Source organism: Danio aesculapii, chromosome 6, assembly GCF_903798145.1.
Source record: "Danio aesculapii chromosome 6, fDanAes4.1, whole genome shotgun sequence".
NCBI lineage: Eukaryota > Metazoa > Chordata > Actinopteri > Cypriniformes > Danionidae > Danio > Danio aesculapii.
In genome coordinates, this window is record NC_079440.1 from 19,267,793 (window position 1) to 19,556,150 (window position 288,358).

The 288,358-nt window shown below is 35.6% G+C and overlaps 9 protein-coding genes across 19 annotated transcripts; 4 read left to right on the forward strand and 5 right to left on the reverse strand.

The window, feature by feature from the left end:
• Positions 1 to 10,981: 10,981 nt before the first annotated feature.
• zgc:161969 (uncharacterized protein LOC569044 homolog) lies at positions 10,982 to 18,247 on the forward strand. Of its 4 annotated transcripts, none has more exons than XM_056459722.1 (4): positions 11,279 to 11,366; positions 13,312 to 13,399; positions 14,517 to 14,777; positions 16,111 to 18,247. In XM_056459722.1, exons 2-4 carry the CDS (start codon positions 13,394 to 13,396, stop codon positions 17,833 to 17,835), a joined length of 1,992 nt encoding a protein of 663 aa, XP_056315697.1. In that variant the 5' UTR covers positions 11,279 to 11,366; positions 13,312 to 13,393; the 3' UTR covers positions 17,836 to 18,247. The 4 variants fall into 4 exon arrangements, with proteins under 4 accessions (XP_056315695.1, XP_056315699.1, XP_056315697.1 ...); XM_056459723.1 differs by having other exon boundaries at positions 11,293 to 11,366; positions 13,321 to 13,399; XM_056459720.1 differs by lacking the exon at positions 13,312 to 13,399 and having other exon boundaries at positions 10,982 to 11,366.
• A 2,085-nt stretch (positions 18,248 to 20,332) lies between these two features.
• psmb3 (proteasome 20S subunit beta 3) lies at positions 20,333 to 31,026 on the reverse strand. Its single transcript, XM_056459725.1, has 6 exons — positions 30,884 to 31,026; positions 28,261 to 28,445; positions 28,048 to 28,155; positions 25,066 to 25,243; positions 24,875 to 24,969; positions 20,333 to 20,490 (listed from the first exon to the last, which is right to left on the reverse strand). Exons 1-6 carry the CDS (start codon positions 30,884 to 30,886, stop codon positions 20,442 to 20,444), a joined length of 618 nt encoding a protein of 205 aa, XP_056315700.1. The 5' UTR covers positions 30,887 to 31,026; the 3' UTR covers positions 20,333 to 20,441.
• A 246-nt stretch (positions 31,027 to 31,272) lies between these two features.
• On the forward strand, positions 31,273 to 39,350 carry si:ch73-193c12.2 (putative uncharacterized protein DDB_G0271982). The gene is made up of 4 exons (XM_056459726.1): positions 31,273 to 31,364; positions 31,548 to 31,641; positions 31,716 to 31,803; positions 34,796 to 39,350. The coding sequence occupies exons 1-4, from the start codon at positions 31,337 to 31,339 to the stop codon at positions 35,348 to 35,350; spliced, it is 765 nt and encodes a 254-aa protein (XP_056315701.1). The 5' UTR covers positions 31,273 to 31,336; the 3' UTR covers positions 35,351 to 39,350.
• A 3,926-nt stretch (positions 39,351 to 43,276) lies between these two features.
• Positions 43,277 to 159,319, reverse strand: LOC130230614 (protein unc-80 homolog). Its single transcript, XM_056459727.1, has 65 exons — positions 159,031 to 159,319; positions 158,587 to 158,635; positions 156,608 to 156,764; positions 155,912 to 156,207; positions 153,475 to 153,598; positions 153,263 to 153,327; positions 153,006 to 153,142; positions 149,376 to 149,643; positions 148,504 to 148,638; positions 148,209 to 148,425; positions 144,060 to 144,191; positions 139,681 to 139,949; positions 138,997 to 139,317; positions 135,623 to 135,754; positions 130,805 to 130,952; positions 128,049 to 128,099; positions 127,463 to 127,611; positions 123,687 to 123,850; positions 123,388 to 123,596; positions 118,757 to 118,863; positions 116,902 to 117,049; positions 116,268 to 116,440; positions 113,183 to 113,395; positions 112,935 to 113,070; positions 112,718 to 112,851; positions 109,916 to 110,096; positions 108,498 to 108,710; positions 107,862 to 107,894; positions 107,598 to 107,698; positions 105,670 to 105,870; positions 99,445 to 99,552; positions 99,206 to 99,344; positions 96,048 to 96,229; positions 94,468 to 94,599; positions 94,152 to 94,338; positions 90,794 to 90,922; positions 89,643 to 89,786; positions 89,445 to 89,545; positions 89,275 to 89,361; positions 87,132 to 87,315; positions 86,955 to 87,049; positions 85,659 to 85,748; positions 85,462 to 85,563; positions 84,616 to 84,796; positions 81,303 to 81,568; positions 78,674 to 78,808; positions 78,417 to 78,555; positions 78,240 to 78,336; positions 75,223 to 75,393; positions 75,042 to 75,134; positions 72,640 to 72,858; positions 69,587 to 69,787; positions 65,897 to 66,020; positions 62,557 to 62,682; positions 62,345 to 62,468; positions 61,929 to 62,135; positions 61,638 to 61,822; positions 58,905 to 59,070; positions 57,981 to 58,160; positions 55,303 to 55,450; positions 55,088 to 55,144; positions 54,330 to 54,411; positions 49,828 to 49,945; positions 47,424 to 47,638; positions 43,277 to 44,861 (listed from the first exon to the last, which is right to left on the reverse strand). The coding sequence occupies exons 1-65, from the start codon at positions 159,120 to 159,122 to the stop codon at positions 44,517 to 44,519; spliced, it is 10,014 nt and encodes a 3,337-aa protein (XP_056315702.1). The 5' UTR covers positions 159,123 to 159,319; the 3' UTR covers positions 43,277 to 44,516.
• Positions 159,320 to 162,599: 3,280 nt separating this feature from the next.
• Positions 162,600 to 202,495, reverse strand: nomo (nodal modulator). Its single transcript, XM_056459728.1, has 31 exons — positions 202,328 to 202,495; positions 201,796 to 201,885; positions 196,330 to 196,375; positions 196,087 to 196,187; positions 195,890 to 195,996; positions 193,833 to 193,905; positions 193,495 to 193,647; positions 192,228 to 192,365; positions 191,981 to 192,070; positions 191,292 to 191,397; positions 190,990 to 191,140; positions 190,242 to 190,419; positions 188,095 to 188,236; positions 187,876 to 188,007; positions 183,942 to 184,078; positions 183,744 to 183,831; positions 183,604 to 183,667; positions 183,387 to 183,482; positions 179,580 to 179,780; positions 179,382 to 179,464; positions 175,665 to 175,824; positions 175,390 to 175,516; positions 175,163 to 175,276; positions 172,676 to 172,803; positions 171,529 to 171,670; positions 169,728 to 169,811; positions 169,492 to 169,602; positions 169,103 to 169,204; positions 167,574 to 167,693; positions 163,592 to 163,684; positions 162,600 to 163,499 (listed from the first exon to the last, which is right to left on the reverse strand). Exons 1-31 carry the CDS (start codon positions 202,463 to 202,465, stop codon positions 163,368 to 163,370), a joined length of 3,627 nt encoding a protein of 1,208 aa, XP_056315703.1. The 5' UTR covers positions 202,466 to 202,495; the 3' UTR covers positions 162,600 to 163,367.
• Positions 202,496 to 210,710: 8,215 nt separating this feature from the next.
• LOC130230464 (uncharacterized) lies at positions 210,711 to 219,554 on the forward strand. The gene is made up of 6 exons (XM_056459484.1): positions 210,711 to 210,788; positions 211,559 to 211,585; positions 213,409 to 213,489; positions 213,874 to 214,021; positions 217,620 to 217,697; positions 219,238 to 219,554. Exons 1-6 carry the CDS (start codon positions 210,711 to 210,713, stop codon positions 219,456 to 219,458), a joined length of 633 nt encoding a protein of 210 aa, XP_056315459.1. The 3' UTR covers positions 219,459 to 219,554.
• Positions 219,555 to 238,399: 18,845 nt separating this feature from the next.
• LOC130230470 (serine/threonine-protein kinase pim-3-like) lies at positions 238,400 to 240,359 on the reverse strand. The gene is made up of 8 exons (XM_056459493.1): positions 240,341 to 240,359; positions 239,878 to 240,081; positions 239,673 to 239,755; positions 239,508 to 239,558; positions 239,059 to 239,431; positions 238,754 to 238,933; positions 238,561 to 238,663; positions 238,400 to 238,472 (listed from the first exon to the last, which is right to left on the reverse strand). Exons 1-8 carry the CDS (start codon positions 240,357 to 240,359, stop codon positions 238,400 to 238,402), a joined length of 1,086 nt encoding a protein of 361 aa, XP_056315468.1.
• Positions 240,360 to 242,253: 1,894 nt separating this feature from the next.
• On the forward strand, positions 242,254 to 244,213 carry LOC130230471 (serine/threonine-protein kinase pim-3-like). Its single transcript, XM_056459494.1, has 8 exons — positions 242,254 to 242,272; positions 242,532 to 242,735; positions 242,858 to 242,940; positions 243,055 to 243,105; positions 243,182 to 243,554; positions 243,680 to 243,859; positions 243,950 to 244,052; positions 244,141 to 244,213. The coding sequence occupies exons 1-8, from the start codon at positions 242,254 to 242,256 to the stop codon at positions 244,211 to 244,213; spliced, it is 1,086 nt and encodes a 361-aa protein (XP_056315469.1).
• Positions 244,214 to 246,475: 2,262 nt separating this feature from the next.
• Positions 246,476 to 268,322, reverse strand: LOC130230064 (poly(rC)-binding protein 3). 8 transcript variants are annotated; one of them, XM_056459013.1, is made up of 13 exons: positions 268,239 to 268,322; positions 267,922 to 267,945; positions 267,733 to 267,765; positions 266,937 to 267,053; positions 266,705 to 266,836; positions 261,477 to 261,605; positions 260,273 to 260,347; positions 256,128 to 256,169; positions 255,802 to 255,877; positions 254,803 to 254,834; positions 253,118 to 253,145; positions 251,980 to 252,032; positions 251,351 to 251,524 (listed from the first exon to the last, which is right to left on the reverse strand). In XM_056459013.1, exons 1-13 carry the CDS (start codon positions 268,311 to 268,313, stop codon positions 251,351 to 251,353), a joined length of 990 nt encoding a protein of 329 aa, XP_056314988.1. In that variant the 5' UTR covers positions 268,314 to 268,322. The 8 variants fall into 8 exon arrangements, with proteins under 8 accessions (XP_056314985.1, XP_056314983.1, XP_056314982.1 ...); XM_056459009.1 differs by having other exon boundaries at positions 260,201 to 260,347; XM_056459010.1 differs by lacking the exons at positions 253,118 to 253,145; positions 254,803 to 254,834 and adding an exon at positions 246,476 to 248,302 and having other exon boundaries at positions 251,355 to 251,524.
• Between the last annotated feature and the right edge of the window lie 20,036 nt (positions 268,323 to 288,358).

Here is a 288,358-nt window from a genome sequence, read left to right on the forward strand (position 1 = left end):
GAAGTTCTAAAAATTCAATGGCAAGTATTTGAGAACAGTTATGTGTACAGACTCTCTATCAGTACCAAATAGCTTATTAAGTGGAACAGCAAGACATGGTGAGTGAGGTGATGCAAAGACAGTATGGACAGTATGTGAGCTTCTTGTGGGTTCCTGGTCACATGGGAGTAGTAGGAATGAAGAGGCAGATCAACTCGCTAAACAAGCATTACAACATACTCAAAATAGAAATAAAATAAAAATTAGTAAGTCTGAGAGAAAAGCATGATTGCAAAGGGAATAGGTAGGGAATTGCAGAGGGAGTGGGATAATGGAGATAAATGTAGGCATATGCAAGGATGTGTGGGTGTTATTAGAAATAAGTTTGGTGATAGAAGAAATTATGTATTGAAAACAAGGTTGTTTGTTGGTCATTGTTTGTTAAATCAATATAGGTACAGGATAGAAAAGACCGGAATTTTGAGACTGGCTTGTTGTGTTAAATGTGGGAAAACAGAAATCATAGAACATGTTAATTACAGAATGTGTTGCCTATGAAAAACAGAGATGCCAATTAGTCCAAGTCCTAAACATATACGGTATTAAATAATCTGTCACTTCAGACCTTGTTAAGAAATGGTTCAAAATCAATTTAAATAATACAGCAATTAATTACTTAAATAATTGATTAAAAATTGATTAAGAGAATTTAAGAATGGTTTAGCAAAATAAAGGAATTGTAAATTTATTCAGGTATAGAGAGAAGTCAGCTGAGGTGGCTCGGGCATCTGTTTCAGATGCCTCTTGGACGCCTACCTAGGGAGGGTGTTCCAGCATGTCCCACTGGGAGGAGGCCTCGGGGAAGACCCAGGACAGGCTGCACGGACAATGTCTCTCGGATGGTCTGGGAATGCCCTCGAGATCCCCCCTGGACGAGCTGGAGGAAGTGTCTGGGAGAGGGAAGTCTGGGGTCTCTCCTAAGACTGCTGCCCCACAACTCGTCTCCGGAAAAGTGGATTAATATGAAATTAATTAACAGAATTGGAAAAAATAAGAACAAGTTACATTCTTATCCAATTTTTTTCAAAATTAAAGAGCTTCAGTTTAGCTCACGTACATGACAGAATGACTCATGTTAACATCCATGTAAACCCTTTTTGCTATAAACATGTTAAATTTGGTTTAACTAAAGAAAGTGCACAGCATTACCTGGTTAATAACCTTTTTTGCTTAGCGAAATTCTTCATTCATAAATATAGGTTTTTCAAAACTCCCCCTTCTATTTTACACTTTATTAATGAACTTGCTATTATGGCTTCTTCACTTAGTACTTTGTCAAATGATAAAGCTACTAAAGTGGCTTTTTTTTTAGCAAATTGTGTACCCTATAGCCCCTTTTACAACCGTTTGAAGGTTAATATTGTAAAAAACTTTTATAATTTATTTATTAAATTTTATTTTATTATTCGACTTATTTTTAACATCAAGTACATTGTCATTATCATATGTTGCTTTTTTCCTATGTTGTGTCTGCCTATTGTTGTAATTGTATTACTTCATGCTTGTTTATGCCTACTTTGTTTGTATTTCTCTTGTGTTGGAGTAGTGTAAAGTAACAAATTACACCTACTCAAATTACTTTTTCTCTAGTTTTTCTCAGGAATTGTAATTTACTAAGTAGTTTTAAAATGTGCACTTTTACTTTCTTTGAGTACATTTTTAGTGGCAGAATTGGTACTTTTACTCCACTATTTTCCTTCAACCTATACAGTCACTACTTTGTTTATCTCTTTCTAAGGGATTGGTTGAAGTGGAAAAATCAGTCATGTGATTCCAGTCCAATCAACAATAAGAATTTTGCATCATAATGAACAATTTCAAGACATGTTGGAAAATGTCCAAAAGAAGAAGATGTCTAAAATCTTTACATGCATCATCCAAGAGACTTTAGTCTGGTTAGAATGCATGTCATTGATGAGACTGATGCCTGTACTGTAGTGGTGGAAAGAGTACAGAAAAATCATACTTAGCTAAAAGTACCATTACTTGCCCAAAAATGTAGAGCAAGTAGAGTAAAAGTATCTGTTGTAAATATTACTCAAAAAACAAGTTCAAAGGAGGCCTTTTAAAAGTACTCATGAATAGTGAGTATTATGCTGTAAAAAGCTGATGCGTTTACATGTAATTTGTGGATGTGTGTGAACATAACATTCTGTAGTGCATTTAGTTATTGTCTAAAGCAGGGGTGTCCAAACTCGATCCTGAAGGGCCGGTGTCCTGCATATTTTAGTTCCAACCCCAGTTAAACACACCTGAAGCAGCTAATCAAGCTCTTTCTAGGTATGCTTGAAACTTCCAGGCAGGTGTGTTGAAGGAAGTTGAAACTAAACTATGCAGGACACCGGCCCTCCAGGACCGAGTTTGACCATCTCTGGTTTAAGGCCATTTCAGTCATCATACAGTTAACCTGATTTCACCAAAGGACATGTTCCTTGATTAACATCTATATTGTTCGTGGCAAATAACATTCCAATCAGCCGATCAAAAGTAAAGGGATATGTTTATGTTTAGTTTAGGCTTACAGTTACGCACTTCTACATGATTGTTATCCAACTAATATTCCCCTCTGATTCTGGGAATAATTTACAGTTAGGTTTAGGGTAGGGATTAGGTATGAATTACATTTTCCATCAAAAATGATTCTCCAGGATCAGCATAATAGATCTTAATCCAGGATCGCATGGTAGTTGGCCAAATCATGACATGCTACAATAAACATCCATCATCTTCTCATCAGTGACATTTAAACAGACTTTGGGTCATTGTGTTTAAAGATTTTAGACACTTCTAATGCTTCCAAACAGTTTGCTGCATTTATTAATAGCCTATGTCTTGAGGTAGTTCAGTATGATGAAATTTACTTTCTATGTGCGATTTGATTGGACAGAAATCAGAGGACTGATTTTTCTAATCCCCATAGACAGGAAAAAAATAAAGTAGTGACTGCAGGTTAAAGGAAAGTAGTGGAGTACAACTATACAGCACAAAAAATGTACTCAATGGAATGTAAAAGTACACTGTTTAAAAAACTACTTAGTAAATTACAATTTCTGAGAAAAACTACTCAATTACACTAATTTGAGTAGTTTTATTTGTTACTTTACACCACTGATGATGACATAAAATCATCAAGTGTGTTTAATAACTAAATGCACAGTAGACTGTTACTTTTTTCCCACACATGCACAAACTGCATGTTACCACATCAACCTTTCACAGTGTAATGCTCAATACTCACTACTCATGAGTACTTTGAGCCTGTTGTACTCATACTTTGAGTAATATTTAATCAGGTACTTTTACTCTACTTGCTCTACATTTTTGGGCAAGTAATGATACTTACTTTTACTTGAGTATGATTTAATCTTTCCACCACTGAAAATATGTTAAAACTATAGTGATGCAAAACTGGGGGTAATTTGTTATTACCATGGTTTAACTACATTGACTTTTATTTTATAGTAAAAGTGGTTAATTTTTTGGTAAGGGTCTTAACTTGGTCATGACAGATTGAATAAGAATAAATAAGGATAAATAAGTTAGAATAAATGATAGCATTATGATATGAATTGCATCAGGCTATTCCTGGATGTAGTCATGGATGATGCAATCATAACGCAACTTACATTATTGCTTAAACAAGACGTGGGATTGTTACTTCCTACTTAATATAGTAGCCTACATGTAAAATGTAAATACATTTGCTGAAAAAAGTTTACATTTAGTTGTTTTATTTCTCATATTTAACTTTAGCACATCATTGAACAGCACATTGTATCTCTGAAGCAGAATTACAGTGAAGTCTAAAATTGATATTTTATAAAATGTTAAAATTGATTATTGATAAAATTATATTTGTGGTCAAAATGATTGACCTCAACACAAATGCTTTCAGATGCTCCATCTCCAAATCTGCATCAAGTTAGACCATGTTTCTCAATGATATCTTGTCAATGATATTTTTTCTCTGTCATTGACAATGATAGTCAATGTCAGAGAAATTAAAAAGATCATTGATCCAAAAACGATGCAGATTTTACTATATTTGTAGTTTGTGGGGTGATTTTTTTGTACTTATGGTATGTATCGCAAATACAGCATACTTTTGTCACACTAGTAAATATGAATAAAAAGAAGCAATATTCAAAGGTTTGGGACAAATATGATTTTTATATTTTTGAAAGAACTCTATTCTTGTCAAATATTATAATGTAAATAATTGTTTTGAATAAATGTATTTATTAATTACATTCATTCATTTTATTTTCGGCTTAGTCCATTTATTAATCTGGGGTCACCACAGCAGAATGAACCGCCATTTATTAATTACATTATAATCTAACCTATTCATCTGATGATATTTGAGCATCATTATATTAGTGCTTAGTGTCCTTCATCCTTCAGAAATAGTTATAATAAACTGATTTGCTGTGGAATTCTTATTGGGGATGATCCTTATAAATATGATTCTTTTATTATTTAAAAAAAAAATCCATGCTTTACAATTTTCTGTAAGCATTTTACTTTCTATGATTCTTTGATGAAAAGAAAGTAATACATTTATATATTAAAAGAAAGCAAAAAAAAAAAAAAAAATAATAATATTTCACAATTGTAGCATATTTTGGATCAAATAAATGCAGTCTTGGTGAGCAGAAAATGCTTCTTTATAAACGTTTAAAAAAAATCATACTCATCCTAAACTTTTGACTTGTAGTGTATAAGACATTGACTATTTATCTATTGATGTTGTGTAGTAATTTCATTGAGGCTTAATATATGAACATCTAATGAGGCTCTGTGAATGTTGCAGGGTCAGTGAAGTAGAGCATTTCTCTGTTTAACCGCAGGAAGTGTATTGTGACAGACTACAGTTATTGGAGGAGTTGTGTAATAGGAAATAACAAGTCTAACTATTTGCAAAGATCCTGGAATGTACATTGTTAATAGAGGTTATACTTGTACTTAATAAGGATGACTTGGCAAAGTCACATATACACAGTATTTCATTGGACTATCTGTGATTTTTATAGGCCAAATGCGTGCATAAGTGGTGCACACATATACACACATTTGTGCGCATTTTAGTAATACATTTTCTTTTAAAAAATTATTGTTACTTAAAAAAATATATATAAATATGGGATATTTTGTTTATTAAAATGTTTCATTAATTTTATCTTAAGTACATTTTTTAAGTAAAAACAAATGTAAATAAACAAACATTTAAAAAAAAAATTTATAGAGGTTTTAGAATTTTATAGTTCCAATATAAAGTTTCTCATTAATTATAGTGTCACAATCACCAGCGATCCAGTCTTGTAGATCACTGAGAATCATTCACTTTCACTCATCACTACAAATCTGTCATCATATGGACTACAAATCCTGTCATGCACCACACACTCACACCTGTTTTAGTTTTTCCACTGATTTCTAACACACACTGAAGCTGTTCAGAACTGATTGCATGATTACAAAGCAGCACAGACACACACACTAGTTGCTGAGTCTTGTTTATCTGTGAGCATTATGATGCGGTTTTCCTTGTTTAGCCTAGCCGTGTTTGGACCCTTTGCTTTGACTGTTTGTTTTTATTCATAGATGCCTGTACAGACTATTTGCCTCTTCTTTGACCACGACTTTGGATTGCTCTGCATATACCTGTTTGACCCTACTGAGCATTTGCCTGCCTGACCATTCTTGTAATAAACTGCATGTGGATCCGCACCTCTGTTGTCAGCATAACATATAGGATATTTTCTTTAAAAATGTCAATTTATTTTAAGTATTTTGTATGGATATTTATAAGAATTTATTTCCTGTAAAATATTTTTTTTTAAAGAAATGATGGTTAGAATGTATAATGTTAAGTAAATAGAATTTCTTAGGCATTTTTTTTAAGCAGATATGCCCAAAGTTGGCCCATTGTAAGCTTTGATTTAGCCCACCATGCCATCTGAGAAGACAGTGAGAATGATGGAGACGGCTGGGGCAAATCCCTTTAACACAGAGATCGCCATTTCTATTTTTTTTTTGGTTCGTTTGTTTTATTGCTGAGCTACAAAAGAGCAAACAAATGAAATGTTTCAATTAAATGAATCAGATTTTTTCAAAGTACTGGGCAGTTTGTTCTGGCCCTTTAAGTAGCTTCAGTGGAAAATGGCTGCTATAGTAATGAAGTGACATGCGTCTGTTGAATACAGCATGACAAACTAATTGAATAGCAATGTTTTCTAGTGATTTTTAGAAATTATGAAATAAATTATGAAATCACCCATGGCAACTATATTTTACTTCGGCCCACTAGCCTCAATCATGTTTGGTTTTTGGCCCTTCATGAGAAAAAGTTTGGGCACCCCTGCTTTAAAGAAATGTTATTCCAAAAATTATGTCAAAACTGTACTTTTGCTGTAATTTTTTTGAAAATTCTTTTCAAAATATTTTTATATAAAAAAAAATTTATATTAATTTTAATATAAAATTAATTTATCTTTATGTTCTGCTGTTTTGGTTGAGTTTCAAAGAAAGTCCCATAATTCATTTGCCATTAACCTCTTAAGGCCCAAGCTGTTTTTTTACATGCACTTTTTTTTGGTGTTGTTATTTGGGCTTATTGGAACCTAATTAGAATAAAACCTAAGTATCATCTTTTGATACGATGTATTTTTAGAGAAAAATTATGTCCATATATGTGGACTCAAGGTCCGACTTTCCATAAAACACAATAAAATCAGCTTTGTGTAATAAAATGGAAAACTCTTTATTTCTGCCTTGAACACAGCCATTTTTTTTCCTGTTTGTTAATGCTTTATTAACACATACACACATATATTTTGAACATGTTTTGACTATCAGTAAAAAAAAAAAAAATTCCCCATTTTGGACTGTTAAAATAGTGTTTGGGACATTTCATATGCTGCAAAACAATTACAGGATGTCACTGTATGTCTGTAACAAAATATAAAACATAAGAGCTAAAAATGTGCTGTCCATGTATGTGGCCACTAAGCCCTAGGAGTTAAGGGTGTACTTACACTACGCTATCCAAACCGTGCCCAGGCCTGTTTCCCTGATCGTTTGAGAAGCGTCAGTGCTCTGAATCTGGTTGGAAGAGGTGTGCCAGAGCACGGTTCACTTGGGCTCAGGCACGGTACGCTTGTAGTGTAAGTGCAAAGCGCACCTGAGCCCGAAACTGAAGATGAGACGTGACTTTTACGGGACTGTTTCATATGGATTCATTAATCATTCTTACTGTTCAATGAATGCAAACTGTCGTAGATTAATAAAGAAGCAAACCCCTCACTGCAAGACAGCTGCACCTTTAGCAAACCTCTTAATTCCTGCAGCACAAGGACTTTTAAGCTTGTTTATGAGCGTCAAATGCGGCTGATCTGTTCGGCGAAACATTTGACTGCGTGTCACCGCATCCCAAACGACTAAAACAATATGACTAAAGAAATCTCCACTGTGCTGAGAGAAAGCGCTTAATAAACAGCGCATCATCGATGACATAAGCGCGCTCAGGCCCGAATGTAATGTGAGTGCGGGCTGTCGGGGGAGACAAGAGTGGGGACAAGCGTGCTTCGGCCCGGTTCAAGGTAACTGTACATTGTCCCCACTGTGGCCCAAAAGCACATCCTTCATTCCCTAACCCAGGCCAAACTTCTCATCTGTCATCTATCGTTCTTTAAAATAAATACAATTAATGAACAGATCCAGGATATTTAACAAATAAATCATAGAATGCAGCAAATTTTAGCTAACTGTATTTATGTCCTTAATGGAATGCATATGTTGGCTATATACATCACAGAGTCTGCCTTACTTCTGAAAAAAAAAACACCCATTATTTTCCAAAGTGAGAGAAGTCTTTAACAGCTGTCACTAGATGTGAATTTTAGTGTGTGATAGAATTCAGACTTTTAAAATGATTCTGTGTAGTAGCAATCTGAAAGTTTGGATGTTGATTGTATCAGTTTTGAACTAGTTTAGATAGGACGGCTGAGAGTGCAAGAAACAACCTTGAGTATGAAACAGATTGTACTTTGTGTGTGTGTGTGTTCTATTTGTTTGTGTAAAATTTTTTCAGGTCCGGGGCCAGCTTTGAATTTCCTAGTGGCTGTCTGACCCGCAACTACTGTCTCTATCCTATCTTGGAAAAAGATATGACCCCATCTCTGCGTACCTCTTTGGAAATTGCCTATCTGGATTTTAACCAATCAGGTTAAAACACCAATGTGTATGACACAGTAAGTGACGCATATTACAGTATAAATTCTTGTTGCTTTGAGATTGTAAGCAGAGCCTCCTACAAACTCTTTGCGAGTGTTGAAGCTGGCTTCTGCTGTTGAAACTGCAAACTATCTTCAGTAAACTTAATTTATTTGTTTGAATCCCTGACTCTTCATCAGACAGACTGGTCATTTTTTTGGTTCCCCATCAGCTAATTCTGATATTTTTTCAATGCTTATTTTTTTAGTTCTGCTTTTGATACTATTAACCATGCAGTATTATTGGAATGACTAGCTTGTTTAGCTAACAACGTGCTTCACTGGTTGTCATATTAATAAAGTGACAGAAAAGTTTTAGCAAATTAAGACATATAATTTCTACAAGACCTATAATTTTTCATCCCCCTTCTGACCTTACTAAATATTTATGATAAGGATGACTAATAGTTATTTTTAAGTTCATTGTCAGCTCTAGGTCTGTTTTATCCAAAGCTCAATTTTTACTCTGTCCATTGAAAATTCCCCAGGCAATTTCTTTACCAAATTGAAAATTCTTGATGTTTTACCAGATGCTTTTGTTTGTTTCTCGTATTAGTACGTCATATTTTACTTTTTTTTATTTGCGCAACATTGCAAGACTCAATGTAGTAATGAAGTGCTTGTTCATACTTTGGCCACATTGAATATTGTAATTCTTCTTTATATGGCATGCCTGATCAACAACTTCACTGATTACAAATAATTCAGAATTTAGCATTAGCTGCTCATGTGCTTTTCATCATATAACTTCAATTTTCACATGTCTCCAATAACTCTAATCACAAAATCTATCATACAAATTCTCTGTACGCTCCTTTGTGCTCTCTGAGATCTTCTGCTAAATTGATGTCTGTTCCAAACTTAAAGATGACTTAATCTGGTAATAGGGGTTTTAGTGCACAGTACAGAAATTATGGACTTTAATGTATTGTTTAATATATATATATATATATATATATATATATATATATATATATATATATATATATATATATATATATATATATATATAATATATATATAAAGTTGAAGTCAGAATTATTAGCCCCCTGAGTTATTAGCCCCCCTGTTTTTTTTTCCCCCGTTTTCTGTTTAACAGAGAGCAGATTTTTCAACCCATTTCTAAAGAAAATAGTTTTAATAACTTATCTCTAATAACTGTTTTATTTGATCTTTGCAGTAAATAATATTTTACTAGATATTTTCAAGACATTTAAAGGCTTGAATGTTTTTTTCTGGAGACTATCAAAAAAAAATTGCCTAAAGGGGCTAATAATTTTTTCTTAAAATGGTGTTTAAAAATTAAAAAACTGCTTTTATTCTAGTCGAATTAAAACAAATAAGACTTTCTCCAGAAGAAAAAATATTATCAGACATACTGTAAAAATGTCTTTGCTCTGTTAAACATCATTTGGGAAATATTTAAAAAAGAGAAAAAAATTCAAAGAGGGGCCTAACAATTCTGACTTCAACTAATTTATATTATGCCTAAACCCAGGGTGCAAATTACAGGGGGGTTGGGGCAATTGACCCTCTTAATTAGCGCTTGACCTGCCTGAAGGACGTCAATACAAGATGTATGGTGGTCAGCCCTTCAATACTGAGGAATAATTCACTCTGGACTGTATTATAAATAATAACATTATTAAATAAAATAATAGATAATATAAAAATACATTTGACCACACCTATAATGGTTCATACCATTGTGTATGCATAATCGTGCCAATCAGTCAATATGCGAGAAAAGTTTCATTCAACAGTCCTGAAACTGGCAGGAGCAAGAGCAACGATAGACATCATACTGGGGTATATGCACACCGACTTTTAATTTTAGTCAGCCAGCCGCAGGGCTTCCGGTGAATTGTCATCCCATACAAAATAGCCGCGTTTAAGATCTGGTTTCTTTAAAAAAACATAGATCATCACTGCCTGGATGACATACAATATAAAGTTGGTATCAGACCAAACAAGAAGCACTGCATTAGATTATATTTTTCCATGCCATGTCTTTAAAATATGGAAATTAATTTTACCCCAATATTTTTAATGGACTTTTTGCGAGAGCCTGCTTCTGATGAAAGCACCTGCGTTTACAGCGTACTGCGTCTTTTATCTCTTTACCAAATGGATGCTTAGGTCTATTTAACTGATTATATTTGAATTACATTACAACATTGACGCTGTAAAAGGAACTTTATGAAATTGAAAATAGTCACATATCACCGGAAGTTCATCATTGGCTGAAAAACACTAGCTGTGCATATAGCCCATTGTTCACAAGACACTTTTCCTGTAAAATAGGTGTTTGTATCTTTTTACCTCTAAGTAAAGTCAAATTAGACACACGGTTTATATTGTTTGACCTACAGTAACGTCTGAAATAGCCAATCAGAACATGCGTCAGAATCATACACTATAGAGGCCATTCCCTCTAAACACTGAAAACTTAAATCTGTTTTATTAATAAACTAGATGTAATTAAAAATAAATACATGAAAAAGTTGACCAAAAAAGTAATCCATTCAATCTACTATAGTATATTCACATTAAATTACTATAGTATTATTTAATATGAAGAAACAACTGTTTTCTGTCAAAAGATGGCGGTAATGAGCTACTTTAGTTTGTCCTCCACTAAAACCAGCAAAGGGGAAAGAGAAGAAAAAGGTTTCACAGGAAATGCGCCTCTGTTGTTTGGTAGTAACGGACTACTCGATATTTGGATTACGTAATTAGATTACAAAAATCTAGAGTCTGCATCTGGAATAGGATATATTCTATTTATTTATTTATTACACGGTTAAATAGTACTAAGCGAACGCAATTTACTGTGTTTGTTCCTACGTTTTTAAAGCGCTTTCCAGACCGGAGCCTCGTGTGAAGATGGAGAGATCTCGTACAGCTTTTGACCACTGGATGCACAAACACTACTTCACGTACAGGGATACAAGAGGAAGAAACATTACTGTTCAGTGCAATCTCTGCCTCCCGAAGATCAACATCTTGTCCACCGCAAGGGACTCCACGTCTAACCTGAAGAAGCATTTAGAGGTACTTTTGCACGTTTTCTCAATTCCACATCCAATGATTGCAGCTTTTATTGTGTATTTTGAGTTTGAGGGGCTAACATTACTGCGCAAAAGTAGACTGTTTTTGGATTCCCCGGTGGGTCCCAGCTCCATACTTTTGCCTCACTCCTAAATGTGAGCAAAAGCAAACATGTAATGTATAATGTAAATTAGTGACTGATAAACGCAAGAAGGCGCTGGTTTTTAGTTGAACTGCTTTTAGGGTAAGTTTGGAGCGAAACGTGGGCAAATAATCAACAAAAGTGGGAGTGGTTTTGAGTTCAGACCAAACTTAATTTCTTCTGTAAGGGTAAAAAGTTAGATTGTCACTAAATTAAGTCTAGTTTTCGGCTAGTAATAACAACATATAAAGCTCTTCGTTAAATTTTTGTCTGTTATTTAAAATCTTATACGTAAGATAATGTGTGCAGAATTCTTTCTTACGTTTAAACAATGCATTTACTATTGTTCTGCGAACTTTTTAGTTCTTGTCGACACAACAGTGATGCAAACAACACCCCAGTAGCATTATTTTATGGGTATTGACTTTAGTACGTGTTCATTTGGAGAATGAGTTGTAGTACCGCGTGGTCGCCTTTCTGTTTGTTATTGTGCTTTGCGGAAGATAAGTGCTTCTTGTGTCGCCATTATACGTGATTCAACGATATCTTGCTCGATGTTTGTGAATTATACTGTAAAACCATCGAAGCATGCACGTCCTCTATAGATTTGCGTTAAAAAGGGCAAAAGCTCGTCCAAGAAAATGGCGGACGGCAGCAGTTTTATGGCAAGCCGGTTTAATGTTTGATACACTAAACGTACCAGTTTCTTTTTTGAGTTACTAGTACTTATTTTGTAGATATTAATATCTTTGCAGTTAAGTTTTTATACATTGTCTTCTGCTTTTCTTTATGTTATTAAGTAGATATTACTACTGATTATTCATTAGATACTAGAACTTATTTCAAGTTCTAGTAAGTATTCTGGTGTTTGTAGTAGTAACAAATTAACTTTTTTTGCCTTTGTAGTTATTTATAAGGTAATAGTACTTGTTTATTAGTATACTTTGTAATTATTACAAGTAAAAATTCTAATCTTTTTATTCAGATCATCAGTTTTATTCATCTTGTATGGCTAATTGTAATGGCCAGATCAGAACTTAATTAAACATTTTATAGTTTTTTTCTTTCTGTTACTAGTAACCTTTTACATGAGTGTATATATTGAATAGATAATCCGCTTGTTAAGTCATGACATGAAATACTGTTTTCGGGTCCAAGCCGCTACTCGTTTGAATTGAGAAAATATTCGTTTATGACCACTTTTTAGTCATATCACACATTAAAGTGAGTTTTATATAAAATCATGGTGTACACAACAGTCTCTGAACTTGCTGCATCACAGACATCAATATTTTATCAATTTATTAAAAAAAAAAATCACTTTCTGGCCATCGGATATTAGCAGGGCCAGTTTTTTGCAATTTCTGCAGAGAATTCTGTAAAAAATCTGCAGATTTATAGGAGTATCATAACTAAAAGCTTTATATGAAATAAAAAATTCAACATTTTTAACAATTTAAAAGTTAATTTTTATTTGGTAAACAAAGCAAGTCTCTCATATCTACTAAAAGACAGAAAATATTACTTTACAAACTGTATTGTAAAAAAAATATAACATTTTAATATTGCTGGTATTATATCACAATAATATTAGTGAAATGAATTTAAAAACAGAATAAATATAAATTGACACACATTTACACAAGTAAATACATAGACTCAATGATGGGCTAAAAATCTGTGGATTTCTATGCGTGCAGATTCCGTGAGGGCCTAGATATTAGGCATGGATGTATATGAATTGCAATCATGATTTTTTAAAGTAATACAGTGCTTTGTAAATGTTTATTATTACTATTTGTTGAGTCTCCACAGAAAAGTTTGATATAGCACTTGGACCCGGAAGCCGCTTCGAGTGATGTCACACTTTACATGCGGATTGTAACTAATGAAAGTAAGGACTATTATGTAGTAAATAAGAACTAATGTTTAATTATTAGGTTAGAGCATGGTACAACAATACAACCTAATGGTTAACTACTAGTATCAAATGATGGTTATTAGTATCTAAGAAGTACTAGTGTCTTAAGAATACTAGTACATAAAAAATATTTGTTATTAATTACCTGAATGCATAAATCAAGTTTTAAGAAGTCGAGGGAAATTGATTAGACAACATAATAATTAGTCAGTAATAAAACAAGTGCTTCCATATAATGAATAAGTGGCAAAGTCTAATTATAAAATGTATAAGTGATTACAGAATAAGCACTAGTATGTAATGAATGTAGCCAATTGAATAAGTACTAATTGTTCATGAAAAAAAAAAATACTAGTAGCATGAAAATAGATTACAGTATGCTTTTTAGGTTAAATGTTAAAAATGCTTGCCATAGCAGTTGAAAATGCAGGTTTGGTCCATAACGTTTCAGGTTGGTTTAGGAAAGTGTTTCTGTATTAAAACATGGTGTATGAAATTACCCTTTATGACCTGGATGTCATGTAGTTTATAATATAAGAAAAGAATTCAGGTAATTAAAAAAAGGTAAACGAGGGTTTCTTTCTATGAAAATATAACAGTGCAGTTTTGGTCAGAAAACATTGCTTTACAGTTCTTTCATCTTTGAAACAAATAAATGTAAAAAATGTATTAACCCCTCATTGTATTGGTGTATGAAAACCTTTTAAAATGTTTTTTTATTTAATAATAATAATACCTTAGCCATGCATGAATATTCTCTAGTTGTTGAGCATTATGGGATTGAATGTGTGCACTTGACAATCTTCAACTTGATTTTTAAACACCACAAGAAATGTATTGCACACTAAATAAAACATTATAAAAGGATTGGGGGCAACATGCAAGTTTGTAATAGTTTGTTTTTGTTCCAAGCAAAGTAATGGTATGATGGTTTTATGGTACACTGTTTTAAATACAGGCGGTTTTGACTTGACAACAGGTTATTTTAACATTCTAACAAGTTAGAGTTTATATAAAAAAAATTACTATACGTTTAATTAACAGAGAATCATAAATGTCTAAATTGCGCCTTTCTCCTCTTTTATTTAAGTGTCACTCACCTCACCTGATGCGCAAACACCAGCACATCGAAATGTCGGAGCCTGAGCCTCTTTTTCTCCCACCCAAGCGGCTGAAATCCGCAGTCTGGGAGTATTTTGGGTATTATAAAGACCCAGGAGGCACCATCATTGCTGATGGTCGTCCAGTTTGTAGAATGTGTCGGAAAAAAGTGTCGGCACGTTCGGGCAACACTTCAAACATGCAGCACCATCTTCGTGACCACCACCCCATGGAATTTGCAAAGCTCAATGTAAGTGAACATGTTATGAATCGCCAGCTAATAAATTGTAGATCGCCTTTCATAAAACATATACGCAAACTAAATGCACTTCCGCAAGATTTGTATTAACTTAATTAGGTGAAGAAAGGTGAAATTTGCTTGTGTTTTCTGTAAGCTCTTAATACATCTATAGCCCAACTGTTAATCAGTACAAATAAAATAGAAAATACTGTGAAATAGTGTTTGATTATACCGATTTCAGTGTACCATAAAGATCTCATACCGTCACGCTTCTTGTACAGCTTGCTTGAAAGCTTCTGCCCTATTTTCTACAAGTTGATTGTATAAAAAATTGGAATAATGTCCTCATCCTTATATTGTTCCAAACCTAAATAAGCTACTAAAAAACAACAACAACAAAAAATTGGGTTTAAAACAGGTTTGAGGTTTCATTGTATTGGGGGAAAAAAAGGGGGGGGGGGGGGATGGGGCTCATATTAGGGCTGCACAATATATAAATGTTTTTGTGATAATAATATAGGAAATATTAAAATCGCAGAGAGGTGCAATGCATTACATTTAATTTCATGTGCCAAGCATTTGTGTTGCATGACAAGTTGATCCAAATTGGACCAATTAGATGAGGTCTTGCTATCTTTATACCCGTCTTCCCAGTAGGTACTGATATGCTGTTGGCTAGATCAGTCTCAAAGGTGAACCTAGTGGCTTAGAAAAGAGAGTTGGAAATAAATATTAATGGTGGGGGTAGAGACAAGTCTAAATGTTTGCACCTTGACAGTTTTTTATTTTTAGCCTGAATTACATCAGAAAAATGTTTATTCCCTATTTTATTATGATCATTTAATACATTACTTTTAAATAATAGCCAATAACAATTGCATTTCCAAGGGTATATATAATAACACAAATATAATTGATGCAATAATAGGCAAACATTGTCTTATATCATGCAACTCTAACATATATTACTTGTATGATTTAAACATTTTGCATGTCACCTTAAACGTAACTGTTACTCATTAGTAGAGACTCCAAACATGGTATGTCCGAAATTGTATACATGCAACACTTGCGTCACTTTACTTACAATTATCAATGATCTGCTGTTCGATTTGACATGTCGCTGAAATGGGTATGTGAGGGAGAAAATTAAGAGACATTAAGACTATGCGCACTGTTTGAAGAAGGTTCTCCAGGAACGAGGTTGAGAACTGCTGTTGTAGTGTAACGCATGCCTAAATAATTTAAAATCTTTTAACTGTTTTATTGTTTACTGTGCTTTGATTTCATCTCATTTAAGCAAAGTAAATAAAAGTTTTAATTCATTGTCTTTGTCCTCCAGAGAAAACATGCAGTGCCGTGTAGGAAAAGATTAAGGGAAGCAGCAGGCATCGATGGATCAAGCTCTTATGCACCAAACATTTTGGAAAATCAAACGGAAGAATCATCAGAAGCAAAAGATGATAAGAACGATTCCACCATTTATTATCAAACATCACAATCCAGGCTAAACGCCTTGGTATTTAATTTTATCGTGGAGGATGTGCAACCCATCTCAATTCTAGAGCAACCTGGCTTTAGGAAGTTGATCGAAGCCCTAAGCAGAGGCAAACGAGTCATGAGTCCGAATGCATTTGTCACTAGGCTTGAAATGGCATATGATAAAATGAAAACGGAGCTCAAAGCGAAACTCAACAAAGTACAGACATTATGCACAACCGCTGATATATGGTCAGTTCAGGACAGAAGTTATTTCGGAATGACTTGCCACTGGCTTGAAGACAATCTGGAAAGGAGGTCTGCTGCTCTTGCCTGCACAAGAATCCCTAGCAGCTACACTTGTGAAACCATTATTGCTAAAATTCAAGAAACTCATTCTTCATTTAACATCGAGAGCAAAGTTCAGGCAACTGTCACTGATAATGGTAACAATTTCGTCAAAGCCTTTAAAGAGTTTTCTTCTGATGACGAGCAAGAAGTGGAGCAAAGTCAGTTTGAGGATTTGGGCAGTATTCTTTGTGACGGAGATATAGGTGGAGACTTCTTTCTGAGTTATTTCTTACCACCACACCAGCGGTGTGCAGGTCAAACATTGACCACGATTGCATCGAAGGATCTAGCGGAGGCCGTCTCAAAGGGACCGGCTGGCAAAGTGCGCAGTAGCGCAGCTGGAAAGTGTGCAAAGATATGGCACAAGGCCCAGTCCTCCATGGAAACCACAGTTGCAATGGAATCCATTGCAAACATGAAATTCACACTTCCTTCCCTGAATCAGTGGAGCTCGGAATACTACGCCATTAACAAGCTGATGACACTTAATGATTCACAACTCAATGAATTGACCGAACTTTTGGGTGTCCCTCATTTTACACCTGATGAAACATCGTATCTCACAGAATATACAGATGTCTTCAAACCAGTGGCTTTTGCTCTTGATCTTCTGCAGGGTGAAGAAAAGTGTTTTCTCGGCATTGTGATACCAACATTGTTGACCCTTAAAAGGAAGCTCGAGGAGAAGGCAGCAAACACTCACCTCTTCTCCAAGGCCATTGAAGAAACCGTAAAGGCAATTGACACTCGCTTCAAGCAGGTGTTTGAGAGTTCTGATGCCAGGTTGGCGACAGTCACCACCCCACAGTTCAGATTGTGGTGGTTACCAGAAGAGGAGAGAGAAGTGCTACGGGCACAGTTAATTACTGAAGTTCTACAGGTAGACCAAGGGACTGAAGAACCAGAGACTAATGGAGGCGCCGTTCATGAGGATGAATTCTTCTCGTATGGACCTGGAAGTCCTGGCTACAAATGTGGAAAGAGAGAGGCAGCAGAAGAGGTGTGGCTGTATCTGCAGGGCACAAACAAAGATCTAAAATGCCTCAATGAATTTCCAGGGGTGAAAAAAGTGTTTATCAAGTTCAATACAACTTTGCCATCAAGTGCCCCTGTACAACAACTTTTCAGCAGTGGGGGCAATAATGTCAACCCAAAAGGAAATCCTCTTACAGATGAACAGTTTGAGCATGTACTACTTCTACGCTACAACAGCAAAATCATCTCTGCTTTGGAATAAATCATGAGGTAACATTGCTGAGGTTTGTTGTAAAATAGCTTCTTTTTACATGATTTTTTGTACAGTATAGGTTATACGCTCTGTCCTTTTTAATTTTTTTCCCATCAATATATTAGGTTCACACACAAGCATTTGCCACCAAAAAACAAAACAAAATTTTGAAAATGTTTATTTCTTAGTAAACGTGTAAACAAAGTTTGGACTAGTCTAGAACTGTTTATAGAATGTGTTAGTCATTGCATAATGTAGATGCATACAAATATTTGTGTCATGTTTAGAGCTGTATTATTATGCATATAAATGCGCAACTAATCACACAAAAGGTGCCAGATTACTTGGCACTAGTACACACAACGCTTGGTGGAAGGAATGTTTAATCTGATTATCATTACTAATAAAATTATTTTCTGAATTTTGGTCTCTATGGTTTCTGCAATTTTGTAAGGGCAGCATGACACACAGAGATTTTAACATAATCAGGTGGGATTCAGGCAATTCATTTGTTGCTACTCATTTTCATTCGTCACAGCAGAAATCGAGACATCAGACCAGGCAACATTTTTACAATCGTCTATTGTCTAGTCTGTGCGAATTGTAGCCTCAGCTTCCTATATGTAGCTGACAGGAGTGGCACCTGGTGTGGTCTTCTGCTGCTGTAGCCCATCCGCCTCAAGGTTCGACGTGTTGTGGCATCAACAAGGCATTTGCATCCACAGAACTGCCGCTCACTGGATATTTTCTCTTTTTCAGACCATTCTCTGTAAACCCTAGAGCTGGTTGTGCGTGAAAATCCCAGTAGATCAGCAGTTTCTGAAATACTCAGAACCACGTCATGTTCAAAGTCACTTAAATCACCTTTACTTCCAAATCTGATGCTCTTTTTGAACCGCAGCAGATCGTCTTGACCATGTCTACATGCATTGAGTTGCTGTCATGTGATTAGCTGATTAGAAATTTGCGTTAATGAGCTGTTGGACAGGTGTACCTAATAAAGTGGCCAGTGAATGTATTAGTTGTATATTGCTTTAATAAGATTGTTTATATGATAAATGTTATTATTTGATTTATTGTTTACAAAAAAACCTTTAAGACGGTACAATCTAGCAATATTTCTCTGTAGAAACCATGTACAGGCTGTTTTTTTTTTCCAGTCAGCTGAAAAAAAAAAAAATCCTTCACATTGCTTAACCGTGATATGATCTCTCTTTTTCTTCCCCACGGGTGAGCTCATAACACAACTCTTTGGAATGTAATACTGATACATCAGTCGCTGCCTTGCTAAATGAAGACAGTGCAGACGGTGTACCGTGTAATGGAGGATGATCAGATATTTCTGTTACTTCATTCATTCAGATAGCGCGTTTGCCCAGCTACAGAGAGGAACTGGTTGCCAGGCAACAGACAAGTGACCAATCCTTAGTGGTGACATCATCAGCATGGTTTAGCCTGGTTAGCCAACCGTGTGGAGAATTCGGGGCCAAAAATTGTTTTTCATCAAGCTGTGCCAAGCCAAGCTCAATGGGGAATTATAACTGTAACCGTTCCTTATCGTACATAGATTCACAGCGCTGCATATTTTTGATGTGCTGCATATTTACATTTACATTTAGTCATTTAGCAGACGCTTTTATCCAAACCGAATTTAACACACGTGATAAAGATCATTGGCTCAGCAGTGAGCTCTAAAGAATTGAACTCAGATAAGAGACCTACTGTTATATAGGATGTAGTCTATGATTTGATATTATTCGTAGTGATGAATTTGTTTCTGATGTTATATGCTTGGTAACAAAATGCAGTGTGATCTGACATTATATTGTCAGAAAACATTAGAAAAGACTTTTTATGAATTAAATAGCTGTACTCTAACAGTTAGGGAAATAACAAATTGTTGCCAAATGTATAACTAGATAGAAAATTGTTAATGACTGCAATCCCATGCCTAAATCCAAACATTAAATATTTTTCAATTGTCCAGGAAATGTATACACGATATGTATGAATTTTATCTCTGAATGAGCAAAAAGTAATATGCAGTTAGGTATTTGTGTGTATTTAATGTCGGATAGACATGTTTATACATAACCATTTTTTTTAAATATTCAAAAAATCTAATTTTATAGCTGAAATGTTACCAGTGAATCCAATTTGCCATGTTTCCTCAACATAACATTATTCATCAAAAGCTAGTAGAATTATAAATATTCTAAAGCAATTTTGAAATAGGACTCGCAGCGTTATTTTTGTTGTTTAATTATTTGAAATATGGCATTTTAAACCATATAGAACAATCGTGCTAACTAAATCAAATGTTTAGATCTGATGCATCTTTATCTTACACAATGCACTATGAAAACGAGTAATCAAACAAAAAATGTTTTTCTACACATTTTACATTTTCATTAAAATCCATATGGTAAATCTTTTCTAGTAGATTTCCTGAATGACCTCATTTTAATCTCAGAATTAAACCACAAATAAGTGACTATCAGCAATGTTTGAGCGATTATTTTTTTTAATGATGACAAATGCAACAAGGAAAATTCTATTTTAATACAAAAAAGCAGATTGTATGAGAGGAAACATAGCAGTAGTAGGTTTTTTTTCTAGTCCATTCTGGCCTTCAGGGTGCGTGTAGTTATCTTATCCTTCTCACTGTAAAATAACCACATACACCAATTAGCTCAGTCAGTTCAACTAGAAATGTAAAAACTATATCAAAAATAAATCTGTGCCATGCATTAACACATCACTTCAGTCTTGTTTTAATTTCAGGAAAAAAATAAATTTAAAGACCACCTAAAATCCATTAACTAATGATTTTGGTATTATCCACCTTTTTCCTAAGCCCATGATGGTTTACAAGAATTATGGGAGTAACTTCAATTAAACTGTAAACAATAAAATATATATATATTTCAGCCATTGAATATGAAAGGAAACTTTGTTGTAATTATCTATGAAGGTCATCGGTTCACCATTCTTCACTGCTGTTCACCGAGTGCAAACACAAATACATGGACACTGGAGCATTTCAAAGTCGCATCTAGGCATACGACGATAACCGACGAAAGTTTTAAGGTTTACAGTGGCCAAAATTCTGTCATACCATTCCCACGATACATATGAAAGTATCTGTTCGTCTTGTGTGTTTTTACTACTATTTTATTTAGTTTTTATGGGAACAGTATCTCCACCGCAAAAGCACAATCCACATCAAAAGCTACTGGTCAGCCCATGAAAAACAAATAGCTTATGCACTGCTTAAATGCAGTGGCTTTACTTTATATCCAAAGAAAAAGAAAGAATTCCAAAAATGCCTTTTCAAAGTTGTAAAGAAATCTGTGTTTTTGAAACTAATGATTTATTTGAATTATTTAGCCTGACATGTTTGCGGTGCTAAATTATTTGAAATTATAGATGCACCGATCCCGATACTTGGATCGGATATCAGTTCGATACTGCATATTTTTGCTGGATCAGGTATTGGCCAGCTGGTACCGATCCAAATACGATCTTGCGCTATATTCTGTGTCATTTATAAGCCAACAAAAGCCACGAAGGTAGCCTATTATAAGGCACTAGAAAGTTGTCATGTAAGCGTACTATATCCCAAATGTTCTGAAGCCATTCCATAGTTTAATGTGAAGCACAGATGAATATTCACATGCTTAAATTCATGTTCAGTTCAGCGCTTCCCTCCGCTGCGCCTGTCAATCATTCTCCGGTTATTCACAATACAAACTGCGTGCTGCGTTTATGACAACACGAAAAACTCTCCAAGACTATTTGTTCCTGCTAGTTTAAATAATCAGAGGAGAAATGCATTTAGTTTTGCATTAAATGGGTTTATTTTGACCTGCAACAAGCAGTTCATTGCTGTTTTTAAATCATGTTGCGCTGTGTCTGTTATCAGCAGATTGCATTCGCAACACTGTGTGTGAAGAGCAGGTAATAACCCTCTCTACTTCAAAGTAGGCCTACCTGAAATTTTAAATTAGAAAAGGCTCATTAATACATTGGACAGATCCTCAACGCACGGATTTCTTCCATTTGTGCAGCTGTTTTGGAAGTGTCCATAGATACCGGTGGGCTGCGCGCTGTCTCAGAGATGTAGCAAGCACTTCAAGCACCGGCAGCGCAGAAGTGAGGTGCGCCACTCCGTAAAATGAGTTTCTGTTCTCTAATCCTTCCGACTGAGTTTATCCGAGTGAAATACTTTAAGTGCTGCAAACAGTTTGTAAAGCCTGGCTTATTGTGGTCAAAGTAGTTGATTAAATTAATAAAGTGAAACTGACGGCCCGGCGCATATGAATTGTCATTAACAGAAAATTATTTAGCCTAATATAGGCTACCCTGAAAAGGTGAATATTTCATGGTCATTTTATTTATATTAATATTTTATTTAACAGACCTGTTTGTCAGTTTGTGCGCTGAAGCATACAAGCAGACCATTGAACTTCACCTCAAATATTCTTGTTTATTTTGTACTGACCAACAAAAATACATTAAAATAACCAACAAATTATACCAAATGAAATTCGTTGCGAAAAGACGAATTTCAGACATGCTTTCAGTTTCTCCATCTCACTCGCGGTGAGATTGGGCGAGGGAATGTTTATGAAGTAAAAGTGGCTTCCGACGGTTTCGCTTACGCCTGTTTCACATCGCAAGCGAAAGCAGTGCGTGAGCAGCGCGTATGGAGAGCAGAAGCAGCACGCAGGCGTTTGCCTTTCACATCAGCTGCGTCTGCAGCGTGCAGCTCTTCGGCCGCTGCTGCAGAGATCAATCTATCTCTGTCTATTCTATCTAGTTACCCATCTCTCTCTATATACAAATACCCTTTTTTAAAAGCTTTTCATCTGCACCAAGGCCCGCGGCAACCTCCTCCTATACTGTTTCCTTAACCTGCAAGTCTTTATTTTACAAATTATATAATCATACAGTACTGTATGCTTCTCAAGCTCTATGAGGAGTGTCATTCATGTCTGGTGCACTCAGAAGACAATCGCCTGTGACCATGTCATTTGGTTTTTGATTGTCAAGATGCACTAACTGCATCTCTGTTTAATGTTTATCGTCTTTTTTTTTTTTTTCATATTTATTTTGTCACTTGTCACTTTATGTACACTGGAAGCTTCTATAGCCAAAACAAATTCCTTGTGTGTGTGTGTGAAGCACATTTGGCAAAAAACTGATTCTGATGTTGTAGGCCTAGTTATAATAATATTTATACAATATAGATATAATGATATTTATACATGATCAAACTAGTGTTACTTTCTCCGCTCCAGCAGCTCGTGCAAAGGATGAGATGGACATAAGTAATTAATGCATACGCTTTTTTTACTTATTTTCATGTTGTCAGGTTCACAGTGGAAACAGCTCCCGGGTGGAATAACTTGAGTGAACATAAAACAAAGCCGAATAAAGCTTTATTCCACTGCTTCAGCTGCACAGCATACAGCGAGCTCACATCATCCAGCATGCGTGTCGAACTACACTATCCACAATACACTTCGCGCCACTTCCCCTCTCCTGCAACACTAGTGTGCAACTTAAGCAAAACTGATACGAAAATAGTTTCACATTTGGTTTTGTAGTTCGGGCCTAAATAAATATTTGTTGCCGTTTTTAATCGTTTAAGTTAATTTGATTGACTATATATATAAGTCAGTGGATTTTATTGATGCATTTATTGGGTAAAATTGCTACTTTTTACTGCCATTCAATGCGTTTTGGTCATTATCAATGCACTGTCACTTTAAGCATGAGCAGCGCGGCAAAAATAGACCCAGCACCAAAGCTATCGCGGCACTGCTGCTTCAGCGATGCTCACGCTTCGCGCTGACGCTGCGTGTGGTATAAAAACTGTAATCTGTTAACATGAACGCTGAAAAAACGCGCTGCTCACGCGCCACTTACGCTTGCGGTGTGAAACAGGCTTTAGCCTGCTTCAAACTGCAGGACAATATCAGGCTTTGCTAAGGCTGGTTATTTTAACAATGTATTGGATCAATAGTGGTAGCTTATTACAGATTTCAAAGAAAAATCTTAATATTAAAAAAGGGAACATCATCTGGACCACGACAGATCATATTAATGTCATAACGAATGCTCAAATAATGTAGCTTAGTTTACAGCAAGCATCATGTTTTTAGTTAGATTGTGCCGTCTGTCTTTTACAGTAGGCCTATAGGTCTGTTATTTTTACTAAAGACGACATATTAGTTGAGTTTATCTACAAAACTATAGAAATGGTATTATGTAAAAAAAAAACTGCACATCGAGATCAGATCTGTATCGGTGCATTTCTATTTTAGAGCAGTAATCACAATACCATGAAACCATGATATTTTAAACCAAGGTTATCATACTGTCAGAATCTTATACCGGCCCATGCCTAGTCGCATCGATTAGCTGGTCGGTCTATGAGCTGACATGCGATCGATCTGCTGATGGACAGACTGATTTACACAGCACTGAAAAGCTCCAGTGACTGTGTTTGCACAGCCGTGAAGAATGGTGAAACGATGACCTTCACGGCTAATCACAATAATTTCTGTTGAGCATGTGAACACACTGGCCAATCAACCATGTGTAAGAATGCATTCAAATGTTGGTACCAAACTCGATACTTTTGACAATCCAACTGGGATTAACTAATTACTTTCAGCAAATCATGAATAACCTCAATAATTAAAAACAAGTATTTCTGCAGTAATATTAGGGACATTTTAACTATAACTGTACTGTTAAAAATACAAAAACAAAATAATCTGGGGGAACAAAACACAGTGAACTCAAGAGTGATACTAATGCCTCACTAAAGCGCAAGATTTGTATGGCCCAAAATCAACTAGCTCAGTTTTCACCATGTATATGTTTTTTTTGCAGCTCAGCCTTATTTAAAGCGATTTGTCTTAGTTCTTTTTGAACAGAAGTTCCCCAAACTGCAAATGCAACCCATAATTTTAAACTCAGAAATCACATGTGGAAAAAGGTGGATTAGGTTGATGAGATTTGATGACACACTTACATGACATGAACAACGACTCCCATTCCAGACACTGCATCTCTGTCAACAGCGTTCAACATTGCCTGTGAGATGGTCTCAAATAAGTCCTCTGGTTTCTAGAGAACACAACAGAGAACAGCAAATATGAGGCTACCAGATCTCTAGATAAAAGAAGTCAACACAGCCTTGCAGAATTGTTCTCCTCCTCTTACCATGTCAGGTTCCCATAGTGACTCACACATGCCGTACATCTGCTCTGAGCAAGTACCGCTCACAACAAAGTCTTCTGTTACCATTGGACATCCGATAAGGTCAAGGGAGCAGATAAAGGGTTCAAAGGTCTTGGGGTCCAGACCAGCAATCACTGGCTCAATGTAGTATGGGCCAAACCTGAGATAGAGACAAGGCAGAGAATGTTCTACTTAGCCATGTTGGAGATGTGGGACATCCATAATCTGTACTACTCTAGAAGTCTAGAGATCTAGAAATTATTTGAATGACTGAAATCATATGATTTAGTGAATGTCTGACAATATTATGTTTTTTACAGGGGTGAAGAAGATAAGATAAAAGTGAAAAACAGAGCTCTCCATCAATCAGCAAGGTGTCAGGCCTGCTCATAGAGGAGTTTATGGAGTGTCAGATACACTGCATGCACTCAAATACACTCAAGAACTGCGCTTTCAAGACATGGAAAGTGAAACTCATGTACTCAGTCAGTCTGTCCAAGTTCAGACAAGTTTTAATGTATCTATGCCAATTTATCCTAATCCAAAACCTATAGTCTGTATAAATTCAGTGTTCAATAAATAAAATCTTAGCTTTTATGATACCACTGACTCAGGAGACACCATCACCTCTCTGCGCTCTCCTGTTTTTTCTAATGGTGGACTAATGATTGGGCAGAATGAAAGTTTGCTCACTCTACATGTTAGTAAGTCTGCCATACAAACACCAGTTACTTTTTCCACCATTTATTGACTGACAGATCTCCTGTGTTGAGAGAAATCAGGAGTAAGTGCAGATGTGTTACAAACATGATACTTATGGTATTTATGTATGCAATTAGCGTTGTCAAAAGTATTGAATTCTGTATTGAAATTTTAAATACATCCATTTCCCACTAAAATTTGAGCGTTGTGATTGACCGTGAAGGTCATCAGTTTACCACTCTTCATTTTCACAAAGATACACTGGAGTGTTTCAAAGCTCATATGTCAGCTCATAGATAGATCAGCAAATAGGAGTGGTTTGAAACGCTTCAGTGTCCAAATATCTGTTTGCACTTGGTGAAGAGTGGTTACCCTCAGGCTGGGCAATATTGCAAAAAAAATTATCACAATATCATATTTCATATCATTCGGTATTGACAATTATTGAATATTTTTAACAATACATTTAGGAATATTAGGATTTTTTTAACCACTTAATTTTAAATTTACAGACATTACTAAAGCAAATGGCTTTAATAGTCAAAAAAAAAAAATTATGATAATCAAATATGAGCTTTCAAGTAAAGGAATCAGCCATCATTATTCAAATACAAAGTTCAACATTACAAATTGTGAAGTTGAATGATTACATTACCCCCTATGCAAAAAACTCTTTCAGATGGGAAGCTAGTGGCTGAGATGCACAACAAAAGAAACCAAAAAGTTACACTGGCGACATCCTTGCATCCTTTTTTATTTACAATCTCCTCACTGCTGCTAGCCACCCCACTCATTTTTGCATGTGTTGTTATTCTGACCTGAAGTGACAAGCACGAGCGTGTGGTATCCTTCACCATTTTCAATGTGCTTTGTGCTCCTCTGCTGTCTTTCTGTAACTAGGCGACCATCAACCGTTTTCTCAGAGGATGACAAATAGACAAACCATTGCTGCAGCTCTGATACAAGTTTATTGAGAAAAGTAAAAATCACTGCAGTGTTTGGATGCGCTGTGTTTTTCTGAGGTAATTAGTCTGTTGTTATTACTTAAGCGTGTATATTCCATGCAAAGTGTAAAGCAGATTGGTTAGTTCTACTGAACCGCAATGCACTCGTGGCATTCAGTAAAGTTGAGATGTTTTTAACTAGGTAACATCACTCCCATATGCGTGTTGTGCAAGTCGCGTGCCTTCATTGGAAATAGCAAACTTACACCCTGAGCTTATTGGCATTCCTTGGAAGGCACGTGCTCAGCAGCCAGATTTTAATAAAGTTTCATACCGAAACCTCATACTGACCTTTAAAAAAAACAAAAACCAAAAAAACAAAACAAAACGATATTGTCAATGTTGTTCGGTCAATAAATACGTAGCCCAACCCTAGGTTAACCGATGACCTTTGGGGCCAATATATATATATCATACATCATAGCGTTCAAATGTTATGAGGAAATGGATGTTTTAAAAATTCCAGTACTGAATGGTACGCAAGTCATCAAGATATCATGGGCCTAAACAACTTTCTGGCACCGAAGTAGATACTTTTGACAACACTACATCCAATACAAGATATCGTGGGCCTCAAACAACCTTCTGATACCGAAGTCGATACTTTGGCTACCCTATATGCAATACAAGATATCATGGGCCTAAAACAACTACTTGTTGTCACCACTTTTGTGATGAGACCAGTAAAATTTTGGCATAACAAGTAAAAAACATCTGGACCACTGATCCGATCCTTAGCATTGGGCACTCTAATGTAAAACAGGTTTTTGCTTCAGATAAGGGTTTGTAATATTGTGATTCACCTTGTAACTTAATGGTTTGGTTCATAGATTATAATTCTTAAATATTAATAGATAGATAAATAATAATGAATATATCCCTTGCCACTGTCGCCTCTGGCTCGCTTTGGTTGTTTTGGGTGAATGGATCTTCCATTCAACAGTGACATCTGTATTACACTGAGCTGAATCAGTTCTGAACTGACTAGGACTACACTAGCATTAAACCTGCCTGACAAGCTGATTATGTCCCACAATGTGAAATAATAAGCCTTTTATTAGATTCCTGTTCATCAATGTAAAATGCTAGACTGTATAAAGTGTTATATAAATAAAAGTGACTTGACTTAAATGAACATCAATATAGGAAAACACTGACTTACTGAAAAAAATGTGCAGGCTCAATTGCAGTCTATTAGAACTATCTAAAGCACTGCAGGACAAGAGCGTGGTTTGCAAGGACAGAAGTGCATTTTTACCTCCTCTCATACAGAAGATTGGACACCATGCTCATGAAAGTCTTCGGCTTGATCTGACGACCTTCTTTCAGCTCATACAGGTTCAAGCGGAACTTCAGCCTTTGAGATCTAGAATAAAGGAAAATGGTTTTAACAGACATGTTTAGAAACAAATAAAATGTCATGGGTTAGGTTTCATTTGATAAGATTATTAAACATTTGATGTATTCTTACACTGTCTGTACATCTGTGGCAAGGCCTGCCAGTCCGATGTAGAGTCTCTCTCCCATAGGGAAGATCTTCTGAAAGTCAGTGGTAACCAGCTGGGCCTGGACGCCAAACCTCCGGTCTGATGCTATCGCCACACATTCCTTTCCACGCATTGCCATGACGGCACCTCCGTTATATGACATAATAGACTATAGACATAAGACAAACAATTACTGATACACATTACAAACATTATTATTATATGTTATTATAAATGCAAACATTTTATCACCATCATTGTTCCACAACACACATGGTTAAGTCTATATGGGATATAGCTGCAGATATGCACATCAATATAGCATCATTTTTGCAACATTGTATAGCAATAATTAATAATTTATCAGTACTGTGATGGTTGTCTACTGTTTTTTAATTACAGTGACGATTAGATTTAGGGTTGGGGTAGGTGTTAATAAAATACAATAAATGGGAAATTTATCTAGCAACAATCAACACACACTGCAATGGTTTACATTCAATTGTATGCTATATTAAATTAATTAACGTTTGTTTGTTTTTTACTACAGGCCACCAGAGAATCTGTGCATGCAGATTTTGGCAGCATTTTTAGGCCAGTTCTTTTATTTACACACATATATAGTTGAAGTCAGAATTATTAGCCCGTTTATTTTTCTCCCTGATTTCTGTTTAACGGAGAGAAGATTTCTTCAACACATTTCTAAACATAGTAGTTTTAATAACTCATCTCTAATAACTGATTTATTTTATCTTAGCCATGATGACAGTAAATAATATTTGACTAGATATTTATCAAGACACTATTATTCAGCTTAAAGGGCAATTTAAAGATATAACTAGGGTTAATTAGTTAACTAGGCAGGTTAGGGTAATTAGGCAAGTTATTGTATACTGATGGTTTGTTCTGTAGACTATCGAAAAAATATATAGCTTAAAGGGGCTAACAATATTGACCTTAAAATGTTTTTTTAAAAATTAAACTGCTTTTATTATAGCCGAAATAAAACAAATAAGACTTTCTCCAGAAGAAAAAAATATTATCAGACATACTGTGAAAATTTTCTTGCTCTGTTAAACATTTGGGAAATATTTGAAAAAGAAAACAAAATTCAAAGGGGGCTTATAATTCTGACTTCATTTATTTACATACACACACGTCGTTCTTATATTAATCTTATTATTATTGAATAATACGCCTGTTTATATGATTTATGTGCATTACAGTTTGTAATGTAATATTTTCTGTCTTTTAGTAGATATATCATACATTATATGATACTTTGTTAACCAAACAAGTGGTTCTAAATGAATTTACATTGTAAACATGTAAAATACAAGTTAAAAAGTGATTTGTTATTTCTAATTATTATACTCTCAAAATCATTCCTCATTATCCTGCAGATATTTATTTATCTTTACAAAATTGTGCAGAAATAGGAAAAAATGAACACAGATCCTATAACTAATAATTTAGTTAATTGTTTGTTTTAATAACTAAACAATATTTTGCTGCATGTGTTTTTGTACCTCGTCTCACATTCATATCCGAAATGCTTATAAAAGTAATAAACTCAAATGAAGGTCATGCTGAATTTCCATATTAACTGTGACGCAATTTAAAAGTATGTATCAAATAAAGAAAGCACATCCATATTTAACAATTATGTTCAAGAATAGAAAAAAATGGCTGCAGGTGCTACTTTATCTGCCCTACCAAGAAAAAAAAACATTTGGGTTGCATTTCTTAACTCCTAATGTCGCTAGTTAACACACTCAGCCTCTACCAAATGGTTGACATGTCAGTTTTTGGTAAAAGTACCGGAATTAATACATACATATACCATTAAAAAATTATGAAGTGTAAGACCAATTTATTAAACAAAAATCTAAATAAAACAGTTTTGAATACTAAATCAATTTTATTTTTTAGGTAAGCCATAAAATATTTCAGATTCTCATTTAACACGCTTTTTTTGTTTTTACTTTAAACCAAAATCAAATGTAGCAGTGCAACAGGATTATGTTTGTTTGATTTTTTTGTAAACCAACCATGCTGTGCGTGTAAGCCATTATTTAATACAGATATTATTTCAAAGTCAAAATATGGTCAACCATTTGGTAGAGCATGTATTTAAAGAGTTAATAACTAAATATTTTGCTGCTTGTGTTTTCGTGTTCGTACCTCGTCTGACGTTCATATCCGATATGTTTATAAAAGTATTACATTCTAAGGAGGGCCATACTGAATTTCCATCCTAACATCGATACAATTAAAATTAATTTAATTAAGCACGCCTATGATTAGCGAACAACGTCTATATTTAACACAGCTAGTGCAACTGTTACTTTCGATTTAACGTTAAATGTGATCGATTTAAATAATCCATTAAAATATTTGCTACTCACCCCATTTAACTAAAACTCACTATTCTGGGGTGTTTAACAACTCAAAATTACACAATAAAGACAATATAGCCTAGAGGTTAGAATAAAACATTCTATGACAACTTTCGTCTGGAAAGATGAGATGGCAAATAAGCTACAGTGCTAATATAGACGATTGCATTCAACATGAGAACTTAATCCTTCACGCAAGCTGACTTACCATGATGGCAGATGTAAAAGTAGGCACCAATATGAAGAATTATTTAAAAATACAATTGCTGTGCTGAAATATATAGCAGTAGACCAGGTTACACACGGTGACTACACACTTTCTTTCAAGCGCTGCTAGTTGTTCCTGATTGGTGGCGTCATTTCCGACTTACGAATCACCTACAGCGCCTCTGCTGGACAGAAAACACAGCTAACTGTTAAATGTATTTTTCTTTAACATTACAATGATACATGCTTAAAATAGTTTTCAAATCCTGCTCGTGTAATATATTAAGCTGGAGAACTTCGTTTTACTTCAGTCACGGAAAACAACAGCAGAGTAATGGAAATTTGTACGTCACCATCTAACGACAGAGGGCAGTAATGCGCTGTCGTCATTCTAAATCCACACGCGTGGGAAAAGGACAGAAGAAAACAATGCTAAACAAACCGCTAAACTAAAATGGGCTCAGAGGAAATGATTTTTAAATGTAAGTTGACAGTTTTACATCAAAACGTGTCCCTTAATAAGTAGACATATATTTAACGATACTCCCTGAACGTAATGCTGCGCCAATAATAACCGCATGCTTATGATGCACGTCGTGATTTTATCCATGTGATTCATTCAATTTTCAAGTAACTATATTTACCAGTCGTCTCTGTGCATTTAGGGACTGATGCCAACACGGCAGATCTGATTGTGTGGAGAGTCACTAACAACAGTCTGTTTACTGGCAGGAGAAATGCAGCCATTAAAGCATACGAGTGAGTAAAAGCAGTCCTTGTTTTACTGAAACTCTTATTATTCATTCGTCTTACTTGATGCTTTCAATCTACAGGTTGTATGTGAAAGAGAAACAACTGCAAGGGAAAGTGGCACCTACGTGGGTTCGAAAGAAATGGGAGAATCTAAAACAGAAGTATAAGGTGAATTATTTTATTCATGCGTTCAGACATCTTCAGAAGTCCTTTAAAGGGGACCTATCATGCCTCTTTTTATAAGATGTAAAATAAGTCTCTGGTGTCCCTCAGAGTGCGTATGTGAAGTTTCAGCTCAAAATACCACACAAATAATGTTTTAGGAATCTTTGAAACGGCCCCTTTTAGGCTTTGATCCTAATTGAGTCGTTTTGGTGACTTCGAATGAGATTTTCGAAAGAAGGGTGGAGCTATAAATGTCTATGCATCACCATAGTGGCAGATTCAAAACTCTAATGCTGTGTTTACACCAGACACAGAATGCGCAAACAAATCATGTTATTAGCGCGTGAATATATGTGTGAACATTTTAAGTTTACTTGCTTCATTCACATGTCAAATTCACTTCAAAATAGGTGTGGATTTGCGTCATGGGCGGGGCTTCTGACTCTAGCTTCATTGCTAACATGGATTATATTGAGAGAATAGATGTGTTTATGTGCTTTAGGATGGCTGACAAAAAGCAAAAATTTGTTTGGCGACGTGTCTGAGTCCACTAGATACTTTCAGATGTGCACCCAGCTCTGTGAGTTCAGAAACTATACCTGGATGATGGAAGCTTTCAGCGATGCTTCCGACTGAGCTGAGCCCAGTTTGATGAACTGTTGTTCGGTGTCGGCAAGAGTACTTTCCCTTGGGACACCAACAACAGGTGCTATGTCATAATCAGGCATAATCAATTTTAAAGTAATAAAAATATTTTAATAGTGCTGAGGTTAACACAGTTCATCAACATTAAAACTATTATGAACCGCTAGATATTTAGAATATGCCATTAACTCATCAATGCAATCAATATTATTTTTTAATCACATAAAAGCAACATAAATACAAAGAGAACAATTTAAAGAACATATTAAATAGTTCAATAAAACGGTAGGAATGCCACAGGAATGCACCCTGTCATTGTCCTGCATTTCAAGAGTTCACGCTTAGCTGATGATTGGTTATAAAGCATGTTTGGCATGCTGTCCCGGAAGAGAGCCTTGAGCTGTTAAGATCCTCGAACCTGAGGATCCTTCCCCTTTGCAGGGCGAGAGGGGAGTTTAAGCTCAGGAAGATCTCGAGAACTCCCCTGCTATTTGTAGCTAATGACCAATTAGGGATTGCTATGAAGAGATCACCACTTACTAGGAGCACGTTAGGGTGCCAATTTGGATTAGTCAATTAACTTAAGTGGCATGTTTTTGAATGGTGGGAGGAAACCAGGGGAAACCCACGCAAGCAGGGGGAGAACATGTAAACTCTGCACAGAAATGTCAACTAGCTTGGTAAGAATTAGAACCAGTGACATTCTTGCTGTGAGGCAAAAGTGCCAACCACTGGGCTGCCGTGCCGCCTTATCTAGGAAAGGAGGAGGAGGAGTAGGGGTGGAAGGGGAGATTCTGTCAAAATAAAGATGTCTGGTTTGAAACTTTAAAAAAAAAAATTTTATGGTGACTTAGGAATCATCTGATTGGCTAATGTGGGACCAGCCATGATCAATCATAAGCATGTGATACTCTTGAAATTAGTTTAACTTTACTTAAAAGAATAGTTCACATAAAAATGAAAATTGTCATCCTTTACTCACCCAAAACATCTTCCAAAACCTGTTTATTTTTTTCTTTAGTTAAACAAGTTAGGAAAACATTCTGAATAATGTTGAAAAAAAAACAGCTATTAACTATTTTTGCTCCTATTATGGATATCGTATAAAAGATTTTAAATAAAAAACAAAGTAAGTCTAACAAATGAGAAGATAATCATCAGTTCCTGATCAACCGGCACCAAATATAAAAAATGTAAAAGGGAATTTGCTGCAGTGGGAGAAGCTGGGTTAGTCTTTAATTATATATAATAAATTACTTAATCACCGCAGAGGACAATGGCGACATGCAAAGAACCTGTGATGGAGTTTGGAGGCGTGAGGTGCTCTAAAGAATCGCAGATGCTCAGGACAATTCTGGGCATTTTAACAGGACCTAAACAACATTTTAGATATTTTACAATAGCTATGTTTCCATTCACCTATTTTTAAAAAAATCGGTTCTTTGAAACGCCATGATGTGCATAAGTTGTGAAAATGCACATAAAAACATATGTGCATAACTGAGTTGGATCAATTTTTATTCGATAAGAAAAGATGTGCATAAACTACTTCTACCGAACAAATTCCAGTTTGCGCATTAAAAAATTAAAAGATTTTGTTATAAGAGATCATGTGACGATAAAAATGTGTGTGAATGGACACATTGATATATATATATATATATTTTATAATTACCTCCAGAACTGTCAAGAGGGTCTGTGCTCCGCGTCTCACGCCTTCAAATGCCACCGCAAGATCATTGCATGTTGCATTTGTCTTCTGAGGCGCAAGTAATTTATTAAATAAAGAAAAGATTCACACAGCTTCTCCTACCATGGCAAATTTCATTTATACTGTGGATATTTGGCACCAGTTAATCAGGAAGTGACGATTTTGTTCTATTTGATTCGTTGGATGGAAGCGCTGCTTTATTCGCTCGTCTTTTTTGCAATATTCCAGTTTTCGCATAAATTTTATTTGCATCTTTGTATTGACTGGTTTGTCCATCAATGCAGTCTATCGCACCCATTTTTATAATCACAAGATCTCTTAAAAGAAAATCACATCACTCTTAAATTTTTTTATTTATTCGGTAAAGGTGTTTTCATCATAGTTTATGTGCATATTTTCTTATTGAACAAAAAAAATAAATTTCCTTAGTTGTGCTTTTTTCATGCACATTTTTACAAATGTATGCACATCTTGGCATTTCCATGAAGCAAATTTTTTTTCTGATAATCCAAAATGTTCATAAAAGAAGAAACCGCTAATGGCTGCTTTTTAACATTTATGTTAAATTTAAAAAGTTTACTTGAGTTAATTTTTTGGGGTGGACTGTCCCTTTAAAATACCTGTAACGATATTTTGCAGGACCTCAAAAGCATTCGTACGGCAGAGGGAGAGTCAGCATCTGCGACCTGGAAGTGGTATTCAGTGATGGATGGAGCGATGAACAGCGAGAACCCAATCACCCACATCATCACTCCCGTCCGCGTGACCTTACCGGCCCAGGATGCTCCTCCCACCAAGCAGAGGAAACAAGCGGATTGGCTGATGGCCCTGCGAGAAGTGGAGAAGAGGCAGGAGGAGAGAGAAAGGCAAGCGGCGGAGAGAGAAGACGAGAGAGACCGCCGCTCCGCCGCCAGAGAAGACGAGAGAGACCGACGCGCTCTGGAGAGAGAAGCCGAAAGAGATCGAAGAGCTGCGGAGAGGGAAGAAATCAGAGAGAGACTGGTGCTGGAGAGGGAGGAGAGGAGAGAGCGGGAAATGTTTGCTCGAGAGGAGCGCTGGGAGAAAGAGATGCTGGCTAGAGAAGAGCGACAGGAAAGAGACTACAGAGAAAGAGAGGAGAGGAGGGAAAGAGAAGCCGCAGCTAGAGAAGAAAGGCTCTTTAAAGTCCTCGAGACATTTCTGGCCAACAAGTAAATCTCGTACACGTACTCAAAACTCAAATGGCAAGACATTTTTAAAGGGATAGTTCACCCAAAAATGAAAATTACCTCATCATTTACTCTCTCTCATGTGGTTTAAAACCTTTTATTTCTTTTGTTGAACACAAACCATGATATTTCGACGAATTGACTTCCGTAGTAGGAAAAACGTTTACTATGGAAGCCAATGGGTCCCAGCTACCAGCATTTTTCAAAATATCTTCTTTTGTGTTTAACGGAAGAAAGAAACTCAATGATGAGAGTGAACTATCCCTTTAACATTTAATTTACAAAACATACTAGTTTCTGCTTTCATGCTAATGCCCATTTTTTAGCCTCCACTCCCATTAGAGTAATTTATGGTAAATACTGTAGTGTTTTTTTTAACCAAACTATAATAAAATACTTGAATAAATAAATTAATACCCAAATACGGTACTACATTTTCAGCAACAGTATATATTGTATTACAATACACCACAGTTTATTGTTATAATAAAGTATAATATATACAGTACAATACAATTCAATAGTATTCAAAAACACTATATCATTTACCATGCGTTACCATAACATTTTTTAATGAGGGTTGCATCTTTTCCATTAAGCACTAGTACTTATTCATTAGTTTTAAAACGTAGTAACACTTTTTTATTAGATTTTTATTCATTAGATTATTCAATAGATACTAGTACTTATTTGTTAGTTAATAGTACTTATTCATGTGCTGTAAGTTGGTATCCACTAGATACTATTGATTTTTTTTTATTAGATACTAGTCCTTATTTATCATACTATTACTTATTAATTAGATACTGATATTTATTTCAATAGTAGTTACTTTATTTGTCTGGTAAGAAACTGTACTTTTTTGCCATTGACTTCTATGGGGATCTGTCAATAAGATGTCAACTAGTTTTTATTACGTGTTAGGATTTGTTCATTTTATTGCATATTTTATTTAGGTACCGGAACGTATTTAATAGATACTAGCACTGATCTATCAGTGAATACTACTCACAACACACTGGCAACTAATCGCAACAGCCTTTGTTTACTCTTATGGTATGACTGGTCTGAAGGGCTAAAGTAGAATTTAAGAGTTCAATTCAAAATTTTAATAAAATAAAAATATAATAATAATATTTAATAGGTATGCAAATCTAATAATATATACTATAGTCTGAAAATGTAAACATAAATGCACTAATCTAAATTTAAATGTAAACTAGTTAGCGGTGTTGGGCAGATTACTTATGAATTGTTTTCAGTTACAGATCACATATTACATTACAAAATTTGCAGTTTGTAATACATTAATAATAGTAAAATATAATACTCTATAATCTATATAATTAGATTACACATTTATGGTAACGTAACTTCGACCGACTACTTTTGGATTACATTCAGATTACTTTTTTGCTGACCTTTATATTTAAACGATACAAAGACAAAATAGTAAATTCTTAATCCCAAAATAACAGTTTTCTTAAAAACAGATTCTTTTTAGAGTGAAATGTATGGACAGTAATAATACATAAATATAAAACAGAAATATTTTGGGGAATTAACGAATTTTGAACAAGCTACCGCCATTGTGATCCTCATAAAAGTCAAATTCGTTATTAGTAGCAACAGTTACTAGTCACCATGTAAAATATGTACAAATGAATGTTAAATACTGGTATCTGTTGAATAAGTACAAAAGATAATAGTTGCTAAAAGGTAAGTACTAGTAGCATGAAAATAGATACTAATAAGGTTTTTAGATTAAATGTTAAAGCTTGCCATACTCTGGTAATCTTACATTCCAAATTGCCTATTTTCTACTAATAAACAATTTTGCATTGCCATCATCTGTCTAGCTCTTTTTCAATCAGAAAAGTAAGTAATACTCTAGAATGCACATTTATGGTAATCTGACTACTTTTGGATTACATTTACTTTACTTTCGTGCTGAGCTTTATGTTTGAAGGATACAAAGACAAAATAGTCAATTATTTATCTTAAAACAAGTTTCCAGACAACAGCTTCATTTTAAAGTGCAATGTGTGGACAGACTGTAATAATACATTGCATAAAAAATACAATTGTTAAAGGTGTTGTATGTAAGATTTTAACTCTTCTAAAGCACAAAAATACAATAATATGTTTGCAGATATTTAAGAAACATGCAAGTGAACATTCTTGTTTATCTGAAAAATAATGCTGAAGCCAGATATTCTGCTTTGAAAATGTGTGTTACGTGCTGGAACGCTGTCTTTGTTTTGGTTCTTTTAACCTGCCCACTACCAGTTTAGCCAATTATATTTCAGCACCCCGGGTTGCCTTGTTGTAAAACAGCGTATTTCATTTATTTAGTCAGAAAGGCTCTCAAAGCATGCGTTTGTGACCGAAATGCGACCTCTGGTGGACAGAAGCAGACTCTGAAATGAGACGCAGATTTAGATTTCCACTAAAAGTTATTAAATAGGAAATAATATAAATATTACTAACGTAAACATTAGGTAAGCAGTTTACATTGTAACCCTGTGTCCTAACAACACGATACTTGATGAGATTTGCAGTGATGAGCAATTTGGCTGTTTGCACCAGACAAAACACGACAGAAATTTAAATACAGCCATTCAGAAGCACAGAATATGCTCTCACCCACGAAATGGTAAGGTTTATAATCTATTTAATACATATTAAACCTCTTTAACATTAATAAATGTACATGCTGAATCACTGACACGTGTTGGTTTTGAGATTTTCTAAAGTTCAATTTCAAATGGTTTATTTTATTGTCAAGATCTGAGGTGAACTATCTGCTGCTACTTTCAGTAGTTTGGCCATAAATGTCATGTAAAATGACATTCAAACTCTCATTATTAGCATTTAAAACTGAATAAAGCACATGAGGTTTACCTGAGGTGGTCATTGTCATAGTTTTCTGTTGTTAAGCTGCAAGAAATGGAAGCCGTTTCTAATATATTCGAGGTGTTGGTTAAAACAAAACCTCTTTTATTATGGAAAATATTCCTTCTATTGTGTGCCGTTGTTTTTATTTAGTAGACGGTTCAAATCAGCCTTTCGGCTCGATAATCAGACTCACTCCTGTTGGTCCTCAATCTGGCAATCTGCACTAGCATTCGTTTTGATCCAGGAATGCAATACCTAGTTCAACCACTGGGTGTCAAACTTAAATGAACTGTAGTTCGAGTATTCTAAAAAGTACTTGACAAAGGAAATATTGGGGCAGCAATATGTGCAAAAACAGAAAGATTTCTTATTTTTAAAAAATCATCTACAATCGAAACGAGTCCCAATTGAGACAGATCTGTTAAAAAAAAAGGAATTTGCATGCCAGGCCAGTAGCTAGCAACAGCCACTGTTGTCATGTAATGCTTGTAAAAAGATGCATATAAACTTGTTACTCTAGTTGAAAATAATGTTGCATAAATGTTTGTTTGATAATGCTTACACAAAACCAAAACATGTTTCATTTAATAATTATAATGATTATGATAAACCAACAAGCCATGATTAAATAATTTATTATTGAATAAATCTAACAGATATCTGCACATTAGACGAAAAACAACAAATGCACAGAGCAGAGACACAGAAACATAAAATAGCTGAGCTTTAACATCCTGAATACAAGGTTATGGGATAGTTAACACTCAAGTTACAGTATCACCATCAAACTTGCAGAAAGATTAGTGAAAAAAATATACTGACAGGTAAAAAAAAAAGCTGAATTATGTCAAAGAATAAAGAAGAAAATAGTCAGGACAACAGTAGATGCTTAGAATATTTATATTGAAATATATTCATATGTATTTATAGTATTTATAACAGTTTTTTTCCTCTGAAGTTTGGCAGGTGCTTTGAATTTGTCTTTGCAAACAAATATTTGGCAACAGACTTTGCATCAATATAATACAAGCATCTTTTTTTTACTGAAAATAAAGCATTTGTAATAGTCTGAATATCTCATTTCTATATAATCCTCTAAATAAATAATTTAATAGATGACAATTATGTAGAACACACACATATAATAATTACACTTTAAAATTCTGTAGTCATTAATATTTGATATTATAAGTATGGCCACACTGCACCTAAATTCAGCAGTCAATTCACCTATTAGTGTTTAATCCTGTTCAGTAATAGTTAGTGATGGTTACATTTAACCAAATTAATACATGAAAAATGCAGGTAGCGATAATCACATTTACACAAATTCGATGTAGTGTGTACAAACTGAACAAATAGTCGTTAACGGCTGATTTAGGTGTGTATCATTTGTCTCTCTTCTATATGAGGCAAGAAAACACAGGGGAGATATCTCGACTCACTGGTGTTGCCAGATCTTGTTAGAAAAAGCAACTATTAAGAAAAAAACATAATAAACTTAAAAATTGGCTTTATGGGTAGCACAATCGCCTCACAGCAAAAAGGTCGCTGGTTCGAGCCTCGGCTGGGTCAGTTGGCATTTCTGTGTAGAGTTTGCATGTTGTCCCTGTGTTAGCGTGGGTTTCCCCCGGGTGCTCCGGTTTCCCCCACAAGTCCAAAAACATGTGGTATAGGTGAATTTGGTAAGATAAATTGTCCATAATGTATGTGTGAATGAGTGTGTAGGGTTTCCCAGTGATGGGTTGCAGCTGGATGGGCATCTGCTGCGTAAAACATATGCTGGATAAATTGGCGGTTTATTCCACTGTGGCGACCCCAGATTAATAAAGGGACTAAGCCGAAAAGAAAATGAATGAATGTATGAATGAATGAACTTAAAAATTCTTAACCTTAAAATAAACTTTAATAGAAAAAAGTCATATAGTAAAATATTGCAAGATGCAGTTGGACACTCATTTGTTAACTCCTAAAACTGGAATAAACAGTCCAAAATGGTCAAAAATTTACAAGTATTGTGTGTAAAGTGGGGATGGTAACACTATAAAGGGATAGTTCACACAAAAATGAAAATGTAATCTCAACCTTTATGAATTTCTTTCTTGGGTTCAACACAAAAAAAACTGAAAACCTGTAACCATTGACTTCCATAGTATGAGAAAACAAATGCTATGCAAGTCTATTGTTACAGGTTTGCAAAATATATCGATTACTCTCTATCACTTTTCGCAACCTCGCAATTTCATGGAATATTTCGTACAATTTGACATGATTTTTTCTACAGCGCATTGTGTTCTGAATCCTGATTAGCGCATTGTGTTCTGCGTCCTGACTGGCTGTAGACCCCTGTCAATCAATCTCCTTCGTGCTGTGTCTCCTGTAGAGTACAGATTGCGTTCAGCTTGCCAAATGTACTGGAATCTTCGATCACTAGCAGTGTAACTCTGAAGTGCTGTATTGTATGTTTGCAAGTTTTCTACTCACAATGTCGCCGAAACGTTCTGCACCGTCAAAGGCACCTCTGGTAGCACTAAAAAGTGAAAGAAGATGCCAACCATCGCACAAAAAGTTGAACTTCTGGACATGCTAAAGCAAGGTAGAAGTTACGCGGATGTAGGGGGCCAATATGGAATAAATAAACGAAGATCAAATGGTTTTGATCTTTGGTTTCATTCTATAACACTGGACTTATTTTTCTACAAAGGTTTCAAATTTGAGAGTGTTTAAACAAGAGAGAAAAGTGTGAAAATGTTAATGCCTGTCTGAGAAAAGTGAATAACGTGTGTAGTGAGGGGTTTTACAGCCTTAAAACATCTATAATAATAAAAAAAATAAAGCTGACTACTTCACGGATTTCGCCTATTGCAGGTTATCTTTAGAACGTAACTCCTGCGAATAATGTGGAAGCGCTGTATTGTCTTTTGTGTTCAACAGAATAAAGAAAGTCAAACAGGTTTGGAACAAACAAAGGATGAGTAAATTATGACAGAATTTTCAGCTTTGAGTGAACTATCCCTATAAAGCGACATTCTGTAAACAAACACAAAGAATCACTCAGTCAATAGTGGTTTAGTTAAAACTTGTTGACCATATTGAGCTTTTGCTTACTATAATAATACTTTAGTCAAAATTAATGTATATGTTGATGCTGAAATGGTGGGATTACCATGGTATCAACACACACAAAATGAAAAATGAGGGAATTGACTCCTGTATTGTATATGTGGCCTGTAATATTTGCTTTAAAATGACATAAATGATCTCACTAAATATTGTACGACACAGCACACATTTACCAGCTTTCAGTTGGTGGGTAGAATTATGCACAGTGCTTCATAAATGCATCTAGTTGTTGCAAAGGATGTCCCTATATAGCTGATTAAATCAGGGGTATCAGGGAACTTCAGTGGTGGAGACCAGTTCTGCAGAAATTTTCAGTAACACTCAGACCTCGAGGAGCTTGTTGAGATGTGTTTGATTATTGTTGAAGCAAAACTCTGAAGGATTGTGGTTCTCCTGGGGCTAGCTGCATAGGCATCATTTTATGGGCTAGTTTGACCAAATACACTCTTAGAAATTAACATACAAAAAGGTAGTCACTGGGGCGGTTCCCTTTGAAAAAGGAACACTTATTTGACTTTTTATGTATTAAAGGGCACCTATTTGACCCCTTTTTCAAGATTTAAGATAAGCCTTTTGTGTCTCCAGAATGTGTTTGTAAAGTTTCATCTCAAAACATCCATCAGATTATTTATTATACCTTTAAGAATATTGGAATTTTCTGCTCTGAACACAATGTAGCTGTTTTTGTTGCCTGTGCCTTCAATGCTAGTTCTCCCCGCCCACCGTTCCCACGTGCCTGTCAGCGTGTGCCTCAATCTCCGCCTGGCTGCGTCAGATAAACAGCACAGTGACAGACATGAAGGAAGCAGATCTTACGTAACGTTTGTGAGAAATACTACTGTAAGAACTTTCCCAATGATTATTTGATGTATTTGTTGTGGAGTTAATTCAAGCCTTTCGATGAGTCACACACAATGCCATTACAAAGTTCATGCAAGTTCATGCACACCCTGTGTGTGTGCGTGCGTTTAATTCTACATGGCAAATGTGACAGGATACACGTTAATATTCATTGCTGTATGGACATCCGTTATATTGATGAACAAAATAAACCTGATTTAATGTCCACAAACTGGGATTGAATCGTCCTCTTTTATAATTGTACTGACACGCAGCTGTGGTGATACAGTAAAGACGATAAAATCACTGTTCATTACAAACATTGACTATTTTATAAACATTTTAAACCTGTAAAACTCTTTCTCGCTCACATTTGATGATGATTGATGATCACAGAGAGCTGAACAGATCTTTTAATTCCAGTTGCTTTGCGCACGTCCTGTCTTGTTGATATGATTATACGCGTTACTATGGAGACATGTTAATATGCGTCTGTCAATCAATTTGTTGGACAGGGAAACCGCACTCCTACGTCCAGTTGCGGTCGGCCTCAAAATGGGAAGAATTTGGATCATATTTTAACATCAGCAAATAAAAGAAGAGACTTCTCGTGTTTATATCACTCAAATATGACTGTGGACACACACACAGTTCTGTCCAAACAGCTTACAAAAGTAGATTTTCATCATAGGTGCCCTTTAATACGTCTTTAATGTACAAAATTAGCCCTTAAGGTACCAGTATGGATTCTTTACTAGGTCCTAATATGTCCACTTCAAGTACAAAAAAGTGTACCTTTAGAAAGCGGTACAACCCAAGTGACAGCTTATTTCTGAGAATTGGCTAATGGCTTATCAGTAGGCCCATAAGGAATCTGCGCGCTCAGATTTCTACAGATTTTTAACCCATTATTGATTCTGTTCATTTACATGTGTAAATGTATGTAAATTTATATTTATTCAGTTTTTAAATTAATTTCAGTATAATTATTGACTAATATGAAAATGTTCATATGATTTATTTACAATACAGTGTGTAAAATAATATTTTCTGTCTTTTAGTAGATATATGGGAGACTTGCTTTGTTTACCAAATAAAGTGGATCTAATTGGATTTGCATTGTAAACACTAAATAAATTTAAAAATATATAATTTTTTATTTTAAATATTAAGGTTTTAGTTGTCATACTTCCAAAATAATTCCGCATAAATCCACAGATTTTTAACAAAATTCTCAGCAGAAATAGCAAAAAATGTCCGCAGATTCTGTCTGGCTCTACGTATCAGTCTTGCTTTTTCAGTATCTTTTTGTAACTGACTTTAAAAAGCTTATCTCCAGTATTGAAAAAAAAAAAAAGTATGCAACTGGCCCCAGATTCATTACTTATGGCATTTTGGCATGGCGTGGTATGATTCAGCTTAGCATGACTCAGTTTGCCTTTCCACTGCAGTTTCGAATGCTTCAAATTGGATGATATTGCAGATATATTATTTTTAGAGTAGCACCATGTCTACAATTGTGACAATTATAAATGTGACACAAACAAACACACAACTATGGAGTATACAGTTTATCAGATCAGATTTAATTCCACATCAAATACTGCCAATATTTAGATGTAAACAACAGTATGAATTTGATGAATAATGTACTACCTATGCTGTCTAAACCACAGAAATAAAGTGGCAGAGGATATATATGAGCAGCATTAATAGACTACTATTTCACTTACTTGACAGGAAATGATAGGAACAAACTGAAATGTTGTCAAGATTCTTGCCGTGGAAATCATTGTTCAGTTTGACCAACCACAATCCACATTTAGTTCCCCAGACAGTTTTTTTTCTCTCTCTTCTGCTTGATTGGTTACAACTTTTTGTAGTCAATAGTACTCTAAATGTAATCTTCCAGTCTGGGTAATTAGTACACCCCAAATCATGACAATATTTGATCATTTTTAGCAACAGTAATCAACGAAATATGAACATTTTCTTTGGTGCAGTGGCATGTTTACATTCTATGCCTCCAATATGGCAGGTTGGCCAATCAGTGAGCTAGTGTTTGCAGTGCATGTCACATTTTAGTATCAGTGTGGCACACTTAAGTACCAGGTTCTGTACAACGTGAGCCATACCACACCATGCAGTTGAAAAATTGCCATTACTTACCCCTGGTTGAACTCTTTCCTTTGTGTAACAGTTGACTAAAAGGCTTCACGTTATTCGATAAATCGGATCACAGGATCCAAGCCCCTGCCAATACCTTTTTCCACTAGCACAGCTGGACACCGTCAGACATGAGACTCATCCAGATCCAGGTCAACAGGGGACAGGGGCAGTGCAGAGAGGGTGTGGGGTGTGAGCAGGGATGTCAGGAGTGGGTTCTCCATGCCGCGTTCCTCTCCTAAACTAGGGGATGAGTCTGTGTTCTGCAGAAGCCCAGTGGTTTCCTCATCCTCTGGGCTTTCACGGATCTGGGATGGGGCCAGGCGGGATGGGGTGCTCAGAAGGGGGAGAGGTGGAGGGAGAGGAGAGCAGGCTCTAGAGGTGGAGCTGGAGGCGGCTGAAGGGGTCGGGGACAGACTGCTCCTTACACTCCCTTGATCTTTCCTATCTTTACCCTCAAACTGAGAAGCCTACAGTCAGAACAGAGCAGATGTTTGTAAGTGTTATGTTGAGTTCAGAGGCAGAAATTCAGTTTGAGAGACTTGATGTCTACATCACAGTCAGAAAATAATAACTTTTTAAATATAGCGTTTTGTGTTTTACATAAAAGGCTTAAATTTAACCAGTTATTTTAATCACGGTTCCCATACTTTCATGAACAGCAAATGCAAGGACGGTCAAGGAGTTTTAAAGCAGCATTAATTTTAAATCAAGCACCTTTGTAATTCATACTCCAGTATATGTAGCGCCATGAAAGTTACGTTAAGAGGTTTATGTCAAAAATGTAATTTTCATGTTTAAAACAGTCATGTTCATACAACTTTAATAGCATTAGACGGAATTCAATAGCGAAAATATTAAAACGTGGAAAATTCTGAAATATTGATAAAGTAGGGCTGGGCTATTAATCGAAAAGTAATAGAAATAGACATTTAGAACCTATAATTGATCCAATCTTTCCATTTTTGTAGAGTCACGTGACCAAGCTCTGTTAGGGCTGATTTATACTTCTGCATCAAAACGCATGGGTCTGGTGCAGCCTTCGCGCACCTCTCACAAAATGTAACTACACGTCGCACGTTTGCAGTACATTGACGATAATTGGAAGCTGCGCCAGACATGCCTTGAGACGGCATATTTTTATAAAATAAAGTAAATAAATAAAATAATCGTTCATTAATCATAATCGAGTTCAAATGTTCAATTAATCAAGATTTTAGATCACCCAGCCCTATGATAAAATGTGCCTTATTTATCAATATTTTTTGCATCATTAATAACATTGCATTGTTATTGTACAATATTCAAATGTAAGATTATTCATTTGAGAATGTGTTTTTTTTTGTTCTGTTTCCGATAATCAAGTACAATACTTGAAATAAAACCATAAACAAATTTTATTCAAATTTAATTCAAGCACTTTCAATGACCTGTGTTTGTTTTTTAGTACTTTCTCGGCACTGAATCCATATGTCTGAAATTGAAGTACTTTCAAGAAATAAGATACATTTCCATCTCACAATTCAGCCTTCTCAGTGCTGCATGATGTTCTTAACTCGCAATAAATTTGACTTACTATTTATCTATCTTTAAATATTATCCTTAAATGGTTAGTTTATAAAAATTTTGATTTGAAATGTTGAAAAACAAAAATTCTGATTTTTTTATTAACTAATTGCTACTTTGAAACATAATTAATCAGAGAGCTCCCTCTTCCATCATAGACAGCAAAGTTACAGAGATATTCAAAGTCAAGAAAACTTTCCATGTGACTTCAATGGCTCAACTAATCATACGTACACTTTTTTGACAAAAAAAATCCAGTAAAAAACAACTTTGTTAAAGATTTATCTTTAATGTCAGGTCAAGTTGCATGATCACTATGGGGAATACGCTGCCATATTGTCATTATAATAAGCAAAACAGCACATACGCATCAAATAAACCATAGCAAATTCAATTCATATTTATTTCTATAGTGCTTTTACAATGTTGATTCTGTCAAAGCAGCTCAACGAAGAAGTTCTAGTAAACTGAAACTGTGTCAGTTCAGTTTTTAGAGTTGAAGTTCAGTTTAGTTCAGTTCAGTGTGGTTAATTTTCACTGCTGAAAGTCTTAACATTGAAGAGCAAATGCGTAGCTCGACCTGACGAGGAAGACATTAGCGACATTTTGCCCACAAAACTGTTCTTGGAGCATGGTATGATTACATTTGAACCACTGAAGTCACATGGAATGTTTTGACAGTGTTTTTGGTTCCTTTTCAGGACTTGTCTCAGTTGAACGGAATTTTCATTTTCAGTTTAAATATTATGTTTATATTTTGTTTGCATCTCCCAAATTACAATTGCATATCACTAGAAGACAGCAATTCACTGGAAGAAGTCATACAGTAATTGTGAGATATAAACTCAGAATCATTAGAAATCAATTTATAATTGTGATAAATTTTATGAACTTACAATTCTGAGAAACTAATTCTGGTGGTGGATGAGGAGATTGCCACCCCCCCCCCCCCTCCCCAAAATGTGTAAAGCGCTTTGAGTACCCAGAAAAGAGTTATATACATGCAAGTTATTATTATTATTAATATTAAAAATCTTTATAAAGTTTCTCACATTTTATGCCCCTTTTTTCACAAAAAATTGAATTATCACAACAACATTATTATCACAACAACAAGTAAACAGAATTGTAAAAAAAAAAAAAAAAAAAGAAGACATCTGTGGTAAAAACTAAACTGTGAGCTATTAATTTAAGACTCTGAGTTAAATTTTCATTTAAAGAGAAACAACTTTTAAATGATAATTTATTAAAGGTCAAAATATGTTTATTTATATCATAGATTCATTTTGTTTTTACTTAACTTTGAGAAATAATTTCTGAATACATTCTGATGGCATTATTTCCTGAATTCCTGGCCTCCGTTTAAAGCTCACTTACAGCATGTTATTCAAACTAATGCTTGTTGCATGTGTGCACAACACACAGGCTTCAGTATGAACAATGTGTCCTCTGGGGTAAAATCAGACCTGGGGCCATGGTGGTTTGTTCTGGGCAGTTTTGATGCCAGGTGATGAGGACTCTGCTAGGGATGGAGAGTGTCGTCCTCCAGCTTGACTCACTCTCCCTGCCTCTGTGGCTGCTGGTAGGCCGCTGCTGGGGCTTGTAGTGGCAGTAGGCGATTTGGATGCTGCTTCCTGCTGGGTCTCAGTGAAAGTGACTGACCTCTTTTGGTCACCGTGTGCTGAAGGAAAGATTACAGATTTGTCAGTCTCTCTGAACCTCCTCTGCATTACATCATGACGCCAAGGTGTTCATTGCTACATAGCTGATGCATGTCCTGGCAATGAAAATTGCATTGTCAAAACTATTCACTAAAGATTAATTAAAGGAAATTCTATGGATATCACTGTTCTCATATAACATGTGAATCCAAATGTATTAAATGCAAGGCATGGCTTCAAATCTAACCTAATCCATTAGTGATGAATACTAAAAAACTTAAAAAACTTAAAGGGATAGTTCACATTTCTTTCTCAAGACATTGACTACGTTTACATGGACATCAGAAGTCAAATTATTTAATTAAAGACAATAATATGATTATAGTGTTTACATGAGTTGCTTTTTGAATGTTCCTTTCATGAAATCTTGTCGCAAAATTCGGCAAAATTCCTACATGACGGTGATAGTTTGATTGCAGTGTTTACATGTCTGGTTTTGCATGTCTGTACTGCACTTCAATAATGATACTAAAATCAGCATATTCCACATGTCAATCTGATTTATGTTCGATTATGTCCTTAATCAGATTAAATTAATCAAAAATCGCTGTTTACATGGTAGACTCTTAATCAGATTATTGTCTTAATCGTATTAAAATCGGATTACTGGTGTCCATGTAAACATACTCACTATTTCACCTACAGGTCATCTAAGATGTTTGTGATTTTTTTTTCACTAGAACATTAAAAAATTATATTGAGCTGAATCCGTGGTGCTTGGTGATTCATATAATGGCAGTGAACAGTTGTGTATTTTTTAAAAAGTCAAAATCAATAGCCATGGCTCCTGATGACACACTGAGCTCTTGTGAAGTGAAACGATCCGTCCGCAGGGGTGCCCTCAAGGCCACCCCAATACGATTTTGCTGTTGATATTGTGAATGTAAATGTACTTACGTAAATTCACAATATTTCAATGAATAAATAGAAGCCACTAAATTATTGTGGATTGATTGGTGCCACTGACGTAGCTGATTCACTGTTTTATTAATTAATTAATTGATCTTCATTAATTTTAGACATGGCATATATACTGTATGCTGTACAAAAAATTATGTGAAATATAACTGAAAAGTTATATACATACATACATACATAAATACATACATACAAGAAAAATGTTTTTAAACTAAATATAAGTTTTTTTTGGTTTGCACATGTACTTGCTGTATTATTTTAAGGAATAAATTGCAATATTTCAAGAGTAATTAATTTAATGAATTAAAATCACATTATTTTATTTACCAGTAACAAAAATATAACATTACGCTGAATTCATTATTTTTTTGTGTGCCACCTCAAGATTTGGTGTGGCCTCTGCTGGCCACCCCTAAGAAAATATTCCGGGGGCGCCACTGTCCGTCCGTGTAATAAATTGAACTTTATTTGCAATATTATTAGCTTTAATCCACAACTTGGTCAAACATTTCTCAGCGCAAGTGCAACTGTAGTCCAGTCACTTTATTTTTTAGATATTTTGAAGAATGGGGGTGGCACAGTGGCTCAGTGGTTAGCACAGTCACCTCACAGCAAGAAGGTCGCTTGTTCTAAGTCCTGGCTGAGCCAGTTGGCATTTTTGTGTGGAGTTTACATGTTCTCCCCATGTTGGCGTGGGTTTCCTCCGGGTGCTCCGGTTTCTCCCACAGTCAATTCAAGTAAATTGAATAAACTAAATTGGCTGTAGTGAGTGAGTGAGTGTGTGTGTGTGTTTGAATGACAGTGTATGGGTGTTTCCCAGTACTGGGTTGCAGCTGGAAGGGTATCTGCTGCGTAAAACCTACGCAGATAGTTGGCAGTTCATTCCACTGTGGTGACTCCTGATAAATAAGCGACTAAGCCGAAGGAAAATTTATGAACGAATGAATTAATTTTGAAGAATGCAGGAAACCATTGACTTTGTTTTTTTCCTAATATAGAAGTCAATGGTTACAGGTTTTCAGCTATTTTCAATATATCTTATTTTGTGTTCAGCAGAAGAAAGAAACCCATGAAGGTTTGAAAGAGCGTAAATAGTGAGTACATTTTCATTTTTTGGTGAATTATTCATTTAGTATTAAGTGGGACATATTGATCTGATCTCACAGGCTTAAATGCTGCGCACATTAGCATTTTTACTGTTCATAGTGGTAGTCATAGAAAGATCACGCACCTCTGTCCAGTGGTTTATTCTTCGGCTGAATGCTCCTGCGTGTTGTGGAGAGTCTGGCTCCCTGACGTCCACGAGACTCGTCCTGCACTCTCTGTATAGACAGCAGGGGGCGGCGAAGCTACAAGACAGAACAGTGACTTGATTTCATGCCTTGAGATAATATACTGAATGCAAAAAAATATTTTTAATTAGCTCTCCTGTGATTTTTTTATTTTCTTCTTTCAAATATTTGTGATGTGCTGTTTAACATAGCAAGGACATTTTCACAGTATTTCTTATATATATATATATATATATATATATATATATATATATATATATATATATATATATATATATATATAATTTTTTTCTTATTTCTTTTAGTTTGGCTGGAATGAATTAAAAAAAAAAACTATTTTAGGGTCAATCCGCTTATTAAGTGTGACGTCACGCAAATCAGCTTCTGGGTCCAAGCGCTCTATCAAACTCTATGGGGAGACTCAACTATAATAATGAACATTTACAAATCGATGTAATACTTTTGAAAGTCACAATCGCAATATACATATATAAAACCATGCCCAATATCAGACGGCCAGAAAGTGATTCATTTTTATAAATTGTTAAAATATTGATGTCTGTGATGCAGCAATTGCAGAAACTGTTGTGTACACCATGATTTTTATGAAATTCACTTTAATGTGTGATATGACTACAAAGTGGTCATAAACGAATATTTTCTCAATTCAAATGAGTAGCGGCTTAGACCCGGAAACAGTATTCCATACGTCACGACTTTACAAGCGGATATTATTAGTAACCTAATGGTTAAGGTTAGGTTAGACTGGGTTAGGGTTATTGATTGGTTACACAACAAAGCACTACAATGACTTGCCTAGTTTACATAATTAACCTAGTTAAGCCTTTAACACTTGTGCATTATTCAAATTGACTGAAATTGGCTGTTTTTGCCCCATTGACTTCTATTATAATGGCATTTTTTGATTGCAAAGCCATGACCCCATATATTCATACATTTTTGATAGTTGGTGGTTTTCCCTCTTGGGAAGAGGTCAAATTTGTAATTTTTACTGTTGATCATCAGTTGGTACCATTAACCCTTTAGATAGACCTGTGAAATAAAGTTTCTGGCTTTTATATGGAGCAAAACAACATATTATTGTGTGTGTGCATTAGGGATGCTCTGATCGATTGGCCGGTAAACACGTTTCATGATTCGATTGGCTCTCGCTGATTTGGCAGAACTTACGAACCGATCGCAAGTGTTTACAAGCTTACAACCCGGGTAATACATCCACAGCACTACGACACGTAAGCAATGTTTACATTGTCAGTAATTTTTCATACCTGTTTTATCTTTTTTTTTTTTTTGTAAAGCTGCTTCTGACCATTACATTTATGCAACATCCTTAATTTATTCTCTTAGGTTAGGCGAGATCTCATACATAGAGGGAAAAATGTGCTTATGCAATGGCAAAATTATATAAAGCTTGAAGCATCAGAATCGGTACTTGGTATCAGATGATCACAGTGACAAGGAATTGGTACTCAGTATCGGCTGCAAAAATCCTGAACGGAGATTGTTTTAGAACTTCCAATTCAGCTGCCTATGGGAGAAATAACTAGGTATACTAAACGGCAGAAAATAGTCGAACTACTCGCTCTACAAACAAGTGTTTGCATGATTATACAGACAAGCAGAATCACATGATGAGAAAATTTCAGTAGGGCAGCACGGTGGCACAGTGGGTAGTGCTCTCGCTTCACAGCAAGAAGGTCGCTGGTTCAAGCCTTGGTTGGGTCAGTTGGCATTTCTGTGTGGAGTTTGCATGTTCTCCTCGTGTTCATGTGAGTACTCTCCGGGTGCTCCGGTTTCCCCCACAAGTCCAAAGACATGCGCTATAGATGAATTGAGTAAGCTGAATTGTCCGTAGTGTATGTGTTTGAATGGGAGTGTATGGGTGTTTCCCAGTGATGGGTTGCAGCTGGAAGGGTATCCATTGTGTAAAACATATGCTGGATAAGTTGGCGGTTCATTCCACTGCGGCGAGCCCAGATTAATAAAGGGACTAAACCGAAATTAAAATGAATGAATGAATGAAAATATCAGTTGGAAACATCAAGTAGCAGAAGGAGCTGTTTTTAACGTCTAAAAATAAATGGAAGTGAATGAGACTGGAAGTCTCGAGCTAAAATGATTCTTTTACCGACTCGGTCCCAGTCATTCCCCTCGCTGGCCAGCAGAGGTCACCATACCCGGACTTTTATGCATTACATCATCCATCTAAACTGATTGTGCACACACCTGAACTGAATCTAGTTAACGACCCACACTTCCTATATAAGCCACACTCAAACACCAGTTCATTGCGAAGTCTTGTTTAGCCCCGGCCAGCATTACTGAGCGTTCTTTCCTGTCTGATCTTCTGAGAATAACCCCGGACTGTTTCTGACTCTGAGTTGCCTTCTGCCTGCCCACGACCCTTGCTTTATACACAGACTCTGAACCACGCTGCCTGCCCTCGACCCAAGCCTGTTTAACGGATTCTGAACCACACCGTCTGCCACTGATCTACCCTGGTAAATCACTCTGTGTCAGTCAGCCGCCAGCCCCAAGACCATTATTGATTACTGGTGATGTGTGTTCGCACTTTAGTGCGTATTGGATGTTTGTATTTGACTGTGACTAATAAATACTGCATAATGGATCCCTCCGTGTCAGTCTCCACGTTACAGATTCAAATGGCTGCGCCTTTCATACGCGAAGAATAAGGTGAATATAAAAGCCAGAAACTAAGCTTCTTTTTTTTTGCAATAGGGCAAAAACACTCATAAACATAACGAAAAGGTACTAAACTTGCCCAGAGTGTATTATTGAGGTTTTTTTTTACATTTTCAAAGCATTTTCTCAAAATATGTGTCAAAATATGATTTGTCATCAAAAATCATTCCATTTGCTAAAACACAGAGAAAGGTGTGGCCAAAATAAGACTTAAAATCACCCCAGCCTGGATGAAAACATCCCCAACAGCACACAAGGGTTAAATTGAAACTTTAAGCTGATTACTAGTATCTTGCAAACTACCCAGAAAAATATTATGACTTGTCATCATGGCAAAGACAAAAGAAATTAGTTATTAAAACTATTGTTAAAAAATGTGGCAAAAAAATCATCGGTAACGCTTTATAATAACTACACACTATAAAACATTTACTAAGCATTAGCAAAAAGTGAATTTATAATCTGTTAAACATTAACTCTACATTATTAAGTGTTAGTAAGCAATTTATAACTGCAGCAACAAATGCTGTATTCTTGACTTAAAACCACATTTATAATGAGCTTAATAATTGTACTTTCATAATTTGTCAATGATTTATTTGTCATTACTAAATTAAGTATTACATTATTTACAAACCATTTGTATTTAAGAGTAGTTGGTGGTTTTTAAGATAATTCAGAATGAGTTAGTAAATGATTAATAAACTATTGAAATCAACGTTTATATATCTTATTGTTAAGGCACATAGTGATGGTTACTATATATGGTAATAAATGCTTTATTAACTCAACTTCATGCTGTTTTGTGACCTAATCTAAAGTGAGGACTATTTATGCTTTATAAATCCCTTATAAATGACAAATAATGGCATGGTATCAAATGAACAACAATCTTTGCAATCTTATCTAAAAAATAAAATAACTGTAAAGTTCAAACATTGCCAAATAACAAGTGTCAAAATACAACATAAAACTGGATAAAACAACAACAACAACAATATAATAATTTAATATAAAAAGATGCAATGTTTAAGCTGTACAGTAACTTTATTTTATAAAATTGCAAAGATTTATTCTTCATTTAATACGGTTTCATTTGTGTATCTTCTAACGAATAGAAATGAATAATGTTGTTTATGTTCTTTTTTCCTGTTTAGAATTTAACTGAGCCTTTAATGGTCATTTATAAGGGATTTATAAAGCATAAATAGTCCTCACTTTAGATTAGGTCACAAAACTGGATGAAGTTGACTTAATAAAGCATTTAATAACGTACAAATTAACTATTACTATATGCCTGAATAATAAGAATTATAAATGCTAATTTTAATAGTTTATTAATCATTTACTAACTCATTCTAAATGATCTTTAAAAAACACCAACTATTCTTAAATAAATGGTTTGTAAATAATGCAATACTTAATTTTGTAATGAAAAATAAATCATTAAGTACAATTATTAAGCGCATTATAAATGTGGTTGTAAGTCAAGAATACAGCATTTGTAGCTGCAGGTATAAACTGCTTACTAACGCTTATTAATGTAGAGTTAATGCTTAACAAATAATGATATAACTATTTGCTAATGCTTAATAAATGGTTCATAGTGTGTAGTTATAAAACGTTACCAAATCATCTTTATATTAACAGCAAAAAAAAAATTCAAAGGAGGGCTACTAATTTTGTAAAATAGTTGGTATGTGTTTTAAGAGCTCACCTGCCTAAGTCCTCGCTTACGACCGAGTGGAGGCTGAATGAGCAGATTCTGCTGTCCCGGTTCACTCTGCACACTGGCAACCCTGCACAATAAAGCCAAAGTACAGACACACATACACAAGCCGATGAGTTCAAACTGCTCCGAGAGCTGAACACAATCCCTGTTAAATCCTCCTGATAAATGGGAGAGTTAAGAGGAAATGTGTCCCTTCCACAAATCCCCATTAGTCCAAATGCACTCCACCAATCAAACACAGGGACGAATCAGAAAGCATGAATCGCAGGTCAGAACCTGCAATGTCATCCACAAAGAAACAAAGGGGAATAGAGGAGCTGGTATAGCAGGTAACCACCGAAAAAGTATTTAGCCATTTTTGGTAAATACAATTAGTGAGATTTTTAACATCCAATCGTTTACTTTAATCCTGCAAGACCAAACTCCCCAGCCCCACAGATTGGCCCCCCAAAAGAGGAACTCCAATTTGAGCAGCATAAAGCCTGAAACATGAGTGGACACCATGACACCATGAGGCTCACTGGAGGATGACATGAGTACCACAGAGTGATAACACGAAGACGGGCATCATTGTCCCTAGCCAAGTGAGAGAGAGAAAGACAGGCAGAAAGTGACTTGGAAAGGATGAGAAGAGAAAGAGATCCTAGTGAGAAGTCAAGTTGGATGTGATGAACAGGGAAGGCAGGCCCAGCCCCGGCACACAGACGGTGAGACACTGCACAGACAGGGCCGTGACACTGTACCTAGACAGGTTACCCTCCTCCAGAAGCCCCTGGGATTCATCTAGCACATTGGGTTCGCTGTAGAATTGGGCAGGGAACAAGATTAGGGGAGTAAAAAGAGAGACATGCAACCCCCCCAGCTGTAGATCAGCCCCCTCTTAAAGAGAAAGATAAGGTAAGGCTGGATAAATTAGGATGTTATAGAGAGTGTTTGATTAAAAAGCATGTTTGTTTACCTGTGACTGGGCAGCATGGTGCTCATGCCTGGTTCGGGTTGACTGGTGGCAGACCCTGTGGCGTGACTGGAGAAACGTCGCTGGGAAATGAGTCTGGGGAGAAAAGCTTCGTGCTCACTTACCACGCTGGGAATGCTAATGGAGTCATCTGAAAAAGACAGAGGATGAGTTTATATGGATCACTCAACAATAAAAAAATTTAAATTCTTTAGTTAAGGAAATGTCATTAAATATTGAGTTGTTTCATTTAGGAAGCCTACAAAACAGATAGCAAAGGTGTACATGCTTACAGAAGTATAGCAAGTTTATTCTTGTAGCATTGTGCATAGCAAATACAGTCTGCAAGACCAAAAACTCTAGAGTCGCCATGAAACGGAAGTTAAAATTGTCCTTTTGCCTGCTATCGTGGCATACATCCACTTGAAATGGTGCTGAAATGAGAAAGAAAAATGTAGGGGGTGGATGATTTCATTGTTTGGGAACCAATTGGACTGCTGAAAGACAGGCGTTGCTAGCAAAATGAAGAAAGATTGACAAATAGACGATTTCAGAGCGGAAATGAGACACGCACTGATATGCTTGTCCTAAAGGAATTCCATAAGTGAAGAAGTCATTTTGAAGGGGAAGGAAAGTTATGGGTCACAGTTTATTTTGATGGTCCGTTTGTTGAATTTAGTTACATTGCATCTACATGACAACTAATTCTCATTAGATTGTAAGTAGACTGTTAGGTTGGGGTAAGGGTTAGTGTACTGTAAGTTGACATGTACTTACTAAGTTTCTTATAGTCAGTTAAATGTCTGTTGAAGGAGCAGTACCATCAGATATATGAAGCAGACAGTCTACTAATGCTCAACTGGACCATCAAAATAAAGTGTTACCAAGTTATAGTCTTTGATTAAAGTTTCTGAGTGCAAATTAATTTTTACAAAATAATGAGGTGACCGATACATCATTTATAACAAGAACTACTATATACATGGAAAAGTGAGAAGATTAAATTTAGATTTTTTTGGCAACTATTCTACTACTAAGCAAAAAACTATTCTAAGAGTTGTAAAGAAGCAACTCAGAATTATGCTGACATCTATCAAGACATTACATCTTTATAAAAAACCAAAAATGCTAGTACAATATGCATATCAGACAAGTCTACTGAAGAATTCAAAAGGAAATCTAAGAATTCATCTTTAGGCTTATAAGACATTAATGATAAAAACAATGACACCCCTAAAAATGACAATTACTATAAATGACTTGTTTTTGTGTTAATCTAAACCTTCCTTTTTTGTGTTCAATAACTTACAAATAATTTGAATGCAAGTTTTCAAGTTCAATGCAAAAGGAGACATTGGCTTTACAGAGTCAGCTTAGCAAAGCCTACAGCGAATGAAGTTTGGGGACTAAAAAAAATACATCCGAGCTAGTGAGATCACAAATATTTCACCATGCGCATACTCCCCGCGCAACAAAGGGGCGTGGCCAGAGGCGCTATAGTGTTATAGCAGAGAAAGCTAAAATGTCACCCAAATGCTGCTATGTCCACAGGGCTTGTTCTGTTTCTGTATTTGGGCTTCCAACTGACACAACACAAAGAGAAGAGTGCTTACAATTTAATTTTGAAAATATTGTTCCAGAAAATTATAAAAAATATATAGCTGGCATTTGACAAAGGACAGCTTCAAGAATCTCTCCCAGTTCAGTGCTGGTTTTGGCTAAAAACTCCTCCAACTGTTGAAGCTGTGGATTGTGAGCCCCAACCTGTAAGTATTTTTATTTGTTAAAACTGATCAATTACATGCATGGTTTCTAGCGTTAACAGTATGTTGTAGCAAGGACGTAAACAATGATGTAAACAACATAAAATGCTGTTTGACACAGGTAACAATTTAGCTACAAATTCATATTCTCTGTCAAACCTCTGTAAATGCCCACAATCTTCACCAGAACTGCAGTGTCTCTCTATGCAGCCACTTTCACTATGTTCTACATCTCAAATAACGAACTCGCAAAAGATATGTGAACATTTCATGTTACTTACACATTCTTATTCCAAATACATGTGAAATACATTTGAAATACAATCAGATTTTATTTTAGAGAGCAGGCATGAGGTTTAGCTGTGTCCTCTGTGTCATTTTCTGTCTGATTCAGGCTCAAACTGATACGGCTAACAGCTATTCTGACTGACAGTGTTTGTTTACACGGCGGAAAAAGTGCGTGCTTTTAGGGGCGTGACGGTTTCCTGGTGATGTGTAGCCAATCACAGCCCAATTACAATCACATCACAATCACAGCTGAATCACAGCACATTATGTTAGCTGACCAATCAGAGCCCCTTGAGGGCGGGCCTTTCAGAGGAACTAGGAAATATGAAAGTCATTTCATGTTAGCAGAGAAGCTGTATCTAATCAAAGTAAGATATATAAAAAATAAGGTGATTTTCTAAAAATGAAGCATGAGCACACATTGCTTTGCATCTTATGAACACAACCAAGCCTTAAAAATACACTCTGGACCACCTCTTTAAAAGTTTATTTTAATAAAAATAAGTGATGCACTCTTGGCAACCTGTATCTTCGGTATGACATGAGAGTAAGTAAATGACAAATTACTTTTATTTATTTTTCATTTGAACTAAGACATTCAACTGAAAACAAAGAAGAAGAATCCCATACTTTCCTCCTCTTCCTCGTCGGTGCGACTGAGTGTGTCCTGTGAGGGCTGGCGTGAAGGTTGGCTCTCCTGCTCCCAAACAGTTCCTGTACCAGTGTTAGAGCGAGACATGGTGGCCAGACTTAACCTGTATGCAGAAGTGGATGTGCCAACAGTACTGATGGAAGTCTTTCCCTGGTATGCTGAAATAAAATGAAATAAAATCAGAGAGATCTCTTGGACTTTGCGTTAAATATCAAAACTCTGGGTCAAATGTTAACTTAAATATATATAAAAAAAAATCAATACTCAGGATTAACGACTAACAGGATACAAATCGAGATTATCCAAAATTCTATTAAAAGGCACAGTACGTCATTTTTGCAGATAGAGGGCGTACATTCACAACAAACAGGCCTATTTTGATGACAACGTGACTAAGTGTGAAATCATGAGAGTTGTGGTCTTCATTACATCCGACAGGACTCATGCAGAAACAATTTTTATGGTTGGGCTAAAGTATTATAGACTTATAATCATCGAAGTCATCGTAGTAAACACTGTAATCCGCAGAGTAAGGTGGAAAGCTGTCAAAGTGAATCAAAACCTATGAAGCAATTGCTGATGAGAGACGTGTGAGCTGTGGCACAAAAGCAGCAAAGCTTTTATTATGCCGCTGTCTACCACTTCCATTTCTCCCAGTTGTACAGGGAAGCAGCAGCATTGTTTTATCATACTAAATGGATGCTGTCATAATGCTGCTCTGTACAGTCTTATAAAACACACAACATATTAAAGTATGGCGAAACAGGACACGGTGTCATTACATAAAATTTTTCTTTTTCTCTGGATCAAAACACTTGTGATAATGTTTGTACATAAGCCAACAAAATATATAAGACTGTGGTTTTTGTGTTTTTTTTTATATTGACAAAGCCAGTTCTCACCAGAGCCACTGTGCACAGCCTCTTTCAGGATCTTGAGCTCATTGCTGAACTCAGCAAACAGAGAGCTCTTGCAGAGGGAACGTGGGATAAAACGACGCTCAAGTTGCTCTGCAATGTGGTGACGGGCCGTGATCTCCTCCTGAGACTCAGCCGGCTGGGTCAACAGCTGAAAGTAGAGACATGAAGGAACAAAGGGAATTTAGAAAATTTAGAAAGAAACCATCATTCACTCCTACTTTTATTAATGGAGAATAAATAAATACAATAAGTTACAGACTACAAGTATCTTGGCATGGTCTTGAACTGTAAGCTTCGCATCTGTATTACTGTCATCAGGGGAAATATTCTGTTTGCCTCAGCTTTTAAATACAGACAAAGTTTTCTTTTATACCACAAGCAATTCGATTTTTAAATAGTCATGGACTATGAAGTCAGCAGGTCTGACATTGTATTTTTTGTGATATGATGACCTATGTTTTACAATACAGCAAATCACTTTCCCCATGGGGACTGATAAATGTTTCCTTACCTTATGAAGACTTGTTCATTAAAACCAACCATACCAAAGTAAGGAAAAAAAACTGACATTCTCGCAGCAGTAAAGGGAGATTCTATACTACATACAGTGCATCCAGAAAGTATTCATAGCGCTACACTTTTTCAACATTTTGTTATGTCACAGCCTTATTCCAAAATGGATTCAGTTAATTTATTTCCTCAAAATTCTACACAGCCTTTGCAGTGAAGCTCTAAATGGAGCTCTGGTACATTCTGTTCCCACTGATCATTCTTGAGATATTTCAGCAGCTTAATTGGAGTTCACCTGTGGTAAATTCAGTTGATTGGACATGATTTGAAAAGGCATACAACTGTCTATTTAAGGTCCCAGGGTTAATAGTGCATGTCAGAGCACAAACCAAGCATGAAGACAAAGCAATTATCTGTAGACCTCAGAGACAGGATTGTTTTAAGGCACAAGGCTGGGGAAGGTTACAGAAAAATTTCTGCTGCTCTGAAAGTTCTAATGAGTGCAGTGGTGTCCATCATCCATAAGTGGAAGATGTCGGGAACCACCAGGACTCTTCCTAGAGTAATTGGGGGAGAAGGGCTTTAGTCAGAGAGGTGATCAATAACCTTCTGTGGAGAGAGGAGAACCTTACAGGAGGACAACCATCTGTGAAGCAATCCACCAATCAGGCCTGTGAGGTAGAGTGGCCAGACGGAATGCACTCTCCGCCTGGAATTTGCCAAAATACATCTAAAGGACTATCAGACCATAAGAAACAAAATTCTCTGGTCTGATGAAACTAAAATGGAACTCTTTGGAGTGAATGCCAGGGGTTACGTTTGAAGAAAACCAGGCACCGCTCATAACCAGGCTAATACCGTCCCTACAGTGAAGCATGGTGGTGGCAGCATTATGCTGTGGGGATGTTTTTCAGCAGCAGGAACTAGAAGACTAGGCAGGATAGAGGGAAAGATGAATGCAGCAATGTACAGAGACATCCTTAATGAAAACCTGTTTCAGAGTGCTCTTGACCTCAGACTGGGGCAACGGTTCATCTTCCAGCAGTACAATGACCCAAAGCACACAGACAAAATATCAATGGAGTGGCTTCACAACAACTCCGTGAACGTCCTTGAGTGGCCCAGCCAGAGCCCAGACCTAAATCCTATTGAACATCTCTAGAGAGATCTGAGAATGGCTGTACACCGTCGCTTCACATCCAACCTGATAGAGCCTGAGAGGTACTGCAAAGAGGAATGTGCAAAAATTCCCAAAGACAGTTGTGCCAAGCTTGTGGCATCATATTCAAAAAGACTTGATGCTGTAATTGCTGCCAAAGGTGCATCAACAAAGTATTGAGCAAAGGCTGTGAATACTTAAGTACATGTGATTTTTCAGGTTTTTTATTTTGAATAAATTTGCAACAATTTCAAAAAATCTTTTTTTCACATTGTCATTATATGGGGTATTGTGTGTAGAATTTTGAGGAAATAAATTAACTGAATCCATTTTGAAATAAGGCTGTAACATAAAAAAATGAAGCACTATTAATACTTTCAGGATGCACTGTATATATAAACATAGCAGCCTAAGCAGAGCTCTGGTATGGACTTTTATGTACTCCTAACAGTTGCACCACATTAATCACAAAGGTTCCCAAAACGCGCCTTTAATATTTAAGTCCAAATATTTGTGGTCTAAAAGAGATTACTGCAGCTTGTACCCATGTTTTGCCCTATAGGTCTTTACACAATCTAACAAATTGTATAAATTTGTATGATCTCATTTATACATTTTAGTATGATTCGCTGATTTCGCTCATCCTTTATTGATGGTTTTAGGGGTGGGGTTTTGAGGGCATGCTATAAGAAATCATACGATTTCGTACAAATTAGCCAAAAAATCTAAAAAGTTACAATTTGGTGTGAGATTGTGTTGGATGACAAGACCTCTAGGGTAAAACATATGGCAATAGGTAAAATATTTTTATTTCCTAGAGATCTGGCTGCTTATAATTATAAATTATAAATATGTAAAATAGGTCAAATAAATAAAACTTTTATAACTACAATTTTGTGGTGTAGGTGTTATTCACAGTCTTAAAATTGATGTGTTCAAAATAATTCATATATCAGTTTAAAATTTTGCTACTCTCAAAATACTGTATCCATCAACCAATAACAGAAACTCCACACAGGTTTTACAAAACCTTAAAATCAGCTTACCTTGCACTGTATAAATGGACGCAGTAGAATGAAGATTGGAATTCGTGTGCGCACAATAAAGTCAATGAAATCCCAGAAAGCCAGGCCACCAACTTTGCGCATGGCCATTTCCTTGACTTGTAGACTCAGCTTGTACCATTGATTGCCCAACTGTCGTTCAAAACAGACTAAGACAACCTTCAGAGCTAGTCAGAGTAAAAACAAATGCACAAAGTGTAAGAAACATGCCTTTAAATTTAAAATCTCTTTTCAAAATGTTATATTTTCCCTCCATCTACACTTCTCTAGTACCAAGATAAGCTGCTTGGCTGGTGGATTCAGCAAGCCCTTCTCTACGGAGGTCTTTCCCAGTGTCCCCTGGGGTGGAGCAGTGAGCAGGAGATGCGTCCAGAACGAAGTTCTTAGTCCGGGATGTGCTGATAATGCGTGGAGGCAATAGGATGTTAATGACTGTCTGCAAAAGTAGAAATACCTCTGGTTGCTCCAGATGAGGGCTGTCTATTAACAAAAAACAAACACATTCTATATTAAATCACTTGAAGCATGTTTAAATAATTAACGCAAGATGTGTTAGTGGAACAAAAAATGTAGACTTTTTTTATTTTATAAATGTGTACCGAACATATTCTCATGTACGAAACAATCATGTTTATATAGAATATTTTCTGTTCTTAAATGTTAATGGTTGTTCAAACACTGTGGCAGACCTTTACTTCCTGAGCCCACAGTCAGAACAAATGGAATTAGGAGGTTAAGCAACATCCCCTCACGCCTCTCCTGATTGGTAAAGGGGGAGATCACATGACTGAGTGGGAAGTCGTCCTTTAAAGCCTAAAATTGGAGGAAGACATATGGCCATCAAATAAACTAAACTGCATAGTGTGTGCATAGTTCTTAGGGAGGAATGACTAGATTATACCTGGATCTGCATGGCAACCAGACGCACAACTGCAGTGCTGAAGGGAAGTGGAGGAGACAAGTACGGACTCAGATGTAACAAGGGAAGTCCGTCGGCCACGCTAGATGGCCCCACGACCCCCATTACCTAAACACATACATCAATATGTACAGTAAGCGGGTTGTTGGTGTGATGCTGCATTTCCACTCTCACACAAGACAAAATGAATATCATTATATTATTTCATTATCTTATTATAATTTCATTTAAAATGAGATTAGATTCGATTCAACTTTAATTGTCATTGCACATGTACCAGGCAATGAAAAGCAGTTTAGGTCTAACCAGGAGTGCAGTAGCAGCAAGTGCAGACTATAGGTATAAGTTATGGAAAACTATGAATCAGAATCAGAATCAGAAAGAGCTTTATTGCCAGGTATGTTCACACATATGAGGAATTTGTTTTCGTGACAGAGCTTCTACAGTGCAACAGGATAACAGAGACAGGACAAAAAACAGATAATAAATATATTTAAAAAAAAATAGAAATAGAAGTAAGTAGTGATGGGTAATATTTATAGATAGATGTTTTATGAACATAATATGCTAGCTGTATTAACTATAGTCAGAGGTTTACAAATAGATGAACCGTACAGGTTGCTATTAATTATCAGGAATATGCAAATAGATACGAACTTAATATACAGGTTGTCAGTGGTAGAAAGAGTATTGAAAAATCATACTTAGGTAAAATTACCATTACTTGCCCAAAAATGTAGTGTATGTGGAGTAAAGGTACCTGTTGTAAATATTACTCAAAGTATGAGTAAAAAGAAGTCCTTTTAAAAGTACTCAAGAATAGTGAGTATTACGTCGTAAAAAGCTGATGCATTTACATGTAATTTGTGGATACATGTGTAAACGTAACATTCTGTAGGGAATTTAGTTATTGCCCAGCAGGCACACAACGTCGAAAGACGTTAATATTACGTTAGATTTAGGTTGTGATGTCAGGTGACCAAAATTCAATGTCTGGCCAGCATCTAAAGACAACGTCATTTTGATGTCCAATAACGACGTCAAATGACGTTGATATTTGATTGATTTTAGGTTGTGTTAGAAAGTGACCAAAATCCAACGTCAAGCCAACATCTTAAACCAACGTCATATTGACATCAAATACTGACATTTATTCGTCAGTTATGGCAACCAAATACAACGTCAGATAAACGTCATAGTGGTAATGTCCATATAACAATAAGCTGTAACATCATTATTAGACATTGATATTTGGTTGATTTTAGGTTGGACGGTGGACATTAGTGTCGGCATGACGTTGACTTCTGACGTCAACCCGATTTTTATTTCCAAACAAAATACAACATCCCCACAATGTTGGGCTACAACTTCAATCAGACATCATGTTGATGTCTTGTGCCAGCTGGGTGTTTAAGAAGAATTATTCATAATTTCATATAAACTAAAGCACCCTATATGAAGGTAAGTGTTCAACAATGAAGATAAATTACTAAGTTGTTTTTCTGTCACACATTCAGACATCAGTCTGAAAACTACATAAACAATTTTTACAAAAATTTGTCAAGTACCCAAGAAGATTCATTCATTCATTCATTTTTATTCGGCTTAGTCCCTGTGTTTTACAAAAGCGGATGCCCTTCCAGCTGCAACCCAGTACTGGGAAACATCCATACACACATTCACACACAGACACTACATGGCCAATTTAGTTTATTCAATTCACCTATAGCGAATGTCTTTGGACTGTGGGGTCAACCGGAGCACCCAGAGGAAACATAGAAAGAACATATAAAGTCCTCACAGAAATGCCAACTGACCCAGCTAGGACTCGAACCAGTGACCTTCTTACTGTGAGGCGACAGTGCTAACCAGGACTTAATTTGTCTACCTCTGTCGTAATATGTCTATTAATGTGCATTTTACTAACTATTATACATTTACTACTAATTACATTAACTATACTATAAATATATGTATGAAATGTGCATCTATTAACACATTTGCATCTCTTATCTAAAAATTTTTTTAATTGATGACACTAATGAGAGTGACTGAGGTGAGTTTCATGAATGGAACCCTTCCCTTACAGAAGATAAATAAATAAATAGTTTGACTTTAATACAATACCGATGAGATTAAGTAAATTGTTTAATCTGTGGTTTAGTTTAAAATAACAATAACAATTTTGTGCGTTTCATGTAGCCTTAATCTCTGTTTAAAACCCACCAAAACGCCTAATTTTAGGCTACACTAGAGTCATTATTATTTTACATTTATTTGTAAACCTAGTGTGTTTTTTTTAAAAATGCGTTAAAATGTGTTTCACTTCACTTCATAATAAACATTTTACATTTTAATCAATTATGGCCTTTGATTTTTTTTTTAATGTAGACTGTTTTTTCAGACCCTCCAAATTCCAGACATCTTATCTCTAAATTTGAGGGTTTCTTCGAAAGCTATAGTGCAGCTCCCACTGAAAGGTTCAAAGCTACCTGGGAGAAAGACTTAGGGGCTGAGCTTTCTGCAGACACATGGGATAAATGGCTGGAGATGATACGGTCCTGTTCAGTCAACAGTAGACGTCAGTTGGTCCAATGTTCAGGCATTGGAAGTCATCTTCACCTCCTACATTTCAAATGTGGATTGCGGATATGATTTTGGCAATACAGATTGAAAGACTGAAATTTCTGAGGACTCATTCTATTGAAAATTTTTTCAGTGTCTGGGGTTTATTTCTTAACTATCTGGATAAATCAACCAGCCACTCAACCTCTGTGGATTCTTCAGAGACTTAATTTACTTTTTTTACCAATTTAATTATTTATTTTTTTATTCTATTTTCTGTTGTCACCTGCTAAACTATGTTGTCATTGTTATTTTGTTCATTGACTCATTGTATGGGATTTGTTCGGGACAGTGCCAAATGTTGTGTGTGTGTGTGTGTCTGTATGTGTTTCTTTGTGGTTGTTCTTGAAAAATCCAATAAAATATAATATAAAAAAATATAAATATAAAAAAATATAAAAAAAATATTTTAAAAATATAAAATATATAATATAAAAAAGAGTAGATTGAGAATGTTAATAAAAGTCTTTTGCAGTAGGGGTGCGTTTCACCACGCTGCCCCCCTCCCCCCCGACTTTTATCCGCAACACCTCTCCCTCCTCTAGTAACATGCTGAATCCCTTACCCAGATCTGTTCTGGGACCTCGCAATTTACAAATTAAGCATTGGTGCTGAACACTGAGCCACCGTGTTGTCCTACCTAGGAAGATAAACATCTCAAATAGGACATCAATGCTGGCAGGTGTTTTGAACTCACAAGGTTGACACAGACGTTGATTAGAGATCGCAGGTGTGGAAGGAAGGAGATGATTGGCTGGCGATGAAGTGTCAAACAAATCCCTTCAATCAGACTGCTGGCTGCCTCCCACTCCACCTGTCGCCTGCAAAAACAACACACAGATATTCATTTTACACACACTTGCACAAGAAAGACATTCAACATGTTTTCTGTTACTAGGGAATGAACTGAACTCCATGTGGAAGGTATTCACAGCACTTTTTTCCACAATTTTTTACGTTTTAACCTTTTTCTAAAAAAAGCTCAATTCAATATTTTCCTCAAAATTCTTAAAACAATACCCGCATGAAGGAAGTTTAATACCTTTGTAAATATTTAGAAAAATAAAAACTATTTTTATGTACAAATGTGTTCACAGCCTTTACTCAATACTTAGTTGATGAACTAATTGCAGCCTTAAGTCTTTTTGAGTTTGATGCTGAAAGCATGGCACACCTATTTATAAGCAGTTTTTTTCCATTCTTTTTTTGCAGTGCCTCTCTAGCACAGTCATTAGATCTCTAAAGAAATGTTCAATTGGGTTCAAGTATGGGCTCTGGCTGGGCCACTCAAGGACAATCAAGTTTTCTCATAGCCATTCCTTTGTTATCTTGAATGCTTGCTAAGGGTGGTTGTCCTGTTTAAGATAGGCCTTAACCCCCATCTGAGATTCACAGAAGGTTTTTCATGCTTTCTGCCCACACCAAACGCAACATGACAGTAAAATAAATTCCAGCAATTCAAAGCGCAGAATAATTTATAATCTAATTAATACTAAACCTCTTTTACATTATTAGAAGTACATGCTGAGTGCCTGATTTTTTTGTTGGTTAGTACTGAGTCACAGTTCTAACATGCAATCATATCTTATCGGCAAAATATCTTCTTCCGCTTTTAGTTTAGCAATAAATGTCACACTAAATGGTATTCAAAGTCACATCAGTAGCATTTAAAACTAAATAAAGCATATAATCAGCACACAAGGGTGTTCATTGTCATAGTAGTTTATGCTGTTGTTTAAGAGTTCAATCTTTCTTTCATCAGATAATATAATTTTGTTTCTCATGGCCTGAGTGATGACTTTTGACAAACTCCAGGCAGGCTGTCATGGATTTTGGCCACTCAACTATAAAGGCCTGATTGGTGAAGTACTGCAGAGATGGTTGTTATTTGGATGGTTCTCTTCTCTCCAGAAAAAAACGCTGGAGCTCTTTCAGAATGACCATTGGATTCTTGGTCACCTCACTGACTAAGGTTCTTCTCCTAAGGTTCTTCTAAGAATCTTTGCCATTGTGCTCATTGGGACCTTCAATCCTGCAAAAATGTTTTTGCACCCTTATTCCAGATTTGTGCCTCAATACAATCCTGGAGGTCTAAAGACAATTTTTTAGACTTCATGGCTTGGTTTGTGCTCCCTACGCACACAAAGTATAATGCGCAATTTTGTCTCTATGGAAAAAATCTATAGACAGGTGTGCCATTCCATATCATGTTTAATCAACTGGTTTTACCACTTCAATCAAATTGTAGAAACATCTCAAAGATGCACATAGGATGCACAATTTTGAGCTCAATTTGAGTGTCATGACAAAAGCTGTGAATACTTCTGTACAAGTGATTTTTTTTCCACCGTTTCTGGTTTCACCATTTCCAAGACAAATCACCACACCACAAAAGCAAAAGCCATCCATTACATCTCAGCCCCACTTTACACCTGGTATTAAGATGCAATTTGGTTGATTGGATCACAAGTAGACACAAGAGAGGAGACACATTATTGTTTACACCTGGCATTTAAATGCATATTTTTGTCCCTTTTTGACCATTTTTCACCACTTAAGTGTAAATGTAGATGAGGAAATATTATAGGCATAATATTAGTATATATTTTGAAAATTGCTCACACAAGCTCAAACATTTTACATACTACACACTCATAAAAAATTGTTTTATTAAAAAATTCTTTATTAATCAAGTATTTAATACAGCGTTTATAGAATTTGAAGATTTACATATATTATTTTCTACATTTAAACGAATTTAACAAAATTTCAGAACACTGAAAGTAATTAGATTGGCTGTCTAAAGAAATAAATTAATTTATTATAAGGGATCAGATATTTTCATTGCACAAAAAGATCATACAGCATGAAAAACCTAAAACTATAAAGTTGTAAATTTTATTTTAGACAAAATATTAACTGCTGAATTGTAGTCATTTAGTTTTTCTCACATCATTAAAATAAGCCACAGAACTATTTTGAGAGTGTACAGACATAAAAGGAGACAAAGCATAGCTGTACAGAGAGCTACATCTGTTTGTGACCCGCAAGAGGACATTTGCTTTGTTCCTTTTTAAAACTCTAATTATTATTTACTCAAAAAAAGCAGCCTCCTCACTACAACAGCAATCCAATTATATGTGTTTTCAGTTACCTCCGCATGTGAAAAAAGATCTGTTCCAACTATCTGGGATCCAGCTGCACCTCAAACAGAAGTAAGTGATATCCTTTGTATTTGTTAATAGCATTTTGAACTAATTGTCTCAGAAATGAATGTGAAAGTTTTACGGTAAGGGTGACTAAAGTTAGCGTTGTCTTACTGACACAGTAATTGCACTTTGCCAAAAATTTTTGAAAATAATATTCATTCATTTATTTTCTTTCGGCTTAGTGCCTTTATTAATCTGGGGTCGCCACACAGGAATGAACCGCCAACTCATCCAGCATATGTTTTTTACGCAGCGGATGCCCTTCCAGCTGCAACCCATCACTGGGAAACATCCATACACACTGATTCACACACATTGACTACGGACAATTTAGCCTATTCAATTCACCTGTACCGCAGAAAATAATATATAAAACAGTGTTTTCAATAAAGAAAACCCAGTAAAATCGATATGTAGTTCATAACTGCTCGAAACACCACAGCTGCATAGTGTCAGTACACAGCTATAAATGAGAATGCTTCAATCGTACAACAGGTGTCCCAGTGGATGTTAAATCATGTTAATTTGTACAGTAACTATGATGGATCTCCCTTATATCTCCATAAAGCACATGTTAAAAGTGTATTTATGTGTGGCTCATTCAGAAAGGCTGTATAAACACCATCAAACAGCCATTCGGAATACTTCCTGGTTCAATCTTAACTTTGGTATTTATGACTTGACAAGGTGAGGTTCTGGTGAGTTGCTGTCAGTCATTTTGCTGTGTTTATCTAACATATGACACTGGATATCCTTCTGAAGTGGACATGCTCCAATAGTAGGCGGGAAGAACCACCTCATTTGCATTTAAAGGCGCAGGTGCACAACAACTAAAATTCCCTTTGACCCAAAAACCGGCATTTTTAACTGGGTATAATAAATAATCTCATGGGTTTTTGATCTGAAACTTCACATTCTGGACACATTCTGGAGACTCAAAAGACTTATTTTACACCTTAGGGGATAATAGGAGCCCTTTCGGACTCTGTTTAAGGCTGTGTTTAGCATGATCCACTTGCATTTGAATTAACGGAAATGCATCCTAGCACCTGGTGTAAACTAGGCCTTAGAGATATGATACCATTGAATGGAACTCCACCAGAGCAGACACAGATGGCTGAGGGCTAGAAAAGAGCGTAAGGACATACCTGCTGCACAGAGCCTGAGGGTGAACGCACCTGAGTGTGGGCATCTTATGAATCTTGTTAAACATGCGGTCCAGCCTCTTCAGAATGAGGATGAGGGCAGGGCGAATGGCTTCTGCTGACCAGTCGGTAATGGGTAACATCTCTGTAATGTAGCGGCGCAGCCCTCTGCTCTCCATAGTCAGTGTGTCGTAAGGGGCCAATTTGAGAAGCGAGTGGGCAATTTCGGCCAATCTGGAAAACATAAGTGTTAAATTGTACATGTATGCTTTGACTCATTTACTCCATCACAGTTGCAATCCATGCTTATTAAAATTCCTTGAAAAATGAACTGATTACATGCATCACTGATGGTGGTGGATTACAGGATAGAGAAAAGAGAACATACTCCCATCACCAACAATGGGACACCAGTTGAGATAGTCAGCACTTTCAAGTTTCTTTGAGTCCACATTACTGAGGATTTGACATGGAATGCTCACACAGATGCAGTGCTGAGGAAGGCACAATGCCTTTTCTTCCTCAGGCGTTCCAGGAGGTTTGGAATGAGCCCCCACATCCTCCGTTCGTTCAAAACCTGCACTGTGGTGAACATCCTGACTGGCATCACCACCTGGTATGGAAACAGCACCTGCAGCATCTGCAAAGGTCTACATAAAATTGTGCAAACTGCTGGGTGCGTGGTAGGAGGTGAGTCTCCCTCCTTCCAGGACTTCTACACCAGGCGGTGCATGAGGAAATCCAAGAGAATCATCAGCGACTCCAGCCACCCAAGCCATAGACTTTTCTCTCTGCTACCCTCAGGCAGACGGTTCCGCAGCATCCGGTCATGCACCAGCCAACTGAAGGAAAGCTTCTTCCCACAGACTATCAGGCTGATGAACACTTAACATACCTCACACGAACTCTTTCCATACCCCTCACTGCATACCATCAAGATGTAACATGCACTGCACTTTAACCAATTCTTCCTTACAACTACAATAAACCTACAATAATTTTCCACCAACCATCAGACTTTGTGTACACCTATTCATTATCTTCTACGTATTACTATCAACATTGCCAATTGTTTATTTATTTAAAAAAAAATTTGGGAGTATTTTGTGGTACTACTGTTGTTGTATTTTGCACTGTTGTTGTATTTTGCACTGTCTGGAGCCAGCACCTAAGCTTTTCGCTCATCATAGTACACGTGCTGCTGATGATGTGACAATAATAGTGATTTGATTTTGTTCATGAGTCTGTACAACATCAACAACTGTCTAATTCTTTCCACACAAATTGTAATTACAGGGAGGACAGACTGTCAATGACTAAAGGTGTATTTTGCACAACAGTATGTTATGATTTCAAAGCATTTTTTGGACATAATTAGTTTGCTCGGTTGCTCGACGAAAAAGCTCAGATACATGTAAAAAATAAGGAACATGTGGTTGAGATTATGAGATGCCAGATGCTTAACGTACTAAAGTACTGAGGTTTTTTGATGATGACTGGTGACGTATTCTCAAATTAGACCCTTGCAATTTCCAGAAGATAATAAATTATGATTTGTTTCCCTATTTTGTAATTGTTCAAATATCAAGACATTTTAAGTTAGAGCAGCATTTACAGACATCTGTGTTAGATCATACTGTATATCTGACCAGCTCAAGACAGTCGAAATTTTTATGCCTTTAAGAGTCATTTACACTTCTATGTCTCTGCAATGTCATAATGGCCAACATCAAAACAAGAACTCAACCGTTGTGGAAATTTCAAGTCTCACAAAAAGTTTGAATTACTTTTTTGTTGAAAAACATGAAAAGACACTATACCATAGAGAGCGGGGTTGAAGTCATACTGTAACCCCAAAAACTGCTTTGTCCATTGGACAAGCTTATGATTTGTTGATGACAGGAATATAGGCATCAGTTCCACTGCATTTGTCTTTTGTTTTCCTACTGAGAACCAAGGTGTGAAAGACCACTATCCATGACTTGTGAAACTTTTTTATGGCTCAAAATCCCAGAGAAAGGATGGAATTTTATAGACAATTCTATTATTAAAATATAGCAACTCTACTTCATATCCATTCTCATAATTATTAGAGGAGCAATGGTACATAAATTTATCTTCAACCATCACAGTAATCCTTCAGATTGGAATGTTTGACTTATTTACTGTCACAATGAATTTCCATGGCTGGTGTGCAGTTTTAAAATGACACCAAACAAGTATCCAACCCAGGCTCATTGGAGATACATGCCCAGAGCTACATTTTTGAGAACTACAAAGTTACTGTGCTACATTTTCTCATATGTTCCATAAACCCACCAGAGGCCACTGTGTACACTTCTGCAAATCTCAAATACATTACAAACCAATAGTGTTTTCAAAAGCCAAAAGCAGACTAGAAGAGAAAAGCGCATTGTGGCTGGATGCGTTTCTCACGATTTCACGCTGCTTTTTTTGGCATTTGTTTTTTCTTGGTTTTTAAAATCGTCTTTTGCCAGACTCGAACTCTGACCAGTCCACGTCGCAAGACGCTATACAAGGTAAGCTACCAAGTAAACTGATCTTGCTGGAAAAGCTGTCAATAAGAAGGTAATCGGTCAGCAGTATTACAAAAAGGAACAGAAGTATTTCTTTACATACATAATGCAGCCGGACGTATGCCAGGGCATATATTTACAAATTTGTAGCCCTGGGTGCATATTGATGTAGCCTGTAACTACAATGTTTATGTTTTTATTATTGAATATTGAGGAACAGGCTTAACAGATGAAATTAACTAAAAAAGATTTGCAAGCAGAACAAACACCAAGCGAACTCAATGAACCTCCAAGTGTTCTGAAGTGTTGTGGTACAACAAACAACACAATAAAAGTTGACACATTCATGTTTAGTAAAACTGATTCCACTTACTACAAGCATTACAATGATTGAAATTAACTATTTTATACCCACAGCCAAGTTTTTTCATTATACTGTGCTGTTTAACAAAAACATAGCTGCTATAAAAAAAAACATCAAAATATAAGCAGCAAATTTCTAGTTAAGTAAACAGAGGTTAGTATTTGTTTTACAGTCTATGGTTTTACCTCATATGAGACTTGATATCCAGCAGCTCCAGAGCAGTGACTCTGGGTTCTCCAGCCACGTTCTGCAGGATTTTGAGCCGCGGACCACAATGTTTGTAGAACTCGGTACAGATGTTGAGTAGAGACTCGCGGGGGCGACGGAACTCTTCACGGGCAATGCGTTCATCCAGTTCCTCCCTTAGTATACCCTGACCTTCTTCCAGCAGGTGCAAGTTATCCCTGCAGGCAGTCCCAGAAGAGCACAGTTAAACAACTTTTGCTGTTTTATTGTCTTTGTGATGTTAATTGCAAATGATTTAGGTCAACCATGTGTTCAGACCGTGTGGTCATTTTCTAGAATACTACTTGGGTTGCTAAAGCAGAAAATACTGGTGTCAGCTCGAGTGACCTTTTTCTATAGCAGCTTGGTTAAGGGAGGCATGACAAGATATGTTAAAGAGAGCCCTGCTGAAACACTTTTACACTTAAATTAAAACCATAATTTCTAGATTTAAGTTGTTTTAAGCAATTTATCTAAGATTGATCTAAAAATGTAGAAAAAACAAAACAATTACATTTCTTGACACCAGAGTATGTTTTGAGACGGTTTCTGTTGTCCTGAGGTATAACCAATATATGTTACAAAAAAATCACATACAATTTAAATAAATTGGAAAAATCAAGATAAACATAAACAAATATTATATTTAGTTAAAATGTTGAAGTTTGCTAAATTTTTGCACCTAATTTGAAAACAACTCATTTGGAATGAAATGTATTATCTTTCAATTCCTAAAGATGTTGGGTGCAGACAACTCCACATGTAACAAAAAACATCTTGCAAAATTATATCTCAAACAGATTGATTCCTATAGTTAGGTAAACAAGCAAGAATTAAAAATGTTGCTCACTTTCAGTAGTTCTGAATCATTTTATTTGGTTTTTAAACTTGATCAGCTGAGAAGGAGTAGAGATCAATTGGTCTCAAATATGTAAAAAATGTGTAGTGTTTGTATCACTATTTTATATGTAGTGTTGCCAAAAAAAATACTGTATGGTCCCAAACGCTCGTCCTGACTGTTTACACAGTACCATATTCCAAGGTTTTTTTAGAAAACAAAAACTGAAACTAAGACTAAAATTGTTGCTCAAAAAACATTTTGCTAAGTAAAATAAAAATTTTTTAAATTAAAATTCATAATAAATGAAAAAACTGAAACTAAACGAAACCAACGACCTGATTACTGAAAAACAATCTGAACTAATAATAGTTAGCAAAAAAGAAATGATCGTTTTGAGATATAATAAACACTCATTTAATGACAGAAATCTGACCTGTGACTGTTAGATAATACCTGTGATTGCACTTTTACAGTCAAACACATCAGTCAAAAGCATGTTTATGTACAAAAAACATAAAACATTATAAACACCAATGTTAACACTACAACTACAGAGGAGATCATTTTGACCATTTTTTAATTTTTATAATTTATTTTTGTTGAAATAAAACCCACATATCTATAATACCATGACTTTTTCTAAATACGTGTATACTTCATTCTAATATTGTTATATAAAAAATACAAATCACAAAAGAGCTATGAGTATTTCTACTATAATTACCATATAGCGGTCAAAATGACAGCATGCATTTCAGCGTATGCTATTTTTCACAGTAATTCTGACTTCTGCTGCCTAGCAACTTCCTGCTAACAAATCATTACTTTCTGATGGTTGTTGTTAGATCAGATATGGTTGCTGCTTGAGGTTGAAGAGAATTATTATATTAATTATTAAATTTGCCATTTATTGCATTTTATTAACGGCTCTCCCTACCCCAACCCTAAACCCAGTCATCAAAGTAAGTATTATTTACGTCATTTATTAAATTACCTAATAAATTGTATTTTATTAAAGCCTACCCCTACCCCAAACCTAAACCCAATTGTCACAGTACTGTAAAAACATTAATTATTGTTATACAGTGTTACAAAAATGATGCTATGCTGATGTGAGTATTCGCAGCTGAATCCAACTTTACCCTGTCCGATAGCAAAAACATAACTTTTCTTCATATTTGTCATACAAAACAAAATTTTCAATGCAGTAAAAAACCTTGCTCTCCTGCTTGTGAAAGTGAGAATGAATGCGGAGATTCCCAGTTGGTCTAGTAGCCTTACTATACATTTATTGGCTGTGTTACAAAAAAGATTATTATTATCGGTTTTGTAGGGTAATGCTTAGGTAAAAGCTTAATTTGAATTCCAGAATGAGAATAACAGAATGAGAACTATGGTAATTCTAGTAGTTCTGGTAGTTTCAGTGTAAAAAAAAAAAAAAAAAAAAAAAATTCGCTATTCATCATCTTATCAGATTTTCTCATTCACAGACACAAAAGAAACCAACAGTTGACATCTGACCTTGTGTTTGGTCCCCCAGACATGGCGTGGTTGGCTGTAGTTGCTCCCTTGTGGCCTTGATCAGATCGACTCATTTGAGGTGCAGTCATAGGTCTAGAAAGTAAAAATCAGAAGATGCAGGGAATATGAAGGCTGTCAAAGCAGGAAGTACTTAGAGTAAAGGCTGTGTTTTGGGACTGACCGTGTCAAAGTCTCCACGCTGTATAGCAGAGCTTGCAGAGATGTGGCCAGAGCAGCTATAGCAGCAATCTCATCTCTCGCTGCAGATGCAGACTGCAGAGTCTGTGCGTTACTTTTCATCTTCTGCAGGTAACACGGAACCAAAGCCTCCAGAACCATCAGCATCTGAAGACTGGAGAGGCAAATAGAAGAATTGTTTTACAACAGAAAGTTACATTTGCTAGAGAAAGAGATTGTTGAGGCTGTCAGCTCTTAGAATACACTGAGAATAATGTTTTGCCTGACTGAGAAAATTAATCGCTAATTATTATCATTTACATGTAGCCTACAGAGAAAGAGAGAGAGAGTTATAGTTACAAGGTCAGATTAAGGTTGTTTATACAGTAGAAAACAGATGTGTTGAATTTAAATGTGAAGTTCTAGTACACTCACCTGTCCAACTGCTTGTTAACACAAATTTCTAATCAGCCAATCACATGGCAGCAACTAAGTGCATTTAGGCATGTGTGCATGGTCAAGACGATCTGCTGCAGTTCAAACTGAGCATCAGAATGGGGAAGAAAGGTGATTTAAATGACTTTGAACATGGCATGGTTGTTGGTGCCAGACGGGCTGGTCTGAGTATTTCAGAAACTGCTGATCTACTGGAATTTTCAAGCACAACCATCTCTAGGGTTTACAGAGAATGACCTGAAAAAAGAAAATATCTAGTGAGCGCCAGTTCTGTCTGTGCAAATGCCTTGTTGATTCCAGAGGTAAGAGGAGAATGGCCAGACTGGTCTAAGATGACAGAATGGCACATAGAAACTCGTTACAACCGAGGTATGCAGAAGAGTATCTCTGAATGCACAACATGTCCAACCTTGAGGCGGATGGGCTACATCAGAAGACGGCCACACCAGGTGCCACTCCTGTCAGCTAAAAACAAGTAAAACTGAGGCTAAACTTCGCACAGGCTTACCAACATTGGACAATAGAAGATTGGAAAAATGTTGTCTGGTCTGATGAGTCTCGATATCTGCTGTGACATTCGAATTGTAGGGTCAGAATTGGGTGTCAACACCATGAAAGCATGGATCCATCCTGCCTTGTATCAATGGTTCAGGCTGGTGGTGGTGGTGTAATGGTGTGGGGATATTTTCTTGGCACACTTTGGGCCCATTAGTACCAATTGAACATCGTTTCAACACCACAGCCTTCCTGAGTATTGCTGCTGACCATGTCCATCCATTTCTGACCACAGTGTACCCATCTTCTAATGGCTACTTCCAGCAGGATAACGAGCCATGTCATAAAATGCGAATCATCTCACACTGGTTTCTTGAACATGACAATGAGTTCACTGTACTCAAATGGCCTCCATCTCATCAGAAATATTTGAAAAATAGTTACAATTTCACAAGAGGGTTAATAATAATAATAAAAGTACTATCGATGGTAACTGGTAAATGTCTGACGTTAAAACGTTTTTGTTTGTTTAATCCAATTCTAAAATCAGTTTATTTAAAAGCAAGTAAATCACGTAAATAAGCATTATACCATTTCTGCCATGATCACCAGCGCTCCAGATGGCTTGATAAAATTCATTATCACCCGGACTACAATCCTGTCACTATATGAACTACAAATCCTGTCATGCACCTCACTCACACCTGTTCCGGTTGTTTGATTACACACACAAAGCTGGGAGCTGCTCAAGGGCTTTTTACTCAGAGTATATAGACTGCTCACTTTGTCACACACATTGTTGAGTCTTGTTTGGCAAATACACTGTAACATTATGAAGCTTTTTCCTGGTTTAATTTCTCTGTGTTTGACCCTTGTTTTGTTTACGTTGTCTGCCACCTCTATCGCCCATTTGCTAGTGGGCTGGTGGGCAAAGCGAGACTTCATGAAACACTGAAACAGTCGAAGCAAATGTGTCGAAGCTTCAAAAGGTTTCAAAATCCCACTCTACAGTGACACTTAGTAATGATTTTTTATGCATTTCTCTGATACAGATTTAGCAAAGAAACAGTTTAGCAAATTGAGGCATTAAACTCGACATTGTAGAGTTGAAACTTCAAGTGGTTTAGTGAAGTGGTGAGAGTTCCTGGCTAGCAGAATTCGACCAATGTATTCAATCCCAGGGTGTTGCAGGTATAGATGTTAGGCTTTAAATGCTCTGTTCTTGTAACGTGCTTTGTTTTAACATTGGTCTGACATCCAAATGAACACTTTGAGAATAAACATGTCTTGTTTTGTTCATAAAACAGGGTTGTTGCTAGATCAGATACGGTTGCGGCTGGAAGTTAACAAGAATTATTTATATTATTCATAAAATTTCCCATTTATTGTAATTTATAAAGTCTACCCCAAAGCTAAACCCAACCATCATAGTTCTGTAAAAATACTAATTATTATTTTGCAGTGTAACAAAAATGATGCAATATTGATGACGTATCCACAGCTGTATCCTATCTAGACTTTACAATAAAACAGTAACATTATTAAAATACATAAAATCATAATTCCTGAGTATTTGTACAAGTCAGGATTCGAACCCAAAAGCCATTTGCAGCACAGTATTTTTGTGCACACACACAGTCCACTAGGCTATATGAGAGTTTTATTCTGACCCTGTCAGTCAAATGCAGATTGGCCAGGTCTCTAAATGCTTCTGAAATGATCGATGCTTTGAATCGATTTAGTCACGTTACCAGGTATTTCGAAACACTTTAGTCACGTGACCTGTGTGTTTCGAATCACCTTAGTCATGTGACCTGGGTGTTTCGGATCATGCTTCGGTGCAGTGTTTAACTACATTTCAATATTGAGCAATTATACCATCCAAACATTTTTTTTTACTTTATACACCTAATCAGTTAGTTTAATACTTAACATCTTGTTTTCCTCTTCTTTTTAAATATCTACAGCTGTCTAAAAATGACTTGCATTCCCTTTCCATCTCTCAACCTGTTTTAGTTTTAACATTTCGACACCCCTAGAGAATCTTATTAAAATCTGAGAGTAACAAACCTGCGGTATGATTCTGGGGCATAAGCAACAACTGTGACACACAACTTGATGGCTTCGCTGATTGAAAATGCCAAGTCCTCATTACCATAGCAAAAATCTGAAAAAGAAAAAAAAAAATCCGGAAAATCAGCAACAGCCAAGGCAAATGTATCTTTCATGTCCAGTGTGTCATCTTACCCAGAGAGCGTAAAGGTTTCTCAGCCTTCACTAACTCCAGAGCATCCAGGGAATCAGCAGTCTCTCCCTCCAAAGATACCAGTAGGTCAAAAAGACACTGTGAAGACACCCCTTTTGATAGACCGGTACTAGTGCGAGTCTTAAAAAAAGAGGTCAGTTTATATATTTAATGGCTGTAAAAATAATGCAATTACACTATAATATCATTCTAAAAACAATTTAATAAACGGGTGTTAAATCCTTAAAATCAATCTTACGGTGAACTCCAGCAGTGGGGCCACGCTGGCAAAGAGCTGCAATATGAAGGGTTTTCGGTGGAGGATGTAGAACTGCCTACAACAGAACTCAATCCCTCGACGTAAAAGTGGGTTACTCTCATAATCTGCGTATGTCTTCAACGAAACACAGGAGCAACAAAAACAGAATAAACATTATTTTTTTTTAAAATGCCTCATTATTTTTAATTAAATGAACACTCCATTAGTGTTTTATCATTTTTGGATCCATTCAGCTTTATTTCTGGCAAAGCCCTTTTAGCAGTGCTTAGCATAAATAATTGAATCGGATTAAACCACAGGTGTCAAAGCCAGTTCCTGGAGGGCCGCAGTCCTGCACAGTTTAGTTCCAGCCCTGCTTCAACCCCCTTACCTATAGGTTTCAAACAAGCCTGAAGGACTCAATTAGTTTGATCAGGTGTGTTTAATTAGGGTTGGAGATAAATTGTGCAGAGCTGCGGCCCTCCAGGAACTGGCTTTGACACCTGTGGATTAGACCATTAGCATCTCACTCAAAAATGTAAAATAAGAGTTTTGATACAATTTCTAATTAAAGTTTGACTTTTCTGTAGTTGAATTATGTACTAAGAGACGGAAAATGAAATATAATAAATTTAATAACATAATAAATTCTAATTTCTATTATTAAGTTGCTATTTTGGCACAGTGGCTCAGTGGTTAGCACTGTCGCCTCACAGCAAGGCTCCAGCCAGATGGCATTTCTGTGTGGAGTTTACATGTTCGGCCCGTGTTTGTGTGGGTTTCTTCCGGGTGCTCCGGTTTCCCCCAAAGCCCAAAGACATGTGCTATAGGTGAATTGGGTAAACAAAATTGGCCATAGTGTGTGTGAATGAGTGTGTATTGCTGTTTCCCAGTAATGGGTTGAGGCTGGAAGGGCATGCGCTGCATAAAACATAAGCTGGGACAATTGGCGGTTCATTCCGATGTGGTGACCCCTAATAAAAAAGGGACTAAGCCAAATAAAAATGAATGAATAAATTAATGAAAGTTGCTATTTCCTAGCAACATCTTGGCATGGCTATGATTCTGGCATAATAATCATGGAACTTTGTTGCCGTACCATGACTGTAGCAGGTAATGGATATTACGCAGCTTTGTTACCAAGTTGGGGTGTTAATCAAAAGGTCTTAATAGGTTTTGGTACTTGATGTACTGACAGAAAGGTCAGACTTTAAATTGCAAAATGAGCGAAATTCCTTTTTATATCTTTTGAGCGAGATGCTAATGGTCCACTCCAACTCAATGACTTATGCTAAGCAATGCTAAACCTCCTGTCAGACTGAATGGATTCAAAAATGGTAAAACTCTAAACTCAGTTGTAAAATGAGTCTATTTCCTAAAAAGTGGAGTGTTTGTTTAAAGGGGTGGTCCACTACGATATCATGTTTTAAATGTTAGTTGATGTTTAATGTAGCTGTGTGAACATCAACAACATCTCTGAATGTAATATGCTGAAAGTTCAATGCAAAAGGAGACATTGGATTTACAGTTAGCTTAGCAAAGCCTACAGCGAACGAAGTTTGGGACTACAAAAATTACATCCGGGCTAGTGAGATCACAAGGGCTTCCGGTTACGCGCATTTACCATGCGCATACACCCTGCCTCAGGTGCTGCAATGTTATAGTAGAGAAAGCTAAAATGTCGTCCAAATGCTGCTATTTTCACAGAGCTTCTTCTGTTTCTGTATTTGGGCTTCCAAAGGACACGGTACAAAGAGAGGAGTGCTTACAATTTAATTTTAATAATGTTCCAGAGAATTATAAAAAATATATAGCTGGCATTTGACAAAGGAGAGCTTCCAGAATCTCTCCCAGTTCAGTACTGGATTCGGAAAGTCCTCCAACCGAAGAAGCTGTGGATTGTGAGCCACAACCTGTAAGTATTTTTATTTGTTAAATTTGATCAATTACATGCACAGTTTCTAGCACTAACAGTATGTTGTAGTGACAACGTAAACAAGGATGTAAACAAATGCTGTTTGGCACCGTTTAGCTACAAATTCATATTCATCAGTCAAACCGCTGTAAACGGCTACAATCTTCACCAGCTCGTGCAGTGTCTCTCTATGTGGACGCTTTCAGTGTCTATACGGCCGCTTTCAGTGCGTTCTAGGTCTCAAATAACAAACTCACAAAAGATATGTGAACGTTTCATATTAATTACACATGCTTATTCCGAATATATGTGAAATACATTTGTCATATTTTATTTTAGAGTGCAGGCATGAGGTTCAGCTTTGTGCTCTTCTTTTTTCTGTCTGATTCAGGCAAACTGATACGGCTGTTTGCACAGCGTGATGTAGAGCCAATCTGTGAATCACAACACATTATGTTAGTTGACCAATCAGAGCCTCTTGAGGGTGGGCCTTTCAGAGGAACTAGGAAATATGATTGTTGTTTTCATGTTAGCAGAGTAGCTGGATATTAGTAAGATATTATAAGTAAGATATTTGAAAAAAAAAATAAGGTGATTTTCTTCAAATAAAGCATGAGCACACATTGCTTTGCATCTTATAAACACAACCAAGCCTTAAAAATACACTGTGGACCACCCCTTTAAATGACCTGATATGTTAATATGTGTGCTAACCTGGAGCATAGTGGGAAGGATCCATTGGTAGCCACTGAGAGAGAAAAGGTGGTTGAAGTGTACAGCTGTGTTGATGGCGGTGGCGCTGTATTGCCTGAGCAGGGCACTGTCCTCAGGGTGTAAGAGCAGGGCACCGTTAAACACATTCAGAAATAGCATGATCTCATCGCCCCAGGGGTATTCACTCGGCATGCCCAGAAACATCTCCTCCAGCAGTTTGATCCACAGGACCTTATGCAAAGTGTCCAAACCAAAGAGCTCTTTGCCTAGAAAAGGAGGAAATATACTCTGGAGCTTATCTAACGAAATAACATACAATAACAGTCCAAAAACTAGTACAGTCAAATTAATTTGTTATAGAAAAATATGAAATAAAATTTTTACAAAGAGGAAAAATCGAGAGAAGCAAAAAAAAAAAAAAAGAGAATTTAGTTAAAATTTTGTAGGTTGTAATTTTTTGCTTGAATTTAATTGTATTATCTTTCAATTTGTAAATATATTTGGTGACTAAATTTTCATTTAATAAATATATCTGTTTAATAAATCTGTTTTGTTTAAAGGCACCAAAATACATTGCCTATATTCACTGAGAAATGGATACAAATATTATTTTTCAAAATGGGGTGTACTCAATTATGCTGAGCACTGTATATTTTTGGGAAATTATATTTTGTATGATTAAATTTTAATGAAAAAGAAAATAAATTAATCGGAAAATAAAAAATCTGTCCTCATTTAAACCCCCGTATTTCAAACATTGTTTCTTTCTGCTGTTGAACAAAAAAGAATATACCTCAAAAAAATGAAATCTTTTTTGTTTTGAACACAAAGAAAGCTGAAAATTCTATTCAATTCATCTTTATTTGTATAGCGCTTTTACAATGTAGATTGTGTCAAAGCAGCTTCACATAGAAGATTATAGTGAATTGAAACAGAGTCAGTTCAGTTTTCAGAGTTTAAGTTCAGTTCAGCTTAGTTTAGTTCAGTTCTGTTCAGTGTGGTTTAATATTCACTGTCAGTCCCTGGCAGGAATCAGACGCATGCTCTCTACTGAAAACCTGAAACCATTGACTTCCATTGTAGGAAAAACTAGAACTATGGAAGTCAGTGGTTACAAGTTTTCAGCTTTCTTCAAAATATCTTCTTTTTTTGTTTAAAAGAAGAAAGAAACTAATGAAGGTTAGGAACCACTTGAGGGAGAGTAAACAGTGAGTAAATTTCCATTTTTTGGTGAACTGTAATAAGATGCATTAATAATAATTTAATTATTGATAACCAAGTAAAATTATTTATTATTAAGTGAATTATGAAGTGACTAATCAATATAAGTGTGTAATTTTTCCATCTTCTGTTGCTTGAAAACAGCTGTGGTCACTTCAGAAGCGTTAATATCTTTCTTTAAAAAAGTATGGATCTTTGTTTGTGTGCTCAGAAAAAGGTATTGAGTTCTATTTTAAGGCCCAATCCCAATTCTATTTTTCGAGTTCATACACATTTTTACTACTAAAATTCCATGACTTTTTCAAGACTTTTCCAGAACTTTCAAGTACGTTTTCGTGACATATTGATTCATGCAATGTCTTCGTATAGATGGTAAATAAAAAAACAAAGACATTCAAATTTATTACAGCATATCATAGAACACGCAACAATATATTTTGTTTAAATTTGTTTTATATCTATGAATTTTTTTTTTGATAATCCTTACACAGCACTAACAAGGTAAAAGCATGTTTTTGGCCAAGGACAGAAAAGAAGTAAAGACAACTAACCTATATTCAAGATAGGGCTGCACAATATATCGTTCCAGCATCGATATCGCAATGTGTGCATCCAAAATAGTCACATCGCAGGTTATGCAATGTTATTGGGATTATAGTTTAATATAGAGTTTATTCACAAGGGATTAAAGGTTTATCATCTGCATCCATTTTTAAAGAGATAGTTCACCCAAAAATTACTTACCATTTTCATTACCTACACTTCACTTTTTTTAAAAATAGAACACAAAAAGAAAACAATTTAATAACTTCTATACAATTGAAACAAGTGAAGGGAGAGTAAATAGTGAGTACATTTTAAACTTTGAGCAAACTGTTCCTTTAAGGTCTGTGACTGTGTGAACATTTCAATATTTCATAGTTTAAAACATTCGGCTACAAGCAATTTTTTGTAACTTTAATAAAGATTAAATAGTATACAATGAAGACTATGCATTGTTGATTATCAATATCTGTACCAGAATAGTGATTACCTGAAAACTATAATTCACTTTTATCTTTACTATATTTTATTTATCGATGCTTGTCATTTATTTGTTATGTATTATTCGATATTCACTCCCCTACATAATCCCCCAATCAATCCAAATAAACCTGTTAAATCATCTGGTGAAATTGTATTCACATCGCAATATACATCACAGAAGTACAAAATATGGTAATGTCAGATTTTTTCAATATCGTGCAGCCCTAATTCAAGTATACAGATATTTGTTAAAAATTTCCATGACTTTTCCAAAACATGGTGGGTTTTTCTGTTTTTCCAAAACTTTTCCAGGCCTGGAAAATGTCATGTTAAAATTCTGTGACTTTTCCAGGTTTTCCATGACCGTATGAACCCTGATTTTTGTACCTCCACCCCTTCCCCTTCTCCTTGGCCCTTGAAACAGAGTGTGAAAGGGAAGAGCTACAAAATTTACCCCTAAGAAATGGGACACCACTCCAACACCTGCACACGTCATCATATGTCATCACAATCTCTGAGATTGACTGCTGTAGTTATTTCAGTTGCGTTATTTTTGATTTTATCTTCAGAAAATCACTGAAGGCAATGATATCATGTTATCATAATGATATAATGTGGAAATAAGCTCATAACTGTACTGTGTATTTACACCGTGGCCATTCATCTATGTAAACACACAAAATCAACATTAACATTTTACCAGACCCTGAAAAAATGTCATTACAAGCCACTAGACTTTTCTGACAGGGTATTCGAGTGTCATCAAGTTACAGATATAAAACTGTGTTGTGGGAATATTATATATTACAATCATCTGCAACTTGATTCTGCAACATGATTGACACAAACACTGATTAAACTTTGCTATTAATCTGTGTATACATGCATCTCAAACTCTGTGGCTAGTAGAAGTGACTGTGCAATGTGTGTCTTAGCTTGCTATTATAATGAATTAGTAACATTAGCACCCTTTATAACAGAGTAATTAAAGGTGTGCTAAATTGACTTATTTTAAGGCAGGCCTATAAGCGTTTTCTTTTTTTAAGGAATGTTATTTTTTGCTCACCCAGAGGCTCATTGAAGAGAGTGAACTCGGCATCAATGGCAGAGCGAGGAAATGATGGCAGTCGCAGAAGGTCTTCTTGAAGCATGGAGACGTGGGATTGTTTGTGCATAGCAGGCATCCGCTGTGTAAGGGAGATGATAAACAGAACTCGTCCGATCTCTTCCAGCTTTCTGGAAAACACCTAGGAAAAAAAATCATATGCAGTTGAAGTCAAAATTATTAGGCCTCTTGAGATTTAAAAATATATATATATATATTTCCCAAGTGATGTTTACAGAGCAAGAAATTTTTCACAGTATTTCCTATATTTTTTTCTTCTGGAGAAAGTCTTATTTGTTTTATTTCGGCTAGAATAAAAGCAGTTTTGAATTTTTAAAAAACCATTTCAAGATCAATATTATTAGCCTCCTTACACAGTTTTTTTTCCAGATTGTCTACAGAACAAACAACTGTTATGCTTAATTAACCTGAATAAGCTGAATACTAGTATCTTAAAAAATGTCTAGTAAAATATTATTTACTGTCATCATGGCAAAGATAAAATAAATCAGTTATTAGAAATGAGTTATTAAAACTATTATGCTTAGAAATGTGTTGGAAAAAAAACCCTGTTAAACAGAAATTGGGGTAAAATATACAGGGGGCTAATAATTCAGGAGGGCCAATAATTCTGACTTCAACTGTATATATAAAATACTATTGGTTTTTCTCATTTGAGCTTTATTATTGTGCTCCAGTAAATGAACTCTAATTGAATCAAATGGTAAAGCTGTGAAGTCCCTCTCATCTTATACAAATGATCCATTATGTAAGCCGAAGTTTAAAATTGGTTTAGATTAAACTCACCTGTTTCTGAATGAGCTCCTGACCCTTCTCTGGAAGCATATGAACCAGGTTGAGCTGAGGAGACACTGATCGTCTGAAAGGGTAGATGTCTCTCACATATGTCTGTTGTAGAGATGCACCAATCAGCCAAACAATCCTTTGTTTACTATAGAGAATATTTAATAAGCATGTTTTGAATGTCTACCACCACAACACACCTTGGCATAGTGGATTAGGTTCCAACGCTTATCCATCAGAAAGTAGTTAGCAGACCGAGCCTCTGGTATATTGAAGAACTCTAAGCACTCCTGGTGTGAAAATATAGCAAAATATGATAACTGATATGTCTATATAAAACAAATCTAAAGTTAAATAAAAAAATAAAATGTATGATTAAAAACACAGCATGCTGTGGTTTCCATAATTTTACAGTTAAAATAGAAATAAATTTTTTTTCTAAGCTACCACATTTCGTATATGTATAATGTTTATACAAGTTTGACATACTAACATTTATATATTGTACAAAAACACCACCAAAAGCAGGTTTTGATGAGAAAGCCATATGATGAACCAAACAGCTTTTTTGACAGTAGAAAAACACACTGCTAACACAGCTAATAAACACCATCATGGTATCGCCCATGACACTAAAGTTAAGAAATAAACATTATTTATCAAAATTAGATGCAACATAAAACTGTAATGTACATAAATAACGTGAAAAAAACAAAAAAGGGTAGACTAATATACAGTAATAATTTCATTCAAACAACAACTAAAAAAACCTCACAGACAACTAAAATGGAAAAGAACCGTGCAATATTCAATAATATAGTTCAAACAACAACTAAAAACCCATCTCGTCTTTCACTTGTGAACAAAACCAGGACCCCGTCTTCTCTCCCCCAATTACACCACACAACAACCTCAAAACATTATGCAATTCTGAGTGTGCCCCCACAGGTGAGTGGGCTTGATAAACCACCTGTAGAAAACCCACTCTTTCATCTATCTGACACTTTAACTGACACTTGCACCAGTTTATGCACACTTACATCAGACATTTTCTTACAATTGCTCCATATTTAAAAAATACATTGTGCATTTATCAAGTGTGCTTCACACAGGTGAGTGGGCTTGACAAACCACTTGTAGAAACACTCTTCTCTCTATAAAAACAAAATAAAAAACACCCCTCCCCCCTTACTCTAGCACTTAATTCTCATCTGTAAACAGTTCATCTGTATAATTAGCACTTATTGAGTGTATTTGCTCTTGTTGAATCGCTGCATGCCTCTTCAGTTGTAAGTTGATTTGAACAAAAGCATCTGCTAAATGTTGCAAATGTAACGTAATATTAAAAAAAATTAAAAAGTGAAGTGTGCGGCAGGGGTGATGCCAAGAATTCTGGGAAAGTCAGGTTACAGATGGTTAACCAGGTTAAAGATTTTTGCTGTAGCATTTTTCCTTTTTTTCACTGCCATTTTGTACAGTGTAGTAACGGCACTAACCTTCAGAAGCGCTTCAAACTGGGTATCTTCATGCACTGGTAACTGAGTGGGAATGTCACACTCATTCTGTCCATGAACCACCAGGGTTTTGGTTCCTAAACACACAATTACAGGTTGAGTTATGAACTTAAACCGAATACTACTCATTTTTTTGTAGAATATGCTGAAATATGCAACCTGGCATGGAGGCAGTAACCAGAAGTTTGACCTCACACTGTTCCTTCTTCATGGTTTGTTTAAGGTCTTTGAAAAAGAGCCCCTCCACATAACCCACCACCTCCCACAGAAAGGTCAATGTGGCTGATATGGCATCCATGCCCCACTCACAGGGAGTCCTTACGAAATACATGATCAAGCCCACCTTGTGCAAAAAGAAAAGATTTGTTTAATATGATTTTATTAATATAACCAATATATAATTTTGTAAAACTTTATTTTAAGATGTCCTAGTTACACTTGTTCCATGTAATTACAGTTGAATATGTGTAATTACACGTAACTAACCCTAAACCCAATCCACATTCTAACCATAACCATTTAGTAAGTACATGTATTTAATTTATATCACTCAGTGGTTAAATAAATAGTTACAATGTAACAAACACCTCAAAATAAAGTGTAACCCATTTTTTGTAGTTTTAGTTATTTGTAGTATTATTATTTAGTACATTGCATTAAACTAAATGCAAATTATAAATATGTACTTAAACTAAATTTATGTCTTTAATATACATATTTTCTGTAATCTTTATTTTATTAGAAGCGTGACAAAAATGCTATGAAAAAAGTTCTTCACATTCAGTAATCTTACAGTGCACATTTCCAGTTTCCACATTTTTTATGTTACAGCCTTATTCCAAAATGGATTAAATTCATTTATTTCCTCAAAATTCTACACACAATCCCCCATAATAACAATGTGACAATACCCCATTCCTCTTTGCAGTACCTCTCAAGCTCTATCAGGTGGGATAGGAAGCGACAGTGTACAGCCGTTTTAAGATCTCTCAAAAGATGTTCAATAGGATTTAGGTCTGGGCTCTGGCTGGGCCAATCAAGGACATTTACCAAGTTGTTGTGAAGCCACTCCATTGATATTTTGGCGGTACTTTGGGTCATCCTGCTGGAAGATGAACCGTTGCCCCAGTCTGAGGTCAAGAGCTCTCTGAAGCAGGTTTTCATTAAGGATGTCTCTGTACATTGCTGCATTTATCTTTCCCTCTATCCTGACTAGTCTTCCAGTTCCTGCTGATCAAAAACATCCCCACAGCATGTGGTGCCCGGTGATGCCTGGTGATAAGCGGTGCCTGGTTTTCTCCAAACGTAATGCCTGTAATTCACTCGAAGAAGTTAAATTTTAGTCTCATCAGACCAGAGAATTTTGTTTCGGATGCCTTTTGGCAAATTCTAGACAGGCTGCTATGTGCCCTTTTCTAAGGACGGGCTTCCGTCTGGCCACTTAACCATACAGGCTTGATTGGTGCATTGCTGGACAGATGGTTGTCCTTCTGTAAGGTTCTCCTCTCTCCACAGAAGAACGCTGGAGCTCAGACAGAGTGACCATCAGGTTATTGATCACCTCCTTGACTAAGGCCCTTCTCCCTCGATCACTCAGCTTAGATGGATGGCCAGCTCTAGGAGGAGTCCTGGTGGTTCCACAGTGGTTCCACTGTGCTCATTGGAACTTTCAGAGCAGCAGAAATTTTTCTGTAACCTTCCCCAGCCTTGTGCCTTGATACAATCCTGTCTCAGAGGTCTACAGACAATTCCTTTGTCTTCATGCTTGGTTTGTGCTTTGTCAAGCACGGTCAACCCTGGGATATATATAGACTATATATAGACAGGTGTATGCTATTTCAAATCATGTCCAATCAACTGGATTTACCACAGGTAAACTCCAATTAAGCTGCTGAAACATCTCAAGAATGATCAGTGGAAACAGAATATACCTGAGCTCAATTTAGAGTTTCATGGCAAAGGCTGTGAATACTTATGTACATGTGATTTTTCAGGGTTTTTTTTATTATTAATTTGCAATAATTAAAAAAAAAAACTTTTTTAAAATTGTCATTATGGGATATTGTGTGTAGAATTTTGAGTAAAAAATTTAATTTAATCCATTTTGGAATAAGGCTGTATAAGTACAAAAATAAGGAAAAATTGAAGTTCTATGAATACTTCCACTATATATAAGATTCAACATATCAATAAGAAAAATTTTTCATTGAAAAAAAATTGTTGTTGTTTTTTTAACATAAACCAAAGTATTTAAGTTATAAAATTTATTATTTGAGCAGAAAAAAACATGTTTATCTCTCACCAGATAGTTGAAAAGAATATGTGAGGTCTGCGCAGGCAAATCCCCAATGTTGAGCAGCAGTTTCCTCAGCATGTACATCAGCTCATCCTGGGAACAATCACCGTCACGTTTCATTAAAAAACAGCAGATGTTCATCTGTTCTGAAAGCATGATGATTTAGGTGATCTTACCTGTCTGTTACTGACTGTGAGTTTCTCCAGAAAGTGTCTAAGAACCAGTGCTGGATCTTCAATAAGGCAGTTCCATAATACCTGCTGAGCAACAGCACACACTGTGGAAACACAAAACAAAGCATTCTGAGGGTTAAAAAAGCAGCGGGTAAAACATTTATAAAATGCTTTGTGAGATGATCTTTCTTTGCTGTTTACCTGCAACTCCATCTTCCCGAACTTCTCCATCTTCCATCAGGTGCACTATGGGTAACACAGCAGCGCAGATGCATGGTGGGAAAACAGCTTGAGGTGGCTGTAGCATGTGATGGGTCGGTGTGAGTTCTGTCGTGTTCTCATCATCTTATAAAGTAAATTATAAAGTAAAGTCTTATAAAGTAAAAACACATTTACAAAACAATGTATTCAACCAGCTTAAACGAATAAATGTTTTATTTTACAGGCCAAACGAATAATTGCTCTCAATTAGTAAATGGCCGTAGACATGTCAATGGAAAATATCACATATATTGTCAAAAGAAAACCCAATGTTTTTGAAGATGTCTGGAGATCATTTACTAGTTTCTTAATGTATAATGTCTTGGTAACCTGTTACAACAAACTATGTACACACAGCAACCCATATTGACAGAAAAACACAGAATTGTTAACATTTTTGCAGATTTATTAAAAAAGAAAAACAAAACTATCACATGGTCTTCCAAGTATTCAGACCCTTTGTTTAGTATTTAGTAGAAGCACCCTTTTGATCTAATACAGTCTTTTTGGGAAAGTTTCAACAAATTTTCACAACTGGATTTGGGGATGCTCTGCCATTCCTCCTTGCAGATCCTCTCCAGTTATATATATATACATATATATAAATATAGTTGAAGTCAGAATTATTAGCCCCCCTTTGAATTTTTTTTCTTTTTTAAATATCTCCCAATTGATGTTTAACAGAGCAAGGACATTTTCATTTTCATATATATATTTCATATTTCATATATTTCATTTCATATATATGCTATCCATTTATTTTTTACTATTACTACTTTATTTATTATTATTTTATCTTTATTTATTGATGATCTTTTTTTAATGTTGTTGTTATTATTATTATTACTATTTTATTTTCATATTTTGATGAAGTGATGGGAGGGACTTTGGGATGTAAAACGTTTGCATTGTTATATACTGTATGGCCTGTAGTAATATGCAAACTGAAAAATTAATAAATATGTTGTAAAACAATATATATGAATAAATGTTTTATGGTTCCTTGAGGTATCCTGAAATGTGTTTATAGATATAAAAATGAACTAGTCAATGAATGCAGCAGAAAACAGACAAGTGTGAATGTTATTTACCTTCAGCACTGACCACTGACCGCACTGACCACACAGAACCCCTGCGGAAGGAGTAGTTTCTGTGTGAGTTACTGGAGGCGCAGGATGGGCTGACGGAGAGACGACGCGATGTCAGGTTCACCACATCTTCTACTGACAGAAAAGACCACAACACTTATTATGTTAGACTTGAAAAAGTTCACAGTTAAAAGCAACATAGCTACATAATTTAATCTTCATTGTGTGCTTTTAAACCTTATGAGTTTCTTTTTTCTGCCGAACACAAAAGAAGATATTTTGAAGAAAGCTGGTTGCTGGTACCCATCAACTTCTAAAGTAGGGAAAAATATTCCTATGGAAGTCAATGGGTACCAGCTATTAGCATTTTTCAAAATATCAAATTTTGTGTGCAGGAAAGCAGCTTAAATAGATTTGGAATAAGTAAAGGATGAGCAAATGATAGCAGAATTTTTTAATACATACTTTTTTATTTACCTTCACGTATCCCTTTTTAATTTCCTGAAGGGTCCTATTATGCTTTTGACACTATCATTGTCCTTTAGTCCATAGTGTTGCTATTTGACCAGTGAACTTAAAAAAGTCCACTCCCTTAAAATGTCCCAAAACCCAGCTGGAGCCCTGTCTATAAGCTGTCTTTTTATGTGTATGCTTCCTGTCTTCACAGTTAGAGAATTGCATTTTAAAGAGTTTACACTGACAAGGCTTTAGATGGTTTTTTTTGCTGGAGTTTTTTTCACAAGCTGTGAAGACTCCACCCTCTTCTGTAAAGGGTGGGGAGCTGCAGCTCATTTGCATTTAAAATGACACACAAATATAATTCGTTTTAATATTTCAACCCAAAAGGGCCATTTAAATGGTCAAATAAAAGTTTGTAAATCCTTACTAATATAGATAATATTTATCATTTAACAAGTAAAAAAAAACGTTTTTATATGAATAGTTCACCTTCCACTTGTTCCAAAACTGCATGAATTTCTTTCTTCTAGTAAACACAAAAGTGGATATTTTGAAAAGTGTTTTCTAAACATTTGATAGCCAGCATTGACTTGCATAGTAGGGAAAAAATACTATGGAAGTCAATGGTGATCATCAACTGGAAGTAGAAGTCAATGTTGACCAATCATTCTTGAATTAAACTACTCATTTTCATTTTCCACTCTCATTCTGACAATGAATTCTCCTGTTTCATTCTATGTAAACACATTTAAACTTACAGGACTGTGCAGCCTTCACACACACAAGCTGTCATTGCTGCTGAGTCCAATATAACTTTTAATAACACCCTTTCATAAAAGTCTTATTTTGGAATATTACACTGTAATATGTTCACTTAATGAAATGAAATGGAACCTTGTTAAATATTTCAGCTGTTAATTGTTTTAATCCTTCATCCGATCACATTTGTGGTTTTTCAGCTAAATTTAGCTGGCAAAAAGGTCCATTATTAATAGCATAGTGATGTATGAAGCACAGCTCACACAAAAGTCACTTTCAAAGCAAGCAGTTTCTGTTGGTTAGCGCAGTTAAGAGGAACATTTGATAACACTTTATTTTAAAAGGATAGTTCGCCAAAAAATTACCGCATAATTTACTCTACCTACTTATGGCTTTATACCTTTATGAGTTTCTTTCTTCTGTTGAACACAGACAAAAGATATTTTGAATTTGAAGAATGCTGGATGCTGGTACACATTTACTTCCATAGTAGGAATAAATGAATATGGATGTCAATGGGTACGAGCTACCAGCATTTTTTTTAAATATCTTCTTTGGTATTCAATAGAAATAAAGAACCTCAAATAGGTTTGGACAAGTAAAGGTTGAGTAAATGATGACACATATTTTTGTTTTCACAACTATCCTTTTAGGATGTCATTATTACAGTGTGATTAATTGTTGAACTACTGATTAATATTAATTAATTATATGAACTTGAAAATGGTTAGAATAAGGGTTAGGTTTAGGGATAGTAAATCAAATTATGCATAATTTATGTAACATGTAACAAGGACATCTGACAAATGAAAATACAATATATTACACCATATATATATATAGACTTTGCTCAGTGTGATAGTACCACACAACACACACAGTCAGTCACAAATGAATTGGAAAAGACAAAACATAAGAAGAAACTAGATCCGGATCTTGAAGGGGGCAGGACATGTCAGACACTAGAAAGCATTTGATTGGTCAAAAGATTTGATCACAAAGTAAAGTATGAGGCAAAATCTTTCCATTAAGTGATAAACTGCAAGCTTTGGATTTTTATTTTCTAAATGGGAATTATGTTACTGTTTTGGAGCACACTAGCTTTAGATATTCTTAAAAATAACATACTGATACAAACAATAATAAAAAAAAACGTTATTTTGATTTCGCAAGGACTTTAACAATACATTTTTTTAGCTCAGTCCCAATTAACATTTTTGTGTTTTGCATTATAAAATGTTGCTATATGTTTTCATAATAAAATGAACATTTTCATCTGAAAAGGTGCAGGAAATTAGATATAATGGTAACACTTTACAATGCAATGAGGTTGTTAATGTTTGTTAATGCATTTATTAACATTAACAAACAACGAACAATATATTTATTACACTCAAAAAATTATGTTTGCTGTTTTTTCAAGCTCCTTATTTAAAATGGGCTGAAACAACGCAATTTTTTAGCTTTTTTTGGGACAACTTAATTGTGTTATGTTCAATTCACCTTCAGTATTTGTAAAAACGTATAAGTTAACTTAATTCCTTCATTTTGACCCAACACAAATAAATTGTGTGGAACCCAGCATTTTTTACAGTATTTATTCATGCTTGTTAAAGTAAAATATATATTTTTTGTCACTTCCGTCTAAATCGATCAACAGTTTTTTTCAGGTCACCTCATACTTCAGTTTCTCATCAAATCTTGACCAATCAAATGCTTTCTAGTATCTAATAATCCCACCCCTTCAAGATGCTTCTCATTTGCTTTTCATTTGACGTGCTTGATCTCAACCACTCTCACTGAAACAAAATGCTATTGGATGTTTTTTTAAAAGGGTAGGCGCTACTCTATGTCCAACCCTCTCTTCATTTTTCTTTGAAATTACATCAAACATCGAATAAAAATTCACATTTAAAAGTGCTTCATAGGACCTTAAATCTTAGTTAATGAAAATTGTTCATTGTTAGTTCATGTTAACTCACAATGTTAACAAACATGAATTAGTATTTTAATAATGCATAAATAACTATGACAAAAATATACTGTTGTAATGTTAATAAATACATTAACTAACATCAACTAATGAACCTTACAAGTAAAGTAATATATATCTATGACATGATATAGTACAGAAATGACACACCCTCTTCCTCCTGCTCAGGCGGGGGGCTGCATGTGGGCTCATAGCAGGCCTCCTGAGCGATAGGGATAGCCGTAATGATGCTGGCCTCACGCCCGAGTCTCCTCTTCTCTTCCTCCTGCTGCATGTTCTTCAGGATGTGCTCTGCTCGTTGATGAGAGCGGGACACTGCGCGTGCCGAGAATGATTTCTGAAACGCACAGAGTGGATAAAAAGAACTGAATGAGTGATTAATGGGGAAACATCTTCTGTAAATTTTGCACTTGACAATTTTGCCTTAGGCAGGATATGTTTGGTGTGATGGTCCATCAAATCGTACCGACTGATCTTCAGTGATTGCATCTGGAACAGTGCCTGCATTAACAGGAACCCATGGAGGGTCAAATATGGGCACACAGGGCATTCCCAGGATAGGAGAGGGCAAGGTGAAGTTAATGCTTGGTGGTGGAATCTATGAAACAATATGCATAGAGGGAGAGAAATTAATATTTTTTTATGATATCACGCTGTAAAAAATGCTGGGTTCCATGCATTTCTTTCATGTTGTCCCAAAACAATTTCATTAAGTTAACTGAAATGTTTTTTAAAAATTTAAGTGGATTGGACATAAACAATTAAGGTGTCCCCAAAAAAACTCAATATTTGTGTTAATTCAGCTAATTTTAAATAAGTATTTTAAACGAGTAACAAAACTTTTTTGAGTGTAGAGTTAGAAATAACTGACAATGGCCAGCTATAGTGGAGGGCAATTAAACATATCTGCATTATTTTTCAACACCCCTATGTCTGTTTTAACATTTTTCACTTATACCATAGTTACCTGACCTAAAGATAATAAAAGAAAGAAAGAAACATCCAATCCAGTCCCATCCAAAGCCTCCACTGCTCTATTCCAAGCCTCCATTGTAAGACACCATTTTAGAGCTAGTAAAGGAGGCTTGAGTCTTTGTTATTTAGACTTATTCTGTAATCAGTTTGTGTGAATCAGAGTCTGTGTGTCTTTTTCTCTTGAAATGAGAAAAGTTGTCTTTATGAGAAAAGACAACAGCAGATTTCTTTTCACCGACTAAAAGTGAAGCTGTAAGTATAATTGCTACAGAAGAACAAACCCTGCAAACACAGGATGCCAACATGGGGATGTTGTATTTTGTTTGGAAATGAAAATCAGGTTGATGTCAAAACCCAACATCAGGCCGACATCAATGTACAACGTCCAACCTAAAATCAACCTACAATAAACCAATTATCAACGTCTAACCATGTTACACCTTGACGTTGTGAGGACGTTACCACTATAATATCTATCAGACGTTGGATTTTGGTCACTTTCAACACAACCTAAAATCAACCAAATATCAAAGTAATTTGACGTCATGATTGGAGGTCAAAATAGCGTTGTCCTTAGAAGCTGGCTAGACATTGAATTTTGGTCACCTGATGACATGACCTAAATCTAAAGTAATATTATCGTCTTACGATGTTGTGTGCCTGCTGGGATGTTCCTACCTCAATACTGAGAAACTCAATGTAGCTTTTCTGCTGTAACACTATTGTATTGATTAAGTCAATAGAAACAGTGATTTTAATCAGGAAGTTAAATATATGTATTTGCTTGGTGAGTGTTTTCGTGGGTTTCAGTTTTTTGTGTGTTTTGGGCTTTTGTAGTAACTGAAAAACTGTGATATGGAACTGTAATGCAGTCAAGACCTGCCTGAAATATTTCCCTATAAATCAACCAGAACCAATCAAAATCAAGTGTTCAACATTTTCATAGTATAAACTTAAGTATAATCTATGATCTAAGGCAAAATAATATCAGAGGACCAAATGCATACAAACATTTGCAGAAATACTGCAGTCAAATATTCTTACTGCAAATAGTTTTAGTATCAGTAATACCTTGAAAATCTGTTGGGCCCCCTCCTCCATTCGAGGCCACACTTGGTACCGGAATCTCCAGACAGTGTAGAATTTCAAAATGGAGTTAATTCTCTGACATGCTTCTTGGTGCTGAAATTCAGCCATCATCATCTCGGTCACTCCATCTGGCACCTTCACCGCGCACAGCAGGAACAGGGCAGCTGTGTGTTTACATCATTATAATGAATATACATGGAAATGGATGGATGACCTTACACTATATTCTTAAATGTCTTAAATGGCAGAATTCTACATAAGCAGCAACTCTGTAAGGCAGTAGCCTAACCAAAATGTTTACTGACAACTTCTAAAAAAAAGGTGTAGTATATGACATCGAATAATTCCCAGGGTTTCCACACTAAGCCAAATTCCATGACTAGTCCCAGAGTTTCCCTGACTAAAAAGTTGAATTACGATGACCTAAAATGTGTAGAAAAACAGACAGCTGTCTGATGAATTTCCAGACAGAATGTCCAAATGAATTTAAAGCAAAAATCAAGGTGCAAAATTTAAAGGAGATTGCAATTTTTTTTTATTGCCTCAGATTACTTGCAGATATTGGCCAGCCTTGACAAATATTGAACATATGTTCAAATCTTCAAACATATGTTAAAATTTCTTCTGCACTATCTGCAACAAATAACATTATATTTGCATATATTAAGTGCTTATCCAGTATTGCTAATTCCTTGTACTTTTATAGACATGACACTGCACTGCGCTTCTCCTTAGGTGTGTAACCTGCTTTATATGCATCATGTGACATTATTTACATTACAGAGCTACAGTATTTGAACAAGGCCAAGTTCATTTTTTCCATCGGTAAAATTCAAAATGTTACATTTCGTCACCTTGGAATTACAAGGTTCTATCTGCATCTGAATGATTTTGAGATATTGAGCTTCAAAGTTTTTACATTCCATATAGCAAACAGTATTTGTGTAACATTTGTTTATTAAACAAAAAGTCTTAAAATGTAAACAACATAAAAAAACATCCCATAATGTAAATAAGTTGTCATTTAATAAGAATATGTCAATACCTCAATTTTGACAAAAATATCAGACAGAACTGAAGGATTCAGATTTCTACCTTCCAATCATGGATCAACGTTTATCCTTTTCTCATCATCCATTCTCATTATTTTTATTAAAAATTTTCAGGAGCAACCAAACTAGGTCAGAGGTCACGGAGACCTCGAGTGAAACGGACGGGCTGAGGACTGGAAACAAACTGTTTCTGTTGTTATTTCTATGAGTTAATACTATCTAAAATGTCTAAAGTGACTTTTTATTTAAGATAGACTGTGTGTAGTAAGGATATAACTGCCTGAATGTAGATTATACCAGTTTTTAACCAGTTTTGGCAGACTGCAAACTTCAGTAAACTTTATTTAATTATTTGAATCTCTGACTCCGACTCTTCTTCATCTGACAGACTAGTCATTCTTTGGGTTAAAACTGTAAATACTCCCTACAGAACCTTTTAATTCTAAGGTGGCGATATCTTAACATTTTAACTTTCCTCAAAGAATTGTTAAATAGATTTCAACAGTTTTTTTTTATTTTGATCATTTAGATCATTCATCTATCAAATAAGGTTTCCATATCCTGGACCAGGCTGTATCCTGCAGGTTTCCATATCCATGACCAGCAGCTACTGTGGTGGTCATGGAGGAGTGGAGAACATGAGACTGATTCCTGTGACGCTCCAGGGACAGACGAGTCTTCGCTGAGGCCAGCTTCCAGCCTCCGCCACTGAGACTGCAGCTCTGCACAAGACGTTTGGCCAGCGGAGAAATTAAAATGATCGTGAGAGTCTGGTTTCTCTCAAGGTTTTTTTTCTTCACTTTCGCCAGTTAGTGAAGTTTTTTTCCCTCTCTGCTGTCGCCACTGGCTTGCATGGTTCGGGATCTGTAGAGCTGCGCATCGTTGGTCTTGCTCTTCAGTGTTTGGACTCTCAGTAGTGATTTTTAAACCACACTGAACTGAGCTAAACTGAACTGAACTTAAACACTAAAAACTGAACGACACTGCTCCTATTTACTGTGACCTTTTATGTGAAGCTGCTTTGACACAATCTACATTGTAAAAGCGCTATACAAATAAAGGTGAATTGAATTGAATTGAAAATATGATGTAGTAGGCTTTATGAAGTTAAGAGGGAAATGATTTCTCTCTTTGTTTCTATCAGTGTTCACTTTATTTAAGTTATAGAGATCAATGGTTTTTGAGGTCAAAAAAGTAAGGACATAAATATATTGAATTAATTAATAACGTGATATGTAAACTTATGCATATTTCACAGCAAAACAACCCAACCAATGCAGCAAATATTGCCACAAATTTTAAGCTGTAATAATCAGAAACCTTTCCCACAGAATCCAGAAGGGACTGGTTGAGCAGAGTAAAAAACAGAGCAATATACAGTAATTAATGGGTCTAATGACTGCATTGTAGTGATTGCAGGTTAATAAGTGCGAATAGAATAAAGTAGCAGTGAAAATAGCCTAAGCTTAATGACAACACAAGAAACACAGCATGATAAAAACATGGCATAGAAAAAATACATTCCGATAAATGGGAAGCAAATTTAAAAATGAGAAACAAAAATCCATGATATTCCACGGCTTGGACAAAAACAATCCTGACATTCTAGAGTATCTAGAGTAATATCTAGAGTAGCCCTTTTAAAATTCTATGATATTCCAGAAATTCTTTGACCGTTAGAACCCTGACTTCCCTACAATACAGTATGCAAAAAACAGCATGGCAAAATTTTATAAAGTATTTATAGGCCATGTGACAGTACAAATGCTAAATTTGTTATAATTAGAAATAAAGTGATGTCACAAAAGCCTTGTGAGCAGGTAAAACTTTTTAAACTACAACAATGTACAGGATATGATACAATTTGAATGCATTTATTGGTGCCTAAACAAATCACTATGGTGACTACTCACTAAGGTTTGCATAATCAATCAAATTATAACCCAATTATAAAGTCCAATTCCAAACACTTAAATATGAACAAAACCCCTTAGCTGTAAAAATTTGTAGTCAAAAATGAAGAGCTACATTTCAAAAGCAAAATAAATAGATCTCCCAGCAAGGGATGGATTTTTTAAGCAGACAGACCTGCAGCTGCAGCCATATGTTCATCCACACTCATCAGGAGCTCCCAGGCCGCAGGCAGGATGTCTCCATACATGTCCTCCGTCAGGATGGGGGCTGCTTTTATGAGCAAGGACAGTGGAGCTGGAGACAGGGTCATCACCTAAAGGAATAGGACACAGCAGGACACTTTCACACACAGCTCATTATACTTCTAATAACAGCAATAGCTTATCCAACAGTAGTGGGTAGCAAGGACAGACCTGGTTTCGGATGTATTTAAGCATGCCGGTGTCTTTTTTCCCTTCTGCGCTGCTGTCAGTAGGGCGTCTTTTCATCGATGGGGTCCGGAGACAGGATTTATCTGAACACTTGAAGAAAAACATAGCTTATTGAATATTGTCAAAGCAGCTTTTTATTTTTGGCTTGCACATGGCTGCATCTGAAGTGGCATATTCATTCAATCATTTTCTTTTCGGCTTAGTCCCTTTATTAATCTGGGGTCACAGTGGAATGAACCACCGGAAGTGGCATATGTAATGTTTTTATTTAGATTACAATAAATACTAAAGAATTACTTAAGAAATACTAAAGGCTCATCACTTTAAAGCTGTTTCAAGTTCAAGTTCAAAGCTGGCTACAATAGACTAACTGGTTATACAGCATGTACCACAAATGATAAATACAACATAAATAATGTGGGAATATAAATTTATAAAATCTAGTTCTAAATTAGCAATAATCTATATATAACTGAAAAGTTATATTCTTTGGTTTTTAATTAGCTCAAGTCATTCAAAACTCTAACAGACCTTGGGTGTGACAGACCTTAAAATCTCTTGGTTTCCTGAGCACTGACTGTCTCCAAAGTAATGCAAATTGTCAGTTTCAAAGCACAGCTGTGTCTATTGTCTAACAAATGGCAAAGTAACAATTTCAGGCTGGTCAACTGGCCGAACGGTTTCTGTCTCCAGAACATTATTTGCACACTTTGTTTTCATGCTAAAATGTATCGTGAATGGGTACTTATATGCTGATGAGATCAGGGCTGGAAAGGTATTTACCCTGCAGACAACAACACTTCATTTGCATGCTTTGTTTTAGACTGTCTCCACCCAAATGCATCAATGTCTGTAAAAATTTATTTAAACTAGTGACGCTCGATGACGCCACAGCAACGCCGAGTTCTTCTTATTAAAGGATTCTGCTTTGAAGATACCTGAAAGTTCTCCCTGGTTTTTGGCTCATCTTAGAATTTCACAACAGTTTTGGTGTCTTGAGCCAAACATTCACAATAATAGGTATATATAGAATGAGGTATTAGTTTACTGAAGAGTAGGGCTTAATTTGTGCTGGAACACGCAGGATCCGGATCTGGATCCGGCACCTCTGAAATCTGGCATCTCATTTTACCAATCCCCCTCCTCAACCGCCCTCCTCCCCCGTCCTCTGTTCATTTTCAGTTTGTTCCGCGACTCCCCAACCCTCTTCACTTTCATCCACGACAACCAACCCCCGCCCCGGCTCTAAACTTGCCGGCTCTCCACTTTCGTGCGCGACACCTACATCCTCAGGTAGCATGCCGGATCCGTTACCCCGATTGGTCCCGGGACCTCGCAATTCACAAATTAAGCACTGCTGAACGGCATCCAATACGGACATGATGATTCCATTGTTTAAAATGGGCTTCATTATTTTTACATAATTTTTGTTAATGCACTATGTCCCTCATGTCTGTTTTGGGCACAGTGAGTTAGTCATGTTGTTTAATTCAGTTCCAAGGTAGCATGAATAAATATATAAAAACATTTGCAAACATTTAATTTGTAATATACAAATATCAAAAGATGAAAAAAAAGATGTTTCAATATGACACTAAACACACTAAGGGCATTTTAAAGAGCCCCTATTATGGGTTTTTGAAATGACCTTCTATGCAGTGTGTAACAGCTCTAAGTGACTTGAAATATCCAGCTAGACTTAAACCTGAAAGTGCACCGTGTTTATAAAAGACACATCTATAAAAGAGTCGACTCAAAGTGGTTTAAATGAATCGTCAGGGTAACAAATCTTTAGCCCTGTTGGTGTGATGTTAATACGGAACTCAAGTCCCACCCATTTGTTGCAAGCGCAAACCCAGGAAAATTGAAACCCCGGCCCCACCCACAAACACTGTAGAAAGAAAAAGAGGAAGACAAACACTGTAGGAGATCCTGGTCGAATCATGTCGCAAAGACGCTGTGCTCTGAAGTTTGAGTGAAAGTTAATGTTATTTTCCCTACCCAAAGATGAGGCTGTGAAGAGTCAGTGGTGGAAATTAATTTTTGTAAAAATACCTCAGCATTACAACAACAGCCTTGTGCTGTGTTCCTGCCATTTTTCTGACGAGTGCTTCAGCAATCTACATGCTTGCAACGGGGGATTCATCAGCCGTTTGTTAAAGGAAGGATCAGAAAAGACTATTGATGTATGGGACTCTGTCAGAACTTGACAGGAACTTCACAGTACACAGTTCACAGACCAGTTCCTTCCTCCATTTCACAAGTGTAAGTAAGCGCGATTAAAATGGTTTCCTCCTTGTTTTCTCTAGCTTGCAAAATGTGTATTTTTTTAAAATTCTTTTTTTACTTCAATATATTTTTTACAGAACAACCCCTTCCCCAACAATTTAACCCCTTACAGATAAGGGAATACATAAAAAAAAATTTAATTATAAAAAAATATATTAAAAGAAAATAATAAAAAATAAATAAACAAACAAACAAACAAATAAATAAATAAATAAAAGGTATTGCCATCATAATTACTTTCAGGGGATACATTTGTACATGAAGTTACATTGTGTTACGTTGTAGTTACCTGAAATTACAGTGGTGACAGGGTAAGTAACCTCTAAATATACATATCTAAATATGCCGTAATACTGTTCCACCTCTTCAGAAAAATATCAATCTTCATTTGTAGACATGCAGTCATTTTTTCCATTATATAGACCTGTTTAAGTCACTGAATCCACTGAGCCACCTTTGGAGAATTTTCCTCCATCCAATGTACTGTTATCATTTTTTTTGCAACCAGTAATAATATCCTTAGGACAAATTTTGTTTCTTCATAAAACATTTCTTTGGACAGTGCTCCCAGTAAGCACATAACTGGACCGAGGGGTATTTCTATATCTAATATCTTATCTATTTCTTTTTTAACATTTTTCCAAAATTCTTGAATCTCAGGACAGTCCCAAAAAATGTGGGTATTATCTCCAATTTTACCACATTTTCTCCAACACAAAGCAACAGATGGTCCCTTTACATGTGTAGAAATTACAAAAGGAGTATAAAGTACCTCATTTTTACTTTCCAATCAAATTCTTTCCATAACTGACTACTAATTCCTTTATGACATCCTTCACATAACTCAATCCAGACCTCATCCTCAATTATGGTATTTAGTTCTAGTTCCCATTTTCCTTTAACGTGATCTGTATTTTGTACAGTACCATTTACTAATCTTTTGTATAAATGGGAGACGTGTTTTTTGCAAAATGTGTATTTAATTATCTTTTGTTACTTGTGATAGCTCCACGCGGCTTGTGCTATATCTGGTTAACTCTTTATCGCATCTAAAACCATGTTGAAAATGCAACGTGTGCCGCTTTCTTTACAGATTTAAACACATTTGAGAACTTGTGATCCTCTGCAATTTGTCGTTGCTATGGCCACCGTCAGCTGTTCCTACACACGTGCCGTGGTCAAGATTCAAAATAGTTCAGCTTTTGCCACTGTATGCATTAATACTAAATGTGTGTCGTTGTTTTTACTTATAGTTAAGAGCAGAGGAATATGCTGGTGTTTAACTGCACTGTTTTAATGAACTTCTGCATTGGGCTCACACATCCACTCTGCACTTCTCGGATCTCGTCTCGCACTAAACTAAGTCAACTAATCACAACACACTGGCTCATCAGACCAATCAGCGCATGTTAGCAGCATCACGCTAAGGAGGGGTTTGGGAATAAATGAATCGCTGAACAAATCATATGGTAGTCATTGGGATAATTAGGTAAAAATAAATGCATATTATAAGAAAATAAAAGTGTTTTTTGACCTTGCATGTATATTAGACTGTTGTTGGAAATCCCCCAAACCAAATTATCACCTTTTTAATGCATAATCGGGGCTCTTTAAAACTGTAAAATATTAACTTTGTTCAGAAACAGACTTATAAATGGACCAAAATGTATCATGCCCAGATAAACTCTCATCTGATTTTTTTGTATGTAATAAATCATCAAACATTGTGAAGCTTGGTTTGCAGGTATATTGGGTCTGATTTCTTTCTTACCAATCAACAGCAAATTACTACAGAGTTTGCAAATGAGCCAAGATTGAGCGACAGACATTCTGTTTTGAGGATCCAAGCACTTTTCATTGTTTCTATATGCCTAAATGAAATGAACTAAGAGGCACTAGGTTCCGTCAGTTGCAGCTATTCAGATGAAAAATTGGATTGCATTAGGTAAAATTCTATTTCATATATATAATACTATTTTCGAACATTATGTACTGTAAGATGGACAGTTTGTAAATTGGGATCAACTGCAGCAAATTGGGATCAAAATTTAAATGAGCCAATGAATCAGTTCATTTTGTTTAAACAGACTGATATATTCAAGAAAAAAGTGAATAATTAATTGAACACATTCACATTCAAGTGATTTGTTCAAAGGCTAGATTCATTCCATAGATATTTACATTAGATGTCGCCTACCCTGTTGTTGTCTATTGGAAGGAATGCATCAATAGAACCGCCATTTTAGTACAGGGTAGCGTTCCTTTGAAATGAATGCGGGACCAAGGTGCAGTGGAGGACTGTGGTCACCCAAAGCCAGAGATGTACACATATATACATATATCTATGATCGGGAGTTTCCCCAGTGGTTAGTATGCAAATATTTTTTTAAATTACGAAAATTGTATTTTTACATCACTTTTCTGCATCAATGGATCAGTGACCGCACGGCCATTGTTGATAAAGAGTGTGTGTTTGTGTGCATGGTATTGTATTATCCTCCCTCCCTATTTAATTTGATCTAATCCATGTCCTGAAACACACCCCCTGTCCTGCTTTCACTTCTAATTCTAACGGAGGGCGGAGGGAGCGATTCGTTTGTGAATGAATCTCTGTTATGAACGACTCGTTCACTAAGTTGACAATAATACAAGTTTCTGGCACTGCAGCGTCTTGTTGTCATATTTAATTTACATTTTACGCTTATTTTATTCAACAAAACTAACATAACCCTGGTATTTAGTGCAAGTTGGTGCTACTTGGCCTTATGGTCAGTGCAGTAAGAGACTGTATCACCATTAATAACGTTACTTGTTGAGCATAAAAGTTCATAACAAACAAAAATGTAAAAAAACGAAATCTTACCTATGAAATGTTCTGACTTTGTGCTTTGTTTTCTTTGTTTGCTTGTTACTACACCCGTACACATCGCTAAAGTCCAGGATCTAGTGCGGTTGAATGACATTTGTCCTGAGAGCACTGTACAAATGTGGCGGCGTTATTAACGCATGCTCAGGCTCTGTATGCGATATCTAGTGTATATATCTATAGATTCATTCACTGTACTGTTTGGAGATATGGCTCATATTGTCTTTTAATCATGAAACAGATCAACATCTCAAACTTTTGTCACCTTATATAAATCTTTTGTTTGTTGAAGTAACTATGTATGTACAGTATATCAATCGCTAATATATTTGCAATCAGGCTAATATTCAGAAAAAAACTCTCTTGCTTGTGCAATATTGCTTAACTACAAAATGTGTTCTAAATATTAAAAAAGAAGGATTTACACTGGCACCGCTATCTTTTTAAACACATAGCTTGATGACTATAAAGGAAAAATACACTTTTTTTGTAAATAGGCTTATTTTAAAAGTCGTTAAATGTAGAGTTAAACAGATGAGTTTTACAATTTTTAAATTCATTCAGCAGATCTCTGGGTCTAGTAGAAGCAATTATAGCATAAATCATTAAACCGGATTAGACCATTAGCATTGGTCTTAAAATAAGACGTAACTACAGAATAATCAAGCTTTAAACAGGAACATTATCTGAACTGGTTTTCAACATTTTTGAGAGAGATGCTCATGGTCTAATTCGATTCAATGATTTATACTAAACTATACTAAGCTAAAAGACCCAGACATCAGTAAAACTCAAAAAACGATTTAACTCTAGGGGACTTGTAAAATATGCCTATTTCCATATAAAAGTGGAGCGTAAGAGGCAGTATTATCTTTAAGAGGCAGTATAATTTGATTTTTGCCTCAAATGTCCATTAATTTGAGGTGAAAATGGGAATCAAGTGTCACTTAGATGCTCTCAACAAAATCCATTAGAAAACAGCATGTGGTGAACTTGTATATGTTCAGAGCTTTGCTAATGGGAGGTCTGGGAAATTAATGTTATGTAATCACCTCTTTGCTCTTCTTGGGACGGCCACTGATATTTCCGGTGGCGCTGTTCTCTTTCATGCTGTCCACTGTCTCTCCATATAAAAGTTTGATGGCACGGACGAGCCGGGCGCAGGAACGGCTGTGGCGCTGATAGCAGCGAGGGTGACAGTAATCCACATGAGTGCAGATGAAACTCTGCTGGTTGCACAGCAAAATCATGATCTGGAAGTTGAGAAAGAGGAGCATGTGAAAATAATATCAGAGACATTTATCTTATAGACACTCCACTTATTTTGGAAACAGGCTCATTTTACCACTTCCCTAGAGTTAAACAGTTGAGTTTTACCATTTTTTAAAACCATTCAGCCAATCTCTCTGTCTGGTAGGAGAACCTTTAGCTTAGCTTAGCACAAATTGTTCAATCAGATCATTAGCAACTCAAACTAAAAAAGAAATCCTATTTAAATCTTGATTCTTCTTAGTTACAGGGCCCTATCATACACTTGGTGCAATAAGCCACAAGACATGTTTGGTGCGATTTGATGCCATTTTTAGACCAGCGCAACCCTAAATTTCACATCACGTTGTTTAAATAGCAAATCCATTTGCGCTACTTTGTGGACTCATGGGTGTTCCTGTCTAAAAAGGACGTGTGCTAAGGGACATTGTTGGCATGTCACTATTTTAAGAAACTATAACTGACCGCGCCATTGACCAAATAAAAGCAGGTCTAAAGTCCAGCGCAGAGCGCATTAGTTACAGTATGCACCTATACAGTCCAAACGCTAACACATTGCTTAATACACACAGGATGTACAGCAACACACAAATATCTTTACATATAAACTTTTTTCAGTTTATTCATGACAATTTGCATTTGTATAATGTTATTATTATTATCAGTATTATTTATTAGATGCATATTTATATTTGTTTGAATAAAAACAAGTTTAGATTTTTTGAGACGTATGCGTCACCAAATGAGACATAAGAATAGGACGTGTTTGAATACAACTCAATTTTTTGACCACACTTTGTAATTATTGTTTATTTATTCATTTGCTGTAAATTAGAACTTCAGTGGAGTGTGTACAACAACGTTTCCTTATCCACGAAAGTAAAGGAGCAAAGTAAATAGTAAAAGTAAAGCAAAGAGAAAGTAAAAAGGTTGAATGGAGGAGGCTTATTCTTTATCCTAATGCTGCAGATGGTCTGTTTAACTGTTTTCTCGGTAGTGAAGCATTCAGTTTTTCCACTTACAAAGTCACCATGTAAATGGCAAATGCGCCATGGCGTGACACAACTGACTCTTAAAGGGAATGGGAGAGATTGGTTTAATGCACGTTATGCTCAAAACACACCCAAAACTCCTTAAGAGAATAAGCACAACCCTGCTAGACCATGCGCTGCGATGCAAAACTGTATTTTTCAGTCCTTAAAATATCAAAAGTGTATTTGGACATGACCTTAATGCTTTTTTTTGCACATGCACTTTAGACTTTGCACCTAGATCATTACAATTGAGCACACAGTGTGTAATAAGACCAACAAAAAAGATTTTATGTTACTATTTTATGTGGCTAGGAACTATAATTTCATTCCGACATAATAATCGAGGAATGTTGCTGCCACTCCATGGCTGCAGCAACACAATGATATTGCACAGTGCCTGAAAATTCTCAAAAGATAGGTAAAGAGTTGGTATAATTGTGCCTGTTGCAGCCATGGTACGGCACCTTGAAAATGGAAGTCTCTTGAAAATCATCTAAACTTTTTATGATTATTTTTTTCAGAGTGGGATGCTAATGATCTAATCTGATTCAATGACTTATGCTAAGCTAAGCTAAAATGGATTCAATAATTGCAAAACACAATTTCTTAACACTAGGGGACTTGTAAAATGAGAGCATTTCCCTCAAAAAGAAAAAATTCTGAGTATTAATACTTACGTGCAGCCATGACATGTTGCGATGGTAGTTATCCTCAACACCCCCTGTGCTGCCTTGTCCCTCTGGTTCAATGCTAGGTTCACTAGCACTCCACGGGCTCCCTAAGTAAATAACAAATGCACACATTTTACTCCTGAAAATAAGGTACTTTTCTGTGCTGTCAAGTTTTTGTTCACTGCATAACTACTATAGGCATGCAGCAAGTCCAATATCTGCACAAGCATATTGGTGTAGTATATGTATCTGTGGCAATGACAAAATTACCGGTATTTGTTTCTGTTTTGGATGTGGGCAGAGCTTAAACAAAAAAACAAAAACAAAACAAACAACACACACACAAAAAATATTTAAGATGTATCTCTTCTCTACAGAGCAAATATGACTTAAATATTCATACGATCATATACTCAAATGCACATCAAGCTAAAAAGGCTCAAAGAAAAGTAATTAAAAGGGTTAGACTGAAAGGAAAATACAACAACAGTCTGACATAGGCATTAATACTTGGTACAACAGATTTTCTTAAATTTAAAAAATAATAATTCACCCCCTTTACCTAAATCACTATATAGAGAAACATACAGTATATATTACTTCAAAGCTTTTAAACAATGACAATTCAATATCACTAAACAAATATTGACTTTTATTAATAACTTTTATAAAATAACTTTTATTAAATGTTTATTTAAAAAAATTGTATCTGTTCGATCAGCAAAACAATTTTTTAATATTTTATTTTATAAAAAAGACATTATTCACACAGTCCATTATGTTATTGTGCTTTGCATTGGGCTATCACCCTAATAATTACATCAACAAATTAAACCCTAAATTCTTCAGACACATAAAGGTCAAGATGAACTATATTCATGCAGTATTAAAGAAGGACTGTCTGACCTATATCAGTGACAGTGTCTCTACTCTGGGAGAGCAGCCGTTCAGACTCCACATCGTTCTCAGACTCGGAGTCCTGTCTGGACATCTTAGTGCTTTTCAGACTCCCTGCTCGGCGGATTGAAGACAAAGAGCCCCCTTTCTTTATCCGGAAACTCCTCGCTCCTTTAATCTGTAGCAAACGAGAGCCACCGATACGGATCTTCCTAATTGGAGCTAGGAAGGAAAGAAAACAAAATGACCAATTAGACTAATCCATCATAATCAAATGTACATGTACATCACCAGCACAGCCAGAAAACAGGCTCTGCGTGTGCATCAGAAAAACTGGGGGTGCTACATTTATTGTTAAAGTATTGTGTAAAAAACAGACTCTGTCTATTCTAACATTACAAAATGGATTAGGCTCACTATTAGAGAATTTGATTATTTCTAAGTACTTGTTCATCATGTCTAAAGAAAAAAATAAAATAAATAAATAAATAAATAAAATGGCAAGCAAATAAAGAAAGAACAAATAAAAAATAAAGAACATAAACAAGAAGATATTCACCATTGTTCCATGTTTAGATTAGGCTGATTAGGCTTCCCCTCCGCTTACACAAACACACATTTTGGATTTTAATGCTTTCTGGGGACTTCCCATAGAGGTGAGGATTTTTATACTATATAGAGTGTGTACACTGTCCTCTTTTCCAAGCATACCCCTAAACCCAATGCAAAACATTTAGCAGTTTTACATTTTTAAAATACTTCATTTTGTAACATTTATGAACCCCACAAGGTCAAACACGGTCCCCACAAAGTCAGAAATTACTCTGGTATTGCTATATTTGTGGGAAAATTTGATGAATACTAGGACCACACACACACACACACACACACGTTGGTATTGGTGGTTTACAGAGACTCTTCTTAGGCATAATATAATTTATAGAGTAAAAAATATGCTTATTATATGGCCATACGCCACTGCTACCCTTAAACCCAACCCTAGCAGTAAACCTTTGGCAAAATTTCAATGTCAAAAGACCCCAATAAGTATGATATTGAAACTTTTTCACTAACAAGGACTTCGGGCATGTCCTCGAAAACCACCGTAACAGAGTAAAATTATGTTATACCCATGTCATTATACAAAAAAACTGTACTTGTAAATCCCCAAATCCAGTACACTCTCACACACACACAAACACGCACGCACACACACACACACACAGAGTTGCCAGGTACAAATCATTTGTACAATCTCATTTGTTTTGGTCCAAATGGAACATCGATTGTAGCAACAATAGTAAAACCTATAGCCCAAATTTAGAATAACATTTTATATTATGAAAACAATATTTCAGCATCAATTTCAGCCACTGGCTCACACTGCTGCTAATGAATTGATGTATATAGTTATTTCTTTTAGCTACCCAGTGGCTCTTGTGATGATTTCTTCTCCTCACAGCCGGTGTCAGACTTCAGAGTGTGGCTGCTGCTATTCAGAGAATCGTGTCCATCTTCATCGTCCAGAATTCCTGCGAAACTAATCTTTCTCTCGTAGCGGTGACGGCCAAGCTCAGGGTCCAGACGTAAACGACAGCTCTCTAAATCCTGAAAGAGCCAGAAGAACAGTCTGGTAAGCACAGTGTTGACCACACCACATCAGATTGGGAGCAGCACAAGCTATTGGCTAAATCTAATATAGTTCAACTAAAAATGAAAATTCTGTTATTAAATGCTTACCCTCATATCGTTCCAATCCATTGAGACTTTTATTCATCTTCAGAACCCAAACTAAGATATTTTGGATGAAATACCAAGAGCTCTTTACATCCATTCTTCATAGATAGCAACAGACACGAGATATTTAGAGTCCAGAAAAGCAACCAAAAACATTCTCAAAACATTCCAGATGACTTCAGTGGTTCAACTGTATTCATACGAAGCTCCAGAAACACTTTTGTGAGCAGAAAAAAAGGAAAGGTAAAAATGTAAACATGATTAATGTCTTCCGCATCTGATTAGGGTGCTCATTTACTACAGGCAATAGGATGCTTGTGTGTTGCACTACTGATAGTAATGGCAAAATGTCAGATTTATTCACAGTAAAGATCACAGTAAATGCACATCCTGATGAACAAAGTAATTTTTACAGTTTTTTGGTGTGTTTTTTGGTGTACAACAGTGTTCTTGGAGCTTCGTACGATACCACTGAAGCCTCATGGAATGTTTTGACACTAATTTTGGTTCCTTTTCTGTTGTGAAGGATGAAAAAAACTATCTGATTTGATTTAATTTAAAACATCGTAGTGGTACTTTCACACCTAGACTTTTGTTTTGGAACCCGTCTCGTTTCCCTAGTTAGCGTGGTTCATTTGGCATATGTGAATCCAGCAATCGCCAGATGACCGCCAAATCAATCGGTCCGAGATTGCCTAAATGACGCGGTCTCGGCTTGATTGAAACAAATTCTAGAGCGGATCAATTGTAGTGAGAAAGCAATACGATCCGAGCCCGGCTATATCACAGTGTATTATGGATATGTAATAGGCATATATGGCTATATGAAGAGAAAATTATGAGTAGGGTGGGATGTCATTCCTACTAGTAAATGTGCGTTTCATGTAAAATACGAAAGTAAAAGCATACTGAACTGTTAACGAGAGCTTTTATCCATAAGGAAAATTGACCGAACAGCAGTCTTGGTTTATCTGTTATTTCTCTCTATAATGTAAAGCCTATAATGCATAAGCCAACTGCTATATATGAGAAAGTCTTACCTCTGATTTATATTTTGTGTCGACGTCTGTGGGTGTCACAATTCAAAATTAAAGCGCAGCTTTTCTCTTATAATTTCTTATTGCTCATCATCATAAATTAAAATAAGGACTCATGACAGCTGAGCAGGACTCTGAAAAATAAACCGTGAAACTCTGACCAATGTGAGGAGAGTTTACTTGCAAGTGACTTGTTTTTAGCTCTTTTGGTCCATTTAGAAACTTTGTCGTGTGAAAGCGAACCGCACCAAGAAGAAAGAGCAACAATGAAACAAAGTTAATCCCTGTTTTGGAACAAGAGAATCGATCCACTGGTGTGAAAGCACCCTTAATTTGTGTTCTATAGATGAACAAAGATCTCATGGGATTGGAACAGCATGAGGGTGAGTAGTTAATAAAAATCATTTAGGGGTGAGCTTTAAAGGTCCTGTGAAATTAAAATAAAGTTTTTTAGAGGTTAGTATCAGTGTTATTCATATTTAGGATATCTATAAGCTAGTGTGCTCCAAAACAATGACAAAATTCGCATTTAGAATATATAAAACTGATATAAACATGTTAAGCTTATAGTTTGTCACTTCCGGCCAAATGGATCAACGGTTTTATTCGCGTCACCTCACACTACAGTTTCTTATCAAATCATAACCAATCAAATGCTGTCTAGTATGTATGTCCCGCCCCCTTCAAGACGCTTCTCAATTGCTTTTCATTTGATGCACTTGAGCTCAACCACTCTCACTGGCAGATATGTGATAAAACAAAACACTTTTGGCTGTTTTATTTAAAGGGTAGGAGCTACTCTTTGTCCTACCCTCTCTTCATGTTTGGGTTGAGATTACGTCAAACATTGAATAAAAATGTATATTTCAAAGCACTTCACAGGACCTTTAATATTATATATTGTATGTATAGATTTACAACCATGTTGCTAAAAATTTTCAACAAATAACTTTAATGGATTTACTCATAATAATGAGTGAAGCACACTACAGCTTTTTATCTCAGCTGTTTGAACTGAATTTATATATTATTTACATGCCTCATGTAATCCTAACTGAATATGACGAGACAAGATACGGTTTGCGATGGCCATACAAATAAGAGTGAATATTTAAACGTTATTTTAAATAATTATTTCAAAATGACTATTTCCCAATTAAAATGAGAACTAGAACTCATCGGACAATTATTTGATGCTTAAAAAAACAAACAAACAATTAGTCTTTCCAATGTTTAAGACAAGGTTATGCCCTTGCTGGGAATTAATTCCCATTTTTAAACTTATTTTAGCCAAGACAACATTTATTGTTTTCGTTTAGATTGATTTGTTTAATAACTAAATGTTTATATTTTATTTCAACCTCAAATTAAAAATAAACATCAAAAACAGGTTTAGTTCATTAATAATAACGCTAATAATTAATCTGATCCAAGAAAGACTATACCAAAACTGACCACAAGGGGCTCTGTTCTGGGTCTGGGGAGGCAAGGAAAGGTCTCTCTCAGGAAAGTGGTGATCTCCAAAAGCAGCTGACAAGCAGCCATTTTTAGAGCAAAAGGACAGCCACACTTTGTCGGGTTGACTGTATCTGTTGAACAAATCAGTGTTATGTTGTAAATGTTCATCATCTGTTTGTTTCATGTGAATTGATTGTGTTGTTTTCACTCTTACTGTCATCCAGATAATCTTCTTCCTCATCCTCCTTTTTAGCTCGTCTCTTGCTCTCTTCATCATAGATAAAACCCAAGATGTTGGCAGGACTCTCACTGTCTGAATGGCAAATTTCACTCAGCCGAGTGCCTATCGCCTTTTTGAGCACACATATATTAGATGCAGACAAAATACCACAGATGCATCTATTCAAAAGCATGTAAGATTTGTTTTCTGCAGAAAAGACAACATTTGCATATCTGACTCACATCTCCCCACTGGTAAAAGTGCTTGGCTGCATTCCACTGCAGCTTTGTGTTCCTTTTGTTTCCTGCTACAGGCGACCGTCCTCTGGACAAACCTCTCTTAGTGATGTTCACATGGTGACCTTTCATCCACTCTGGCCAGTTCCCGCGATTACAGCGATGCACGAAACGGGCACACTCCACAAATAGTGAGGCTCTTGCCACCACTGGAGCTTCCTGTTGAAGACATTCATCAACATTATCAAGACCTTTTTCAGCTCATTGTTTTCTCTATAAAAAAAACTCATTTAAATTTTGACCGCACGCAATGTTACACACAAAGAGAAATTAATAGTAGAATAATAATAATAATAATAATAATAATAATAATAATAATATTAATTCTTTCATTTTCTTTACGGCTTAGTCCCTTTATTAATCTGGGTTCGGCACAGTGGAATGAACCGCCAACTTATGCAGCATATGTTTTACACAGCAGATGCCCTTCCAGCTGCAACCCATCACTGGGAAACATTCATACACACTAATTCACAATGGACAATTTAGCCTACATAAATTCACCTATACTTGACTTGTGGGGGAAACCGGAGCACCCGGAGGAAACCCACGCAAACTCAGGGAGAACATGCAAACTCCACACATATATGCCAACTGACCCAGCCAAAGCTTGAACCAGTGCAGCCCAATAATAATAATAATAATAATTATTATTATTATTACTGTCGTGGTCACCAGCGATCCAGCCTGTGCAGATCGCTGAAGAATTACAAATCTGCCATTTTATAGAACTACATATCCATTCATGTACCGCTCATACGCACATGTTCCTCATTCGATTAGATAGATTTTTAGATTAGATAGATAGATTAGATAGATAGATTAGATAGACTTTATAAACAGCGCACACACACACACACACACACTTTAGTGCTGAGTCTTGTATTTGTGACATTACGCATTCCTTTGCCTTGTTTTTCCATTTATGACCTTTCCTTCGTTTCATTGTTGATCCTGCCTGCCACCTGTAATGACCATATGCCTGTTTATGACTACACCTTTTGGATGATCGGCACATACCTGTTAGCCCCTGTGTTGATTGTTGCCTGTCTGACCATTCTTGACAATAAGAAATCTGCATTTGGATCCGCACTTCCTTGTCAGCATCCCTTTACATTACAATTACTCAGTAATCTAATTTTATCTTTAGGTCAAGCTGGGAAAAAGCATTAAAATAGCATATGGATTTTATTACTTTAGAAGAGAATATTAATAAAAATTTAATTGATATTTATGCAAAAACTTGCATATACAAAATTAAAATAGCAAATACATAGTTACTGAGTAATGTAGAAACATAATTATCATCATAAAGTTTTTTTTTATTTTATTATTATTGTTCATCATTAGAATGCTTACAATTTCCTTGTACTTTGCATCAATTTATTTGGGTCCAAAGGCCTAAATTACACTGAAAAGGTGGAATGGTATCATAAATAAAGATGTTTTTTTCCATGGAGGTGCTCAGAGGTGGCACAAATGTATTTAATACCACAGGGCTGAATTGGGTCAGAGAGGAATTTATTCCAGTATGTGGCTTTGTGTTTACACTGAATTTTGTGCAGACAAAGAGCAGCCTTAACTCTATGTAAATATAATAAAAGCAACTTAAAATTATGTAGTTGTTCAAATATGTTGAGTTTATAAAGCACCAAAAAATTTATATATTTAAAGAAGCACACCAAGCGAGTACGTTAAAAAACTGTGGTCTGTCAGAGCGCAATAGCCTAGTGGTTAGTGTGCCGACATATGGTGCTGTAGCACTTCAGGGTGTCCCGAGTTCGAATCCTGGCTTGAGGACATTTCCTGACCCTACCCTCTCTCTTTCTCTCGAACTTCGCTTCCTGTCTGACTACTGTCTTATCTAAAAAAGGCCAAAAATAAATCTTTAAAAAAAATAATAATAATAATAATAAAAATTGAAAAAAAAAACTGTGGTCTACACTGAAACATAAGAACCTATTTATTGATAAAAGTTATACCCATAAACAAAGTGTAGATACGAGGTTAAAAGATGAATTTCTAAGCTTTCTTGAAAGTTTGCATAACACATAATAGAATAAATGTTTTACCTCAAGAACAAATTCTTTTTATTTTTGACAAAATGTTGACACCAACCAAAGTATTTGAGGGCATGTCAGATTTTGTAGGCAACCAATGAAGACCATAGGCTGGCATTATGTAAATTTGCTTGGATCTACGTTGATCACCTACAGAATAAAAACTGGAATTGATGAAGACTCATTTTATGTTCAGAATACTTACAAAAAAATGTTTATATTAGAGAACTATATTAAACACTGTTTGATAATAAATTTGCTTTAAAAAATGTCTCACCCCTTTGTGACAAATGTAATTCAGTTTATGCTGATTTAGTTTTTTTGTTTGAAAACTAGCGGAGGCTTAAGTATGAGGAGCGCTATCCTGCTGAAGAATTTGCCCTCTCCTGTGGTTTGTAATGTAATAGGCAGCGCAAATGTCTTGATACCTTAGGCAGTTAATGTTGCCCTCTACTTGGCAGATCTCTCACACACCCCCACACTGAATGTAATCCCAAACCATGATTTTTCCTTCATCAAACTTGACTGATTACTATGAGAATCTTGGGTCCATGCAGGTTAAAAAAGGTCTTCTGCAGTATTTGTGATGAATGGAATGCAGTTCAACAGATGATTCATTAGAAAAATCTACCTTCTGCTACTTTTCCAAAAGATCAACTAGAAGTTATTATTTGTTGCTCTTACAACTGAGATCGACGACAAGACCTTTTTCAGGTAGTGTACTATAGATGTTAATGGTTACTGGTTTCCAACATTTTTCAACATACCTTCCTTTGTGTTCAATAGAACATACAAAAATACAACTCAAACTGGTTTGGAACAACTCAAGAGTGAGTAAATAATGACCGAATTTTAATTTTTTGGGGGGTGAATTAGCCCTTTAATGGTTTTCAAGTCTATCCCCTTATAAATATGCTTTAAATGCAATTTAACACCAATCTGTACAAAAAAATCGAAGAAACAGAACTGACCAGGTCTAGTGCTGCAGCCAAAATTGAAGCATCTGGAATGGTTCCTGGCTCACAGCAGTTCAACAGAAACTGAAACCTCTTCATGCCTTGTCTAATTGCACCCAGATTCACAATGTTCTTATTCTTCATGGCCTCCTGACTGGCAGCCAAGCGCTCCTGGAATCCATGGCAACCTTGTTGGGGTACAGAATGACATCATTGAAAGGAATGTAGAGACTTTCAGAATGAACATCTAAAAATAGCTGGTGAAATATGTATCCGGTGATATCGAATGAGCATGCAAGTGTTTATATTGGTTTGTGTCACTACTCTGAAAAATCAACAACACTACAAGATCAACGAATGATGACTTGCAAAATTTCCTCAAGTAACTATTAACTTGGAGAGCTGAAGGTTCACGAGAACTCTGACAAAGCTGTGGCGGGTCATGGTGCCAGGGTCATAGGTCAGAGAACCACAGTTTTCCTCTTCCAGCGGATGGTTCTGACAAAAATGGACAAACACACACAGAGAGCTGGCATGGAAGATGGTAGAGGAGTGTACCAGAAGCACAAGACAGGTCAAGTACGGGCACACACACGAACAACAGAGCGAATTGTGGACAGGGGTGAGGGAGGGCACCCCAGGGTTCTACCATCTTTCTCTTCTGTGTGGTGAAGCTTGGAAGGGTTCCTCCGACCAGACCGCCATTTACCGAGCCTCTTGAAGAAATTCTCCTCTTCTTCTCGGCCGTATTCAATAGCGCTTCCCTCCGACAGCTTCACAGCACTGGTGAACTTGACCTGAGATGATGCACAGGATAAACCCAGATCAAGGCTCATTCTCTGCTAAGTGCAGCTTTATTTATAAGAAAGAAGTTTGCACTAATGGTCACGGTTAAAAATGACACCATGAATATAAATAATTTTTTCTCCTTCCCAAATGTATGATTTTTTTTTTATTCACTTCATTTTCTTATTTAACATGATAACAGTGCATCACCAAAATACTAATTAACTAGATTCTACAAGTTTGTCATTTCAAATACAATGAATGAATAATTCAAACAAATAAATAAACGATATAAATAAATAATTAAACAATAAAATATTTTGAATTATAATGCATAATTGCATAAATGCATAATAATAATTGAATAATAATGCAGGTGAATTAAGGTGAATTGTTGGAACGTAGCTATTTTGATGAACAAAAAATAGGCAACGCCAAGTCCAGCGCAGAACACGTTAGTTTTGCACCTATGCAGGTTTAAACACTTACACTTGATTAGTGCAGACAGGATGTACAGCAAAACACAAAAATATTATTTTCTAAATAAATATAAAACCACAATCTCCATGCCTTCTTCACCTCGGGGGGCTGTTTTCAGTTTATTTATGACAATCTGCTTTAGCATATTATTGTTATTACTAGTATTATTATTTACTATATGCATATTTATATTTGTTTTATTAAAAACAGGTTTAGATTTGTCCACCTGTCGGTTTTTGGAGACGTACTGTATGCGTCACTATATGGGGCATAAGAATAGGGCGTGTGTTTGGATATAACTCTTCGATATGACCATACTTTGTTATTATTGCTCATTTATTCGTTTGCTGGAAATGTTTCCTTAAGTGATGTTTCCTTATCCACAAAAATGAAGAAGTAAAATAAAGTGTAAAAGTAAAGTAAAGAGAAAGTAAAGAGGCTGAATTGAGGAGGCTTGTTCTTTATCCTTGTGCTGCAAATGGTCTGTTTAACTGTTTTCTCGCTAGTGAAACATTCAGCTTTTCCACTTATAAAGTCCCCCATGTAAATAGAAAATGTGTGATAGCACGACGCAACTGAGAGCCCTATTATACACCCGGCGCAATAAGGCGCAAAACGTGTTTGCTGCGATGTGTTGGTATTTTCAGACCAGCGCAACCCTAGTTCCATTTTGCGTCACGTTGTTTAAATAGCAAATCCATTCAAACCCACCATCATGGGTGTCCCGGTCTAGACAAGAAGTGTGTTAAGGCGCATTGTTATCGCGTTGCTAATTTGAGGAAATAAAATAGACTTTGCTATAGACCAGCTGAAAGCAAGTCTACAGTCCAGTGCAGAGCATTTTAGTTGTACACCTCGCTTACACATTTCTTAATACACACAGGATGTATAGCAATGCGCAAATATCTTTACAAATGTAAAAGAATTAAAGGATTAAAATGTTAAAAAAATTCTTATTTTCAGTTATTTTCAGGGCTTTTTCAGTTTATTCATGACAATTTGCTTTTGTATAATGTTATTATTAATAGTATTTTTATTCATTATAAGCATAATTATATTTGTTTTATTAAAAACAAGTTTAGATTTTTCCACCTGTCAGGTTTTGGACCATACTGCGCATATGATCTGTGCTTGGATATAACTCACAAACACACTTCATTATTATTGTTCATTTATTCTTTTGACCCTCTCAACTAACTATCTTGACCTTCAGAGTAAATGTAGACATTAGTTCTCACCTTGGAGCTCTGTCTGATGAAGGAGAGTCTGTCCACAGAACTGATGTCCAGTAGGTCTTCAACACCATCAGCCAGACCAGACAGAGAAGAGCGTTTCAGCCAATTACCTGTATCACACAATAAATGGTTACAATAAAGAAAGATATTTTAGCACTCTAATAAGGCCTGAACTCTGGTACCCCTTAAATGGAAGGTGCGTACAAGCCAAAATCAATGTAACAGGGAAGAATTCATGCTGGTGCTTAACAAAAGAAAAAAGGACAAACAACACATACAATTTCAAAGCAAATACTATTAAAAAAAGGAGGTTTAACTTTTAAATGCATCATTGTTCTAACTAAAGCATCCATCATTACACTGTAGGATGAGGCTGCATAACTAAAACCCAACACACATACGTAACATGGAGAGAGTGAGTGGATGGCGAACTTTCCTACGGCATGCTGGTGACACAAAGGAAAAAACACAGACATATGGATGATTTTAATAACAATTAGATACCTAGTATAACAGAACCATTCAGAACTGAAAGTTGATTTATTTTATAAAGATTTAATTAACTTCATATTCTCTCAATCTGTTAGCAAGAAAAGTGCAAAAACTGTACTTTTTAAGGATCCAAGAGCTTGTCAGTGGGAAAGAACAACTTTGTACCTTACCTAAAAAAAAAGTACACTTTAATATCTTCAAATGAAAAAACAGAAAACAAAGTATACGACAAGCTGCTGCTCTCCTAATGTAGTTTTGCACATTTATTTAAAAAAAAAAAAAGTAAACACATCAGGCAGTTCACCAGAGAAGTTAATCTTACAATGTGTGGCACACACATTTCTAGTTTTATGTTGAACTAAACACTGAAGGGTTTAGACTGAAATTAGGGTGAGTAAATGATAATGGATTCTTCATTTTTGTAAGCAATTTCTTTATGAATCATGTTTGTTGAAAAAAAAATCAACAGTCAAGACTTATTCTAATATTCTGGTTGATATTTTGCAAAAGCCAAAAATATTACCAAAAGATTTGGGGACCAACAGACACAGATTAATCACAGAACTGACATTAAAGACAGTTATAGGGTTTCAGAAGATTTCTATATCAAATCAAATTTGGGGGCGGGGCAATATAATGTATTGAAACACATTAAGCAGCACAATGAAAAACTTACGATACAATCAACTGATCACCAATCATTGATAAATCAGTAGATTTGCAGTAAATGATGCAATAAATCAGTAGATTCAGAAAGCATATTGTGACAATAAAAACTGAAATGGCTGTTGAAAATTCAAGAATAAATCATATTTTAAAATATATTGAAAACAAAAAATATACCTTTAAAATTGCAACCATACTTCACAAAATCACCAGTGGTGTATTTATTTGATAAGAAATACAGTAAAAAAAAAGCCTTTTCGGATCAAGTAAATACACCACTAGTGATATTGCTGGTGTTTTAGGAGTAATATCTAAAACATAGGTCTCAAACTCAATTCCTGGAGGGCTGCAGCTCTGCAGAGTTTTGCTCCAACCCTGATCAAACACATCTGATCCAACTAATGACGGTCTTGACTCTTTTGAACACCACGATTATTTGGCTCAACTGTGTTTGATAGGGTTGGAGCAAAACTGTGTAGAGTTGCGGCCCGCCAGGAATTGAGTTTGAGATCTATGATCTAAAACCACTGGAATATTTTGAAACCTCAACCCAACTTACACTCAAAAAAATGCTGAGTTGTATTAACCCAATGCTGGATAAATATACACAAACCCAATTCTTTTTACATTAAATTTAAATGACATTTTTGACCCAACTTTTGAGAACTTTTGTCCATGTTTGACCCAGTGCTTGGTTAATACAATCCAGTATTTTTAGATCAGGGGTCCTCAACCTTTTTCACTTTGGGTATGTATGTATATATATATATATATATATATATATATATATATATATATATATATATATATATATATATATATATATATATATATATATATACACACACACACACACATACAGTTGAAGTCAGAATCATTAGCCCCTCTGTTTATTTTTTCCCCCAATTTCTGTTTAACAGAGAGAAGATTTCTTTCAACACATTTCTAAACATAATGGTTTTAATAACTCATTTCTAAAAACTGATTTCTTATATCTTTGCCATGATTACAGTAAATATTATTTTACTAAATATTTTTCAAGACACTTCTATACAGCTTAAAGTGACATTTAAAGGCTTAACTAGGTTAATTAGATTAATTAGGCATGTTAGGGTAACTAGGCAAGTTATTGTATAATGATGGTTTGTTCAGTAGACAGTAGAAAAAAAAATTGCTTAAAGGGGCTAATAATTTTGACCTTAAAATGTTTTTAAAAAAATTTTATTTTTTGCTTTTATTCTAGTTAAAATAAAACAAATAAGACTTTCTCCAAAAGAAAAAAGATTATCAGACATACTGTGAAAATTTCCTTGCTCTGTTAAACATTATTTGGGAAATATTTAAAAAAGAAAAAAAATTTCAAAAGGGGGCTAATAATTCTGACTTCAACTGTGTATGTATATACACACACACACACACACATATATATATATATATATATATATATATATATATATATATATATATATATATATATATATATATATATATATATATATATATATAATTTTTTTTTGACCACAGGTCAACAGGGAGATTGCAAAAGACCAGCTTCTGCTTTAAACTGTACTGACTGAAGATATACTATTCAATATCTACTATTCAAAAATATACAGACAAATGTAAAATACAGTAAAACACCCTAAATCTGGTGAAATGCGTCGATCTCATGGCAGTTGAGTTTGCAGCTGGTTATATTATCAGGAGATCGCTGACAGGAACAGTGAACAGCTTCTCCAGAGCGCATCTAAAGCTCAAATGCAAGTTTATTTTACATTTTATGGCAGAAACACCATTGAGCCTTGCGAGATCCTCCTGTATGGGCACGTGTATGTTATAAAACACTCACAGGACATTAATTTGTAAAACTATGCGGATATATTAAATAGTTCACACAAAAATACACAAAAAGAGACTTTGTGTGAATGAACAGACTGACCTGCACTAGTCGTAGTCGTAGTAAGTGATCAATCAGAGAACAGGAGAAAGTACATCACTTCGATCATTTTAATATAGCATATTAATAACGAAGTCCAGAAATTATAGTATAATATTGAGAGTTCATTTTAAGCTCGTGGCCCACCTGCAGGATTGCTGAGACCCACTAGTGGGCTCCGGCCCAATGGTTGAGAATCCCTGTTTTAGATGATATACATCAACTTTTTAACATTTACTCATATAATGCATAGAACAATGATTAACAGTGAGTTCAAGACTAATTAAATTTAAAGCATGAAACCTTATGTACAAATTTATGTATTCAATCTGCTGGAATAATGCTTCCAACAATGGGATTGCAGTAGGTCTATCACACCAAAGACTCTAGAATACACAAGACATGTTACTCGTATAGTTTTGAATAGGGAAAAAAGTAATGGTCAAAATGGCAAAAGAAGCCCCACCTACTGGTAGAAGAGCCAATCATTGATCGTTATAGACTGACGTTTCTACTGGGGAAAAGCTTGGACCAGACGTGTGTTTTTATGACAGTTTGGTGCACAACAAATGCACGAGAATCTCATAGAATACTTGCTTCACAGACATAAGAAATACATCCAAATAAAGCTCAAAATCTGCTTTTAAATGAGCCAAGTGCACTTGAAAACAAAAGTTTTTTTGATTTTGTAATCTGTATGAAACAAACACGAGGTACTGCCCGTCCTGTGAAATGCATATTGCATGACAGCAGCTACTCAAACGCCCACAAACAAAGAGTCGCTGTGATTTCTGGAGGAGATTCTCCATCAAGACCAGACCAGAGTGATCTGACAAAGCATTATCCAGAGGATGATAAATGTGTAGAACGGCCATAAAAGAGGTTGGTGTCATGATCTTGTTCCTTTTAAGTGTGCATGCACATTAGCATGGGCAACCTGAAAATATGCTGAGTTTGTTTGATTCAGCATTTAGAAAGGAAACTTATGAGACAGTTGTTTAATTTTATTGGTGGTTCCAAATATGTAATATAATCGTAAGCTTGGCAAATCGTTTTGGAGAATTTGATCTCTCCACATTCAGACAGAATGCCAGAGCATACTGCTCGTGAGGTGTTTCAAAGTTGGCCGCAGAGTGAAATGACTTGCCTTAAAGGGACTTTGATCAAACATAGGGGTTAAAACTATATTAGAACTATATAGTATCAGTCAGAGCTGTGGACACATTGCTATTACTGTATTTTGTAAATTGTTATTGTCTTTAAAATGTCATAAATTATGTTATTAGGTTGTTTTATATTTGGACTTGAGTCTGTAATAAAGTTGGAATGACTGATTGATTGATTGATTGATTGGTTGATTGATTGATTAATTAACAACAGTATAACGCTAAGTGTCATTTATAACCAAATCCTTAACTCAAAGTTCATATTGTTGTTGATCATATTGTAGTTATGATAGTAATTTTCTGCTTTGTAAAAAGAACCAGAGATGAATCTACTAATGTTTGTGAAGAATTTTGAAGAAATCACACAACCATACCTATGGGCAGTTTGAGCTTCTTGCGTAGTGAGATCCGTCTGGACCGTGATCGTGAACGGCGGTCTGTCGTAGTACCAGAGTGGGCGGTGGTGCACTCTGATGTGTCCTGCTCTGATTGGCTGCTTGTGTCACTGGCGGCACTCTGAGACTTGAACATCTTTCTCCAAAAGTCTTTCCTCCCTAAAAGAGCTCCTGGGATTTGCTCCTCGCTGATGCATTGAAACAGATTCACACAAATTCAATTAAAGCATATATTTAATTTATAAATTACAAAATATTTGTCATGCTTGTGTGTGTACTTTTTTATTCCAGAAGGCTTAGCATCATCCTTTTCGTCTGCTTTTTTAGTGGTGTTGAGTTTCTCAGCGCTGTCAAGGAGTGCACTAAGAGCCACACGTCGGAAGACATTTCCATGAGACTCCTTGATAAACTGAACCAGCTGACGTATGTCACAATACAAGCCCTGATTGCAATGTGTTTAGGTGTGAGGAGAGACAGTGTGAAAAGAGAAAGATAAAAAAAGAAATACAGATTTAAATCTTCACTCTTCTTTGACTCATAACTTCTCATAATAACATTTATCACAATTTGTGATCTTATTCTTGCAATATACTTCCAAACTGTGACCTTCAGTGCATTCAAATCATCCAAATTTTAAAATGAAAAATTAAATAAAAAATAACTGTAACTTTAAATATTATTCTCCACAATTTGTGACTTTTTGTTTGTATTTTGTTTCTTTATTATAATAGTGTATTTTAAACATTAAGATGAGACAGAACACATTTTAATTAAATATTTTGATATGCAGATTACTGCAAATATTTTTTGAAAGGGTGACAAGTCTTGCAATGTGATGTTATTTGCATAGTTTGTGTCCTTATTCTGAAGAGGTCTAGCTGCTGACCAGGTGCACATGCAAGTTGAGACTGCATGTATGCTGTTAATGCGTACACCTAACCCCGCCCCTAACCCTACCTCTCACACTGACATACCTAGCTCCATTAAGTATATGTGTCTGAGACTGTGTGCCTCAGCTTGCATGTGCAAGTCTGCAGCCAGATACTATTGGTTATTCTTTATTATTGTGTTTATTGCAGACAAGAAAGCAGGTGGGGAAAATAATCAAAATGTTCAATGATCATCAGGCTTACATGAACCAGATGGAACACTAGGAGGAAGGGAATATCCAAATGAAACCCCTAATTGTAATACATCAAGCAATTAGGCTAGTTTGTCTATGCCAAGTAACTAGCATGCTAAAGGGCCACATCAGGGAACTTTATGTGTTTCCTAAATGTTTACCAAGTGGTTCAGTTCCACTGAGTGGTACAGATCTGTACAGCACAGTAAAGTACGACGTGTATATATTTCCATCAGCAGTACCAAAATAGTAAAAATAGTGGGACCCTTTCATTAGGGAACCTAGCACAAAATTAACTAATGTGTTGATCTAGACTCACTGCAGAATGCTGATTGGATCAAAGAGAATAATCACTTGTGCATGCAACAAGCCAGGGGAGCGACATCAAAGAAAGTGTCGTTTTTAAAATCAAAGGTGAGACACAACACTACAATACAATGAGGCATTTAGAAATTATCCATGGTCGACCCGAGTACAAACAAAGTTTATCTTCTTGTGGCCAACAGGCACATGCCAAGAAGCAAGAACAGAACCTACTGTATGTCCTCCATTGTTGTTTATGGCTTTATTCAAAAGCCTCGTCTAAACATGTGGACAGCAAAAGGTACACAGATTCCTCTTTCTTTTTCTTTGGTGTGCTGCACTTTTACCAAAGAAGTAATATGTAAATGTATGGCTTTCCTATTCAAGTGAGAATGACAATGACAGCAACATTCTGTTGCACACCATGGCTACCAAGTAATGGTAATATTGCCTTCATTGATTTTTTTCCCTTTGACTCAATAATCGACTCAAATGCAATCCATGATGGTCCTTAACTTCAGTTTCCCTTCACTGTAGGAGAGGTCATGGTTGACTTAATATGGTCATTATAATTGTATAATTGCCCTGCCTTTCCTGAGTTTACCCCATCATGGCCACCATTCCAGAGTCTCATCCCAACATGGTCTCTTGTCTATAAAGTTGTCCCATTATGGTCAACATTCTTCTGCACACAGGCTACACATGGTTTGTCTGTTCCCAATCCTCCTGAGGTTTCAGAATTAGCTCTAAATCATAATTTTACTCCAAACCCTGCTCAAGTCTCAGACTCCACTCCTGAGCTCACTACCATCCAGAAATCCCCTCTAGAGCCCATACCAGTTCCTGCTGCAGTCCAGGACTCTCCTGCTCTAAAACTTTTACCTGTCCCGTCAAGGCCATGGAGGAAACTTTCTGTAATGTCTGCTGGGTCTATCTGTTTCCAGTTCTCTATAGTCTATTTTGCAGTTCTGCTATGGTGGTCCTCAGCTCTGTGTTTTCCAAATCCGTTAGCCCCACTGTGGTCTTTTGCTCCACCATGGTGGGCCCCTGGCTTCTGGTTTCTCATATCCACCCTAATTATCTGCCCTGTTTCTCTGCTTCTACCTGGTCACATTGCTCACAGAGTGTTTTACTACATATACTGTATTATAGACCTGACCCTCCTATCCTCTCCCTTGATCACTTTCACTCTTTGAGTCATTTTGCATGTTGGAGTGTCTGCAAGGGGCTCTTATGTTTTGGGACTTGGGTTTTGGATATTTCTCTGTTTTTCCCGTTCTTTCTTGTGCCTATTTCCAAATGGCTCCTGTTCCTACAACCCCAAATCAGAAAAAGTTGGGACAGTATGGAAAACACAAATAAAAAAAGAAAGAAGTGATTTCTAAATTTACTTTGCATTGTACTTCATTGCAGACAATACAGCAAACATTATTTAATGTGTTCCTCATGATTTTTATTTTTATTTATTTATTTTTTTATGGATTCCATTTTTGGTTCTTGCAACACATTTAAAAAAAATTGGAACAGTAAAGCATTTACCACAATGTAATGTTGCCATTCCTTTTCACAACACTTAAAAGACATTTGGGTACTGAAGACACCAAATGATGAAGTGTTTCAGGTGTAATTTTGTCCCATTCTTCTTGCAAACAAGTCTTCAGGTGGGCAACTCTTCGTTGTCTCATTTTGCGCTCTAAAATGTGCCACAGATTTTCTGTTGGAGATAGGTCTGGGCTGCAGGCAGTACCAGTATCCTCTTTCTCCACAGCCAGGACTTTGTAATGTGTGCAGAATGTGATTTTGCGTTGTCTTGCTGAAATATGCATTGGCGTCCATGGAAAAGATGTCTTCGTGAATTCAGCATTTTGTGCTCCAAAATCTCTATGTACTTTTCAGCATTAATAGTGGCTTCACAGAAGTGCAAGTTACCTCTGCCAAGGGCACTGACAAAACCCCATTTCTCCCAAGAATATACCTGAAACTGATTCATCTGACCGCAGTACACGTTTTCATTGTGTGATGGTCCATCCTAGAAGCGTACAAGCCCAGAGAAGTGGACAGCACTTCTGGACACTGTTAACATAGGGCTTCCTTTTGGCACAGTACAGTTTTAACTGCCACTTGCGGATGTAACTATGTATTGTGGTATTTGATAGAGTTTGATAGAGTAAATTTGGAAATCCCTACTTATTTGTGGGTTTTTTTTAATTTGGGTTTGTATTTCACCTTTGTAAGTTACTTTGTTTACCCCTGTTAGGTTCCTCAGTAACTGATTAGCTCTCCTCTTCTTTTTACCTCATTATCTTGTGTATACTTACCCCTCCGTTTCAGTTACTGTTTGTTGGCCATTTTTGTACCTCACCTTGTCTTCTCTTTGGCTCTATATTAACAACATCTCATAGCGTGTTGTAAATTTGTGATTGAACAGCAGTATCAGCAAGTATTTTTGTTTCTGTGTTGTAACTTGTATAAATGTAATTTATAAACAGATTATGCCAATAATAATTGTGACATTAGATCCCTTTGCTATTGTTGTGTGATTACATTGTGCATGGTTAGTACAAGTGATACTGTCAACAAATGTAATCTCAAGCCCAATGATTAATCAATCCATGCACAAAATCTTACCAGGTTCTCAGAACTGTGAAGTTCATGGGTAGTGGAGGCACATCTTGTGATAAGAGACTTGAACATACAGCCCACCACCACAGTTTCCATGCTCTGGGCCAGAGACTTATCTCCTCCAGTGGTAAAGTTGTTCCCGAAGCCAGCCTTGTCTGCAAACACAACCAAGTAATCTCAGGGGAAAACCTGTGACCTGGATGCCATATATAGGCAAAATCACTGTGGCTCAGCCAAAAGTGCCAAACAATAAAGAAAGCAGGAAGCATAGATGTTTACAAGATGAAAAGGGGGAAAATCAATAGCACATATGATAGGAAAACCTAAAAAGTGATTGCGGGATTTGAAGGTTTGCATACATGCAAGTGACTGTGGCCCGAGAGATAGTTATAGACCTATCAATCAGGTCATGCTCGGATTTAAAAGCAATGTTGACTTTTGTTGAGCTTGATCTAAAAAGACGGCTTTCAGATTGTTTATACGGTAAGGTCTATGCACTGTTTTGCTCTACTACAGGCGAGACCATTGTGAGGGGTGCAGGAATGGGTGTAATGCCTAGTTTTGGCAGTAAATTTAGATATAGTGTATCTACCGATGTTTCTTTTATTCGCCCTCCTGGACCTCTCACCTGCACTGCCGTATTCTGCAAGAGAAAAGATGGTGGGCAAAATTGGTGTCAGGCCAGCACAGACATGTACTCGTAAGTCAGGAAACACCAACTCACTATAAAACGCACCCACACACTGACACACACACCCACAAATGCAAACAAAAAAACAAACAAAAAACCATAGGGATATAATTTTCATAACATTCACTCATGTTCACTAACTTGCCAGAAATCAATTGAAATTCAGCTTATCTTGCTGTTTTAACTACATAAAATGAAAAAAAGAAAGAATTGACACTGTCAGCATGATGTTTGGCAAGTCTGATGAAAGGATGAGTGATGAGGGTTTGACTGACAAACAGAGAGAGTTTGACTGACGGACAGAAAGAAAGAAAGACAGACAGACAGACAGAAAGAAAAAGAAAGAAAGAAATTCACTGGAGGACATGAAGGCAGAAGACAGAGGAGGCCGAGGAGCGAGAAATGAACAACATTAAAAAAATGTAGAGACAATCTGCAATTGCATCAAATTTCTTATTTAGTTTTTGTTTATATCACATGGCTTTTAAATGTAAAATAAGACTTCCTTTTTGATGTCTACTCCAAAATTACATGTAAATGGTATAAAGCTGAATCTCCAAATCATCTGAATTCCAAATATATTTTTTGAAATAGTTCATCATTTAATACTGAGACAGGAATGAAAGAGTCTTGATAAATAATGCTAAATTATTCAGCATCATTCAGTAGGATATTCTGCTGTATTTAGGTGCTATGATCTGTTCTGATCGCTCACAGCTGTTATTAAGCATAATTACTGTTTTGAATGTGGGACATGTGGTATGGGACATAAATATTCAATGTTCTGATGGCAATGTGAAAAAATGATTAATAAGCCACAGTGTTCACTGGACAATTTGAGACTTTACTACATGCTGTAAACTGCTCATTTTTGTTATATTAACTGATCCTTAATGTTTAAACCTGAAGTAGATTATTTACCAATTACTAAATACACAAATGTTATTATATTACTATAGCTTAAGGCCTTTTTTACTTTAAAAAATCAGCTTATTTAAAAAAATTCACATATTATCACTATCTTAAATATGCTACTTATTCTGTACACAAAATAATAACATTTAACTAACTAATTTAGCTACAATGTAAAGCCTTTGTTGACTTTAACCCTTGTGTATTGTTGAAATGTACTACCCTTTTATTACTGTATGTTGACTTTCAATATAATGGTATTTTTTGATTGCAAAGTCTTGACATCATATAGTCATGCATTCTTGATTGTTGGTGGTTTTTCCTGTGGGGAAGAGGTACAATTTCTTTTATAAAGAGTTCTATGGAGTAGAACAGCAAATTATATTGTACATGCAGAAATATACTTATTATGTTTACTATGTTCTTAAAGCTGATTATATATATATATATATATATATATATATATATATATATATATATATATATATATATATATATATATATATATATATATATATATATATATATACAGTTGAAGTTTAATACATATATATAATCAGCTTAAAGAACATAGTAAACATAGCAAGTGAAATATTACATATTTTGATTGATTTTCTCAGACTCTTGAGGTCTCTTCAGGTCTTTTTCTCAATCTCATGCACACACACTCCATATAAAAGCCAGAAACAAAGCCTTTTTTGGACTGCAACCGATGATCAAAGGTAAAACATACTAATTTAACTTCTTCCCAACAGGGAAAACCACTAACGATCATTAAGAATGCACGATTATATGGTATCATAGCTTTGCAATCAAAAAATGTGATTATAATGAATGTAAATGGGGCAAAAACAGCCATTAACATTATGAAAGGGTAGTCAATTTGCCCAGAGTGTATTGTTGAGTTTTTGAAAAGTCTTAAAGCATTTTTACAAAAACATGTGTCAAAATAAGATTCGTCACCAAAAATCATTCCATTTGCTGAAAAACAGAGATATCTGTGGTCAAATTAAGTCTCAAAACCACCCCAGAGTGGATGAAAACATCCCAAGCAACACACAAGGGTTAAGTTCTCTATTATTCAACTCTTATTTATGTCTCTTACCGGTTTGTTGTTCTTCCAAGCAATGGTTTCTTGCTTTTTCTTGCCTCTAGACATCTATCAGAGGTTTTATCCTCACCGTGTAAAATTAATACTCCAGTCAAATTAATTTGACAAAATTACAAAACTACCAAAAGCTTGATCAAAATGTCAAAAGTTTGGAATAATTAGGATTTTTATGAATGATTTTTAGGGTCTCTTTTGCTCAACTGCATGATTGGGTGCTGAACCAAATTGACTACTTACTTACTTATTATTTCCAAATTTAATCACAAATTATTGAACGGCAGTGTTTCCAATATTGTTCTATTCACAGTTTTTTTGGTTAAAAAAAATGCAGCATTGGTGAAAATAAGTTTATTATAAAAAAAAAAAAATCTTAATTATACCAAAGTTTTGACTAGTAGTGTATATTCTATTTTAAATTTCAATGTAAAATTAATTAAACAGAGTTTCATATCAAAACACAGTACAATAGTCAGTCTATCTCTTATTTAGGAAAACACAAATACATCTCTATTTCTGATGCATGAAGATGGGGCCCATGCTGTAATATTGGAGATTTCAGAAACGGGGAAAAAACATGTTCATGGGCAAACTAAACACATGCACTTTATTATTAAGTGCAGCTCTGCCCTCTTACTGTCAGTGATTGGCTCCATGCAGAAGCCAAGCAATGCGTGCAGGAAATCCACTATGTTGTTGAGTGAATCCTTGTTGACGTATTCTTTCATAGTCTGCCGAAACTGCACTTTATCCAGCTTGTAAAGAGTAGTCAAACAGTTCTGAGCCTAAATAAAAAAATTGGACAAAGTATGTAGTCATTCACTATTTTAGAAGACACAGTTATTAAACCATGCAGAGTAATCAACTTTGTGCTAAATATAAACAGTGCTCAGCATAATTGAGTCCACCTTATCTTGAAAATAAATATTTTTATCCATTTCTCAGTGAATATAGGCAATGTATTTTTGTGCATTTGAACAAAACAGATGTATTAAACAGATATATTTATTAAATTTATATTTATTCACCAAACATTCAGAAATTAAACCATAATACGATTTAATTCAAGCTAAATATTGCAAAAAAAAAAAAAAATTTATTACTAACTACAAAATTTCAACAATTTTTTTTTTTGCTTCTCTTGATTTTTCCTCTTTTTAAAATTTGTATTTAATATTTTTCTATAACATATAAATATGGGTGTACTAGTTTTTGGACCATTATTGTAAGTTATTTTTTAGATAAGCTCCAGATTTGACTTTATTGCTGCCTAATCTAATGTATATGCACAAATATAATTTTGTACAGCTTCCTATTAAAAATATGAATTTAAAAGATGGATTTGTGAGGGGTGTACTTATATATGCTGAGCACTGCATTATAAAATCCATATACTTTATCAATATGACCAATAGATTGACAGTAAATCAATATACAGGTTAACATTTACTGTCCTGTTTACACCTAGCAATAAGAAGCATTTTTCATTGATCCAATCACAAGTGGACGACACTAAATACAGATGTAATTGGTTGTAAATTGTTGAAAATAATCATAATGCTGTTGAAGTTTAGACACTCATGTGGTCGAATGTGTTCAAACAGCCATAAAAGGCCAGCAATCTGCCTACTGACCTCATTATTTAAATAGTTCATCCAAAACAATTAAATTACCTCACTATTTACTTATCACCAAGCCATCCTTCACTGTAAAAAATGCTGCTGGTTCCACACAATCGATTTGTGTTGGAACAACATGAAGGAATTAAGTTAACTTATTAGATTTTACAAATTTAAGATGATTAAACATTAAACAATTAAGCTGTTCACCCAAATAACACACGAATTGTGTTTTTTCAGCTTAATTTAAATTACTTTGAACAAACAGCAAACGCCTTTGAGTGTTGGCAGATAAGACTTTCTCCTTTCAGACAAACACAGTCAGAAGTATTGTTACATTTTTTTTATGGCTCTTCAATGTCATAATTTGGTCCTTTATTGAAGCTTCCAAAAGCGTATTTTGTTAGCGGCGACGCAGACAATAATGTCACAGATTCTTGTGCTCACACTCACAACTGCATGATAACATGTCGATGCTGTGGACATTTGTGATTTGCCCCTATGACCGCACAAGTTGTATAATCTCCCAACGCAGTGTGTTTTCTCAGAGACAGGAAAGATAACTCACAAAGTGATCTTCCTCTCCCCGCGTCTACAGTCCAGCAGCATAGGTGGAAAACGCACTGACCTATTGGAGCATTAACATAAATTTCCCATGTACTAGGCCAGTGGTTACCAAAGTGGGCGTCGGGTGGTCGCTTGGTGATTGCCAAAAATCTAATTCCTATTATTAAACTATAAAATTAGAATATTTTATCCATAACCCACAGAAGATAAAAATAGTAGTTAATAGTTACACTAAAAAAACATTATGCATTTGTTGTGACCCCTTAGGCGATTGTGTTATATTAAAGATGCAGCAACAGCATCAGATGCAGCAGATTGATTTATGACAGCAAGTTAAACTTTTACGACACTCATGTACATTAAAAATAAATACAGACCACAACTGAACATGGAGGATGATTTCTGAGTGGCATTCTCCAAAATTAAATGAAAAATAGACTTGGACCTATTGGTGTGTGTGTTTGCATCGTTGCATGCAAGGTTTGTATAACCACCTCAAAGCATATTGGGGTTGCGAGGCTAATAATTTTGACCTGGCACTGTTATTTTGGGGGTCGCGGCCTGAAAAGTTTGGGAACCCCTGCACTAGACCACCTGTTTGCTCCAGGGCTGTGTCCGAAATCACCTATTACTTGATTTGAAATGGAATTCACTACACGACTGTTAGAAAAGTGCATTCTTTACGGTATGAATGAGAGCAGTATAAATGGGACATATTGTACTACATTAACCATTAATCATTATCACGTGACTTACTCACGTCAGATGCGTCGCTTCACTTACATTCATGAGTTCTCTTGCATGGCATTATGGGATAGCATAGGATCTATTGGATTCTCACTTCAGAATCTAGACGGGAGTCATCCGGGTACTTCTTGCCTACTGTTTTGATGACTATGAATTCTGACATACTAATTGGCTCGCATATGGTTTTTAACGTACTATATAGTATAGTGCAGCGATGCCCAAAGTAGGGCCCGCGGGCCAAAGTTGGCCCACTGTAACCTTTGATTGGCCCTCCATCCCATCTGAGAGGAGAAGTAAGTATGATGGAGAAGGTTGGGGCGAACGCCTTTAACACAGAGATCGCCATTTCTAATTTGATGTAACCTTTTGTTTGTTTTATTGCTGAGCTACAAAAAAGCAAATTTGAATTAAATGTTTCAATTGAATGTTTAAAATGTAAAAACTGTCACTCAATAGATAGAGGACTATGCAGAAGATATTGGTAAGCAAATCAAGGCAAAAACTAGTGTAATTCTGTTATAAATTAGATTTTTTTAGTTTTTATAGTAATCAGTTTATTATTAAATGTAAAAAACTGTATTAGTTCATTTTAAAGCAAGGTTTTCAAGTCTTTTTTAAACAATATTAAATAAATTAGGAAATTACCCGTGGTAACTATATTTACCTTCGGCCCACTAGCCTCAATCAAGTTTGGTTTTTGGTCCTTCATAGGAAAAAGTTTGGGCACCTCTGGTATAGAGGTATGTAATTTTGGTCGCAGCCCATGTTAACCGACAGCAAGAATTCTGAAAGATTAATACTATCAGGTTTAAAATGTAATTTAAGTCACAGTAAATGTTTTTACTTCCAAGCTAAAAATACAATAATGAAAAATAAGGGATCTACAAAAACTATTACAAAAACTATACATACAAATATTAATCAAAACATATTTCATTTGTGAATTATAAAAAAAACTTAGAAAAAGTTACAAACAGTAGAAGATTACATGCTTTGTTGGTGTTATTACAGTTTGGGCAAAACTATTTGTTTAAAAATAAACAGTAATGTATATTTTAATAGGGGGAATATTTATATATTTTTAATAAAAATCTTTTATTTATTTATTAGAAACAAATATTGGAATCAGCAAAAAAATGAATAAATAAATAAAAATAAAATCACACTTACCAATATTTTGGAAATCGGAATCGACCAAGAAAATTGCAATAGGTGTAACTCTAGTTAAAGCATGTCTTATGAAGTGGATCAATGTGTTTTTTATAAACAACTTACATCCAATTTCAAAATTATAAACCCAAATCACTGAATTCCGGTGGTTACCAAATGCACGTTCTTGACAGCTTCATGGCTGACTTATTGTTTATTACAAAATCACAAAGATTTGCTTCATAAGACAAAACTCTCTGGCGGAATATGGGTTAGTTTTCCAATGGATTTATCTGCTGTTGGAAGCTTCAAACAAAAGGGTGACTTCTTATATGTTATATAGCTTGGAAGAGCCAGGACAAAATGTCAAACTACTAACTGTGTTCATCTGAAACAAGAAAGTCATTTACACCAAGGATGGCTTGAAGGTGAGTAAAATATGGGGTTATTTTAATTGTTGATATGAAGAGCAATACAAAAAACAGTCAAATCAGATGCTTTCTTACCAGTCTTAAATATAACAAAAACTCAAACCTCAAAGTTTCATTTTTCCATTGTGTCATTTTGTTATTTATAAATTCAGGGGCTTATAAAATAAAATGCCACCTTCATAAAATCTCTGAATATAACTGAAGACATGACTGAAGGGGGGACTGAATATAACTGAAGGGGGGAAATGTCTGAAATTCAAATTGTTCATTCATTCATTCATTTTTCTTCAGCTTAGTCCCTTTATCCATCAGGGGTCGCCACAGAGGAATGAACCGCCAACTTATCCAGCATATGTTTTACACAGCGGATGCTCTTACAGCTGCAACCCAGTACTGGGAAAAATTTAAATAGTTAATTTGTTTAATTTTTTTGTCTACTTAGATTTCTGAAATACAATCTTTTTGCACTTTCTCTTCAAAGAGCAGCTCTCATTATCCATAAACTGGTGTATTTGTTTCATGAAATGAATGATTTTATTATTAAAGACATTTATTTTAGTCACTTTCAATCTTCTAACATGTCAAACAAGATCAAATGTAGAAATAAAATGTATGTAATGTTAAAATGCTAAAACTGCTGAATTAGGAACTAGAAATTAGGAAGTAAAATAAATTATATATATTTTTTACTCTCATGAATTACATTTAATTGATTTCACTGCCTCAGAATTAACCAATTAAAAGTTACAGTTAATATTTAAATTTTAAAATGAGGTGTAAACAGAGCCAAAATTATTCAAATAACCAACAGAAAATCAAAAAGAGGTCATGAAAAAAAAAGTAACCACACGTTATTGTGACAAACATCGTCGCTGAAAGCCCTCTTTGGTATAATTGAATTTGCAATTTAAAATAATATTTTAATCATACAGATATATTGACCTGCGTTCGAAGGCGATCTCCAGAGAGTCCACGGTGGCCTTCACCACAGCCATATGCACAGCCGAGCGATTTCACAATCTTAATAAGCATGGTAAGAGCCAACCAGTGAGTGCTGAGAGAAGTGTCTCCATCCTGTTGATGATTTGAGAAAAGCAGTTTTTGAATTTGACAATTCATCTTACATACTGATGTAGCAAAAAACAGTTTAACTTGTATGTGGCTTTAGGAAGGTAAAGAGGATCTATTCCAAATGCAGATTAAAGATTTATTTAACAAAGACACTATGTACAGCTGAAGTCAGAATTATTAGCCCCAATTTCTGTTTAACAGAGAAGATTTTTTCAACACATTTCTAAACATAATAGTTTTAATAACTCATTTCTAATAACTGATTTATTTTATCTTTGCCATGATGACAGTAAATAATATTTGACTAGATGTTTTTCAAGATACTTCTACATATCTTAAAGTGACATTTAAAGGCATAACTAGGATAATTAGGTTTACTAGGCGGGTTAGGGTAATTAGGCAAGTTATTGTTTAACGATAGGGCTAACAATTTTGACCTTAAAATGGATTTTAAAAAATTTAAAACTGCTTTTGTTCTGGCCAAAATAAAACAAATAAGACTTTTTCCAGAAGAAAAAATATTATCAAACATATTGTGAAAATTTCCTTGCTCTGTTAAACGTAATATGGGAAATATATAAAAAAAAAAAAAAAGGGGGGGCTAATAATTCTGACTTCAACTGTATATCCAGGCATAGCAATGCCAAATCAAGACAAAGAAAAAACAAGGTAAACGGCACTCAAAACAGATATTGAGGTATACAGTGCTGCTTGAAAATATGTGAACCCCTTGCAGAATAATGTGAATAATTGTAACAAAATAAGAGAGATGACACAAAATGCATGCTATTTATTATGATGCATTAAAGGAACAGTCCACCTGTTTTTTTTTTTAAATGGCTCATTGCAAGTCTTCTAGAGTCAAATAGTTGAATTGAACCATTTTAGAACAGTTGAACTCACTTCTAGGCATGGCTGACATGAAACTTTTCGACACAGTGTCAAGATCCCAAAGCGCAAGTGTTTCAAAACACTGCACTGAAGCATGATCGGAAACACCCAGGTCATGTGACTAAGGTGATTCAAAACATCAGTTATTTATTTTAGAAGCGTTTCGCACCTGGCGAACCTGTGTTTGACTGACAGGGTCAGAAAAAAAACTCTCATGTAGCTTAGTGGACTGTGTGTGTGTGCACAGAGTAACTGAGCTGCAAATGGCCCGAGTTTGAATAACGATTTATTCAAATACTCTAAAATTATGACTTGATGTATTTTAATAATGTTACTTTTTTATGACCAAAACAATACATATTTATTTACAAAGTGTTCATTCAGATATTAGACCAATGTTAACAAAACACGTTACAAGGTCAGATCATATAATATCTATAACATCTACTGTATAGCTGCATCACCCTGGATTTGAACCCATTATTTCCATTAGCTTGCTAGTCTAGAATTCTCACCGCTTCACTAAATCACATGAAGCCTCATTTCTACAACGTGGGATTAAATACCTCAATTTTCGCAAATGTTTTTTGCTGAAGCTGTTCCAGAGCAATACATAAAAAATGAGATGGATTTCAAAACGTTTCGAAGCTTCAACATATTTGCTTCGACTGTTTCAGTGTTTCACGAATCCTCACTTTGCCACCACCACTGCTTTCTTGTTCTGGCAGGGTAACTTTTAGCTTAGCTTAGCATAATTAATTGAATCGTATTAGAGTGTACTACACAGAGTGTATGGGAGCATGGTGCTTATATTTGTGTTTTAAAGGTCGTACAGGTGAGGGTCTAATCAGAGTCTTTGATAAACTGTAACAGGTGTGTGAGTAATGAATGCCAAAAAATGTGGGGAGTGTAGTTCAGTTGGCTAGTGGAGTGTATGAATAGCTGGAGTGCCCTCTGGAGTGGGTCTTGTGGGCCCTCCGTCTGATAATCATGACAGTCCAACAGTAACAATAAATATAGTATATGGAATAATTTACAATGTTTTATAATAATATTCTGGTTTTGACAATTTTACTTTAAAAAGTAACACAATAGTTACTTTTCCTGATTACTTTCATAATCACGTAATTCAGTTTCAAATCTGTGAGAAGTAACTAGTAACTATAAATAATTACTTTTTTAAAGTAACATGTCCAAGACTCCTCGCAACTAAATAACAGAATGGTCCATTATTAATAAAGTTATGTCCCAAAGCTTCCATACTCTTCTGCTATACACTAAAAGTATGTACTTTTACTTTACAAACAAAGAATATACTTTTAGGGCATAATATAAAACATGTAAGGCAGTTTGACTGACAGGTAATCCAGCTAATCTTAATGCGATATTCTGTGCACACATACTGTCCGCTTTTTTATCCAACTAGCGACTAATCAGGTATAGTAGAGTAACATTGTAAATTAACTTGTAAAACTGTGAAAATGAACGGCTTGGAAATACACAAGTTCATATTTTTTTGTATAATTTTTTTTATCAATTATTGTCTTTTTTGGATGTTTGTGTGTGTTTGTGAGTTAAGGAATCAACTTCCATCCCTAAACATGTACTGTGGGCTATAGCTTTAATCTTTATTTTATTGTATAGTATTTTATTTTATTGTATTGTATTTTCATCTATCTTAATTTACTTTATTGTATTAATTAACTTTTTATTTTAATTTATTTTAATTTATTTCATTGTATTTTATTTTATTTTAATTAATTTATTTTATTCTATTTTAATTAATTTATTGTATTTTTCATTTAAATTTAATTTATTTTAATTTATTTTTTGTATTTGTTTTATTGTAATTTATTTAGTAACTTATTTATTTTATTTAATTTTTAAAATTTTAAGTAATTCATTAATTATTGTATTTTATTTTATTTTAATTTAATTTATTTATTGTATTTTATTTGATTAGATTTTAATTTAATTTAATTTAATTAATTTTTTATTCTATGTTAATTAATTTATTTATTTTAATTTATTATTTTTAATTTAAATATGTGTATATATATATATATATATATATATATATATATATATATATATATATATATATATATATATATATATATATATATATATATTACACATATATATTATTTATTTGATATTTATTCATTTATTTGATATGTATTTGACATTTATTTATTTATTTCATATGTATTTATTTTTACTTTGTTTGTTTATTTATTTATTCGGGGAAGGGGGTCAGTTGGGATGCAGCAAAAGAGAACATTGCAAAACACAACACATCAACATAAAAATCATTAATAAATTGCCATCAAGACATGACTCATGATACATACCTTGTTGTCCTTGTTGTTCTTTATATCATCTCTGCTTCCTCCTCGACTCTCTCCTCCTCCTCCACCTCCTCCATCTCCTCCACCACCTCCATTAGGTGCTGCTCCTGTGCCTCCAGCCATCTCCCCCTGAGCTCCACCGACATTCTGACCCACTCCATCCTTCGGACGCTCCACCTCCTTGTCATCACATTTGGAGACCTTCTTCATCACACTGGGAACAACACCCAGCTGCAGGAGGCATTCGATGATGTTCAGCGCCACGTCGCAAATCCGAGAGCTGATGTCATGGGTGAGGATGGAATACAGGGCTCGCAGAACCGCCTTGAAAAAAAAATTATAATAAATCACAGTAACCAGTGAACACCACTGATGATCTGAATGATATAAAAGCAAAATAATCTGCCAATGGGGTGAGCAAAATAAACAAGATTATTTTGCTTACCCCGTTGGCAGATTATTTAGCTTGTTTTAAGGAAAAACTCACTTAATTTTGGCATATAATTTCTTAAAACAAGGCAATATGTTTTGGTTGTCTGGAAAATGCTTCTTGATTTAAGAATTTGGACAAGAAACCAGACAAAAAATCTAAGTAAGAAAATCATTTTTTGCAGTGTAGTACATTTTTTTTTAGTTTTGGGTGAACTATCCCTTTAATGTCTCTCTGTTCTAGGCTTTGCCCCTTACCATGAGATCCAGCATGCCATTCTTCAGAATGAAATTGTTAGTGCCTTCAATGGTGTCTCGGTCCTCCAGGGATGTGTAGTTAATACAAGAGTCTGTCAGACTTCGGGGAAGGTTGGAGCAGGCCAACGGCTCGCATGGCATCTCAGGGATGGGAATTGGGTTACACAGTTTCTTAATGTGCTCTGTGAAGAAATCTGTATAGCCCACATTAAAGGAAGCCACCGTTGTGTTAAACGTAGCCATGGTGATGGTGGAGATCTGAGAACGAACTGAGAAAAGAAAGAAGTGTATGAAAACTCCAAATATATAGCAAAGGACTCACTTCCCTTAAAATATAATTTCAACTTTAGTTGCATCATTTATACACTCATATACTATTTTATTCAAATTTTTTTAAAGATTTATTTTTGGCCTTTATTAAGTGGATAGTACAGTATTTCAGACAGGAAGTGAAGTGGGAGAGAAAGGGGGTGGGGACAGGAAATGTCCTTGAGCCAGGATTCGAACTCAGGACGCCCTGAAGTGCTACTGCACTATATGTCAGCGCACTAACCACTTAGCTATTGCGCCGACCTATTCAATTTTTAAGTATAAACCATGCAAGGAGTGGTTCATAATGAAAATTACAAAAAAAAGACAAACAAACAAACAAACAAACACACACACACACACACACACTGCAAAAAATTTAGATTTTTTTATCTTGTTTCTGGTCCATATATCTAAAAAAATCTTTTAAATCAAGAAGCATTTTCTAGACAAGCAAAAAATATGGGGCGCTAACATTCACCTGGCGCAATAAGGTGCTGTTTGGTGCGATTTGTTGCTATTTTCAGACCAGCGCAACCCTACTTTTCACATTTTGTGCCATGTTGTTTAAATAGCAAATTAATTTGAGCCACTTTGTGGACTCATGGGTGTTCCCGTCTAGAAAGGAGGTGTGTTAAGACGCATTGTTGGCACGTTGCTATTTTGAGGAACTTCAATAGACCGCGCCATTGACCAACTAAACGCTGGTCTAAAGTCCAGCACAGAGTGCGTTAGTTATGCAGGTCCAAACGCTACACATTGCTTAATACACGTAGGACGTACAGCAATACACAATTATCTTTACATACGAAAAAAAATAAAGGATTAAAATGTTTTAGACAACACTTCACTATTATTGTTCATTTATTAGTTTGCTGGAGATTAGAACTGAATTTAGAAATAGTTTTGAAACAAATCTTTGCGCTTAACAAATGAAATTATGACCGTAGGCTAATGGATGTCTTCAGTAGAGTGCGTACAACACCGTTTCCTTATCCACGAAAGAAAAGGAGTAAAGAGTAAAAGTAAACTAAAAGAAGTTAAAGAGACCGAATGGAGGAGGCTCATCCTTTATCCTTGCACTGCAGATGGCCTGTTTAACTGTTTTCTCCCTAGTGAAGTGTTCAGTTTTACCACTTACAAAGTCCGCCATGTAGAGTAAACAGCAAATGCAACATGGCGCGAAGCAACTGACTCTTAAAGGGAATGTGAGATGAGACTCTGTATGGTTTAATGCACCTTGTGCTCAAAACACACCCATAACTCATTAAGAGAATAAGCACAACCCTGTTAAATCATGCACCGGAGCGCAGAGCATATTTTTCTGTCCTTAAAACAGCAAAAGCGGATTTGGACACGCCCTTAATGCTTTTGCAACATGCACTTTAGACTTTGTGCCTAAATAGGTAAAATAGAGCCCATGGTCTTGTTTTAAGTAATGAATAATATGTTATTTTTAAATCTGTGAGTTTTTCCTTAAAACAAGCAAAATAATCTGCCAATAATCTGCCAATGGGGTAAACAAAATAATCAAAACTAAAATATTTTTTTTACTAAGCCCATTGGCAGATTACTTGTTTTAAGGAAAAACTCACTTAATTTTAGCATAATATTTCTGAAAACAAGACAATATTTTTTGCTTTTCTAGAAAATGCTTCTTGATTGAAAAATTTTTAGATATTTGGTCTAGAAACAAGACAAAAAAATCAATCAAAAGTAAGGAAAGAAAAAGTAAATATCTAAGTAAGAAAATATTTTTTTTAAAGAAAAAGTGCATTTTAAATACCAGGATGGTACACTTACTTAACCAAAAAAACTAAGTGCAAAATTTTGGACTCAACTGTTGAAGATTTAATTATCACCTCACAGATAGTTGCGATTAATGTGGAAAAATTGTAAAGAAATGTGCTCGTATTGGATTTCAACATGAAAGAAAACATTCTGAAGAAAGTTGGAAAACTGTAACCGTTGAATGAAGAATTTTTTTTTTTAAGTTCTGGAACCACTTGAATTGGTTACATTTTCATTTTTGGGTGAAGGTCTACTATTACAACTTAACTGTTTGAAATATCATAGTTAACTGGTGATTTGGTGTAAGATCACTTTCATTAACATTGAAAAATAAATGAAAAATAAAAGAAAAAGTAAAAAGTACCTAATAAATAATTGACAAGGGAAGGGAGGGGTCAGTAATTTTATGTTCGGCCATCTGCTGTCAAGACTAAGCACTACTTAATAACATAAAAACGTAAACGTAAAAAATGATGAATTTCAGAGACTTTGCAGAATAGCTCAAATGAGAATGGGAGAATGAGAGTGTCTCTCTATTATTTGCAATCATATGTAAAAACCACAGAAAACATAGGCCCGTAGCCATCCTAGTAAAATAGGTGGAACATTTACATAAAAAGAAGAACTTTTGCAGTTTTTCCATTATTATTTTAATAATTTTGTATTTTATATTAACTACGTGGTTTAAATATAGCATTTTAGTGACATTTTATGCACTAATTGTGCTGGATTAGCTTCAGGTAAAATATGCATGCTTTTTTGATGCACCAAAATATTTAAAACACTGTTGTCAAATTGTTTATTACTATTAAAGTAAATTTTTTTTTACAAATATTTATTTTTTTTAAAAAGTGTTATATAGTATAAAAAGTAAAATTGGTGTTTTTAAATGTAAAATTAAGAAAAAATATTTTATTAGACCACTGTTTCCCAACCCTGTTCCTGGAGGCACACCAACAGTACATATTTTGGATGTCTCCCTTTTCTGACCCATTAACTTCAGGTTTTGGAGTCTCTTCTAATGTTCTGATGAGTTGATTCAGGTGTGTTTGATTAGGGAGAGGTTGAAAATGTGAACTGTTGGTGTGCCTTCAGGAACAGGGTTGGAAAACACTGTATTAGACCATATCAATCTTGATTAAAATAAAAAATTGCACCATAATTTATAAGTTAAATAACAAACTCGCTGGCACATTGTTCTTTCCTCAGAAATCATAATTTGGCCATCTGAATAACAAAAAAAGTCAAACATAGTAACATTAGTAAGCTAATATTAAAATGATTTGCTATTTTATTTCAGCTTCTCTTGTAAAAATATATATTTGAAAATGTATAGATAAAATTATAGATTTAATATGGGCTGCTTTTAGTTCCTGGCACTTTTTTATTGGTCATTTTAGGTTTCAAGAAGGTTTAGAATGTATAAATGGGACTACAAACATTGCAATATAAAGAAAAACTGTCTCTTATTTTTTTTCACGTGTTAGGTAGATCCCATGTTTTCCTGCACAGCTGGATGTTTCTCGCAGTGAGGTGATAAAAATGGTGTGAGTGCCGCTTGCTGTAAAAATGGAGTGACAGCTTCTCTCTGTTTGGTTTTAAAGGGGTCCTTTTATGTTAAACAGTTGTGAGGCAACAGTCTGTGAATATAACCAGCTTCTAATTTTACAAATTTATCAATTTTATTTTTCATAATCACACTTAAAAAAAACAGTCTGCCGAAACATTTAGATCGACATTCTCCCAGAAATCCCTGCCCATTAGTGATGACTTCTCCCTCATTAGCATAGCACTGTTTTTGAATCTGCCACTATGCTGACACATAAAAAAAAGAACGTATTCTCATTTGAATTTAAAGTGACAGTCACCAAAATGACACAATGATCAAAGCCTAAAAGGGGCAGTTTGAAAGAGTTATTAAACATTATTTGTGGGTTATTTTGAGCTGAAATTAACACTCAATACACTCAATGGACATCGGAGACTTATTTTAGATCTTGTAAAAGGGGGCAAATTAGGTCCCCTTTAAAGCTTTCGTTCAAACCACATAAACTCCCTGGCTGTGGCTCTGGGACATTTTCCATGTGAAAACCAATTCAAATTACTTTGTTTAATACTTTTAACAAACACAATTGGTACAAACCTTTTCTTTTAAAAATGTCTGTTAAATCCCATAGAACTCCCTTGTGCTTCCCACTGTTTGTGTTATGATGTTTTTTTTTCACATTTTGTTCACAGATTTAGAACTTATAGTGTGATAGCACCTCTTAATTGCTTACCTCCCTCTTTGATGGTATTTTCACTGTGACTGTTGGAGTGTTCAGGCAAGTTGTGGTGGGAGTGAAAATGTTTTGCTCCAAGACTGTCCACATCTCCGGTAGTATCTGAGCTTCCACGGCGTGTTAACTTCCCTGCAACATACACAATATGACAATAATCTAAAACTAATTTTGTACAAAAGGCAGGCAAATTAGTGAATGTGTCATTTGCGCAGGCAGGGATTAAAACGCAATGTACAAAATTCAGAAAAATAACACAATTTTGGAAAATATTCTAAAATAAATAACCAAAAGTAAATAAAATAAGGGTCCAATAGCCAGGGTGCAAATTACAGGGGGTTGAACTCCCTAATTAATGCTTGACCCCAAAAAGGACATCAAAACCAGATGTGTGGGGGTGAGCTATGAAAAATGGTTTGCACTGAATTGTATCTTAAATAATAATAATAAACTAATATAAATATTAACTTGTCTATATAAAGACTCACAGTGTGTATGTTAATAGATGCTTATGCTTGCACTTGGAAGTTAAATAGTAAGCGTGATCTTTTATGATCATCCATTTATCTGTGCAGTGATGCAAACTTACCACCCTTCTACAAAAATGACCAATTTATTATGAAATTAACTAATTTCATACCAAAAAAGAGTGTCTTAGAGAATCATGTGTCTGTTGAAATATCCTGTCAGTGTTTAATGTTTGTCAGAATCCAATATATACACTGCACCCGAAAGGTATTCATAGTGCTTCACTTTTTCCACATTTTTTTATGTTACAGCCTTTTTCCAAAATTAAAATCTTTTTTTACATTGTCATTATGGAATATTGTGTCTAGAATTTTGAGGAAATAAATTAATTTAATCCATTTTGGAATAAGGCTGTAACTAGGGATGCTCATTTCGGATAATTTTGCCAACCGACAACCGCAGCTCGTTAACCGGTTATTAACGGTTAACTGGTCAGATTAATATTAAATTAGTATTTAATAAAAAAATAATAATAATTCACGTGTCTATTTTGTGACACATTAAATTTAGGTTTATTTAGGTTTATTTTAACATGCGAGCAACCGCATACAGAACAACGGAGCATATTCACGCACCTGCGGGGTTCCAACTGCATAGAAAAAGGAATAAACTTAAAAATAAAAAGAATAAAATAAATAGGCCTGCTTTTTTCACTTAAAAGACAAATTTAGATTACGAAACGAAAACGCAGACTGAACCTTTTAAGAACCGGAATATGCTGCTTGTCTAGCGTTTTTTTTTTTTCTTCCGTCAAATACAAATAGCAGGCTATCTCAAATCGATCACTTGATTTGAGATCGCCCACAGAAAATAGACCTAGGCCTATGCATTTAATTTAAGGATACTCGTTTCGGGTAATTTTCCCAATGATAACTGCTATTTTCCCCAATATTAACTGATTAATAAATTGTCATTTAATGAAAAAAGATTGAAAGAAAAAAAGAATTCACGAGTGTTTGACACATTAAATATTGCATTTTTAAAAACATTTATTTAACGTGTGCTAACAGCAAATTACAGAACATATCAACAACAGAAAGAACCTGGATACAGATTTTTCATGCACCAGCAGCGTTTCCAACAGCATAGAAAACAGAATATAGGGCTAAATAAATTAAACAGAATAAACTAAATGGCCTGCAGTCCTGCACATAATATTTTTCAATTGATTAAATTAAAAGAGTAGGTTAGGCTACTAAACGAAACCATACTGGATTATTTTAAAGAACCTAGCCTAACTATGTTGTTCTTTCCAATCATCGAAAAAAAAAAAAATCCCTCCGTCAAATAAAAAACAGGCCTACCTCAAACAACAAAGTGTCTAATTTTTATTTTAAAAAAAGAACATATCTACGTGCTGTGGGGATAATCTGGAGCGCAACCTGTTGACAGTTAATCCTGCGGCAGAATGGCCAGCGTCGGGAAGCGCCTTTCATTTGCTTTCCACCAGTCAAGAGGATTCATATCCAAAGAGGGCGGATTGTCTCTCAAATAAATGGCCACCTCTGCTTCTGGAAGATCATTGTCTTCTTGTGGAGTGGCATAATCTTCTCCAAGGAGCAACATCATGGCATTGCTCTGGCTGCATTGTGTGCTGTGGGCACCAGCGGACGCCGCTTTCTCATCGCCTCCCGTGGCCGTTTTTAAAGCAGAGCACATGTTTATAAGTTTCGCCTTCGCGGCTTCTTTTTCAGCTTGCGCAAGGTAACGGAGGTGTTTATGGCGTGGATGAGAGAGAGGCAATCAGCGCTGGTTTCGCAATGAACTCCTCTGTGTCAACCTTTAACCAAACAATATCCTTATAAACAATGCATAATAATAATAATAATAATAATAATTTATAATAAATAAAAATAAATAAAAAGTTATCTCTTCAGATCGCCGTGCATCGCATCTTCTCCCTGATAACATGGAGGGCAGCATTTGTTGTCCTTCATCACAGAATGCATGTGGATGTTTGCTTCGCAGGTGATATTGCATTGTACTTGTACTACTGCTGTATTTTAATACCGCGTTGCATATTTTGCAAGTTACTTCGTCTGCCTTTCTGTCAAAATGGTCCCAAACGGTACTTCTTTTTGCTCTCTTCATTTTGCTTCTGTCAAAACACGCGACCTCTGTAATCACGTGCACGTGATTGCACGTGTTAAGGACCGTGAGTTCTTAACAAATATGTGTCGCATATTTATTTATTATTTTAAAATGTATAAGGATATAACAATACTACTAATAATATTAATGTTATTATTAAATGACAATATAATAATGAAAATATTAATAATCATAATAATAATAATTTTAAACCGTTTATACCTGATAACATTAATCGGTCAAAAGTGCACCCTTTCGGTTAACGGTTAAACGGTCAATGTGAGCATCCCTAGCTGTAACATAACAAAATGTGGAAAAAGTGAAGCGCTATGAATATTTTCCGGATGCACTGTATATATGATATACATATCAATGAGGTAAGCATATGTCTCACAAAAACTACTGAAAAAAGCTGACCCTCCAATAGACTGTTTTTAAATGAACTATTGTGGAAATATAAATATATATAATCTTATTTCAAATTAACAATAATCTACATATAACTGAAACGTTACATTCTTTGGTTTTTAATTGAGAGACATGAGGGACATTTACCCTTTGTCTTCCTGACAACTAGCTGAGCCAAAGTGATGCAAATGCTACGGGCAGAATGCTCTGCCTTTGTCTTCGGGTGATACTTTCAGGCCAAAGAAACCCCTTTTGTTGATTAACTTATGTGGTCAGTAGCTGGGCAGGTTTTTAACACCTATATGCCAGTTATCATGCTGACTCCATTACTGAATTTGCATGCTTCGTTTAGCCATCTCCCCTCCTCCTATGAAGACATTATAGACAGGAAATCTTTGTCTCAATTCAGACTTGTGATAAAACTCGCAGACTGCAGATCTCCAATAGGCTCTGCAGACACATGGACATCTCGAAGATGCTGTATGACTGCAGATTAACCAACACGTCTCAATAAAAGAATTCTGCTTGTTTCAATACCTCTGGACTGGGTTCTCTCTCATTCACTCATTTATTTTTTTACAACACTATATCGATTTTTTAAAATAAACTATTCAAATGTGTTATTCTTTATTCAGGGTTTCTGCAGGTTTCACCAAGTAAAATTTAAGACTTTTCAAGACATTTTAAGACCATTATAAATGAAATTTTAGACTTATCCAAGGCTAAATGCGAATAGAATAGAACAAAACATAGCTGTCAATTACTTCAGTCTAAAATAATAATAATAATTATTTAAAAATAAAAAATATAGGTCAGGCCAGTATCCTCAGCAGTAAATAAATGGAGAACTTTTAAGCAAATGTTAGTGTAAGGAAACTATTTAAATGCTATTTTGAAATAAAAAGTTTTAAGTTTTATTGAGATGGTGATTGTATGGGTGTTAATGGCCAGACTGGGTAGCTATACATGAACATGATTTCATTAGATTTAAGACTTTTTAAGACCTAAAATTTAGCTTTTGAGATTTAAGACATTTTAAGACTTTAAGACACAGCGGACAACCTGTTATTAAACAAATTGATAAAACATGCTTTGATTATGATGGAAAAAACACATATATACCCATGAATGTGGAAGGCCAGCCTCCACGGTCCAGTGTGCGGCGATCATCTCCCAGCCCAGAGAAACTACCGAAAGAGAAGGTGCTACGTGTGGGAGAGACGTCCAGGTGGTCCTCATGCATCAGGAAAGGAACACCCATTCTTCTCTGACGTTTCTTCCCAGTGTGGTGGAATGGGATAGAACCTTTTCTCTCCCGATCTTCTCTACGGTTTTTAAACTAAAAGAAAAGGAAAATGGTCAGCTTTCGAGTTGTAGATGCATGAATAATGATGCATATTTGAAATATTATACAAACCTTTTTGAATATGTTCATGCCCATCTCAGTTGAGAGGTCAGGGACTGCTTGTCTTCTGAGGTTGGTAACTGACACCTTGGAGAAGGTCTCAGAACTTAAAGACCTGCTTTCCTCATTACATTTCAAAGTCATATCCTTGAGGGAAAAAAGGAATAAAAAAGCATGAGAAAATGCAGCTTTTTTTGACCAGTTCCAATGAATGAAATGCAACCAGCAACATTGTATGTATGTGTGTGTGTGTCTCTATCTATCTATCTATCTATCTATCTATCTATCTATCTATCTATCTATCTATCTATCTATCTATCTATCTATCTATCTATCTATCTATCTATCTATCTATCTATCTATCTATCTATCTATCTATCTATCTATCTATCTATCTATCTATCTATCTATCTATTTGTTAACTGTAATTACTTATGGGTAAATTTTTATTTTAATCCATCCATCCATCCATCCATCCATCCATCCATCCATCCATCCATCCATCCATCCATCCATCCATTAACTATAATTACTTCTGGTAAATTTTTATTTTAATCTTAATACATTTTATTTATTTAATTATTTAAATTTATTTTCTATTTATTTTTTGCTTTAAATCTGATGTTTTATATTTTATATTTATCTAAATTACTTAAATTGTCTGTAATTTTAATCATTAAATTATTTATAAATTACTGTTCCCTTGTTTTTAATTTCTGAAAAAAAACATTTATGCTTTTTGATCTCAATACTTAAATCAGCCAGTAATGTTAGATTAATACACACATGCCTCTGCCCACATTCTAAAACTGCAGTGTGAAAACAGTTTCACAGCCAGCAGTCTGACATGTTAATATCCAAGGACTGTTATTGAGCTGGATTACCTGTGTTTTGTGAGTATTGACCAAAGAAGGGGTAGCAGCCACCATGGAGCTGCTGCGGGGCCGTGGTAATGGGGTTATGAGGGGCTCCGGGGGGCGTTCAGGCTTCTCCTGCAGTATTTGACGCAGCCGCTGCAGGTAGTATATGAGGGCCCAGTGCACACCTTCTTCTGTCCAGTGAGGCTGCATCAAACAGCGCAGCACTGCTACATCAAAATAGGTGGCATACCTTGCCCGCTGTGATACAGAGAGACCTCCTGGGACCGAGAACCTTTGAGTGAAAGAAAGAGAGAGAGAGAATGAGAATGATGGTCGGGAAGAACGGATGTTCAGACAGAGGTTGCTGAGAGTCGTTGCTTGGCAACTGCACTGAGAACACATGCACAGGCTAACACTATGACAGATGGGAGTCTGACTGGAACTAGGCACTGTTTACCTAGACTACACAGGAGGAGTTTAAAAAGAAAAACATCTTTAAAAAGCATCCTAATTTTAAAGGATTATGATAGACACTTTAAACAAAACTAGTCAATTTGTTCATTTAAAAAATACAACAACTTACATATGAGTATCACATATCCATCACAAGATTTTCACGTGACACTGGTAACACTTTAAAATAATGGTCCATTAGTTAATGTTACTAAATGTATTAAATAACATTATTTCATTCATTAAGTATGAATAATCTTGTAAAACATTTGTTAATCATAGTTTAACATTAACTTATGCACTATTAAAATTCAAAGTTGTGCTTAACATTAGTTAATGCACAGTGAGTTAACATGAACTAACATGATTTAACTTAAATAACATTAACTAACGTTAACAAAGATAAATAAATACCATAATAAATGTATTACTTATTGTTTGTTCGTGCATGTTATTAAATACATTAACTAACATTAACTAAATGAACCATTATTTTCAAGTATCATGTACCAAAACAGCACCTTCCATGTAATCCAATTTTGAAAAATATTCCATTATACAGAACAATATACCTCTCAAAGCAGTAGTACTAGTAGTAATAACAATAATTTTATTTTAAGGTATAATTACACAATTGTTGTTCAATCCTTTTATCTATATAGGTATAAAACAGAACAGAAGAAAAAGTCAATTGTAAACTAAATAAGCTTTATGATTCGGTGAATTAGATTCTCTTTTTGATACTCCAGTTAAAATGTGTCCGGTAATGAGTCCAGTAAAAATAAAATAAAATGGATAAAACAAAAAAAATCAGATTGGATTGTTTTTTAAATCTGATTTCATTTTGTGTAAAGAGTTTTTAGGGCTGCAAGATGGTGCTAAAGTCGTGCATGGAACTGTTTAAGGGGAAAAAAAGAATTAAAATGATAAATAATTAACAATTTAATTAAGATGAACAAATGAACATACATCTGTAATAATGAAATGAAACTATAAATATATAAAAGAATATTCAAGTATTTTAGCCATGCAACTTTGTTCATTAGAACCACATTTATTTTAAACTAAGTAATACAGACAAAAATATAATTAATTAATAAATCATTAAAACAAACAAATGTTTATAAATTAATTAATACAGTAATATAACACATACGGTAAAACATATGCAACTTAATAAAAATAAGTATTTGGCAAAGTCACTTGCGTTAGATTTTTTGCTAATTGTATACTTTTGTTCGTTTGATCAAATGACCCTTATTTACCTTATTCTTCACGTATGAGCGGGCACTGATATTTGAATCTTTTTGGCTTGAGACTTCATTTCTAGACATTCATTTTTAGACATTAAAAACAGGCAGCATTGAAGAATAAGGTCAATACAAAAGAACAATTCATACATATATATACATATATATATATATATATATATATATATATATATATATATATATATATATATATATATATATATATATATATATATATATATACAGTCGAAAAAACAAATTAGCTTAAAGGGACTAATAATTTTGACCTTAAAATAGTTCATGAAAAATTTAAAACTGCTTTTATTCTAGCCGAAATAAAACAAATAAGATTTTCTCCAGAAGAAAAATTATTATCAGACATACTGTGAAAATTTCCTTGATCTGTTTAACATCATTTGGGAAATATTTAAAAAAGAAAAAAATTCAAAGGGGGGTTAATAATTCTGACTTCAACTGCATATATATTCATTCATTCATTTTCTTTTCAGCTTAGTCCCTTTATTAATCTGTGTCGCCACAGCGGAATAAACCTCCAATTTATCCAGCATTTTCTTTACGCAGTGGATGCCCTTCCAGCTGCAACCCATCTCTGGGAAACATCCATACACACTCATACACTACGCACAATTTTAGCCTACCCATGTCACCTGTCCCGCATGTCTGTGGACTGTGGGGGAAAACGGAGCACCCAGAGGAAACCCACGTGAACGCAGGGAGAACATGCAAACTCCACACAGAAACACCAAATGACCCAGCCGAGGCTCGAACTTCTTGCTGTGAGGTGACAGCACTACCTACTGTGTCGCCCACAGTATCTGACAAAAGTTTTGTTTTCGATCACAGTTGTAAGAACAACAAACAATTTGACTTCTAGTTGATCATTTGGAAATGTGTCTGAATGTAGATTTTTCTGATGAATCATCTGTTGATCTTCATCTCAATCATCACAAATACTGCAGAAGAGCTATTGGAACTCGAATGGACCCAAGATTCTCATAGAAATCAGTCAAGTTTGGTGAAGGAAAAATCATGGTTTGGTGGTTATATACAGTATGGAGGCATGCGAGAGATCAGCAGAGTGGATGGCAACAGCCTGAGGTATCAAGACATTTGATCTGCCCATTACATTATAAACCACAGGAGAGGGAAAATTCTTCAGGATGGCGCTCCTTTTTATACTTCAGCATCCACATCAAAGTTCCTGAAAGCAAAGAAGGTCAAGGTGCTCCAGGATTGACCAGCTGAAAAATTGAAGGAGGAGGCATTGAAGATGAATTCAAAGAATCTTGATGAACTCTGGGAGTCCTACAAGATGGCTTTCTTTGCCATTTCAGATGAGTTTATTAATAAGATATTTAAGTCATTGCAGAGATGTATGGATGCAGTTCTTCAAGCTCATGGGAGCCATACACAATATTAATTATTTTTCCACTGCACCAGAACTTTATATTCTACACTGTACATTATTTCTGTTAAGTGACAAGACTTTTGTCTAAGCAAAGTCAGACCTTACTGTCCTAATTAAATCATTTGAAAGCAAGGCATGATCATATTCTATTTTGGTAAAATACGCGTAATCAAGAGGCCTTTGCCTTTTATATAAGCAACTTCTGATACCAAATGATCAACTAGAAGTCAAGTTATAGTTTTTTGTTCCTAAAACTTGGATAGGCGACAAGACTTTTGTCAGGTAGTGTATATATTAAAAAGAGGTAATGGAAAGCACTCACACCAGAATGATAATACTTATTTATGTTGTGTCATATTTTCCGTTAGGTATTCTGAACTAACAATGAACACCACTTTCACAAAATGCATTATTGCTGGATAGACAAAAAAGATTTTCTATTTCTTATAAGTAATTCAAGCTTATTTATATGAATGTTTCAACATAGCAGGACTTGTATGTTCCTAGAGGTAAAAGACTCACTTCCTCGGTTGTGAAAATCCTTTCTCAAAAGCCTGCTGTGAAGAGCCTCCCTTCTCCAGTGAGTTGCCACGGCGACAGCTCTGTCCTGTCATCGAGGGGGAGGAGGAGGAGTCAGACAGAGCTGATTCACACACCACCTGAAAAACTCAGACACAAGAGCCAATCACATGACTGAGAACAACAATGATCCTAATGCACTGCGAGGGGAAATTAATATACGCCAGCACTCAAAGAGCCACAAGAGGCTGAATACTCACTGAAGGGCACAGGTTACTGCTATCATGGGGACTGCACTGGTTATTCACCGGAGAATTCCTCTTTGCTGTATAGAACGTGAAGAAGAGACAGCAGATGTGTGAAATGTTGACAGTTTACAACGATGAGCTGTGCAATTGGGTTAAATACTGGTTAAAATGGATTAAAATGTACAATTATTAATTTTGGAGAAAGACGAAGTGTAAAAAATGACCTGTAACAATGTTGCGCATGGGTTTGATGAGGGCAGAAAAAGCCGGAACATCAGGTTGCCGGTGCTCCCACATTGGTTGCCAAATAACCAGTCCACCAGCAAGTCGAAAAGTGAGGTCTGACTCCTGACAAATGCAAAATGATCAACAACTTTTTTTAGCTGTTTAAGTAAGTAAATTTAAAACAATTTAATTTTAAAAGCATTACAAAAATTAGGTAACACTTTAGTTTAGGTCACAATTCATGCTATTAACTACTGGCTTATTACCTGCCTATTATTAAGATATTAACTGTTAAATAGTAGTTCTAAAGTATGATCCTATTCTGCATCCCTAAACCAACCTAAAACCTAAACCCAACTTCTACTTTACTAACTATTAATAAACAGCTAATTAGTAGTTTATTAAGCTAGTAGTGTTAGTTAATGGTTGGCTAATAGTGTGAATTTTGACTAAAACTAAAGTGTTAACAAAAATAACATATATAGTAGGCTTTTAATTGTAACCCTGAAGAAATTGGCAATTTTTTATGCCAAAAATCATTAGCATTTTAAGTAAAGAGCATCTTCCAAGAATACATTTTGTAAATGGCCTTCCATAATTATATCAAAACTAAATTTTTGGTTAGAAACATTAGATGAATTAAAACACGTACTTAATTTGAACAACGTTAAAATAGATTTTCTCAGTTTCTAGATTTTTTTGAACCTACATTCCAGATTTTCAAATAGTTCTTGCCCAGCCAAATATTGTCCTATCCGAATAAACGATTTATAAATAGACAGCTTATTTACTCAGTTACAGATAATGTATAAATCTGAATTTCTAAAAAAATTATGATTAAGGGTCACATTTGTTAGAAATATTTTTTTATTAAAATTAAAATATGCAATTAAATAATCATAATAATATAATCAAATAACTTTTTGAAAAATAATAATAAAAGGGAAGAAAGAAAGAACTGACGATGGACTGTTGAATTATTAAAAAATGATTCAAAGAACCATAATTATTTTGTTTATAATATGGTTACCAAGACATTGATCAGATGTTTTATTTCAAGATTTTAGTCAGATTTGGACATTGAACCATCTTTTGCGTTCTGCTAATTTCTTATGCATTGCACCTCAAGCCTTCATAGTGATTCTAAAATGTAATTTTCAGTGTTGGGAGAAACAATAAAAATAAAAAGTTGTGTAATCAGATTACTTTTTCAAGTAATTAGTTAGGTAACTCACTACTTTAGAGTTCGTCTGGTTTTTTTTTTTTACAAGAAATTATCAGAGTTTCTTTTCTGAGTGATAGGCAGGCTGAGGTGGGAGGTGTGTGTGTTTGTGGGGGGTGGGGGAGTGGGTTAGGGCAATTAAGCATCAAGCTTTAAATATTAAACAATCTTGATCTTGCTTGATCCCCCCGAAGGACATCAAAACAAGATGTATGGGGGTCAGAAAATCTTTAAATCTTTAAAATCATCTTTAAAATAATTATAATAAAAAAATTATATATATATATATATATATATATATATATATATATATATATATATATATATATATATATATATATATATATATATATAATATATATTTTTTTTTTTTATATATATAAATTATAATATATATACTGCATGGGTAAAGTCAAATTTGAGTGTGTATTTTAATAGATGCCTACATTCTACACAACATGTCACAACTGATATTTAACTACGACTCTGGATTTCCTGTATACATCTGTTTGCCCCTGTGTTGACCGTTGCCTGCCTGACCATTCTCAATAAACCTGCATTTGGATCTGCACCTCCCTTGTCAGCGTCCCACTTCACATTATACATGCATATGCAATTCACAAACTACTGAAAAAATGCCAATTTACCAACAATTGCTGCTGACTTTCAATGACCTTTGATGCAGTTCAACCACACCAAAATGACTTTAGATCATTTTAAAATGTCTATGTAATAATAAAGTGTTGAACTTTCTTCTTATGTTATTCATGTAATCCTGAAAAGCAACATTTTAAATGCTAGTAACAGAACCAATGATTTGTAGAATTAAGTTCTTATAGAGTGTGTGTATGTATATATGTGTGTGTGTGTGTGTGTGTGTGTGTGTGTGTGTGCGTGTGTGTGTGTGTGTGTGTGTGTGTCTGTACAATATGTGTCTGGCTGTTTGTATAGAAGAGAGAGCTGGAGCAAGAGATTTTCACTAATTATAAAGTATAATTTGAAACATTAGCTGTGCATTTCCCTGAAAACAATTGAGAATTAGAATAGTTTACAACAATAATGTAGAACAGATCATAGAACAACCCAGGCATTAAGATAAATGCACTTAAACAGTGAACACAAAATCTTCAGTGGCAATGCAGCACTGGCTAAAAAGGGTAACAAGGTTTTCAATATTGCTGAGCATATAAAATATAAAAAGTAAAAGTTCCAACCTTAATCCGGTTAATGAGGGGAGCAAAGAGAAAGACAAAGAGCTCCACGGTGGCCATGTTCTTGTGGTAGAGTTTGGCTCGGGCGTACTCAGTCTCTTCAGGCGTGCTGCCGTTGTGGTCTGTGAGACCCTGATTCCCGATGGGCTGAAGATAGGCACTGCCGCTACCACTGCTGCCCCCAGACCAACCGTGAACCAGACCAGGCTCTTGATGGCATTCTTGAGCTGCCTCAAGAAGCATCCAATGCAGTGTGTGAAGCAGCTTCGTTTCAGCTACCCCGAGCTTATCCTGGTGCCCTGGGGAAAAGAGATCATGGACATGCTAATATAATGAACCAAAAAAATCAATTTAAACACAAAAACATAGAACATAAGAAGACAAAGTGGTAGTTCACCCAAAAAATTTAACTCTGTTTTTATTTTCTCAGCTTTTACATGTTTCAAACCTTTTTGAGGTTGTTTCTTCTGTTAAACTCAAAAGAAGATATTTAGAAAAATGTTGGTAACCCTTGACTTTCATAGTATCTGTTTTTCTTATGGAAGTCAATAGTTACAGGATTCCAACATACTACACAACATATTCTTTTGTGTTCAACAGATGAAAGAAAGCCATAAATGTTTGAAACCACTTGAGGTTGAGTGAAAGGCAATGACTTTTTCATTTTTTGGGGTAGAATAACACTTTAGGGACTCGTACCCAGTTTGTTGCGGTTGGAGAGAAGAATGGAAGTGCAGTGGAGAACGTGAGGCAGAGCAGCCTGGACCAGTTCCCAACGAGAGATGCTCTGGATGGCTTCAGTGAGGGCTGGAGAAAGACCGTGGAGTTTATTCTCCACCAGCACCCGCTCAAATGACTGGGCAGGACAAAAACGTGAGACATAATCCTCATGAGCACTTATTGATTACTTGTTTTTGTTATAGAAATAGAATAGTAATACTATACCACTACTACTAATAAATTAATAAACAAATTTATATTTATACAATATTTATATATACATTTGTATAAAACTATTTGGAGATGTGTTTATATTTTCAACAGGGAAAATCTTGTGGTGTCAATAGAAAATGAATTCCAGGACTTCTAGGCACGGGCGGACTTAGTGATTTGGGGGCCCTAAGCAATTCTAGGTATGGGGCCCCATTGAAACTCAAAACATTTTTCTTTCTCTATAGATATTTTTTTCCCTCTGTACATTAGTTTATTATTAGTATTTTTATTTTTGTAAATAAACAACAAGTTAAAAATATGTTTAAAGTGGAACCTTTATCTTCTTAATATAAAATGAAATACATTAAATTGTACCCATCGCCACTGAACATATTGGACCAGTTACCAAAAGTGCAACAGCAAAAACACACAGCACTGTCATTTTTAACACTGTATAGTAGCCACGATCGGCTAATCTTTTCACTGTTATTTGAATAATTGCTGTTTGTGAATCTATGTCCATTACTCTTCACAGGGAAATTTTCTTTTGTTTGAACAGGCCCTTTCTTAACAAGCTAATAAACGTTTCACTATTCATGGGGGCCACCGGTGCAGAAACGAAGTAATAATGTTAAAATCTTAATGGTTATAGACAGACTTTACAGCATACAGTTGCAATCAGAATTAATAAACCCCCTGAATTATTAGCCCCCCTGTTTATTTTTTCGCCCAATTTCTGTTTATTGGAGAAGATTTTTTCAACACATTTTTAAACATAATAGTTCTAATAACTCATTTCTTACAACTGATTTCTTTTATCTTTTGCCATGATGACAGTAAATAATGTTTTAATAGATATTTTTAGACATTTCTATACAGCTTAAAGTGACATTTAAAGGCTTAACTAGTTTAACTAGGCAGGATAGGGTAACTAGGCAATTATTGTATAACGATGGTTGGTTCTGTAGACTATCAAAAAATATTTAGCTTAAAGGGGCTAATAATTTTGACCTTAAAATGGTTTAAAAAAAAATTTAAACTGCTTTTATTCTAGCCCAAATAAAACAAATAAGACTTTCCCCTGAAGAAAAAATATTGTCAGACGTACTGTGCTCTGTTTCTGCTTCCTTGCTCTGTTAAACATCATTTGGGAAATATTTTAAAAAAGAAAGAAAAAAAATCAAAGGGGGTTTGACAATTCTGATTGAAACTGTATGATAGAAAATTATTAAAAGAGCTATATTCTAAATATAGGCTTCCTGGCACTGGTCAGGGCCCCCTAATTCTCCAGGGCCCTAAGCGACTGCTTACCTCGCTTATTGGTCAAGTCCGCCTCAGCTTCTGGGTTTTGTGCGAGACATAATCCTCACAAGTAAATCTCAAATGATTCCTTACTCTTGTTACAGTATTATTTGCACATAAGAAAATGATTTACCATGATAAAAATCATAATTTTATTTATTTAGAAAAAAAGACTAAGACGACTACTAGTACTAACTGTATAGACTAAAACCACAATATATTGCATGAAAAATGCTTGTTATGTACACTATTTTCTTTAATATATTAAAACCCAGAAAAACATATAATGACATAACGATAACACCTTTTCATAACCTACCACCCACAATAAATCCTGCTTTAAAATGACAGCAGTGCATGTATTATGGCTTACAGTTTTCTGAGATTTATGGGAGCTTATTCACAGGTGAATGTGTTCACTTATGATTATTAATAACACTCACCACACAGGAGGCTTCATACTGCTTCCCTAACTTCGGTCGTAAAAACGCACTGAAACAGATACACCATTCATTTAGATACAAATATGATTAAAACTGAAGTAAACCAACCACAACAACAGCCATAATCGAGCCTGCAAATGACAATCAGGTTTTTAACTGGAATTGAATTATGACGAGCTCTGGGTAAAGCACCGACACCACCATTGCTCTATGAAGGTGAGATTTTTCGACACAGTATTTCACAAAATTTGTTTTACGTCTCATAATTAGACACAAGGTGCGGCGGTGTATGAAAAGATGACGCACCGTCCGCAACAGAAATCCATTCAGACACCGGTATGAGAGAAGCATACGAATGAGCCAGGCTCTGCGGGAACCGTACAGCACAGAAACACACTGATCACTCGCGGAAAACACCTGTTATGCCACGACTAAACCACTGACCTGGTCTGTCTCCACAGGAAGGTTTGGATCGGGAACGGGATCCCACGGCAGTTTTCCTGGTCACTGTCATCCAGGCTCTTTCTTTTCACCATTTTTGACTTGCTGGATTCGCGGGCGCAGACGGTCTGCTCAGAGATGGGTTTGATTCACGGCATCACCGTCATATTTCTTTTTTACATCGGAGTGTAAAATGGCTGCAGGTGTTGACTTGTGTCAACACCACTCCGCGGAGCAGCACCGAAACACCGAGTCCACTTGTCAATTAGGAGACACCGGTTTGAAGACACGGCTTGAAATACGTAATCAATAAGATGGAGCGATGCACGGACCCCCTCTGGGTCTTAAAAGCTCGAGATTCGCTTGTATTTTCGGGTAATAGTTTTTTCACTGCACGTAATAAGCTAAACAAACTGGATTACACTGTACAAATAAGTTGTGAATGAATCGTTTTTTTGAGTACGTTTAAAGAAATATTAAACTATTTGTGTCATTCTAGCACAAAATAAAAATCTCAGTTTCTCTGGATGCACTATTTAGGTGTAGCCTAATGTAGGTGTTTGAGTAAAATTGTGTTTTTTTTTCTCCAAAATCAATGGATGAAAATTAAATAATAATAATAATAATAATAATAATAATAATAATAATAAATCAATAAATATACATTTTTACCAATAATGGTTAATTCGACAAAAACAACACATTTTCTCTCTCATACACACTAGGCATGTGCAGATGTAAAATTCAGACTGTGTGATAAACTTGGATGACGATATAACAGTTCCACAGTATCACATTGTGATTACTGCTCTTGTGTTCTTTTTAAATACCTATGTAAAAAACAACAACTTCTATAAACATTTCTTTGAAATTTAAAATACTAATGCTGTCATTTAGAGCATTACTATTTATTTTTATATTTTGAAAATTATTATTTGTCAGAATATCCTTTTTTATTTTTGTGATTAAAAATGAGGATTATACCAAATATTGATTTCTTAACGCTTCTTAAATAAAAACACAGGTATTTTGTTGTAAAAATAAACACAACATATGACCAATAATAATATAAAATAAAAACGAATAGGAAGTTCTCAAAACATAGCTCCTTTTTGCTATTTTATGCAAAGGAAAGAAGAACAAGAAAATTCTAGCCATTTTACTCAGTAACATGACTATAAAATGTCAGTCACAAGAAACTGAGAATTGTCAAATGGTCTCTTAACTTCCTCTCTTAAAAGCATTTTAATCACTTGAAATTTTCAGTACCTCTGGATGTATAAAATGTAATTATGTTTGAGTGACCAAATTACCCCTAAAGATAAAATCTTTCAAAAATACAAACAACAAAACCTAACCTTGTCATTAAGAGCAAGAAAAAAAAAAGACAATTGGTCTAAATAACAAATGAATGCCTTTAATGTGATTAACTATCTGGTTTATATCTTCAAACAGTGTTTTCTTAAATCCTCCGGATTAAATAATCGATAATCTGTCAATTAAAATGGATATTATTTTCTGAAAGCATTGTTTTGTTATTGTGAAGTTAATAAAAAGAACAATTACATACACAGTCAACACTACTGTCAGGTAAATCCCGAACAAAGACAAGGTGAATTGTGATTTTAAAACTCTTTTGTGTTGTATGGCCGCTATAGTCTATATGCATAGTGTACTATAATCTATAGGCTATACAATGTGGAAATTATAGTGTTCATGAATATATTACTGTGTATCACTTTAATACCTACACATCAGATGTGAATCCAAAATAAGAGAATTACATGTGGTATATTTACATTCATCTGATTTTGAAAACAACATACAACGCTTGTATTAAATCACAGATTTTCCCACATACACATCTCGACCTGGTCACTAAATCCATAGCCACTGGATATAATGTTCTTTCAGAATGGAAGACTAATAAAATGGAATAATCACAATTAACAGTCATTTGATATAATTTCCTTGAAATTCAGATGAATTTCTTAAACTGTGATTCTATTTTTGATTTTGTCTGCCATTATTCATCAGTGTTGTCAAAATGATATAATACCTAGTATTTCACAATATTGACAAAAACATGTAATACATTTTTATTATGTAACCTGCAACGATTGGGTGATTCAAAACTTCTTGTTCCATTTATGGAACAACAGAAATTTAGATTTTATTTTTGCACTAATTCAAGGTGTGCAATTTAAATAATGACTAATATTTTTTGACTACATGTACTTACTATATGGTTAGGATTAGTTGCATGTAATTATAATTGTCATTTTAGTGTTACAAATAATATGCTATTATTTATCAATCATCATTACACTTCTGCAGGTAAGTCTTTATTCTATATAAACAAAATCTAATGTTTCTATTTACACTACCTGACAAAGGTCTTGTGGTCGATCTAAGTTGTACTGTATGAGCAACAAATAATAACTTGACTTCTAGTTGATCATTTGGAAAAGTGGCAGAAGGTAGCTTTTTTTCTGATGAATCATCTGTTGAACTGCATCCCAATAATCACAAATACTGCAGAAGACCTATTCGAACCCACATGGACCCAAGTTTGGTGAAGAAAAAATCTGCAGAATGGATGGCAGCATCAACAGCCTGAGGTAACAAGACATTTGTGCTGCCCATTACAATACAAACCACAGGAGAGGGCAAATTCTTCAGCAGGATAGCACTCCTTCTCATACTTCAGCCTCCACATCAAAGTTCCTGAAAGCAAAGAAGGTCAAAGTGCTCCAGGATTGGCCAGCCCAGTCATCAGACATGAACATTATTGAGCATGTCTGGGGTAAGATGAAAGAGGAAGCACTGAAGATGAATCCAAAGAATCTTGTTGTACTCTGGGAGTCCTGCAAGAACGCTTTCTTTTCCATTCCAGAGGCTTTTATTAATAAGTTATCTGAGTCACTGCAGAGATGTATGATGCAGTCCTCCAAGCTTATTGAGCCATACACAATATTAATTATTTTTTCCACTGCACCATGACTTTATATTCTATACTGTACATTATTTCTGTTAAAGAACAAGACTTTTGTCTAAGCAAAATCAGACCTTACTGTCCTAATTAAATAATTAATAATCAAGGCAATCTAGAGGCCTTTGCCTTTCATATAAGCCACTTCTGATACCAAATGATGAACTAGAAGTCAAGTTATTATTTGTTGTTCCTAAAACTTTGATAGGCGATAAGACTTTTTTCAGGTAGTGTATATATTGTAATGCATGGGATTTATTTCACTTAATTATTACGTATTATTGAACTTACAATTGTGTTCTTTCCTATAAATATTGGGTTTTGTCTAGAGTATGCAGAACAAGATGGTAAAATAATGTCTGTTCATTATATTTCATCATGTACAACTTGTATTTAAACATTACAGAATGTTTCAGTGCTGCAGTAAGCTTAGATGATAACTTCAAGTGGGTTTCTCAGAGCAAGGAAATATATTTGCTCTCGATTCCTACTTATTGTAAATGAAAAAAAAAAAGATACAATCTGACAAACATACTGCAATTTTGAGGATTTCACAGTCACAATAAAGAGTAAATTCCAATTTAATAAATTCCAAAACACTTTATTATCAATGCTCTCTAGGACCTTATACATTATCACATTTTGATGCTTTAATGCAGTGGAATGAATATGTCCTGAACCCATCAAATGGTAGCAGCAGGTCAATTACTTCAAAGGTACTGAAACTGTGAGCTCCAGGTTGTCTTACATGGTATATAAACAAATTAGGGAAGCCAAACATCATAAAAAAATGAATCTGATGAAACAGTATTAATGTATATTAAACAAACCTCTAGTTTAAAACGCATGTGTTTAAGTTTGTAAAATAAAAAAAGAATTCTACAATTTATTCATTATTTTAATTGGGATTTTATTGAGGGTTAATAAAAATCTATTAATTAATGACGCTACTGGAATTATCAAACAATAAATTAGTTGGGCAATTACTTTTTTTTATACTACTGAAAAACAAAAAAACGCACACGCAATTGTATTCTTGAAAATCAGTCATCCTCCCTGAGCAAACTCTCACAAACTAAAATAGATCTCTGAGCCACTTTCACATGCGAGGGACTGTATTATAGGGATCTGTGTGACCAGTACACCACAGTAAAAAAACAAAACAAAAAAAACAAACTGGAGTCATCTGAGAATCAGCAATAAATATACGGTCCAAAAAAAAAAAGAAAAGAAAACCATGGCGACCTATGTGAGGTTGATTTGTTAAGATTTTGTGACCAGACCAACATAATGACGCTGGATGTTTGTGAGATCTGAATGCAGTGATTAGCTTTGTGATACTGGAGTCTCATGTACGCCTCGTCTTCGGCCGTTTTGATGGACGTTTGGCTTCATCCACAGGAAGCCCATCGCTGCTTGCCTGAGTGAGTCCTCGAACACCCTGGATCTGACTGACCAGCTGCAGAAGAAGAGGAATCACCTGGGAAAGACACATTATTATTATTTATATGAAGTTGTAGGATGGCAACAGTTGTAAATTTCAAGCTTCTTGAAAAAAAAAGCAGCAAGTACCCGCTCATGGTTATAAACAGCGAGCAATAGCAGCAATGTCAAAGGAAGGGCGATGAAAGACCCCTGGGCAACATCTTGGTCTGGTATTTTCCTCTGTGGACAGCCAAAAAGATAGACAGAAATTAGTAATGAGTGATGCATCAAATATCAATATTGGCATTATAAAGCTAGCAAGTTTATACAGCATTCATTCATTTTCTTTCGGCTTAGTCCCTTTATTAATCAGGGGTTGCCACCATGGAATGAACCGCCAACTTATCCAGCATACGTTTTACGCAGCGGATGCCGTTCCAGCAGCAACCCATCACTGGGAAACACCCATACACTCCCATTCACACACATACAGTACAAAAAAATTTTGCTTACTCAATTCACCTACAGCGCATGTCTCTGGACTTGTGGGGGAAACCGAAGCAACCGGAGGAAACCCATGCCAACACGGGGAGAACATGCAAAGTCCACACAGAAATGCCAACTGACCCAGCTGAGGCTTGAACCATGCGACTTTCTTGCTGTGAGACGACAGCGCTACCCACTGTGCCACCGCACTGCCCCATTTTAACAGCATTTCCTATTCTTTTTTTTCTTCTTGGGAAAGGCTCATTTCTTTTAGTTTGGTTGTTGTGTTTATTAAAATTTGGTTGTTCTGCATTCTTTTTTCAATATTATTAGAATTATGATTTTTTTGTAAATATTTACTGGCTACAGTGTAAACCACTGGTGTCCAATGACTTGTCCAATTAGGCTAACTTGCTTGGTTAACCCAATTAACCTAGTTACATCTTTAAATTGTACTTTAGACTGAATAGTAGTATCTTACAAAATAACTTGGAAAAAAATATGTTTCAGCCACAATTCATGTTATTAAAAAATCATTCTCTAACACTAATAGCTTAATAAATTACCAATTAACAGTTTAGTTAGTTAATAAGGTTTAGGTTTTGGGTAGGATTTGGCATGCACAATAAGAGCATACTTAACTACTATTATTAAATTAATATCTTAACAATAGGCCTTTAATAAGCCAGTAGTTATTAGCATGATTTGTGACCTAAACTAAAGTGTTACCAAAATTAGCTACTAGATTGTAAATTAGTTTATTTAAAAAAAAAGTGCTGAAAAAACAGGATTTGGGAAATATTTGAAACATAATAAAAAGTTCACATATAGGCTACAAATTTAGCCTGTATCTAAGCAGGTTAAACTATTATAAAAAAGGTTAGAAAAATGCAACATAGAAAAACTGCTTGCTTGCCATAAAGCTGTACTACCCTTCTCTTGTTTTTATGCTTATAGACCACCTTTTTAGCTGTGACTTAATTATTTTATTTATTTATTTATTTTTATTTAGCAAAAAGGGAGAATATACAAAAAATCACAGTACATTATAAAGAAAATGAAAAATTTTTTTTTGAAAAAAGAAACAACAAAAAAGAACAAGAATTATATAAAAGATTGTATAAGTTACAAATTTCAGTTGTTTTTAGTTAGAAACAGTTTCAAAGTAATACTGCATTTCAGTAAGCAAAATATACAAAAAAAGGGTTTTGGTTTGAAAATTAACATTTATGTATGTAAAATTTTGTTAATGACTATTTTATAATGACTATTTTATGACTATTTTAGTTACTATTGACAGTTTTTACGTGACGTCACAACATTAGGAACATTAGGAAAATGACCTCCCCCTGGCAGGCAAAGCAGCGCTGTCTCCTGTCGCGAACTGAGTGATTATTGCCCAATCCCAATCTAAAGTACCTATAACTGTCTTTGATTTTATAGTTGTTGTTTTTTTACAGTTTCTATTCTAATTTGCTGTTAAGTGCGGTTATAAAGTATAATTGAAAATACTAAGTAAAAGTAGCAAAAAGTAAAAGTAAAAGTTTCTCCTACAAGCAAATATTAATTTATTCATTCATTTTTTTTTCGGCTTAGTCCCTTCATAATCCGGGGTCGCCACAGCGGAATGAACCGCCAACTTATCCAGCACATGTTTTACGCAGTGGATGCCCTTCCAGCTGTAACCCATCTCTGGGAAACATCCATACACACTCATTCACACACATACACTACGGACAATTTAGCCTACCCAATTCACCAGTACCGTATTTATATTTACACAAACACGGGGAGAACATGCAAACTCCACACAGAAATGCCAACTGACCCAGCCGAGGCTCGAATCAGCGACCTTCTTGCTGTGAGGCGACAGCACTACCTACTGCGTCACCGCGTCGCCCATAAGCAAATATTATTCCAAGCAAAACAAATAAAATTATAATCAAACATACCAGAAACAAATTTTCTTTACTGCTGTCACCTATAACTGAAACACTGAGAAGGATTCCCCATTACATAAGATAGACATGTAAACATCGCTGAGATCTGGCAGAGACCTGATGGTTTTAACTGACCAAAAAAATGACGGTTGCAGATAAATTTGGGTTACATTTTGTGTCTCTATTTTTGTTGTTGATATGTGATCCATATATTTGTAGCCCGAAACAGAAGGAAATGTGACCAGCTTGTGCTCCGTTTCTATGGAGATCCCAGTGTAAGGTGCCGTTACGGGCCATTGTTTTACCCTCTGGGTCTTCGTACAGGTCACATGACTGAACACTGTCAATTCTATTAACTCCCTTCCAACACTAATGTAATTACATGCAGAATTTGAGCAAAACACATTTCAAAAGCTTTTAAGTAAACAGCAAACATATCTATCAAGCACCTGAATGGACAAGCGGTGTTCAACTATATGTGGTGTTGGGTTATTTACTTCAGCAATTACTAAGTAATGACTTTTTTGATTACTTCATTAAAATGGTATTTAAATAGTTACTATGACTAAAATTACTATGTATTAAAAGTAACTCAATTGCTCAATAAGTGATTTCATTACTTTACTAAATACTATTTAAAATAATACTAAATAAATCTAAATGTATATACAATAAATGTTCAAAAATGGTTAACTGCCTGGATAAATATAACCTTCTTTAGCTGAAAAATAGAATAATTCTGCAAAATATTTGCATTTTATTACTCTGTTTGAATTGTTTATCATTTATTTAAAGCATTTAAGGCAAGTACATTATAAGTGTAATTTAATTACATAAAAATGACATTAGAATAATTATAGAAGAATCATGACTGTTGAAAGTTTAGTTTTGAATCACAAGAATACATTACATTAACATTTATATTCTCACAAAAGTCTGTGTAATTACAAAATTAATAATGTTTTCCACTATCCTCAAGTTGGTTTTAAATATACTGCACACAATGGCGCACACACACACTCGCACACGCACACGCACACACACATGCACACGCACACACACACACACACACACACACACACACACACACACACACTGACAGCACAAAAAGTGTGACAGTCTAAGTAACTACCATATAATCTTTTTCTAGTCATTTGTTTATTTGTTTGACTTAATATGAACTAATTGATAACTAATAACTAATATTAACTTAATGAGACTGGTGAGCCCAATGTTTACAGCACAATTCTATTCTTGGTTTAATTTTAATTTAGAAATTATAGATCAGCCATGGCTTGTGTGTATTAATTTTTAATGTACATGGATGCCGTTACTGTTTTTGCCGAAAAGTAATCTAATTACATTAGTTACACTGGCTATATTACACCCAACACCAACTATAATCTTATACACTTTGACACTGTACAGTATGTAAAGCATTCTCCCGTTCAGGACAACTCAATTGGAGAACTGTGCTTTATTTGTTTTGTCCAAAGAAACAAAACAAAACAACTGCAGATGCTTCCCATGTACAAAGTACATTACTATATAACATACAAGTAATAAACAAATAATAATAATAAAAAAACTATGTAATAGAAGTAATTTGAGATAAATAATAATTGTAGTCAAGCAATATATTTACATAAATCTTATAGGAAAACAAAGAAAGAACTGTGTGCTTTGTGTGAACAGGTTCTTACCTTAGGGTTAAAGGTTAGTGTTACATGTTTGTGGTAACCAGAGGATGTGAAGGAGACCTGTGGCAGTTTGAAGTCATACTGGGATCGAGAGAGGGAGGTGTCCAGCATCAGCACATAGCTCTAAAGAAGACAATAAATTTAAACTTATTTAAAGTGTTAAGGTTGGTGAACTTTTTTTATTAGAGGTCTTTCGGTTCAGTTTGCATGTTGTGTACGAAAAAAATATAACGTTGTTTAAAGTCCTGCATAACATACAGAAGCTAATCTGAATCTTCTAGTCTTATATGCCTTCATTGTAATGAACCAATATAATTTTTAAACTGACATAGACAATAAGTGTAACTGTTTTGACATTGCTGTATAGTAGCACTGATCGATTTTTGAAAAAAGTAAATAAAAAAAAAAGGTCAATATTACTTAACATGATTATAAGTGGGCCTTGTGACAAAATTTTTTTTTTTTCAAAGTTTTTAAAAATGTGAAGTTTCTTATTTAATAATCAAACAGCAAAACATTTTAGCATGTATTTGTGCATTTAGGTTCAGAATTTGAGCTAAAAAATATATATTTTATTGTACATGTCTGTGTTCCGTTCCATTTTTGATTGCTTTTAACTCATAAGTAAATCCAAAACACTTGAATAAATCAAGCATGTCCCATTTTCCAAAATTCACATTACATTATTTTACAGATTTTCAAATGCAGCTGGGCTTATTGAAGGAACAAAGTTAGTTATGACATTAAATAAATATTACTGGACATCGCATATCGCATGTTTTAATTCAGTCAATGTTTCATCGGCAGACAAATGCCGTTACATCAATTATTACCAGTTTTCAATCATTAAGAAGTGGTTTGCTATTATCCGTAATAAATAATTTTTTACGATTTGTGTTAAAAAAAATACATTTTGCTTTTTATGATACTGCGATGATTACAAAGTTCACAATAACAGAATTAATTTGAAATACAATGTTCTGCAACATGATGTGGTACTATATCAAGCAGCACAGTTTTCAATAATGATAATATTCATAAATGTTTCTTGCACACCAAATCAGCACATTAGAATAATTACAGAAGAATCATGACTGTTGAAAGTTTTGTTTTGAATCACAATACATTACATTAACATGTTATGTGCTTGTGTGTATTCATTTTTAATGTACATGGATGCCGTAAAGGTGTCAGAAAGTTTACCCTGGTAAAAGATAGGTGCCGTAAAACCAATCTGCTGCAACTGATGACATTGCTGTTTGTTAATCTAATGTAAATCACATCAGGGGTCACAATACAATGAAAAAATAAATAAAAATAAAACTATCTGAAAGGCTGATGGTTTTTTATTTGCATGTTGTCATTTTTTTAATGTATATTATTTTTAACTTTGTATGTTATGGATAAAATATGATGATTCCAATAGTTAATCAAATTTAATAGATTTTTGAAACTCATCTTGCAACCCACCCCCCTCACTTTGAGAACCACTGGTATAGATGTTGGTACAAATGTAATTAATATAGCTCTACCTCTCCGTCACGTGGCAGAGGTTGAAAGTGGAAGAAAAGGGACTGGCCAAGAGACACACTCTGGAAGGGATTGTCAAGATTATCACTTTTGTAGAGCTTCACCTTTGAGGAGAGAAACAACAATGATGTCAAGCTTCCATCAAAAATAACATTAAAACAGTATTCAAGTCAAGAGTTCAGATGCAAAAACCTCTGAAAGCTCCATCTGAAATGTTTATCGATATGTAGCATTTTTCTCATGTTTATGTTCAGTTATTTAACTTTTTTAAGGCAATAAAAGTGAAATTACAGAACCTACACACAGAAGCCTGAGGAAAATACTTAGTTTAGACGAAAATTTAAGATGAAACTTAGAGGTATTTGCATCTCAATTCTTCAAGTTGACTTACCCAGAGAGTGGGAAGATGCTCAGGGGAAGTGATGACATTTCCACTCAGATCAAACTGATTGATCTGTCTAAAGGCGATTATGTTGATTCCATCAATATCAGTGTTGCCGACCTAAAAGAATCCAAAAAATATATAAACGAGAATTATATTAAATACATATATAATGTTTGTTTATTTACTAACCATATATAACTTTTAAATCATAAATAATGTGATAAGTCCTCATGTATGCTCACCTCAATTGTCTTGTGTGGTGGCAATGCTCTCTCTATGTGATCATTTCCCTCTCCTCTCAGTTGAATGTTGTAGTTACAACCAGGCTGGAAATGAACATTAGAAGGCAACATTTGTTTACAATTTTAAAATGGCGAGGTTTTGGATTGGTACATTTTTAACCTTTTTTTCTTTAAAAGAACTTTTTCTGCTCACCAAGACTGCACTTATTTGATTAAAATACAGTAAATTGTGAAACAATACAAAAATAAAAAACAGTTTTCTTATTGAATGCAGTTTAAAAGTCATCATTTTACTTTCTTCACTGGTATGATCTTTCAGAAATCATCCTAAAATTATGTACTGCTGCTAAAGAAACATGTATTATTATTAATATCATGGAGAAAACTGTTCATATTCATGTGGAAGTTGCAAAAATATGAAAGTTAAGCTTACTTTGCTTGGTCACACTTTACAATAATGTTGCATTAGTTAATTCATTTATTAACATTAACTAATAATGAACAACAGCATGTATTAAATCATAGTTAATCATTTACTAATGCATTATTAAAATACAAATTCATGCATTAGCTAATGCACAATGAGTTAATATGAACAATGGACAACTTTATTTCCATTGGTAACAAAGATGAATGAATACTGTAATAAATGTACTGTTCACCGTTCTTTCGAGCAAGTAAACACATTCACCAACATGAACTAATACATCCTTATTGTAAAGTGTTACTTTATTCGTCAAGAACATTAAAAAAAAAAGCATTAGACATTTACAAATGTAACAAAAAAATGTAATTCTGTTATTTTGATAAAAACTCTGAAACATGAAAAATGTTTCAACATATAGAGTTCTAAAAATCATTATTAAAGATCGAGTATTAATAATAATTGATTTTAAAAGAACAGCAAATCAGCATATTATAATGATTTCTGAAGTAAGTATCATGTGTTGCTGGGGTAAATTCAACATTTAATTGCACATATCATATTATATTCAATTGGTATAAATTATATTAGATTTACACTGTAAAAAAATAACTAATTTCAACACAAAAAAAATAAAATAAATAATGCTACAGTAAAAATCCATAACCTAGTTAACAATACGTTTCTTTAATATATACAGCTATTTATAGTAACCATAAATTGACTTTCCTCAAATTCCCTGCATTACTGCGCTGACATTACTATGGTTCTTTGTAGTCATTTTCCCATCAGCGATGTACATTAGAGCTCTGTGTTACATCTAATATTGATAAATAATGTTCATTGCATTACTCTAATGTCATGTGTGTTACCATGATGGTGTTCAGTAGTTCTGTGAATGACACACAAGCATCTTTTATATATTAGTATGTTTCTCTGCTCGTGGGAAAAGTTGATGAGCTTTGGATCGTCATTTGACTTTCTCATCAGCACATGATAAAGTTTGTGTTGTTGTCAGTATAACAAAGGTATGATGTGCAGATGTTCATACATCAAAAAACTGCTGTACAATACATTAAATTAGTAAAATATGGTAGTTTACTGTAAAATTAAAAAAATTACCGTATTTTAAATGTAAAGGTCTGAAAACCACAGCTGACTGTACATTTTTTTTACTGTAAATTTTACGTTTTTTTTACAGTGTAGTTATATTTATTTTAAATGTATACATAATTACTGTTTATTCTGTATCTTTCATCAAACAAACGCAGCTTTGGTGAGAAGAGACTTCTTCAAAACAATCAAAAACCTAACTCTTGACCAGTAGTGTATTTTCTTGTGAAATTTTTTTCCAGTCATACTGTTCATCTGTCTCACCCGTAAGCCTCTGAGTCTAAAGCGTCCCTCTTCATCAGTAACAGTGTCTTCACTGTACATGCCACACTCGCTCTGTCCCACTGCCTCCACTGCAACACCCTGCTCCGCATCGCCACCTATTGACTGCACTGTTCCATAGCAGCTAAAAGACAGCAAAACACATAAACATAAACTGTATTTCACAATAGACAAGGTGCGTATTGAGCATTTTCAAATCTAAATCACCACTCAAAAGTTTAGAGTCAATAAGAGTTTTTTGGAAATTAATTATACATTCTTTTATTCAGTAAAGATGCATAAGATTGATCAAGTGTTACAAAGAGAAAACACTTAAAAAGAGGCAAACATGTTCTGATTCATTAATTTCTTCCTTCTCAAACTGACTCAATATTTCAGGTCTGGTCAAGTAAAGGGATACACTCCTTTAGATCTTTTGGATCTGGAAAGCAAAAATTGAAAACTGGCAATGGGAGAAACCATAAGAACAAGTTCGTTTTAGTTCTGTGTGTAACAGGCATGATTTAATACAATTTATTCATTCATTTATTACTACACGTCTAAATTAAAGCTCTCAAAGACGTTCCCCCTCTGTGTGATAGATGCAGTCAAACTTCGGCATTGCTGGTCACGTTTTGAAATTGTTCTAAAATTGTTAATTATTGGATTTTGGTTTTTCATTTAATATCAGAAGTGGTGGGAAAACAAATATATCTTAGGCCTATTTTAGCTATTTTTTGTGTCAGTGATGATGCAGAACCATCTAACAATCAACATACAGTGATTAGATTTATATCTCTTTTGGCACGTAGGTTGACTTTACTGAACTGAAAATTAAAAGATCCTCCCAGTTGCTCCACATTGATAAAAAAAAAAAGTAATGTGTTGCCTGCAACTTGAGAAGCTAAGACTTTCCCTTAAAAATAAAACTAAGAATTTCTATGTAATATGGAATCCATTTATTGAGTACTTTAGGTGGAGCGTAGTGACTTCAACTGTATGCGCGTATATATATATATATATATTTATATATATTTATATATATTTATATTTATTATTTTTTTTTTTTTATGAAATAAATAAATGCTTCTTTCAAAAAAAACGCACAAATTTGATCTTCACATCTTTGGTTTTCTTTTTGCATGCTGACCTGTAGGCTGTTTTGAAGCCAGTGATGGGAATATGCAACACTTGTCCTTCTTCTACAGTTATCATCTGTGCTGAGGGGTCAAAGCGGAATTCCTTCATCATGGGCTTGAAATAGTACTGGCCGGGACTCTGAAACGGCAAGTGGAGGAGTTATGACAGTGTTATCTACATAACTGATGCATTTATTTTCAACAAAACATGATCTCTGAACTTTTATCATAGTCAAGTCATACAAATGTTGAACATAAGAGAGCATATAACAGAATCTTTTGGGGGGAAAATAAATTATATAAATTTATGTAATCTAAATAAATCAAAACACCATAGATGCCATATGATTTTATCACTTTCCTTTTCCTTTCGTGTGTAATGTATCTCTGCATGCATACAATCAGCAACACTACAAAGCTCATAGTCGTCCTATAAAAGAGATCTATTTAGACCTCTAGACCACATGTCAAGTCCACTTCCATAATGTTATTTTCCTATTACAGAACTCAATGACTACTAGTTACCGATATTCTTAAAGTCTTACATTTTGTTAAACAAAGGAAAAAAAAAAAAAACATATTAGGATTTGGAACCAATTGAGAATGAGTAAACGCTAAGGAAAATTTCACTTTTGTCTGAAGTGATAAAAAAGGCAACACTTTAAAATAGGGTTGTAATAGATAATGCAATAAATTAACAGTGATCAACACATCTGTTGAGCCTTATGTAATCTTTGTTAAAGTTAATTAAACTTATATTAATGTGTTAACTTAATACACAACGACAATTCAGCATTGCATTTTTTTATGTGACTTGTTGATGTGTGTTAAATGTATTCATTAACAAATTTAATATACGTTTAGTTTACAAAATAGATCAAGTATGGTGGAATAAATTAGTTTTTCATTGTTAGGTCTTGTTATTTAATCCATAGACAAATGCATTAGTGTATGTGCAACTAAACATTAACAAATTAAGCTGTTAATGTAAAGTGAAACATTAGAATGAGTAAGTTTGCAAAGATCATATCATGCTGAACAAAGTCCTTGTTCACCATCAGATCATTAACTAATGCATTAACGAAGACTTTAATTCATGTTCAGTTAATGTAATTGCAGTTAAGTAATGCTTAACAAATGTGTTGTTCACTGTTAATTCATGTTAACTAAAGCCTAGTTCACACTACAGGATTTTATACATCGGCAGATCGCTGTGCTGTTCACACTGCATGACTTGATTTTGTGTCAACAGCTCAGTCAAGCTACCAAACCACAGCCAATAAAATTGAGGGAGTCGTCATCGGAAAAAGCTGAACACTATTGGCTGCTTGTGTGCAGATGACATCACTGACAGCATTTCAAGCTTATTCAAGCATTTTCAATCAGCTGAGCAGATCAATCGCTCATCTGCAAGGTTCAAGTAGATAGATACACAGAGTTTTTAAATTTTGTCATTTAATAACTCTTTGAAATAAAACTGACATATCTATAACAACCTGACGTTTCCTAAATATCTGTGTATTTCTTTCTAATGTTGTTATTTTTTTTAATTACAAACAGTAAAAAACTGAGCATTTCTACCTTTAATTACCATATTGGTCAAAATGACTGCATGCATGTCTGCTACTTTTCACTGTGACTTTAAATATGCACGCATTTTTTGCCTAGCAACTTCCTGCTAACATAAACATAACTTTCTGATCGCAAAAACATAAAATTACTTCAGGTATATCTTTAAAACAGCATATTCTATGCCGTCAAATAACTCCTGTTTGAAAGTAAAAATAAAAGCGAGGCCCAGCTCTTTGCATGTTCCAGTATCTTAATACATATTTATAGGCTGTATTACCAAAAAGATATTTTTAGGGTAATGGTGTCCTAAAATATGACGACAGACATTCAGAGCTTGATTTTAATATCTCAATAGAAGTTTTGAATGTAAATATGACGTGACAATATGACGTTTTATATGAGAACGGTCAGAATGACCAGTATGGTAATTCAAATAGTTACAGAATTCTAGATCCACTGTTAATATAGCCTACTCTCGTGTCCGTGTTTACACAGAATGAAGCGAGTGCATCAATACCCATTCTGGCCAATCACAGCCGTTTCTGTTGAGGTCCTAAGCATACGGCCATTCAGCTCATGCTGATATGCACACTCATTGGCTGCAGCTCATCACAACATCTGACCACACGTGGGGTCGAGTCGGCTGACTGCTCTGGAATATTCAGCATGCTAGATACTGGAATTCCGTCTGTGAGATGTCAGTGACGCATCAGCGAGCCTCTTTGCTGCGTTTTTTTTTCCCCCGATCTGTCGCCGAGCTCGTTAACTTCCATATCGGGTTTAAATCAGGTTAAAAATCCTGTAGTGTGAACTAGGCTTAAGTGATCAAAATTTTTTAAACATGGCCATCGAAAGTTTTAGAGCAACAAAAAAAATTAAATAAATAATAATAAAATAAAACGGTCTAGAGATTGAGAAGACTTTACCAGGTTGTTAAATGTGAGTAGTCCAGTGTCCTGAGTGAGCAAGTTTGAGCGGAAGTTTGCTCCACTGAGAGACAGCAGAACCCCAGAGAGAGGAACGCCATCCTCTGCTTTTATCTGGACAAGAAAAAAAAAATCTTGAATCTAGCGAAGCATTCAATTCCTAAAATTGAAATAACTAATCAAACGTGATAGCCCAACTTGAATTATGAGATGTTAACGTGACTGACCTCAAAAGTGACCCCTGCCAATGCAAATGCCTTGAAGTCTCCAGTCTTTCCTTCCACTGGAGTCAGGACGAAGCCTTCTTTACTGGCACTGATGTCATACTGGGAGTCACTATGTAGGGGTCCAACACTTATTTATGGATGAAAAAAAAATGAATTGTGAAATTCATTTAGAATGCTGAATTGGAGTTGCGTTTTGTGCCTTACTTAATATATTTTCCACACAATTAAAGAGCTATTAAATAAATGTATACAGTGTCACTGAACAAATGAGATACCTGTAGGCTCCATTTTCATCTGTGAGAACTGTAATGAGAGGGGTTGTTGCTTTGCTCTCCTTTATAGTGATTTCCACACCCTCTAATGTAGGAGCCACCTTCCCTGAGAGGAACAGTCCTGCCCGACCTGTAATCTCCACCAATCGACCTGGACAATTCTCTGACAGAACCAATTAGAAACTGGGTTAAAACTAGCCATTTCCTTTCAATTTTTTTTAAGAGCAAACAGGAATAGTGAGTAAAAAGGTATTCACTGTATGTTGATAATAACTGAATACACTTCTTGCCATGCAACAACAAAAATTTTGACATAGATGTACATAGTTTTTTTTAGTAGATTTAATGTAGATGACACAACACACAAGAATAAATAAAAATCTCCAGGTAAATAGGTTGTCATACTGTACTGTTTAGTTATCCCTGCTAGATAGATGAAGTAATTACTTAACTAAAGTTAACGCTACTGCAATTATATCTAGCATTTGATTGACAAAATATGTATGATTTATACTGTTATTGCAGTAAAAAAATGTTGGTCACATTTTACAATAAGGTTTCATTAGTTCATGTATTTACTAATACTAAGAACAATACTTGTACTAGGGTTGGGCAATTTGACCTAAAATCTCGATCAATTGAAGATTTTAACTCTATTACGATTAATGAACGATTATGCTATTTATTTATTTTTTTTGCCCTCATAGTTCACTGACAAGTTTTGTACAGTAAATATGCTCACATATTACAAGTGAGAGATTTTTAAATGAAGGGTGCATAACTTGATTACAAAATAACTGAAGGAAACACAAACTATATACGATAAGTATTTAGTCACTCTGTTTATATTAAAAAAAAAGTGAAAATAAATAAAATTTTGCCAAAAAAAAAACAAAATAAATTATTTTCAATGTTTTTCATATTAAAAATCTCTCTTCTTTCAAGAGTTAATGCTTAGATATTTCTTGATAATAATAGCAGGTTTGGCAAGCTGTGTTGGAGAGAACCCTGAGCTAGGAGATAATTGAGTCCAAGGCTCTCGCCGGGTCAATGAGCATGTAAGGGGGTACAAGAAGGTCTCGAAAGCTCTCCCTGGTAAAGCGGTGGATGGAGGGATTCTACAAAAAAACGAAGATAAGCGAGTAATGCTAGATGGGCTATTTATAGTAAGTTTGGAATAACCTGATTGGCTTACTAATGATTAGAAATGAGAGACAAATCATATCATGTGCTCCTCTCAAAATTAGTTTGTGAAACTTCACCAAAAAAATTTACTCTTGCATGTCCTGTAAATAATATTTTAAAAAGTGCATTTCTTGCATATTCTATAAACAAATATTTAAATGTAAATAATCATTTTAATGTAATGGATAAGATGGATAATATCTCTAGCGCAGCTTCCGATCATTGTCAGTAAATTGCAAAGTAAGGCTCAAGAGTAAGTCTGTCGTTCTACTTGACCAGAGATCAGATGTGGCTGCAAAGTGGCCACAGAAGTAGAAATCAGCCACAGCTTTTAACAGAGTGGGGTCATGTGACGCATAGGGAAAGTAATTGAAAAAAAAAATTGTTGAAAAATTAGACTGATTATAGATTTTGCCCAGTAATTGGCCAGACCTAACTTGTACAGCATTTACTCCAAACAAAAAACTGTATTATATCTAGCATGTTTTCAGTTGTGTAGCAAGCAAAGCTAGTCACAATGTGCAATATTCCATGCATGCAAGCATCGCTGGTCTCACTCTCTCACGCGCTATGTCCTAAAGCGACTACTGTATGCCTAATGCTTGGCCGGCAGCATGCAGAAATTACACTTATTACTAAGCTATACTTGCACGCTATTTCAGACTAGATAGCTGAAACAATATAGGGAGCGCATCACAGGTTTTCATTGTTCAAAAATGAACCAATGTAAATATAAAACCAATTTCACCTCAGGAAAGCAGGCTACGCGGAATAGCGCTATTTACTTATGTTTTGTTGTTAAAACTTAATAAAAATCTACATTATCGATGCTGTAAAAGGTCCCTTATGAAATTGAAAATAGCCAATCTTTTGGCAGAAGATTTTAGTGGCTGAACACCACTTTCATGCATATAGCCCATTCATAAACAACACAATATACATGAGCTTTGCGTGACTAAAACAGTTTTAAAACATAACATGACCTGTCTAAATGAAACACTTCAGCCATGGTGTCATCACAGGGTATAAGCAGGAATCCTAAAGGTAATTTCAATACCTTTTTATGAGTTTTTAAAGACCTTCTCAGAATATTTTAGATCCTCATCACCATTTCAAGTTCTAATCAGTATCAAACATTTAACTTAATAAACAGTTGTTAATAAACAGTTGTAGTTAAATAAATAACTGAAGCGCAACCATGCAACAGAACTCAGATAAGCTCATAAGAAACAAAGCTGGAAATAATAAATAACGCTGTTGTTTTCAGCAACAGGCTTCAGACACTGTTTAAACTCATCCTTCTCCAACTAGGAGAACGCAAAATTACATTTTCCCATTTTCCTGTCTGTTTTGCTCTATGGTTTCACTACATGTGGTGGAGAGCGCCACATCACCTTCCCACATTTGTCGCAAATTACGTGACATCACCCGGACGGAGGAGCTTGGCGGTATGCACCCCGGCACGAACCAATTGAGTGGATCGAGCACGCTGTTGTTAATATTAGGAGCAAAATAAATATATTTATGCTTTTTTGGAGTCAAACACTTTAGACAATACTTAAACAAAATTTAAGACCTCATAAAAACACAATTAAGACTTTTTTTATACCTTTTAAGGGCCTTCATTTTCTCATAATTGATTTATCAACTTTTAATACTTTTTAAGACCCCGCAGACACCCTGCATCCTTCCTCCAGCGTGCAAAAGTAATGGATTTAGGATTGTAAAAAGTTTTGATTGAGCATTTGTTTTTACCACTCTCTCGTGTGCATGTCATGAACGTGTCGTGCGTGTACGTGCAAATGGCGGATCTGCGTAAATGGGTGCACAGATGTATAAATCTACATTTGCTGACAGACAGTTTGGGCTACTTATCAGAATCTGCCTGATAAATTATAATTGGATGAACATTTTTTTGTCTAATGCCTTACCCAGAATGTAATAATACATATAAATACATTTAGATAATTTAGTTTAATTTTTACTATTGGAATAAGAAGACACTTTCAACCAGCACAACAAAAATGTTTCTGAAGACAAATCACCTACTGCACCTTTAACATGAACTAACAATGAAGAACTGCGTTTTCATTAATATTAACTAACTTGAACAAATACTGTCCCAAATGTATTGTTTATTGTTTGTTCAAGTTAGTAAATGTATTAACTAACATTAACCAATACGACCTCATTGTTAAGTGTTACTAAAATGTTCAATTTATACAGAATTGGCTTTGCCTTATCTTCTGTGGTCTTTTGTTTAAAACTAGAATTGAGGAAGAAGAAACAATGGTCTTAACTTAAAAAGCTCAAAGTATGTAATTTCTATTTACTGAACTCTTAATATTCAACTATGCCTAGCTATACATAGTTCCTATTCTGTGGCACACTTAAATCTAGGCCAAAAATAATTAAGGTAGATCTACGGGCAAAAAAGTATACATCCTGGAACTAGCAATGTGTACTGTACTGTTGAAGCTGACAGCATTCATTAAGTCCTTTAAAAAGCCTTTAAAAAAAAGTTTGCACTCTCACCACCAGTGATAGTAGCCTCTACTTCAGGAGGGTAAAACAGAAATTCTTTAGATGAAGGTGTGACAGTGATCTTCTCCCCAGCCCTGAAACAACCCAAACCAATATATAAAATTAAGATTATAAAAAGTAACAAATTTGTACAATTCTACAACATTACATGAAAACAAAAAAAGACGACAAGCTTTCTCATAATCCTACCGTGCCCAATAGGAGAACTCATAGTGAAAAGGCTCATGAAGTTGCTCTGGTTTCTCTTCCACAGGGGGGCTCTTCTCATCGCCAGCTTCTCCCCTCTCCTTCTTACGGGCAGCTATTTCCAAAAGCTGCTGCTCCCTTCGCTGCTCCTCATTTGAGCGTAGGGGTCCTAGAACCAAAGCAGGCTCACTCTCAATAGAGGATCTGCCAAAAGAACACCAAGAAAAGTTATTTACAATGTTAATGCGAAGGATTCTTATTAAGAATCAAACTTGCTAGTAAATTTAAAAACTAGCTGATATTATTAAGTGTGGAACTCCTCATATGCATACATAAGCATGAGCACACAATGGCGAGAGTGATACTACATCCATCAAAGCACCTTACACATAATAAGGAAGTCACTGCATAGGACTTGCTGGAGAATAGCTCCAAAGAAGTGTGCTTTTCATTGTAAAGTGGAGTTGACCTTGTTCAGCCACAGTTAATTTAAGCCTTTCATATGAAAGTTTTAAATACTACAGCTGACCCCCCTGTTTGAGTTTTGTTTAATGTAGGGATGCACTTATCCCAATACGTGGATCAGATATCGGTTCGATACCGCATATTTTTGCTGGATCAGGTATCGGCCAGCTGCTACTGATCCAAATCCGATCTTGCGCATGCGCTATATTCTGTTTAATCTATAAGCCAACAATAGCCACGAAGGTAGCCGAACACGAAAAACTTTCTCCAAGACTAATTGTTCCTGTAAATATAAGTAATCAGTGGAGAAATGCATTTAGTTGTGCATTAAATGGCTTAATTTTGACCTGCAACATGGAGATCATTGCTATTTCTAAATCATGTTGCGGTGTGTCTATTAGATCAGCAGATAGCATTCGCAACACTGGAGTAGAGGGTTATTACCTGCTCTTCACACACAAAATAGGCCTACCTGAAACCATAAAAGGCTCAGTGATACATTGGGCAGATCCTCAACGCACTGATTTCATTCTTCCGACTGAGGTTATTCTTCCGAGTGGAATACTTTAAGTGGTGTGAATAGCCTGGCTCATTGTGGTCAAAGTAGTTGATTAAATTAATAACAGTGAAAACTGGCGATCTGGCGCATATGAATTATCATTAACAGAAAATTATTTAGCCTAATATAGGCTACTCTGAAACTTATATAAATAATATAATATATGAAAATATTATATTATTAACATTTTATTTAACAGACCAGTTTGTCAGATTGTGCACTGAAGCATATAAAGCCTAGTCCACACTACAGGATTTTAAGCCTGATTTGAGCCCGATTTGGAAGTTAACGAGCTCGCCGACAGATCGGGCTGTGATCGGGAAGAAATCTGCGGGTGCAAGGCACTCTACAGTCTTTATGTGTGAACTACTGAACAACGCATCAAAGAGGCTCGCTGAGGCGTCGCCAACACCTCGCAAACGGAATTCCAATATCTAGCATTCTGAATATTCCAGAGCAGTCGGCCAACTTGACCCCACGTGCGGTCAGATGTAGTGACGAGCTGCAGCCAATGAGAGTGCATATCAGCATGAGCTGAATGGCCGTATGCTCAGGACCTCAACAGAAACGGCTGTGATTGGCTAGAATGGGCATCAATGCACTCGCTTCATTCTGCGTTAACACGGACAGGAGAGTAACATTAACAGGGGAACTAGAATTCTGTAACTATTAGAATTACCATACTGGTCATTCTGACCATTCTCATATAAAATGCCATATTGGCACGTCATATTTACATTCAAAGCTTCTATTGAGATATTAAAATTAAGCTCTGAATGTCTGTCATCATATTTGGTGACACCATTACGCTAAAAATATTATATTTTTTGGTAATACAGCCTATAAAAATATAGTTAAGAAACTAGAACATGCAGGGCCTCGCTTTCATTTTCACTTTCAAACAGGAGCTATTTCCCGGCACAGAATATGCTATTTAAAGTCACAGTGAAAAGTAGCAGACATGCATGCAGTCATTTTGACCAATATGGTAATTAAAGGAAATGCTCAGTTCTTTACTGTTTTGTAATTTAAAAAATAACAATGTTAGAAAGAAATACACAGATATTTAGGAAATGTCAGGGTGTTATAGATATGTTAGTTTTATTTCAATGAGTTATTAAATTACAAAAATTAAAAACTCTCTGTGTCTCAATCCACTCGAACCTTGCAGATGAGCGATTGATTCGCTGATGCATCAGCTGATTGATGATGTTTTTAAAAGTTTCCTTGAAAGCTTGAAACGCTGTCAGTGATGTCATCAGCACACAAGCAGTGTTCAGCTTTTTCTGATGACTCCTCCCTCAACATTTCATTGGCTGTGGTTTGGTTGCTGGACTGAGCTGTTGGGGAACTAGTTGTTGTCAGATCTTGTAGTGTGTCACCCCCCTCTTGTGGATCATTTACGTAGTGTTGCGTAGTGTGAACACCACAGCGATTAAAAAGACACAAAATCAAGTCATGTAGTGTGAACAGCACAGCGATCTGCGATGTTTAAAATCCTGTAGTGTGAACTAGGCTTAAGCGAACCTTGTTTTGAACTTTACCTCAAATATTCTTGTTTATCACCAGAACTATAGAAACTGTATTATGTAAAAAAATAAATAAATAAATAACGGCACAGGGGACGCAGTAGGTAGTGCTGTCACCTCACAGCAAGAAGGTCGCTGGTTCGAGCCATGGCTGGGTCAGTTGGTGTTTCTGTGTGGAGTTTGCATGTTCTCCCTGCGTTCGCGTGGGTTTCCTCCGGGTGCTCCGGTTACCCCCACAGTCCAAAGACATGTAGTACAGGTGAATTGGGAAGGCTAAATTGTCCGTAGTGTATGAGTGCGAGTGAGAGTGAATGTGTATGGATGTTTCCAAGAGATGGGTTGCGGTTGGAAGGGCAAGTTAGGCAAGGGGAAGTTAGCAGTTCATTCCGGTGTGGCGACCTCGGATTAATAAAAAAGAACTAAGCCGCAAAGAAAATGAATGAATGAATGAAATAACGGCACAGTATCGATATCGGATCTATATCGGTCGATACTCAGAATTTTGGTATCGGCATCGGATCAGTTCCAAAAAAATGGTATCGGTGCATCCCTAATGGAAACGGGCCATAAGTTACTGTTTAACTTGAGGAGAAATAGAGTAAACGTCCTAGTTACCTAGACAATGTTTATCTGTTGTGAATAACACATCATCCTTATGCACAAAAATGATCATAATTGCTGCCTTACATAGATATTGGCGGTATTTTACAAACCCCAAATCTTTTGTTTTTCTTCTAAATAAGTGTATCCAAATGTCTGCAACCCAAAATAAACATTCTTTCACTGAAAACACTGATATGGTTTGGCTCAGCATGAGCCATCACAAAAGCAGCTTTGAATTTAGCAGCGGATCATGTGACACGCTAAATGTTCTAATCATATGCTCCAGGCACAAGTCTAGACTGATCACACTATTGTGACTGTCAAAAAGATGCAAGACTAAAGATTTTTTCCCATTTTATTTACAGAGATATCACATTAAAGCAAAACTCCGCAATGCTTGAATGCTTTTTACTCCACTCATGACACGACTCCATGTGCTCTGCTTTTTCAGAGATAATCTAATCTAATATAATTATGAAATTACCCCAGACTTTTTGGAGAAAAGATGGATGCAGTAGTTGTCGCTAGGTACTAAAGATTAATATGAGATTGGGCAAAATTAACATGACACCCCCCTTTAAACTGAATACAAAGAACAGACAGAAGATATGCTTCACTCTTTTACAAACACAAAATAACAATGTTCTCACTCACTTAATGGTGACTGTGACATCCAACATCTTATCAGTGGTTATAAGCCCTGTCATGTGGTGTCTGACAGCAGTCAGAGTTAAGATGCTTGGGGCAGATCTATGGAACAAAAAGAAAATCAGATCGTGTGGACTATAATTTCTTTAATAATGATACACAACAAGAACATACTGTAACAGCATTCATATTATTAAAATACTTGTCACTGTCAGTCACATACGTGTTGTAGGTGTAGTAATCCTGTTCAAATTGGTGACAGGAGCGTGGAGTCACTTTATAAACACCTTCAATTAAACAGAAGTTATTTACTTTAGCCTCTATGAACTTCACCAACTAAACTGAAGCAATTACTGAACTCACCTGGTTTTGACAGACAGAAACGATTGACTCCTTTGGACAGATTGTAAACGCCAACGTTCTCTGGCAAGCTGCCGTCTTGGAAAAATTCCTAAAGTTTTGTACAAATAATGCATTATTAGCTGCATTACAAGATTAATAAAGTAGCTGGTGATTCTGTAAAATAAGTGTTCAGTCACTCAGTGATTTTTTAGGCTTTACCAGAGTAATAGCATGGGAAAGTGAGCAGCGCAGTAAGTATCCAGTTTGTCGAAACTCCACTCCCTCTACATATGAGTCAAGTACATCGATCTCCACTGACTTATGCTTCCAGCACCACTCTTCTTGGGTAATAGACACTGGTGACAACAAGTGAATGTTAATCTCTTCATTTAACTAAAAGTCTGTACTGCTGAAAGGTTGCATGACTTATTTTTATTTAGCATAACTTAGTTTATTGCATTTTGCAAACCTTCAACCATAAAATAAACATTATACAACACTATACTAATATCATATTTTACTTTAAGGTAAAAAGAAAAAAAAAAGATATGCAATTATATATTTAATCTAATTATTATTATTATTATTTTAATTAATGAAACATGACATTAAAAAGAACTAAAAAGTACAATCTATTTAAGAAACACAATTTTTGCAAGCTGAGAATCATGTGGATGTTTGCAACCTACATAAGATCATTAATTATTTTACACAATGCCTTTAAAAGATGCATGTCTTGTTCACAATAACTGCATTTATTTGTTTAAATGTAAAATAATAATACTGTGCACTATGACTACAATTTAAAATAAAGCTTTTTTATTTTAATGTATTTTAAAATATATTTTGAAAATGTATTCAGAATCTTCACCAACAATTACTCAAACTTCAGGGTCACATTCTACAGTGTAAATATTTAAGAATAGATTCTAATATGCTGATTTGGTGCTCAAACATATTTTGTCATTATACATTAGAAAACTGATTTGCTGCTTAATATGTTTACATAAAAAAAAAATTATGCTGGGCAGCAATTAATCACATCCAGAATAAGTTTGTTTTGACTGTATGTGTGTATTATTTATATTTATTATGTATATGTGCTACACGCACATTCATAACAACAAAACTCTACAAAATGTTGTTACAAAGATATTTCAATTTATATATAATTTGTATCAAATTCATATAGGATTTAGATATCTCAATATAAACAAACATTCAAAATCAAACAAAAACTGCTCAGGGGTAGCTTAAATAATGTGTTGGTGCTCTTTGGGTACGAGATTCATGAAAATAAACAGCAAAAATAAGTCCAAGGCACTCATAAAAACGTGGAAAAAAATATTTAAAAGATTTAATAAATTAAATATTATCTTTAAAATATTTTTTCCACATATTTCGAGTGCCTTGGATTAGGCATGGGCCGGTATAAGATTCTGAAGGTATGATAACCTTAGATAAAAATTTCACGTTTTCATGGTATTGCTGCTCTAAAATATATTCTTTTTTAAATGTCTGAGTAAAAAACAAAAAACTTTGAACACAATATATTTTATGTTGAGAAACAATTAAAATATTTTGGAACAGTAAACATGTCAGGCTAAATAATCAAAATTAATCATTGACTTCTGCTGTCTTAATTAGTTTCAAAAACACAGATTTCTTTACAATTTAAAAAGGCATTTTTGGATATCTTTTCTGCTGGTATATTGATGTCCTAAAAAAAAACAAATGTAAATAAAAAAAATCTTAAATATACTGTAGGAAAGATATAGCGTTATACCTTGAAAACGGTTATCGTTGCATGTATACCTTGGACTGATTTTTGTAGTTTATTATAAATAAACATTTTCTCAAATATATGCATGCATATTTTTTATATATATATATATATATATATATATATATATATATATATATATATATATATATATATATATATATATATATACATTTATAAACACACACATAAAAATAAATTTTTAATTATTAATAAATTTTTTGTGATTGACAATTTTTTAAATACAAAATGATAAATAAACTAATGCACTGCCTGCAAACATTTGAAAATTTATATACAGATATAACACAATAATGATTAAGGCCCAATCCCAATTCTACCCCCTTGCCCTTCCCTTTACCCATACCCCCCCATTTTGCAAATTCACGTGAAGAGGTATGGGTGACCCAATTCTCTTTAGCTTGAAGACGCAGGACTAAGGGGAAGGACTACATAGGCCTTGAATCTAAGTGGTACGAAAATTTCCCAGAATACACCATCTACAACGGCAGCATGCTTGCACCCGTTATGCACACTCATGATCATGCTTTCAAAAAAAAAAAATAAAAAGAAGAAGAAGAAGAAGAAAAAAAAAAAAAAAAAAAAACAAAACACAAAATTTTGCTGTGTGTACAAGGATGAATAAGGCCATGGTGTAAATGCACAGTACAGTTACACATACCACATGATATCACTAGGCTCGTTTGAGGTGCGCCTCGCCTTGACTGCAATGTAAACGAGAGCAGGCGGCTATAGTAAGGGGAGGGCTCAAAAAATACATCAGAAGTCGGACACTTCCCAAATCTCGCTGTTTTGCTGCCTGGTAAAGTCACAATTGGCGGAGATCACGTTCGCAGTTTTCATCGTGGACGAATGACCTCATGAAAAAATACTATAGTAATTTATAGTAAATATTATAGTGTTTTTAAACATGTTTTTTCAGTATTGGGTTATGTTTATAGTTGTTGTCATACCAGAGCAACTATAGAACTTAAATAGGTTATTTTTATAATATGGTTAAAAACACTAATGTTATTCCTACACATTACTATAGTATTTTTTAACATGGGAGTGGATGCAATTGAAATATCACTGTTTTTACAAAAAGATGGTCGGAATCACAGAAGATGGACAACTTATTACTTAAAAGGGCGTATTTAAAATATAAATATGTATATTCAACAAATGTTAAAAGAATGACAAAATAAACCGCTTATACACCAAGAAAGCTTTCAAGAAATCTCATTTGGCTACATTATAAATTAAGTAGATATAGCAAGATGCTTTTGAGTGACAAGTCATAACAAATGTTTGTTTGACAAAGAAATTCTTAAGGGGCTTATTATATTGACATGCTTATCAGGTCTATATAAACAGCTTTTACTCCAGCCAGACTAAAAGAAATAGCCTAAGACTATCTCCAGAATAAAAACTATTAGACTGCAGGAAATACTGTGAAAAATGTTCTTGGTCTATTAAACATGACTTTTGACTTCGCATACATATGTGTGTGTGTGTGTTTTGTTTACTACACCTCTTTCATTTCTCATATGAAACCACACAAAGATGAAGCGTAATGACAAAGCAGTCTGATTACCTTTGTATGCATGTATGCATATATGTAGTCTATGTATTGTATTAACTTTCATGGAGTAACGTTGCATAAAAATTACAATACAAAATTCACACAAACATACAAAAAAGTGAAAATGACAACAAACAGGATTTTAAACTAAGAGAGAAATAAAATATAACACATGCACATCCTAAGGATTTATTAGTAACATTAAGTTATATAAGCCACATTATGTTTTTACAAAGATGTGTTTTGGTTTTGTTTGCGTGTAAATCTAAATAAATAACCATATGTAATGCTCTTTATGACTTTATTTTTTTTTAATTATCAACAAAAATACAAAAAAAAGTTTCCCATGATGCTTTTGGTGAGAGTAGTCTTTGGAGAGCAACTGCTGCTGACTGATCAATCCCAGGTACCTGCCTTGTCGTCGCATGCATTTTGCGGTGATCACCGGTGATCGATTCTGCGCAAATTTTGGCCATCTCAAACAAGCCTATTTTGATAACATGATATCTTTGCCTTCAGTTTCCTGAAGATAAATACCAAAAAAAAATGCAACTGGAAAAACTACAGCAGTCACAATTGTCGATTTCATATGAAGCAAGAGATAGCGTTGACATATGATGACGTGTGTAGGTGTTGTAGTGGTGTCTCATTTCTTAGGGGTAAATTACGAAGCCCTTCCCACTTACACTCTGTTTCAAGGGCCAAGAGAATGGGGAAGGGGTAGGAGTCAAAAATAGAATTGGGATTGGGCCTTGAAGATCAAAACATGTCAAACCAGTGCTTACCTTTGTACTTGCCAGGTAGCACATTACCAAAAGTAAAGGTGAGGGTTTCACTGCTGCCAGACAACTGGAAGTTTTGCCTTTCTCCCTGTCTGCTCACAGGCTGAAGGCTGACGGTCAGATCTCCACAAGCCACTGATGGTACAATTCAATCAATAAGCCAAGGACAGAAAACACATGCATCTAATCGAATTTGACATGGAAAAAAAAAACGTCTCTCACCAAGACAGGACACAGAGCCAGAAACAGATGCTATGAATTGAGTGAAGAGAAGGTCAGTGACGGGACGGTCCACCAGTGAGATATCCAGAGAGTGAGGCTGAAGAGCAAGCCCAGCCTTCACCTCACTTTCAGGGAGAGTCACCTGTAAAAAGGCACACAACATTCATAAATCAACTTACTACAACACTTATTTGAAAGTAAAGTGCTGTAATAACTATAAATATACAGTGCTCAGCATTTACGAGTACACTTCTCACTAGTGGTGCAACAGATCACAAATCTCACAGATTGGATCACATTATGGTTTTTTAGTCACGGATGGGACCATTTTTCGGATCAGCCAAAAAGGGGAGGAGACAAATGTGATTTACTTTCCATTTATTACAAAAAACAATACTGCAAGACACTTTTGGTTTTAACAAACTTAGAACCTGAAAAGTTATTTAAAATAAAATTAAGAAATAATCAGATGAATAAAAATAAACTGTAAAATATTAAGTACTGTGAAAAATTCACAGTCTCATTTTCAATAAGTTATTTAGTTATTCACTCAAAACTTCCTGTTTTATTGCTAGTTGTGTCATTTTTGAAGAATTTTTCAGTGGCATATTTTTGATGGCTGGTTATCGCCACCCTTTGGTTAAATAATGTGATACCGCCAACTTTCATTTTTGAGCATATGCTGGTGATTTTAATCTTTACCATAAACATCAGTGGTTTTATTTAAATTATAAACTGTAATATCAGTACTTCTGCGTTACTTACTTCATAAGTTCAGTTACTTTATATCGAAGTCAAAAGATTAAAGACTGAATCTCTTTTTTGATTTTTGCGCTTTCAGATTTGAATGCAGCGATTCAAAAAATTAATAAACATATGCAAATCCCCATCATTTATAATTTATGTTGCGTGGGTGTTAAGATCCTGATCTTTTAATGATTAATCGTGCAGCTTACACTGAATGCATTAATGCAGGCTAAACAAATAGTGACAGAAAAACCCTTTAATAACCCACCACATCCCGAATAACCTACCACAACTTCTTCCGTCATCATTATATTTTACAGGAAAGCCTAAATGCTATCATACATGTGATTTGAATGACATGAGAGGCAATCTCTCTGCAATCGGTACAAATTTAGGATACAGGGTATATGCAGGAATCAGAGGGTAAAATTCAATACCTTTTAACATCTTTTTTAACACTCTTTCTATACATTAAGACCTCATCACCATCAAGTCTGAACAGGTAATATTGCCGACATTTTAAATATATTCACTAAATACTGATTGTAATAAACTAACCCTAAACTAAAACATTATTGATATACTTTATAAAAATGTTAATTCATAAGGTTTCGCCTATAGAACAGCAGAAATAATAGTGCTGCCTTGGTTACGTAAGTAAAGCAGTGTGACATCAAATTCAGCAGGATTTGATCAATTTCATAAACTACACAGCATCCAAAAATTTCAAACTTTAGCATACAACTATAATTAAATACCTTGTAAGAGCATTTAAGACTTTTTAAAGGCTATAAATTTCTCTAAATGGATTTATCAACTTTTAATACTTTTTAAGACCCCGCGGACACCCTGGAATAAATCTACAAGTAAAATAAAATTATTAATTCATGGGTCACGTGTGTTTCTGAACTGTGGGTTGTGATCCGTACGACTCATGGATCAACTGTGATCCGTTACACCCCTACCCCTCACAAATATATCTTTTAAATTGATATTTTCTATAGGATGATTTACAATTGGATATTTGTGCATATACATTAAGTTAGACAGTATTGAAGCTAAACCTGGAGCTAATCTAACAAAAAAACTTAAGATCACAGTCCAAAAATTATTACACCTAAATTTATATGTTAAGGACAAAAAATTTAAACAAATCGAGAAACAAAAAAAATTATAGATACAACTGTTGAAATTTTGTAGTTTTTAAAAAAATATATTTTAATTGTAATTAATTATGTTTCTATTTCTAAAGATGTTTGGTGGCTAATTAAAAAAAAAACCTGTTTGGTAAATCTGTTTTATACCAAAAAAATGATCTCCATTCACTGAGAAATAGATCAAAATAATAATTTTAAAAATGGGGTGTAGTCATTTATGCTGAGCACTGTACTTGTCTTTACCTGCACGCTGTAGTCTCCTGGTTTAACCTGAAAACAGAATGCTCCATGACTGTCACTTTCCACAGTCCGGAAAAATCCCTGATCCTGCCTCTGAGCTGAGAGTGTAACTTTGTAGCGTCCAAGCTGTTTAACGGTCTCTGGAAGACGGGTGACGGAGATGTGACCACAAACACTAAACCTGAAAATGAAACAGTTGGGAAAAATCTGATGAAACCAGAAGATTTGAACTAGAGCATATGCTTCAATCTATTTTCATTAATTTCCCTTAAACTGAAATGATATAATACTACAAAAGCATAATTTACAGTAAACTAAATTAATGCAATTTAAAATAACGCAGAAGGCTTAAATGTAATGGGAATATTTGATTCTGTTATCTATAATTATTGTTAACTTGTAAATTGTTCCATGAAATTAAAGTAAAGGTTTTTAGATGTTAGTATCAGTACGTTTAGCATCAGTATGTTTAAGGATACCAATAAGCTAGTAGTGACAAAATTTGTGTGTAGAAGACATAAACATACAAAAACATACAAATACGTCATACATTTAGCTTAAAATCACAGCCATTTACATAGTATTTACTCATTTGCTTCACCAATCGCTTTTGTTTGCTTATTTATCTTAAATAGACACAAGAAACACATTTGAATGTATGTAAAAATAAGACATTGACATCATCATTAAAAATCTCTATTTCTCTCTATATAGTCTTCCATTGGGTTTAATGTAATGTATGCATACTCACCCAGCAGTGATGATATCTGGCAGCTGAGGCGTGCTGGGAGCAATCTTCACAGTGACTGGCTCAAAAAACATAAGCTCCTTGTGTGTGTTAATAGTATAAGTGCCTGTGGTCATATTCTCCAATCGGAAAGAACCATCTTCTTTAGTTTCCACTGTAAAAGAGACCAAGAAAGAGGAAAAATATAAATGCAAGTCAAGTCAACATGTTAAATTAGCATACATTTGTTAATTAAGCATGAAATGTTGGCTACTTAAGAAATGTGCATGTCTAATTATATTACTCAGGCGTATTATCACAGGTACCTTTAATCTGGTTGTTAAGTGTAACTACAGCATCTGCAACTCCCTCTCCATCGGGGCCATTCAGAACTCTGCCCATCACAGAGAATCCCATGACCCGGAAAACAGGCTAAGAAACAAAATAGGAATAATTGGCTAAAACAAAAAACAGGTTTAACTGGTTTGGCTTCATTTCTTTTAATTATTTTGTCAAACACACCATGTGTAGAGTATACAACCAAAACGGTCAATTTTGGTCTATAAATGGGTATAATAAGTCCTTATCAGGCACAATTAATATTTCTACAGGTTCTGAATTATGAATTTACTTTTGTGCCTGAAGAAATCTGGTTGTGTAATAGATGTAGTTGATTGATGGTTTATTATTATGGACCCTTTTCATATTTACAGATTTCCCAGTAGCGGAGGTAATCATAGTTGCATGAAAAAATTGTTCCAGAAAAGAGAACAACGTCAAATTTACTGTCCTGCACACAGATATTGTGTTAGAAATGCCTCGCGTAAGTGGTGAATAGTTTTTTGTAATTTTGTTGTAAATACAAATTAAAATATAATACATATGTGAATACATATATAAATGTAGAAATGTTTTTTAATCTAAATATTAAAAACTTTTAAGAATCAAAACAGTATTGTGAAAAGGATCCATTATTACTATGAATTAATTAGTAATAGCGAGTAGAGAAACTCACCTCCAGTGTTAAACTGCTGTGTTCAACTTTGAAGTCCATACGAGAAGGAGCAACATCAAAAGTGATTCTCTCCCCTCTGTAATATGGAACCTATGATTCAAGAAGTGATCTGTGATTTATTACTACATATTAATTAGAAATCGGTATGCTGATTGTGATGAAGGTGTCATTAAAAAGTAAAAAAATAATAATAATAATTTATATAAAAATATATATAAAAATAATTATCTTTTACAAAAATTCTCACCACAGTGTATTCCCCACTGGGAAGGCAGGGGAATGAGAAAGTGCCATCCTCGCGAGACTGTGAACTGCACAAATACACAAGGGAGGAGTCGCCAACTAAAGCCCCATCAACCGGAGCCACAGCACAGCCACTGATATCCTGGAGGAATACATTCCTTCACATAAAGTATCTGTGCACATTTGTGAAGACTAGGGCTGCACGATACTGGAAAGAACTGACATTGCAATACTAATGTAATTTCACAAGATGATTGAAATATTTGTATTTTGAAAGAATTCATAATTTTACATTGATTGTGAAGATTTTGTAGAGAGTGCGAAAGGAGTGTGTCTATAAAATAAAATAAACAAATTACAAGCATAACTAAATTCAATAGAACAGAGATATAAAGTTAAAGTCAGAATTATTAGCCCCTCTGTTTATTTTTTCCCCCAATTTCTAATTAACGGAGAGAAATTTTTTTTCCAACACATTTATAGTTTTAATAACTCATTTCTAATAACTGATTTATTTTATCTTTGCCATAATGACAGCAAATAATATTTTACTAGATATTTTTCAAGACACTAGTATTCAGCTTAAAGGCTTAACTTGGTTAATTAGGTTAACTAGGCAGGTTAGGGTAATTAGGCAAGTTATTGTATAAAGATGGTTTGTTCTGCTATCGTAAGTTATATAGCCTAAAGGGGTTGATTATTTTGACCTTAAAACTGCTTTTTTCTAGATGAAATAAAACAAATAAGACTTTCTCCAGAAGAAAAAATATTACCAGACATGTTGTGAAAATTGTCCTTGCTCTGTTAAACATCATTTGGGAAATACAAAAATCTAATTTAAAGGGGGGCTAATAATTCTGACTTCAACTGTTCAATTGAAATAGAGAGTGGTTTATGGTATGCTGGATATTCTAACCCTATTAGGGTCAAATGTCAAATAAAAAGTAATGTAATCAAAAGTAAAATAGCCCTGTGTAATAATAAATACAACTAATCTTTGTTTTAAACATTTGTACCCAAATAGTTTAAATTATCCTGAAAGCTTGTACAGTCACATACCTTAAAAGTAAGTTCTTTTACTCTATTACCTGTTTCCTTGCTAATTACAATCACAACTAAACATCGCAGATTTAGCTATGTGACTATAGCAGATTCAGACATTACAATATTGATGCTGAAACAATATAATGTGCAGCCCTAGTGAACACATTATTATATTATAGAATGGAATCCATTTGTGGTTGGGTTATGAATCTAATAAACCCATTTACCTCCTTCGTTACACTGGCAGAGTAAAGGAGGAAGCTGACTCCTTTCATGGGTTCGCTATCGCTCTGCACCTCTCCAGAGACATCATAGCCCTTCACCACCAGAGGAGCTGCGGCAGGAGCGTTTTCATTCGACACAACCACAGCAGTTGAGCTCTGGAACAAGATCAAATGACTAAACCAACAGGGCTTTTAACTACACAAAATTGCTTTTAGATTTCAATACAACGCTCTAACTTGTGATGTGATAACAAACAGAACATATAGTTGCTTGGACATCTTGCTTCAGGTGTTGTCATTGGGAACCGTATTTTGTCAACAAGTCAGTTTGTAATATATACCTGCTCTAGGGTCCATGAAGCATGTGAAGCAGTGATGTCATAACTTCCTGGAAGCACCTTGAGAAAATTATACCTGTAAAAGTGCAATATAGATTTGATATTATATCTAATATTAATGGGTTATATGTGGAAACAGTCATTTGTGCAACAGAATTTTAAAAGTAATTTCTAAATTAAATAAATACCGGCTTGTGTGGTAAAATGACTTCCAATTGTATAATGTTACTAAGCTTTTTTGGTTATTAGGTAATAATTACTATGAAATAAATCATTTTTATTTGAATTAGTCATATTTAAGAGTATAACTAATTATTTTTTAAACAATTTATTGTTATTATTCTACAGCCATTACGACATCTCTTAAAGGGTCATATGATGCAATTTCATGTTTCCTTTGTCTTTGAAGTGTTATAAGCTGTTTGTGCATACAGTATATAAGACCTATAAAAGTCTTAAAGACTAAATACTCAAATGCAAAGAAATATTCCGCTTCAATCTGTGGAAATACTGTCAACACATCACTCAAAAGTCAAAAAGAAAGAAGGCCTAACTCGTAGCATTTTTGCTGCCACCATGTCTAGAAATGCAGTGTGTTTGGATGCGAAAGCAAAACTACTTTCTTTGTAAAACACCAATCTGTTAACTTTTGCTCAGTCGACTTTTGCTCTTGCTTTCTTCAGTTGTTGCATTTTTGCATTTCTCTTTTATTAAAGACAAATACAGTAAATATTAGATTCTTTGATGTAATCAAAAAACTTTACTAAACATTCGGAGAGGACAAAATATATGTACACCAAAATATATGTAGACCATTAGGTCAATCAACTCATTTGCCTTATTTAAATAATCTACACTTGTTATTCTAATTATTAATTAATTATTAATAAACATCTATTTTAGTTTTTATAATTTTTTCTGTAATTTATTTCTCATTTGCTGTATATGCTATTAATTTGATGATGTTAATTTATTACATATTTTATCAGAATCAGAATCAGAAAGAGCTTTATTGCCAGGTATGTTCACACATACGAGGAATTTGTTTTCGTGACAGAGCTTCTACAGTGCAACAGGATTACAGAGACAGGAAAAAAAACAGATAATAAATATATTTTTTTAAAAATAGAAGTAGTGAGTGCAAATATACAAATTGACAAGTGTATGTACATGTTTATTACTATATACAATGTTATATGTGCAGCTGTTATGTGCAAATTGGCATGTAAAGTGTGTTGTTAAATAAGTGTATATGTGTATAAAAGTGTATAGCAAGTAGTGATGTTGGTTCCACAATTATTATCATCAAGTGTTCATGAGATGGATTGCCTGAGGGAAGAAACTGTTTCTGTGTCGGGCTGTTCTGGTGCGCAGTGCTCTGTAGCGTCAACCAGAAGGTAAAAGTTCAAAGAGGCAGTGTGCTGGGTGTGAGGGGTCCAGAGTGATTTTGGCATTTTGTGATTTTATTACATACTTATCTAAAATGTTTTGGCAATACTGTACTAAATGTCATGCCAATAAAGCAACCTAAACTTATCATAAAACATTTTTTAATAAACTTAAACCCATTGAAAAGAAACAGTGTATAACAGTGTCATAAATAAATAAAAGTATTTTTAAAAATCAAAATTTTTTTTGTGTCACATGTAGTTAACCATTTATGTGCCATGGGTATCGGATGTGTTTCAATAAGGCTACCACCGCAAGTATATTTCAAACCTGTGGGAAGCATTTTAAATAATTGCAATCATCTTGTTGAGCGTGACAATTGAAATTAGAAAGCATAAAGAATTATAAAGTAGTATTTTGTATATATAAATATTGTTAGATTGAATGGCATTTTAAAGGCTCTTCTGTAAATAGTGGAAAATGTCATTAATATTATTATTTTAAAATATAAACCCATTACCTCAATACATTGATTACAAATTACAAAAATGCAGAACATACAAAAGCATGATGTCATAAATCCAATAAAGTATATGAAGACATTTCTTTTGCATTATGGATAGATTGCATAGTGACGGCTTGCCAACTTATGCATAAAAAGATCTACTCACTGGCCTCCAGCTTGCGTGAAGACACTCTGAAGAACAGCATCTTCTCCTGCTTTTCTCAAACTTACTTCAACCCCTGCCGGCCCCAACAAATGCCCTTTACTCAAGACCTGAAAGTGATGAAAATAAATGAGCATATGTTTTAACCTAGCCAAAAAAAACCAGATTCACAAATTTAGCATTACCAAATTTCCACTTACAGTTCCCAAAACAGAAAACCCTGTAAAAACAAAGTTGATGTCTTGTTCTTTAGTGCAGATGTCAGTAATTCCATCTACATGTAGGTCCACAGTTGTTGGCTCTGCAAAAGGATAGTTAAAACAAAAATATAGGAGAATAGTGATAATATTTAGTGAGCAATAGAGTGATACAGTTAAAAGTAATAAATAACATAACTTTTATACTATATAACCACCTCTTGTTGTATCAAATGTATTTCTTACCAAAGCTCCATCCTGAAGGTGGTTCTATCTTAAGAACAAAATCACCCTGTAAAAGATGGTAGCCTATATGAGCACAAACATCAACACAAATAATTTTTGCAAACCACTGTATATATTTATGTTAGGACCTGGTATTAATATGCATTATCCTCAATCAGATCACAAGTGTACAATGCCACATATATGGGTGTAAATGGAATGTGAAAAGTTCCAAAGGTAGTCAAAATTGCATCTGACCGGATTGCTAAACACTGCCTGCTCTATTGCTGAGCTCATTAAAAAAACCCAGTAGCTGTAGGAGCTGATTTACAGTTTTGTTAATAATCTTTTAATCCCTCTTTTAAAGTTTAAGTTTTGTATCGCAGGTGAAAATGTATAAAGTAGAATGTTCTCTTAAAAGTCCTGATATGTTTACAAAAATTCTCTTGCAAAAATAAATTTTAAAAAAATGATATAATAAAATAATAATATAATAAAATAAATCAGTATTTGACTGCAAAATATATTTTTGTAAAAGGCTAGGCTACAGCTTTTTCATTCTTTACAGAGCCTTTCATGTAGCGCTTATGAACTGGTGCTTTTTGTGGCTTTGCATAGTCTTTGATGTGTTTTTAATCATTTTATTTTTTTCAAAGCAACCCCCAGGGATGTGGTTTAAGCCTTGAAAACTGTGTATATGTTCTTTTCCATTCTTTTCATGTGATCAGTTCCAGATCCTTTGGATTTTTTTTATTATTCGCCTAATTTTATTACTTTCGATGTTCTAAAATATTGGTTAAATGAATTTGATAAAAACAACAGCATCAATATGAACTAAAACTGTAAAACAGAGTAAAGTGTCTAGGCAAGAGTTGATCGGAAATAAAAGAAATTCTTAATGATTGTGTTGGACAACAAGTTTTTTTTTTTTTTTTTTTTTCGCTTGATAATTTTTGCAGCAATCCTTTGCATAATTTTATTCTTAGGCAAGTTAAATTACTATCGATGTTCTAAAATCTCATTCAATTATGAAATGAATTATAGATCCTTTCATTAGACAATGCATGAAGTAACTTTTTTTCCTGGTACTTATTGAAATATTTGTATTTTTTGTAAAAAAAAAAAAAAAAATAAAATCTAAAAAAAAAAAAAAAAAAAAAAAAAAAAAAAAAGTACACATATATTTTTGCAGTACTACAATCTGAGAAATCCAACAACACCAATCCGCAGTGGACAAGTGAAACACATATATACAGTAGGTGCGAATGTGTTTGAGATTGGATTAACGAAAATGCATCTTATTATCAGGCGCGAACAAGTCATTGATTCTGAAAATGCCTCTCTGATGGTGTGAATTAAGATAAAGCTGCTGGTGTAAAAGATGAAATACTGAATTTCAGAGTGAACTCCCAACTCAACTCCCGTCCCAGTTAAAAATAGACAGGCATGTCAAAGATAAATTTCGCCCCAATTTACACCATCAGAGATCCTTACATCAATCTGCAAGTCCTCTGGTAATATGAGATTGGCTTAAACTCCACAGGGGAAGCTTCACCATTATGCAATTTTGGGCTGCACAACATAATACAATTCTTGATTCATCATAAATTTACTATTCACCTGGGTTTTTGTTTACTGTTTTTATCCTGGACTCTATTAAAAAGCATGTCCAGTTAATTGAAATAACAAACCTTATTAAATGTATTCATATTAAACTGTAGTTTTGTTCAAATTCTGACAAAAACTGTAAAAAAGTAAACAAAATTCTCACAAACTCAGTCAATTTTTCACAAAAACAGTAAAAAGTAAAATGATTTTGAGCAGTTCTGGATGAGAAGTTAACGAGTTTATTAACAACGAGACAGCGTTGAGCATTGTTTGGAAGAGCATTTACCTGAATAATATGAGAAATAATTTACAATAAAAAATGTTTGAGTGTTAGCACTTTCAAAATACTTTAAGCCCACATTTACAGATTAATTTGAAGCTTTTATACATACACAATAAGAAAAGAGATTATGAAAACAGAAAGAGTGGAACACAAAATAAATTAATGGAAATATATTAAAAATCCAGCTCAAGCTCCACTCCCCCATAATTCAGTTGTACTGACTGACTGCAGAATTAAGTCTATATTTAAGTCTATTATATTGCCATTTGATTGCCATTAATTCAATATCATTTTTAAAATTGAGATAAAATTGACTTTATATAGTGTGCGAATTAGGGGAGTATACATGCTTCAGTGAATCAAATTTATGATCAAATTTATGAATGTATTAATATGACATTTAATTTATTAATAAAATCTATAAATTTTTAGAGTTTTAAGGGATATTTAGTGACTATTTTAGAGGTTACTGTAGGTAAAGCTATACAAATTATGCGTGTACCTTTTCCTTTTTTTAACGCTGCATGCAGATATAAACACCTATTTTACAAGAAATGTGTTTTTTAAGATGTCTATCGGTGCTCTGGAAATGCCAGTTTCAGACTGTTGAATAATATTTTTCCTAGCATTGATTGGCATGATTATGCACGAACAATGGTATGAACCGGTATAAAGGGGGTCAAATGTATACTTATATTATACATTTTTAATTATTAATATTTAAGATCAGAGAAATGCTATTTCTTACTATTCTACTAGCATTAATTAGAGGGGTCAATTCCCCCCCCAAACCCTGCTGTAATTCGCACGCTGGTTTTATATTCACAGTTTTGTTCAGTGACAACTTGTCCTTACAGTGTTTACCATGCTACTTTGAATATTCGATCAGAAATAGCATGCAAGTATGACTTCAAAACAAACTATTTAATTGACGGTGAACAAATGTTGTACTTTCATTGTCTTTGGCTGCTAATATGATTTCCCTACTAAGAATTTGCAATTGATACTTTTCTGAAAATACAACATTAAGGAGAAAGTCTGAATGTGCGAATATAAAACCAAATTTACATAAATATACAGAAGCTAATTTATTTTTGTTTACTAAATCCTTTACCCAGACAAAACAGGAAACAAGCATGTTGTACTACATTACATTATGTCTTAAAAACAATCTTAAAACAAGACAGTTTTCTTTATATTGTGTAACTTCCATTTGTGTAACTTCACAGTGGGTAGCACGATCGCCTTACAGAAAGAAGGTCACTGGTTCGAGCCCCGGCTGGGTCAGTTGGCATTTCTGTATGGAGTTAGCATGTTTTCCCCATGTTTGCATGGGTTTCCCCCACAGTGCAAAACATGTGCTATAGGTGAATTGAGTTAACTAAATTGGCCATAGTGTATGAGCGTGAATAATACTTTTAGCCAATTTTTATAGTTTAATTTGAAACTTTTATACATACACAATATAAAAACAGTTTATGAACACAGAAAGAGCGGAATACAAAATAAATTAATGGAAATATATTAAAAGGACAGGTTCGGGTGGTTCGAAAGACCCACCCCCACAGACAAAGGTCCAGTTTTTATTTTCTCAAAAATGAGCTCATCTTTTCTACTTTGACTGCTAAGACATCATAAATTATGAAAATAACCCATCAAAGGCTTTAAGACCAAGCGGAATCTGATGTACGTGAAGTCCTCTTTCACCACTGACCTACTGTATTGTTGTTAAATAGAGAAAACATTTTACAAGGAACTTTTATTCTAAATCTTGGACTTTATTCTTGAAACAAAAACTGACAAAGTTTTAATACTGCTAGAAAAATCGTCAAGCTCTACATTATTATTATTATGCTTTAATTGTTCAATATTGAAATGGACAAATTCTGACGGAGAAAAGTTGAATGTGCTGCTCAGGGGTGCGTTTACGAAAACCATCGATAACCAACTAATGTCACAAGTTCTGTCGTTACAAACATGGTTAGTTGTTTTGGAGTTTCCCAAATCCACCGTTCCAACGAACATTCACAAACTGCGTTGCAAACTTGTTTGCTTGCTACTACATCTCTGGAGCTGTAGTTAGAAACATAGTACCTGGCTGTGTTCTATTCCCAGTTATCCATGCCCTATTGCTTTCGAACATTCTGACTTTTAAACTTGGAATTATTTTGAAAAAAAAAAAGCATTAAAGTCAAAGTATTTTTACAGTTCAGTTTTAGCGATCTTTATGTTTACAAGTGCGCTTCCTTCGCAGTGCACTTTGAAAACATTGATGTCATTTTAAACACAGCCATGTCTCATGACGAAAGCTGTAGGTGACCTATTATTTAAAAGTGGAATTTAAGTTACATCTCCAAAGCTTGTTAAAACAAAAAAAAATCATAGCATACGTTAATGCTTTTAATTTATAGTAGGTTATTTATCAAGTATCTGTACATGACATGGGCCTGTTTGTTAGAACATTTCTGCAGTGGTTTGCATGTGTCAAATTGTAAAAATAGACTTTTCAAAAAATAAACAACAACAATATCCTACTTAATAAAAAAAAAAATAATAAAATAATCATCATCATTAATATTATTATTAAAGTAGGATTTTTTTTCATTTTCTAATAAATAATAAATTAATTCGATTTATATATGATATTAGTATAAGTGTTAGCTTTTGTAAGTGATTTTATGTTTTAGAATAGAATATGTAATGTTCTCAATAATATTTGTAAAGGAAACACAGGCCCTATATGTGCCATTTACATACATTTCAGTTATTATAGAAAGCGAGTACAAGCGAGTTTACCAAAACTAATATTTGATTTCTTTAAAATGTGTGTGCGTGTAAAACAATATAATTTGCACAAATAAATGATGGGGTTCTTCTCTAAAGAAGTTGTTACCACCCCATTTAGAGCATCATTATGGGCATATTACATTATAACTAACATGGTTCAAATCATGAATCTGTGACAGAGAAACAACAGGTATTGGTGAAACACTCGTCACTACATCGTTAATTTCCCAAACAATGCATTGTGCTATGATAGTTCAGCCGCGAGTTATGTTGTTTGGGAAACGCACCCCAGTTTGTAATTTGCCTAATAAATGACAATAGGTTACAAGTTTATTTCATAAAATTAATATTATAACTTCTTATAAATTTCCTAAAGTTATAAATGATGAAATAAAAAACTATATTTCATTTTTGCTTCCTAATGATATATGGTGTAATAAATTTGTATAAAAAAAGTGTTTTTTTCCTTTATATTTCTTTATTCTAGATGTTTAGGAAATATTTTAGTACATCAAAAAGTGTGGTTGTGTTAACAAGCTAATTCAGCTAAAAATAGTGCATAAAATGTCCCTAAATGCAGTATTTAAACCCCATAATTAAATAGAAAATGAAGCAAATAACTGCAAAAAGGCTCACTTTTTGAGAAAAAAGAACCACCCCTTTCACCAGTCTGACTACAGGCCTGTCTATAGGAAACAATAGCTTATAAATCTGTATAAAATACATGTTGCAGAACTCCCTTAAATGACCTTGAAAGGCTGATAATCCACCCAGTCAATCCATTCATTCCAGTGTGTGAGTTACTGTACCTTGTCATAGAGGGGGATCATGAAGTAACCATTGATTGGTGCACAGTCAGTCTGATATTTCAGAGAACCCTGCTTGGTGTACAACTTTATCTGTAATGAACACACACGTAATAGATTTTACTTTTTGGCAATGTAATGTTGTTACCTTAAAAATAATACTCATTTAGTAACACATACATAACCAATTGAAACAACAACACTAACGCTACTATTACTGCAACAAGACGAGCTACATGTACCGTTCGTCTCACAGTATGGAATCTTTCAGTGATTAGCCAAAGCTAATTAAACAAGCTTGGACAAATCATGTGTTTTGCTGACAATGCTTGACAGTTTGATTAGGTAGCCGTCACGCAACCTGCTACATTCACGACAGACGGATCAACAGATTATGCGATCTACAACCTAAATGCATCACCGTTTAGGACAGCAGATAATATGTAGATCAGACTATCAATTCACTTCCGGGACGCCATGCGCTAACGCTGCTAGCCACTAATCATTTTTAAACAGAAATCTCCAGCTTTCTTACCTCAATGACAGAGTAATTAATTTCCACATCTGACTTGACAAACCCCCCGCAGCCAACCAAAATATCATCGGTACCATTCACAAATGTACAATACAAAAAAGATAGCGTAAGAATCGCTAGCTCTTTAATTCCACCCATCGTGCAGCACTGGCGTAGCGCACTGACGTACGGCGCACATGGCTCGGATGAATTCAGCCTATCAATTTCATGGCAAACCATTTTTAGCTTATTCCTATTGGTCAATGACGACCGGGATCTATATTCATTGTTTCCATTGGCTGTTTCAGCAGAGGAAGTCCAAAAAGTAATGAATCACACATTATTATGATACAGTACAAATTCTGTACAATAATGTAAAATAAAATAATACATTACATCTGAAAAGACTAAATTGTAATAGCAAATAGCATATGAAATATATGTGTTATGTATAATCAAACCAACATACGAGTATGAATAATACTAATATAGCCATACACCATTGGCTAAAAGGAACATCATTTATTCCATTGGTATTGACTGTTTTGCTGGTTAGTGTGTGCATAGGTGTAAAAATACAAATATCATTTTATACTATCTATCTATCTATCTATCTATCTATCTATCTATCTATCTATCTATCTATCTATCTATCTATATATATATATATATATATATATATATATATATATATAGTGTGTGTGTGTGTGTGTGTGTGTGTGTGTGTGTGTGTGTGTGCGTGTGTGTGTGTGTGTGTGTGTGTGCGTGTGTGTTTGTACTGCTATCTTTGTGAGGACCAGCATGGGTTTTTAACCTTTGGAGTGAGGACATTTTTGCAAAGTGAGGACATTTTGCCCGGTCCTCACTTTTTTTTCACTGTAATGGCCTCTAGAGGGTGGAAATGGGCTTCCCTCAAAGTTTCAGAGAGGTCCTCAGATTGATGCCAAAACGAAAATAAAAGTGTGTGTAGGTCCCCCTGAATACACACACCGTTTGCTCTCTAGTGCCCCTAAAGCTTTTCTCAGGTACTGCACCATGATTTTTTTTACTCTCTAGCGCCCCCCCCCCCTTTTTTTTTTTTAGATGTACTGCACCATGGTGTTTTTTTGTACTCTCTAGCGCCCCCTTTGTTTGTCATATGTACTGCACCATGCATTATCAGTGTGATAACTCAGGAATGGCTTAAAGGAATTTGTTCACATTTGCCACACATAAACACAAAAACACATTGATTATATTTTTGGTGGTCAAAAGTCAAGGTCACAGTCACCTGGAAGGCATTAATCTGAGTCTGGCGGAACAAAAATACTATTTGGACAACAAATTAGGAATTGATTTGCTAATTACAAATATGACAAGTCAGTCTATTTTTTAAATAATTGTATTTTTCCATGAATTTATAATCAAAAACCACATATTAGAGATCAATGTTTAACAACTTTTAACAAAACTTAATTAGATAGTATATCACAAAGGCTTATATAATAAATTTAACATCTAGATTGGTCATAAACAATTACTTACTTTTCCTAAAAGTACAGCTCCACAGATGAAGTATCAGTCATTGTAATGTTAAAGTTAATACAGTGCTTCATGATTGTTCTTGAGTGTACAGAAGAATATGATGCTGGTGCCTGGTACAGTGTTTAGCTTCAAACACTCCAGACTTTTTTCTTATTGTATAGACAGTTTCCATAACTTTCCTCGTTCATTTCTCCATGCGCTCGCAGAGATTGTGTTACAAACGTGATGAAAATATGAACTTTTAAATATGCACATCGCGCCTATGTTATGACTACCGCGCATGCGCACATCACGATGTCACTACTGAAACCACACAAATAAACCACACAGCTGACAATTACAAACCTAAAGCATAAAAACCTTACACAGGTCTAAATAAACTAATGAACTCTATATAAAATATTAGCTTTTAGTATCTGAAATTGTTTTGCTTTTGGCTGCATACAGTGAGCGCGCGCACAGGCTCAAGCCCCGCCCCTCACGCTGAAGTCCCATAGAGCGGCCTTAAAGACTCGCTCTTTTACTGTACATTTAGCTCACAAACAACTGACAGTCTAGTGTTATGAGCTAAAGACAACAACACTAATTTACAACATGCTAAAATCAAATCTTAATAACTTACAGTAGGCTGTTGGTCGTCAGTCGCGAGCGCAGTCCGGCCGATCCGGCTCCCTGCCGCGGTGACTCGGTCTGAGAGCTTCATTCGAGTCAATGACTCGGTCTAAGCGCTTCAATATAGTCAATGAATCGGTCTTAGCGCTTTACTGGAATCAATGACTCGGTCTGAACGCTTCATTAGAGTTGCTGACTCGGTCTGCGCGATTCACTAGAATCAATGACTCGGTCTGACCACTTTATTAGAGTCGGTGACTCCACAACATCACATTGATTCACTCATCAATCTCTCATCAAATAACCGATTCAGCAGATGATTGAAAAGAATCGGTTTGTTCACGAATAAGAAACTGCTTTTGTGTCCAAGCACGTGATGTTTTCTATATTAAAATAGTGAGGATATCTGTTTATGAAACACAGGGGAGTCTTGATATTAAAATCTCAAAATGAAGTACAAATATATGAAAATAAAAATCCTTTAAAATATTTTTATTAAATTTTAATAAAATAAATGTTTCAATGTTTTAAGAAAAAAATGTCAATATTGTCCACAAAATTGTTTGCTCTTCTTTAGTTTGTTTTAATATGCTACATGCTAACATGCTCATACATGCTGATGCCCCAATGCTAAATAATTAGATGACCTGGTGAATAGACTTCCTTGCCAGATATTATTTTTGTAATTTTCTGAATGATATTTTGAGCTTATATGTAAACGTTGATGCTGATGTGCTGGTTTATTCACATAGGGAATGTTTAGATCTGCCCGAGCTCAAACCCCTGTAGGCACAATGCTGGCAAAGCACACTCATCAGGATACAGACATGGGCTGACAACACCCTGATTCTGTTATTACCCTGACACATCTACTCACACTTACGTTTACACATAATCTGTAGACTGTGTACATTTTTGTAGAAAGATCTTTAAAAAGTCTTAAACTTCAAATTGTGTTTGTCTTTGGTGACCCAAGTATTATTAAGCAAGTATTAATGGACAATTCACATAGAACATGAAAGGCTAACATTATGTTCTGCCTTTACCTCCCTGTTGTGTGAATCCTGCTGCTTCCTGACATAGGTACATGTCTAACCATTCATTCATTCATTTTCTTTTCGCCTTAGTCCCTTTATTAATCTGGGGTCGCCACAGCGGAATGAACCACCAACTTATCCAGCACATGTTTTACACTGCAGATGCCCTTCCAGCTGCAGCCCATCACTGGGAAACACCCATACACTCTCACATTCACACACACACTCATACACTACGGACAATTTAGCTTACCCAATTCCCCTATAGCGCATGTGTTTGGACTGTGGGGGAAACCGGAGCACCCGGAGGAAACCCACACCAACACGGGGAGAACATGCAGACTCCACACAGAAATGACCACTGACCCAGCCGAGGCTCAAACCAGCGACCTACTTGCTGTGAGGCAATCGTGCTACCCACTGCGCCAGCGTGCCGCCCCCATGTCTAATCAAATGTTTAATTAATTAAGATTGGATTCTGTCAATAATAAGCACTCACCTATAGCTAAATTAAATGTCATTCCTCTAAACAAACCTTCATATTGATCTGAATTGTATGTGTAAAAACACCTGTAGTTTGTTTAACAGATCTGTTCCACTGCTTCAAGAGTTTACATAGAAACAACTGTGGAAGACTACTTTGAAACAGAAATTGGCCAAATATTTGCACATTTACTGCTGGTCTGTGTCCAGAGCATTGGCAGTACTGGAGACCTTTGTTTCTCTGTCCTTTTACAGTAGGTAGAAGTTAACGTAGTCTGTGCTGACATTGTCTGTGATGATATAGAGATGGCACCTCCAGATGGAAAAAAGCACTGAAAAGCTCTGGTAATAATAATTTACCCCACATCTCCATCTAAAGCTATTCCCATTCAAACAGAGATTATGTAGGGTGAACAGAAGTCCTCTTTTTCCAGACGTGTCCTCTTTTGGGGAAAAAGTTTTTTTTTTTTCTGAAAATGTCCATAATTTTATATAATAGTTTTTGTCCAACAGTCATCATTAATTGAATGTGTTTCTGCATTATGTTTATCTTTTTCTTTAAGCCTGATACACACAGTACAGAGCTAAAGTTTGGACACACCTTCTCATTCAAAGAGTTTTCTTTATTTTCATGACTATGAACATTGTAGATTCACACTGAAGGCATCAAAACTATGAATGAACACATGTGGAGTTACAGACAGAACAAACAAGTGTGAAACAACTGAACATGTGTCATATTCTGGGTTCTTCAAAGTAGTCACCTTTTGCTTTGATTACTGCTTTGCAAACTCTTGGCATTCTCTTGATGAGCTTCAAGAGGTAGTCTCCTGAAATGGTCTTCACTTCACAGCTGTGCCCTGTCAGGTTTAATAAGTGGGATTTCTTGCCTTATAAATGGGGTTGGGAGCATCAGTTGTGTTGTGCAGAAGTCAGGTGGACACACAGCTGATCGTCCTACTGAGTAGAGTGTTCGATTGTGTATTATGGCAAGAAAAAAGCAGCTAAGTAAAGAAAAACGAGTGGCCATCATTACTTTAAGAAATGAAGGTCAGTCAGTCCCAAAAATGGGGAAAACTTTGAAAGTGTCCCCAAGTGCGGTCACAAAAACCATCAAGCGCTACAAAGAAACTGGCTCACATGCGGACCACCCCAGGAAAGGATAAGTGCAGAGGATAAGTTCAGCCGAGTCACCAGCCTCAGAAATCACAGGTTAACAGCAGCTCAGATTAGACACCAGGTCAATGCCACACAGAGTTCTAGCAGCAGACACATCTCTAGAACAACTGTTAAGAGGAGACTGTGTGAATCAGGCCTTCATGGTAGAACATCTGCTAGGAAACCACTGCAAAGGAAAGGCAACGAGCAGAAGAGACTTGTTTGGGCTAAAGAACACAAGGAATGGACATTAGACCAGTGGAAATCTGTGCTTTGGTCTGAGTCCAAATTTGAGATCTTTGGTTCCAACCACTGTGTCTTTGTGCGACGCAGAAAAGGTGAACGGATGGACTCTACATGCCTGGTTCCCACCGTGAAGCAGGGAGGAGGAGGTGTGATGGTGTGGGGGTGCTTTGCTGGTGACTCTGTTGGGGATTTATTCAAAATTGAAGGCATACTGAACCAGCATGGCTACCACAGCATCTTGCAGCGGCATGCTATTCCATCCTTTTTGTGTTTAGTTGGACCATCATTTATTTTTCAACAGGACAATGACCCCAAACACACCTCCAGGCTGTGTAAGGGCTATTTGACCAAGAAGGAGAGTGATGGGGTGCTGCGCCTCCACAGTCACCGGACCTGAACCCAATCGAGATGGTTTGGGGTGAACTGGACCGCAGAGTGAAGGCAAAAGGGTCAACAAGTGCTAAGCATCTCTGGGAACTCCTTCAAGACTGTTGGAAGACCATTTCAGGTGACGACCTCTTGAAGCTCATCAAGAGAACGCCAAGAGTGTGTAAAGCAGTAATCAAAGCTAAAGGTGCTACTGTGAAGAACCTAGAATATGACACATGTTCAGTTGTTTCACACTTGTTTGTTCTGTCTGTAACTCCACATGTGTTCATTCATAGTTTTGATGCCTTCAGTGTGAATCTACAATGTTCATAGTCATGAAAATAAAGAAAACTCTTTGTGTCCAAACTTTTGGTCTGTACTGTATATCTGGCATAGCTCTGCAGCCCGAGCCTCTGCTGACTGCACACACAGCCGTCAGTTGTGCAGGGCTGGAGGTCTTCATCAGGGACTATATTTTCATACTTGATGCCCTTGCTATTGTAATAAAAATAAATAGGTTACAAATAGGTTGTGGAGGACACTCAAAGAAATGTTTGCTATGTCTTGTTGCAGGCCAGACCAGTCAGTCATGTACTTATAGACATTAGCCAGTGATTATCAATCCCTCAACACTAACACTACAGCTGAGAGAGAGAGCGTTGCAGCGTACTCCTGCAGTGCTGCACATGGCTCCTCAGTAGAGTTAAAGCAAACAGGAAATAGTGGATTTTTTTCTTTCTTTTAAAAATTATTTGACATTTTTACTTTATTAAAACAGAAACCTTGTCATGTAAAATGTGTTAAATGCAAAAAAAAAAAAAAAAAAGATTTGCTATTCTATTGTTGGGGGCGTCACGGTGTCTCAGTAGTTAGCACCGTTGCCTGACAGCACTCGATCGCTGGTTCGAGCCCCGGCTGGGCCTGTGGTCATGTCTGTGTGGAGTTTGCATGTTCTCCCGGTGTTGGTGTGGGTTTCCTCCGGGTGCTCCGGTTTCCCCCACAGTCCAAACACATGCGCTATAGGGGAATTGATGAACTTAACTGGCCGTAGTGTATGAGTGTGTGTGTGTGAGAATGTGAGAGTGTATGGGTGTTTCCCAGTACTGGGTTGCAGCTGGAAGGGCATCCACTGTGTAAAACATATGCTGGAATAGTTGGCGGTTCATTCCATTGTGGCGACCCCTGATAAATAAAGAGACTAAGCCAAAAAGAAAATGAATGAATGCATGAATATTCTATTGTTGGTCAAAAGTCTATGTGAAGGATGCTATTACTGCATGTATTACTTCAAGTTACTTTACGTTCAGTAACTTAGTTGCATGGTTGTGAATGCAGTCTTCAACATATTTACAGCCTACAAAGATCATGTTTGTCATATTAGTGTTTTTATAATGTTAAGGTAAATCACCGTTATTTTCACGGTGCTTTTTACAGTACAGATTGCTTTAAGCAATAAGCTGATCCAATTCAACTGTAAATGAAAATATCAGGTATCAGTTTTTAATACTGCAGTTCAATACTGCAGTAATACTGCAGCTCTGTAGAGAATGGGGGTGTCTGTCCAGCTCTGTTAAACCATCATGTAATGGTGTCAGTGACGTGTGATCAATAATATAGTTTAATAAGTGTCTCAAACAATGTCATTCATCATTTAGTGTAATAAGTTGTGTAATAGTGTCTATTTCAGACATGAAGTTTTGATAAAGTCTTTCAGACTGCAGAGTGAAAACAGTGGTCAGGACGCTCCGTACAGTGAATCTGCCTCTCCATCTTTTAGTCTCCCACATCCCTAATGATTCATCTTTTTTGTGACACAGAGGCACAGGACAATTTTGGGCCCCCACCAGATATAAAATAATGTGTAATATAAAGTTGGAAGCTTAAATGAACTATGTATCAGACAACACATTAATATTTAGATCTTGAAGTTATAAAAAATACATTTAATTATACGTGTAACCCATAACCCCCTATATGAGCATATAAGTAACTAATATATCTTTATAAGTAGTGCTGTACCTTTATATAAAAACCTAGCTCTGTACTGTTTTGTAATGCTAAGGCCTGACAGATCCCTTTTTGTGAGTTTATTTTAGTAAGTTGTTTCTTTGTACTTATTTGAAAGTCACCTAGATAAAAGTGTCTGCTAAATACCTACATTTTAATATACTATAGTAATTGTCTTACAGTGTTTTGGCATTTAAGTTAACTAATAATGATAATTATTATTACTATTATTATTATTATAACAATAATAATTTTAAAAAGCTTTCTCTTGTTGTAACTGATGCATTACAGTGTTAATTTAAGTTAAACAGTAGTTGAATGGTTAATATTAGATTCAATGAACAAGTAATGCTTTAAACACTGGAGAGTATCATGAAGCAAGCTCTTCAATTAGGCTGTAAGTGTGTGCGCTGCGCTGCCCATCCCCCACTGAGCGCTTAATTGAAGGCCACGCCCACCCCTCCCCCACAGTACCTGCAGCTCAGAGGCTGAGGTCATTAGTTCAGTGAATGGATCAGTTCTTGAGTGAGAAAATGAAGAGATTCCATCTGCATTTACTTTTCCTAAAAGTACAGCTCCACAGATGAAGTATCAGTCATTGTAATGTTAAAGTTAATACAGTGCTTCATGATTGTTCTTGAGTGTACAGAAGAATATGATGCTGGTGCCTGGTACAGTGTTTAGCTTCAAACACTCCAGACTTTTTTCTTATTGTATAGACAGTTTTCATAACTTTCCTCGTTCATTTCTCCATGCGCTCGCAGAGGTGGTGTAGAGATGGTTAATATTAGACTCAATTAACAAATAATGCTTTAAACACTGGAGAGTATCATGAAGCAAGCTCTTCAATTAGGCTGTAAGTGTGTGCGCTGCGCTGCCCATCCCCCACTGCGCGCTTAATTGAAGGCCACGCCCACCCCTCCCCCACAGTACCTGCAGCTCAGAGGCTGAGGTCATTAGTTCACAAAATGGATCTGGAACGATTGAGGAGAAGAATGGAGCGACTGCGGGCACACCACAACAAATGTGAAGCGTCTGCATTAAAGGTAAGACTTTTTAAATTAATTTCTCCCATGTTAATTGTTTATAACTCACGGTTTTCGCGCCGGTTCAGCGGTTGTGTAGGTAAAATCTGATGTTTTTAATGGCTCGGCCTCTCATTAACTCATCTGGCACCACGTTTACATAATATTGGCTTAGAATTCAGTCAAGACTTGATCAGTATGACTCTATAACATATTTTATATTCATATTTCATTTTGAATGGGTATTTCTTGTGGTAATTTTAATGTTAGTTTAATGTAGCAGTAGGCCAATATGTTTATTGCTAAATTAACATTAAGTAAAGGTTTTATATATATATATATATATATATATCTTAGTGTTTGGTGTGTCTAATTTGGGTGCTTGGCCTGTGTTTTGGGCCTGACATTAGTAAGTTCAGAGGGGGGAGAGGGGGAGGGCTGCGGGGTCGCCTCTGGAACTCCAGATTAGTGTGTGTAGTTCAGGGAGGGGGAGAATATCACTATACACCTGCATATGCCATATTACACTGCTTTATCTTTAAACTCATGAGCTTTTTCATGTAGATTACTAATGCTTAAATGTTATAAAATGCTGTAATATATATGTAATACTTCAGTAGTATATATATATATATATATATATATATATATAATTCATCTTTATTTGTATAGCGCTTTTACAATTTAGATTGTTTCAAAGCAGCTTTATATATATATATATATATATATATATACACACACACTTTATATTCTTTATGTAATACTTTTTTAATCTTCTCTTTGGTGAACAGGCAGTGGAAGAAGAGAAGTCAGCAAAGGTATGTACCTTTACACAATCAGTGTAAGTTTCCAGTATTCTTTACTAATTAAAGTAATATAATAGGATTCATTTAATAATCAAGTAATTAATTGGAAGAGGCCATTTTTAAAATAAATGATAAAAAGTGATAACATGATACAAATAAACTTGAATATCTAAAATAATAAGAATGAGGGAACAGTTCATTATCAGAACCAGTGTAATAAAACTCCTTTATTTAATATATAAATGAATAAATATTTAAATGCTGAAATGAATTCATGTACAAAATATGTAAATAAATGCATAAATAAATAATTACATGCTGAAGATAATATAAAATTAAATAAAGTTTATAATATTAAAATTATGTAATACTAAAATAAATAAAACTGTCAATATGCAGATTTATTTATGTATGTATGGCTGTGTCCTTATGTAAATGAGGTCAGCGCAGGATTGGTTAAACGGGATCATTATGTAGTGCCGTTGACTCTTCTGATAAATATAGTATTTTTTTAGTACCACTGCTAATAATTTGCATTTACTAGCAAAGGAAATAGATAACGCTCCGAGTGAGGCACACCTCCGCCTGGATCACTTGCCCCAGTAGTGAGTAGGCATGGGACGATAACCACTTTCAAGGTATACCGCAGTTTTGAAATGTCAGGGTTTTAAAACCGTTAGAATGTTTTGTTATACCGTTCCTCAGGTATCTGTAAGTTTATTTTATTATATTAAGTGTTTTTTCCACTATTTTATTGAGTATATTGAGTTATATGAGAACAGGAGCCTCCACATCAAAAGCTACTTGTCAGCCCACAATTCAGGAAACATCTGAAAAACAAATCCCTTATAAACCAACATCCAGTGGCTTTACTCTATATCCAAAGAAGAGAAAGATATCCACAGATGCCTTTTCAAACTGTAAATAAATCTGTGTTTCTGAAACTAACGAAGACAGCAGAAGTCAACAAGTTATTTTAATTATTCAGCCTGACATGTTTACTGTGTCAAAATATTTTAAATGTTAAAATAAAATATACCGTGTTCAGAGGGGGAACAGTAGTTGTTTTTTACCCAGATGTTTAAACAGAACATATTTTAGAGCAATAATCACAATACCGTGATATTTTCATCCAAGGTTATCACACCGTCAGAATCTTACACCTGCCCATGCCCCAGTAGTACGGTGGATGCCCCATGTTCGTTTCACTTTCTGAGCACATGCACATCCATATCATCACTGACTGACCTAAATCATCTATTACACTATCCAAGTCAAACAGAAGGTAGTTTAAACAATTACACTGTTTTCTTTGCTAGTAAATGCTAGTTATTAGCAGTGGTACTACAAAAATGATCAGAAGAGTATCTACAGTAGTACAGTCATAATCATCCTGTTTAACCAATCCTGTGAGGAGAGCGGTTATGGGACCGCCCAGCTCATTTACATATGGGCACAGAAATGCATACATAAATGTAGAAATGCATAAATTACAAAAATGAAGAAATAGATGTTGCGTAATGACACTTATTTATTGTGAGAATTACTTATTTTGATATTTTATGTCTGTATTTATTCATGACACTCTGTGAAAAGATGCCTAAAGTCATTTTTCTGTGATTCACTGTTTCTGGTTTAATCAATCATTCTAGTCTAATTGTAAAAATCGTTCTACACAATGTACAGAATAATCTGTGAATGTATAACCTTGATCTCTTTAGTATTGACTGAGTTCAGCCATCTCAAAGATTTGCTTGGTTTCAGACTCATGGTCTCAAATTTTGGTTTCAAAATCATCTTTTTAAGAAACTCCAATTTAAAGAAATCTTTTACAGGTGAAAGTCCTCCATCCACCTCGGCCTCACAGAGACAAAGAGGAGGAGGAAGAGCAGAGAGAAAAGGGGAGTCAGATGAAGGTATGATCTGAATTTGACACACTCATCTTAGTTAATGGTTTGTGCTGATGTTTGTATTGTGGTAGATCTGAGATGGGCACACAGTTTCTTTTTCACTCAGCAAGCAGTAATGACTCTGACAACATGAATTTAATCAACAGTACAACTCAAGATTTTACAGAGATGCTTTCACTTCAGCAGTGCACACACACACCTAATTATTCTCACATTCATTATGGGCAGTGCGTTTAAAGATGAAAAGCCTCTAAACTAATTTAACTATTTCTGTTTCCATTAATGAAAAATAATAGATGAAACATTACTAAACATGTTTACTGTCACAACATCTCCCTGAAGCAGTGTTCATGACAGTAAAGTCTCTCTCTACTTGAGGATCCCTTACAGGTGCTGATGTTGGTCTGTTGCACTGATGGAGTGAGTCCGACCAAACAGCCCTCACCTCAGATCAAGAAGAAGAGGAGAGCGGTGTATGACTTCTCCCCTCAGATATCATCAGACCACTGCAGTGACGACCAGGCTTCAGAGGTTGAAGGTGAGCCAGTGTTTCTCTTAATTAGGCACGATTAGCTTTTTTTTAGGCATGATAAGGAGATCCAGACCCTGTTGCCGCTTCAAATTTGTGCTGAAGGTGTGTCTTAATCTTATAATGTCGTCATCATCTGTAAGACAGATATTTATTACAAACAACAAAGATATCAAACAATATTATTATTATTGTTCTTTTTACTTTCCTGCATAAAGAAATCTCACTCCATGAGAGCAGAGCAAGTGTTTTGATAAAGAAGAGAATTACATATTACAAAACAAATGTGGCAAATAAGCTTAGGGAAGTTTTCAATGTTATAGTCAGTCATGTTAATAATAGCAAAGTTCTATAATAATAATAATTACTAATAATAGCAAACTCTTCTTGCTTACCGTTGCTTTCTATTGGCTTTCTCAAACGCTACTCAAAGATGGCTGCCTGAATAGCAGGGGTCCGTATTGTTCTAGAAACTGGAGAAGAATTCCAGCAGATTTCGTACATCGAGTACAAGTGAGTGTTAAGGCAATTCTAGGACAGAAGCATGGGTAAAATAAAATATAGGTTAAAGATTTTGATACTAATGTTAATCTTTATACAGTTTAAAATAGGGCTGTGCGATTAATCGAAATTGAATCGCAATTTGAAACGTTGCGATTTGCTAAATCGCAAGAGGCTGCGATTATCGAATTCATATTTAATTTCCCCCACCCAGAGCAAATGCGTGACTGCCGTCTGTGCACGACAGTCTTACTAGCCAATTGAGTGAGTACACTTTCGTACTGCCCAACCAGACTATGCGGAACACGCACACACACAACCAAACAAACAAGAAAGCGTGGACGAGTGGGATGATGGCATCTGCCACTTCAGAAGCATTAATAGACGAATTAATATCAAAGAAAAATAGGACACTGAACAAAACAGGTAATGTGTAAGAGCTGTCGCAGAATTGTTGCCAAGTACGAGGAAATACTACAACTGAACTAACAGTACGTTCCAACTAAATATTTACAACAGCCTCGCCTCATGTATAACGTCAGAGAAGAGATGACATTAACTTATCATTTCATTTTCATAGGACAGTTATATATAGATACAAAACTACGGTTTGCTTTAAGATCATGTGCTGCAACCGAAGTAAGAACAAATTTAGTTACAAACTTGCTAGTAGTTACTAAGGACATTAGTGTGGACATTACCTTTCAGTTTAAGAAAACTTTAACTTACGAACAGCTGCTGCAACCCTACCCAGGAGATAACTAACGCCATAACGCATACCTCGCTAAAGACACGGTGCCTTTTAATGCAGTGACCAAAGAGGGATTTAATAACCTCATCCAAATGCTGGACAGGAGATACACTCTTCCGTCTCGCACATATTTTAGCCATTTTGTAGTACCACAGCTGTACGTTGAATATCGTGATATTTAAGTAGCATCAATATATTTCGAGTAGCGTCAATATATGTCGAGTAGTGTCAAAATATTCTGAGTAGCGTCAGTATATTCTGAGTAGCGTCAGTATATTCTGAGTAGCGTCAGTATATTCTGAGTAGCATCAATATATGTTGAGTAGCGTCAATATATTCTGAGTAGCGTCAATATATGTCAATATATGTTGATTAGCGTCAATATATGTCGAGTAGCGTCAATATATGTCGAGTAGCGTCAATATATGTCGAGTAGTGTCTATGTCGAGTAGCGTCAAAATATTCTGAGTAGCGTCAATATATGTTGAGTAGCGTCAGTATATGTTGAGTAGCGTCAGTATATGTTGAGTAGCGTCAAAATATTCTGAGTAGCGTCAAAATATTCTGAGTAGCGTCAATATATGTTGAGTAGCGTCAGTATATTCTGAGTAGCATCAATATATGTCAATATATGTTGAGTAGCGTCAATATATGTCGAGTAGCGTCAATATATGTTGAGTAGCGTCAGTATATTCTGAGTAGCATCAATATATGTCAATATATGTTGAGTAGCGTCAGTATATTCTGAGTAGCGTCAATATATGTCAATATATGTTGAGTAGCGTCAATATATGTCGAGTAGCGTCAGTATATTCCGAGTAGCGTCAGTATATGTTGAGTAGCGTCAATATATTCTGAGTAGCGTCAGTATATGTTGAGTAGCGTCAATATATGTTGAGTAGCGTCAATATATGTCGAGTAGCGTCAATATATGTTGAGTAGCGTCAGTATATTCTGAGTAGCATCAATATATGTCAATATATGTTGAGTAGCGTCAATATATTCTGAGTAGCGTCAATATATGTCAATATATGTTGATTAGCGTCAATATATGTCGAGTAGCGTCAATATATGTCGAGTAGCGTCAATATATGTTGATTAGCGTCAATATATGTCGAGTAGCGTCAATATATGTCGAGTAGCGTCAATATATGTTGAGTAGCGTCAATATATGTTGATTAGCGTCAATATATGTCGAGTAGCGTCAATATATGTCGAGTAGCGTCAATATATGTTGAGTAGCGTCAATATATGTCAATATATGTTGAGTAGCGTCAATATATGTCGAGTAGCGTCAATATATGTCGAGTAGCGTCAATATATGTCGAGTAGCGTCAATATATGTCGAGTAGCGTCAATATATGTCGAGTAGCGTCAATATATGTCGAGTAGCGTCAATATATGTCGAGTAGCGTCAATATATGTCGAGTAGCGTCAATATATGTTGAGTAGCGTCAGTATATGTTGAGTAGCGTCAGTATATGTTGAGTAGCGTCAGTATATGTTGAGTAGCGTCAGTATATGTTGAGTAGCGTCAGTATATGTTGAGTAGCGTCAAAATATTCTGAGTAGCGTCAAAATATTCTGAGTAGCGTCAATATATGTTGAGTAGCGTCAGTATATTCTGAGTAGCATCAATATATGTCAATATATGTTGAGTAGCGTCAATATATTCTGAGTAGCGTCAATATATGTTGAGTAGCGTCAATATATATTTGAGTAGCGTCAATATATTCGAGTAGCGTCAATATATATTTGAGTAGCGTCAATATATATTTGAGTAGCGTCAATATATATTTGAGTAGCATTAATATATTTTCGTTTTTTTTCCTAACACTCAGGAAGCTACGATACAGATTATTGAGCTGAAGCTGGACTACAAAATTAAACCGCAAATCAAATTGAAATCGCAATATGCCAAAAAAAAAAAAAAAAAACGCAATGAGATATTCTCCCCAAATTGCACAGCCCGAGTTTAAAATTCTGTTTGCATAATTATGTACGTTTGTATAATATACATAATACAGTGCTGGTAAAGAAAGTAATTCTTACTTTGCACTTGTCTTCATTTAAACCACAGTGTTCTAGAGTTTTGTTCTGACCAAATGCGTTTTTAAATAACACATTTTATACTGTGTTCACACCTGTACGTGGTGTTATATACTAGTACTTTGACCAATCAAAATGCATCTTGGTATCAGGTGTACACAAGGCCTCAGATGTTGGAGTCAAAATGTTTAGTGATTCTACAGAAAGTTTGCAAGAATCAGCTTGTTGTTTAAGACTCCTAGTCATTATCAGTGCTTCAGTAGAGTATTTGAGCTTTCTCTGACCGCTGATGTTTGTCTGCTGCAGATCAAACTCACGAAGTGAGCATGACCAAACCCTCACCTCAGATCAAGAAGAAGAGAGTGGCCAAGGGGAAAGCAAACGGTACATTTCTTCAATCTTTGCAACTAGCAATTGTGAGAATTGATGAATTAATGATTATTATAGCAGTTATTGTAATAAATATCATCTTTTTTTTTTTGCTAAAATATTTCTTCACATAGGTGAATCCATCCATTATAGGCCATGCAAATTCAGTTTGTAGTCAGTGTAGGCATGTCCGGTATCTCATTTCCAGGATGCTATTAATTGACAGGTTTTATCACAGTATACATTATTATCATGATATTCAGTTTAATAGAAAATTGAAAAAACAAAAATCCATAATAAAACTGTTTTAAAAAGAGCTTAACCAACATCAGTGTTTACCTCACAGAAACAACTTTAATTATTTAAATAACAAACAGTACCTCAAACATCTGAGCACAAATAAATGGATGCAGGTGAAGACTGTGGCTGAATCCTCTGAGACTGTGGGCTGATGATCCAGCACTGCTGCATGGCACAAACAGACCAGACATTAATCCTTTGATTAAATATTCTACAAATGTATATACATTCCAGAAATATATAATTATTTTGTTCTACAACAGTCCTGCTGCGAGAAACGATGATGATGCTGAGCTGAAATTCCCTCTTTATTTGCAGCTTTCTTGCAGTGCAATAGTAATAATGAACTCTGAAAATAGGCAAATATACAGATAACATCTTCTTTAAATGAGCATTACTGACACATACTAACTTACTGTCTGTTTTCTGAACAAGCCAGACGCTCTGCTAATTTAACCAGGTGGACTTTTATAAGCAGCAAGTTCATTTGCACTGTGTGGCAGACAGCGTCCATCATCAGCTTACAGTCTAAATTATTCTTTCACACTGCATCTTTTCAAAATTATTATATTTGGTTTGTTATTATATGTGACACATTAAACTACGCTGACACAAGCTAGTTTTAAACTTTTTTAACATCCTGTCCTTCAACTGGTGGATTTTAATTAATGTTAAAGATGGAGATGAGCAGTAAACTTACCTTTATCTCCCTGAACTGCACTGAATGGTGGTCGTGAAACTGAGCGCGTTAGACGTGTTCCTGTGTTTCTCTGCCAGTTTTTGTCCTCGTGTCACACAGAGTGAATCTTCCACCAGAAGTCCCTCATCTTTTTCCAAAATAATAATTCCAATCTTTGGATAAATTGTCAGTCGTCGTCCTTTCGCCCTGCTTCTCCACGTGGGGATAGTGTGCATTAGTGTGCTCTCCTCCTTTACGCAGTTAATGTAATACCTGTACATGTCTAGGTCAGGGAACAGTCCAGGAATTTGATATTTGGCCGATAGTGGTGGCCTTGTATCATGATTCAGTGTGCTGTACAATACTGAACTCTTGGATCATGATTTATTCCTATAGGTCAAAGCAGATTTGATTCCTAATGTCATTACTCTTTTAATTGATTAGCTCTGATACAGGGGTAACATCTTTGGGGAAAAGGTTTTTAAGGATATAATTGCATTTACAGTCAAGAACTATGTAAGAAAGCTACACTTTGGTCTGTTTTTTATGGTTATACCATCCATTTTGTCTTGTCAGTTGTGAAGACCACCACGATAACCAAACGCCCGTGGAGGGATAAGGAGAGAAGGGCGGTCAGTAAACATCTAAGTAGCTTCATTGCGCAACGCAGAGTTCCAGGTAAAGCCACCTGCATGAAGTGTCTTACTGAAGAAACCGCTCTCAGGGAGCGAACGTGGACGGACATAACACATTATATTGCGGCCCTCTTTGGCATTTCTCAGGCAGCTTCTTGGTGATTTATCAGAAAAATGCTTAGTGAATCAATAAAATTGAATGTGTTTGTAAAGATTATTTGAGTATTTATTCTGCTGCTGGTGTTTAGTTCAATAATGACTGAGAGCTGTCCACATTAACATTAACAAACACCATATAATCCATATAATGTATTAATATTATACTTCATATAATTCCGCCTGGAATGAACTCAATGGCGCCCCCATCAGGAATGAACTCAACAGAAAATGTCCTCGCTCCGCAGGTTAAAAACTTTTTCCTTTTATTAGTGTTTTTAAAGAATCTGAGGTGATAACCCTAATCCTGGAGACACCTAGTGTTGAAATACAGTCAACATCTACTTGTAGCTGTGTCAGAAAGGGTGGTCCTCAGTTCATAGGTTAATTTACCCGGTCCTCACTACCACTGTCATACAAGAATGCGTGTGTGTGTGTGTGTGTGTGTGTGTGTGTGTAAGGCATAGACTGTAAAACAGGTGTAAGGTGGAATAAAATGTAATATGTGTATGTATTTACTACCACCTGCTGGAAGTTTTAAGATTCTTATTTTGAGAATTATTTTCATTTTTAAAAAATCTCTTTTTTTTCATATTAAAATGCAATGAAGTACAATAAACTGTATTCACACACATGGAATTAATTTGTCATCATTTAAACACTTTTGTGCCATTTAAATCTGTATGAATTTCTTTCTACTGTAGATTATTTTTCTAAGTGTGTACTTGCTTCTTTTTACATTTAACACAATGATGAATTAAAATCTTCTTTTGTGGTAAGTCAATTTTATAACATTAAACATGGAATCTCAATAATTTGCATTAATTAAATTCAGGAAAACCAATAGCTTTTAAGTGGTCACTTAATTTTATTTTTCCACAGGGCTTTACATGTTTGATTAAATATTCCATTCATTTCAATCATGTGTTTTAGTGAAAGTAGACTCACTCACTTCAAGACATTGAAAACGTTTTTTCATTAAAAATATTCTTTAAATGAAGGTAATTAATAAATATTTGACCTATAAACATTTTATTCTTAATGTCTGCAAGATTTATTCTATTATTCTATATGTGTGTGTGTGTGTGCGTGCTTGTGTGTGTGTCAGGGGACATCTTCTGTCTGGGCATCAGGCCAATTTTCTGCTGTCCAGAATCAGGTGAGACCTGTCCACTATGGGTGACCCTAGTGGCATGTACTATTTGGGTGTACTCATTTTTGAAATGTGATCTTAAGATTTTTTAGTTTTTGTTTTGAATAGTGTGAATAGTTATTTGTTTACAGTTTTGGCTTTGATACTGACTGATCTATATATATTTTTGAAAAGAGGTTTTGAAAAGAGATCTTGGCAGTTTTATTATTAATGCATTATTCAAATTAAATTGTTAATATTAGTTAATGCCCTGTAAGTTCATATCCATTAACAATGAAACTTAATTTACATTAACTTATGTTAACAAAGAATAAATACTGTGATAAATGTATAGGCCTTACCAGGTGGAATACTGACAACAGTGTTAGTCACTGAAACAGAGCAGTAGCGGTAACTAACTGGAAACTGCTTACAGTTAATTACTGTACTGTGGTTCTATACTCACAGCATAATAGCTACTGCATACACATTAATGGTATATCATATATAGTTATTGTAGTTTCACTAAAATTAAGCAGTATTCTTAACTGTCATTAAAAATAGAAAGCAAAACAATTCTTCAGACAAATGTATTTTATTGTTTTGGCAGCAAACAAATATACAACAGAAAATGTCTAACAAAATTAAACAAATCAGCAGATATGAAGACATTTTCTTTTTAATAAAACAAAGAGGTTAATTTACTGAACAACACATGCAGTTTATTTAGGACTTGTGTGCTGAAGTAGGGTGGGAATTCCAGAAACTGAGTTTGACACCGATGGTATAGTGTTGGGAGTAACGCATTACAAGTAACACAAGTTGGTCTAAGTTACAAGTAACCCATTACTTTAACAAATTAAGTAATATTTAAGTTACTTTTTAGTTTAATTAATTCACTTTTAAAAAATAATTTGAATTCAATTTAACGTTGAATCCCGCACTCAATGAGAAAATTTTCTCCCAGCAGAAACAAATAGAAACCAAGATGGCAGAGCTTTACATTTCTGCGCTGGAAGTATGCTAATTTTTTAAAAACAGGGAATACAAAAAGTACTAAAGCATCAAATACATTGCTTTAAACTGTGATTAATCTGTATATAAAGATGAGTTGTCCAATTAATACATATACTTATAAAATAAAAATAATGTAAGAAGTAGTGAGGAGATGCTTACTAGCTAACAATGTAGCTTTCAAGTACAAAGTTCAAGATATCAGCAATTTGATTTAATACACATATAAAAATATTTGTACGCATTTACTCCTTTACACACTTTGTAGATTCTTAAAATACGCCATACTCTGCATCTGAACAGATAGACAGAGAATGAAGCACACTTAAAAGTAAACACACCAAACACCTGCAGCTCCCTTAAAGGGACAACACATTTGTGTTTAGAATAAGACAGACTGTGTGTGTTAATGCCTAAACCATTGTTTTCTGTCTTAAAATAAAAGCAACTCTCTATAATTAGCCACATAAAGCATCAGTAATTGTTGAACAGTAATTTAGCATTTATTTTCACGTGATGACTACAGTAAATTACTGTCATTTATTGACAGTACGACACAATTTCATATAAATCCTACTCGTTTTACAGTAAAATTTGGTTTCCTTTTATTACAGCAAAACACTGGCTATTTTAGAGTTATTTACAGTATAATCTACAACAATGGTTAACAGTGTACATCTTAAATAAAAGCCACAAAGAAGACATCTAACAATCTATGCCCACCTCCACCCCCTTCCTTTCGGAAGGACATCTATTTTTAATTCATTCATTCATCCATTCAGGAAATACCTAACCTCTAGCCATCAGTTTCCAGTCATTGCTGAGGTGTGTGATCTTTTACTCCACATGCTGCACTCTAGAGTCTAGACTGTAAAAGACGAAGACAGGACTAACAGAGCTCTACATGTTTGCTGAGCTCCAGAATTTCTCCAGCGTTCTTCAGATAAATCTCCACCAATGCTCTTGTTAGTTTCCTTCTTTTGCCTGTTGTGTGTCCCAATACCACCCCCTTCCTCTTGTAAGGACATCTATTTTTCATTCATTCATCCAGTCATTCATTCAGTAAATACCTAACCAGACCATCAGTTTCAAGTCATTGCTGAGGTATGAGTCCTGTTTCTCCACATGCCCCAGTGTAATCTGACATACAAGACAAAAACAAGACTAACAAAGCTCTATATGCTGGCTGAACTCCAGCAATAAACAAACTGTTCTCCAGTGTTCTTCAGATAAATCTCCACTGTTCCCTTGTGTAAGAATGGTTTTTAAACCACAGTGATTCAAACTGTTGTTCTGCCGAAAGACTAAAAAGTTATCAGTATTGATGGTAAAAAAACTGTACATTCTAGTCAAACCATTCTTCTGCAATCTTATACCAAAAAATGGAAATAAGATCAGTAATAAATAGCTATAAATGTGGGAGAGCGTTGATATTATGTGATTCTATTGTATTGCAATATGGAGCAATTAAGTGTTGATGTTAAATCAAAAGTAATTCACAAATACTTGAAAATGACAATAATTCTCCATGATTACAACTGAATTAAGTACAAATAACTGTTTAAATGTTAAAATATGAAATGATAAAAACATATGATAATAATTGTACCCAGCTTAATTTAAAATAAAGTTACCAGAGGTAGAAGGAGAGACACAGGGGGAGGGAGAGACAAAGAGAGCAGGCCCAGAAGTTAGCCTGATTGCAGTAGAGTCAGAGAAGACTCCAAAGGAGGAGAACAGCAGAGCAGGAAAGCGCAGAGACAGAAAAGAGAGGCTAGGAAAAGAGACAGAGCAGAGTTTTACACCTATTTTGTCTCTTTCTTGACCATGTGACTAAAGCCCAAATACTGAGACATTCAAACTGATCAATCAACATGTGACCACATCGTAAAACCCCCAAAGTCCACATACCAGGCCCTGATCTTATCAGTATCTGCCTTTGGAGTCAGTATGGACCTTCTTGAGTCAAAAAGACATGTTTTGTCATATAAACAAATGCATATGATACTTTAGCCTCTTACACTTGTGAGTCTCCTTCTTCTGCTCCACTCCAATCTGCCTATTATTATTTGCTATATATTATATGCATTTATGAAACAAATGTTTGTGTGTGAGAGCAAAAATGTAACTGACACTCACTTTGCGTATGTTTATTTATTTTTACAGGCTAACTGTGTGAACAGCTACGCAAACTGATTTGAGTGCCAGCTATTAGTGTTTTCCTACAGTGGCAGTTGGTCAAATATTACTAAAATATTAATAAGTAATAAATAAAGCGAATTATTCCGTTCGTGGCTGTGACAATGGCCTCCAAACATCAAAAAGTTGGGGATAATAGGGTTTACAAAATAAATAAATATTGGTTATTTTATAAGCTTAAATGATCAATTTTCATTAGCCACTAACAATATTCTGTACGTGAATATTTATGACCCAGATGTAGCTGGTAGCTAGGCCTACTACAATGTCAGTTATCTCCAAAAAAACAAAATGCTTAAACATTAAAATGTGCTTTTAGAAATTACAAATATCTTTTCTGTGAGGGCTTTGTTTAGGATAGGGGATAGAATAGTGCTATGTACAGTATGTACAGTATAAAGAAATCATTAGGCCTGCTGTCACGATCACCAGCGATCATAGCTCCCCGATCGCTGGATCTCACACACAAACACACATGGACTACAATTCCGCCATTAATGGACTACATATTCAGTCATGCCACACACATACTCACACCTGCTCCAAGTCTCTACTGATTACATTCGCACCACCTGAGCATTGCCAAAGACTGATTACAGACCCTATTTAAACAGCAAACACTCTCACTTCCATTGCCGAGTCATGTTTTCTGTAAAGTGACATTACAACGCCTTTCCTTAGTCTTGTTTCTCCGTGTGTTTACCCTAGCCTTGTTTACCTAGTTATCCCTGTCTGCCGCCTGCCTTCCGACCTCTCGCCTGATACTTTTGACTACGATTCTGGACTGCCTTTATACATCTGTTTGCACCTGTGTTGACCATTGCTTCCCTGACTTCGATTAAACCTGCACGTTGATCCAAAATTCAGTTGTCTGTGTCACTCCCCGTGTTACAGAAGACTCTGCCACACACAATGGGTCCAGCAGATCAGGTCAGTCAACTCAACCAATGAGCTAACACCCTCGAGGACTATATCAATACATTTTTGGACATTGTTAATAATTCAGACCTACCAGAACTTTTCCTCATCCATTTATTCTATCTTGGATTAAATGAACCATTAAAAACTCTACTGAGAGAATTTGGTCCTCGAGGGTCTCTTCAAGAAGCCCTGGAAACAACCCTAAGGCTCAGCGGATCCCCCTTCACTGTTGGCGAAGTGGAGGAAACTCCTAAATGTTTTTATGGGGGGGGGGGGGAGTGTACAGCATGACCAGATGACAACAGGGCTTGCTGTACACTCCACCGAGACATTAATGCTGGCATCACCATCTCTCCAGTCTACGGTACATCCTCCAGCTCACAAGATGGCCGCTTCCAGTCCTCCAGCTCACAAGATGGCCGCTTCCAGTCCTCCGGCTCACAAGATGGCCGTTTCCAGTCCTCCGGCTCACAAGATGGCTTCCTGTTCCGAGTCTGTTCCTGCCTTTGTTCCTGCCATAGTTGAAGTTCCTGAAAGACCATCGCCAGAGCCACTACTGCCAGTGCCACTGCCTGAGCCACTGCCACCAAAGCTGCCAGAACCGCTGCCAGAGCCACTGCCGCCAGTACTACCAGAGCTGCCAGATCCTCCAGAACTGCTAGATCCTCAGTCATCTACACAGCTGCTTGGTCCTTCATAGCTGCCAGATCCTCAGTCACCGCCAGAGCTGCCAGAGCCACTGCCGCCACCAGAGCTGCCAGAGCCACTGCTGCAAGTACTGTCAGAGCCACTGCCGCCAGAGCTGGCAGAGCCACTGCCGCCAGTACTGCTAGAGCCACTGTCGTCACTGCTGCCGCCTGAGCTTCCTGAATGGCCGCTGCCACCTGAGCTTCCTGAATGGCTGCTGCTGCCTGAGCTTGCTGAATGGCCGCCGCCGCCTGAGCTTGTTGAATGGCCGCCGCCGCCTGAGCTTGCTGAATGGCCGCCGCCGCCTGAGCTTGCTGAATGGCCGCCGCCGCCTGAGCTTGCTGAATGGCCGCCGCCGCCTGAGCTTGCTGAATGGCCGCCGCCGCCTGAGCTTGCTGAATGGCCGCCGCCGCCTGAGCTTGCTGAATGGCCGCCGCCTGAGCTTGCTGAATGGCCGCCGCCGCCTGAGCTTCCTGAATGGCCGCCGCCAGAACCTCTTGAGTCCCACGAATGGCCAGAGCCGCAGTCTGAGTTCCACGAATGGCTGCCAAGGCCGCAGGACTTCACAGAGCTGCCAAAGCCGTGTGATCCACCAGGTTCATATGACCCGCCGATGTCTGCTGAAAGTAAGGCTCCAGGCCCTCTGCAGCTCCATGATCCAGGTTCACTGCAGCTCTATGCTCCAGGCCCTCTAGAGCTCCAATCCCCAGGCCCTCTGCAGCTCCACGCCCCAGGCCCTCTGCAGCTCCACGCTCCAGGCCCTCCGCAGCTCCGCCCTCCACAGCCCCATGCTTCAGGTACGCCTCTGCTGCATGGTCCTGGCCCTCCATCCCTCCCCCTGTTCCGCCTCCGCTCCACCTCCCACCTGAACAGTATTAGGAGTGTCTAGAAGCCCCTCCTTAGAGGGGGGGCTCCGTCACGATCACCAGCGATCATAACTCCCAGATCGTTGGATCTCACACACAAACATACATGGACTACAATTCCGCCATTAATGGACTACATATTCAGTCATGCCACACACATACTCACACCTGCTCCAAGTCTCTCCTGATTACATTCGCACCACCTGAGCATTGTCAAAGACTGATTACAGACGCTATTTAAACAGCACACACTCTCACTTCCATTGCCGAGTCTTGTTTTCTGCAAAGTGACATTACAACGCGTTTCCTTAGTCTTTCTCCATGTGTTTTCCCTAGCCTTGTTTACCTAGTTATCCCTGTCTGCCACCTGCCTTCCGACCTCTCGCCTGATACTTTTGACTACGATTCTGGACTGCCTTTATACATCTGTTTGCACCTGTGTTGACCATTGCTTCCCTGACTTTGATTAAACCTGCACGTGGATCCAAAATTCAGTTGTCTGTGTCACTCCCCGTGTTACACCTGCGTCTAGTCCCGTAAACCGAGAGAGCAGTTCTATATGCTACAATAGGTTGTTTTTTTTTCAGAGAGATAAATGCTCACCAGGGTTTATGCTGCATTCAGTGAATTATTATAATTTTCCACACAATGTAGGCAGTGCAACAGGTACCAATTTTGCTTTTGAACTAGAAAGTACAGCAAATCGCTGCATGATGGAGAGATTATAAGCCTATTATTATTATTATTAGACATTTGTCTGAGCATATTTTGTATTGGTCACAATTTATTTAACTTTATAACCGCCACTAACAGCTACACAAGCAGGAACCTAAGGTATTTTGAGTGCATGAGTGTTTTGCCAGTAGTGACAGTTGGTCTAATATTAGTAGAATTAAAAAAGGTAATTATTGATAAAGAGAGTGATGTGCTCCATCGGTCACGATCTTAATAATATCTTGTATGCTGTGCCTCGGTTTCCATATCTTGTAGTGTGCACACGTTTAAGATTTGAGGTAGGCTAATAAATTCGCTGACGATTTTCCTCATGTGTGTGCTGCAACCAGATTTCATTATCGGCAAAGATTTTAAAACTCCTGTAGTCTGAACCCGGCTCAAGCCCACCATCACCCCCTTCCTCTTGGACATCTTTCGGTGACAGGTGATACCTGACCATCAGTTTCTTATCATTGCTGAGATGTGATTCCCTAGATTCTCCACTCTGTAAAAGACAAAGAAAACATCTATAGAGCTCTACCTGCATCTTCAATACTATTCATCCATCCATCTAAAGAAAATACCCGACTATCACTCTGTAAAAATTAAAATATAGAATTTTAAATCTTTTATGAAGTTAATCTGATTCAACTTATTACGATGCACGTCATTACTGACGTGTTTTTCCCTGTTCCTCCACATGCTCCATGCCAATCTGCCAAAGAGAAAGATATCAGGTCTTTTATTAATCTTAATCCATTTCTTTGGAAACTAACTATATTGATCAGTCGGTTCAAGCAGTTCTACCTGTTTGCCGAGCTCTAGGTTTTCCAGTATATCTCAACAACCAAACCACAGAATTATCTGTTGTCTAAGACCTGATTCTGATGGCCGAGAAATAATGTTATTCATTCTAACTTCCCTGATTAATTATCTCTCCTTTGTGCTTCATACAAAAAAAATCATCTTGCAGGAGCCATGTTTAGACAAAATAAGATCATCATCATATTACTTAAATATTAGTTTTACCGACTTGCAAAACTGTGCTGACACCACTGCATTAAAGGCTGTTACGCCAGTTTCACAATGTATGAGTGGCGCATATTTTTTTCAGTGTGTGTTAAACAACCAGGATTCACACCAGGAGCAGAAGCAGGGATGTGTGAGGCGCACAAGTACGGTTTTCTGCACACATGCATCAGTTTGTTTTCGATTAAACTACGTTGCTTTATTTACTACATAGCCCCATTTATGTACACGTGCCCCCCGTAAATGGGGTCTAGCGACACCCCTGGTGAGTCTCCCTTTTCTGCCTGTTGTGTGTTCATAAACTACAATTTAAATAACTGCCACAAAGAAGACATCTATCTACCAATCTATGCCCACCTCCACCCCCTTCTTCTTAGAAGGACATCTATTTACCATCTGACCAGCCATCCATCCATTTAGAGTCTTCTTAATCTATCCATCATCCATCAATCCAAAAAATACCTAACCAGACCATCAGTTTCCAGTCATGCTGAGGTGTGATTCCCATTTCTCCACATGCCTCAGTGTAATCTGCAAAAGACAAAAAACAAGACTAACATATCTGTATTTGCAGATCTTCAGCAATAAACCAAATGTTCTCCAGTGTTCTTCAGATAAATATTCACCATTCTGCTTGTGAGTCTCTCTCTTCTGCCTGTTGTGTGTTCATTAACTACAATGTAAATAACAGCCACAGACAAGACATTTATCTACCAGTCTATGCCTACCTCCACCCCATTCCTTTTGGAAGAACATCAATCCATGCACCCATCCTTCTGCCTTTGAAGGATACTCCTGACCATCAGTTTCCAGTTATTGCTGTGGTGTGTGATTCCTATTTGTCTCAACATGCTGCACTCCAATCTGTACAAGACAAAGACAGGACTAACAGAGATTTACATGCTTGCTGTACTCCACCGTCCTTGTGAGTTTCATTCTTCTGTCTGTTGTGTGTCCATTACCTGAAAAAGAAACACCTGCTGCAGACAAGACATCTATCTATCTATATGAAGGAGATACCCCCCATCACTTAGTCTGTAAAAATGAAAATATATAATTTTAAATGTTTTATAAAGTTAATTTTATTCTACTTTAAACTGTAAGGCTGTACCTAATTTATTACGATGCACTTGTCAATACTGACGTGTGGTTCGCTGTTTCTCCACATGCTCCATGCCAACCTGTCAAAGAGAAAGATATAAGGTCTTTAATTTATCTCAATACATTTCTTTGGAACCTAACTCCATTGTTCAGTCTGTTCAAGCAGTTCTCCCAGCTTCCTGAGCTCCAGGTCTTCCAGTATATCTCCATCATTTCCCTTGTGAGTCTCCTTCTTCTGCTCCACTCCAATCTGTAAAAACCAAAAGCTGCGTCCCAAATGGCACGCTATACACTATGAACTTATGCACTTACACACTCAACAACATGGTATATGAATGTAGTGTCATCCCAAATAGAACACTAACGGTTATTTACTAACCGCAAATTCAAAGCGTTTTCCAGATAATGTTTGACGATTTCCAAATTAATGAAACAAATGATTAAACTATCAAACAATACCTGCCATGAGTATAATTGCATTCAACATCAGGAGGCAGCATAATCACTCTTTTGGGAGAATTTTGCTTTCATAATCCAAAATAAAATAATCAAATTTAAGCTCCTTATAGCTTCACACCTTCTGCTACGCTACCGTGTGTGAAGTGTCCAACAGTCCACACTTCTTTTTAAATGTTAAATAAGTGCATCATCCGGGAATTTAAAGTGCACCTAATCTTTTTAGAATAAAATAATATTTCAGTGTGAATGCACTACTTACACTATATACACTACAGAATAGACAGCACTGACAGAGCCCTCCCTACCTGCTGTTCTCCAGCATTTTTTAGATAAATGTCCACTGATGCTCTTGTGAGTCTCCCTCTTCTGCCTGCTCTCTGTCCATTACCTGAAAAAGAACTGACACAGACAAGGCCTAAGTACTATCTATACCAACCAGCACTCCTTCATCTTGGAAGGACATCCATAGATTCACATGTCCATCTGATTTTTTCAAAATAAATTCCTGACCATTCAGTCATTGCTGAAGTGTGTGATTCCTTTTTTCTCCATGTGGTCCCTTCCGATCTACAAAATACAATAGAAAGATGTCAAGTCATTCATTAATCTTAATACCATTCTTTGGAAGTTTCATCTACCATTGTCTCCAGTCTGGTTCTGTTCAAACACTAACAAATAATATTTCACAGCTATAAGTAAATACTCTACCAGATGACAATCTATAAACTTAGATAAATGCGTTACAATAATTAGTAAAACTGTAAATAAAACAAATAACAATCAAAAGCTACAAATGTTAAACAGGCCCACAGCATAAACTACAAATAAATAATACAACAGCCAGACAATCTATCCGACAATAGACATGCAATAATATTCAATGCGTTAAAGCTGACAGCATACAAATAATTTATAAAAGATCAATTTATCTGACAATAAAACAAATAACAATTTGTAAATGTTAAATTAGACAACAATATACAAATAAAGCATACAAACAAACAAAAAAATGTATCTATCTTTATTTGAAGGAAATACCTGACCATCACTTAAGCTGCGGTCACACTTGACTTTTCCTCCCATAGACTTCCATTCATACGCACGCGAATGCGTCAGACCGGAAACGCAAGGTCATGCGTCAAGTTTCCCATGTCACTGCGGTACAAAGTTCAAGGATGTTGAACGCTGCTGACCTGCGAAATCTCGCAACTTGACAGCGTGAGACCAATCGAGGATCAAAACATGACCTCTCTGGACAGAAATTTAAAACATGGACCGATCGCTTGCTTTATTTAATGTCTGAACATCTTGTTTATCCCGCCCCTTTTCACAGCGCCGTATGACAGAATTTCGCACACACACATCCCAGTGTGACTGTAGCTTTACTGTCACAGTAAGACCAGTTTCTCCACCCACTGAAGCACCACGAGCACCCTCACTGAGTCTAATTAGACACACACCTGACAATCATCAACATCATCAACATTCACTCAGTGTCTGGCCTATTTGCTTGTACAGAAAGGTCTGAAATCCCTATAGACCATTTTGAGGGATGTAAACAATAACAATGGTCCTGACGTATTTCCTGTTTTTTATTTTAAATTTCCATAGCTTCTGAGAGTCCAAAAAGTTCCACATATTAATAAAAATGTGATGATAGCTGTTCTAACATTAAGTTATGACTGAATTGACTCTTTTTACAGTTATAAAATAGTTTGACAACAAGCAGGAAATGTTCATGGGCCAGTGATATCACCACATTGAAATGGTCTATATACTATCAGTGTTGAGTCTTAGATATCGGTTTACTTGCATCTCCTGTGATCTCCACTCTCTCCTAGTGTGGTGTCTCCTGGTTCGTCTGGTCTTCGTCCTGTTCGCCGTCTATAGTATCCGTCTCCAGTCTCCAAGCCTGCATAGTCATATATCTAGTTTATGTTCATGGACTTATAATCTGCATCAATATACTCACCTGCTAATACTCACCTGACATCCTGTTATATTACTGACCTGAATCCGGTCCCTTCTGTGACACTTACTCTGTAAAAATTAAAGTTTATAATTTTAAAATGTTTTATAAAGTTCATCTGATTCAACTTAAAAGTTTAAGGCTGTACCTAATTTATTACAATGCACTTGTCATTACGGAGGTGTGTTTCCCTGTTCCTCAACATGCTCCATGCCAACCTGTCAAAGAGAAAGATATCAGGTCTTTAATTAATCTCAATACATTTCTTTGGAAACTCCATTGTTTAATCTGTTATAACAGTTCTACCTGCTTCCACAGCTCCAAGTCCTCAAGTATATCTCCACCATTCCCCATGCGAGTCTCCTTCTTCTGCTCCACTTCAATCAGCAAAAAAACAAAAACAGCGCCAACAGAACCCTGTTCTCCAGCATTTTTTAGATAAATGTCCACCGATGCTCTTGTGAGTCTCTTCTGCCTACTCTCCATTAGCTAAAAAAGGAAAAACCTGACAAAGACAAGGCCTAACTATCTATCTATAATAGTGGTTCTCAAAGTGTGGTACGCGGAGGAACACCGATGTGATCAGCACTGGCTGTTCCCTGTACTGTATGATCACACTGTTGTGATTAGTATGTTTAGTGGATCATGTCATCAGAAGCTAAGAATCAAAAAAACTGTGGTCTGCTTTTGCAGACCAGTCCTGTTGGCATTTCAGTTACTGCAAACTCAGGAATTTCACAATGCTGCATGAATGGTAAAATAATTATCACAAACGTGTTAACGTGTGTTTATAGTCGGGTAAAACAATGTGTGTTTTCGATATATAGCCTAAAGTAATTTGTTTTGTAAATAGCCTAGCAGTGTGGCTTTTGGTTTAGTTTGTTACCTCAGATTTAAATGAATCTGGATGTGATTCAAATGGTGTGGGCTGCAGAACAGACTCAAGCAAATTTACCATGTTTGAAGCTTGGAGAAACGCAAAAATCAAAGTTAGTTTTTGTGTGCACAGACAGAGCACCCACGACCCTTACCCAAGTCTGCCAGAAAATGGTGGTCTGGTGCATAGTTTACGCAAACTCCACGGTTTACTTAAGATATGATCTCAATTCCACCAAATCATGGAAATGCTGCACGTATGAATTGATAAATCACGTATAAATTAGTCAAACAGTGTATTTATAATCACTGGCTTTTCTGACACACATACTGTAAATGACGCGCTGTAAGCAAATCATCTCTAATTTAAATATGCAATTGTGTCACATACTTAAAATACAAGGTAATGTTTAGATTACAAGGGGGAGACCGGGGATAGTTGTAACACTTACAATCTCTGTGAGTCCAGAGACAGACACAGCAGATATTAGACGCGAAACACCACATTACAGCTAAGATCAATAATTCATTATTTTTGAGATAGCAATGCCTGATTTGTAGTTAAACCCATGTAATCTGTGTGTCTGTGTGTGGATATATTTAATCCACATTGTTGGTGATAGTTTTTTAGCTGTTAGCTGTAAGAAGAACATAACGCTGGGTCAGTTGTAAGAACAAAAGCTAGTAACTTGCTAGTAACATCAGTGAATTGTTACCACCAACCCCAAGCAGATTTAAAACTGTATTTATATGATGAATTTCAGTATTCCTATAGCTCCTGAAAAAGAAAGTCAAAAGTAGTTTGATTTCAGTGTTTGACCTCTGTGTGCTCATGAAGCCTGCACACACAAATAGTGTTCAATTGTTGAAGCTGATGCACATTTGCACATTTTATTCAGCTTTGTAACACAGAGACACATGAATTATCCTGAAAGCTCAATGTCAAATAAAAAGCTTTCAAATCTATTTTTTGTCATAATTCTTATTTTATAATATTACATCTCACCCGGTGGAAATCATAATTTACATCTCACCACGGGGTGTGTTAGACTGTGGGCTGAATTGTAACATTTCACTCCTCCTGTTTGAAACTAAAAATGTTCACATTTTGTGTTTGCACTGCAAAAATAACTTAAATGCCATTTAACAGCAGACACTTGTAACTCAAGATCTTAAAGATATGGAGAAATATAATAGAAGTACAACTATCCCCGGTCTCCCCCATACAAATATATCCTATGTACACGCAACATGGTTTATATACAATATGAATAATGATGATAAAAAAATGTATGAGGTCCAAGCTACATTTCCAGGTTTTGATGAATATACAGTAGGCTCCTATATGCTAATACTTTACCCTTAATACAGCATTTTATTTATTTATTTATTTATTTTTTACTTTTTACAATTGGCAACAATTTTAATTAACTTAATTAAATTTTTATTTAAGAGTAGGTGGTCCTTGGAGAGGCAAATTCTTTTTAAGGTGAATCTATACCAAACAACATCCCTTTCATCCTAAAAAGGACGTCCATCGATGCACCGTCCGTCTGTTTGTTTTTTTAAAGAAATTCCTGACCATCAATTTCCAGTCTTTTCCGAGATGTGGAATTCCTTTTTCTCCATGTGGTCCCTTCCTATATGCAAAATACAATAGAAAGATGTCAAGTCATTCATTAATCTTAATACAATTCTTTGGAAGTTTCATCTACTTCATCTATCTCAGAAGACGTGGAAAAACTAATAAAATAATCTGAAACGACATGACAGAGAGAAATACTAAAGTCTTTTAGTGTCCTTCACCAAAAGTACGTCTAAACAACCAAATATAATAACCTTAAATGATACTTTTTGAAAGATCTTTACATACCGCTAATGTCAGCGATGGTCAGACACTTGATGCCGCTCACACTAGTTTCTCAACGTCATCGACGGTTTTTCCACCACATTCTTTTTTAGAACGCCACTGACTATGGTAACCACAGCAACGCCACCGCGCCGCCATATGCATTCTGCTTGATTAAACGTGCAGTGCGTGATTTCCGTGAAGCACTGTAGAATATAATAATAATAATAATAATAATAATATTAATAATAATAATAACAACAACAACAACAACAACAACAATAATAATAATAATAATAATAATGGTTTTGTTAAAGTGTTGGGTCCCTGTAATTTTTTGAGTATATGTAAAAAAGTAACTATGATTCTCAGTTTGACTAACTTTTGTATGTTTATATTCTATTTTGCATGCATATACGTCTTATTTTTCAGGCCATTTCAATGTGGTCATGTCATTGGCCTATGAACATTTCCTGCTTGTTGCCAAACTATTTCATAACTGCAACAAGAGGCATTTTATTCATATCTTAATGTTAAAACGGCTTCCATAACATTATTTGTCAGTATGTGGACCTTTTTGGATTCTTGCAAGCTAATTACAAATTATGTAATACAGGAAATACATTAGAACCATTGTTTTTGTTTACATCCCATCAAAATCCTAAATTAATATGTATCTAACCTGTATCTCTAAAAAATGTAAATATAATCCAGTTTAAGCCACCAGTGAGCAATGAAGTCACAACTTTGTGTCTTAAAACATAGGCTAAATCATTATATTATTAATAGCTAGACGCCTCATGGTCCGCTTCGGTCCGTTGCTCCCATAGGTCAACGCGGCCGCCCTCTTCCGGTTATCAGACGCAACTGAACGGTTTTCTTAGCTATAAATTACAATAACGCTTATATGAGTTACCTTGAAGTAAGAAAACTCAAACTTGTAATGTATATTTTCTCATATAAAGAGAAATGTATTATCAATAAATATCCCTATTATCAAAAATAGTGCTGGGATCCTTTTTTTCTCCTTACAGTTTTATAAAAGTTAACAAAAACATTTTATAAAAAGTAATGAGTCACACATTATTATGATAGTACAAGTTCTATACAATAGAATAAAATAATACATTATATCTGAAAAGATAAATTAATAATAGCCAATAGAATATGAAATAATATGTGTGTGCTATGTTTAAACATAACTATAATTCAAGTATGAATAATACTAATACACCATTGCATATACCATTGGTTAAAAGGAACGTATAAAAGGTCATTTATTCCATTGTCAGCGACTGTTTTTGTCTGACATATATATAGTGCTCAGCATATACAAGTACACCCCATTTTGAAAATGAATATTTTTATCCATTTCTCAGTAAATATAGGCAACGCATTTTGGTGCATTTAAACAAAACAGATGTATTGAGCAGATATATATAATATTTTAGTCACCAACATATTTAGAAATTAAATTAAATTCAAGCAAAATATTGCAAAAAAAAGTTACAACCTACAAATTTTCAACAATTTTTTAAAATTTTTTGCTTCTCTTGATTTTCCTCTTTTTAAAATTTGTATTTAATATTTTTCTATAACAAATAAATTTAGGTGTACTGGTTTTTGGACCATTATTGTAAGTTATTTTGTTAGATAAGATCCAGATTTGGCTTCAGCAGTGACTAATCTAATGTATATGCAGAAATGTAATATTGTAAAATATTAATTTAAAATATAGATTTGTGAGGGGTGTACTTATACAGTTGAAGTCAGAATTATTAGCCCCCCTGAATTATTATCCCCAATTATCCCCTGAATTATTTTTACCCAATTTCTGTTTAACGGAGAGAAGATTTTTTTCAACACATTCTAAACATAATAGTTTTAATAACTCATTTCTAATAACTGATTTACTTTATCTTTGTCATGATGACAGTAAATAATATTTTACTAGATATTTTCCAAGACACTTTATACAGCTTAAAGTGACATTTAAATGCTTAACTGGGTTAATAAGGTTAACGAGGCAAGTTAGGGTAATTAGGCAGGTTATTGTAAAATTATGGTTTGTTCTTTAGACTATCGAAAAAATACAGCTTAAATGGGCTAATAATTTTGACCTTAAATGGTTCTTAAAAAATTTAAAGCTGCTCTTATTATAGCCAAAATGAAAAAAATAATATTCAAACACACCTGATCCAACTAATGAAGGTGTTACAGAGTAGTCTTGACCACTTGATTAGTTGGATCAGGTGTGTCTGATTAGGTTTGGAGTAAAACTGTGAAGAGCTGCGGCACTCCAGGAGTTGAGTTTGAGACCTATGCCATAGAGTTTGATGGTTGAAAGTGAGAGTTTTAAATAAAGAATGAATAAAATAAAGAACATGTAAACACAGAGCAGTGCGGCTGTGTATGAGCATGTCAAAGTAATTACAGAATTCAGGCAATACTTTGTGCTAACAAGCATTGTTTTACCAAGCTGTAGTGTCGAGCTTTGAGGCACACGGATAAAAGTGAAACCTACAGCTCTTAGCTACAAAGCAGATAAAGTTCTTGACTATTTTAAATATCTGTTGGATGGTATTTACAAGAACAATTTTACCCTCTATAAAAAAGTAATAATTAAGAGTAGTTTTATACTTACTTTACCGTTTGTATTTGTGTTGTCTTTTACTGTATGTTAAATACTTAGATGTCATCTTTGTTGTCAATGGTGGCAATTTTAAAATGGGGTAAGAATATTTTTCATGGGTAATAAAGGCCTACCAAAATTAATTTGTTGCAAATTCTTACATTTTGACTAGTGCTCAGAACAGATGATATTTAAAGAAAATTTAATTGCATTCATTAAACAACATATGTTTATGTTGTTTATAATTTAACACAATAAATTTGTCAATACTATATATATGCAGGAGTGTTAAAAAATAGCAGCGCAGCATCAGTAAACTGTTGAACCTCTATTATTATTATTATTAGCAGTAGTGGCATTTCTTCATTGCAAATATTGTTCCAAAGAATGTTGTAGTGTAATAGAAAACTGCAGAAACATACATCATACACAGCTTGTTCTGAGCAATTGGGATAATGCACCGAAAGAGGTGTTTTTAAAATAATAAAAGTGTGGCTATTATAGCAGTGAGAAATTTGTTGAAAAAACAACAACTTAATTTATAAGTTAATTAAATTAAATGACTTTTCGTTTTTTAAAAGATTAGTTCACTTCCAGAATAAAAACCACAGATAACTTTGCACCACTTAGTTATCCAGGATGTTTATTTATTTATTTCTTCAGTCTTAAGAGAGGAAAACATTCAGGACTTTTCTCTGACTTCTGTGGTGCTTCCTTGTTTGAATTTACTAAAAGCAGTTTGAATGCAGAGATTGTCTCTAAATGACCCCAGCCTAGGAATAAAAAATAAAAAGCCTAGCACAGGATTAGCCATTTTCTTTTTAAAAAATGTAAATACTTTTATATTCCCTGTGAAATTAAAATGATTTTTTTAGGTGTTATTATAAACATGCTAATTTTAAAGTTATCTATAAGCTGCTCCAACTGTCAGTTTTGACACTAAACAGAAATAGTGAGGAGGGGGAGTCTGTTAGGTTGTATTAACTTTCATCAAACACTTTTCTCAATCTTTCTGAATGAAATATCTACTTTACTACATCCAATCAGCTCATAGTAGAAAAAAAGCCACGTCATTTCATATTCAGTTTCTCTGCGTCACAATACAAAAAAAAAACTGTCGCAACTTCTGGTTCATGTGGACTTTAAACATATAATTTACTGGACATGAAAGGAAAGTTTAGGATTTATATTTTAATTAAAACAGTAAACACACAGTTTTTGGGTAATTGGGTATAAAATCTATTTTATTGTTCATTTTCTTTGAAAACAGTCTTGGACAGAATGTAAATAACCTTTTTTTTTAATTATGCAAAACATTTAGATTACTCTAGGCTTGTTTTACTTATTTATAATATGCATTTGTTCCATTGCGTGTTCTCATTTTAAAAACACATTATAGTAGTTTGCAGTCTGAGCTGGTGTGTTTGTGTGTGTGTGTGTGTGTGTGTGTGTGTGTGCATGTGTGTGTGTCTTCAGCTAGTCCAGCTTCACACAGAGCCTCACAGACGCAGCAGAGGAAGCTCAGGATCAGGATCTGTTCTCCTCAGTTCCTCTGCCACTCCTGCTCTCCTTCTACAAATCAGTGACAGCGTTTATCTACACTGGACCTGACGATGCAACCCAAGCCATGACTACTGGATTCAGATAAGTGTAATGTCACTGGCCACCTGTGCATTGCAACCAGGGATGGCTCTCAAGATCATCTAAACTGGGCCGATCAGCCGGTGCTGCACTGAGACACCAGCGAATCAGCTGACGGCACTCTGTTACACACAACACTGTCTTCAGAAACACACAACAACACACTTCTGCTCGCTTGCCACGCCATCTCTGTATGTGTCTGAATCTCTTACCTGTTGACAAGCTCCTGGGGAAGGTCAGTCTGCTTCTGGACGTGACCCTCCGTGCACCTCTGAATGGGGAACAGTCACACAAGATGTTGTAGAGCGTCACTCCTACTGACCAGACTGTAGCTGGAGTCGCATTGTAGCGATGTCTGCAAAACCACTCAGGAGGAGCGTATGCAGGAGTGCCTGAGAGACATAAGAAGACCATAGACATCTACTCAAAATGCTCCAGTACAGACAAATTCCTTTTAGTTGATCAGCAGAAGTTTACAAACATCAACAGAACATTTCCTTCTGTAACTCAAACTCACCTGCAAAGTATTTGTACGCCGAGCGCTTCAGCAGATCTCCACAGCCAAAGTCCAGCAGCTTGATGTCCTGGGACTCTGTGGAGATCAGCAGGTTCTCTGGCTTGATGTCCCGGTGCAGGACGCCACCGCTCTCGCAGTGTTTTAGCGCCACGATCAGCTGCACCAGCACTTTCTTGGCCAGACGCTCGTCCAGACAGCCGTTCTCCTCACAGAAGCTCTGGAGATCTTGACAAGGAGCCGGTCTCTCCAGGATCAGGATGTAGCGTCTGGGATGGTCAAACCAGTCCAGCAGCTGCAGGACACTGGGGCAGGCAGGAGCTGACGTGACGCGGGTCATCAATGCTACCTCCAGCGGCAGCCGACCCTGACCGTCCTGCAGGACAAACTCTCCATTATATCCAGAACTGAATCAAACATGGCAAACACAACAGATTCACATCAAAACATACAACTTTCAGTCGCTCGGGGGTCTGGTCCTTCGACACGTACTTGATGGCCACCTGCAGACAGAAAAAGCAGAGTAAATCACACCTGCCTGATTGTGACACATGACATTTACTGACAGCAACATTTCTAAAGCATGTCTGAATGAAGGAGAAAAGAAAATCTCTTACTGGCAGTCCATCAGACCTGCGGATCCCAGCAAACACAGAGCCGAATCCACCTCGTCCAAGCAACGGGCCCTTCAGGTACAAGTCTGCAGCACAGAAGAGCACAAGAAATGAAGAAAAAAGAAAAAGAGATAACATGCTTCGTTCTCTTCAATGACAAATAATTTCCTAACTGAGCCATAAGATCTAGACGATGAGCTGTGCTGACCTCTGCGAGAGCGTTTGGCTGGTCTGCCGGACGAGGTGGATGGCGTTTGCTGGCTGCTGCTCTGCCTTTTCCTTTTCCTCTTGCTGTTCCTCTGGTCTGTGGATGCAGAATCAGCCAAATGTGAAGGCAGAGGAGCCAAATAACCAGGAAGCTCAGTGGTGCCATCCTGTGTAGCAGCACTCCTGGGTCTGGAGCGGCTTGAGGCTAAAATATAAATCACACACAGCAAACACTTTTAATGGGCATTTTTGTCACACTAACAATTGAGACATACAGTTGTTATTGAGCAACTCTGTAGTTTTCCATCATTTTAATTATTTTAAAGAATAAAAAAACATATATCAAAACATTTTTAATAAATCGTTTTGTTAACTTTTGTAATCTTTTTCATATTAGTCAAACATCGTACAGCATCATACAGTGATATACAATGACAAACAAATGAAATATTAATAACACTCACCTACTCTTTCTTCACCCATGTGGGACATGGACAATCACCAACCTGCAATAAAACAGACAAATACAGACAAATATGAAAATAAATGTGAAACAAAGTAAAGAAAAAGAAAAAGAAGAACAAAACGAAATGAAAAAAGAACGAAAAAATGTGTTTAAAAAATAACCAGAAAAAAAGAACTAAAAGAAGATTATCAAAGAAATTGTGCTCTTTAAAATAAGTCCTCTTCTCTCAGAAATCCTCCAACAGCTTCAGAAATCTCAGGATTCGCACAGAAATGTTCTGCAAAGTCGCCTCGTCTCTCAACCAACAAATTGCGATGGGTTTGACTGTTTTTATATGCAGTTGGAATTCATATCATAACACGCGTTGCTATAGCAACTACAATTGTAATAAACAAATAGACAAAATGGGGTATAAATCCGAATAGTTTTAATTAAAAGTTCTTGTTAAAAAATTTTTAAAGTATTAAAAAACGAATTTTCAGAGGCCAATCAACTTTCGTTAGTACTGCGTCATCGCCATACACTGATAGAGCTATCAACTAAAATAAAGAATCGCTCACTTGAACAGCTGTCCCCCGGATTTCAGCATAACCAAAGAGCTTAGAATGACTTAGAATAAGCTTAGAGTGATTCTATGCTCTTTGGCATAACAAATCAATGTGCATTCGCATTAATATATTCTTGGAGTTTAATTACTATTTACAATGAAATAACAGACGCGATCAATCAACACCAGATCACCATGATCACAAATGAAATACAAAAAGCTTATTTAATTTTATATTGTTGTTGTTTTTATTATTATACAAGTTATTTTATTTAAAAATATAAATTATTTAAATACCTTAATTTTGCTTTGGCCATACATTTATTACGCGAGGAGTGACGTCAGGGACGTCAGTCACATGACCTTTCTTATGCCCTGCTTTAGCTTGGTAATAATATAAAATTTAGAGTAACGTTAGAATAAAAACCTACAAATGTGTTCCTCAGAAAATAATCCAATCATTTTTCTGAAAGCAGTTCATGGTCCCTGTAAATCTCGTGAATGGAGACTAATATCGTCGTCGTCCACTTCTTCGTTATGGTAAGTTTTATTTATAGAAGAGCTCGTTTGTTTAGTATTGTTTATTAAAAAATTAATTCTTGAATTTTTGTACGATTTTTGATAAATGTAAAGATTACTCTTCTACTGTTAAAGGTGATGACGCAATGAAGTATTGCTGAAAGCTGATTGGCCTATTGAAAACGATAGTTATTTAATTTTATAACAAGAGCTTTTAATAAGAACAAGTCTGTTTTATCTCCCCTTTTGACTTTTTTACGCATCTTAAACAGAAAAAATAAATATAGGTGCACTCCATTAGGTTTGTGCCCTATGAAGTGAACGATTTTACTCCACTTCTAGTATACCGGCTATGATGATTAATTAATTTTTATGATTAATTAATGTTTAATAATTAAGATTTAGGAAATCGAACAATTCCATGAATTCTAATATTAAAAATTAAAAAGATGTCAGGCACTCAATGTCAAGCTTATTACAGTTTTAGTTGCTATACCAACGCGTGTTATGATATGAATTCCGACTGCATATAAAAACAGTCAAACCCATCGCAATTTGTTGGTTGAGAGACGAGGCGACTTTGCAGAACATTTCTGTGCGAATCCTGAGATTTCTGAAGCTGTTGGAGGATTTCTGAGAGAAGAGGACTTATTTTAAAGAGCACAATTTCTTTGATAATCTTTTTTTAGTTCTTTTTTTCTGGTTATTTTTTAAACACATTTTTTTTTCTTTTTTCATTTCGTTTTGTTCTTCTTTTTCTTTTCCTTTACTTTGTTTCACATTTATTTTCGTATTTGTCTGTATTTGTCTGTTTTATTGCAGGTTGGTGATTGTCCATGTCCCACATGGGTGAAGAAAGAGTAGGTGAGTGTTATTAATATTTCATTTGTTTGTCATTGTATATCACTGTATGATGCTGTACGATGTTTGACTAATATGAAAAAGATTACAAAAGTTAACAAAACGATTTATTAAAAATGTTTTGATATATGTTTTTTTATTCTTTAAAATAATTAAAATGATGGAAAACTACAGAGTTGCTCAATAACAACTGTATATCTTAATTGTTAGTGTGACAAAAATGCCCATTAAAAGTGTTTGCTGTGTGTGATTTATATTTTAGCCTCAAGCCGCTCCAGACCCAGGAGTGCTGCTACACAGGATGGCACCACTGAGCTTCCTGGTTATTTGGCTCCTCTGCCTTCACATTTGGCTGATTCTGCATCCACAGACCAGAGGAACAGCAAGAGGAAAAGGAAAAGGCAGAGCAGCAGCCAGCAAACGCCATCCACCTCGTCCGGCAGACCAGCCAAACGCTCTCGCAGAGGTCAGCACAGCTCATCGTCTAGATCTTATGGCTCAGTTAGGAAATTATTTGTCATTGAAGAGAATGAAGCATGTTATCTCTTTTTCTTTTTTCTTCATTTCTTGTGCTCTTCTGTGCTGCAGACTTGTACCTGAAGGGCCCGTTGCTTGGACGAGGTGGATTCGGCTCTGTGTTTGCTGGGATCCGCAGGTCTGATGGACTGCCAGTAAGAGATTTTCTTTTCTCCTTCATTCAGACATGCTTTAGAAATGTTGCTGTCAGTAAATGTCATGTGTCACAATCAGGCAGGTGTGATTTACTCTGCTTTTTCTGTCTGCAGGTGGCCATCAAGTACGTGTCGAAGGACCAGACCCCCGAGCGACTGAAAGTTGTATGTTTTGATGTGAATCTGTTGTGTTTGCCATGTTTGATTCAGTTCTGGATATAATGGAGAGTTTGTCCTGCAGGACGGTCAGGGTCGGCTGCCGCTGGAGGTGGCATTGATGACCCGCGTCACGTCAGCTCCTGCCTGCCCCAGTGTCCTGCAGCTGCTGGACTGGTTTGACCATCCCAGACGCTACATCCTGATCCTGGAGAGACCGGCTCCTTGTCAAGATCTCCAGAGCTTCTGTGAGGAGAACGGCTGTCTGGACGAGCGTCTGGCCAAGAAAGTGCTGGTGCAGCTGATCGTGGCGCTAAAACACTGCGAGAGCCGTGGCGTCCTGCACCGGGACATCAAGCCAGAGAACCTGCTGATCTCCACAGAGTCCCAGGACATCAAGCTGCTGGACTTTGGCTGTGGAGATCTGCTGAAGCGCTCGGCGTACAAATACTTTGCAGGTGAGTTTGAGTTACAGAAGGAAATGTTCTGTTGATGTTTGTGAACTTCTGCTGATCAACTAAAGGGAATTTGTCTGTACTGGAGCATTTTGAGTAGATGTCTATGGTCTTCTTATGTCTCTCAGGCACTCCTGCATACGCTCCTCCTGAGTGGTTTTGCAGACATCGCTACAATGCGACTCCAGCTACAGTCTGGTCAGTAGGAGTGACGCTCTACAACATCCTGTGTGACTGTTTCCCATTCAGAGGCGCACGGAGGGTCACGTCCAGAAGCAGACTGACCTTCCCCAGGAGCTTGTCAACAGGTAAGAGATTCAGACACATACAGAGATGGCGTGGCAAGCGAGCAGAAGTGTGTTGGTTTGTGTTTCTGAAGACAGTGTTGTGTGTAACAGAGTGCCGTCAGCTGATTCGCTGGTGTCTCAGTGCAGCACCGGCTGATCGGCCCAGTTTAGATGATCTTGAGAGCCATCCCTGGTTGCACTGCACAGGTGGCCAGTGACATTACACTTATCTAAATCCAGTAGTCATGGCTAGGGTTGCATCGTCAGGTTCAGTGTAGATAAACGCTGTCAATGATTTGTAGAAGGAGAGCAGGAGTAGCAGAGGAACTGAGGAGAACAGATCTTGATCCTGAGCTTCCTCTGCTGCATCTGTGAGGCTCTGTGTGAAGCTGGACTAGCTGAAGACATACACACACATGCACACACACACAACACAGGCTAGTCTAGAGTAGACAATTGTACAGTTTTTAGACCACTTAAAGTAAATATGTAGTCATACTATAAGTAATTATGACAGCATCAGGAGAGAAGATAAGAAAAACAAAAGGTTGTCAAAGTTTTAAATGTTAAATAAGTCCAGTAGGTGGAGACATGTAGAACTCAATGCATTTATGAACTACACATTCAATACTCATGTCACTAAATATCATATTGTAGGGTGAGGTTGGAGTTAATGAGTAAATAAAGTCGGGAAAAACATAATAAAAAATAAGAAAGAATTAAAAAAGCTTTGAGTAATCCAAAAGTTAATACAAAATAAAAAAAACGTTATTTACATGCTTTATAAAGACTGTTAAATAAATCATCAACAATAAAACTTTTTATATGCAATTACAGCAGTTTTTTGTCTTTACTGCTTAAACTTTAAAATGTAAATGTTCAAACTTAGGGCGGCTTAGTGGTTAGCTCTGTCACCTCATGGCAAGAAGGTCGCTGGTTTGAGTTCCTGCTGGGCCAGATGGCATTTCTGTGTGAAGTTTGCATGTTTTCCCTGTGTTCATGTGGGTTTCCTCTGGGTGCTCCGGTTTCCCCCACAGTCTAAAGACATGCGATAGGTGAATTGAATAAACTAAATTGGCCATAGTGTATGTGTGTGAATGTGAGTGTATGCGTGTTTCCCAGTACTGGGTTGCAGAATTTAAAATGAACACTACTGTGTTTTCTTCAACGTGTATACATCAAACTGCAAAATATCCCAATATAGCGCTCTAAATACTTTTTTTAGAACGATCTTCAATTTCAGATTAGAAAAAAATTATTTTGAAGAGATTTTAAGATGAACATTATGTTTTTTTCATTTGTACGTCAAAGTACAAAGTTTCAACAACTCAATCCTTTTAAAGAGCATGTGCTCAAAAACGAAAAAAGTTTAAGCGTGATTTTGTGGTGCAGGGTCACGTCTATTTTATACAGTCATTGGTCACATCTCTCTTCAGTAAGTGGTGATGATCATAGACAACACAAGGGGGCAATGTTCAGCACAGAGAATCACAATTTCAACAGTTTCTCTAATGAAACACACAGAGACCCCTAATAATTTTATATTTACTGTAACAAATAAAGCTTATAGTGTTAATAACATTGTTTACTGTACACTTTGTACTGTGATTATGATGAATGTTTATTATATGTAGGGCTGGATTTAGCGATCTGGGGGCCCTAAACGATTCGAGTCATGGGACCCAGAAGTCCGACAGTAATAAGCACTTTTTATATTTGTATTTATTTATTTAGCTGTCTTTATCTTATATCATTCAGTCTTGCTTTCTATATTTTTATCTTAACACAATCTCAACATTTTAAAAGATTTGTTTGCTTAAAATGAGTTCACAACTAAAAATATTTCGTTTTTTTAAAACGAAATTTTCATCTGATTTAACTGCTGGACTGATCCATTATTGGGGGTGGGGGGACACAAATGCACAGATGTACTAATTAAGGTAAATTTGTATTTGTTAGACCCTTATCCTGCAAAATATGAAAGAAAATGACATTCATAAGGATTTCGTCCAGGTGCTTCAGTTTCCCCCACAAGTGCTAAGACATGCGCTATAGGTGAATTTGGAAAGCTAAATTGTCTATAGTGTATGTCCTTTTCCTCCAGGTTGGCGGTTGAGTATTGGGCTAACGACCCACCTCGTAAAAAATGAGATGTTACGAAACTCCAACATGGTGCGGCTAAATATCAACTTGGATATAAACGGCCCTGGGATTAACTAAGTAAAGTAAGCTGAAAATTTTGGAAGTTTAGTCATTATTATTTAGTCACTATTAGCCATTTTAAGTTATCTGTACTTAATCATTTAAGTTAATTCAATGAAGAGACCACATTTGGTCAATTAACTGAGTTTTAGATTTCCCATAACTCAAATGAACTGAGGGAATCACTTTCCTCAAATCATTTGAGCAGTCTCAACTTATTAGTGTTTACAGTGTTACAGTGTGAGTCAAAGAGTAAGTCTGTGATTCTGCAGTGATGCTAAGTAAATAAGAGATCAGCTAAATTATCCAAGTATAAATACAATTCCATACATATTAAAATCTAAATCACTGGCACAGAAAACAAACAAAACCTACGTGAGACCAAGAGACTTTATTGAAAGAAAAAAATCATGAAATGAAGTCATACAATGCATCATTCAGCAGCAATCATAACTTAAAGATTGTAGTCAGTTCATGTTTTCTTAGACCTAAAATAAAAGATTATCTTTGCAAAACGCATAATCTATTTTGTATATGGTGACATAACCTCTTATATGATGTTACACTGTATAAAGACTGCCAAGGGTGTTAAGACATTCAGAATAACAATATTTCAGACTCAGAATATGGGCATGAGTCTACAATTATAAGTCACTGGAGCACAATTAACTGTCTTTAGAAATAGAAATGACAGAAACAAATACATATAAATTGTTTTACCTTCATAAGTACCCTTGCAATGAAGTGAAAATGAGATCTCAATAAAAAAATGTGATTTTATGTCAAATTATTCATCACATAAAAGCTTACATAGCAGTCAACACGGAAATCCATACATAATACATTACGTTTGAATGAATCCCATTTCTGTGATATAAATAATAAACATTCTGAACAGAGAACTGTAACATTGAGCAAATACAGCAGATATACAATAGAATTCACAATGTAGTCACTATCTATTGAAATGAAGTTTGGAAAAAAAGAACTTGAGTATATTTATTGATGCTGTTTGTTTCAACTGGGTGTACATTTGACAAGCTTAACAGCAAATGACCTGTTAAAAAGTCACAACATTACATTCAAATCAGCTTCTGTTACTTGCCGCTTTACTTTAATCACAATTGCGTTGCCCAAAAGGGTCAGTTCTTAAATGATTAAATGAATCTTTCTTAAGTATGTCTGGACGAATGTGACACCGCCACACTTTCAGTTATCCAAGTCACTGCAGCACATCACGGTAATAAACAAAGATGTAAACAAAGTACATTGCTTTATAAACTATTACAATTACTTGAAGCACAGTCAACATCAATGTTGAGCCAAGTAAAAACGTCAAAGATTAAACAATCAGGCCCTCTGAAAGCTGAAATAAATCATTAAACACTGACTATCATCTGGTTTGTAATCAACAACTATTTTCAGACCAAAGAATATCATGCGCTGTATGAAACAAACTGTGTTATAAAGTATAAATCAAGAATAAATGTCACCTTCAAACCTAAAACATAATTTTGTTTCCTATAAAAAGCGATTAGTTACTTTAATGAAAGTGATCAACACCGCTGCCTTTAAAGTGACCAATTGACTTTAATTAAAAATATGAGAAACTATTAAGTTGACTTAACTTACCTTTTATTGTCAACTAATTGCTTTTTACAGTGTATTTAAAATTTTGTTTTCTCAAAATCACAACATTTATGACTGCCTGTTTTGCCACTTAGAAATTTAAAATGAAGCATATTTTCACACAATTTATTGCTCACATTACATGTATGATAACTTAAATACATTTGAATATACTGTATAATATGAATAAAACAATTAGTTTTAAATAAATAAGAGTAATAACCGCTAGACATTCAGCATGCTAAGTTTCTGTGCTATAACTCTAAACTATATTTAATTAAGAAGACGATGCATTATATTGTTGAACACAGACACGATTCCAAAACTGCCTAAATAATGCTTATTAGAATACTTTCAATGCAGACAATAAATACAATAAATGCACAGAGATTTGTTTGTTTTGTTTGCTGTTTTTTGATGAAATGAATGATTTTAATCAGATTTAATTTGACTAAATGCGATTCAGTAATCCTGAGAAACAAACTTCAGAATATATTCCAGGTTTTAAGAGAATTAATGAAGCCCAAATAGAGTTCAAAGAGAGAGCAGAACATCTTCGATAAATAGAGCATGTGACTTCAGGAGGTGGTCATGGTTGAAGGGTCCGTCCACATGGCTGCCACATCTCTGAACCTGCACAGTAGAGCAAACACACTTGTAGAGCATGTAGAGCATAATGATCAGTGCCTGACAAATAAGAGTGTTCACAATAAAGTTAAGAAAAGCCATTTTAAACAATTATTACACTCATCAGATTTTAATAATGTAATGTCAGTTTTAATCACATCTCCCAATATTTTTATGAGGAACATTATTTTTAACAAAATGAAAATGTCGTAAATATAAAATTCAGTGCTTCCCACAGTTTTGAAATACAGTTAATGTCAGATTTATTGGCCCCCCTGAATTATTAGCCCCCCACCCCATTTATTTTTTCCCCCAATTTCTGTTTAACAGAAAGATTTTCTCAACACATTTCTAAACATAATAGTTTTAATAACTGATTTCCAATGACTGATTTATTTTATCTTTGCCATGATGACAGTAAATAATATTTGACTACATATTTTTGAAGACACTTCTATACAGCTTAAAGTGACATTTAAAGGCTTAACTAGGTTTACTAGGCAGGTTAGGGTAATTAGGCAAGTTATTGTATAATGATAGTTTGTTCTGTAGACTATCAAAAAATATATAGCTTAAAGGGGCTAATAATTTTGACCTTAAAACTGCTTTTATTCTAGCCAAAATAAAACAAATAAGACTTTCCCCAGAAAAAAAACATTAGACATACTGTGAAAATTTCTTGGACCAAATGGTTAAACATCATTTGGGAAATTTTTACAAAAGAAAAAAAAAATTCAAAGGGGGCTATTAATTCTGACTTTAACTGTATACTTGCGGTGGTAGCCAGATTGAAACACACCATTTGCCCCATCATGTATATAGTTAACTATATGCGACAAACAAAACATAATTTAAATTTTAACAATAATTTTATTTATTATGACACTGTTATACACGGTTTCTTTTCAACGGCTTAAAGTAAAAAAAGACAGCCACTAATTCTCATGCTTTTATGCTATTCAGGAGCCATGTGCACCCACTGACGGGTAAGGCATACTAGGTTTTTTTCGACATACATGTTAACAGATTAGAGCTTTCATACTGCATGCAGAGGCGTGAGCGTCGCTGAAGCAGGAATTCCGCGATAGTTTCATTTGCTGGGTCTATTTTTGCCACACTGCTCATACTCAAAGTGACAGTGCATTGATAATGACCAAAAACACTTTGAATGGCATTAAAAAAAATTGCCCAAAATTTTACCCAATAAATGCATCGATAATATCCACTCATTTTTATATATTCAATCAAATGAACTTAAACGATTAAAAACGGCAACAAATATTTATTTGGGCCTGAACTACAAAACCAAATTAAAAAAAATATTAGTATTAATTTTTCTTAGTTGGGTGCATACTAGTTTGATCATGTATAAATATCATAACTATATTGTATAACTATAGAGACGCAGACGCAGACGGTGTGAAAAGCAAACGCCTGCACGCTGCTTCTGCTCTCCATACACGCTGTGCACATGCTGCTCACGCTCTGCTTGCACTTGCGGTGTGAAACAGGCGTAATATATCAACGTCATCAAATTAATAAAATAATCAGCAAATGAAAAATAAATTACAGAAAAAGGAATAAAAACAGACAATATCTGCAAATATAAGTAAAACGTGTAGATTATTAATGCAAATGCATTGTTTAACCATTATACTAATGGTGAACATAGATTTTGCAGCAGTATTGGCTGTTTGTTTTCTGTGTAAGAGATGTATCGTATCGTTTCTCCAAAGTAATGCAAATTATAAGTTCTAGGCACATCAGGTCTGACTACCTATGTGTGAAATACATTATCATGTCTTCAAAGTAATGCATATAGTCAGTTCCAGACACAGCTCTGTATTTTGTCTAACAAATGCCATGTGATACTTTCAGGCAAAGCCCAGACAAATATATTTTTGTTGTAATGGGAGTTTCTGTTTCTGCTAATAAGCACTGCTCATTAAATTGTGTATTTAACTGAATGTCAGCTGCAGTAGTTGAGAGATTTTTTCAATGAATTTGAAGATATACCCAAAAAATCCTCCTGGTTTGTCTCTTCTTCAAATTCACAAAATAACCACCAAGAAAAAGTAATAAATACTATTAATAGTATTAAATTATAAATACTGGAAAGAAAAACACAATATTATTATTAAAATTACTAGCACTTCTATGTTAAGCTGCTTTGACACAATCTACATTGTAAAAGTGCTATAGAAATAAAGAAGAATTGAGTTAAATTGAATAGCCATGGCTTCTGATGATATGTTGAGGTGTTATGAAGCAAAACGACCGGTCTGTGCAAGAAATCCGACATTGTTGACAAAATTAGCACCTTGTTTGTTACATGGATTAGTTTAGATAAGTTTGTTTACAATTTTTTTATATGGGGAAGCATACTGACAAATAATACAACACACTCTCTACTGTAAACAAATAGCATCAGATCTGTGGATTTAAAGATTGTTGCATTTCTTTCACAGACCAATTGTTTAATTTCAAAAGGCTTCAAGTTAGTCAAGAACCATTAGTAATTCAGTTTTGCTTGTGCATGTTTAATCCATATTAATCCAGCATTCTTCACTATATATTCTTTTGTGTTCAACAGAAGACAATTTTCAAAAAAGCGCAAACTGCAACTTCATATTTTTCCTGCAACTGCATTTTCAAATTAGCCCAATTGTTCAAGAAAACTGCAATCCTGGCAATGCTGACCACCGCCAAATTCAACTACACTACTGAAAAAAATTCTGCTACTACTGCTTCAACTAGTGCTATTACTGCTGCTACTAAAAATCAGTATATAATTATTTATGAAGACAATATAGAAAAAATTTTAGTAATGGTCATTGAAAACTGAGCTTTGGCATTAAAAATAAATTAAAATCTATAATAATAATAAAATTTTTTTATTTTACTTTATTTTTTTAACAATTCAATTCAGCCTTGGTAACTATAACACTTCTCTTTAAACTTTTGTATTCCATTATGTTTGATTACAGTATTTTTAAAAATTCAGAATTTACTCACATCTGTGTTTAGCATTTATTTTGTTACTTGCTTTGAATCTCACCTGGCATTTATAAGATACTGTGCCAGGCTGATGTTGGCAGGTGTTCCAGTAATGGTGATCTGGCGGTCTGATGACCCCTCCATGGCATTAGCAATTTTGATCTGAGCCCCAGACATCTGACGGATTTCATTAATTTTGGTGCCCTGACGTCCAATTATACAGCCTATTAGCTGAAAATATAAAGTTACACAGATTAAAATAAGTTCAATGCCTGTTCTTTACATTCTTCTTTGATTAGGGGTATAACGATACATCATAATGTGAAGCTGTGAAATATAAATGTGCCAATGTGCACCACTTATGTAAACGATATGACTTGCAATACTGAACTTGTTTTCTTCTAGTACTCAGCTTATTGTATAAGATATATTTTTCTAAAAAGGTCAATTCTGTTTTCCTGTATTACGCTGCATAATGGTGTTTCATGGCCGTGAAATCACACACGTTTGTTTACCACAGAGAAATTACAGATAATACATTTGTAAATAATGTTCACTTTGTTGCACAGAGAGAGATTGCTTTGCTTCATAAGACCTCAGTGCATCGTCAGGACTTGAGTGTATCGTTACACCCCTATTTTTGATACAGTTTCCCCAAAAACTGGGTCACAAAGAATTATACTCACATCATTTGGAATGGTGAGTTCATGAGTACTGGCCTGTGAACTGGCATCCACACCTATTAACAGAACAAATGTAGGATAACTGAGAAATACAGAGAATATTTAACACAACATTAAGCATAGTTAAACTGTGCAACTAAATCTAAATCTGTTACAAAACTGTAACAAATCTAATGGAGTTATCCTCTAGTTTAGAGTAAAACACTTCAAAGTAAAAAAAGGTAATGTTATTTTTACAGTGAAAATTGACATTCCATGAATTTGCAGTGCCACTTCACATTTAACTTTTTTATTTTATTTCTTTACTAATTGCACTTATTTTTCATGTTAAATACAAACATAATGTTCCATTTTATTTTATTAAATTTACGTTTTTAATCGCATATCTCAGCTCACTCACATCCGCTGCTGGGCACAAAGCAATAAATGTCTTGCAGCTCACACTCCAAAGAGAGTGGCAACTCCGCCCTGAAGTACTCCAGCTGATATGAGAGAGTTTTGGAGAAGCTCAGATTGACCTGTTTGCTTCAGCTGAGACTGCCTACTGCTAGTTGTTTAAATCCCTGTCCGATGCTTTGCTCAGCACAGATGCACTGGCTTACAGCTGGCTTCAGGTATGTCTATCGGGCGAGTATGCGTTTCCCTAGTTAATCTTCTCACACAGACCTTGCACAAGGCTTCCGGGAGGATGAAGAGCAGATCTTGTCGATTGAGCCACACTATCCCACCCAGACCTGGTTTTCAGAACTTACACTCCATGCAACAAGTCTCTCTCTGGCAGATTGTGCTGAGGAAGGACCTTCTTTCCCATGGATGGGGCACCATCTGGCACCTGAGTCCAGATCTCTGGAACCTCCATGTGTGATCCACAGACATGACACTGAAAACTTAGGTGACCTTCCGGCATTGGTAGTTGACCTCTCATGCCCTCTTGGGATCACTCTGTGGTTCTCTCTGCACTGCAGAGAGAGCAGTTTGAGCCACTTGATTCAGTATCTTTAAGTTTACTATCTTTGAAGACGGTTCTGGTGATCGCGCTGGTTTCTGTTAAGACAGTAGGGGAATCATGCCTGGAATATGGGCCAGCTAATTCTCACTTTATCCTGAGACTCCAGCCTGTCTCTGTGACCAAGGTTCCTACCACTTAATTTCGAGATCAGGTAGTGAGCCTTCAAGCATTGGTTCTGGGGAAGGCATGCCCAATCCTTTCATTGCTGTATCTGGTTCACACACCGTGTTTACGTGGATCACACAGAGCATAAATATCCTCTGAATAGCTCTTTACCTGTTTTGGCAGTCGGTAGAAGGGAAGTACCCATTCCAAGGAGAGGTTGGCACACTGGATTGTGGATGCCATTGCCCTTGCATATCATACTCAAGGCAAACCGTGTCCTCCAGGGGTGGAAGCACACTTGACTAGTACTAGGAGCACCTCTCTAATAGACAACTGTAGAGCTACGAGCTGCGTGACACCTAACACATTTGTGAGATTCTACAATTTCTGAGTGGAGCCGGTTTCCTCTCGGTTGCTGGGTAATACCAGCCAGTCGGGAGGAAACTATGCTTGGTGAGAAAAAAAATGCTTGCTGTGCCATGGTCCCTAACCTGGAGTTATGTGCTATTGTACTGCTCTGTTAGTTTAAGTTCTCTGCTGGTTAAACCTAGAGAGTTCCTCTAAGGCCCCCAACACGGTCTCAGCGGAGAAGCTAGGTCCTTGGCCCATTGAGTTTTCTGGTAGCCCTATTGGTCAACCCACATTCTGGGGATCAGTGCTTGCTATGAGTGGTCCAATTTTCAGGTGACCTCATATGCCCCATTCAGTCATGGTGAGTCCCCCTCCATAGGCAAATCGGTGTCTTCTGAACCAACTAACAATATTCCATATGTTGTGCTCCCTTGTAGAGGGTTAGGCCATTTGCATATATTGTCACAAGTTCTCCCCATCGGGTAGCAATTGGCCTATGCAACGTCCTTCCCCTTTGGGACTGCAATGTTTTCCCAAAAGGTCATATCAAAGTAAACTATAGAGTCAGTTTAGCTAGGTATAGGTGATTATGACTTACCATACATTTTCCATAAATTGATTACGTTTCCATACATTTCCCCTAGTGGATTATCACAAATTAATTTGTAATCTGTAAAAAGGAACTTTCCACATCCTTGGACTTAGAATTATGCATTTCAATGGCAACACTATTATCACTTGATGTCCACATGAACTGGAAGGTGCTGAGATGTTGTTTTTTCAGCATGTTGATGTACTTCCAGTTGAAATAGAATATTGAGTAGGGGCGGGGCTTTCTTTTTGAATATTATATTCTAGTAGCTAACTAATGGTAAGTGGGGTGTGGTTAAGAATATTGTAGCTGAAGCTGTCAAACTGATGTCAACAGAGAGGGACCACCACTTCAATAGCGAAAGCAGATGGTCAGACTTTGATTGAAAATTACCTATTTTTTTTTCAGTGTATAACCATCGAACATTAGTAAATGAATATTTGTTCACCTAAAGAATAACAATGTGCACGCTAGCAAAACAAACCCCAGCAGATTATGATTTCAAACAGCCTTTAACACAGTTTCTAAACTAATGTGCTGCAGTAAAGTTGTGCATGGTTCACAAGGCACAAGCTGTGGATCTTAGAATATTACCAGTTTACAAGTTGTAATTAAGGGTTCTCCAAGAATATTTAAGTGTTACTTAAGATAAATTTGTACCACTTTGTTGTGCTTTCACATTACATTCATACTATAGTTTATTTAAGATAAGTACCCAAGAGTATGTGATATCGGATGCAGTCACAGTCTACATTTTTGCCCCTTATGCATGTTGACTTGCATGTAAATGTAGCCTGCGTGCTCAGTCAATTTTGAAGTATGTATATAGGCCTATGACAGAAATTGGTTACTGCGCATTCAAGTGCATCCAGACGGAGCAACACTTTGCAGTGAAAAAGGAAATATACCACAAGTTCACACACATTTTTAACCCCAAAAAATATTAAAATGTGTTCTCTTGTGCGGCAGAAGAACTAGCAGTGCTACAGTCAAAATGCAGCATCTTAAAAGGATGAATATATAAGCAATAAGTTTACCATTTACATGGTAAAATGTCTCTTTGGTTTTTAATGACATGACAACTGACATATTAAATGAAACTCTCAAAGGCAAAATATTGTTTTGATGTCACTACAGGAACAAACAAATTTAGCCTATTAACAAAGTTTTGTAAATGTGGTTTATTGCTGGGATACCAATGAAAAAATATTGTAGTAATTTATAGTAAATCTGTAGTAATTTTATAATCATACTATAATAAAGTGTATTACTGTATATATTACAGCATGTACAACACTACAGCATACTGTAGTATAAGATTCCCCATAGTTGTAGAAATTAGTGTATTGAATAATTTGCATAGATTACTATAGTTGATGTATTACCACAACAGGTTAAGTATTTATTACATGGTTTAAACACTATTGTATTTACTAATTACTGTAGTATTTTTTCATGTGGGTAAATGTAAATTATAAAATGTTTTAAATAAAGCTGATTTTATGAGTTGTCAGCGTAATAGTATGTAACACGCTCAGTTTGTGCTGTTTGTTTTTTGCAATTACAGAGACAATCATTTCAGCTAAAAGTTACAAGATGTACCATACTATAAATACAGCCTTAAATGTACATATAAAATGTAATGAAAAGTCAATTTAGATTTGTCATGTTGCCCATCCAGGGGGGAGAAGAGTGAAAGACAAGAAAGTGAATGAAAAACCTACAGGTATATAGTGAAGGGTGTGTAGCGGGAGGGTTGGGTACGTACCAGGGAAAGCGGGGGTGGTCTGTCCGAGGGAGGTAAAGGGGGTTTGCTGCATAGCCAGCTGATGGAGCTTTGTCAACTGCGGGGGAGGGAGGAGGATCAGTACACCTAAGAAGTTTCCATTACAGAAAGGAGTCCTGCTTGGACATTAGAAACTTAAAAGGACACTACCAAACGGAAGCTGTGTGAAATCTTACATATATATATAAAACATAGAAATAGAAGTATAAGTGAATTTAGTTTAATAAAGCAGTACAACAAAAAAGCAAAGGTTAACAAGAATGCTATGCTAAAGAGGGATAAAGGATTGCAAAATAAATTTTACTCACGTCTGGGTGTGGGATTGCATACTGTCCCTGAATGGTGTAGGCCTAAAATGGAAATAAAAAAGGAATCTTTATATAGTACGTCAATGAGATGTACAGTGCATCTCGAAAGTATTCTACACACAATACCCCATAATGACAATGTGAAAAAAGATTTTTTGAAATTGTTGCAGATTTATATTAAAAAAATTTATATATATCAAGTCTTTTTGAATATGATGCCACATGCTTGGCACACCTGTCTTTGGGATTTGTTTGCCCATTCCTCTTTGCAGTACCTCTCAAGCTCTATCAGGTTGGATGGGAAGCGACGGTGTACAGCCATTTTCAGATCTCTCCAGAGATGTTCAATAGGATTTAACTCTGGGTTCTGGCTGGGCCACTCGAGGACATTCACAGAGTTGTTGTGAAGCCACTCCATTGATATTTTGGCGGTGTGCTTTGGGTCATTGTCCTGCTGGAAGATGAATCATCATCCCAGTTTTGAGTTCAAGAGCACTCTGAAGCAGGTTTTCATTCAGGATGTCTCTGTATATAGCTGCATTCATCTTTCCCTTTATCCTGGCTAGTCTTCCAGTCCCGTCTGCTGAAAAACATTCCCACAGCATGATGCTGCCACCAACATGCTTTACTGTAGGGATGGTATTAGCCTAGTGATGAGCGGTGCCTGATTTTCTTCAAACGTTATGCCTGGCATTCACTCCAAAGAGTTCAATTTTAGTCTCATCAGGCCAGAGAATTTTGTTTCTTATGGTCTGAGAGTCCTTCTGATGCCTGGCTTACAGCCATTCCTGCCTAATTACAACTGTATTCGGAAGCCAAGCAAGGATGGGGCTGGTTAGTACTTGGATAAAAGACCACCTGAGAGAATACCAGATGCTGTAATCATTAGGACGACATGGTGGCTCTTAAGTCTGGTTTATACTCGATGCGTCTGCTAGTTCGCTTAAGTGCACGCGATGAATGTGATATCATCGCTGTGTTTGCGGAGGTTCGCTTTGGGTGCTGATTTTGGCTGACAGATGATTTTGGCTGGCAGAGCGCATGATTTTTTTTTTGAGACTCGAGCGAACAGTTCGCGCAGCACCGCATTTGATTTGAGTTGAATGTGAACCACTTTGAAGAGATTTTGTCAGAAGGAAGTATGACTGTACAGACATCTTTAGGATTCATGATCATAGGGATAACCAGATAATCAATAATTCTTGGCTAGAAATTGCAGCAGTCATGGGAAAAGAGGAAAGTTTTTGTTAAAAATTTTGGAAAAACCTGAGGGATAAGTTTGTTAAAGCCAAAAGAGGCCACGGCAAAAGTGGAGACCAGGGTACACAATTACAGAAATATGTTTTTCCACCAGTCATACGTTTTACACTGATGTATATATCACAATTTTGAATTTAAAACAATTTAATAGTTACAAAACTATAATTAAGGAACAAATTATTTCTTTGTTAACTGGAAAGGAATATTTGAACCTATCGGTGGGCCCATACGAAATCTACGTGCACAGAAATCCTCAGATTTCCGCAGATTTTTAGCCTATCATTAAGTCTATATATTTATTTGTGTAAATGTGTGTAATTTTTTATTTGTTCAGTTTTTAAATTAATATCACTAATATTATTGTTATATAATAATAGTAATATCAAAATGTTTATATGATTTATTTTCAATACAGTTTGTAAAGTAATATTTTTAGTCTTTTAGTAGATATATTATATGAGAAACTTGCTTTGTTTACCAAATAAGTGGATCTAATTGGATTTGCATTATAAACATTAAATAAAAGTTAAAAAGTATTGTTCTTTATTTAATATATTACGTTTTTAGTTATAATACTAACTAAAATCATTCCGCATAAATCCACAGACTTTTTTTTTTACAAAATTCTCCGCAGAAATAGCAAAAAAATTCTGCAGATTTTGTCTGGCCTTACCTATCGGTTTACAATATACTGATGTCCTGTTTTCTGGGCTTTATTGGTGATAATGGTCAGGAATGTTGAAGAAGGTCGCTAGTTAGAGTCCCAGCTAAACCAGGAGGCCATGAGGAGTTTGCAGGTTCTCCTCATGTCTGTGTGACTTTCCTCTAGATGCTCTGGTTTCCCCCACAGTTTAAAGACATGCAAAATAGGTGATTTGGGTAAACTAAATTGTGTGAAGTGTGTGAATGGGAGAGTGTGTGGGTGTTTCTCAGCACTGAAGGTTGCATTTCTCATCGTATCTGCATATCTCATCATACTCTCAGTGCTGGGTTGCAGCAGGAAGGGCATCTGCTGTGTAATACTTATGCCAAAGTAATTTGTGAACCATTCCACTGTCACAACCCCTGATAAAAGCAGGAAATAAGCCTGAGGAAATTGAACAAACCAGTGTTGCCACCTTTTGATAATTTTCTAGATCCACCCCTGCATCAAGTAAAAACTGTTCAATCCTATAAACCTAGTAAATTTTTTTCTTGACATTCTCCTATCAAATTATATAATAGTCTGATGTACAGTATCACAATACACAACTGTCTACTAAACATTTAGTCTTAAAGGCGGTGGCCTCAAACATAATTACTGGATGGCCGCTTAGCAGATTTTGGCTCCAACCACCTCCAAATCACACCTGCTTAACAGTCTCTGGTAGACTTGAACACCTTGATCAGTTGGATCAGCTGTGTTTGATTAGGGTTAAAGCAAAACTGTGCAGAGCTGCGGCCCTCCAGAAATTGAGACCTTGAAGGAATACATATCCTGGGTATACCTATACCATACATGGTCAGGGTGCATTTGCTGCCCTAGAGAAATATGTACACTTGTTTACAATTTAGCATTATATAGCATGATAAAAGACTTGATGTAACTAGATAATAAAGTTTGTTGGGATACACATTTCTGTTGGATTGAGTAAACCTTGCCTGAATTTTTAAAACTGCTTTGTAAGTTACAAGTTAAAAAAAAAAGATTTAAATTTCTAGTTTGTTTTAACACACCGCTAATGTGCATTAACATCTTGTTAGCATGTCCTAGGCTAGTTGCTTGATCTTGAAAGTCTTGAACTGATTGAATGTAGGTTAAAACACTGAATGAAAGCCCGTGCACACCGTGATGCTTTTTGTTAGCGTTTTCCGTCTGCGGTTAACGCCATTTGACTAAATAAAGGGTGCCAATGTGATCGTGCACACCAACGCGCAAAATGGCAGGCGTAAAAAAATTTTTTAAATGCCTTAAGGCCCATGCACACCGAGATGTATTTTGCTCACGTTTTCCATCGACGTTTAACGCCTCGTGACTAAATAAAGAGGGTCAATAGGTGCGATCGACTTTATGCAGCGCTGTGCAGATCGATCAAAATCTGTCTTAAAGCGGTGCATGCTGGTTAGAAATGTTGTCCGGATTGACGCTGCGTGGACGCAACGCGACTGTCACATGTGGCATCAATGTACCGCAACAGCGTTCCGGGATCAGACGACTGACTCAGCCGGTGCAGCATCTGAAGAGAGCCTGCCGGAGCTGCGATGACAACACAGATATTACACGACTGGCTGAGTTCACCGCATGACAACAACCACGTGTGTTTTGGGATTTTTATAGGACAAATTCCGATACACATATTTTAAAACAAACAATTAACTTTTCATACCCTTTCTATCTTATAAAATCATTTATATGATGATAATATATATATATCTCGTCTCGAAAAATGCTGATGATAAACGCAAACTAAAAGCGTCCCGGTGTGTACTAGTCTTAAGAGTTAATGTTTTAAAGTCTCAACGAAAAAGTATATGGTAGTTTTCCTAGACTAAAGGCTCGTACACACCAGGACGCTTTTTGTTTGCGTTTATCGTCAGCATTTTTAAGATGTTTTTGCAGATTCAAACCCAAGCGATTTTCACAGGCGTCGAGCAAAAGAGTATGAAAATCACTCCTTGACGTAAGAGCAAAAAATGTCTCGGTGTGCACAAGCCTTAACGCAATGAGTTATTCACCTAAGCAATCGAATCCCATCCAGCTAGTTAATTTACTTAAGATAGACTACTGTTTGTATGTCTGTACTGGTAATAGTGTATATCATAAGCATACTTACTGGAAGAGGCTGATGCTGCAGTAACAGGCTGAGGTTAGCTGTGGCTGGTGCAGTCAGGGCGTCTGCTCTTACCTGCCCCCCAGAGAAAATGACGGGTGCAGTGGCTGGCTTTGGCCTGTATGGAATTGTAGCACCTTTGGGTGGGGACTGGCAGGGATCAGGGGAGGTCAAATAAAGATGGAAAAGATGAAAATTGAAAAGAAAAGCAAGGGCAAGTTGTAATATAAGTATAATAAATCAGGGTTTCCCAAAAGGGTTTTTTAACCCGTGGGGGTTTGTTAGGGAACTGTAAGGGGTTAGTCGAAGGACAGCTAATTATTATGTTGAATGTAAAATTAAAACGAATACACAGTGGCACATCAAAATGAAAAGATTAAAAGATTAGTTCACTCAAAAAAATTCATGTTCTGTTATTAATTACACTCTAAAATTGCTTGGTTATTTTAACCCAATGTTTGGTCAAATATATACAAACCCAGTCATTCAGTTAAAAAGTTTCAATTTAAATGTAATTAAAACAATTAACCCAATGTTGTGTTAGTCCAAAATTGACTAAATGTTGGGTTACAAAATACAATACATTTTATAGAGTATACACGTTTTACTCACCCTCACCCTAGTTCAACTGTAATCATACAAAACTCTTGTGTGCCAAAAACAGTAAAACAAATTTGTTTGCCTAAAATGTCTGGATCGGATCAGGGTGCACATTTACTACAGGGAATATGACCCTTGCATGTTGTGCTGTTGACTTTAATCTAATACCAATATGTCACATTGCCCATAGTATTTGTATATTATTACGAACAAGAGAAGATATAGGCAAACAAAGTCAAATTAGCTTTTTTTGGCATAGATGATTACTCTTGAACCCCTAAGGTTCCATAGTCCTTTTTCTGGGCTTTGAAGGTCTCATCTCATGTCTCATTGCTGTCTATGGAGATTGAGGGAGCTGTTGGATTTCATCTAAAAATCTTAATTTGTGTTCTGAAAATTAACAAAGGTCTTAGGGCTTTGGAACGACAATTTTCATTTTTGTGTGAAATACTCTTTTTAATAAATGAAAAATCTGATGTACTGCTTGCTTGAGAGTGAAGATGCTTTATTCTAGTTACCGCTTCTAAGTTTTGTACCTCAGTGTTTTGTCTTTAATACAGACAAAAAAAAGCTAATTATCTTTTTATCTGCAGAAAAAAGAAGCCTTTTCATGTTTGAAATGACTGAATAAACTATTTCCTCCATTTCCTAAAAACAACTATAAATGGTTTGTCCTTACCTCCAACATGACCACACAGATCTGCTTCACACACTGGATAATGGCCTCTGGGGTACCTGAGATAGTGACCGCCCGCTCAGTGGAGTTGGGGAGCATATCTCCAGCCACTTGTACCTGAGCCCCTGTTGACTGGAGAACAACCAAGGCTCAATCAGCCAAGAAAGAAAACCCAGATACACAGCAATATAATTACTAAGCCAGATTGGTAATTCCACAGATGTAGTAATTTGAAGTAATTTTGGATTTTGGGCATGCAATGAAATAAATGTCAAAACACTTTCTGTATACACTCAGAGGCCACTTTATTAGGCACACCTCTTGCTTGTCAATGCATATATCTAATCAGCCAATCATACAACAAAATTTCCCGTTCAAGATTTAAGTGGCTACAAATGTGACTGTCTTGATGCCTGAAACACTCTGATCTGCTGGTGTTTACACACATCTATAGGGTTTAAATTCAACTGTTAGAAAAAAAAGAGAAAATATAAATAGCAGCAGTTCTGTGGGTGAAAATGTCTTGTTGACGCCAGAGGTCATAGGAAAATGGGCAGACTGGATCGACCTGATGGTGTGCGAGATATTTTCTTGGCATATTTTTGGCCTCTTATTGCCAACTGAGCATTGTTTAAATGCCACAATGCACCATGTCACAAAGCTCAAAACATATCATTCTGGTTTCCTGAATGACAATGACTTCGATGGCCTCTGCGATTTCAAGGGCCCGTATTCAAGAAACATTTTATCTAACCATTAAAGAGATAGTTACCCGTGCCCCATCATTTACTCACCCTTGACTTGTTCCAAATCAGTTTGAGTTTTTGGGTTGTGTTGAACACAAAATAAGACATTTTGTTGGAAACCTGTAAACATTAGCCCCTTTCACACAGTGATAAAATAAATATCCGGAAAATTACCGGAACGACTTTACTGGTATATTAAAAAAGCAATGTTCACACAGGCAAAGACGTTACAGAATTTTTCTGGAAAAGACCACTCACACACCTATTACAAAATACCAGTAAATTCAGACATAATTAACCAGAAATGAGCTCAAAACGGCTGCGCTTGTATTTGTAAACGTAATAGGGATTTGGCTTGATGGTTACACTTTTATTCAAAGCTTTAGAACTCATGCAGCGTATCCTAGAGACATCCAAAGGCAGAAGCACGAACACAACAGCACAAAAAAATCAAACATGTTTGCAACAAGTTAAGAGTAAATGATAGGAAAATTGTCATTTTTGAGTGAATTATCTTGTTAAGTGTTCTCCTAAATAGCAATAAAAAATTTGTTGAGAATTTTCTTTTAAAGGGCACCTATTTTACCACTTTTTCAAGGTTTAAGATCTAAAGGCTTTGGTGTCTCCAGAATGTGTCTGTAAAGTTTGATCTCAAAACATCCATCAGATTATTTATTATACCTTTAAGAATATTGGAATTTTCTGCTCTGAACACAATGTAGCTGTTTTTGTTGCCTGTGCCTTTAATGCTAGTTCTCCCCGCCCACCGTTCCCATGTGCTTGTCAGAGTGTGCCTCAATCTCCGGCTGTGTCAGATAAACAGCACAGTGACAGACATGAAGGAAGCAGATCTCACGTAACTTTTGTGAGAAATACTACTGTTAGAACTTTTCCAATGATTATTTGATGTATTTGTTGTGGAGTTAATTCAAGCCTTTCTGCAACGATGAGTCACACACAATGTCGTTACAAAGTTCACGCACACACACACAGCACGTAGGTTTAACTTTGCACGGCAAATGTGACAGGATACACATTAATTTACAATGCTGTATGGATATCCTTTATGTTAATGTACAAAATAAACTTAACATCCACAAACCGGGATTGAGGAGATAAAATTGCTGTAATTCATTACAAACATGCACTGTTTTAAGCTGAACAGATCTCTTAATTCCAGTTGCTTTGCGCACGTCCTGTCTCGTCGATATGATTATATGCGTTACTACGGAGACATGTTAATACATGTTAATTGGTGGGCAGGGAAACCACACTTCTACGTCACGTTGCAGTGGGCCTCAAAACGGGAGGGATTTGGATCCTATTTTAACATCAGGAAATAATAAAAAAAGAGACTTCTTGAGTTTATTTCACCCCAATATGGGTCTGGACACACTATACATACACACAGTTCTGTCCAAACAGCTTACAAAAGATAATTTTCATCATAGGTGCCCTTTAAAACCTATTGACAAAGTTAAGGAGAAACTTTTACTAAGGAACAGAATGAGGCTTTACGCTAAGAGTGAGGGTGGGTGGACCTTGCTATGAATGATATAAGCATGATAACTAACTATAAAGAGTTATTGGCTCATTGGGTGGGAGGGGGTTGGGGGTCTTTGGTAAAGATGTATTGACGCAAACTTTGTACAGCATATTATGGTGTCATTTTCAAATAAATATTTCAAAATGAAATTGTTGCTACATTCAAATAATTGTTTACAAAGACATGTTAAGTGAATTCACATTTTAAAAAGTATGTTCCTTGCTTTTAATGTTCTAGAAATTAATTACATATTTTTATGTCTCTTCCATCAAGTTATTGTATTTTCTTTAGAAAAAAACAATTATTCAATTATATTCAAAAAATATATTTAAAACATTTTTGAATAGATATTTAGAAAAATAAATACACAATTGGCCAATTATATATTTATTGGCACATATTTTCATGCATATATGTATTTTTAAATTAATGTAAAAATAAACTATCCCATACTTACTGTATGCGAATGCCTCCACGATTAAGGTGATAACTTATTAAAATATCCTTGTGCTAAAATGTTTTCTTTCCATGGCAGATTGCTGCAAACTGCTATTTTAGTATAGTGTGTGCTTTGATCCAGAGGTGAGACAAAGTCATTGTTTGGCAAGTCACAAGTAAGTCTCGAATTCATTGCCCTCAAGTCCCGAGTCAAGTCTCGAGTCAAGACAGGCAAGTCCTGAGTCAAGTCCCAAGTCAAAGGCAACAAGTCTCAAGTCAAGTCCAAAGTCCTACAGTTTGACTTTCGAGTCTTTTTAACAGAAAAATAAAATGTAAACAGATTATGTATAGTTGTAATGATTATGTATGATCTGTATTTATTAAACAAACCTTTTTTATGAAAAAACATTGCTCATATACATAAAAATACAAATGTAATTTTCTGAAAAAGTGCTGAACAGTGCTGTGTCTCGTCTCCACATTGCACAAAATCGATTCCACCACAATAGATTCCATTTTGCCTCACATCACACAGAAATTGCAGGTCTACTGCTGTCTAATTCATTAAGTTTAGTTGTGCTATGTTATGTCTTCGGTGATCAACTTGTGATTAACTAAAATCAAACACTTAAAGACACACAAAATCAAAAAAACAATATTCAGTTTAAAAAAAACTTTTCATATATAGGCTATAAATAACTTTTCAGTCATTTTCACATACTTCTATTGTACAGCATATGGTATATGCCATGTCTAAAATTAATGAAGAATAATGAATTAATTAATAAAACAATCAAATGAACAAAAGGCATTATCATATACACACAAACTCACTATACAGACTCTAATAATATCATTTATCCATATTCCATTTTTGAGCCACATTATTATTAATACAGCTTCTTCTATTAATGTACCTTAAGGTAAATATTAAATTGCCATTGCTGTCTATATTGAAGGTGTGTGCATGCTGTCAATGAGGTTTTGGAGGTGAATCATCTACATCAGTGGAAAAATTTAGTGGCTGCTATTTATTTATTCATTGAAATATTGTGAATTTACGCAAGAACATTTAAATAAATAATTTCATAAGCCAAATCATATTGGGGTGGCCAGAGTTTACACAGGGGCGCTATTCCCCTGGGACATTGGATGTAAAGAATATATTTTATTTTAAAAACATTTATCAAACATCCAAAAGTGCACCATCCTAATAAAATAAAAAAGATTTAAACAAAAATATAACTAACACAAGCAGAAATGTACAGTAACTGTGATAAGGAAAAACTTGATATTTTAGCCTACTGTTCTATTCACTCTTCAAATAAATGTCACGATCAATCCCATTTTATCAAGGCAACTAAAACAAATGTCTTCCACATTGCTGATGAGATTTTGGAAGACATTTTCCCTGTCATCCTCTTCATTTTGTGGAGAAGCTGTTTCACAGGGCCCCTGAACACTTCCATTGGCATGTACAGTGTTTTGAACAGTAGCCTACTACAGTAAAGTACTTCAATTAATCAGTTGTGGGAATACTATAGTTGCTATGGTAACACAAGTGTAATATAAACAAATTTCCCAGTGTTGTTTTTTTTACAATATAGGGTATATTATACTACAATTCACCACACTTTACTGTAGTAAAACTACACGTTGTATTTAATTTGATCAGTTCACTATTAATACCACAGTATGCTGAAGCATTCATTAACAAGTTGTAAATAACACTAGCCTAAAACATAGGCAGTATACCTAACACTCAAAAACATAGAATTTATTAAATAATTTACCTTAACCTCTTAGTTTTTCGTGTATTGTTAATACATAGTGTAGCAACATAGAAACCATATTAACATCCTTGAGATAACCAATTTAACAGGAGGATCTCTGGAGAGCAAAACGCAGAGAGACTGCGAACGCGCTCGCGAGAGACCGAATGTATGCGCGCGAGAGATGGGAGTATCGGCGCGCGAGTATTGGCTCGGTCTCTCTGCGTTCGCTTGACTTTTGTCCACTCCGGCGCCTAATAGTAGTCACTTTGGATGCTGTTGAATCAAAACAATTTACCGTGCTTTGATTGGATGGCGTGCCGAATGCGCGCATGCTCTCTGTCACACACACATGCATAAAGAGAGAGCGGTCCGTGTCAACATACTTTTTATCTTTGGGCTTTTTATGGGAAGTGGCAAGTCTTTATAAGTCAATATGCGCAAGTCCAAGTGAAAGTCCAAGTCATTTATGTTGAAGTCCAAGTCGAGTTGCAAGTCTATTTATATTTTGTCAAGTCGAGTCTAAAGTCATCAAATTCTTGACTCGAGTCCAAGTCACATGACTCGAGTCCACACCTCTGGTTTGATCTTCACTACTCACAAAGACTGTTCTGAAAGCAAAATGGGGTCATAGACTGTAAAATATAGGATGGACCCAGTGCTAGCAAGGTGATGTACATAATAAAAGTGGCATGTACATGGCTCATTAAGAAATTTAAAGTAACATACCTCCCTCATCTCTTTGATCTTGGAGCCACCCTTTCCAATTAAAGAGCCGCACTGACTGGCGGGCACCACCAAACGCAAGGTCACTGGAGGCTTACTTGTAGCCTGGCTATTGCTCATAGAGTTAATGATATCCTGTGCAGGGTGAAAACATTAGTTACCATTACAGATACAGTTGTTATTGACTTATGTGGAGGTTTTATTAGTATATAACATTATTATTGTTGTCTCATACTTCTTCAAACTTGTATGCGATCATGGCGAAGGCCTTGAATATGGCATCTGTGGGTCCTGTGATGGTAACTATTCTCTCAGGACAGTTTCCCTCTGAAATATTTATGCGTGCGCTACTCTGTAGAAGCAGTTTATGTTTGTTAATAACCATGTTAGTCATCAAACTTGCAGTTGATAAGACTATAAAGTGAGGAGTTCAGATAAAAAAAGCATCTAAGTGCTGTTTGAAATTTTTGTGTTTAAATCTTTTCATTATGCAAGCCCGTAGCCAGGGGGATTCGAAAGACCCACCTCTCACTGACAAAGGTCCAGAATTTGTCACATACATGAGTTAATTTGACTGCTATTCTAATGACTCAAATTTTTCTGTTTGAAAATTACTTAAAAGTAAAATTTAAATTTTGTTAATTAACATCTGTAGGTTCAATTATTTCACATTTACAATGATGAATAAGTTTTTTGTTGCCTTTAAAGTAAAAGAACTGAACATGAACATAGGAGGTTGAGAAAATTGCTCATTTTAGAAGAACATTTCAGATGGCACTTAAGAGGATTTGCATCTGAACTCTTCAATTTTTCTCTTATTTTAAGGTGCCCTTGTTACAGTGTAACTATTTATTTAACTACTCAGTAATACTTATTAATTACATGCATTGAAATGGTTAGGGTCAGGATAAGTATTAGGTCTAATGTTAGTTGCAAGCAACTATGCATAATTGTAATTAGTATAGTAAGTGCGTGGAACATGTAACAAGGACACCTTAGAATAAAGTGTTACTGATTATATAATGACTTACTTCCTCACGCATCTTCTTCACAGTTTCCCCTTTCTAAAAAAAAAAGAATAATTAATTAATAATTTTTTTATAAATGATTGTATAAATCTGCATTTCTACTAAAAGCATGTTGAAATCTCCTTTTTTTGTTGAAAAATATGTTTTTAAAAGTGATAGCTTTATTGGATGAACAGATGTATGCATTTTTACCTTTCCAATAATGCTGCCAACCTCCTGCAAGATTAAAAAATATTGTGTAATTACTGTAATTCCAAGTTTATAATTCAGTCATTGTACTGCAGCCTAACTAAAACAGAAGTTTAAATATGTCAAATGAAAGTGCTATATACACTGCTCTTGTAATCAGATTGTTTTACGGAGAGACATTTTTGCCTTCCTGCAAAACATAATGCGTTTACAATCTGTTCTTTAAGACTAGTATAATTATTACCATGGTGTACCATACACAGTAAATTCTGTATTTGAAAATGTTAGATTTTTTTTGTTTGTTTGTTTGATTGTTTTACCTTGCCATGCATGAGGAGCCTGATTGTCAGGGTGACGTTGAGCCCTCCTTCAGACTGAACTTTGTTGAGCTCCATGGTGAGGATTTAGGTCTGGGTGAATTAGTTAGGATCTCGCAGGAGCAGTTAAGGAATGTAGGGGCTGGTGGTTGCCACACAGTCACCTACAATTCAAAAGAAAAAATAACTTTAAATGGTTCATCTTGAAATATAATAAGATTAATGTATTACAATCCTCATATCTACTCAATAAAATTGAGGTAACAGATTACAAGCAATAATATTCACTTAATTTAACAAATATGCATTGAGTAACAATTAATTAAATTAGCTTATTTAAAAGGTGCCATTTAAAATACACTTTAAACTAAATTATTGATTTAATTGAACAGAAAAATCAACACAATGTTAATGAAAACTAATCAATGTTTTTATTGCATTTAACACAAAATTTGTAAAGCCTTTTCATCAGCTCTAAAAATTATTACACTGAGAAGACAGAGAAACAAGAGGTTTAATGATTAAATAAATTTTGGTTGAACCTTAAAAAGCTTTGTTACTTTGCCTTAGTTTTTGCCTTTCTAGACTTTTAAAAATAGTTTCTTTTGAGAGAGAAGTAGGTAGGCAGTAGGTAGTGTAGTTCTGTCACAATGGTCGCTGGTTCGAGCCTCGGCTGGGTCAGTTGGCGTTTCTGTGTGGAGTTTGCATGTTCTCCCTGTGTTTGCGTGGGTTTCCTCCGGGTGCTCCGGTTTCCCCCACAGTCCAAAGACATGTGGTACAGGTTAATTGGGTAGGCTAAATTGTCCGTAGTGTATGTGTTTGTGAATGAGTGTGTATGTGTTTCCCAGTAATGGGTTGCAGCTGGAAGGGCATCCGCTGCATAAAACAAATGCTGGATGAGTTGTCGGTTCATTCTGCTGTGGCGACCCCAGATTAATAAAGGGACTAAGCCGACAAGAAAATGAATGAATGAATAAATGAATGAATGAATGATCTGCCAGTAAGGTAAGAAAAATAATCATGTTTTTATTTAGAAATATTTTACTTAATCCATTGGCTGATTATTGATCTTACCGTAAGGGGGAAAAAACATTTTAATTACTTATTTCTGAAAACAAAACAATATTTTTTACTTGTCTAGAAAACGCTTCTTGATTTAAGACTTTTTACATATTTGGACAAGAAACAACAGAAAAACCTTAGGAAAGAAAAAAATTGCAGTGATATTACGTTAGTAAATGTTCAAAGTTAGAAACCTGTAACCGTTGACTTCCATAGTGGGAAAGACATACAATGAAAGTCAGTGTTTACATGTTTTCAGCATACTGTATTTTCAAAATTCAGAAAAAAAACTTTTGTTTGTGACAAGTGAATGAGGATAAAAGATGACAGAATAAAAATTTTGGGCTGAACTGTCGCTTTAACATGACTTGATATTAAGTTATATTTCAGCATCCATACTGAAAGTCTTTACTTTTCTTGGACAAGAAAATCAGCATGTCTACTCTAGGTTTCAGAGATGTGTGTTAACATGTACCTGCATTTGCTGTGTCGGTGTGCTAATGACAACCACACAAATATATTATTATATTAAATCATCCTATTATTAAAATAAAACATTTTGTCATATTTGATCATTTCAATATACTACATAACAATATAATAAAATAGGACTTTCCCTGGCTTCATAGGTAGTCTATGAAAGCCTGTAGACTGATTTTTAAGAGAAGAACTCACTCATTATTACTGGGAAAATCAAAAGGATGAGACATTTACTTAGGCTCTTGAGAGCTCGCCTCGCTCGTCCCATCTACACATGAAACAAATTCTTATTTTATGTCCAGGATAACACAAATCAGCCAATCTGTGCAGTGATGTCATGTAAATGTGTCATGCCTAAGAACAGCCATCATCATTTTAATGACCTCATTAATATGATTCCGGTGAATTGCTTGTGTAAATATATCCACATGGCTATGATCACAGGTTTTCTTTTCTCACCAATGGTATTTTTCTTTTGTATGTTTATTTGTTGGACCATGTCGGGACGTTCATTAATGGCACAATATACAAGATTTTTTCATTAAAATATCCAAAAACTACTGGAACAGTGTTATTTATTTTCTTGACATATGTGCTTACATTATCCCAAAGGTTTCAAAGAATGTTCAAATGCAGAGAAATAGGCTTTTTTAATTTATGCTATATGCAATATTGTTGTTGAGTATTGCGATAACAATATGTCTTACCATATGAATGTTATTTTTGCTGTTTTGAAACCATTTAATGATATTAAAATAAACAGATAAAAGATGTTTTTTAGATTAAACTAATTTTAATTCAGATTAAAAAATTCGATTAAACTAAAAAGTACAAAAAGTTACAAACATTTAGGGCTCTATTTTAACGATCTAGGCACAAAGTCTAAAGCACATGGTGCAAAAGCATTAAGGGTGTGTCTGAATCCACTTTTGCTATTTTAAGGACAGAAAAATACGCTCTGCTCCCTGGCGCATGGGCATCAGTTATGGGTGTGTTTTGAGTATAACGTGCATTAAACCAATCAGAGTATCATCCGCCATTCCCTTTAAGAGTCAGTTGCGTCGCACCATGGCGCATTTGCTATTTACATGATGGACTTTGTAAGTGGAAAAACTGAATGCTTTACTAGCGAGAAAACAGTTAAACAGGTTATCTGCAGTGCAAGGATAAAAAATGAGCCTCCTCCATTCGGTCTATTTACTTTACTCCTTTACTTTCATGGATAAGGAAATGGTTTGTAAGCACTCTACTGAAGGCATCGATTAGCCCACATATTTAATTTAGTTTGTTAGGCGAATTAAGTTTGTTTCAAAACTATTTCTAAATTCAGTTCTAATTTCCAGCAAATTAATAATTGAACAATAATAACAAAGTGTGGTCAAAAAACTTTATATCCAAACACACATCCTATTCTTATGCCCTATATGGTGATGCATACATCTCCTAAACCGGTGGACAAATCTAAATTTGTTTTTAATAAAACAAATATAAACATGCTTATAATAAATAATACTGCTAATAATAATAACAATAATAACATTATACAAATGCAAATTGCCATGAATAAATTGAAAAAAGGCCCCGAGAAGGATGAGGCATGGAGGCTTTAATAATTTTTGTAGCATTTTAATCCTTTATTTTTTTCATATGTAAAGATATTTGTGTTGCTGTACATCCTGTGTGTATTAAGCAATGTGTAAGTATTTGGACCTGCATAAGCACATAACTAATGCGCTCTCCACTGGACTTCTTTCAGCTGGTCAGTGGTGCAGTCTATTTCAGTTCCTCAAAATAGCAACGCACAAACAATGCACCTTAACACATCTCCTTATTAGACCAGTACACCCATGAGTCCACAAAACGCGAAAATAGCAACAAATCATGCCAAACACGTCTTGTGCCTTACTACGCCGGGTGTATGATAGGGCCCATAGTCTTTAAAAGACTTTAAATAAGTGAAAACCTCAGCAGATATTCTGACTCTGATTTTTCCTTTCTCGTTTCGACTCCTGTCATTAGGGTTTATTTTCAGCTTCCTTTTGGCCACTCCAGTCAATAGCAGAACAGTTACAAGGGTATAAATAAGGCCCCTGATTGGTCAAACTTAGATAAACAACCAATACTTAAAATAAATGTAATTTATCACATATGTTTGTAAAATGTATATTGCATATGCTATTATCACGGTAACGATAATTTTACGATAAATTGTGCAGCTTTACTTGTGACATCACACACTCTCAATTTTACAGTTTGGTTTGATAGAAAACAGGGAAACATGAAAAAATGCTTTAATATGTTGTGCGTTTTATTAGACTGCACAAAAAAGCATAATAACATTATAAAAGAACCCTAAAATGTATTTAGTATGATAAAACAGCTCTCTTGTCTTCTCCACATCATAACAAAAGCTCTACTACTTCCATAACCCATCTCGCTCATCTCTGATCAGCAACAGATATCTCGTTTTGCTTTTGATGACTTTCAGCCTTACTCTGATTACCATGATATTAACTTTTGACTACTTAAGCTCAGCCACAAATATGATTTCTTCATGAGTCCTGTAGGATGTAAGAAAGATGCCAACACACTCAGTCATGGCGTCATCAAAAATATGCATTTGTTGTGAATACACCCTCTACTGGTGAAAATTACATCTGTGTCTTTAATGTCAATGTACTCCCAACTTCTTTTTAAATAAAGAACACAAAAAATATATATATACAATGACCATTGATCAAAGCCATTGAATCACACCAAATTACTTCCAGTCTCCTGTGTGTTACATATGCACAAATGTGAAAAAAAGTAAGTTGCAGTTCACCTAAACGCCACTTGTGTTGTTAATAACAAGCATTTCTGAATTCTACATATAGCTCCTTCAAGTCTATTGCACATCTCATAATTTTACTCTGTCCACCATAGACTAACAGACTGAGGCAGCAGGGGACAGACAGAGATGGATGAGATCTACAGCCAGATGTCCTCCAATCTCCCACAGGAAGCCAGATTACATAAAGACTTTAATCCAGATTTAGCAACATCCAGGGGTTGGTGTCCAGTCCCTCTTAACAGCAAAAATAATCTACAGAAATCCACTCCGATCAGTGCCAAGCCTAGAAGTGGATGGCAAATAGATAAACCTCTTGGGTTATATAAAAAAGAAGAGTTGTTGCATGTCATATAGTCATAAGACAATTCGCATCTTGATGAATTCAGATCTTAAAAGCTCAAGACTGATGAACAGGACATGCATTTTTGAAGTAGGGAAAAATGTTAACACAGTGGGATCAGCCATTAATCATAGGGGAGGATTATAAACAACACACTCCCATGAGGGCCAATCAGGCCAAAACAGATGGCAATATTTTGTGCAAAAGGGATCATAGAATAAAGCCTGATTGTGGAATACTTTTGCGTCCATAATGCCTCTGAGGAAAGGAGTCCTATAAAATTAGTTTTTGCATTCTTTTGTCTAATTAGAATGTCAAATGTGCAGAAAACAAAGTGGCCACATATGGCACCGTTTGAGGCATGTTTGCTTCAAATGAACACATTTTCATCACTTCCACAAATAAACACACACGCACACACTGATAAAAAAATCTGTACATTAGTAAACAGATGTTAAAAAGAGACAACATTCTTGTTTTCTTTTTTTAGCAAGTAAATAATTAGTACTCACACTACTAGTAGTAAATATGTAGCATTGTTTAGTCTGAGGTGGTGCTTGAGGGTGCTAAATGCTATTAAAGGAATGTAAAAAGTCCCTTTGTGGAAACAGTGCTAATAATATACTGCCGTATTAGACTGAACTCCAACTAACTCACAAATAGAATCCAGTATCCGGCTTTCATGCTTCAAATTATTTGATTTCTGGCCTCATTTTGCACATTGAAAATATCATTTAAATGCAAAAGCTGACTCTACAAAGACTCTCTTCTAAAAATGCACCATCTGTATGTGCATAGAAAACCTATTGATTCATGAGATTTGTTTCATGCAATATAATACAAATTAAGGCAGTGTTAAAACAAACCAACAAACAAAGAATTTCTTCATTCAATTTCCTTCAGCTTAGTCCCATATTTATCAGGGGCGGTGGAATGAACCACCAACTTATTCAGCATATATTTTACTCAGTGGATGCCTTTCCAGCCACAACCCAGCACTGGGAAACACCCATACACTCTCAAAAGCACATACACACTCATACGCTATGGTCAATTTAGTTTGTCCAATTCACCTATAGCACATGTTATTGGACTGTGGGGGAATCCGGAGCACCTGGAGGAAACCCACGCAAACAAGCAGAGAACATTCACACTCCAAACAGAAACGCCAACTGGCCCAGCCGGGATTTGAAACAGCGACTTTTTAGCTGTAAGGTGACAGTGCTGACCATTATACCGCTCAAAGAATTTCTTACGTTATGATATTAGAAATGAGTTTTAAGTTTAAAGTATACTTCAAATACTCTGCACTGCACATAAGGCCAATTTCACCATTGGAACAGTTTACACGTATTTCACGCATACAGGGAATATAGAGCTCACACATAAGTTGTTTTTCTTGTTCGAGAGCATTTGTCAGTGAGATTTAAGCATTTGCTCAACACTGTTTGAGACAAGCATACAATGGCATTTTTGTACCTCTTTTTTCTCTTTCGAAAAAGCACAGAGACTGGACAAGGATGAATCGTTCTTAGGCATGGCCTGGTTTAAGATTCTGACAGTATGATAACCTTGGATAAAAATATCACGGTTTCATGGTATTGTGATTACTGCTCTAAAATATATTCTTTTTAAATGTCTGGGTAAAAAACAAAAACTTTTTCCACCCTTGAAAACAATACATTTATTTTTTGAAAGATTTATAATATTTTGGAGCAGTAAACATGCAAATGAATTATTGACTTCTGCTGTCTTCATTAGTTTCAAAAACACAGATTTCTTTACAATTTAAAACGGCATCTTTTGATATTTTTTCTGCTGAAGATACTGTTGTCCTAAAAAAATTTAATAAAAATATCTTACACATACTTTAGGAACGATATAGCATAACATTTTGGCGGGCTTAAAAACTTGACTTTTACAAACCGCGATATAACTTGAAAACGGTTATCGTCCCATGCCTAGATCTGTCATCAAATTAAGAGTGCTCTTTCTCAAGAAGATATATTCCCTTTACTGCGTCTTGGTTATCAGCTTCTTTCTATGCAGACTTGATCATCACTGATATTTTCCTGCTAGTTATATCCAAACCAAAAGTTAAATGTGACCTCAAAATCAGTCATAAGGGTCAATTGTTGTAAATTGAGATTTACATATTATGAACATTGAATATTAACAAGCCAGCTTTCTATTGATGTATGGTTAGTTGGGATATGACAATATTTGGAAGAGTTATAACTAATTGCTAAGTTTAAAAACCAATTAGAAATTAAGTTTTGATATATTTACAAATTATCTTCATTGATAATGATCTTTACTTAATATTTAAATAATTTTTGGAATTAAAGAAAAATCCATAGTGGTTTTATGGTCCAGGGTCTCCACAAATCGATATTGTGGCTTTTTAAAAACACTGTTTTGCTATTAATGCTTTGCTTTGCATTCTTTGTTCAGAAAAAATCATGCACAGTGTGACTTGTTTTTAAAATAAATACTATTGTAAATCTATTAGGTCCTATCAGTTAGGTACCTACAGTAAAACAGTGGTAGAGTAGGTAACTGTGGGCTACACATTAGAGCACCCCATTAATTTCAGAAGCAGCATCAGTGATTTTGGCCTCTGTGCAGCTTTGTAAGAGCAGCAGTACTCATGACATCTGATTGGAAAAGTGGGTCAAGCTTTCTACTAAAGAGCTTCTGGCCTCTTCCTCTGTAGCGGCTATCAAATTAAGCACGCTTTGTGCATGGCTGAGCAATGCTCAGAAAAAGCTCTCTACATTTCCATTGCGCGTCTCTGCACGCCACTCAGTGTAGAAAAATGTATTGTGGAAGCGGGACATCCCTTTCTGCACTGCGACTACGGTTTTAGTTCCAATAAACAATGACGTCTCTTATTTAAACCTACTGAGGCATGAAGCACATTAAATGTAAGGAGGTATTACCAATGAAAAAAGATCAAGAGACCATATGTGAACTTGTTTGTATACATTGCCCTTGTTTTTTCTCTCTTTAGGCTATTTTTTTTTGTTTATCTTACAATATGCATTAAGCATTATGGTGATTAGAGATTACTGAGTGAAATTAATTAAAAATATGCATTTATAGGGTTAGGATTAGAGTTTGGTTAGATTTATTGCATATTTATTACAGGCACAATTCATATGCATTAAATACTGTTATTAATACAGCAAGCACATATGATACTGTAAAACACAATGTTATGGTATTTTATCATATTACTGTCATCTAGTTAAATTTGTCCTGTCAATTTTGGGTGCAGATATTATTATTATTATCTTTAAGTTTATTGAACTTTGTAGAAAGAATCAAAAGTGTATTGTGATTATGTGCAGATAAACTCAAACAAAAGAAAACAAAGGAAAAATTTGCCTGATATGATTGAATTCATAATTTCACATAAACACTATCACTGTAAAGCAATGTCTCAGCTGTATACCTTCTAACATTGTAAAATAATGCTAATTTTACAATGTTTGCAATTTCTAAAACTGTCCTAGCCCAAATATTACAATATAAAACACAAACTATACTCAAATAAAAAAACAAACACAAAACATTTGTCCTTTTTATGCATTGAAACACTCTGACACATTGGAATAGTGACTAAAGATCACATACTTCTTTTTAGCATTAACATATTTATCAGCCTTTTTATCTTGGTCAAGTTTTTCATATGAGTGGATAGACAAAAATAATTAGTGAAATTCCCGTTATTAACACAAGAGCATGAATTAATATCACAATTTTATGATCACGATAATCAGGATAATGCCTGTACGCTTCCTTTTGTTCTGATTTGTTCAGTTCCAATCAAAGTCAATTCCGGCAAAGTGCCACTTCAACTATCTGTCACATTCAAAGGCAGTGTCAATTTCCATAGACAAGTCTTGTGGTAATTACTCAATAATTCAATTATTGTACGTAAGCTTAGTTAAATATACACAATATTGTGCAGACAGTGACAATAAAGAAATAAAGGGCATCTAATTGACCAGTTCTCCTAAGCGATAGCCACACGTTCCTCCAACGTGCATTGTTCTTTTGTGTTTGTTTAATTAGGTGTAATGACTCATTTAAGAATGTCCTCGAAAATCAAGTCAAACCATTTTCGAACAATGTACAGCCCGGTTCAAACAGTAGTTAGAGCGATTCATGAATTAATGATAAGTTTGACCTACGATCGGCCTAAAAAACAACACTAGTTCCGCAGCAGATACAATAAATGTGTTTGAAACCAACATCTGGATCATTTTGTAATGCTGTTAACAGTGGGATTTGCCAAAATCATAACATCAAGATTTAAACATTTGTTTTCAATCAAAATGAATGCAAATAAGAAAAATCTTAAAAAGGCAACATGTCCATTTTTCGTGTTTGTCAAAATACATTTTTGATTTCATAAAATAATGAATATTCAAAACAACACAGCCAACCAAAAAACAATAAAAATAGAAGATTGAAAAAAGGTTTTACCTTTTGGTGCTACTGGAAACAGATGGCTACCACTTTCGATGTTTGCGAAAAGATTAATAAAAACAGAACGACAGGCAAAGGGAAAATTATTTTTTCCCTATCCTCTTGGTTAACTCAGATTGAAAGGTGGCATCCAATTGGCTGGAAGACGAAGTCATGTGAACACAATGTCACAACACGTGACTTTCTGCCGAAACAAAATTATAGCAAAACGCAGTTAGACTGGAGTGATTTTAGAGTTCGGTTTGGATCTTTGGATAGTGTCGTGAAGTGTTGAAAGCAGGTCAGGAGACCATGGGTACAGGGGCACATGGGTTTCCCCTCCTGCGAGATATCCTGAGCTGTCCAATGAGACACCCTGGCCATTCAACAAAAACAATTGGATGGCTCTCATCTGTGTCACCCGGATATTTTACCCTGAGGGTGTCCCGGTTATGACGATAGATATTTACTCCTACAATGAGTAACATAAGTAAATCTCTTAATCCCCCTCTGCCTCACGTCACCAAACAAAGCAGCAGTGTTTTGAACAAATATCTACAAACTTAAAGTAATAATAATCACTACCCTAAGGAAAACTGACAAAGTATTTATATCTTTGCATTGTACAGGACACAGGTGTGAGCTATGGTGTTTGGCTGTCCTTTAAATGTTATCATGCTGCGACCCAAAATACTCTAGTATACTTTCAATTCTATGTTCCAAGCAGCCCAGAATGGCAATGAGCTTTAGCTTTCTCTTCTGTGGATTAAGTGACCTAGAGCAAATCCATGGTGATGCTGGGACAGTTGTGGAGGGATTAAGCTTCAGTCATTACTATTGAACACTCCGTTCAGACAGTCACTGTACATTTATTCTCCATTCTTATGCTTTAATGGGACATTTAAGGGGTTTACATGAAAGCAAATTACAGAAATAGTAAGCTTTTCTTCTACTTTAGGTTAAGTAACACTCTATTTACCCAAAAATGCTAAATGTTTTCTAGATTGTGGGTCTTTGTGTACTGTTTTGGGGGCCTGAAAATGCAAACTGTTGAGAAAAAAATATATTTCAAAGGGTGCTTTTACACTTGCAATTTTGGTGTACACCCAGGGCTGTTTGACGTCAGAATTCGGTTCGTTTAGACATTGGGTGCTCATCCACTAAACATAGCCGAGTCTGGCTGAAAAGGGTTGGCCTGGGGCAGTGGTTCCCAACCTGGATTTATGGGGGCTAGTCTACTTTGTTTCTCACTCTAGTTTGAGGGCTACTAGGAATGAAGAAAGTACTGATTTTCAGATGCTTAATTTTAAAGTTATAGTAATCATTAATAGCTTATTCCCATCATTTAAAAAGAAAAACAATTAAAAACTCTGATACAAAGTTAACAGTCTTACAGAGGCACATCACGCTGCTTATGTCTTATTTTATTTAAAATATGAATCTAATTTTATTTCATACTGTCTGCTGTTTTTTCAGACCATAGACTCAGCTTTAGGCATTTCAACAAATATTTAAAAATATATAAGCATATTGTGCATAAAAATTGTGATTTATTACTATTTTAATCATTACACAGCTTTACTGCATTAAATAAATCTTGTCTGCTAGTGTTTTTTTAGGGCATGATAGATTTTTGAATGCTAAAATACATTAAAAAAAAATTAAGAACCACTGGTTTGCATGAACTGCAGAATGGTTCACTTCACAATCACACCAAATCACAAAGATAAGCTGATATAATCACATATTAATTGGTCAAACAGTGGATTTATGCTTTTACTTGGCATTAAGCAGAGTACATGTATATTTATTTCTGGTCAACTGCTGCAGTAAATGACTTTCTTGTTCATTTGAATCTTTACATTATATTCATGATAAACAGATGCATTTGCCACTCTGTGTTGACATTTAAAAAAAAACTACGTTTTCAAGTCCAAAGTTTAAACTTAAGTCTCCTCCTGTATTCCCATTACCTAGGAACAGCGGTCAGTGTGATAACGCGAACATATAGGGTTCAGAACCAAAAAATACTGTGGGGTTAACCAAACTTGGGTATGAACCAAGCTTTAGCGATCAATCCCAATGTGAAAGAATCCAAAGTGCAAAAGTTTGTAAACCGTACGTGCACTACCATGTTAAACTGTGACATCGTTCACAGTCCCTAGTCTTTGATATTATGTGCTTATTCTGACACTTCTGAGCTTTTCACATTTGCCACATGTTTCTCATTGGCATTGTAAGCATTTTACATTGTAAAATTATGATTAGTTTAAAGAGCTCCTATTATGGGTTTTTGAAAATTACCATTCATGCAATGAAAACATCCAGCTGAGGTTTAAATCTGAAAGTGCTCCATGATTAAAACTTTTGGTTCTTAAAGGAAAAAGTCATGTTCTCAAGACATATTCTCTGACCATTGTTTGATTCATCTTATACCAACCTACAGGCAGAAACTGAAAACAGCCAAACCTGTATTAAGATCTGTGAAAAGATGGACTAACGAAACAGAGCGGGATCTACAAGCCTGTTTCGACCTCACTGACTGGAGTGGTTTTGAAGCTGCTGCAAACGATCTGGATGAGCTTACAGAGACTGTAACATCTTATATCAGTTTCTGGGAAGACGTGTGCATTCCTACTAGGACTCAACTCACATACAACAATGACAAACCATGGTTCACTGTAAAACTCACACAGCTACGTCAGGCCAAGGAGGTTCCTTACAGGAATGGGGAGAGGGCCTTGTATAAGCAGGCCAAATACACACTGGAAAAGGAGATCAGAGTCACAAAAAGGAACTATTCTGAGAAACTAAGGAGTCAGTTCTCTTCCAGCGACTCAGCATCCGTGTGGAAAAGTTTGAAAAACATCACAAACTACAAGACACCAACCCCCAGCACTGTAGACAATGAACGACCTGAATAAGTTTTACTGCCGGTATGAGAAACCCCCCACACCCACTCTGAACTGCTCTTCACGCCACAATTAACACCTCCACCACCCCCCGCCTCCACCATACCTGCACTTCAGTTTAGCGAAGACGAGGTTCGTCAGGTCTTCCGGAAACAGAAGAGGAAAAACGCACCAGGCCCAGATTTTATAACACCAGCCTGTTTAAAATCCTGTGCTGACCAACTGGCCCCCATCTTCACCCTGATCTTCAACAGATCACTGGAGCTGTGTGAAGTGCCCCCCTGCCTCAAACGCTCTACCGTCATCCCCATCCCAAAGAAACCCAAACTTACAGGACTAAATGACTACAGACCGGTGGCACTAACATCTGTGGTCATGAAGTCTTTTAAAAAACTGGTGCTGGCCCACCTGAAGGACATCACTGAACCCTCACTGGACTCTCTTCAGTTTGCCTACAGAGCAAACAGGTCTGTGGATGATGCAGTAAATATGGGACTGCATTATGTTCTGCAACACTTAGACAGACCAGCGACCTATGTGAGGATCTTGTTTGTTGACTTCAGCTCGGCGTTTAACACTATCGTCCCAAAACTTCTCCTGCCCAAATTAAATCAGCTCTCTGTACCCACCTCTGTCTGTCAGTGGATCAACAGCTTCCTAACGGACAGGCAGCAGCTGGTGAAGCTGGGAAAATTCTCATCCGGTATCCGCAAAATTAGCACTGGCGCCCCCCCAGGGGTGTGTCCTCTCCCCACTACTCTTCTCCCTGTACACGAATGACTGCACTTCAAAAGACTCCTCTGTGAAGCTCTTGAAGTTTGCAGACGACACCACACTTATCGGCCTCAGTCAGGACGGTGATGAGTCTGCTTACAGACAGGAAGTTAAGGAGTTGGCTGTCTGGTGCAGTCACAACAACCTGGAGCTCAACACGCTCAAAACAGTGGAGATGATAGTGGACTTCAGGAGAAACCTCCCTGCTCTTCTTCCACTGAGCATCACGGACAGCATTGTGGCAGCAGTGGAGTTATTCAGGTTCTTGGGCATCGCCATCTCTCAGGACCTGAAGTGGGACATTCACATTGACTCCATTGTCAAAAAAGCTCAACAGAGGCTGTACTTTCTTTGTCAGCTGAGAAAGTTCAACCTCCCAAAGGAGCTGCTGAAACAGTTTTACACCTCCATCATTGAATCAGTCATCTGCACATCAATAACTGTCTGGTTCAGCTCAGCTACTAAATACGACCTCCAAAGACTACGTCGAATAGTTTGGACTGCTGAGCGAATCACTGGTACAACCCTTGCTACTCTTCAAGAACTGTACTTATCCAGAGCGAGCAAAAGGGCTGCCAAAATCACTCTGGACCCCTCACATCCAGCACACTGCCTCTTTGAACTGTTACCTTCTGGTCGACGCTACAGAGCACTGCGCACCAGAACAGCCCGACAGAAACAGTTTCTTCCCTCAGGCAATCCATCTCATGAACACTTGATGATAATAATTGTGGAACAAACATTACTTGCTATACACTTTAATACACATATACACTTATTTAACAACACACTTTACATGCCATTTTGCACATAACAGCTGCACATATAATGTTGTATATAGTAATATACTCATGGACAACAAGCAATCTGGCTTTAGGAAAGGCCACTCAACTGAGACTGCTCTGCTCTCGGTCGTGGAGGACCTCAGACTGGCTAAAGCAGACTCTAAATCATCTGTCCTCATCTTGCTGGATTTATCAGCTGCTTTTGACACTGTAAACCACCAGATCCTGCTATCTACGCTTGAGTCACTGGGCGTCACAGGCACTGTTATTCAATGGTTCAGTTCCTACCTCTCGGACAGGTCATTCAGGGTGTCGTGGAGGGGAGAGGTGTCCAACCTACAGCATCTATACACTGGGGTACCTCAGGGCTCGGTGCTTGGACCACTTCTCTTCTCTATCTACACGGCATCTTTAGGAACAGTCATCCAGAAACATGGTTTTTCCTACCACTGCTATGCTGATGACACCCAGCTATACCTCTCTTTCCACCCTGATGATCCCTCGGTTCCAGCTCGCATTTCAGCCTGCCTGTCAGACATTTCACTCTGGATGCAAGATCATCATCTCCAGCTTAACCTCATGAAAACGGAAATGCTTGAAGTCTCTGCCAACCCGACCCTTCACCATAACTTTTCAATCCAGATGGATGGAGCAACCATCACTGCATCCAAAATGGTAAAAAGCCTTGGAGTTACGATTGATGACCAACTGAACTTCTCTGACCACATTTCTAGAACTGCCCGATCTTGCAGATTCGCACTCTACAACATCAGAAAGGTCCGACCCTTCCTATCTGAACATACAGCTCAACTCATTGTTCAAGCTCTTGTCCTCTCCAAACTGGACTATTGCAACTCGCTGCTAGCCGGGCTACCAGCTAGTTCTATCAAACCTCTTCAGCTGCTTCAGAACGCAGCAGCACGAGTGGTCTTTGATGAACCCAAAAGAGCACATGTCACTCCGCTACTCACCCGTTTGCACTGGCTTCCAGTTGCTGCCCGCATCAAATTCAAAGCTCTGATGTTTGCTTACAAAGTGACCTCTAGCTGTGCTCCTTCGTATCTGCTCTCACTCCTGCAGATATATGTGCCCTCCAGAAACTTGCGTTCTGTGAATGAACGTCGCCTCGTTGTTCCATCCCAAAGAGGGAAGAAATCACTTTCCCGAACTCTCACATTCAATCTGCCCAGTTGGTGGAATGAACTCCCTAACTACATCAGAACAGCCGAGTCACTTGCTGTCTTCAAGAAACGACTAAAAACGCAACTGTTTAGTCTCCACTTTTCCTCCTAATCTGCAATTGCCTCTCTGGCTATACCACTAACTGAGCCCTCTTTCTCTCTCTCTCTCTCTCTTAAAAAAAAAAAAAAAAAAAAAAAAAAAAAAAAAAAAAAAAATTTCTACTAATGTTTTGCTTCTTAGACTTTTACACGCCTGAAACTTGTCTATAGCGCTTGTTCACTGCTGCTCTTATAGTTGTGTAAATTGCTTCCTTGTCCTCATTTGTAAGTCGCTTTGGATAAAAGCGTCTGCTAAATGACTAAATGTAAATGTAAATGTAAATGTAATATACGTGTACATACACTTGTCAATTTGTATATTTGCATCCACTACTTACTTGTATTTTTTTAAATATATTTATTATCTGTTTTTTGTCCTGTCTCTGTAATTCTGTCACGAAAGAAGCTCTGTCACGAAAACAAATTCCTTGTATGTGTGAACATACCTGGCAATAAAGCTCTTTCTGATTTCTGATCAGAGACATATGAATGCTTAATTTTGTGTTCGGATCTTTTGCCTGCTCATATATATATATATGTTGACACAAGACATCAACAAATATGAAGTGCTGGATCCAGTAAAATGTCTAACACTCATTCCTTCAAACAATAGCTGAGTCCGGGGGACCATGGGATTGATTACATATATATTGTTTTCTGGTATAGGTAGAGAGAGGGGAAGGACCGGCAAAGGAGCCGGGAATCAAACTCAAGTCACCGTGAACACCTCAGTGTTATGTGTCGACACTCTAACCACTCAGATATTGGCGTTGACAATGGGATTAATCAAGATGCGAAGAATACGATCACTCAGAGATAGCCAGAGATGCGACTATGGGGTATAAAGGGTAAAGATCATTTTCACAACAATACCACAGTATAGCCAACCCTGTGCTTTATTTGGTCCTGTCATTTTTCTGACAGTCGATCAATAACAACAGACTTAAGCTGCGGTCACACTGAATCAGAATCAAAAAAGAGCTTTATTGCCAGGTATGTTCACACATACGAGGAATTTGTTTTCGTGACAGAGCTTTTACAGTGCAACAGGATAACAGAGACAGGACAAAAAACAGATAATAAGTATATTTAAAAAAAAATAGAAGTAAGTAGTGAGTGCAAATATACAGATCGACAAGTGTATGTACGTGTTTATTACTATATACAACGTTGTATGTGCAGCTGTTATGTGCAAATTGGCATGTAAGTGTGTAGTGAAATAAGTGTATATGTGTACAAAAGTGTATGCAAGTAGTGATGTTGGTTCCACAATTATTATCATCATTGTGGAACCAACATCACTACTTGCCATACACTTTTATACACATGTGTTGCTTTGTTTGTGCGAAATTCTGTCGTACGGAGCTGCGAAAAGGGGTGGGATTAAACAAGATAATTAGACATTTAAAAAAGCGAGCGATGGCTCCATATTTTACATTTCTGTCCAGAGAGGTCGTGTTTTAATCTGCGATTGGTCTCACGCAGTCAAGTGATGCGATTTCGCAGGTCAGAGTTCACCAAGCTTGAACTTTGCACTGCAGCAACATGCGAAACTTGACACATGACCTTGCGTTTCCGGTCTGACTCATTCGAGTGCGTATGAATGGAAGTCTATGGGAGGAAATGCCCAGTGTGACCGCAGCTTTAATCATCGGACCAATCAACACAAATTAGCATCACACAAAAGTGGGGTTTGGGAACAATTAATTCCTAATTAGGTAAAATAAATGCATATTGTAAGACAATGAAAGTGTTTTTGACCCTGAATCTATATTTTGTTGGAGAGCCCCAAAACCAAAACATGACCATTAATATTGCATAATAGGGTTTCCTTAAGACAAACTAACAAGCAGTGTATAAAATTAATTAATTAATTATTTACTATCTATAGGTATTTATGAGTATCTGAAAATCTAAAAATGATGGAATACAACTCTGTGTTGGGTGAATGAATATGTGTAACAAGCTAACTGCTAGCTTGGCAATCAAAATACTGTATTTTTTGTGTTTTTTCTATATCCTTGTGAACAATGATTGTTTTAATAACACAGATTTCTGTACATAAAACCTTTAAAAATGTAAAGGCAAGATTTTTCCATTTCTAAGTCTCATAAACATAATCATGCTTCATCATTATAATTGCTTCAAAGCAAGTCGCTATAATTTGTTGTTCTTTATTCTCCTTTTTACCAACACTTTGATAATTCTATCAGTCTTTTTCCATTACATTATTTTGTTTGTTTTATTAATTAGTTAACACGAACTAATAATGAAAAATATTTGTATTTTATTCAGTTCCTCCTCATAATGTTATTTTAAATTATACTTAAAAAAAATAGTTTAATAATTTTAATGGACTTGAGGTAACATACAAAGGACATCCTTATTTTGGTAACACTTTACATAAGGTCTCATTAGGTAATGTATTTGTTATCATGAAGTATATGATCATACTTTTACAGCTTTTATTAGATTCAAATGATTAATTGTTAAAGAATCCAATTATTTATGAGAACAAGTACTATTTATTACTATGGCCACAGATGAATAATAAACAATATTTCTATTAATTTTAGTTCAAATCTCTGTTTTTTTTTCAGTTAAAAGTATCTGTTACCATTAGTTAATATGCTGTGAACTAATGTAAACAAACTGCACTGTAGAAAATGCTACAGAAAACACAATTCCTTCATGTTGTCCCAACACAAATTGATTAAGTTAACTTAATCATTTTCATACATTTAAGTGGATTGAACATAAAATTTTTAAGTTATCCCCAAAGAAACTTAAGAATTGTGTTGTTTCAACTCATTTTAAAATAAGTAGTTTCAACAAGCAGCAAAAGTAATTTTTTGAGTGCACAGTAAATGTATTATAATTTTTTTGTGAAGACACCTTAAAACAGGGGTAGGGGCTGGTTGATAGTTAAATATCGATAATTTTCACGATAATAATTTTTTTCGATGAAACGATAATGACAGTTCGACAATTGCTCGATAATATTTACGCACTGTGCGTAATGCTGCGCAGGCATTTTGCAGCCTGCCCTTCTGGATGCTGCACGCAGTACAAGTTCACAGCCATACAGTGTTATCTGCACTTGGAGGGGTAAGAAAAAACTGAGGTAAAAAAGGTCCGAGTCACAGACATTGTTGACAAGAAACATCCCTAAACATCAGTAGTCTGGAGCTAGGTATATTTGAAAAACCCAGGCAGCTGTGTTGAGGCAAGTTGGAGCTAAACACTGCAGGGACACCAGCCCTCCTGGACTGAGATTGGTGACTTTAAAATAAAGTCTTTCCCAAACTGAATCTTATTGTAAAGTGTTACCATAAATTGCATTAAATAATGTTAAAATAATACATGTGAGCCTGATGGAATTTTAATGTAAAGTAATTCTAAAAAAATTACACTTGATTTAATTTACTTAGGCCCAATCCAAATTCTACCCCTTAGCCCTTCCCCTTACCCCTCGTTTTGCGCGTTCTTATGAAGAGGTAATGGTGTCCCAATTCTCTTTAGCTTGAAGGTGTAGGGCTCAGGGAAAGGGGTGAATAGCCGTTCGAATGAAGATTTTTCAGGACCACACTCGAAACCAAGAGATAAGAAAATTTCAGAATACACAAGCCACAACGACAGGATAGTTACATCCAGAAGTAAGGACATCCACAAATTAGTATATTTTTGTCATTATTATGAAATTTTACAACAAACAAAGATACGTTTTAAAATATTCATAATCGTGTACGGGTTTTACCAAAAAAAAAAAAAAAAAAAACGCTGAAATATAAACTCCTGTATAGCAGTCCCACAACATTCTGTCACTCAATGACACTCAAATACCCGTCAGAAAAGTCTAGTGGCTGGGAATAACCTTTTTACAGTGTCTGCTATAATGTTATTGTTGTTTTTGGTGTGTTTACATAGATGAATGTGGCCACTGTGTAAATGCACAGTATTACGATCTTATTGCCACATTAGACCATTATGATAACATAATATATGCCTTCAGTGATTTCCTGAAGATAAATACCAAAAAAAAAAAAAAAACTGGATTAACTACAGCAATCGCGATTGTCTGATCTTACAAGAAGCAAGAGATCGTGATGACATATCGTGATGACACACTGTTCCAATTTACTATGACCTTTTATGTGAAGCTGCTTTGACACAATCTACATTGTAAAAGCGCTATACAAATAAAGATGAATTGAATTGAATTGAACATATGATGACGTGTGCAGGTGCTGTAGTGCTGTCCCATTTCTGAGGGGTAAATTTTGAAGCCCTTTCCCTTCACACTCGGTTTTAAGGGCCAAGGGGAAGGAGAAGGGGTACAAAAATAGAATTGGGATTGGGCCTAAATATACTGAAATTATACCCTAAGTACATAGAATAAGGCTAGGTTCAGGGATAGGTTACATACCTATTGTGCTCAACATATACAAGTACACCCCTCACAAATCTATCTTTTAAATTCATGTTTTTATAGGAAGCTATACAATATTATATTTGTGCCTAATCTGGTGCTTACCTAACAACTAGTACACCCAAATTTATTTGTTATAGGAAAATATTAAATACAAATTTTAAAAAGAGGAAAAAAATCAAGAGAAGCAAAAAATAAAATTAAAATTTTAAAAAGTTGGTTGTAATTTATTTATTTATGTTTGGTGACTAAAATATTAATTTAATAAATATATCTGTTTAATAAATCTGTTTTGTTTAAATGAATCAAAACACATTGCCTATATATTAACTGAGAAATGGATACAAATATTCATTTTTAAAATGGCGTGTACTCAATTATGCTGAGCACTGTATAGTTATTATGTAGTTTATGGTAAGTACACAGTATTTTTGATCATAAATAAAGGATCGTAAAATAAAGAGCAAGACATTTATTAAACTAAAATTAAGTTTGTTATGTTTAGTAGAGTTTTGAAAAACTTGTTTTACCAAACTGGTTCATTGCAACCATAATGTAGGATGATACACAGCCTACTGTCTATTGAATTGCCCCTGGGAAGATTACACAAATAGAGCATTAAATTTGCTCCACATTGAAACAGGCAACGCAGCGTAGCTCCAGATTGTTGTGGAGAGAAAGACTGGCCAACCAAAGGAAATAAAGTGATTTTTTTGCAGCAAATTGTCACACAATCACTTTCCAACGCTCTT

Coding starts and splice junctions, on each gene's coding strand:
- si:ch73-193c12.2 (XM_056459726.1), top strand. CDS start 31,337: ATGGGCTCAGAGGAAATGATTTTTAAAT. Junction 31,365..31,547: donor AGAGGAAATGATTTTTAAAT/GTAAGTTGACAG, acceptor CTGTGCATTTAG/GGACTGATGCCAACACGGCA. Junction 31,642..31,715: donor GCAGCCATTAAAGCATACGA/GTGAGTAAAAGC, acceptor TTCAATCTACAG/GTTGTATGTGAAAGAGAAAC.
- nomo (XM_056459728.1), bottom strand. CDS start 202,465: ATGGGTGGAATTAAAGAGCTAGCGATTCTTACGCTATCTTTTTTGTAT. Junction 179,781..183,386: donor GATGTCACAGTCACCATTAA/GTGAGTGAGAAC, acceptor TTCTTTTGGCAG/ATCCTCTATTGAGAGTGAGC. Junction 163,685..167,573: donor CACTAACCTTTAACCCTAAG/GTAAGAACCTGT, acceptor GGCTGTCCACAG/AGGAAAATACCAGACCAAGA.
- LOC130230064 (XM_056459007.1), bottom strand. CDS start 268,313: ATGGAGCTCAACAAAGTTCAGTCTGAAGGAGGGCTCAACGTCACCCTG. Junction 267,766..267,921: donor TTGGCAGCATTATTGGAAAG/GTAAAAATGCAT, acceptor TTTTTTTTTTAG/AAAGGGGAAACTGTGAAGAA. Junction 266,837..266,936: donor TCGCATACAAGTTTGAAGAA/GTATGAGACAAC, acceptor CACCCTGCACAG/GATATCATTAACTCTATGAG.
- LOC130230470 (XM_056459493.1), bottom strand. Junction 239,559..239,672: donor GCAGGTCTGATGGACTGCCA/GTAAGAGATTTT, acceptor TTCTGTCTGCAG/GTGGCCATCAAGTACGTGTC. Junction 238,664..238,753: donor CCCCAGGAGCTTGTCAACAG/GTAAGAGATTCA, acceptor TGTGTGTAACAG/AGTGCCGTCAGCTGATTCGC.
- LOC130230614 (XM_056459727.1), bottom strand. CDS start 159,122: ATGGTGAAAAGAAAGAGCCTGGATGACAGTGACCAGGAAAACTGCCGT. Junction 66,021..69,586: donor CATAAGATGCCCACACTCAG/GTGCGTTCACCC, acceptor TTGTTTTTGCAG/GCGACAGGTGGAGTGGGAGG. Junction 62,136..62,344: donor TGTGGGCTCAGGAAGTAAAG/GTCTGCCACAGT, acceptor TTTTGTTAATAG/ACAGCCCTCATCTGGAGCAA.
- LOC130230471 (XM_056459494.1), top strand. Junction 242,736..242,857: donor AGCCAAACGCTCTCGCAGAG/GTCAGCACAGCT, acceptor TCTGTGCTGCAG/ACTTGTACCTGAAGGGCCCG. Junction 243,555..243,679: donor GGCGTACAAATACTTTGCAG/GTGAGTTTGAGT, acceptor TATGTCTCTCAG/GCACTCCTGCATACGCTCCT.
- LOC130230464 (XM_056459484.1), top strand. CDS start 210,711: ATGGATCTGGAACGATTGAGGAGAAGAATGGAGCGACTGCGGGCACAC. Junction 214,022..217,619: donor CCAGGCTTCAGAGGTTGAAG/GTGAGCCAGTGT, acceptor TGTCTGCTGCAG/ATCAAACTCACGAAGTGAGC. Junction 217,698..219,237: donor GGCCAAGGGGAAAGCAAACG/GTACATTTCTTC, acceptor TTGTCTTGTCAG/TTGTGAAGACCACCACGATA.
- psmb3 (XM_056459725.1), bottom strand. Junction 28,156..28,260: donor GCCACAGATGTACAGACAGT/GTAAGAATACAT, acceptor CCTTTATTCTAG/ATCTCAAAGGCTGAAGTTCC. Junction 20,491..24,874: donor GGAGTCGTTGTTCATGTCAT/GTAAGTGTGTCA, acceptor GTTATTTTACAG/TGAGAAGGATAAGATAACTA.
- zgc:161969 (XM_056459720.1), top strand. CDS start 11,199: ATGGAGAGATCTCGTACAGCTTTTGACCACTGGATGCACAAACACTAC. Junction 11,367..14,516: donor ACCTGAAGAAGCATTTAGAG/GTACTTTTGCAC, acceptor CTTTTATTTAAG/TGTCACTCACCTCACCTGAT. Junction 14,778..16,110: donor TGGAATTTGCAAAGCTCAAT/GTAAGTGAACAT, acceptor TTTGTCCTCCAG/AGAAAACATGCAGTGCCGTG.